This window comes from Peromyscus leucopus, chromosome 11 (genome assembly GCF_004664715.2).
Source record: "Peromyscus leucopus breed LL Stock chromosome 11, UCI_PerLeu_2.1, whole genome shotgun sequence".
Taxonomy (NCBI): domain Eukaryota; kingdom Metazoa; phylum Chordata; class Mammalia; order Rodentia; family Cricetidae; genus Peromyscus; species Peromyscus leucopus.
The window spans coordinates 22,906,838-23,195,195 of record NC_051072.1 but is presented as its reverse complement, the minus strand read 5'-3'; the positions used below and the strand labels follow the sequence as shown (position 1 = coordinate 23,195,195).

Below are 288,358 nucleotides of genomic sequence, written 5' to 3'. Positions count from 1 at the left end.
GCTCAGCACCAAAGAGCACTTGCTGCTCTAGAATCCATATAGCAGCTTACCATTACCTGTAACTCTATTTCTAGGGTATCCAATACCTTCTTCTGATCTCCACAGGCACAAGAAAAACACACAATGCACATACATCAACACCGATGAGTAGTACACATAAATACACATCATTTTTTAAAGGAAGATAAGTAACGGTGAGTATGTCGTGAAGAAATCCATAATCACTGTTGGTGGGAAGTCAAATTAAATTTTCATTGCTATGGAAATCAGTATGAATTTTCCTCAAAAGATGAAAAAGAAAACTGCCAATTGGACTCCTGGAGCTCCACCTGGAGCCTGGCCGTGGATCTCTGCATCCAGTTCCCTCAGTCACTGGATGGGGTTTCTAGCACAACAATTAGGGTGTTTGGCCGTCCTATCACCAGAGTAGGTCAGTTTGGGCTGTCTCTCGACCATTGCCAGCAGTCTATTATGGAAATATCTTTGTGGATTTCTGTGGACCTCTCTAGCACTTTGCTTCTTCCTATTCTCATGTGATCTTCATTTATCATGGTCTCTTGTTCCTTGTTCTCCCTCTCTGTTCTCGATCCAGCTGGGATCTCCTGCTCCCCTAAGCTCTCTTTCCCTCAACCCCTGCCCTTTATTACCTCCACTCATGTCCAGGTTGTTCATGTAGATCTCATCCATTTCTCTGTCATTTGGCGATCCCTGTGTCTTTCTTGGGGTCCTGTTTTCTAGGTAGCCTCCCTGGAATTGCGAATAGGAGTCTAGTCATCTTTGTTTTCCATCTAGGATCCTCCTATGAGTGAGTTTGTCTTTCTGAGTCTGGGTTACCTCACTTAGAATGATTTTTTTCTAGACCCATCCATTTGCCTGCAAACCTCATGATGTCATTGTTTTTCTCTGCTGAGTAGTATTCCATTGTGTATATATACCACATTTTATTTATTCATTCTTCAGTTGAAGGGCATCTAGGTTGTTTCCAGGTTCTGGCTATTACAAACAATGCTGATATAAACATAGCTGAGCAAGTGCCCTTGTGGTATGATTGAGCATTCTGTATGAGCAAGAATTGTTGAGACCAAGATTAAAAAAAGCACAGGGACAATTAGCCAAAAGAATGGAAACACATGAACTATGAACCAATAGCTGAGGAGCCCCCAACTGGATCAGACCCTCTGGATAAGTGAGACAGTTGATTAGCTTGATCTTTTTGAAAGGCATCCCAGGCAGAGGGACCGGGACCTGTCCTCAGTGCATGAGCTGGCTGTTTGGAACCTGGGGCTTATACAGGGACACTTGGCTCATCCTTGGAGAAGGGGACTGGACCTGCCTGGACTGAATCTACCAGGTTAAACTCAACCCCCAGGGAAGTCTTTGCCCTGGAGGAGATAGGAATGGGGGGTGGGCTGAGGGGAAGGTGGGGGTGGGGGGCGGGAGGGAGGAGAACAAGGGAATCCGTGGCTGATATGTAAAATTAAATTAAATTATAAAATTTAAAAAAATTACCAAAAAAAAAAAAAAAACCAAACTCCTGGTGAACACAGGAAAAAAAAAGAAAAAGAAAAAGAAAAAGAAAACCACCATATGATTCTGCTATAGCACTTTTTGGTATTGCCATAAAGGAATCATACTCAGCACATAGTAGATATATCTACACATTCATGATTACTTCAGGATTATTCACAATAGAAAATAAGAAACCATACTAAGTACCCATCAATACATGAGCAGATAAAGCAAATGTGATGTATGTTGTATGTTTGTATCATTTATGTATACATACATACATACAAGGTAAATTATTTTTTAACCATAGAAATACGGTCATAAAAATTTGTAGGTAGCTAGTTGGAACTAGAAACACCATGTTGGGCAAATCAAATCAGATTCAAAAAAACAAATGTCACATTTTTTCTCTTAAAGCCAGATATGTATTTAAAAAGAAAGATAACTGTCCCTTTCCTTAAAAGTATAATTTATAACTGCAATCTAAATATGTATCCTTATACCCATAGAAAAGTATGGCTCTTATCCCTCATCAAAGAGTCTTATTTTACAGCAGACGGAGGACAGCAGAAATTCACAACTAGTCAAAATGCAGAGAAGCCTAACTGATAAATCCACAACACAACTCCCAAGGCACAGGGAATACCAAAGCAGAGGGACCAGAAACACTGCAAGAGCCAGAAGCCCAAGACATTTGCTGGGTGAGAATGTCTTCTGTATATGACAGAGCATCAGCATCTCTAAAATCTCAACCATGTGGTTGCCTACATAAGACCTGTACAGTGTCCACACCAGTCGGTACTCTAGCTTTGATGGGGTGAATATCACAAGGCCCTACCTTAGAAAAAGAGCTATAGGCCATTAATGGCAGAGCTAGAAGAGGGAGAATTAGTCTTCTCCAGGGACTCAAAGTACTTTTATACACATATGAAAATGTCACAACAAAACAAGTTTGGTTGTAGAAATACCAAATACTAGTAATATAGTCATTTTGACATAAATAAAACCTTCCTCATCTAAGCAGAGATGGTAATAACAGTTACACTATAAAATGAAGATTAAACAGGTAACATGCATGCATCTCTTACAGCTGTGTCTAGCAACCACGTAAGCTCTGCACAAGTGCTTGCTATTATTTGATGTCACTTATTAGAGTCAACTGTTTATAGTTTTATGACTCTTCTCACTTTACATTTTCAGTTCATCTTAAATATTGGAATAGATCACAAAAATTTTCTCTGCCTACAGTCTTACACCTTTCTACCCATCCCCCACAACAGTTCTCAAGCCTAATATTCATTCAGATTGTTTCTTAAACCATTAATAGTTGTCTATTGCAACTATTAATTTACAAGTGTTACCTCATTTGTAAATTCAGACGTTTCCGCTGGCAGTTAAGTTATCCCCAATGTACTGTACCTTATGTTTTCAGAGATATCTTTTATGGTGTATCGTCATCTATGCTTCACCTATATGTGCATAGATGGAGAATCTGCTTAGTGTTTTGGTTTGTCCTGGGTTCATGAAAAAGAGCTTCTAAAAATCCTTGTGTATCCTTAATGATGGGCATCTATTAAATGACAATGTGGTAGTTCAGATTGAGCACCTTCATAGACTCAAAATATGGCTTATTAGTAGAGAATTCGATCATCTGTATAGAAATTCCAGGCTTTCATCATCCCAACCTCTAAGGAGAGGAGGATTATTAGAGTTGAAGTTCAGTCACATGAAAAAAATTATACATCCTGTCATCTCTGTTGTAGGGTACTTACCAGAAAGTCTCATCTTGGTCTGAACTGGCTTCATATGTGTAAACCAAAAGACAAATTCAATAAAAGGCAACTTGAAGCTAGCAGCTTTCCAGGCACTTTTTGGGATGTAACACACATCTATGTCAGCTTTCTGAACTAAAATGGCAGCATTCATGGACAACAAGATAATTTCTGGTATAGGCAGTGGGTGTCCCCTTAAGTATACATGCACAAACATGGTTACAATCTGGTTAGTGTCCCCCTTTACAAGCAGCTTGGTGGGTAGTTGACAGGAAAGAGACAGCAGGAGCCTCCCTCACCAGGGTAAGGCTGTGACCCTCCAAATAAGGAGAAAACCCTGTGTCATAACCTGCAGAGGACAGCCTAAAGTCTAAAGGTCAAAAGAAACATAGTACATCTGAAGACACATGAGACTATGGGAGAAATATTGGTCACTGTGCAGGTCATTGATGTGGTCAGCCATAGTGGTCACTATCGTGTTTACCATAGGGGTCAGTTGTAGTGTTCACTATGAAGTCAGCCATAGTAGTCACTGTGGTCATCGCCATAGTAACAACAGTGGTCAGTGTAATAGTCAATCATCGTGGTCAGTGTAGGGGTCACTGTGGTGGTCAGTTATAGTGTGCACTGTAATCATTGTAATCAGAGGCAGAGCTTTCCGTCCTGTACATGCAAGTATGCCTGGCAGTCACTTTCCAAATCACCACTCAGAGGCTTATATTAATTATAAATGCTTGGCCAATGGCTCAGCCTTATTACTAGCTAGCCCCCACATTTAAATTAACCTATATTTCTTATCTCTGCTTTGCCTCATGGTTTGTGGCTTGTTACCTCATTTTTTACACATCCTGCTTCCTCAGTAACTGGCTAGCCTCTCCCCGACTCCACCCTTCCTCTTCCCAGAATTCTCCTAGTCTGGTTCTCGTGCTCAATCTCTTCCTGCTCAGCTATCAGCCAATCAGTTTTATTATTAACAATGAGCATAATCCACAGAAAATCATTGTAGTCAGTGTGGTGGTCACTGTGGTGGGCAGTTATAGTGTTCTCTGTAACAGTCATCATGGTCAGTGCGGTTCCCATTGATGTGGTCAGTTGTAGTACTCACTGTGATGGTTAATCATTGTGGTCACTGTGGTTGTCAATTTTAATGCTCATTGTGATGGTTACTATGGTGGTCACTGTGGTGGTCAGTTGTAGTGGCTACTGTGATTGTTAATTATAGTGGTCACTGTGGTGTCAGCTGTAGCACCTACTGCTTTGGTCAGTCACAGTGGTCACTGTGTTGTTCATTTGTAATTTTCACTGGAATTGTGTTCTTTGGTATGTAGTGAGTTCCTTATCTGGGGTGAGTAGAAGTGAGTGTTGTGTCTCCCCAGAAGTTTGCACACAACAACTGCTAAGCCTATCTACTTTCTGGTGAAGGTGTAACTTGTTTCTTTCTTTCTTTCTTTCTTTCTTTCTTTCTTTCTTTCTTTCTTTCTTTCTTTCTTTCTTTCTTTCTTTCTTTCTTTCTTTCTTCCTTCCTTCCTTCCTTCCTTCCTTCCTTCCTTCCTTCCTTTCTTTCTTTCTTTCTTTCTTTCTTTTTTTTCCCTCATTTTTAGACTGAGACTAAAATCCTACTTTTGCTTTTCTTGACACTCTGGGCATCTCTCATTTTATAGAGAATGTCCCTATTGTCATATTGCTCACACAGTTCCACCACTGACCTTGTCTGCCATCTTCACTCTGGCTCAGAAAACAAAATTCCATCTTTTTCCCTCTCTCAATTCATCTTGACAGCTGCCAAAATCTTTGTCTACTCTTTTTTTTTTCTCCTTGCAAACTTCAATAAAATTGTCCTTGAGCTTTCCCTGAGTTCATTTATTAATGTTTAAATTGTTTAAAATCTATGCATCAAAGAACCTGAAAAAGTGAGGCTGGCAAAGTTGAGAACAGCTTAGTAACCTAGGACTCTGCTTTAGGCTATATTCACATCCTTCTAGTTATAATGCACTTGGCAGCTTGATGACCATCACCTACATGTACTCTTTGCACACACCCTCTGAACAATATGTACCTGGCAAACCCAGGCTCCTAATTGCATATATGTCTCTTTCTGAACAATGGAATTGCTTCTCCTCTTCTAACAAGAAAGTAGGATTTTGTTCTATTACATTCTTCTTTTGGCTGGGCAGAAGAAAGTCTTGTATGAACTAGTTTTGTATGTGTAAACAAAAAGACAAACTATATCCTCAAGAAACTTTTAAAGAGAATCCCTTATTTACCATCTTATGCTAACACATAACTGAGAGTTCTTATGATTAAAATCAGACCTATGCAATTGGGGGAAATGTCATGTGCAGTATAAAAATGATTGTATGACCTAATCTAGCAATCAAATGGAACCACACTCAGTATTCCCAATTTTACAGAGAAAAATGGGAATGAGAATTCTAATTACAACTAAGAATTATATTGAAAAGTGTTTCATTTTTATTATTGTTGTTATTATGTATAGTTCATGTGTGTGTGTGGGGGGGGGCATATGTGCCACATCATGAGCAGGGAAGTTGGATGACAACTTCTGCGGTTCAGTTCTCTCCTTCTACCTTGTCGTTTAGACAGTCTCCTTTGTTTCTGTCACATGTGTGTTCCATGCTCGCTGGCCCACCAGCTTTTGGTGATTCTCTTCTCTCCTTCATCCATCTTGCTGTAGGAATGTTAGTGTTACAGATGTGTACCACCTCATCTGGCTTTCTCACCTGGTTCTGTAATCAAACCTAGATTATCAGGCTTGCGTGGCAAGCACTTTTTCTCACCAAACCATCTTGATGGCTTTTATTTTATTATTTTAAAGGAAAAAGAAAGCAAAGAAAATAATAGAAGCTTCTTAATTTCTTATATTTTATGGTTTTCCCAGCAAGAGTCCCTGAAAACATCAGGAACATTTCCCCTTCAAACTTTAAAAATAATACATTCTCATTGTAATGCTTATTTTAATTTATATTTTTCTTGTATTAGATGCTTTTGTTTGTTTTCTTCTTTGTACTTTCTGTTTCATCACTCCTGATTTGATCGGATTCCACATCTTGTCCCCAATTCCAGCAATGTTGCTGTTTCCAGGCCAATCAGAGCATAACGTTCTCTCAAGAGAATTGCTCATCAAAGGATGAACACAGTTCAGTTGGACCAATTGTACTAAAGGAACAAATCGGTTATTATTTTTTTAATTCAATTTTTTTCCATATCCTAACCACATTTTTATTCCTCAGAACTTCCCAGGACTGGTACAGAGAAATCCGTTTCCTTTATTATGACACCTACCTCCTTTTTATTTAATATATGTCCATATTCAGAATATTTTACTCCCAGTTTTACAGAGAATAAAGCAAACGCTATTTCCCAAGTGACAGAAAGTGGCAGTCCCGGTGGCGGCAGTGTCAGGGAGGTGGGTAGAACTTTCTCAGAGGGACACAATTGTTGTCTGATAAATGTGGCCTGCGTTGTTCTCATGTGTGACCCAGTGGGTTGTGGGAATGTCTTGACTCTTTAGCCCTTTCCCTATTCACCACTTTGTCATGTGATTTCTGAGCATAGGCAGTGTGTTTCTTTACCCCTTGAGTTTAGGTTTGGTCATGTGACGTGCTTGGCTAATGAAACGGGAGTGTACCTGATGAATGGGATATCTTTGCCTTGTCCCTCTTCTGGCTCTGCTGCATAAAGCTTAACTAAATTAGTCAGCTAGCTTCAAGAGAAAGGAGAGTTGTGGACACCTTCATTTCATTGCCATTTTTATTGTTACTGTGATTAAGCATGTTTTTATATTTTAATTAGTCTTATTTCTTCTGTGAGCCTATTAATATACTTTGTTCATTTTCCTTTTGGACACTTAATATCATAAAAACCTGTGAACTTTAAGGACATTCCCCCACCCCTTTTTTACAAAAATAATTAAAGAAAAAGCGGCCATATGTTTGACAGGGATCCATGAAGTGGGGAGGTGGGGGTATACAGTGGAAGGATTGTAGAAGGGAGGTTTGTAATATTATAACTATAGTAATTACATACTAAATTTTAAAAAATAATTGCTGTTAAACATAATGACCTGTTAAGAGTGAGATTAGAGGGGTTTTATTTGTTAAATTAGAGAGGTCTATGCTCATTGAATATGGTGTAAAATCAAATAGTATGCTGGTGTAATGCTTAAAACCAAAGGATTTAAAGGAGTAAATGAACATATAGAAATAGTGACATGACTTAGGAAGCCTCATCTCCTTGTTCACTCTATTTGTTGGTATTTTCCAAGCTCCACTGGTGACCTATCTGCTACCCCTCTACTCAGTAGTTATTCTTCTTGCTTTATTTTCGTCTCTAGTTGTGTCATAGGCTTTCTAGACCAATATTAAATGTGAGGACAGTAGAATTTTTGTTCTACCTTAAATCTATTGATATATTGTAAAAGCTCGTAACTGAGAATGACACTGGCTTAAGTTCTATTTCAATTTTACTAAGTATTTAAAAACAAAGTGCTAATCATTATTAAAACCTGTGTTGGTAACTTAAATTTAAGTTTATGAAAATTTCTTATTATGCAGATGTAAGTTTTACAGTGTGTTTATCAATGTCATGTTATAGCATTTATGGAACTTTTGTAAAATTAGATTATTGATTTCTTGGGCTCTAAAAGTAATAATTCACCCCATCAGCAGATAAGCGTAACATTAAAAATACTTAGGAGTATTCTAAAATCTTTGATGAAATGCCTAATACAGCTAGCATGTTGTAGCAACAAGTTTGACATCAACAGAAGCCTTTTTCAGTCCTACAAGATCTGCTGCATTTTAGGTTGATAAATATTCATCTTGGATAGAGAGAGACTGGCACAATCATTATAGTTGAGGAGTGTTCCGGATTAACTCAAGTGTTTCAATAGAAGTGAACCTTCGGTTATTTTCCAACCTCACGGGGTTTGCCTGATGCTTGCTTCACATTTTGTTTTTGTCAGTATATTGGAGTGTCAATATGCTCCTTGGACTCACCAAGTTTTATGCATAACACTTTCTTTGCCTTTACAGCTGTTATTTCAAGCTATATACAAATGTCCACACAAAGGCACATGACATCCTAATTCAGAAGTTAAGACTGACTTCAATGCAGATCTTAAATGAACTGAATTTATCAATAAACAAAATTAAATGCAGATAGTTATCAGGAAGTGAAGCTTGGAAAATTCTTGCCCCTTCTCACTCTGTAGTTTCCCCACTTTTGTGGTCACAGTGGTTAAGAGCACAGCTGGGGAGGGAAATGTGGATGGGGAAGGCAACTGACTCCTTGCACGTGGCTGCCCAGATGTGGTATTTCTCAGGGATGTGGGGCCAGCTCTTTCTGAACAGCTTAGCTTGCCGTTTTATTTAAAACAGTGATGAATAAACAAGTTGCTTAGCACAACATTATTTGCTGATGCATTTATTCATTCTTTCCTTTGATGTTGTGTTTAGCAAGAGATTCAAACTCCAGTAATTGTAGTCTCCAATGCCATTAATACTTAAAGTCCTTAGAGGAACCACAGAACAAAGTAATTACAAATTGCCGTGGTACCAACAGGAAAGAGCATAAAGTATATATAGGCATATGTAGATCAGCCAAATCCTGATCTATAAGAACATACCCTTCTGGAAAAGATCATGTCTGAGATGTGACTCAGAGAGGTCAGGGGAAATGAAAATAGGCTGGAAACTGGACAAGGTGCATTACACAATAATCTTCTGAAGATGGACATATCCTGATTACAAAAGCACATGCACAAGGCAAACAGGCTTTGTAGATGCGATTACAGTAAAAATATTGAAATAGAGAGATTGTTCTTATCTGAGTGAGTTTAATATAATAACACCAGTTCTTATAAGGGGAAAGGAAGAGGGCAACAGTAAGAGATGACATTATGATGAGGGGAACAGAGGTTGCAATGTTCCATTTCCATTATAAAGAGATCATCTAGACTCTAGATTCTAGAGAACACTGTTTGCATGTGTGATGAGAGAAGCAAGGAATAAATTCTCTAGGGATTCCAGAACAATCCAATTCAGCAAACACTTGGATCTTTAGCTATCTATGATTTGTTTTCGACACTTGGTTCCTTGATACATAGGGGAATAAGTTTGTTTTAAGTATCTAAATATGTGGTGATTTATAGCAGTAACCATAAGAAATGAATGTACTAGAGCACCAAGAGCCTTCTATTTCCTGCTGGGAAGCCATCAAAGGGTTTTTCCTAGGGAGGAATTTGACCAGATTTTCTCTGTAGCACCATTCTCTGGTGATTGTGCTGGGAAGGTCTTATCAGAAGCAGGGCAAGGCAGGGCAGGGCAGGGCAGGGCAGGGAGAACCTCTCTGTCCACTTAGTCAGAACTTAACCATGTCTAATTATAACCATGAAACTAAAGACTAGATATCAAATGGGCCTTTATGACAACTTCCTCTCTTTGTTAGAGTTCGTCCTCACTTCCCTCAATTAGTACTTACTGAACACCTAAGAATAAAGTAGACAGCAGATGTTGCCTAGAAGTTGAATTTCAGAATTGAAGAGAATCAACAATGATCAACTAAATAAATAAGGTAATTAGTGTTATGAAAGGAAGTTTGGGGGAACTAAATAAAATCATGGCAAAGAGAAATGGGAAATGCATCTTGTTTTTGATATGGTGACCTCTTCTGTAAGAAATTACACAGAGGCTAGGACTGTAGAATAATAAGGAAGTAGCCACACAGAGACTTAAAGGATTGTTAGGGACAGAGGCAAAGTGCCTTGTACTTTGGAACTCTGACATTATTTGAAGAACTGGAGATAATTTTACATAGGCCAAAGCATGAGAGTCTGTAATCTTACCTAGAAGGGCTGATTCAATCAAATAGAATTCAATAAAAAGCCTCTGAGAAAAATTACAGGAAAATGTCAAAAGGGTTTCATGTTTACATTCATGAAACCCAGTACACACTTGCACATGAAGGTTTTTAAATAGTTTTTAAAAATTTACTTATTATTATTATTGTGTGTGTGTCTCTATGATTGTACGAGTTCATGTGCCCTATGTGCATTCAGGAACCCCAGGAGACCAGAGAGAACAGCAAATGCCCTGGACCTGGAATTACAGGCAGTGTTGAGCTGCCATATGGGTTCTGGGAACTGAACTGAGATCTTCTGCAGAAACAGCAAGCATGCTTAAATGCTGAGCCCTCTCTCCAGCCCCCTTATGAAGTTCTTAAGGCCATACTTCTTTGCAAGCACACCTAGCCTCTGTAGGGCAAATAGCAACGTGTAAATTGCATCCTTCACTGTTGACCTCCATCAACTCCGTCATTTCAACCACTCACCGAGTGAGCCATTACAATCCATCTTATTTTAAATGCATTGGGATCCCCATTAAGACTCGGCTGTGAGTACACCCTGTGCAACTGCTTCTGCTAAGTGACATGTAAGCTTACAAAAGACAGTTATAGCTGTCCTCACCTGCTTAAAGCAGTAGAACTTATTATAATTATATTTAGGGAGCTAATGAATTTTGAATATACAAAGAAAGGCAGCTCTTGATCTAAGAGAACTACCTCAAAAATTTTGAGGACTTACTAACTGTACATTACAGAAAAATTGTTGAAAAATTGGGGTGGAAGAATGATGGCAGAAATTCCAAGGGTTGCATTTTATTTTTTTTAAAGATGGAACTCTTCAATTATCTTGAAGTCATTTCATATTTCAAAGAAATAAAAATATTAAAGAGAGTAGTTTGTTGATGAAATTATGATCATATTCTAGGAAGAATGGGCCTGGCCTTGTAATGTGCTTTGGTCTGAGTGCTGGTGTCCTCCCAATTCATGTAGAAATTTTAACTCCTGCTGTGTTGGAAGTGTGTTGCCTTGCAAAAGAGGTCCGAGGTGCACAGTGAGAATCCAGGCCTATTTTGCTGAAAGCCTTCATCAGAACCCTACCATGCTGACACACTTTCCAGTTTCTAACACTGTACGCAACGAGTTTGTGTTGTTTTTAAGCTACCCAGACCATAGTGCTTTGCTAGAGTAGCTTAAATGGACCAAGAAACAACAGAATATAAGGACATGTTTAAATTCAACATTCAAGATGAGTATGTCATCTTCATGAAACTGTGTTTTCTCTGTCTTTCTGAAGTAACACATTACTGGAGCCATCTGAGATAGTGGTGACTATATAAGTTGCTATACTTGTACATCCCCCTGAATACTTTTCCTCACAACTCCATGGCTTCCTATGCTTTTTCTGATGTTGAGAAAAATCCCTGTGTGATCTCCAGGCTCAGTGACCTTGCCCACTCCAGAGTCTTGCATTAGCGTATGAAATGGGACTTTCATGTTGTCCTTGCTTGTAATCTTCTTCCATATAGCCAGTACCTGTTTTGCAACATTTTAAAAATTATTATTTTATATGTGTGTGGGTGCTTTGTTTGCTTGTATGTCTGTATCACATGCATGCCTGGTGCCCAGGGAGGCCAAATGCTTATTTACCATAAGGGTACTGGGATTTGTTCTTGGGTCCTCTGGAATGGAAGATCAAGCCAGTGTTCTTAACTGCTGAGTCATTTCTCCACTCTCTTTACCTGGTTTTGTTGTTCTTTTCTTCAGTCCTAACAGCTGGATCTCCATTGTATGTTGGGGATTCCCTTCCTCTGTAGCAATGCCTGCCTCTTACCATACATTTAAATGACAGTTATTCTCTTTATCTATTGCTATGGCTCAGGAAAGGGCCAAATTTGCTGCTGTCAGCTACAGGCTCCCACTCTGTTTTACTCTAGCAATCTGTGATGTGAAGTTGTTGGGTGTCATTGTTAAACCTCCCCAGGAGCTGATGACCCAGTGAAGGTAACTATTTTCAGTTTCTAGAGTTGTGAATCACAGAGATACAGGGAGACCCTATGGCCTGCAAGATTGGCTATTCACCCTTCCAAATGTTCTGTAAGCCATCTAAAGTTTTTAGTAAACTCAATGCTTAAAATTCATTTATTTTACTAAATGCTAAGGATCTTGACTGATATTTTGCCATAAAACATAAGTGTGATATTTTAACACTACTTTGTACTTTTTGTCTCCATGTAACCATGAGCTTGGAGTATCTAATTCCATTGTTCAGTGGCTATCTATCATAGTGTCAATGAAATGCAGTATGGCTTCATAACAATTTGCTATTCTTAACTTATTGCTATTAGTTAATTATTGAATTGATTAAGAAATATCTCTTTGGAAACCCTAACCCACCAAACGACCTAAGAATGCTTTTAGTAGCTAAGAGGCCTGTTTTGAACTGTAGGAATCTATTTATATATAGTGGTCACAGTCACAGAAGACAGTACAGCCATAAAGAGGTCCTTAGCTTTTAATGAAATGTGAACTGATAACACACACCATACATCCTTCTATGTAGCAGCTCTACAGACTACTAATAATGCATTTGAAAAGTGCACAGTCAACTCAGACAACTTTACTGTAGTGGCTGCTGGATGCTTCAAAGAACACCAAAGAAAAACTGCTGAGCGCACCAAAAAAATGTCACCTGAGTTGTATCAATTCCAGGTTCCTTACTACATATTCTTAAGATTTTTGACAGTTCCAAATCTCAGCTGTGGAAGAAAACCTAAGTATACGCATCTGAAACAGTCTTTCTTGGATTTGAAGACACAAATTCCCATGGAAACCTCAATGAAGAAAGAGGCAAAGGCTTATAGAAAATAAATTGACTAACAAGAGAGTCCCTGGATCCAAGCATAGTTGATTGATCAAATTTGACGCTTGCTTTTCATTGTTTTGTTTCATATTACTTGGAAGTACTAGTTGGCATCTCTGTTTTGCATATTATCTCTGACCAAGAATTTTGTTTTCCTTTTTTGAAATCCAAGAATGAAATGGGCAGAACCAATCAGCAATGTACATTACATACTGTTCCTGAGTATATAATTAAGCATTAGCAGCAGTTGTGGTTATGTGAATATAATACATGGACTTAATACATGACCAGACAGACACATCAAATTCAAATAACCAATGTCAACACTGAAACTGAAATTAGTGCTAAGGATCCCAATGGCATCCTTCATTTACTTCCTGTTTCCTTCAGGAGATTGGCCATACACACTGGGGATACAAAGTTGTGGCTTACAGTCATGAATTAACATTTGAATTTGGGCAACTTACCTATCTTCTTTGTGTTTTCATGACCATAGTCTCAGCTGGGGTACTCATTGAAGTGTTCACATCCCCTCCTTCCTATAGTTCAGGCATCATCCAAGGCTACAGAACTTGGGGGAACTTGTAATGGTATCTACACACAGGAGGGCTATTCCTCTGTTCACTGGTCAAATGTCGCTCTGTTGTAGATTGTCAGTAGCTCCTTCAATGGTCTATGGAGGCAGATGGATAATAGCAGCAGAAGGATCATGGTCTTGATAACTGACTCTGCAACTTCTTGGCTTAGAACTCATGGCTTCTAGAGTTTGTTTTCAAAAATAAACAAACAAAATCAAATGAGCTTGGTGGCTCTTTTCTTTCTCCCACTTCCTGTGACATGGTCATGGTAATTCACATCCATAATACATTTTTGTCCTCTACTTTCTTCCTTGTAGCCACTTTAATTAAGAAGACCACACATCCACATCTCTCTGAGACAGACTCAGTTTAGGCTTACTGTTAATCATTTCTGATTTTCCCTTTCCAAAATGGCCCAGTTTGGATAATTACTACATAATTACCCACTTAAAGATGATGCTTGGCACTCAAGAATAGGACAGGTCCATGGCAAGGGAAGGCTGAAGTTAGAATGCATGCCTCACCTACTGCTGAGAGGAAAACTTAGACAAATTATTTAAAATATTTACTCTCCACTTCAGCATCTCTGGCAAAGAGTATAACAATTATAATGGATGAACCCACATTGCAGTATTATTGTGAGGAAGAAATGGGATGAGCTGTGTAGACAGCTGTGTATATAATAAGTCCTACTGACAGAACTGCACTGTTAGTCTTATTTTCTTTTATTCTCTCTTCCTGCATTCATCACAGCCTTCTATCTTCCCATTACTCTTTATTTAATTTGAGTTTTGTTCATATTTTTAATTAGGTCATTTGAACTCTTAGGACTGAACCAACAAGGTAGAAGCAGATTCTTCCTGTTTTATGCAAATGTTTCTGAGCTAGGAGATCAAAATGATTTCTCAGAATGCTGATGATGTGTAGCAAGGTTACATTGACTTTATCTTCTGTGAGCTATGAGGGAGAGTAGGCATTCAAGACTTTCCATCCTGGTGATCATCCTGTTTGTGATGGAAGGGTCTTCGGTTTCTCATAATTCATTTGTTTTGGTAAAAACTAGACATGGTGACATAGGCTTCTTCTTGATTCAGTACTGAGGAAGAGGGGATAGGCTGTCTCTGAGAAACTGGTATGAGGATTCCTGACTGGAGAGGAAATGGTTGAGGGAGGGTGCCATTTGTGTTTCCAGGCCTTGGCAGCAAGTCTTGATACACATGAGACCCACTTCTTTCACCATCTCTGTAGTCAGGGGGCCTAGGTGAAGGGAATGTAGGGGTATTGCAGCCACTCATATTTCTATCCAGGAATCCGAGGGGGAACTCTCTTCCGAGAGTTTCTGGAGTGCTGACTGAAATCTCAGCTAGCCAGGTTGGGCTATGTACAGCTGCTCCGTGTCCCTGCTTTTCCAGCTCCTCGGGTGGAGGATCGGGTTGTGGAGGATGAACATTCTGCAGAAAGCTTTCTACTTCATCTCTGGATTGAATGCCATTCACCTCGTGAATCTGGCAGTCCAGGAAACTTTCAGGATTGAAACTTACATTCAAATTCTGTAGAGAAAGACAGGAGCATTAGTGGCTCTGGAAAGAGGTGTTTGTACACATTTAGTTCAGGAAAGTAAAAGAAAAATTCTAAGAAACTCTCTCAGGATAATTTACTGTGCAATGTTTGAAAATTGCCAGCTTGCTCTTCAGTTGGTTTGATTTTTGCCTGAGCTGTGATACTTCAGGTTTGAATTAAACAATAATTGTGTCCCCACTCCCTGTCCTGTGTGTCTCAGCTTATTGTTCCCCAGTATCCCATAAGGAGCCTCAGCTATGCCATATATAAAAGGCCAAAAGGTGAGTTTCAGTTTTCTGTTGTCTTGAATGTTCTTAGACTAAGATGTCATCAGTATGGTGTCTCTCTGCCACAAACACTTACCTTTTTCGGTTTCTTACATAGTTGTTCCAGAGTTTTCTTGTGATCAGGGAGACTGGGCCATACAATAGGCTTAATCCTAGAACCAGAGAGCATTCATAGATGAAACAATGCAAGAGAGAGAGGGGGCGCACACACACACACACACACACAAACACACACACACACAAACACACACACACATGCATCTTTCTCCTTATTGGAGGGAGATTGTAAAAGCAGGCTTCTGGTACTGGCTCTGCTACTGTTAGGTAGCAACTATGGACAAACATCTTGTTTTCTGTGGAGAGTATCGCCCACTTGATTAAAGGAGGGCATAGAACAGAACTCATTGCTATTGATCAGTGGACAAGACACTGTAATTATGGGAGTGGGGTTTGCAGGGAGGTAGTATTGGTGTTGATACAGAGCTAAAGCTTGGTGACATATTTTCTGTTCAATGTTGATATTGTCATCTTATTCATTTTATTTACTGGAAGTAACTGTTTTGCTTTAATTTTAGCGGAAGTGGGGAATATGTTCTAAGCTATTCAAAGAAAATTTTTATGGTAACATAAAGTATGTTACACTGAGGGCATCTTCCTAGGATGCTGAGTAATTCCCTAGTGCATGACTCTATCACAGTGTAGAATACAAAAATCTTGAGACAAGTTTGTGTGCAGAAAGTCATGACATTAAATATATTCCCTACTAGAATTGGTAATTCCTCCTCTGTTCTTTAGAAGGCTGTGGGGAAAATGTTTGAAAAACTCTCCACAGAGAATCTTATTTGAGGGTCAAGGGCCTAGGGAGATGATTCAGTAAGTAAACTATTTGCCATAGAAGCATGAAGACCTGAGTTCAGATACTCAGTGATGATGTGTGACCTGGTGGAGACAGGCAGTACTCAGAGTTTACTGACAAGCTAGTCTGACCTAGTCAGAGCATTCCAGGTGTAGTGAAAGATCCTGTCTCAAAAAACAAGGTGGAAAAGGATTGAGTAACACAATCATTGTTGAGTATTGGCTGCCTGTAGGCTAGCACACATGTCCATGTGCACATACATGAACACATACACAGACAGACAGAAAGATATACCCACATTTCCCTACCCTCCATGCATGTATGCATAGAGAGACACACAGAAGGGGAGGGAGAGGGAGAGGGAGAGGGAGAGGGAGAGGGAGAGGGAGAGGGAGAGGGAGAGAGAATATTTGGGGAATAATGATTGTCTTACATCTAGTCGAAATATTTCTACTTTTTCTGAAATCAACTATATAAAAATGACTGGGACCTAAGAATAGGAGGGAGTATACTAGCCACTCTAATTCTTGAAATGTCAAGTCTCTCCTGAAGATTTTCTAGAGCAGTAAGTAGGACCTGAGTCCTGCTTTTCTTTGACTACTCACAATCACCCTCTTGATTATTAAAGAAAAAAATCACCTTTTTTTCCATAGCACACAGGCTAAGACGACCAACAAAACCACAGAGAAAAAACTCAGAATGCTGACACTTGGCAAAACAGGATCCCATCCCCCTAGAATACAAGGAGAGACCACGGTTTAGCATTCAGTAAGCAAATAACGTGGGGGTAGAGAGGGTAGATATTTCGTATGGTTTGAGTTTACTCAGTAACACAGCCTCCCTCGTTGTTTCTTGGAAACAGTTCTTTGATAGACAGGAAGAGTGGCGCTGCTCTGGGTGACCATGGCAAGAGCATCAGCCCACTTGAAATGTAAAGATGACCTTTCGTGATGGCCTAGAAACTCCTGTCCAACTGCCAATACCCCCCCAAAAAAAAGTGTAAATAAGAGCTGAAGGGATGAATGTTCACCCTGAGATTCACCCTGAGCTCCAGAACGAGCGTGTGAAGCGGGTAGAGCAGCGATAAACTCCATCCTGCTCAAAGAAGTCCTGGGGGAGGTGCTATGGGCAATTTCCTGAGATACGTTCTCTGGTTCCATGGCTATTGCATTTCCCGTACCCCATAACATCTTATACTGGGAAAGGTTTGTAGTAGATAGTCATATTGGCCTGCTCACTTGCTATTAGCAAAGGTGTTACCTAGAGGGGTCACAGAGAGATCACACATGATCCCTGATAAAGATAGAAATGGTTGTGAGTAATAGTTCTTACAGATTCATTAGTAGATCCAGGAGAACCTGAGACAGTGGCATCAAAACACTCTGTATCTGTTATTAGGTACTATGGATCCAGATCCCATTGCTCTTATTCCAGACAAGTGGCAAAGGAGGCAGGTAGAATATTCTCCAAAGAAAGTGGAAGAAAGCCCCCAGTGTCCTGACTTTTGGGTAATTTACATCAATCTCCTGCCAATCTCTGCTATACTTCAGTATGTGAAGTCTTGTGGGGGGACAGGGATGCTATAGCTTTTGCTTACCTGGACTCCTGCGCTCTGGAGTTTCGAAGGTAGAACTTGGACTCCAGTCACTCCAGAAACCTTGAAAGTATCTGGTATTAGGGATGGATCGGACTTTAATTTCATACACTGCTCTAGGTTGTAGCTTTCGCTCTAGGACTGTAGTTCTTGTATTCAATAAATATACATGCTAGGGTGGAAAAACAAGTTATATTACTTGATGTAAAAGACACGTTGCTTAAGTCTCTCAACTCACTTTAATACCAATGCTCTCGGCTGGGTCGCCATGCTCTTGAAGTTCTTTCATATTTCTGAAGTGAAAGAGTTCAACTATGCAAAAGTTCAGGAGCACAATGAGGGGCAGACTCAAATGTTACTGAGAGAGGGAAAAGAGAACACTGATTGGGTGGCTTCTCAGCTGCATTATCATCACCCACTTTGGCTCACAGGCATTTCTCCCACTCCAGTATCTTTTTCTCTTTCCATGCACCAATGGGAAACAATGGGTAGGCTAGTGGACAGTAAACATTTCCTTCCCGAAAGATAACACCTTACACTGTGCAAAACAGTAAAGACAGAATGAACTTTCCAATACTATATCATTTTTAAGAAAAAAGATGCTATATCAGTTTTATAGACAAAAAATAGTATCCAATTGTTATTTATATTTGTTTGACTCTGTTAATTGAATTTATAGAGTTTATTTTTGATAGTTTTCTATGTTTTCTGTACATTTACATGTCTGTCTGTAACTTATTGATTTATTAATTTTTTGTGCCAACAGACCATCTGTTAGCAGTTCTATAGTAACTTAATATTAATTTTTTATTTGACTAACAATTGTGTTTGTGTGTGCTGACATAAACCTCCAAGAGAGGGTGGACATTTGATTTATATATTTTCAAACTGAAATCAATAAGCTGGTTGTCTTGGAATTAATTTATTCATAATCTTTCTTCCATTCTACTAATGTTGCTTTCTCATGGGGGGCATCTTCAGATGACTAGTGAGAGAAAGTAGGATGGAAGTCATCCAGGTTGTATATGAGTGTGGAGTAGGTAGAGAGAGGAAACACGTGGCTTGGACAGGAGTGCATGTCTGTAAGCAGCATTCCTCAGCACACTGCAGAGTATGTGGATGACCTGGCTCGAGCAAAGGCACATTGAGCTTAAGGAAGCATTCTTTTATTCTTGAGAAAGAGTAGCCATCTCTTGGGGGAAAAATATCTATGTGACATAGGGAGAGCTGAGGTTAAGCTGGTAGGTTAAGAGAAACCCAACTACCCAGGATACTCTGTGTCTCTCCCAGGTCATCTCCCAAATAGATGCTAAGAACAGCAAGATCTTTTCAACCTCTGTGGACTGTGGAGAAGCCGACTGAACATCCAGAAAATGAAGAGTGAATACAAATTGTTTCTTCTGTGATGGAAGCCTTAGACATTAAAATAAAAACAAGAGACAGACAAGTCTTCTACCTCTTCTTCTGCTGACCTCCTGCTGACCCCCAAAATCCCAGAAAACAAAAAAGCATGATTACTTCTTAGTTACACTATGGAGAGCAACTATTTTTCCTGATTAACCTGTGAACTACAGGCTTTGTATAGTGAGGATCGGGATTGTCTGAGCATTCATTCTTATCTAAATTTGAACCATGAAGATAAAATAGAGCAAGTTAGATGACGATGAGCCAAGAAAGATGCAGGAGTTATGGGGTCTTCAGTGAGGATGATCTCACGAGCCTGTCTGAGTAAAGAATAAGTTTTATGAACATGATTGATCTACATTACCGTCCAGTTGCTTTCACCCTTTTCTGGGCGGTAGGCCATGTCATGCATTAAATGTTTTACATACTTCTTTTTTGAGTGAGATGTATTAAATGTCACCAAAAAGTCATTTGCTTCTTTTCGATAAACTATGTCTAGGCCAAAAGGAGCTTCAGGTTTAACTAGAAAGAAACAGAAATGAAAACTGTGTATGGAGTTACAAAGGACATAAGGACATTTAAGATTTTTCTTGTACTTTTTGACATTAAGATGTAATTACATCATTTCACACTTTCCTGTCCTGCCTCCAAACCCTCCCATAGGCCTCCTTGTTCTATTTCAAGTTCATGACCTCTTTTCCATTAATTGCTGATAACTACACTTCTTAGAAGTCTGTCTGCTCTAACACCCACCCCAGCACTTTTTATGTTAGGAGCTGGTCATTCACAAAACCAAATCTCTTTTTCCTTGATTCACATCCAGACATCATTGCCAGCTTTCCTGTGGCTGGTGTGGCCTTCTGAGTGTTGTAAATACTTAGAATTGTACCAGTTCCAGTCTTGGCTCCAAATCCTCCCGTGTATAATTCCCATATTGGTCCATTTCTATATACCAAGTCCTTTGGGAAAGATAATTGGGTCACAGTGTGGAGGAAGCCCTAAATGTTGCTTAGGGTAGCAATGGTCTGTGCAAGAAACAAACGTAAGGGTGTCAGACCATATGTTCAGGAATTGTTCGTTTCGATGGGTAGTGTTAATTTTACACATGCGTACACACGCGTGGGAGCACACACACACACACACACACACACACACACACACACTTACTATCAGAATACTAGATATGTATTACTAATGAGCTCCAAAGTAAGAGAATTGCAAGGCTACATTTACATAGAAGTGCACAGTCTGCCTCCTGGCCCTGGCTAACAAATTCCAGAGTGGGCTCCAGACTTTCTCCTTGGTCAGTTTTAGTTGTCAACCTACTGCTCCCTAAGCCTCTGCCTGCTGTCTGTTTGCATCACAGAGTTGTTGTTCAGAAACAATATGCATGTAAGATAAACTCCTGGAAGGAGAAAGCTGTTGTACTAAGCACCACAGACCCAGAGAAAAGTATTGATTTTCTATTAAAACATCTGGATCAGGCTATATGTTCCCCTTTGACCTGAGACAATTTTATCAATACACTTGAAACAAAGTAGGAAGGCAGGAAGCTGGACCTCCAGCCTTAGAGGCTAGGGGATGCCTTAGTTAGGGCTTCTGTTGCTGTGAAGAGACACCATGAACACAACTCTTATAAAGGAAAACATTTCATTGAGGGGGCATCTTACAGTTCAGAGGTTCAGTCCATTATTATCATGGTGAGGAGCATGACAGCATGCAGAAACACATGGTTCTGGCTATATCTTGATCAGAAGGCACCAGGAAATGGTCTGTCTCACTGGGGGAAGCTTGAGCATAGGAGACCTCAAAGCAAACCCTTACAGTGACTCATTCCCTCCAATAAGACCACACCTGTAATAGTGCCACTCCCTTTGGAGTCCGTTCTTTTTCAAACCACCACAGGGGACCTGATGAATGGGAAGTGAGGGAGAAAGGTGTAGGTGGCCAGAGTTTCTGGTTCTAAGATTCAATCATGAGCATTTAATTTCAATTTGTGGAAATGATAATTCAATGACTGTGATGCCTCTTGAGGAGCTAGGAGAAGATAATCCTATGAGAAATATCCTATCACTTTTCATCTTATTTGCTCAGGAGTGCAAGTACTTTCTAGTGCCCTAGCAGAGACCCACAACACCCCTCTCACAGGGACCAGTCCTACCAGCAGTGTGCAAACTCTGGCTCCCCTCATTGCTGCTCACGTAGGAGGTTAGTCTTGTGGTCTGCTGTGGGAGATGCAACATAGTCCTTGATGAGCACTGGGTATTTGGGAGCTGGGACCATGGATGGGGCAGGTATTCCCAGATCCTGTGGGTGTGTTCCCCTGACTGCAGAGGCTTGTGTTTTAGATGGCCTTATGCAAGGATGACAATAGACTTTCACCTGATGTTTCAGTGCTTTCTCAGAGGACCAAGAATTGTTACTTACTCTGCTCACTCTCCAAAAGAAATACCTTTGCTGGATAAATGATGAAACTTTAAGTAGGATGCCTTTGTGCAGTGCACAAAATGAGCACTGATCCATAGAAACCTCATCTCTAAATGAATAAAACCAGCTTACTCGTGCTCATAACACAAGGATAATGTTGGTTGGAACTCTTGGCCTCATCTGCCACTCATGCTGATCTAGCTCATGTCATTGCGTGGTCAAACATGTAAAGCCATCTGTCCAATATTTCCTTTCTGTGACATCTGCTCTTTCCCTAAGACGATTGTTCAGACAGGGAACTTGTCTACTTTTATTCCTTGTCACCATAGTTAAACACAGCAGAGGTAAATTTCTCATATCTAATGAGAACTGCTTTGTTGTCTTTTCTTTTAGAGCAGTGAAAGAGATATTGAGAATAGGGGAAAAGAGTTCATAGCCTTTAAAACCAGCAAAAATTGCATTTATATGATCATTCTGAATGTTTTCCCATAAACATTCATTTGTAAATCTCCAGAGGTAGAAAAAATACAAGTAGTTAACATGTCATTTAGTGCACTCAAATTATAATGTAACTTGAATTGTAACTGCTTTTACTATTTATATTTAATAAAATATAAGTATACATTCTGAGTCAAGTTAATTCAGCTATGTTTCATTCCTCACTTAATCTCTTTGGAAATATATTATAGTTCATCATGGCTGGACTGTGGTCCTTACTTTTTTTAGTTAAATACTAGTGCAATGATATTTTAAAAATATGATTAAAATTTAAGTCAGTAGATTTTGAGTGACAAGACTACCTTTCATAGTGAGTAGGCATTGTGTAATCTATAAAAGGCTTTAAAGATAAAAGGTAGAAATTCCTTTAAGAAACAAGTCTGATTCAAGAATGCAATATATTCTTGTTTCTTGTCATGAGAATTTGGACTCAAGTCTGCAACGTCCGCACTTAACCTGAATTTCTACCCTCTTGCTTATCCTTAAGATTTTTAACTTACCACTGCTACAATCACATGAGCTAATTCTTAAAATTAATCTGTCTCTCATCTATCTATCTATCTATCTATCTATCTATCTATCTATCTATCTATCTATCTATCTATCTATCTATCTATCTATCTATCTATCTATCTATCTCTATCTATCTATCTATCTATCTATCTATCTATCTATCTATCTATCTATCTATCTATCTCTTCCACCAGTAGAACTTTGACAAATATGGAAAATGTATATTTATTTTTAAAATGCTTTGTTAATTTAGCTATGCACATTTGGAATATTATGTGAAAATGAAAATGTAGAAAAGATTATAAGGCCTTCATGAGAAATAAATTCAAAAAAGAAAAGATGTGTGGGAAGATGACCCGTGACTCTGCTTCAGTTACATTCCACATACTGATGTGTGTCTCCACCAATCTGTAGGTGTCATGTCAAACACTCTCTTTCATAGCTGAGTTTAAATATTCTCAGCATATTTCATAGTAGGAAGTCATGATTCAAGGGTCAAATTTTTCATTTACTAAAAATGAGTTAGAAAAGTTGATATTGTCTATTACAAAGTGTTTTCACGATTTGCCTATTTTTAGCATACTGAAAGTCAAGACATGTGTTGGCAGCTATTCAAACCATGGCAACCATACCTTCATACATAACTTCTTACCTATCTTTGCTACGTCCATTATTTTGCAAATCAAATTCCTTTTTTCAAGCTTCACACATATAGTGCTGCTACCAATCAGTAAGAATTTTCCTGTCTTTATAAAATATATATTTTGCAGCTTATTAAGAGTTAGGCACTCGATCTCTAAAAGAGACCCACTGTAGAAACAAAAAGTTAGAAGTCTTTATTCAGGTGGAGTTTCTGTATACATTAAAATAACATCTTATGCACATTTTAGCTATTTGAATTCAACATTATAGTCTACATATATATAACTATGTGAGATAATACTGCAGAAAAAAAGAGAATGAATTAAAATAACATAATTTCTTGCTCCATTACTGTAGCTGGAGAGCTTCTCTCCATGTCCCACCAAGCTCCCGCAGTTCCACAACCCACGTACAAAATAAACACACAGACGCTTATATTACTTATAAACTGTATGGCTGTGGCAGACTTCTTGTTGTCTACTTCTTTTATCTTAAATTAACCCATTTCTATAAATCTATACCTTGCCATGTGGCTAGTGGCTTACAGGCATCTTCACACGCTGCTTGTCATGGCAGCGGCTGACAGTGTCTCCCTCCTCAGCCTTCCACTTCCCAGAATTCTCCTCTCTCCTTGTCCCACCTATACTTCCTGCCTGGCCACTGGCAAATCAGTGTTTTATTTATATAGAGCGATATCCACAGCATGTTACTATTATTATGTGCAAATTAGTCTAAAATAGTAAAAGCATGCTTGTGGAAATAAGGAGAAAAAAAATCCATGTAGTTTTTAGCATTGATCATTGAGAATCAAATACTTTGTTTAAGTAATAAAGTAATTGGTATCTCTTGGGGATAAATTAAAAAAAATCAGGGCTATAAGAAATACTGGTATTATTCTTTCATATAGGATTAAAGGAAATGCTAAACTGGTTGAAAAGTTTATACACATAAAACTACATATATTTAATAAGTAAACTAAGGGGTTTTCATAGGGACTTTGTGTTTTGTTTTGTTGTTTGACACAGAACCATTTTTATATAGCCCTGGCTAGCCTAAAACTCATTATGTAGACCAGGCTGGCCCTGAACTCACAGAGATCTGCCTGCCCCTACCTCCATAGTGCTGAAGGCATGTACCACTATGCCCAGTGACACCAAGAAATAAAAGTAAATTTGAGTGTAGTGGCTCGTGACTCTAATGTCAATACTTGAGAGATTGAAGTAGGAGGGTTGCTGTGGATTTGAGTCCAGCCTGGTCTACATAGTAATTTCTGTGGCACTATGGGTACAAAAATTATAAGTTATCAGTATGTGAAATGTCAGAGACATCATTATATATTATGTGGATATCAAAACTATGGGTAATCTAACAATTTGTGGGAGTTAATGTAATAATTTTTTTATGTGAAAACATTTTTAAAAATACAAGTTAGTGAAACTGACCCACACACAAACCGAATATCTCAATATAAATCATATTCATATTAACACATACCCTCACAAATAAAACTGTATGTTACAGGTGCTGAATTCTGTCAAATGTGTAAGAAAGAGGTATTACCAATATCAAAGAAATCATTCCACCAAATAGAGATGATCTACATAATTCTTTGAAGCAAACTTGAACTTGGCACTCAAATCTAGCAAAACATATTATAGGAAAGAAAATGGTCCCTAAAAATGTGTACAGAGGCCTGGGGATGTGACTCTCTCAGTAGAGTGCTTGCCTAGTTTGCTTAAAGCCATACATAAATCTGGGGTAGTGGAATATACCTGTAATCCCAACTCTCAAAGCATGGAAAGAGGAATACTAGAAGTTCAAGATCATCCTCATCTACTTAATGGGATTAAGTCAGCATGGAATATATAAGACAGGTCCTTAAAAATGTGTATGCAAAGTTCTTCTGAATGATAATACTACAGTATGACAGGTGTGATGAGTACCCAGCAAAACAAAGTAGGTTCAGTATTCAATGATCAATTGGCATCATTTACCACATTAACAGAATAAAACACTAAGAAGTTACTCGTCTTTAATGAAAGCAGAAAGTTTTTTTTTTGATAGAATCACATGTGTTCATGATTAAAACTTTCTCAACCAACAAGAAATAGAATAAAGACACTTGTTCAAATCAGTAAAATGCTGTTACAGAAAGTTAATGTAAAACACAATGGTAGAAGATCAGAGCAAGGTCGACAGTTCTCCTTGTCTACTCCTACACAGAAAGACAATGGATGTTCTCCTCAATTCATAAGAGAAGGGAAGCAAATACAAGTGCATGCAGATTTGAAAAGAAGAAACCACATTTATTTGGAGAAAAAAAACCCTATCTGCTCATATGGACATTTATAAAGATTTCTAACATAATGACAGGAACTAGTTTAATTCATCAAGGCCATCAGAAAACACCCAACTGTGTTTCTATGGATAGCATCGTCAAAAAAGTTAGAAAATGAAGTTTATAACTGCTGGTCCCTTTGTGATAGTCATAGAAGGATGCAAGATTTAGAAATAAAATTTATAAAAAGGTATTCAATGCCTTCATACTGGAAATTACAAAACACATCAGAGAGATATTTGAATAAATCAAAATAAATAAAAGGAAGCTAGGTTTGTGTGCAAGCAAATTTACTACTGACAAATTAGACTTTTCCCCTAACAGGTTTATATACTATTAATCAAAATCTTAGCAACACTTTAAAAAATAGACTACCCAAAACAACACTGAAAAAAACTAGAACAATCATGAACAACTCAGAATACGTTAGTGTAGAATTATCGTCCCTAATCTTATGCAATTTTATACATGTTTTTAATTTAAATCTAATGTTTAAACAATAAAAATAAAAAATATAAGAAATTATCTTTTCAATTTTGAGAGTAACTAGGTTTGAGCACATTAAAAGAGAGAGAGAAGAGAGAGAGAGAGAGAGAGAGAGAGAGAGAGAACACTCACGCAGTCCACCAAAGAAATCACCAAATCTTCTCAGTTTCCAAGACATAACATACTCCATTTTCACACACACTTACACATACAGTGAGAGAAAGACAGAGAGACAGAAAGACAGATAGAATACACACGGAGAGAAATGCACATACACAATTTCTATCTTTCGTAGACAGAAACACAAACATACATACTCAGTCAGTGAGACACATACAGAGAAACAGACATACACACGGTCTCACACACGCATACATACAAGAACACATAGACACTCTTACACATACACATTCACATGAATCTGGTTAATAGGAAGAATTCTTTTGTGTGTGTGTGTGTGTGTGTGTGTGTGTGTGTGTGTGTGTGTGTGTGTAAGCAACTTATACTGAGGCATTCTGCCAAGATCTCTACTTCCAACTGAACCTAGCTTTCCCTCCTTTTGGAATGACTAAGCTGGGCTTAAAGAGTGAAGAGCCAAGAGAAAAAAATCTCATAAGGACAGTTCTTAAAAAGAGGGATATTAAACTTCAGGCATGTGAAAAGAGAAAAAAACAGTAATCTTTCTTTTATTCTGTATCATTTATTTTTATGTGAGAGTGTATAACTTCATGGTTTCTTTATTTTCACCATTACTCACTTGCCTACTTGTATGACATGCACTCATCAGTCAATTTCTAGGTATAGGATTTTTTCTTTCACATTGGAAGGTTGCCTTGCATATGTGTGGTAGTTAATCCCATGCCTAAGGAGCAACCAGAATTTTTACTTCAAGTTTCACCAGCAAGTAGTAGTTCTCATCAATGCAATAACATTACTATTTTTTCATACTTGATTTCTTTCACTTAGTTACATGCTTAATTCTAGGTGGTGCTTATCTTACACCTCATCTTTATAACTACTGAACACCAAGTCATTGTATGAATATGTTACAAAATTTTTATCTTTGTAAGACAGTTCCTGGCTTCTGTACAGAAAGAGGAAGGTATCTGCATGGCTTAATACATATTTAATATTTGCAGAATCTTCCTTAAAATTTTATCCCCACCAAAATGTAGTTTTTTTTGTGAACTATCTGTAAGGATAAGGAATTATTCAAACCCCTTTCTCATCCCCAGAATCTCCATGTACATACAAGTGTGGCTGAATGCAGTGTCCTTACTGAGTTTTATCAGAAAAGAGTAAAATATAAAAAGCAACAAGGTAAACCAGATTCAAGGGAACAAATGTGGAGTGACAAGCTCAGAAGCCTGTCACTGATAGACTTTTAATTGCTACACTGCTGTGATCTGCTGAATTAGAATAGAAGAGAGAGCATTAGGGGATATCAATTTCTGAGATGGCGGTACTCATGCAATGTAGAGAAAACAGAAGCCAACAGACTTTATACAAATACTTAGATTTAAAAATCTTTGTAAGAAACATATGAGTGAAATATTCAGCTACGGGTCTTGAACCTGTAGCAGCTTTCTGGTGTTTTAAGAACTTAAACCAGACCATAAATAGTATCAGGTCACTCTCATTTCCCAGACAATGAAGTTAATAAGTGATGGATAATAAGGGATTCAGTATATCTGTCTAGGAACCTGGGCCCTTTGTGGAGAACTCCACTATCAAAGAACTGGCACTGTGGAGAGGAAGCCATGCTAAAATAAACCAAGCAGACCACAATGGCTAGCTGGACCTTTCCACCCTCTTTATCCTTCCCCCACTAATTCCCATAGGACCACAGCCTATAATGAGTAATTGCATTTTTATAATAATTGTATCTGTCACTGTGAACTGTGAATCAGTCCATTAGTATACTAGTAATTCAGGTCTATGAATAACCTGATCCTACCCTGGAGATCAGTTAACTGAACACTAACTAATTTACTATCTAGCTAATTATCTAGTAAACTACTCCATTTCTTGTCCAGAGAGACTGGTGGTCAGATCTAGAACAGACGTTAAATTTACCACTTTTTGAGAGAAGGGACGTAGCATCTACCAGTGATTACCTTTGTAACAGCTTCAGCCAATCCTAATTTCTACTTTATGCATTTATATGTTCTACAAAAGGTAGTTCCATTTAAAAAAAAAAAGCAACAACATGCAAATTCAGAACTCTTTAGTTACCATCTTTTCAACCTGCAAGGTACATGAATGTCTTACTCAAAATGTATATGCTTTATGGAAATGTTAACGCTCTAGAAATTACTTTTATCTACTTGAGGCCAACATTCTGCTTCTCACTAAATATACCTTAAAACATATGTAACAGGAATATCTGTCCAACTAGAAAATACAAAGGGATGTTCTGTCAGGTCAACTAAAGGACAGTTGGTTACAGTGGGCAAGAATGTGGTTAAATATGTGAATGTAAGTGGGCAGGAAGGTCAGTCATGCCTTGCTCAGGTGAAACCACAGTGCTGTGACAACCCACTAACAACCTGGTTGGAAAACCTAAAGTCAAACCTCTGTGTGGAGGGGTCATTTTTTCCATTAAAAAATGAGAACATTGTTTAGATGAGCTATTTAGCTGATTTTGGCAAGTTGGAGGATTGATTGTGAACCTCTGTATTTTGTTTTGGTTTGAGTGTGGGGCATGTATATATATATACATTTGTGTGTGTGTGTGTGTGTGTGTGTGTGTGTGTGTGTGTGTGTGCATATGCATGTAGGTGTTTTGCATGCACACATATGTGGAGGGCAGTGGTTAACACCTGGGGTCTTTCTCTTTCATTCTCCACTCTATACTTTTTGATACAGAGTCTCTCGGTGAACCTGAAGGTCATTGGCTGGACTCACTTGACTAGTCAGTAAGGATCCACCTATCTTTACAACTCCCCAACACAGCCCTGGGGTGGGATTCCAAATACCACATTCAGCTTTTACATAGGTTCCAGGAATCCCAACTTAGGTCTTCTTGCTTTATTGACTAAGCCATATCTGTAGACCCTGGACATTTATGATTTTGTTCTCCATAGAAAGTGTGCTATGAAAGTGCAATAACAGAAACCGACTGAGGATATACTGTGACATTCAAATTCAAGATGTTGTTCATCCAATGACTTCAGGGAAAAGCTGTTTGTAGACTCAGGAAACTGCTATAAATTCAGAAAAGGCAGAAGCTAGAGCTTATCTAGGTTGTAGGTGGCTAAGGACTGCCTTAGTGATCATGGAATTTATGAAGCCTTCTTTTACTACTGCAGATCTTGACATACTTTCCTCCTCCGGAAACTTACAAAAAAAATGAGGTCATCTGATATGAATTTGGAAATAGCCACAAGTCAGAACTTCATATTAGACTATTTTTTTTCAAGTCACCAGAGATAATAACCCTTGACAACAAGCAATGACTGGTGGGTGAGAGAGAAGATAAAACTCCCTGAGTTCTTTACCAACTTTCAGACCAGAAGTTTTGCATTTTCTTTCCTCTAAGGCCATATGAAATCAAGAATCAATTTGTTCTTATGAATTATTGGAAATTCTACATTGAACAGATCATCTGGAATTAAACTATTTTAAGAGAGTGGGTATTTTAGATATATATTCATAGAATTATCATTTGATGTTCTTTCTCCAATTACTAATTAAACGTTAGAGGTTTGGTTTATTTGAGCTCCTTGTACATATCAAATTGTTTAAACACCACAACCTTCCTATGAGATTTATTCTCTAAATGTTTAGATGAAGCAATTGAGGAATATATGTTACAAAAGTTGCTGCAAATCAAAAAGTTATTAAACATTGGCATTAGAACTGAACTCCAGGCAAGCACACTACATAATGGAATTTGAAAATAGTCCACTGCCTTAAGGGAACGTTCTAGGAGATGTAGTCTTTAAATTACTGTGGATGTGGAGGGATGTAGGATCTCCAAGAGCCACAGTACCATTTGTATGTTTCCTGGGGAGCTAGCAGCTGAAGTGAGAGTTGCTTCACTTTAGTTTTTGTCAAAGGACAAACTAGTTCAAGAAGTTTTGAGACTCCAATAATTTTTAGCATTTGATACTTAGGACAGACACTCCTTCCTTTGCAGGTGCTGAAGGGAACACCGATAAAGAAAGGCAGGAGCTGGGTTTCTCAGGACCACAGAAACCATCTTCCTCACCATATTTGTAACTCCAGGTTGGTGCTGTTGACATCTGGGTCATCAAAGGCACAAGTCAGTGAGTGCTGATTGCCATCCACTTCCAACTGGCTGTAGCACCAGAAGGAGTATTCATCAGGTTCTGCATCTTCTAGGTCTCCTGGGAAGAACAAAACAGCTGTTAAGGAGGCAAATGAATGCCTCAGTTGAAAACCTGATCCTCCTTAATAAAATGTCACTTGTGTGGCAGACATGAAGGAGGACTTAAAATTTATCTAAAGAAACAAATTGCAAGGACAAAGACAGTGACAAAGTTACACACACACACACACACACACACACACACACACACACACACACACACCAATATGCAGGTGCAGAGTACAGAGTGTTCTAACTGAAAAACTTTTATCACAGTCTAGGAATAAGTTCCAGGTGCAAATTAGTTGTTCTACCATTGGACTAGTATGTTATAAAATTAGAAGGGGCGTGGAAACACCTCTTTCCTTGTTTACATCAGAATTTCTTTGCTACACTTTAAAACCATATTTAGAAGTTATTTATTAATGCTATATTCTCTACTTCAGCCACAGCCACTTGATCTAACCTATGCAGGAAAACCAATGCCTGGCAAATATAGAAGGTGCTAAATTTGATGAACAAATCCCCTGTGGGATTGTAAGATGTTGAAATTATCTTTTTTGTTTTGTTTTTTTTTTTTTTGGTTTCCACACTGAAGTGTTTACACATTTCAAATAGGAGCTCCTGTATTACATATGTATGACACGTAATCCAACCTTAGTTTTCAATGCTGGTCTATGTTCCCTTCAAATTGTTATTTTCAAATGAAAGATGATAATAACTATTTTAGCTATAAGTTCACATTTTTATGGGGTTGCTCACTGTCCCTTGAAAGGATATCACAACTAAGAGTATGAAATAATCTTGTCTTAAATGACTGACTGAGACAACTGTAGCTGTAAAATAGTAAACCCTGAGGATACCAATGTTTCCCTATGTGATTAGAGGTTTTTATTTTTTCAGTTACTGTATTCTATAGATACTAGAAAGTGGAAAATGGAATTTTGTGTCTGTGTAGCCACTTTTAGAAACTGCAATTTGTTAAAGATATTATTTGATTTCCTAAACTGAGTGGGAGAGCCCATGATTAAGTATTTGTGTGTGTAGGTGAATAGGTATATTTAATAGCAGAATAAGGTCAGAAAAAAAATCTTCCACTGGACACATTCTAATAAGGACCAGGAAAATCTAGAGTAATCAAAGGTTTATATCATAATGGTGGAATGTGGAGGGCTCCTGGCAACTTTCAGGTATTTAATCTCACCCAAAACTGAGATTTTATGCTTTTCAGGCTTTAATATGGAAACACAACATATTAAAAATGGGCCCCAGATGAGGGTCTTGGCAAGCATATGCAGTTTTAATTGCTTTCTCTTTATTTAATTAACCCCAAAGGTCTATGGGAAAGATAATACAATTGATTGTTAATAGACCAACCAGGTAAACAACTATTCCACTCAATAAATCTAACAGCTCATCTAAACAGAGATAGTGGACACTGCTCACAGTCACGGGCATTTATCTTTCTATGCATTCCAAGAATCCAGTCATTTCATAACAGGGAACACCGGTAAGTTTCTTTACACTTTTTCTGTATAATATATTTTCCCTATTAACAGGGTTAAATAACAAAGGAGCAGCTCATATTTAAGAGTTCATACTTTGAAACATGTTCACTTTTAATTTTCTGGCTTTAGAAATCTGCCACTCAGAGCTGTCCCCTTTCAGAATGGAATGGCTCTGGGTACATTGCCTACTCTTACATGGCAGCTCTCAGCTCTCATACTGTCATATACTTAGCTTTTACTTGGGCCTTTCATCAACTCTACGTAATATATGAGAATTGCTATTTGGATTTAAACATCCTTTGGGCCATCTTTATTATACAATTTCCCCATATTTGACATGAGCCAGAAAAAGTACACTTCTAGCAGATGTCAGGCACCAGCTGAAGAGAAGACTTCCACAGACTCCAGCCACCCAGTCTGGCAAAGTATGTCTCAAGTTATCTCACACAATATGCAAATAAGTGATCATACAGATTTTCCTGCAATCAGAGCATTTGTGTTTGAATGAGCAGTTCATTGGCTCTTTAACAGGTGTGTTATAGGGTACAGTTGCACTGTAACAAAAAAAAGTTCCTATAAATACAATGTAAAATCACATGCCATTTGGGAGAATATTCTACTTGATGTGAGCTGAAGATCTCTTAACTAAGAGTCGTGCACACAGTGGTTAAGTGATGTCATTTTGGAGCAGATGTGCACGTGAATTCTCACTCTTCTAACTTCATAGCTGTGCCCTTTCTGCATACTCAAACTCCCAAAGCTCATGTTCTGATACATACATGCACTTTGTAGCAGTCATTGAATACATCTACACAAAGATTTCTCTTAGATCACAGTAAGTCCTCAGTAAGGGTCTGAGAGCTCTCTTACCAGTTTTTGAGAAATTTGTATGAAAAGGTAAGATGTAAATTATCATTATGCAAATATACACAGAGTTTTTTTTCAGTTACTGTATTCTAACAACATTTGGAGTTCTTTTGAAAAAATTATGTATCAATTGAAGCTGTTGTTCTTACTGTGGTTTTGACATTACATGGAATTATGAGTTAATGTATTAAGCATTCCATAGTAAGTATCCTTAATATTTAAGTAAGTATCTAAGCATTTAATAAAAATATTCTAAGTACAGAAATTTACAATATTTGGAATACATTTTATAAGCAAGGTAGCATCATTTAGAAGATTTTTCTCAGAGAACGATTACTTGATCAACAGTGTAAACTGGGCTTTTGATGTTTTCTTCGCTTGTTTTGCTCATCCTTGTAGTTATTAGAAAACTAATTTTATCTTTTAACCAACAATAGCAGATTACTTGTGAATTCCTTCAAGCACAAAGTAATTTTGTATTTTGATATGATTATGTGATAGCCTCTATGCTTTCTAATCGGATTTTTTTTTTAATTCAAAAGGCTGAAGTGAAAATCCAGTTTTCAGCAAGAATTTTCACTCTTTTTAGAAATAGTGTGGGCAACAGGAAGAAATAGTGGCAAAGTGTTGCATCAAACAGCAATAAAGTCCTCATGCTTCCTGCCATGTGTTTGCACACATTTAACATGAGATAATGACTCTCCCTCACAAAGTGAGTCATGCTCAGTCACAGTGAAAAATGTCACTACAATTCTCTTAGTAAGAAAATGCGAGGGTTTTCCATCATTAGTGATTACTAGGTAAATGGAAACAGATATCTAAGCTTAGGAAAGCATGACTAAGGGAATTTGACTTAAAAAGAGCTAAACTAAGTAATAAGGCTGATATGTATTGATATTGTCTATAAAGAAAAAGTATGCATTTTGAGACAAGCTTTCAGTATGTAACTTAGGCTGGCCTGAAACTCATGATCTTCCTGTCTCAGCCTTTCATGCTCTGGGATTACAGGTGTATGCTACTACACTCAGTTTACAAACGCACATGTAGGACAGGCATGGTGGTGCGTGCCTTTAATCCCAGCACTCAGCAGACAGAGGCAGTGTGTGTGTGTGTGTGTGTGTGTGTGTGTGTGTGTGTGTGTGTGTGTGTGAAAACAGCTGAATTTGTAGAAACAAATTGAAGGTTCTAGTTCAATGTGGCTCCCGTGGCTTTTAGACACTGTTGAGCACAGTCTTGTAATCAGAATGCATATTTTTAAGGAACTGGGATCCAAGTATTTTATGCATAGCAAAGAGAATTATGATGACCATATGATGGATCTGCTGGATACAAAAGCAATCCTGTGTATTTCAAATAAGACATTTCTCAGCGCTCTAGTGAATTATTCATTAGCAATCTAACATGAATCTGTCAAAGCTAAAGTTATTTCAAAGAAATACATTAGCAAGTAACTCCTATATTCTAGATACTACAGATATAGTTCTGGTGAATTCATAAACTGTTGCTTCTGGCCATTAATTTATTATGGATATTTATGGTTTTAGAACTCCATAAATAGTTAAGCAAAAAAGATAGCTTGATTTTTCTAGCATGTACAATTTGAAAGAGATTCTCTAACAAGCACAATCAGAGAATTGAAATGAGGGTTCTTTTCTGAGAGCACCAGCTTCTATCCAGAGAGAGATACATTGCTTCTCAACAGTTCTTGTGAGTTACAAGCCATCTGTAGTATTGTCCTCTTACCATCTGTCCTGGTGATTAATGCACACAACTTAAACATGCACAAGCCAAGTTCTTGCTGCCCAGCTCCGGCCTGTTATAGAACTAAGTAACCTGATCATATATGCTAGAGACGATCTGAAATCCTTTAAGAAAGAAGTTAGAATTGACTCACCATTCTGTGCATTGCCACTTTCTCCAGAAACAGCTTGAAGTAAACAGAAAACCGTAGCAAAAGCTCTACCCAGTACCATCATTCTGAGAGAGAGAAGAGAGAAGAAGAGTGCTTGTGTGTGCAAATGAATGAGAGGGAGAGACTAAACCCAGTTCTGTGCCTTCTTAACCACAGACAGGGAACTATGAACACATCACATAAAAAGGCAAGTGCCAGAAACAGGAAGTCTGAGCAAAAGGATTGCTGCTGTAAGCAGAGGTAGAGGAAACAGAGAGGTAGAATGTGACATCTTTTTCTGTATCAGTATTCCTTGCAGCACCCAAACTTAACTACTTACTTTTGAGGAAGGCGCTAGAATTCAAGTGATGGTTCAAGTGATCTCAGGGCTCACTTTCAGTGGATCACAAAGCAAAAATCCAAACTCACAATGTTCACCAACTGGTTGTTTGAAGGGACTTTGTTTTAGAAAAATAATGCTAGGATATAGCTGTCCCACTTAAGGCTGAATCCCCAATGGTCACTCAGTTCTTGGCTTGCTGAGCAGTTGGGAGTCTCCATTGACCGCCGTGCTATGAGAAAGACACTTCTCTGATGAGGGGTGTGGCTGCACTATCCGATGGGTGTGAATACAATTACCTAGAAGACAAGTTGATACTACTTCTTTTTTAACAGTGTAATACTGGTATGTTTTACCCTATGGACTATGACCTCTTCAGGCATGGGTTCTTGGCCAGGTTTATAGTACCAGACATGAATCACTCCCCTCAAAGGCTCAGGGAACATTATGGAGGAGAGGAGGGAAGGTTGGAAAAGCCAGAGAGAGAGAGACTGTGAAATTATCTAGAAATTATCTATTCTAGAAATGACAGGACCTTTGCACTCATAATTTCACAGTAGCCGTCATTGCCTACACAAGACTGGCACAAGAACAAGCCAATAAACATGCCAACATGGATGGAGCATGGACTTAAGAGGTCCTATTCCTATCTGAGGAGCTACTGGCAACTTGATAAATACTTGTGGAGCAAGAGTCAGTTTTCTTTAAACGTGTATCCCATGGTAGGCTGCCCAAGGTCTAGTGGATAGTCCTACACTCATGAACACAAGAGCAGCACTAAATGGGCTCTGTGGGTTTTTAAGGAAATGGAGGACATGAGTTTGTGAAGGAGAGTAGGGCTCCTAGGGTAAGTAGGGGAGAGTGGAGGGTATTTATGGTTTTAATATATTGTATACATATATGCAATTTCTAAAACCAAATAAATTTACAAAATAAAGATCGCATACTTCACAAATTATTAAAGGTTCATTTAAAGTATTTTACACTCAGCCTTTCAGTGTACAAAAGCAACAGTGTTTCTATTGCATACTCTGCATATCTCTAGTACACACCTGTATTTAACTACTCAGTATAGGCACGCAGGAATTATCAATGCAAGTGTTGGCAAACTATGATCCAGGGACAAAATTTGATCCTTTACCTTCTTTTGTAGTTCATTGTTGGAATTCAATGTTACCCAATTGTTTGTGTATTGTCTACATCTGCTTTTTTTCCAACAATAGCAGAGGTGAGTGGGCAAAGAGGGATATTTTATGATATACAAATAGTAAAACTTGCCATCTGACTTCAGAAAACATCTGATCTCTAAACAACTGCATAATTCCTCTCTCAGAATATTTTAAACAGTTTTGTCACACTGGATATCAACTTCTCAGGAACATAGTTTCCATATAAACTTTATTGGCTCCAAGGTATGTAGAACAGAAGTCTGAGGCAGTCATAATTCAGACTGCCTAAAGTTTTATGTCAACCCACTTTGTTTTCAATATGGTCTCAAGGTGAAGTAGTAGTATTTGCTAAGAATGGCTGACATTTTGATAAGAATTGCATTATTTTCTTTAAGTTCATTATCAGGATTAGTGTTGATGAGCTAGGGGTACTTTTATAACTGAATGGACAGTATCTTTCCAATTCTTCATAAGAATCAGGAATCCTGGACCCAGACATAGAGCACAGTTGGATTTTTGTTGTTGTTGTTTTTCTTTTTTGTTTGTTTTATTTTTCTTTTTTGTGGTGACTTTTTCTGGAAAGGAGCAGAAAGACTGATTGTAAAAAAAGGAGTTTAGAACATCTGAGTGGATAGAAGTTACGGACTTCTGTTATATCTCCACCATTACATAGGCCTATAAAATGGCTATATTAACATGATATGATAACATGATAGATGAACAATTCCTCCCAGAGTTTGAATACAGTTAGTCCTTGGAAGGTTAATGACTCAACTTCTCTTGTGATGACTTATTGAGGTGACATGATACAATAAGAAGACATGGGTTATTTGTACTGTTGTCTGAAAACGTTGTCTCAGGTTTGAGGGGACCTTGGAGACAGATGTGACCTTGGAGACAGATGTGATTTGCACCTGTAGTAATGTCATTCTCTTGACCACAAGCCATAGAGAAGTTTTAGGGGAAGAGTCCAACTCACGTGGCATATTCTATCCCTGATATGTGTTAGGGCCTCTTTCTGAAATTTCAAAAATTCTCCCAACTGAAATAAGAGATGATTTGGGGAATCAGGTAATCATTTATGCTCTTGTTTCTAGTCTTGTTTTGAAAGCTTCATTAGAAAAAAACATATTCATAAAATCAGTGTGTTTTGCACATTAAGCTTAATGTGTTTTCTAGAAATCTACAATAATAAATTCTCTCAAAACTATGTAAAAATATTTAAGGAGAAATATATGTATGTATCTCCACCAACCGAGATCTCATAAGCTTCTCATGAACTGTCACTTCATGGGTGAGTAATTGGGTCATGTCTCTTTAAATTCTCTTGTTTATCATTTAAGTGGACTATCATTTTGATTGTATCTCTTTCCTTTAGTTGTGGAGATGTTAAAGAACAAAGTGAAGACATAATATTTTGGTACAGCATGTGCTAGTTTGCTCAGGGGATTTCCACTAGTGTGCTTACCCTCTTTGGGTGGGGCTGGGGATGCTGAAGGGACATCAGAGAGAAATCTAAATAAAGTGTGGGGAGCTTAAAGAAAAGTGAGAAACATCACCAATCCTTCTAAAGACTGTGGGTGAGCAATGGTAATTCTGTTTTCTTTATGTGGATCCTTTGAACCTGACAAAAGGAGAACTTCCCTTTTTTGTAATCTGTCCTCCGTGTCCTCCACATGACAGGCATTTATTGTATTGCTTTGTCAGTGTGGTTTGCAAGAAAAACGTGGACAGAAAGAAGAAAAAAGGAGGATGAGGAAAAACTCCCTGGATATCTGAGAAGTCAGGACCCAAGTACAGATGGTCCTTGGGTGTGGCAGTTTGCTCAGATCATTAAATTCCTCTCTTCAGTCATCACTCCCTTTCTTACCCCTCTTTTATACATCTTTGGTCTGACGAGTTCTTACAGTGTGGTGCATCACTAAAAATGGATGCAGTCTGAGCATCTCATAGAACTTCCAGTACTACATGTTCAAGTGTCTGGACTCTTCTCTGCTTTTGTAAGATGGTTCAGAGTATCTATGAAACAGGAAAAAATATAGGAAAGATGCTGATTTTTATATCATAAACTCTGTCTTCATATACAAACAAAAAGAAGCATTGTGGTCTTGGAGAGCAGAACTTTCAGTGAGAGTCTGGAGCCCACCATGCTGGAGTTGGAGGGAGGGTTTTATGAATTCTTCATGTGAGTACTCCTCGTTCACAGATTCAGAGTCCACCCAGAGAGACCCACATTACTTATTTCTTCTACTTAGGAGAGGTTAAAATATCTGCTGGAAAAAGATTAGGCTGAGCATCTTTTAAAAATGAATTATTGTTGTTTTTAGTCAGTATATAAAAGACTGGCTTTTGTGATGACATTTTCATAAGTATGCATCCTTTTATGTTGGTGGTACTCACCCTAGTTACTTTTTAACCCTCTTATTACCATGTTCTCGCCCTTCCATCAAGAGTTACCCTTCTTCATGTCATTCATTCATATATATATATATATATATATATATATATTATATATATATATATATATATATATGAATTCTGCAGATAAGAGAAATCATGAGACATTGTTTTTCATCTTGTTTGTTTTTTTTTGTTGTTTTTACACCCCAACCAAAGTTTTCCCTCCTTTGTTCCCCCGGTTCCTCCCTCCCCATCCACTCCTCCTCCTCTGTTTCTCTTCAGATCCAGGCAGGCTTCCCATGGATATCAGCCAGCCATGGTACATTAAATTACAGGTAGAGTAGGTATCTCCTCTTCTATTAAGGCTGGATGAGGCAGTCCGGTAGGAGGAAAAGGTTCCAAGAGTAAGCAACTGAGTCAGAGACAGTCCCTGATCCCACTGTTAGGAGTCTCACAAGAAGACCAAGCTTCACAACTGTAGTATATATGCAGAGTGCTTAGGTCAATCCCATGCAGGCTCACTGGTTGTCAGTTTAGTCTCTGTGAGCCCCTATGAGTCCAGGTAAGTTGGTCCTGTGGGTTTTCTTGTGGGTTCATGACCCCATTGACTCCTACAATCCTTCCTCCCCCTCTTCCGCGGGATTCCCTGAGCTCTGCCTAATGTTTAACTGTGGGTTTTTGCATCTGTTTATATCAGTTGCTAGGTGAAGCCTCTCTGATGACAGTTGAGTTAGGTACCAGTCTATGAGTATAGCAGAATATCATTAGGAATCATTTCATTGACTTTTGTTTTTTGTTTTTGTTTTGTTTTTCCAGTCACGTTTGGTTCTATACTAAGTCTTTGTGATATCCTATTTTTCAGGGGTTCACTCTCTCTCAGAGTATGGGTCTCCAGTTGGGTCAGTCATTAGTTGGTTACTCCCACAATTTCTGTGCCATCTTGGACACTAACTCAGCCACAAACTCTTTGACCTACAATTTTCCCTGCCTATAAGAGGTGCTATTTTTCATCTTTTTAGTCATAATGGTACTGTATTTTTCTTCCTCCTCCTCCCATTTACAAAACTTAACACACACCATTAAGATTCCATAAATGAGAGAAATTAGGCTTTTTTGTTTTCTGAGTTGACTTATTTTACTGAGTCCTATCTGCAACTTCATTCTTCTCCCTCCAAATGACAAAATTTCATGTTTCATTATGCCTGAGAAGACTCCACATATTCCTTATCCATCCATCTGCTGTCAGTGAAAAAGCACTTCTCTGAAAACTTTTACTTGGAGACTATAAAACAGTCCTTACACATTTAGTAAAATTCTCCAAGTGAGGACAATTCAAAAGTCACTTACACTGAGCTTGTGTCTTGAAGGACAACAAAGTGAAACAGAAGCCACAGTAATAGGTAGGAATATTACAATAAGAATATCCTGGGTCCAAATTTGATGTTTGAGAAATACTTAAAAAATGGTTTCAAGCACATTCTATCAGATCTGTCCTAACCACCTTTTTTTCACTATTTGCCTTCCTTAATTAGTAGATTTTGTATTTAAGGCATGAAGCAATGACATGAAAACACTCAAGTGTATCAAGTTGGTGAAGCCGGTTGCAGGGAACTTACATGCTCTAGTTCTAACCGAATAGAACTGTCTTAGCATTTTATCAGTTGTGCTGACTCAGTCCCTCCAGCTCTGAGGGGGAGTCCCAGCATTTTGAAGTTTCATTTCCAGGAATACAACATTTTTCTTTATGTGTCTCTTTTTACATTTCTCTTTCCTCATTACCTCCCATATTCAGGCCCATGTCTTGTCTTTCCTTCCTTCCTTCCTTCCTTCCTTCCTTCCTTCCTTCCTTCCTTCCTTCCTTCCTTCCTTCCTTCCTAGGCCTAATGTAAAATGGCATAGTTGCTGTGCCTTCATAAGGTTTCAGACTATCTTTGGCTATGACAGACATAAAGTCTATGAGTACTGGTGGTTTGCTCTTTGCCAAAGACCTTTGTACAAACAAGTAAGTATTTTAACTTCAGGTTAAGCTCAAATTTTGATTAAAATGCTAAAAAGAGGGCTGGCTCTTAGGAAAAGTCAGATGCTTCCAGGAAAGCTGCTCTTGGTGCCCCTATAGGGATTGAAAGCAAGCATTGAATATCCCTTCAGTCTCTCTTCAATCTTGGCGATTGGGTAGAGTAATGTTCAACAGCACAGCTTTGGCCTTTACCTGTGTGCTGCTCTCTATTGTCTCTAATGAGAAGCAGATGGGAGAAAACTGCCCACTCTTAATCTACTCCCAGTGGCTGTAAAGAAGTTGCATCTTTCCTATGCAGGCTTCCCAATACTGCCTGCTCTCTGAGCACTGCCACTCTGTGTTCTAAGGCAATCCTCATCCTGACAAACAGCATGGAGTATCTTCTTCTCTAACTAACTACTTTGTCCACTTCTGGAAAATAACAGCAAGGGGTATAAGTCACCAAATGTAACTGGGATCTCATGGAAAAGCAGGGAGCCTTAGATTTTAAATTAGTGCTCATCTTGTTCACATTCTGTTTTTTTCCATTGAAAGGATTCACCATTTCCAATTTATACATAGGTTTGAATATCAACTGTTCATTTTGCCATTTCAAAGGCAAAATCTTATTCTAAGTAAAATTTCAGAAGGAATTGTGCAGTGTCTATGTCTGAGTTTTCAGAGTGCCTTGCTGTGAAGAGACACCATGACCATGACAAATTTTATAAAAGAAAAACATCTAATTGGCTTGTTCACAGTTTCAGAGGTTTAATCCATTATCATCATGGCATGAAGCATGATGACATGCAGGAAGATGCTGGAACAATAGCTGAGAACTGCATCTTGCTCAATAGGCACACACACACACACACACACACACACACACACACACACACACACGAGATAGATAGATAGATAGATAGATAGATAGATAGATAGATAGATAGATAGATAGATAGATAGACTCTGGGCTTGGCTCTGGCTTTTGGAAGCTCAAAGCTCTAGTATTTTATCTCTTAAAATGTGATTGGATGTCAAATTGACATGGGGTGGGGTTGCTAGAGTTAATCTTGCCTGAAGGTTTAACAGAAGAGGAAAAGCTACCCTGAATGTAGGGAGCACTACCCCATGGGCTGGATTCCCAGACTGAATAAATAAATAGAGCTAAGCAGAAAAGAAATGAAAAAGAAAAAAAGAAAGGAAGAAAGTTCAAAATCCTTCCTATTACTTCCTCCAAGTAGACCAGAGTTCTTGATCCTTCTAATCCTTTCAAATAGTGCCACACTGTTCATGACTAAGCATCCAAATATGTGAACCTCTCATTCATACCACCACACAGAAGGTTCTCTGGAAAGGCTATAGGCCACCAAAAGATGTACAAGAAAGAGAAGGAAAGTTGAGCCTATGGCCTGAGAGTCAAGTTCCAACGTTAATGTTAATATTTTATAGAAACAAGTCACTCCCCCTTTTCTTGTTTTAACCACAGGCTTTACTTTTCTTCTCACCATCTCCTATTTTCAATCAAGGCCAAACATCTTGAACCTTTGATGCAAAAAAGAAACTGTCAGCTGCCTCTACTAAAGTAAAGAATCCCATTCTGGATTTTATATATTAAAAGTGTGATCCTGCATGTTAATAAAAGGTAGGATGAAAAGGGTAACAAAAGGAAGGATTCTCTCACTACAAGAAAAACACCTTGTGATGGAGGTTCCAAGACAGGGGATCATTTCCAAATGAGAATACACACAGAACTCATTGACCTACACAGTCCTTTTGAGATTGTTAAACAGATGACTTTGATCAGTACTGAGTCAGGAGTAGAGGTTGAAATTACAATTGCAGATGCCTAAGTCAGCTCTTTCAATAAATTGACTTAATCAGTTATTAAAAAGAAAAGAAAGGATTCTCAATCCCTTTACTCTTAAAATGCCAGTTCTTCCAACCTACAGACAAAGGGTTTATAGTGGGCTAGAAGACAACAGAAGTAATGAACAACAACAACAAAAAGGATGGACACAATTCCAGGGTAAAGGGCAATGGAGGATTCAAATAGAAAGTAATGGAGTTAAGAATCTAGCCACACACCGACATGTTGTTCTTCTTGGAATTTAGTCAGATCTCCCTCCCTCAATTCTGTAGTATCCAAAATATTGATATTACCAGAGACCCATGGGTCCTGGAAAAGATTTCACTTTAACAGACTCAACAGTTTCCCATTTGGCTGCGAAGTAGGGATAACAGTTCAATGGTGTTCCTTTCTCTTTATGTCAGAACCATGCACTTAAAGGGAAATAACTCTGAGCCAAGATAATGGTACTTCTTGGTAAAATAGGTTTCATATTGTAGCTCTCTATGTAGGATTTTATTTTAAAAAATGATTTCTATACTTGAAATTCAGAAAGCACTGCACTGAACTACCAGGGATGAGGCATGGATTTAGAATCATGCCAGAGTCCCAATCTTCCTCTGGCAGAGTCTTTCATTGGTACTTCCCTAGTCTGCAAAATAGGGGCTGGTTAATTCCTATGACCATTATGCTATCAAAGTGCTGTCACATGTCATTTAGTGCAAGCAAGTTCCTCTCCTGACTGCTTTAATCATGAGGCTAACAAATGCAGCAAACTATAGTATAGAACATTAAGCCATATGCCCCTGTTCCCATTCATGTTCCCATACTCCATGGCTCCCTCCCACAAAGTTTTCATTGCCCCAAGAGAACATTGTCATGCTAGAAAATAGATCCTTTAAATTTCACTTTCCACTTCTAAAGTCTCATTCTAGAGGGCAGGAAAGAGAACAGCTGTCAGGCAAAGCACACTTCCCCTTCCTACGTCATTCTAAATGAATTTACCACACACACACACACACACACACACACACACACACACACACAGAGAGAGAGAGAGAGAGACAGACAGACAGACAGACAGACAGACAGACAGACAGACAGAGACAGAGTCAGAGACAGAGACAGAGACAGAGACAGAGAAATAGACAGACAGACAAAGACAGAGACTGTTTATTAAGAACCTCTGAACTGGAAAAGGTAGGTAAATACCGTGAGACTGGAGAGCAGGGTGAATGCTGACTGACCTGCAATTTGACACTTCACTGTTGCTGAGAAAATCCCCCATAAGGTTCAGGAGTTACAAAAGGGAAGATTAGCTTCTCAGAGTTCCTCTTCAGAAGACTTTAGTTGTCTCCCTCAGTCCCCGTGAACCCACATGTCTCAGAAAGAATAACATTATTTAATCATTCCTAAAAATTGGAAGGTATGAGACCAAGATGTTGTAAGGTGGAGGAGTTATGTGAATACATTCTATATACAAGGAGATCATAAGGCCAAAGTTAAACTTGGTATACTCCAGATTAGGATTAAGATGATGAACCATCAGCAAAATTGGCAGTGTGCAAATTTTTCTGTCTACTTTTGCAGGAAGGAGATCTCTAATTTTATCCAAATTTCCAAGTGTGCATGGTCTCAAAGTTGTTAACAAATAACGTCTGCCTGGCTTGAAATGGGGAAGGAGAGGACAGACGCAAAAAATTCACAGTACTGATTGCCTTAGGGACCCACGTCTGGCCCCCATTTTTTATTCCCATTGGTTCTCCGTCCTGACAGAGCATCTGACTCATTATAGAATATGTGAAGTTTAGGATGTCCAGCTTTGTCCTTGGCCTGCAGCCCCAGCATGTGTTAGCATGGGGCTGTAGATAGTACCCTGCATACAGGGGTGATGGAGAACCAGTGTTCATTTGTTTCCGCTACTGCATCATATGCCTCTACCAGGAGGCTGAGGTAGAGAGGGTAGCTTCTGTCATCAGCTTTGATTCCTAGAGCCTCTGTCCTCTCCTTGTCTGTCCACACCAGCTACTGAAAACTCCTTTCTCTTGATTTAGTGGATCTGAACTTTCCCAAAGAACACTTACATTGAGAGTAAAAATAGACGAGATTAACAAGAAAATGAAGCAACCTACGGAGCTCAGTTTTCTCTTCCCTGTTCAGATGACCTAAGGAAGTCCCTCTGCTATTGACTATGCTGTTGCCACTCCTCTCAGATTCCTTGCCTTTGATGACCTCAAACCCAACTGGCAATCTACTCTCACCCTATCTCAAATCAACCTTCCATGTTTGATATTCCTCTCTGTTTTCATTGACTCTGGTAGTGCTCAAACCTTGTTCTCCTCACTCTGCCTCCCAACCCTCTGTAGAACTGGGCTGGCTGCTCTTCCTTAGTGTCACAAGGACCTGCCCTTCTAGACTAGCCATACAACCCCAGGCAGAAGGCTGCTGTAGTCATATCCTGACTGCCAGGGTGTCCCTCTCTGTCCCTTGTCCTATATCACATGCGTCACTGTTTTCACCAACACTGCATAGCAGGCATACAGTCCTTCTTGCCAGCACTGAGTCAAAGAACTCTCTGAGTCAGAATTTCCTATTACACCACCCTACTGACTTGGTACTTTGTATAGACAGACATAAAAATAACTCATGTCTGGGAAAGGAGGAGCTAAGGGATCCCCACTACTAATGATCATCCGTAAGCTTTCTTCCTTCTCTTTTACATTTTTTTGAAGTTGAAATATAATGACATCATTTTCCTGCTTCCCTTTCCTCTCTCCAACTTTTCCCAAGTACCCTTTCACTCTCTTTGAAACCCATACTCTGTATTTAATTACGTATACATATGTATACACATATATATGTTCATAAATGTATAACACACAACCTACTCAGTTTATAAAATGTGACACGTCTGTATATGATTTTAGAGCTGACTACTGGATATTGGCTAACCAAATGAGGGGCTCTACTATTTACCTGACTCTTAGAATTTCATAGTTTTCTGTCAATGGTTGAGACCCCATGATATTTTTTTCCCATTCCATGTTAGCAAGTCTATTAATGTCATCCTTGCTCAGGTCTTGTTTAAGCATCTATGATGATGAGACTTCATGTGCATAGCTTCTTTAAAATTTCTAGGAGATATAATCTTACAGCAAATGTCCTGTTCCTCCTTCTCTCACAATCTTTTTGCCCTCTCTTCCGCATGATTCCTGAACCTCAGGTGCAGGCATTATGTTGTAGATGTATCAGTTGGTGCTGGTCACTTGTTCTCTTCATGTTGATTTGCTGTGGTTTTCTGTAATGGTCTCTGTGGCAAAAAGAGATTTCTTTGATGAGGAGTGAGACCTATGCTTATCTGTGAATATAAGAATAAATACTTAGGCTGGGCAGTGGTGGCACATGCCTTTAATCTCAGCACTCGGGAGGCAGAGCCAGGCGGATCTCTGTGAGTTCAAGGCCAGCCTGGTCTACATAGAGAGATCCAGGACAGGAACCAAAACTACACAGAAAAACTCTGTCTCAAAAAAAAAAAAAAAGAATAAATATTTAGAATGCAGTTAGGAATTATACTGCTTTAACAGTGGTAATTGTAGATTCTCCTCCAAGATCTATGACTTCACTAATCCCAGGCAGTTGGCAAGGTTTTCAATACCAGGTATGATTTCCCTCTTTTTGAGCAGAACTTAAAGAGAGGTAGTGGTTACTGCCAAGTTGTGTGTGTGTGTGTGTGTGTGTGTGTGTGTGTGTGTGTGTGTGTGTGTGACTGATGTATCCTTAGGGATATTGTGCCATGTTGGTCATACTTGTTCACAAGCATCATGGTTGGCTACGACTATTGGTTGCTTCCTTTCTTTGGAAGCTTGCATCTGGTAACAAAGAAGCTAGTTTTCAGGAAGAAGGCTTTCAGGTCCTCTGAGTCTGTTTGAACTACATGGTGTCTGCACAATAGAGATTTGTCTTCAATGTCTGAGAAGCAGTTTTTAAGGGCAATAGAAATAAGCTATAATGCTTTGGGAGTATCTTGGATAACCCTGTCTAATAACTCAAAGGGGATGTCTCATGCCTAATGTTGTATTTTACTTAGATAGTCTGTAGTTACTTGGGGTAGTATTGTCAGCCAAGATGGAAAAATTTTATTTAAACTGTGTATAGATATACATATTTATATGTATTGGATGTAATTTTAGATAAATAAATAATAATGTTATTCTTTATGATTTTTTCAGATATTCTTTATTATTTTACTCAACCCTTCTCTTTTCTTCATCTATGTTTATCTCCTTCTTCTCTCCCTAGTTAAAGCCCCCTCCAATTTTTTCCCATTTTCCCCTTCAAATCACTTGTACCTTGCAATTTTCCTCTCTGTTGCCTTTTCCTCCCTCCCTGCCACTGTCTATTTTACTTTCCTGGTTCCTGCAATAACTTCAGGCTGCATACTCACATCTGAAGCTTTGTAGGCAGTAAGTGCAAATGAGAAAGAACATGAGACATTTGTCCTTCTGGGTTTGGAAGGCTTTCTTTTTGGCTCCATGCTGGGATGTGAACTTCGTCCATTGGCTTCCATGATCCTCCTACTTTTACCCTTCCTCAAGGTCCAGCTGGTAGTCTTTGGCTGTGTCACTGGCCATTCTTGTTTTGGGAAATACAGAGTACATTAGCAGTCTCAGAGATGTTCTCTCCACTTCTCTGGAGTCAACATGTCTGGCATAAAGCAGAAGAGAACTGCCTCCTCTTGTGTGAGCACATTCACCTCATGGACAGGCCGTTAAGTGAGACTATCCCTCCTCTTTTCCATTGTGCTGTCCCTGTCTAAATCAGCTAACCCGAAACATCCCTCTTTAGAATCCCCAATCTATTCCATTAACATCTGTGCCATCATCTTTATGCCAACAGGGTCCTGCTGCCATCTCCTTACCTCTGTAGTGAGCTTTGAAGTTGGGATGAGTTAGTATCCTGGCTTTGTTTCACTTATTTTTTTCCCTTAATCCCTTTCACTTCCATGTGCACTTTAAGATCAGTTTGTTAATTTCTGAAAACAAGGCTGCTGAGATTTGGTTGGATTTCACATCATCAGAGGATGAAATTAGAAGTCATAGCCACCCTAAATCTTTCAGTCCAACCAAAGATGATTGCTCACCCTTTTGTTTTTCTTAAACACTTCTTTCAATAATGTTTTGTAGTTTTCAGTGTTCTGGTCATACGTTCAGTTGTTCAATACATTCCTATGTAATTTTTTTCTCCCTGATGCTGCTTTAAATAAAAGTATTTTGATTTTCATTTTATGATATTAATTAATTATATATATAAAACTGGAATTGCTTTAGGTATATTTGGTTTTGTTTTCTGAAGTATTTCAGAACCTCTTCACTAGTTCTAATGCTTTTCTTATGAAGGCAGAGAATTTTATGTGTATAAGATCTCATCATTTGTAAATACAGTTATTTCTGTCTTCCCATTCTGAAGACATTTTACTTCTTTTAGTTGTCTAATTGCCCTGGTTAGATGCTAGTGGCCTATGCTGAATAGACAGTGTTGGACTAGGCATCATTATCTTCTAGAATACTAGATGTGATGGGCAGTCTTTCACCCATAAATATGATGCTAGCTTTGGATTTTTCATAGATTTTCTTTGTCAGGTTAAGGGATTATCTTTGTTTTGTTAGGTATTTTAATTGTGATCAGTATTTGGATTTTTGTAAAATGTGTTGTGTATATCTACTGAGATGATTATGTAGACTTTTTTCAACTAATATACTACCTTAATTTTATCTATTTTCAGATGGCAAACCAACTTTCCATTTCGGAAATAAATGTCATATGTTTGCATGCTTATCATACTATGTGATTCATATTTTGCTAGTAATTTGTGCATCCATTTTCATATAAGGAATTGATCTACTTTTTATGTGCTAACTTTATCTGGTTTTGCAATAGTAGTTCTAGCATCATAGACTAAGATTGATATTATCCTAACTTTCTTCTATTTTTCTGGAAGAATTTGTCAAGTATTGAAATTGATTCTTCCTTAAATATTTAATATAGCTCATCAACAAAGTAACCAAGACTTGCTCTTTTCTTTGTGGGAACATTTTTTTAAAAATAATAAACTCAACCTGTTTAATAGGGTAGGAATACTGAGATATATTGCCTCTAGAGTCAGTTGCTTCTTTTCTGTTTTTTTTAATCATTTAAATGAACAAATATATAGGTACACAGTTTGTTGGTATTCCTTATGATTAATTTATTATGTAACCAGTATATGTTTACAAGTTGCAGTAACAGTAGTGACATTTCCTCTTCCATTACTGATTTTAGTGATCTGAACATTTTCTCTCTTTTTATAATTAAAGTATGGTAGAGGGAAGTTTCTCTGTATCTTGCCTGGTCTTCCAGCTGCTCAGTTACAAGCAAACACACAGAGGCTTATATTAATTACCAACTGTATAGCCTGTGGCTCATGCTTCTTGTTAGCTAGCTCTTTCATCTTAAATTAACCCATTTCTATTAATCTGTACATTGCCATGTGGTCATGGCATTACCAGTCTGCAAGTGGGCTGGCATCTCTCTTGACTCCACCCTTCTTTGTCTCTGTCTTCAGTTTGAATGTACTGCCTAACCTTATTCTGCTTTGACATTGACCAAACAGCTTTATTTATCAACCAATGAGAGCAACACATATTCACAGCATAAGAAAGACATCCCACAGCAAAATATAGTTACATCACTTCCCCCTTTTATTTTCTCCTTCCAATCACTCTCATATACCTGCCCCTCATTCCCTCTCAAATTGATCTTCTTGTTTTTGTTATTATTGTTACACACACACACACACACACACACACACACACACCAATATGTAAATACAACCTGGTGAGTTTGTTTAGTGTGACTTGTGTCTGGACACTTCATATTTGATAACCCATCAGGGGCTCATCTCTTGGAGAAGCTAATTCTCTTTCAGACTCATTACTCTCCTGTAGTTCTTTGTCTTTTAGATTGATTAGTTCATAAAAGTGTGTGTCAATGTTTTGATCTTTTCACTGTCTGACTATATATAATATAAATATAAATATTCATAAATATGAATAAAAGTAACAAATTTTACTTATAAGAATATGGTAGAAGAGAAGAAGAGGGACCAGTGCTTTGGTAGAGTCTTGGTCTGCTATCTGATTGAGAAAAGTATTACTAACAACAAACTCATACTTTATCATCCTATTATGAATAACTAAAATCACAGCATGACTATAGAAAGAGATGAATCATAGTTCAGATGATGTGATTTAAGAGCTACACATACCTCATGGGATTCCAATGAAGTTGATCAAGATCTCATATGTCACATGGTCTCATGATCATAGATACACATATGAGGCAGAGATAATTCATCTTTGAAACTGTACTGTACATACTTCATGGTGGCTGTAAGTGTGGTGGAAGCATGTTTGACCAGAAGGACACTGAGATCTTCCCTTTGAGTGTTAGGGTGTGGACAATAGTACTATGTAGCTGAGTGAGTAATGACTAGCTCTGTCCATGTTTAGTGGCAAGTGACCAGGATTTATAACTGGCTTCATTTCTTCTATTTAAGAAAAAGATATCCTGATGTGACCCTATGGAGGAAATGTGGACATGGGTTTGGAGATCTTGAGTGACCAGAGAACAGATGAAGCCGGGGACCAAAGGCAGAAGACACTGAATTGATGTGGCAACTGGCATACTATATAGACCTGTGAGCAAATTGAGTTTGGGCTCCCATACTGTGTGTTTTCATAAATGATAGCTCTGATATCTATTCTAAAGAAACTTGCAGTAAAATCAGCACGAGAGAGAGAGAGAGAGAGAGAGAGAGAGAGAGAGAGAGAGAGAGAGAGAGAGAGAGACTGTATATGAAACATCATGATCAATCTTACACTGGCTATATGGTACAAACAAGGCTTCAGAAAGTATGCTTTGGTTTTCATGGAGTTTTAGGCTTCTGGAAAATGCCTCTAGAGACACTGATAGTGGGTGCAATTGCACACTAACTGCTTCCGTTGCAGTCAGTTTGGGTGCCTTGTTGATTTTTTAAAAATTGCCTAAATTCTATTCATAACGATGAGTATAACTGTAGCTGAGTTACACTTTGTGAACTATCCAGCTACACCACTGCAAATTTGAACTTGCTGACACCATCTTGCTTTCCCTCAGGTTTCTACAGTGTAACCCTTTTTAGTTGTTCTTTGTTTTTAACATTTTACAATTCTTTTCTCAATTTTACTATGAAAAATTAACTTTGAAGATCTTTTGTCAGAAAGTGTAGCACTCACAGGACTTCTGATATGATTTTTGCAGTATTACGGAAAAAGTGGACCTCTTTAGGTATTTGACTTCCAAAGGCATGGTGTTCTAACCGGTTGCATTGTTTATTTGCCAAGGACAAATTGTGTTACTCAACAAACATATCTATGTTAGGTGAAATTATATTGCAATTAGCCACATTAAATAGTAGGTGAACTAATAAACAGTCAATACAAAACAAAAGTTATTATTCTATTTAGAAATATTTAAATTAAAAATGAAGTTGATTAATCTACTATATGTCAATTCCATCATGACTAGGTATGATATGATTACTATGGTTAGTAAAGCAGCATGCACATTTAAATGTATTATCATTCAGTTTCACAAGTATCATTAGTTAATTATTCCACTTAAAAGAAAGAAACAAGAATTTATCACATGAGACTTCATGACCAGACTGGGAAAAAGACATCAAACTTTTTATATTGAAGGAAAACTCATTATTTTTAAGTCAAGAAATCAGAAATTAATGCATTTAATGTACTTCAAATATAAATGTTTAGGTTATAATTTCCTTAGTGAATATGTTTGTTATATTTTTTAGTTAACTGGCAATCCCTGCTCCTGTCAGGTCAGGAGTTTCTACAGAGGTCGCGTTTGTTATTGTTTATTTTGTGCAGGGATTATTTGTTTTATTGATGCCTCATCAAAATAATTTTAAACGATTGCAAGAGTCCTGTTTCATAGGTTAAATGTCTAAAACCAAGTTATGGACTGAAAGTCACACAGTTAGAACTCTAAGGTTAAAAAAAAAAACAGTGAAGAGGTGAAATATCAAAATTCTGTCCTACACAAATTTTCTTAAGTTATAATCCTTATTCATTAAAAACAAACAAACCACCAAACATAATAACTAAAGGCTAGAAGGATATCAAGAGATTTTTTTTAATGCACATTTAAAAGTAACATGAGTGGATGAAACAATTGAATCAATTAACCATAATCCAATATGTAAAAGGCTATGGCTCCTGGAGCACCTCAGATCTAATAAGAGGGCAGTTAAAAAGTGCTATCAAGAATGTGGCCATGTAAGCCATTCCTCTAAGTCTGTTTCTTTCTTTTTTGGCAGGTGGTAGATTAGCTTTTAAAAATTTTTGTTCTGTAAATGAAATTGCATAGAATGTAGTTTTTAGTGTAAATGGATAGCAATGCCACTGTAAAGAAAAGCTTTGAGTGGGTGCATTGAGCAGGACCTAGTGTGCAGCAGATGTTCTGCAAAAGCTGGCTATGAATGCTGGCTCCGCTAACAGATCTGTTTTCTTCGTGTTCATCTGAAACAACGGTTGGTTCTGCCACTAAGTCCCTTTTGGTTATATGCAAACTGGAGCTTTTTTAAAAGGAGACCCACACATCAGTGATTCAAGCTAAACCCATTAAGTTAGTAATGCCTGGAGATCAAACACACAGAGTTTATCTTCTTATATCTTCCTGAGTGGATACTGTTTTTAATCAGTATCTTCCTGATCAGTACGGCCCTAGGAGGCTGCTGGAGTTGAAAGCCAGGGAACAGGGAGCAGAGCTCTCTGGAGTGATGTGAAAACTCACCAAGCTGATGGACGACTAGATGTCTTTCTTGGTATCTGCATTTATTTCTGTGTTTTGTCAGGGATGGGATGGACAAACCTTACATATATATGTCTTTTCTTTTCATAGGAGTTTTTGTTTGTCTATTTTGGCAAAATAAAAATTTTAAATGCTTTTATTGCCAATTTCCTGTTACTTTGATGCTTTTTTTTAATTCCCCCACTTTGAGTACTTACTGGTTTTCTTTTACTGTTGCTCATAATCTTATTCTCCTTTTTGGTCATCAACATGATAATTCACTGCTGTTTTTCACATTTGCAAATGAACTGGGATATGCATTCCAAACTATTTTTTTCATCATGTTTAAAGTTACAGTTATTGCAAATTAAAATTTCAAAGTTTGGAAAATTAAATTTTAAGAAGTGAATTGAAACAACAGAAAAGCATGTTGAAATACATATTTGATGTTAGCCACAGACTCCCCATCAACTTGAAGAGTCTTAGTTCTTCGAACATTTAGTCACAAAGCATCCCTTCCAGTCTTTCTCCAATTAACATAGAAAAAAGAAACCAATGACCAATGTCATTACTCTTTCCCCTCAAATTTCTAGGTAGATATTTTCATGAGTATAGGAAATGTGTGTTGATGAAGCTGCTGAAGGAACAGTGTCAATGCAGAATAAGACTTAATTATGAATGTCAGCAGTTGTCAGCATCATCATTGCTGGAATCATGAATGGTTATCTTTCAAAGGAAAAATCTGGAAGCATTGAACGCAGAGTGAAAGAATTGTAGGCAGAAGAGAGATTGAGCAGCTCATTGTGGGGAAGCTTCCCAGTCAAAAATCAGTGCAGTCAGAGTATTGCTTCTCCATGAGAGTAAGTTCTGATAATCCTCAAGTTGTCAATCCTAAATGAGCTGTGTGAGAAAACACATATGTAGAGACTTTCTCTGTGGCTGCTGTCTTGTCCCTGTCCTTGCTGACATCCTTATCCTCATCACAGCTAAAGCCTCAGGACTCATACTCATGGCTTTTCAGATGGGTTTTACTTTCATGCAGAACATTGTCGCATCATAAACATATTTTTCCTTCTGATAAGGAAATGCCCCCGGGACATGAATTTTGATTACTGCCTTATCCCTCAGCTCTTACCTTCTTTCCTTATAGGTTCCCAAGCTTTTCTACACATGTGCATCTTGAGACTGCATAGCGGGATTTGCAAAGGCAGAAAATGCTTTTTCAGCACTGCCTGTCTTGAGAGCCCCAGCACACATTCTACAATCAAAAACAAACCCTTGTGCTTTCCATGATGGCAAATACATGTGTTGATGTTATTCCAGTGAAACAAGTAAAGCAAAGGAATGTGTTCAGGCTCAAACCATTTTTATATTTAAAACTTTCAAATCTGGAAGGAGGTTACTTCAAGTCTAGTGAGAAGAGTGGGTTTTGAGTTTAAAAACAAGATTGTGTTTATTAGCCTTGCCTCACATTCTTATTTTTATTCCAATTGAAACTAATAATGCAAAATCCCTTTTGTCTATATTTTCTCCCTGTCTCTCTTATAACTTGTTCAGCTCTGGTTGCCTACAACCATCCCCTCTTTGGCTTGCAGTGAGCCACTTTGTCAAAGGATCAGTATTTTAACCAATTCAGGTGGCCTCTAGCCATTCCTCAGTAAAGTATCAACATGCTTGCTAAGCACCAAGTCAAGGTGCACAGGTAGGAAATTCACAGAGGTGAGGTTTTCCTGTTTACACAGTTTAGACAACAGTTCTGTCTCAAAGCACAAGCTTTGTTCTTGTCGTGCACCAGAAGTGTCTTTGGCTTTAGTCACTTAGAAATGGAGGCACAATGCAAAGCTGAGTTTTCAAAATGAGTAGGATTGAGTCTTGCTTTTCAGGCACTGAAAACACAGAAAAGCCTTCAGCAAGTTTTTCGCTGAAATGGAAAGCGTTCCTTTTGTCCTTCTAATAGGTTCCTAATGCTTATTTGGGGCTTGGCCCTTTCTTCCTGCAGCCCTTGTTACTTTTGGGGCTATGAGGCAACACATAGACTTAAGTCAGCATTTTGTCTTAGAACTGTGTTGATTTCAAGTTTTGCTTACAGATACAAATTGTTCAGGAACAAATGTGGGAACAAAGAACTTTGTTTACTCTGACACTACTTCACTTGTGGTTTCTAGGTGTTAAAAACTTTTTTTTCCTAATAAGGCAACATTCAAAATACATGTAATCAGTGCTTTGGCAATTGTGTAATTAAAAAAAAAATCAATGGATTTGGATAGGGAGATGACTTTCAAAGTTTTAAATGTCTGAGTCTCCTCAAAGCTTCATCCTGCTTCATTTTAAGATGTGCAATAACTAGAGACTACTTTAGATGGAGTGGTGTTCAGCATCAAAAATATGCAGATGGGTTACATGAGATTTCTAACACTACTAGCTAGCGATCAAGTCCTACAAATAAGTTTTGAATTCAGAGAATTAAAACAGTTCATGAATCATCATTCATTAGAAGAGTTAATGAAAGAGAGGACTTTGCTGCCTTTTTTATTTATTTATTATTTATTTATTTATTTATTTATTTATTTATTTATTTATTTATTTATTTATTTATTGCTTTTCTTAGACAGAGTCTTGCTATATATCCCAGGATGGCCTCAAACTCATGGCAGTCCTCCTGCTTCAGCTTTCTGAGTACAGAGATTATAGATATGATCAATCATGCCTACTTCAAGGTTGGAATTTTAGTTCTTAAGAATAATACATAATTAGAGACACTAGTAGAGAAGTAGAAAATCATGAGAAAAGATGTCTTTGTCTGAAGAGGAGAGAATATGCTTCCTAACAGCATTTTTCTGTTATTTTATTTCTGTCTGATTGAAGAAGCAGGTCCATAATGATTTTAATTTATGTTCCACCTCAACAAGTACTTTGCAGAAGTTTTTTAGAATTGGAAATAGATCAGTCCAGCCAGAATGGTGAATAATTTGCAATTGTGCAAAACATTTCCATCAAAGTAGGTCAAGGCAGTGTTCTGCTAAGAATAACTCTTCTTGTTTAAGGAGTTCAGCTCTAGGGTGGACGATCTATGTAACATTTGACAACAGCAAGAAAGAAATTAAGAGTTGTATAGTCTGCCCTCCAGAATGCTAAACTATGTGTTTCAATGCATTAAACTACAATTGGATTGGACTGCATGGCAGCATGCCAGGCTCCCAGGTTGGTTGGAAACTGACAGTGTTAAGAGCAAAAGCAGCCTTTAGAACAAAATCCTTGTCACTATAATTTCAAAGATTTCAAAATTTCAGTAAATAAAATAACCATGAGAGAGGCTTAATTATGGGATGGCAATAAAAGAAATACTTCCTGGATTATGACATAATTTAAAAACAAAGGGTCAAACAAACCAACCAACCAGACAAGGCTGGATTAAGAGATCAACTTGTTTTACAAGTCTTTTAACTACTTAAGCATGAACAGCATTGACGTGTGAATTTGGTGCTGTTCTTACTAAAATTCGCCAAATGTTTGATGATGTTTTTTCCATACATTCCAATTTCAAGGATGTTAATTGTTGATAATTTTCAAAGAAAATATCTACAGAAAAATATTGTGAGAGAAAGCCCTTTGTCATGCTCGTCTTACAAATGTGTGCTTGAAGAATGTTATGGTTTTCTGTAATTTAGAGTATATTCTATGTGAAACCATCAAAATTATACTTACCATGCAGTTATGAGCAAGGGTCACTTGTGTTGCACAGCACTTTATTTGTGCATGGTGCCTTTTTAACTTATCATGAAATGTTCTCCCAGTACATCTTGTCCATATATCCTCTTCCAATATTATTTGGGTGCATTTTCAGGAACCAGCAAGTCTAGAACCTAGAATTTTCAAGTGACATTAATATTCTCGAGATGCTAAAGAGAAAAGAAAGAAAGAAAGCAGAGTGAGGCTGTGTCACTGTGATGACTACCAGCCAAGCTAATGTCTCCTAGGGAGGAATGGGCCTGGACACCTACTGCCTAGTTGCAGGTTAATATTTGTCTGGAAGAAAGAGTGATGATTTAGAGACTGATTATTCTTAGTGATGGCCCTCACCATTTCAACCAAGTAGACTTTTGGTCTTGTCTACTTAAAATGGGAAATATGTTTTTCATAGACGAAGTGAACACACACACACACACACACACACACACACACACACACACACACACACCAGGTCATACAATTATATTTGCCAAAGAAGGTTAAATATTTATATTCATTGGCACTGGAAACTCTTTGAAAAGTGAAGACTCTCTTTAGCAAATCATCAGTAGTATTCTATACTATAGTAACAAGAAAAATGAGACAGAACTATCTTTGTCCTAATCCATGGGCAGGGCATTCTTTTGTATAATAATCATAATCATAATAAACAACAAAAAACCCAAAAGCAAAAAACTTGAGAAAAGAAGGAAGCACATAACTAATACTTTCAAGGTCTGGATATCACTGTACTCCACAACCGCCGAAAACAGTAAACTGATTGAAATAACATAGTTATTTAGACTCAATAGTTTTGCACTGAAACCCAGTTAAAATCTGTGACCAATATAGCACAAAGAAAGCTTAAGAAACTGGCATTCACTTATATTCCTGAGATGGTTAAAGAATCTCCCTGGACTGCAAAACTGGGCCTGTGGTTTGGAAACAGTCTTTGATATGATCAGAAAATCTTCAAAACAAAATGCAAGCAGGGCCATATATTTTTTTTTTCTGGTTGATCTGCTGTATATGCATTTTAGGTATCTGCCTGATTGTGTTCAGATGTGGGTAAGTAGTGAGGAGGAAGAAATAATACTTCTTAACTTTGAGGATAAAAAAAAACCTTTCAAATTGTGCATGCATCTCACGTACTTTGGTAATCTGTTCCACATTCTGCACCACAATGTGGGACAGGTAGTGTTAGGCGTTGTGCATTTCCTCAGAGACACACAGGGAAGGAAGGATGAGAGTAAGCATTGAAGAAGTTTTTAGCAACAGATGGTAGGTTTCTGAACTACTTGATATAGAATCAGGTAGTAGGACTTGAGGAAGATGTCAAGGAGATTTAATCATTGCAATGCTACTTGCCTTTAAAAGAAACTAATTTGGAGAGTGGTGTGCCCATATCACATCATCCTTGGTTGTTATTAATGTTTCAGTCTTCACTGTCACTGAATTATTTGACAGAACAATCAGTCTGAGATCTCCATAAGTGCTGATCAGCTAAGCAAGACTCTTAAAAAAGTAACATCAATGCTATTTTGATAACTTAAGAAAGATAGAATATGCTTTGCTAGTATTGAAGCACTGTATTTTTATCATAAAAGTATACATATTTAGTTTTTAAAGTTTTGTTATTTGAGAATCTCATACATGAATATAATGTGCTCTAACCAAACCCACCTTCATGTCCTTCCCCCTTAAATGCTCACCCATTCCTCACATCACATTTCTCACCCAACACTTTATGTTCTTCTTTTTAAACCTATTGAATTCACTTAGTGTTGACAGCTTGTTTGTGGCTAGAGAGCTACAGACTGTAACATGGATAGCTTATTGGGGCCATATCTGAAGGAAACTGATTGTGTCTTCCCCAGTAGTCATCAATTGTCAATAAAGCCTCAGTGAGTGATGGATCTTAGAGAGTCCTTCCCCTGTCCATGTTGGGATTGGACTGGGTTAATCTTGTAAAGCTCTTGTGCAAAATGTTCTTGGTGTCAATAAGTGTTTTTACAGAGTCAATATATGCAAACATGGCTATGTGCACATGTGTAGTTTTACATCAATATAGCTGTAAATGTTATTGTGGAATAAATTCTTCATTTTGTGTGTGTGTGTGTGTGTGTGTGTGTGTGTGTGTGTTTCCCCTTGTACTATCAATTTGATTCTTCAATTTAGGATAATTCTTAGTGTGTATATTCCACAGTTATAGATTTATTTATTTGTGTGTGTGTGTATGTGTATAGTTGTGTGTACATGAGTGTAGGTACCCAAGGAGGACAGAAGATGACATTAGATTCCCTGGACCTGGCATTCCAGGTACTTGTGAGCTTCCTGATGTGGATGCTGGGACCTGAACTTCAGTTTTGTGCAAGGGCAGATTCTTAACTACTGAGCCATCACTCCAAACCTTTTCCTTATCTCTATATATGAAAACAGAATAATATGTAGATTCTATATACATAAACAAAGATATATAGGTAGTGGTATTTCTTTCATCCTGGGAAAGTAAGATCCAAGCCTGACTTTAGTGTGCATTCAACAATGTTCTGTGGAAATTTCTCTAAGTAAGTTAATTACCTCTACAGTATTTTTCTCTTGTTTCAAAACACTACACTTCCCTATGTTACAAATATATTACAACTAATTCAATTACTTCCTGTAAATGAACTTTTATTTCCTACTTATTTAACTGATTTCTTAGAATGCACTTTTGAGAGAGAATTTGCTGTGTAGCACAGGCTAGCCTTGAACTTGCAATCTTCTGGTCTCACTTCTTGCATGCTTGAATTGAAGGTTTGTGCCATCACACACAGCTTACCATATATACATACCAACAGAACATGGTTTAAATATACTAAACTATCAATGTTTATATTTATGTTTCAAAGTCTTTCCCTACATAGCAATACTGAATGTAATTTCTGTGTAGATTTCAAGTATTTAGTTTTAACAAATTTTATTTTGTACTTTTCAACATAGCTTGTGTTGATTCTCACTTACTTCCTCAGGGTAGCTGTGGCTTGTTCTGCTTCTCTGATCTTCCAGCATTCACCCCAATAACTGGCACCGGGTTTGATTTTATTAATATGACCATTTAAGATTCCTGCTACATCTATGAATGAGAGCAAATAAAGTGTCTGAAATAGTGTTCCAAGTGTATTTGTGAACTAGACAAGCAGACTAAGAGATTTCTCTGAGATTGGAACGTGTTTTTAATGTGATCCCCAGTGACTCAGGTGTACTTAAGTAGCTGAAATTTCTGTTTCCAACCACTTACCATCAGTTAAACTGGAAGCCTAGTCATCCACTGCCCATCTCTAGATGAACACAGCAGAGGGGTTGGTTCTTTGGTGGGAAACATGAGAGCTGGCAGGCAAGCCTAGGATAAAAACTTACTTTTAAACCATACATGTGTGTGAAATAGAATCCCCCCATGTGTGCATTATCTACTTCAAGAAGAACTCTTTACAGTTATTTTTGCCCTCAAGTTTTCCTGGGAAGCTAGTACTCTCACACACCACTAATAATGCTCTTACACCGCTGTACACCAGTTTAAGAATTGTGATGTTAAGGGAAACTTTTCTAAACCACATATTTTAAGTTTTGAGGATATGAAAATGTAGTGATGTCAATGAGGGTTTATTTGACAGGGGATACTTGGTAAAGTAGAGAGTGAGTCAGTGTCATAGGAAACTTTCAAACTTTTCCTACACTGTCCCATGATTTGAACTATGACTGCTCCCCGCACCCACCCCCAATCCACTGTCAAATTTGCAGTAATGGCTCTTCTAGAAAAGTAAAATTTACTAAGTTTACTGAGATGTAGAGATGGGAAGACAGGTTTGAGATACCTCGACTGTAAGGCCTAATGTTAAATTTGTTGAGAAGGTGAGGTTTGAAGACACCAGCAAGCTTCTCTGCCATTTTAGGTTAGCTATGGAGCCTCCTCACCACAATGCTGGTTCCTGGAATTCTACCTACATTGCCATCCCTTGCCAGAACTGAAAAGGTGACTCAGAAGTTAAGAATCAATTCCCAACATTAACTTCAGGTCTCATAATAGACTGTAATTACAGCTCCGGCGGATCTGATACCTTCTTTTGACCTCTGCAATGACCTGCATTGATGTGTGGATACTCATACACCACACACACTCACACACACACACACACACACACACACACACACAATTAAAAATAAAATAAATCTTAAAGAAGTCCCTTCTTGGCATCAGGAATGTATTGTAGATATGTTTTCTTCTTTGTTAAGGTTTCATGAAGCCTACTTGAAAATATACAGAAAGCTAAGTGGTTGCTTATGGTTAGTTAAATTCCTCAAGTCTTTTAAACCTGGTTGTTCCAAGGACCACCACCTCAAAAGTATGAATGGCCTTACTCTTAAAAGCAGATTTTCACATTTCTCTGATGTTATATCTACTCACTTTCCCAGGGGCAACAGACACCTAAACGTGTTACCTGGTATATCAGAGTAAGAGGATTTTCGTCGTGCTTTCACAGGCAAGCCTTGTTGCCATGAGAGAAGCTGCCATCCTTTATGTCTCATCAGATTTGCACCACTTTATCTGGACGCTCTCATTCTTGCTGGTAAAATCCCCTTCAATCTATCTTCCAGAAGCACCGGTTTCTAGGTACAGCTAGACCGTGTATAGGGATGGTGGTGAAGTACATAGCATTCCCCAAGATGAAGGGAAATGACTCCGTCTCTCTTCTTTTCTTTTGCAGAAGCACCAAGCACCAGATGTTAGGGAAACAGCATTTAGCATGTACTTAAGTTTTCTCCTTTTTATGATTATTTCTGAGATTACAACATAATTACATCATTTTCCTTTCCCTTTCCTCCCTTTAGCCCTCCTTGCTTTCTCTAAAATTAATACCCTCTTTTCCATAAATTGTTGTTAACATGCATATATGCATACCCCTATCTATATCCCTAAATTTGTAAGTACAACCTGTTCAGTCTGTATAGTGTCACTCATATATGTTTTTTCCAGTGCTGACCATTTGGTACTGGATAACCAATTGTTGTGCTTTTCCTGGGGAAGACTATCTGTCTCCCTCTCTGTATTTCTTAGCTGCCTGTAGTGCTTCGTGTAAGATTTCTCTCTCCTGAGACCTTGAGTACAAGAAAGTTGTGACAGAAGACAAATTCAAGCAGTAGCTGTGACTTTACCAAGGAATCTGACGGCTGATCTCTGTCTGCTTCCTTCTGTGCTTAGGGTCCATCTTATATAGTATATTTTACTCCTGTTTATGAGCTGCTGAGTTCTAGAGTAGTGCTGAGGTGGTGTTCCATCTGTGGTGGAAAAATCTAGATTCATGAGAAACGATAGCTTGTTGTCTAGACTTCTCTGAACCCTGGAACATCTGTGGGCCTGGTGAGTAACTTAATACCATCTACTCATTTCCTAAGGACATTCTAAGAACAGAAGGCTAGGGACAAAGCCAGGATTGGCTTTGTTTTGGCCACTTCCTCCTGCTGTCTTGGGAGTTGAAAACAGAACGCAGAGCCCTCTGGAGAGAGAAGCAACAGTCATCATGTCACAGGTAAATTGAGGAAGGAGAAGAACCAGCTTCAGTTTCAGGTTCAGTAATGCCCATGTGAAATTCAGCTTTATATGTGTTTGGTATGGGAGGCTGGAGGCTGGAGGCTGGAAGCTGGGTTGGGAGATGATTGAGGACAGGAAGACAGAAGGAGAGCAAGGAATAGTCTATTTACCAAAGTTCCACTAAGCATGCTAATGAAGAATTTCAGGATAGGCATTGTATTTTTTCAAGTCTTATTTTACTTTGCAAAGAAAAAAAGGATCCAACAGTATCTGAAAACGGCAATTGCTGGGTATGTGTGTGTGGGGGGGGTCACACCTTTTGACTATGGTCTCTAAGACTTTCTGGCCTCTAAGAATTTCTGCAAGACAAGGGAAATTCTTTATGATGTCGGCGGGGGGCAGGGGGGGGCTGCAGCCTGTTTGGAAAGGTTCACAAGCTACGGTTTGTAGACCAACCGTTTGATCACAATTAATGTCTAAATAGCTACTCATTGCCACCTCAATTACCTTAGTCTATCCCTCATTAGAGAGATGAGGTAGCTGCAAAAACCTGAGCTGAGTTTTCCATTTCAATTTATTCTTGTGGTTAAAATCGATGGCTAGGTAAAAGTGCATTGCTGAACGTCTTCCTTTTGCTACCAAACTTGCAGGCAATTGCATGATGCATCAAGAGATTGTGAAATTTGTTTACGTACTTATTCTCAGAGTCTGCTGTCCTACTTTGCCACTTCCAGGTTTCTTCAAGACTCAACCTCATCCCACGCAGAGGTTCAATGTCTCTCTTCTACTGTTCTCTGTCTAGCATGGGCGGCGGGTGCAGGCAATGAGGAAGCAGGCTCTAGAAAGTGTTTTTAGCTCTATCATTGATCTAGTTGTACATCCCTAGACCTCCTGGGTTCAAGTGGCTGGCAGCTGCAGACTTGGGAGGACTGGCAGTTGCAGTTCTTTATATGCTGTGTACTTATATACAATATATCAAGTCTGATATTCCTGGAGAGGTACTTTGTGCACTGCACATATGCGACCAGTTGAGAGGAGGATAGGGGCTGGAGTGTACTAGTCGACCTGCTGAGACCTGCCTCTCCCATGGTGCTGCAGTTCGCTGACCCAAGAGACAATCTTATGTAATTCAACCTCCCAGAGGATGGCTTGTAAGGAAGCACGAGGCACTGGAGGAGTTGGAAGTGGTGGGAATGTTGAGATTGTCAATACTGAGACCAGTAGTTCTCAATTTGCTTAAAATAACGTCCTTTCGCAAGTCTGACAGTGGGAAAGTGATAAGCCATAGGCCATGCAAAAGTGTCATACACAATATTTATTTCTCTTATACAAAATACAACATTTGAATTAATTGCTAATATTTAAAACTCAAGAGACTTTGCAAAATATTCTGAATTTATTTTTAGGTAACTTTTGGTAGTAGCCAATTAATGTGTGACACAGTCCTTGTCAAACCCTGTGACCTCCCTAGCTAGCCCTCAGCATGAGGTTAATTGCTGTTTATTACAGTGCTTGCCTTCATTTTCATTTAAAATAACGTAAGGGGAAAGTGAAACTTATCCTGTTCTCCTTTTTAAAAAATGGAAACATTAGAAAAGACGAGTAGAAAATAATTTTAAAAATTATTTGGGGAGGTAATTACAACATTTCTCCCCTCTCCAAACCCTCCTATATACCTCTCCTGCAAATTCATGGCCTCTTTTATCACTAATTGTTATTGTGTGCATATGTGTATACATAAATATAACCCACTGAGTCTATATACTGTTGCCTGTATGCATGTCTTCAGGGATGACCATTTGGCAGTATATCAATTGGTGTGTTCATCCCTGGGGAAGACCAACTCTCAGGCTCCCATCTTTCCCCAGTTGCCTGTGGTTCTTCATAAAGGATTGAGACCTCATGGACTTTTATCTATCCACTTTGTCAGGTTTCTTAGTGTCATCCTTGCTCAGCTTACATTTGGAAAGCCATGTTGGTGAGATGTAGCTAGAGTTTTCCTGCCTTGCCCACAGTCAGGACAAATCTTTGTCACCTGCCAGTCCCACAGCCGCTCAACCCAACCAAGTAAACACAGAGACTTATATTGCATACAAACTGTATGGCCATGGCAGGCTTCTTGTTAACTGTTCTTATATCTTAAATTAACCCATTTTTATAAATCTATACCTTGCCACGTGGCTGGTGGCTTACCGGCATCTTTACATGCTGCTTCTGCTGGCCCTGGCTCCAGTGTCTCCCCTCCTTCTTCCTGTTCCCCCAATTCTCCTCTCTCTTTGTCCCGCCTATACTTCCTGCCTGGTCACTGGCCATCAGTGTTTTATTTATATAGAGTGATATCCACAGCAGTGAGACTTTATGGATGTGGAAAATCACTTTAAGAATACCTGGGCTGCTCCATATTTTGAAGAAGGCTACCCAAGAATCTAACATTTGTATTCACAGCCTTAGCTTCAAATAGTCTCATAATCATGCAATAAGAGAGACTTGAGAATTTTTGTCTACTGCATATGCCTTTATTTGATCATTAAATCAAAATTAGATGTACAAAAGAAACTTGAATCATTATGGGCCTTCTGTTGCGGAGGCTTTTCTTATGAAGTATAGTCTCAGAACTCAGCCTTTCTGAGATTGTCTAAAGTGTTAACAGGGTAGAAGAACTGGACTTTATGCTAATATGATTCCTGGTTCTGTAGGAAAATACCTGAAGTGATTTATAAAGAAAATGAAGTTTTCTTAGATTCACAGTTCCAACTGCGTGGTTACGAGTTCAAGAGCAGAAAACTAGACCAGGGAAACAGTGGAGTCCAAATTCCTCCCTGGATAACAATTCCAAATTCTTGCTAATTTTTCATACCTTTTATTTCTTTGTTTTATCCCCAGGATAATAAAATACACATCTTACAAGTGCCTGTAGGCCAAGAATAAGTGAGTGAGTCTGCATGTCAAAAATAAAAGGAAACAAAACCACAAAAACAATTGTTATGCAATAGCTCGTTTTCCTACCTCTTTAAGAAAATGTAATATATTAAAACCATGCTCATCAGCTTGGAGAAATTCACCTGCTTAAAATGTAACAGTGGTCTAATCTTACAAGTTGGTGCTTTGGCATTTTAAAGGAAGTTTCGAAGGCAGAACGTATCAAACTCCTAAAGACAGAAATTCAGAAGGAAAATACAAGGAGTTCCTGCAGCTCTGGAAAGTTAAGCAATGCCTTCCAACATATGGAGGGAGCATGGCAACAAAGACTTTAATTTTCAGGGACTTTGCTATGAAATGGGCTCAGACAGTGAAAGTGGAGGGGAGAGGAGTAAGTTCTCCGCCTCCAGAGCGCATGGTGAAGTCTACCCTACACAAGAAGGATGTTGTGGTTTCTGCCTGGTTTGTGGGGGCACAGCAAGGTGAGGCTGTTTCAGAGATGGTGAGCGGCATAGCTGTCTCCCTGTGGTTAGTCTGAAGTGAGCAAAGATACAGCAAGTGTTTGAGCTGAAGTGCTCAAGGCACATCTTTGAGCCCCCTGGTCCCCATTGGGGCTTTGAACTGCAGCCACAAGTCTGGGCCGGCATCTCTTTCGAGATTTGTTTTGAAGCAAGCTTGAAAACAAAATTTCCTTTGTACTTATGCTAAGAATCTGAGAGCAAATCTGCTTGTAGACTTGCTTACCTCTGGCTCAACAGGATGCTCAGAGATGTCTCTATGTCTTAAGGCTCTGTCACGGAACTGCAATGAAAACTATTGGAAATGGAAGGAGCTGTGCCTGCAGGCAACAAGAGTGTTTATTAGGCTAAATCTAGTGAAATGTGAAAGGAGGGGGAATAAATCACAAACAATGTCAAGGTAGAGTCATAGTGGCTTTGTTTAGAAATGAGACAAGCAGGAGAGAAGAGAGGAGAGGAGAAGAGGAGAGGGGAGGACGAGAGGAGAAGAGAGAAGAGAGGAAGAGAGGAGAGGAGGGGATGAAGGGAGAGGAAGAGAGTATTGGAGGAGGGGAGGAGAGAGGAGGGGAGAGATGGAGAGGGGAGGGGAAGAGAGGAGAGGACAATCTGATGGCTGCTTCATAGCTGGCCTGTTTAGGATAGCATCAGGCTCAAGATCCTAAAAAGAGCTGGTTGGAATAGACTGTGGCTCTCACTAGCTTTCATGAATCCTTGCTTTCTAGTAAATATACTCTAATTTGGTTCTCTATAGATTTGGTATAAATAGAGCATAAGGTTAGGGAAAATGCCCTCTCCTAGAAAACACAGTTCAAGAAAATGGAAACAAAGTTACATATCTCCTCTGTGGGACGTTAGTTTCCATTTTCTAGAATTGTGTTGATGGGAGATATCTTTTGTACATTAAGTCATTCCATGTTTACTAAGTGTGGAAGCCAGATGCTATATTGAGTCAAGCTGCTTAGGTATTGAATATGAGAAAATAAACATGACTAAGGAAGAAATCAGATGCTGAATAATATTCCAGGAGGTTTGGAAGTTAAGCTGGAGAGTAAGGCAAAGACATTTTAAACAAAGATCTGACACTTCAAGGCAATTTCAGGAAAATGATGCTGTATGCTCTCAGAGGCTGGACTTAGGGAGAAAACTGGATCTGTGGGGAGAAGGTCCAAAGAACAACAGGGACAACTTAGGGCTGTTGCCAGGGTCTAGAAGGAAGTTCTGAGAGCCTTTAAGCCAGGGGTGACCGTTATGAGGGACATTCACAGGATTAATCAGTAAGAGCTGGGTATGAAGAAGGCAGAGTTAGACTGGAGAGACTCCTGGACGTTGCCATTAATACAGGACAAGAAGTCAGGAGAACTCTAGAGGTGCCTGGGGCCATAGTCCTCCAGGTGAGTGCTCCACCTGACACCTGCACTCACTTTACTTTCACTGGAATCTTCCCATAGAGAAGTCAGGCCTAGGCAGAGAAACAACTTCATGGCTGATATTTCAGTTCTGAAGAAAGGTTTGTTCAAATACCAGTCAAGGAGTTCAAGAGGAAGGACAGACCCAAAGTCAAGATGGAGATGGCCCACTGCGGGGAGAGTAGCCGAGGGAGTTGAGAGAATGGTTCACTAGAGATGGAATTTTAGAAAAAGAAAGGCAGTGGTGAAGTACTGGGTTTCTGTCCTCACAAGCATCCCTGACACCTGGTACCCTTCCCAATCCTAAGGCATCTATACTTCCAGCAAGAGGGAGCTTATGGTGAACTTTATCATGCTTTATTACTCACCACTCTCAGGGAGTTTGGTTCATCCTTAGGGGAAAGCTACTTCATCTGAACAGCTTTGTGAATACTTTACACCTTTATTTCTTGATAGTCACAGCATGACTTATGTATCCTCATGCTCATCTAATCTTACTGCTTCTTGATTATTGTTTACATTGTCTCTGGTTTCTCTTCTCAAAGCCACAGACTTTTGAATATCTTTACAAATACACTGTGATTATTTATGTATAAATAACATGTAAATGTAATGACATATAATTATAATAATGTCTGTATTTAAGCATATATGATACAAAATATGAAAGCATAATATAGTATATATACAAAATACATGCATGTTACATTTATATATATTAACCTATAATTATATGTAATATATACTATTTATCCATGTATATAGCATGGGAATATATAAAACTGTATGGTCATGAACTGTTTGGACAACTGTAGTTGACATCTTGCCATAGTTGATCACAGAAAAATTACCTTGTCCCTTATTCTGTCTGTCACACTGTCACTAATATTCTGAGGATATTGGTTTCCTGAAGTGTCACACAGCAGAGCATGCTGGGTTCAATTTAGTTTAAAATAAAAACCACTTTTATTTTTAAACACTTCTAAGCCATACTTCCTCTACCCTGTGCTTGTGAAGTTGGTGTTTTATACACAAGCATAGAAAACAATGTAAGTGTGCGGCTTTGGGGGGTTGAGACATTGGCTTCTAGTGTACATATATTAGTTATAGCTCTGTAACTTTGGGCAGGTTACATAATCTACCTAGTTCTCTTCTACATCATTTGCCATGATCAGTCTTATGAATATCTGTGTCACAAATTGGTGAGAACTACATCATGAAACAAAGAGCTCTTAATACATTCCTGGCTCAGAGCTAAACATCAGTAGTATCATCTGATACCGTTTATTGTTGTATGTTATTAATATCTCTATCTTGTTAGGTATATCTCACTTTTCTGGAAACTACTGGGTCTTTCCCTCTTATTAAACATGATTTACTTCAAATCTCTTCTAACATTGTGGCAATAATAATTATAATGTACATGGAACAGATACCTCTCTGAATTTCTACATTGATGAACTGGGTCATAATGGCGACTAAGACATAAATGGATAATATCTCATTATTGTCCATGTAAGTCCACAAAAGTCACAGTTCATAAAAGATAGCAACTCATGTTAACTCATGAGATCATTACATCTTTGCTAATTTTACTCTACTATTTACAAATTCATTTCTCATTATGTTATATTTGTTTTTCCATATTCACGATATCCTGTTCCCAAGAATATCATGAATGATTTTGGGAACAGTGTATCAATAATATTTTTTCAAAATGCCTGATTAGTGCCCAAATACCCCATATCTGTGAAGAGATGGGCAGTAACACAACTTCAGGTCTGGTGCTCTGTATAGCTAAGGAACACTGTGACCTTAAAGTTGGCAGGCAATTAATTATGAATTACTGAAGGCTATGGGAGTCAGAGATGAAGAAAAACTACTTGCTCCATTTACACGTAGATCAGAGTTAAAGATAAATATGTGGTTATAATAACCAAAAAATGACTTGTCTGTGGTATAAGAAGGAAAAAATAAATTAATTAGATAAAGAATAATGAGAGAAGTAAAAGTAGGGATCGTGGAATCAAAAGAAGATAATTAATAGTACGAATGTACAAAATGTATCTACAGATATATTTTCTATTCATTGATGTGACAAGAAGGCTATATACATTAATGGTTAAAATTCAGGTGCAAACCAAAGAAATAATGGAAAACCTAAGTAACAAAAAGTTGTTTCTTTGAAATAATTGATAAATATTTAGCCAGAAAAAGTAAACATAAGCAAATGTAATTGACAAGCATTAAAAAATAAAAATAGAATCCTTGCTCCAGAAACCGTCAATAGCAAACAGAGAAGAGGGGCTGGGGATGTAGCTCCATTGGTTCAGTGATTTTTCTGCAAATGTGAGGACCTGAATACCATCCCCAGAACATGTTAAAACATCTCTCTCCTCTCTCTCTCTCTCTCTCTCTCTCTCTCTCTCTCTCTCTCTCTCTCTCTCTCTCTCTCTGATGCATGGTGCATGCATATAATCCCTGCACTATAGAGTGGAAAAGGGAAGATCCCTGGGAAGATCCCTGGGGTTCACTGGGGATCCTTGGTTCAATCAGGATCTATCTTGACTGACAAGTTCTAAGCCAGTGAAAGACCCTATCTAGATGAACAAGGTAGACAGCTCCTGAGAAGTAACACTTAAAGCGATCTTCTCCACATGCATGCACACGCACCTGAATACATACAAATACAAGGGAATATTAGAAAATGTTTTTAAAAATAAACCTAAAAATTAAGACATAATTAAAATATTCCTTCAAAAACACTAAAGTAGAAAAAGATAAACTTAATGATCTCACTGCTACTAAGTAAATTCACAACTAAACTTTTTCAATGAAGACAACACTAGGTCAGGAGTCTTTACTAGCAGTTACAGCCACTATCTAAGAAAGAAAATCTAATTCTGAAAGGCTTTTACATAGAAGAGAAACTACATACCAACTTATGCCACAAGCTATAATTCATCTGACAGAGAACTAGATATTTTAGGAAAATGAAATTGCAGACCAACATCTGTTTTAAATATAGATTTTAAAAACCCTCATAAAATGTTAGTGACTCAAATCAAAGGCAAAATGTAACACATTTCTAGAATGTAAGCCTGCCTTATCACTCAAAATTTAGTACAATATAGTTCCCCATTTCCAGATACTAAAGAGGCAGCATTATGTGATAATCAAATACTTTTATAATAAAACCTATTGTCATAAGATAGGAAAAATGAGGTCACATCATACTCCAAAAGCAATCCAGAAGTACAAAGAGAAAGGATAGAGGAGGAACTGCCATAGGGATAAGAAGAGCAGGGTGAAGAGAAGAATTATCCCAATGTACTTGAGTCTTACTATGTTTTTGTATTGAGAAGAAACCAAAAGATGAAGACAAAATAAACAAATAGAACCCCCTCAAAGACAACAAAATCAGAAAATAGTAAAATACTGAGGTTTTTTGAGATTGAGATGGGAACAAGATCTATAGCATAAGAACAAATAGAATTCAAAAAGTTCATTGCTCTGAGGTCAATGGCAAAAGGGACAGTAATAATGAGAAGACATTGTTAGAGGTAACAGGAAAGGTGAGATGCTCATGGTTGGTAGTGCTCACACAGTTCCAGGAGCTCCTTCTGGGACGGAAGTGACGTAGTGGGGAGGTAAGAGCACCAGTGGCTTTAGTATGATTCAGAAACTGGGTTTGGATCTCAGCTCTGCCAGGGCTGATCCAGTATATGGAGTTTAACTTACAAGCGATTCAGTATCCTTTTCTGTCAAAGAGGGAAAAGATGATTGACCCCACATAGCATCACAAAGGTGAAATGTGGAATTGATGCATCATGGGACCTTGCACACATTCCACACCACAGAGCAGGTGCCTGGGTCCTTCCATTCTCCTTCTCTTTGCTTTTGTTTTCTGATTGTAAAAAAAAATAAAAAAATAAAACAAAAACAAAAACGAACAAAAAATGGTGGTGCTAACATTTTAGAAAGATTTTTCAAATGTGAACCCAAACATACGGGTAATGCAATGAGAACATTTCTCAAGGAATGTAAACAGGAATAGAGCAGCAGGAAGAACAGATGAGAATGAAGTCATATGGGTCACACTGTGATTGTCAAGTGCCAACAAGAAATAAAGCTGAAAAACATGGGTGGTGCTGAGGAGAGTGATGACCGTGGTATGAGTTTGAAGATGGGAAGGATTCAGCCATAGGGAGAGATGGCAAAGTATTCTGATGAGACCAAAGTTCTGTCAAAGTAAGTGACCTCACAACAACTATCACAAACAGTCGGAGATGACACCTACCTTGAACCTACAATGTGGAAAAGGGAATGACCTGCTTAGCATGACCTGTTGCAAGGTGTGACTGTATTAACGAGGAAGAGATGGCTTCTTGAAGTAAGTGGACACAGAGCCAGACGTGAAGAACTGTAAGCTTGAGCAGAACCTGTAATTTCACAGAAGTGGAAGAAGGCACATCTGGAGTTGGCTGTGAGTCGATGGCTTATTCATGTGGCCTTCCCAAACATGGACTATGAGAAGAGGAGGACCCACCAAGAGATCCTCAGAGAGAACAACAAAATGAGCAGACCAAGGAGGGCATCACAGAAGCCTAGCCACTCAGGAACATCACTACTCATTTTTATGACATTTTCTTGAGATGATTGTCATTGAATTTGATTTCTGGTTTATCATGTAAACAACTATCTATGAAGGAAATTTTTTTTTTTATTTTATTAGAAAAAAGTACAAATGGTTAAAAGTGTGACTGCTCTAGCAGCTCAGTGATGAACCTTTCTTCGTGGCTCCTAGGATAAACATTCAAGTCTTACAGTATCTAAAGCAAGAACTGTAAAATGGAAGAATAGCTCTGCTTTGATACAGAGTTTTGAAAGGATTTTCAGTATATTCCTGTAATGTAATACTTCCCATAGGGAGTCTTCATGGCTTATGAGTACATTGACTTTGGACATATTGTTTCTGGTAATTTCTATTTCCAGAACCACTTGAAAGCTCATCTTTATGTTTTTGATAGTTTTCTCTTTTTAAGGTGTATGATTAAAATGTTCTCTGATTTGAGAAAGTTTCATTTTCAACTGAGAAGGAGTCACACCTTCACCTGTAATAATAATAATGTACATGACAGACACCACGGTCAATTTGATTATGAAGCTTTATTCTACATTATAAAAAAAACATAGCCTTCATTTCTTTTCCTCTGTAAGTCTTGAGGGTGACCTTTCTCCATCGCTGCCTTGTGCATGTTCACTCCTTTGAAGAATCATTTTAATGTCCTAAAAGAGAAAGAGCAAAGAGAAGTTACAAATGAAAATAAAGAATGTATGACTGATGAACATTTTGTATGTGGCAGTGATTAAACAGTTACTTTTCATTTATTCCTTTCTTTTGTTTTCTGTGAGAAAAATGTTCCTCACTTCGTGTGAATTCTATTCTGAAACCAAGCATGTAGCTGTATCCCTGGAATGATATCTAAGGGTTTCAGAAATTCTCCTTTCTAATCCTATAGTGGAGTTGTCATGTTAAGTAACATTTAAAAAAGCAATTACTCACTTCTGTCATATAGTGTGTAAACCAAAAGATTATTTTCCTATAAATCAGTAAGACAGTATTCACAGTCTATTAAAGAAAAATTATAATGCCAAATTAATCACATCTACACAGAAATGTAAATATAGAAAATTTGAGCAGTGGATTTTTTTTCTGGAACTTTTATACTTCTTCATTTTTTTTCTATCAGTAATGTTCTAGAAATTTAATGTCTTAAAACACAGATCTTTTTCAAAATAAGTGTAAGCTTATATATGTAGAATGAATACTATATGCAAAACAAAAATATTGCATAGTTATGATAATTTTAACTTTTAATTTTTTTTTCAAAATTTAAGAAAGTGTTTTAAGAATCTAAGTTACTTTTTTCTCAGAGCTGGGTTTCACAACTTTCAGCTTGTGGTCATCTTACTCGTGAAGACATGGGCTACTTCACTGTCTAGCTTGACTTCTATATCTGTCATACTACCAGTCGCTGCCAGTCACTGCCAGGAAGCACACTGAATCATTCCCTTCAGGGACCCCTGTTCCTTCAAAACACTGATCTCCTTAAAGGTAGAGGTCACCCCTGAGTAAGCTAAGTGGAAAAGAACAGTGGCCCCTATTGATTTCTAGGTCCCACTTGGGGCCATTCTACAGGACAAGCATTAATGTTGGCCGACCTGAGTTAATTTGGGAACTAAGGCAGGAGTTCTGTGATTGACACTCCACAGCATGGGCAAAACGCCATGATGTGCTCCAGATACATGCCAACCAGCATTGGCTAAATTTGAGGTGAAACAGGGGGGTATAATCATCAGTGACAGTGACTAGAGAGAGGACTGATGGTGGCAGATGCCGGGCACTAGTGTTCTGAAAACAAAGCAAGGAAGCAGGTGTCATATGCTGTAATAAGGATAAAAGTAAGATTGGAGAGTATGTCAAATCAGATGCCCTGGAGACAGAGTGGGGTGAAAACAACTTTCCAGTTATGATTACATTTGTATGAAGTTGTGCTGAGGGATGCTCTTTCTGTATGCTATGAATATGTATTGTTACCACTGGTTAATAGAGAGGCTGCTTTGGCCTATGGCAAGATGGGTTAGAGCCAGGCAGGAAATCCAAACAAAGATACAGGGAGAAGAAAGGTGGAGTCAGGGAAGACACTGCTGGCGGCTGGGGGGAATAAGATGTAATGGAACATAGGTAAAGCCATGAGACATGTGGCGATACACAGTTTGATGGAAATGGGTTAATTTAAGATAAAAGAGCTAGTTAGCAATAAGCCTGAGCCATAGTCCAAACAGTTTGTAATTCATATAAGCCTCTGTGTGTTTATTTGGGACCAACTGGCTGCAGGACACAGGAAAACTTTCGGCTACCAAGTTGGGATTTTATTTGTCTGTAAGACACTCTCTTGTGACACTTGGATTTGAACAGTAGAACAGTTGCTCTTATTTCCCACTGGAGATGTGCTTCGATTGGGAGATTTCTACACAAAAACTCAGCTATTTGGCATTTTCTCACTATAAGAAATAGTTTGGGTTAAGTTATTGCTGGAGAAAAATAATTTATCCAGTTATATTTGTCAGTGTACTTGTCATAAGAAATTTCTTCACAGCAATGTAGTAATGATGTTCTTGCTAATTTTGTAACATTTACCCCAATCATTTTTCTTAATAATTTAAGAATATTTTTGAACAAACTTTCTTTGCACAAGGTCTAGAAGAGTAGAAGTTAAACATATGACACAAACTGCAAATCTGTAAAATCCAGCACCAAAATATAGAATTTCTAGTTGTATTCACCACTGACCCTTCCTGGGACTTCAGTTAGCTCTTCCCTTGGCTCTTGTCCATGGAAAAATTTGGTTTCTAGCCAAAGAGATGAAAGGCATCTGTTTGTCCATCTACCCATCACTTCGCATGTTTCCTTTCAATTGAAAGATTTCTTGGGTACTGATACTTCTTATCCCATATCAGTATCAGTAGTGGTATCTACCTTTATCTGCCAGGAACTGAGCTCAGCACTTTGTGCAAGTCAGCTCATTTCATCCATAAAAAAGCCCCATGAGAAAGGTATGATAGTTATCTCAGTGTCACATTTGTGGAACAAATGCCCAGCACCACATATTTCCAGGATTCTATCATTTACTCTCATGAGTGCAAATCCAGGCCACCTTAAAACAGAAGCAAAACTAAGGTGTGTTGCTCATTACATATAAACCATATATATGAAAGCTGTGGCTTGTAAACACAGACCTTGTAAACACAGAGCTGTTGAGCAACAGCCTCCATCTTCCCACTGTTTATAACAGCAAACAACTTTTTAACCTTGAAAAACCACACTCTAGGTTTTGCTCTACTTATCTTGAACGATCTTCAAATAACATCACTGTGGTTAAGGTTCATTTAAAAATGCGATCTGTTTACTTGTACATGGATATCTGGAGCAAAAACTAACAGTACATGTGTGAGAGCCCCCAAGTCTGCAATGTTTATTTCTTTCTGCTTTTTTCCTCCCTCCCTCCCTCCCTCCCTCCCTCCCTCCCTCCCTCCCTCCCTCTCTCCTTCCCTCCCTTCCTTCCTTTTCTGATCAGCAAAAATAGGAATGGAATGCCTTAGTGAAAAGAGACCTCCCTTTGATCTCAAATACCCATTTCAGGCTTTCCAGGTCATTGGCGCAACTCTTGCTGATAAAGTATTATCAGTGAGAATCACATAGATTCTCATCCTGTCTTTTGATTACCACATCAGCCACTGCAGTGATGTGAAGAAAGAAAGTAAGAGTTTAAGGATCTGACTCAGACTTACAAAGAAGCATTCTGCCACTGGGTTGACTCACTAATGGCTTGCTAGCTAATGGAGAAACGAGCTAGCTTTCCAGTGCATTAAGTGATATAGGCACTAGGAGTCTGTTGAACTGCAGGATGGTTGGGAGGAGGGGTTCCCAGAAAGAGAGTGAAGTGAATACATAAGAAGATGTTGGGACTGTCCAGAAGGAGTTTTGGTGATCAAGGTGTCAAAACTCTCCTGGCATACTGTCGGTGGTGGCTTGGAATCACTGACATCCTGCTACACTCCTGCAGAAGGAGGAGATGTGAACGTCATACTTAGGTGTCAGGACCTGCATTATCACATTGTCCTTGCTCTGCAGTCCTCTCTATCTAGGAATCACCCAGCTTCTGTCCTCCAGTTCAAAACACATCTCATAGTGTTGCTATCACTAGACACTACCCTATAGGAAATAAACGCTTTCCAAAAGGAGAGCAATATATCAGTTAGACAAATTCTGTAACCTCTGGATGTCCCTGGGGACCTTGTGGCTCCTCAGAGGCTGACTCTAAAAGCTGGTCATCCCAAGGCTCCTACTTTCAGGCAGGAACCTGAGCAGAATCTTCTCCGGCCAGTGTAAAGGGATGTCAAGCTGCTCAGACTTTGTAGGTGGTTTTCTTCCCATTAAGGGAGGAAATAATTGGGCTGTCATTTTATGCTCTTACTTTTTCTGGATAATAGAAAATGAAGTCTATTATACATGATTATAAGAGATCAGTAATTATTTTACTAAATCAGATGAGGCCTCTCTCCTCATGTGAAACAGATCATGCAGGGTGAGATGGTGTCTAAATGATCAGCTATTGAACTCACCCTATTTTTTAAAAAAGACATAGTAACATAATATGGTTATGTGATATGGAAATGTTTAGAGATGAAAAAAATATAATATACTCCTATGCTAAGAAGCCTATTGATTCCTCAATTGTTTTATCAAATTCTATTTGAAATTTGCTTTCATTCTTTTTAGTTTAATTACTCTTACTAAATCAATGGAATCACTCTATACCCTTTGCAGAGAGCCTTCCAAGAGGTTGCATCCTGCTCCTCCATTCAGCCCTGCTTCTGTATCTTGGCCCAAACCTGCCTTTTACCTGGGATGCCCCCATCACCCCAGCTCAATAGGAAAACATATTCAGACTTTTCTCCCTCTTGCTTCCCAAACCCCAATTATCTCTACTTTCTGTGTAGCTTAATCCTTCTATGCTTTTAATACACACAAGTTAGAGTTTAAATACCTACAATTCCATACTTAGTTTGTTTACATTCTGTCATTATTTTGCAATTCTTACCAGTAAAAATTATCTTGTAAACGTAAGTAAACATAAGTTCACGGGACAGCAGTCAAGTTGTTACTCATTCCCCTGCCCCCAACTGGAACTTGTGCTGCTGAATTCAATGGTAGGAGCTCAATATTGAACAAAATTCATAGCAGCCATTACATGTTTTCTGTGCATGATCCCAGCTAATCTTTACCAAAACATTTTGCACAGAAATAATCATTATCTCCACTTAATAGACAGGACAACCAGGTACCACCTTGGGGCAGGTAGTCCTGGGTTGTATAAAAAGGCAAGCTGAGTGAACCACAAGGAACAAACCAGTAAAAAGCATTCCTCTATTGCTTCTGTTCAGTTCCTGCCTCCAGGTTTCTTCCTTGAGTTCCTGCCAAGGCTTCTTCCCTCTGATGATGATGGACTATAATCTCTAAACCAAATAAACCCTTTCCTCCCTAAGCTGCTTTTGGTCAGGGTGCCTTATCAGCAATAGGAAGCAAACTAATACACTCATATTACTACACTGACAGTATATACCATGATTTGAAAATCATGGCGGTTATACCAGCACTTGAATGGAGAACATAGTCTTGGCTAGTCCCTTTTGGCAAGAGGAGTCCTAGTCTCTACACAAGTGGTTCTACAATCTGTGAATTGCAACCCTCAAAAGACCACCAGAAAACACAGATATTCACATTATAATTCATAACAGACGAAAAATTACAGTTATGAAATAGCAAGAAAAATGATTTTATGGTTGGGGGGGCGGTCACCACAACACAAGGAACTGTGTTAAAGGTTGCACTGCTCTACACATTTCTATTGTAGACATGCATCATTATTTGACTAAAATAATTAATATCCCTAGTAGTCCATATACTCGGCATTAACTATGACCTACAAACAGCCCTGTGTTATACACCCAAGGTAACACCATGTACTAAGGATGTAAATCCATAATACTGAGAATTATCTCAACTGTGCATTAGTGTGCTGCCCTTGAGCATTAGAGGCTGACTGTTCTGGGCAAGTCCAGCTTGTTCTCCTTCTTGAATAGTTTACAGTAGGAATGCACAGCATGCTGTTAGTTGGAATCACCCGAATTAGGATAATTTTGACTCATACTCACAGGAATTTTATAGTCTACATAATTTGCAATCAGGTCCTGAACATAAGGATGTTTCAAGAGAATATTAACTTCAATTGGCTCCAGGTTCTTGGCACCCAGGTCCTGAAAAGTCTTTATGAAGTTCTTTAAAGAAGAACAAAAGTGAAGTTAATTTACTTTGCAATCTTGAGGTTATTTTATAGTGGATTCATATATTAGAGTAATTCACCATAAGCTCTCTACAATACAACATATTTTTTGAAGCAATTCCATGTAAATAGTCTAACCAACCTCTGCATAAATATTCTCTATCTTTAGGTAGCTGGCAAATCTGTTAGCGTCCAGTACTTCATTTCCTCCTCCAAACACTTTGAGCAGTGTTTCCAGGGAAATCTTTTCAGTGTTTGCATTTTCCGGGATTTCTTCCTCCTTCTCATCTTTCTCCTCTTTGAGTTCCCGTTCCTCTCTAGTTACATTTTCCTCGGCTTCGGGAAATTCCTCATTGGGACTCACAGTGGAGAGGGAGGTCTGTCAAATCAAATGATGACAACATTCAGCCAGACTGAAGTGCTTGCAGCAATAGAGATGTTTTACCAACTCATTCACCACACAAGAACTGTGTAAAGGAAGGCCGGTGCTTATTACACAAATCCACTAAACAAACTGTAGAAGAAAAATGCACTGACTACATTCAAAACCAGTGTCAAAATCCTAGAGCAGTTTAGTTTATAGTATCCAGAGGTCTCAGTGTGTGATGTATGCCATTCATCTCAACCAATCCTCATGTTTACTACACTACCAGGTACATAAAATTCTTCATAAAGGTACAAAGAAACAAATTAGTTTAATTGGTTCCCAATGTCTATAGATGATAGACTTAACTGTTGAAACTGATTTCAATTGAGGTTATGGCAAGTTCACATTCCAAGTCAGGTTGGGATTATTATTGATGCTTTTCAAAATTTACTCAAGAGATCTGAATTCAGATGCTCTCATTTCATATACAGCTAAGATGATGTTGCTTCTGAAACAACATCTTATATATGGAAAGTCATAAAAGTAATTGTGTCTCTTGACTCCATAGATATAGCTTAGGAGTGACCCTGAATTTATGAACAAAAAGTTTTGAGTAAAGATGATAATTCAGTGTTATAATAAAAATAGATGATTTATAATCCCCAAAGTGGGGGGATAGTGATATAAATCATAGTTTTATGATGGGACACAATTCTGTTATAAAACTTATGGTTTGGAAGGATACCCAACCTAACAAGAATGCACTCACAGAGCAAGTTCATAAAAATCCTAGAAAATACAGTAATAGATACACTAGAATCATTTTGTTATTTGACCACTTATCAATAAAATAAAGGACACATTATATTAAAGTATCAATAATAGTTATCAGTGGGGGGGGAGTAAAGCCAGTCAGTGATTTCCTTATTATTCAAAATTTCTGCAGTAAATTTGCATGTATAGGGCCCCGCATGTGTATTTTCTAATGATAAAATAATTGATATTTACTTACTCAGCATAGAGAAATAAATTTTGGTTGGCCAGACATCTGCGAACACATGGATTCTAATTCTCCTTTACCACTAGGGATGGGGAACTGATAATTTAAGAGAGTGTAGATATCTTTAACTACTCACTTCAGTTGCTTTATTAATTGTTAGTTAAGTGCTTTCTAGGTAAATGTGACATGCCATCCCGGATAGAATGAGGGCAATAAATTAAGCCTTTGGCAGTCATGTGACCCCACAGAGATTTTTGGAAGGACCCATTACAATTGATTTAGCTTGGGCAAGTCACCCACCTTGGGAGTTTTTATCTTTTGCTAAGTAGAGAATTTAATTGAATTTTGAAAAGGGGGTAATCACAGTTGAATATTTGGTGATTAAATATATATTTCCACTTATTAAAATGTGTATTTCTTCACTTCTTTTCCACTCACAATGATTAAAAGCTACATAGTTAAATTCAGAAAGAGATGGTAGTCTCTTCACTTTGGGTCTTTGGTGATTACTTCTTCAGTTACTCATCAGTAGGTTTCTAGGTCAGCAAAACATTTGGCAGAGTGAGATGAATATAGATTGGACAGAAAATTTTACATTGAATGGATGCAGAATGAATGGATGTTTATGTGAAATGTAGTACAGGCACTGTGACAGAATGTAAAGACAGAACCTGTGGGTGAAAGAATCACTAGTTTGTTCGATGAGCAGGCAGTTTCAAAGTTAGGAAAACCTGGCCTCCTTTTCACCATGTATATAGTTAGGGACATACTTCCTTTTGAAAGATCTGATATACACATCATGGAATAAATAATTTTTGATCCAAAATGTAACAATTTATATATCCAACATTTTAGGGGAAAAAATCTTTCACTTACAATTGTCAGAGGCTTTTTACAAAATTCTTGTTGTTTTTGTCCTTTGAACTTGGAATTTACATTATGGCCCAAAGGTAAGAGAGGAAAGGATGGGAGGAACAGCCTCTGTGTTCTGAGAGGCATAAGTATAAAAGGAATATGCAAGAAAAGAGGTTCACTCTAACAGATGCTGGGAAGAGAAACCATTGATGGCAGTGAGAAGAAAAGCCAGTGCTTTTGAATATTTACTCATGGCATCAGAACAGAGAGATCCATGCCGTTTAAACAGGAGTGGGAGCACCCTGAGCACTATGTTCTGCTGCTCTGACTCTCAGAGACTGACCTCAAAGCCTTTCCATAAGTGTGTTCCTGAAATAATGCCTGTGCAACTTTCTGACCATACATTTCTGTTATTCACTCAGCTCAGGCCTAATCCTCTAACGTAGAAAATAATTTTGGTTCTGAGAACAAAAGCATCAAATGAAAGAGTGAATGAAGTGTACGTGCTTTGAACTCCAGGGTCTTAAACATGCTGCCAAGAGAGGTTTAATGAGACCTCAGCAGTGTGGGAGCTGCAAACTAACAATCTACTAAGTCTAACATCACAGTCTCATACCACAGGGGTTCTAGAATTAGCCATTTTCCCCAAATTTTACTTACTTAAGGATTAAGTTCACCTAAACTAGTACATTCTTGATAAATGCTTTGCTCGTGAACTTTAAAAAAAGTTACCTAAGAAGCCATGGCTTTCTTCAAAAGGTCTGGCCTACATTGGATAAAAGCAGCATGGCAGTAAAGATATGGAAGGAAGAATAAAATAAGGGGCAGCATTTCCCATTGTTATAATAGTATAGGCAGAAGGTAAAAGCAGAGATTTGATCAAATGCCTTGAGGGTGCATAGAGGTTGGTTGGAGGTGCTATTTCTGAGTGAGGTCTTTGCAGACTCCTGGGATAAGGTTGCCCAGGAAACCAGAACACAGTTGGAAAGGACTCAGGAATGGGAAGGTATTACTGGGGATAAAATGCTATTCAGGAGTGAGTGGGAGTGAGTGAGGTGGGCAATTCTTGTGTTCCTGAAGTGCTATTGTTCATTGCACATCTGGAACAGTCCCTAAAGGCTCAAGAAAGACATGTCCCAACCTCCACAGTTGTCTTTGGTTTCTGTTGCATAATAGTTTAGTTTCTAAACAACGTCCTTGTGCTTTGAGAGAGCTTTTGAGAGTAGCTCTCAGATGGAGCCACCTTCCTGGGTAGGAATGCTAACATGAGGTAGTGAGTGAGTCAGGGACATCAGGGATGAGGGCCACCTATTCCAGGAGACTTGGTGCCACCCACCCCAGCAGTCACATGCTGCTATAGTAATAGCTTTGGCAAGCCTCTTATTCTTTGGTCTTTGTTACTCTGGGCAGAATTATTTGGCCCTCTCCTTGCCTCCTTGCTCCTGTAGCTGAGACTCCATTTCTTAGACATTCTGAGATACCACCATCTCTCTTGTTTTCTGGCTCTATTCACACATACTGAGCATTTAATATATGCAGCTATTTTGGAGGATGTAAGACAGACTTGACTAGACCCCTGATGGGGATAATGTGGCCCCAAGAGTCAATGGATGGACAAAGCCCTACGTGAATTATTGCATCTCCTTACTTCCCTCCTTTACTCTTTGGTTTAGTCTGTGCTCAGAAGAGCAGCCAGAGGGATCCTGAGATGATCTAAGTCAGGTGACTGTGCTCTTTCAATGACTTCATCTTTCAAAGGGCAGTGCTGAGCCAGGCTTTCCCCATAGCCCTTACTGTCGAGATGTGCTAAGCCAGGAAAGTCGGGGAGACGAAGGCTAAAAAATTACCTTATGAGAACCTGTGGCAGAGAGAAAGGCTGGAAACACTCCTGTCAAAGTCAGCTGGAACTGTCTGGAGCCGCTGGCCCAGGATCATAGGTGCCTTGGAGTGTCTAAAGGTAATCTATGACTCCTAATAAACTTCATGTATGGTGCTTTGAATAAGAGTGGCCCCCATAGACTCATCTATTTGAATGCTTGATCATCAGGCAGAGGCACTACTGGAGAAGGATTAGGAGGTGTGGCCTTGTTGGAGGAAGTGTGCCACTGGGGGTGGGCTTCAAGTTTCAAAAGCCCACACCGGGCCCAGTGTCATTTCTTTTCCTGCTGCCTGCAATTCCAGATGTAGAACTCTCAGCTACATCTCCAGCACCACATCTGCCGCATGCCATCATGCTTGCCGCCTTGCTGATAAAGGACCAAACCTGTAAGCAACCCCTCAATTAAATGCTTTCTTTCATAAAAGTCGCCTTGGTCATGGTGTCTTTTCACAGCAATAGAACAGTGACCATGGCACCATATATACAGGAAAGCCCATGATACACAATGGTCCACAAAGCCCACTATGTAAAGTAAAAGACCAATCCCTTGTACAATGAACTGCTGAGCTTCAGTCTTTCTGTAATCACTATTGACTCTTTGACTGTGTGTCCCTGCTTGGTTCTTGATTGTAGAAACCCAGATACCTTGGTGAATGTCTACTGCACCCAAAGATATTCCAATATCACTGCTGGTATGATTGTTTTTTTTTTTTTAAACCTGCCCACATCTCAGAGCCTTGTTAGGCTCTCTTCTTCCACCCCTCCAGGTGTCTTCGTTGGTTTTTGTCAACTTGACACAAATGCAGATGTATCTAGAAAGAGGGAAACTCAATTAAGGAAAACCCTCCCTAAGATTGCCTGCACACAAGTCTGTAGGGCATTTTTTATGGGGTGCACAAGAAAGCAAACTGAGAAAGCTCGGAGGAGCAAGCCAGTGAGCAACATTCCTCCATCACTGTTGCTTTGGTTCCTGCCTTGAGTTCCTGTCCTGACTTCCCTCAGCGGTGGACTATGAACCAAGAGTTGTGAGCTGAAATGAATAATTTCTTCCCTAAGGTGCTCTTGGTGTTTTTTGTTTGTTTGTTTTTGCTTTTATTACAGTGAGAAATCCTAACAAAGACACTCAGCTTGTTTGTAAGACACTTCACAAAGGAGAACATATCTATCCAAAGTCTTGTATTCCCCCATCCACATACACTCCCATGTTTTTATTTGTTAGGCTTTTTGTTTAAAACTACCATCTGACATGTCTGTATTTTGCTTATTTAATCGTTGCCTATCACCATCCTTCTGGGATGCTTTTTATTCACTGGTATAACCTAGGTACTGTGGCCCTCAGGAAATACAACTGCTCACTAAATGTTTGTGAAAACAGTGATACTTCTGCATCCTATGTGGGCTCAACCTGCTGAGAAGTTCAGGGTATAATTGTGCCCCATTGAGAAAGTCCTTAGTGCTGTCAGGTGAATACTGCCTATAAACCTTGACGATGGATGCCTGAGATCTTGGAGAATGGGGAGGCTTCAGCACCCTCTGAGGTATGATTAAAAGATACCCAGAAGAGGGAATGACAAGACCAAAGGCAAGAGGCACAATTGCCTCTTGAGACTGAGGTCCTACATTAATCTACTCTTTAGCCTGCACAGGTCTGGGCCCTATGGGGTCGCAGAGTTGAGAATGGTGGTGAACACAAACCCCTATCCCTAGCCCAGAAGATATCTCCAATTGATGACTGCTCACAAATGAAAAATTAATTTTCTTCAAAGGAGTCTCTCTTTGTATAAAAAACATATTTAAGCCCAGATGCCCCATGCATAGCAGTAGGTGGCCAACATAAAACATACCTAATGGTATTTTTAGTCTCATAATACTTTGTCATGGCTTTTTTTACTCTTAAACTTTACAGGTCCTTTGCATATATATTTTGGTTTCTAGTTTTGTGTTTTTATGTAATTTCTGTGTATCTCTGCATCTATATATGTTTCTTGAACTTTTTCTTTGGTTCTTTTTCTTCAGTTTGTTTTTTGTTTTTCTCTTATTCTGGTTTGTTTGTTTTTTTATATTTTATTATTATTATTTATTTGGACTGGTTGTATCCTAATGAGAGAGAGAGAGAAAGAGAGGGCGTGGATTTGTGCAGATGAAGTAATGGGGAGGATCTCAGAGGAGTTAGGAGAGGGAAAACCATATCAGAATATATTGTATTAAAAATCTACTTTCAATTAACATATATGTATATATCTTTCTAGGTTTTTTTTTAAATATATGTTTATGTATTCTTTAGTTTGAGTTACTTTCCTGTTTGGTACATCATTACTTCATTTCTTAGGACATGGATTAGGCCATTAGATGGAATCCATTCAGGAGAGAAAACACCTTTCCAGATCTTGCCCTAAGTTTGAGCCGGCAGAGTAAGACAAGTGCCTGCTGCCCACCAACATCCCCCCCATACAGTCTTCTGAGCCCAAGTGGAAGATGACTTCAAAGAAATTGTCACATTACCATGTGAGCAAGATGGATGTCAGAGGGGACAGGTGGGACAGAGAAGGGCAGCCACCATCTGAGATCAGGGAAATCCTCTGTCCCTGGTACAGCCATTTCACTGAGACCTCAGAGCAGGCTGCAATTCAGGCTTAGTCATAAATCCAGTATTAGTTCAAAGGGAGCACAATCTATATCGAGATACAGAGAAATCGCTGTGAAAGTGCCAAATGCCATTCTCAGGACAGATGCCCATACCTAAGTTACTTATAAAAGAAAATTCTAAAGTTTTCTACTGTGGAAAAGACCAATAGTCCCTGCTTGTGTATTTACTACTGTGTAGGTGTTGAATCATTAGCTACAGCATACGTATTTGAAGATCCCCATGTTAGCTTATTGGATACTAGTCTGTTCTTACCCTGGCCTGGTTCTCATCGTCAAATTGCAGTTTCAAATGTAATAGAGCCTATTTCTTCCTGTAAGTTAATGCTGTCAAGAGACTTTGCCAGTTCTTCCTGATCATCTCTATTATTGACAAATATACGTTAACAGGAAATAAACATGGCCAGAACTGTGAGGGATCTGGACAACAGCCCCCTTGCCACTATGACCACAAAGAGCACAGAAAGAAATACCATCAGTATTCTGCCCCTGGGAGAACATATGGACATTCAAAAGCCAGAAAAAATGTAAGTGGTACCCAGGGAAGCATGTTAGTTTGTATCTGATGGGAGGTCTTTTCGATCTGAAAATGGCAAGGAATCATAGGAGAATGTATAGTGGCTTCCAAATTAGCTAGAAAGTCTCTGTGCCCTTTGAGAAAAATGTTGCAAATGTCTGTGGTTTTGAGGCTAAAATGGTGTCAAAGGTCATATTCTTGAGGGCAGTGTCCAAGGTCAGAGTTTGCTTCAGATCCATTTCACATACTCTAGAAACACTTGCATCAGGTTAATAATCTACTTCCTTTTTATTTATCATGATTGAAACTTCTTGCAAAACACAGTCTAGTCTGCTTCTTTTGGAGCAACTTCAACCCCACCAAGAATTTCGAACAAATGTTAATTTTTACTACAAACATGTTTGGAAGAATTTGAGTCCCTGACTTTAATACAATTGAGGCAGGTTTACTGGAACACATGGTACATGTAAGCATTGTGCTGAAGACCTGGCAAAACATGGTGAAAAAAAAAAGAAAGTGAGTTCCTACCATCATGAGTTTTGATTCTTCTGGTGTCCTCACTTCCATCCAGAACCCAGAGTTGTCGCGTTTGTGCCATGTAGTTACCTTTTCTGCAGTCAGCATAGGAGTTTCGATCTGCCGGAAGATGTGAGTTCCCACCGCCACACTGAGGGCCCTGTAGACACCTTCCATAGGGTCCGGGTGGCATGCGAAATACAGCAACATCTGAGTGTAGTCGAGCAGGGGGGGATCCTTCTCATTGTCAGCAAAGAGCCTAAAGAAGAACTGTCACACGCACAGTCTTTAACCAAAGATAAAATAGGTTCACCGTGGCGGTGAAGAAGTAGACGAGGCAATGAGGAACAGATAATCCAGGTAAGCCATCCCTGCGTTTTCTGAAGTGTGAGGCAGCAAGTGGGCATTACATCAGGCAACCCACTAACTGTGGCAATTGCTGCATGATGCAAAATAGCCCAGACTCACTGCTTCAGCCATTCAACAGGTGCTTACTGAGTACCTTAATGCACTAGACCTGGACTTTTTAAGTCTTTAAAAACAAGTAGTAAGGGACCAGCTTATGAGGAGTCAATTTTGCTATGGAACAGTTCTTGATGGACAAGACACTGATGCACCCCTAACTCGTTGTATCTGTGGTTACCTGCACAAAATTGGGCCTGTCAACATTTCACCGTAGAAGGGAGGGTAAAGGTCTCCTGAGTTCCTACCCCTCTCTTAAGGACTTATTGACAGTTAATCAGTTGGTGGCGACAGAGGAAGCAGCATGCTTCTTCAGTGGTATAATTATTTAAATTGCTCCTGCTCCAGTAAATATTCCCCCACACATGCTCATGCAGACGGCCCTATTTAAATCCAGTGGGTCATACATTTGAAAAAGACATAAAAATAGGTCAGATGGTGATTTGTTGAGAGGAAAAAGGATTTCAGTAGGGAGAAGAGAGGAAGAGGGAACAGGTTGATAAGGGCTAAAAAGACTATTATTCATGACAGATATATACATATATAATTATTAAAGAATAAAAGGTGACTTAAAAACAAACAAACAAAAAGCCCGTAGTACAGAACATCTAAGTAATATTGTGGGGACCTCACAGTTCAGGAGCAGCTGTAGTGTTCTGTTGCATTTTACCAACACTGAGATGTTAAAAAGTGGTGCTGAGAATCCCTGAGGGTGTGTGTGTGTGTGTGTGTGTGTGTGTGTGTGTGTGTGTGTGTGTGTGTGAGAGAGAGAGAGAGAGAGAGAGAGAGAGAGAGAGAGAGAGCAGTACTCAGATAATCTTTTCTGTCCTGTGGACACTATAAGGCTTGTGTCCATATGTTCACTCACTGACATTGTCAGCCATCTTTGCCCATGTGAATATCTTTTTCTCAGATTCCAGTCTGTCTCTTTTGCTCCATGAATTTCCTACCAGAATGTTAGAGCCACACCTTTCTATGTACCTAAAGTCATAGGTACATGTTCTAGGTTTCTAAGTTCCACTGCTGAATAAAAAGCTACAAACACTGTCCGGGATTGACATTTCTAAATACTCTTAGGTTTCACAAAAAATATTTTTCATGTGATCTGATGATCACAGCATTCTTCCCAAGTACTGAGGAATCTGTTCATATTACTGGAAGATGTGTTCATAAAGTCACGTGGAAACCATCTTCCAAGGGCTTTATATGAGATACAAGGGTGGTGACACATGCTTTAAATCCTAGCACTCAGGATGAAGAGTCAGGCAGATGTTTGTGAGTTCATGATCACCACCATTAATGTAGCAAGTTCCAGGCCAGGCAGGGCTACACAGGACAAAGGGATACCTTTGTCCTAAAGAAAGAAATGATTCATGGGATAATTTATCTCAATTCTCCTGTTCCACATTAAAAATATCAACAAACAACTTTTTTTTTTTTTTTTTTTTTTTTTTTTTTTTTTTTTTTTTTTGGTTTTTCAAGACAGGGTTTCTCTGTGTAGCTTTTCGCCTTTCCTGGATCTCGCTCTGTAGACCAGGCTGGCCTCGAACTAACAAACAACTATTAATCCTCCATGCCAACCACATATCTTGGACCCTATTGATAACTACAGGGCTCCTCCTTCAGCTTCTCTCCTGCTGGCATGTAGCAGAAATGCTTAGGGAAAATAATCATGAGGTTTCAACTCCACACAGAGTTAAACTACAGGTAACTAAGGAATGCTGAGAGTGGGAGAAATTGGCTACCCCAGGAAAAAGCACTAGGTTATCCAAAACCAAATGCTCAGCCCTGAAAATACATATACAAATAATATTGTGCAGCCTGAGCAGGTTATATTTAGGAATATATATGTACAGCAATTAATGAAAACAAGAGGCTTAAATCTGAAAGAGATCAAGGATGGGTGTATGGGAGAGTTTGGAGGGAGAAAAGGGAAGGGGAAAATGATGTAAAATGATCGCATTGAAAAATATTATCAAAAGTAAAGGGAAAATATTTTAAAAATTGAGTCCAATTGAGGGGAATTACTTACTTAAATGTTATAAAGGAGTCATATCCAATTTTGTACTGCAATTTTGAGCTTATGACTGACTAAAATCTGAACCACCAATATATTATACAGAATTTGCTGTGATGTCTAAATCTACAGTTCAGATATTCTATTATATCACTGAATGTGACTATGCATTTATATAAGTAACATTCAGTTATTTATATAGAAGTCAGAGTGACCTCAGATTTTAAGGTTTTACATCTATTGTGGCCTCATGGGGAGCAGTAGATTATACTGCTGTTATTGATGTCATACTGAGGACAGCAACCTACTTATGGACATGGGTAATATTATATGTAAATCTTGTTTGTTTAACAAAATCAAAGGACATGGATAAGGCAAATACTTGAAAAATGAGAGAATCTTGTCCTTCAATTTTATAATTGGAAGAATGCTTATGAGTTTCAGAACTGGGAAAATGACTTATTAAATAGATGGGAAGACAAAACACAACCAAAACCCGAGTGAGTCCATGCAAAGTTTCTGATAGTTATATAGGTAACAGAAGATTTTGGTCTCTGTCTCTTCCTCCTAGAATTTATCTACAAGGAACAATTCTCTGAACGAGTATTAAAGCTTGGACTTTGGAGAAACAACAAATGATCTAAGAAGTAAGTGCAGAATCAGGGAAAATTCCTCAACTCAAGGGGAAGAACGGGAAGAAAATAACCATTGCCACATACTACATAAAAAATTATCAGAGTAACATGTGTATGGTGGGTTTCTGGCTCTAAGCCCAGTATTTGGAAGGTTGAAGCTGGGCCAGGCTTGCTGCACATTCTGAGTTATAGAATAATAATCATTTCAAAAAAATCAATAATAACAATAAAAAGAATCTTACTAATTACCTCTATAAGATGTTCCTGCCTATTGAATGGCAAGGGATCAAGGGGATTATCTGGAACTTTTGCATCTTCATCTCCTGTAAACCACAGACCCGCCTACAAACAAACAAACAAAATATATTTACATATAATGAAAATTCTTAATATACTGTGCAAAGATGTAACATCGCCTCTTAAAGTCAAAGATCTAAAGAATATTGTTCTACTCTCCATCCAGTGATCACCAAAATATAGGATAGAGGAGACACAAAGCGTCTGGAGAAAATAATAGGTTTGCATTTGCATTACTTTTAATCTCATTCTTTGGCCATTTTATTTCATATTTGGTAAAGTATTGTTAGTGCTATCATTCCAACATCTATTACACAAATAAAAGTCAACATAGTAGGGATTCTAGTTATGTTTTAGTGTTTGGAGTGTGAAAATCACTGAGAAGTTACTGCCGCTTAAGCTCTTACTAGTTGCTACACTTTGCAGGGGGTCTATGTGTTTATAAGAGTAGCCCTCATTCTCCAAATCCTAGTCATATCTTCAAAGTGTCTTCCTATTCCTGCTGGAGAATGACTCCACCATCTTTTCTTTCTTTCCATTTCCACTGCTACTACCCTGCTTTACAGCCATATGACCTCTGCCATGCATCAGCCACTCAGTTCTTTGTTTTTGTTTCTAGTCTCTCTGTTACTTTTTTTATGTGACCCTATTGAATTACTCAGACCTTCAATGCTGTTACACCAGTCTTTACTCAGATCCAGTGTCTGATCTTAGTCTTTAGATCACATTATCCTTTGTGTCGAAGGTGACTTCCACACTCCTTTTCACTCATAAAAATCAATACTTCTTTCTAGACAAGGCTTAGATCACACAGAGAGGCTCCTTTAATCTCTGTCTCCTTTAAGCTCCACTTGACCTGACTATACCACGACCTTGGCACTTCCTCCATTTTGTTTGAGTTGTCATTCATGTCTGCCAATTAACACCACACAAAAAGTGTTGAGTTAAAAGATTATATATTAAGAAGCTAGAATTTTACATCTGTTAAGCTCTTCACACTCACACACACACACACACACTTTGTACCTAGGTTGTCTTCCAGAGTGATAAGCAGTCCTTAATACTATCTACTACCAAGAGTCACTACATTGTCTACACTCCATGCCTTCTTTTCTTCCTTCCAAGAACTGATAGCACTTTCTGTAATCATTAATGGTAGCCCTGGGTTTCCTGTAGAAGTGAAGCATGGGTTTCCTTTCTATGCTGGAAAGGAGACACTTTTACAACTAACAAATTAAAAAACAATACTGTATCTGATGGGAAAATATACTTGATGATGTCATTAGGAAACTACTCTGTAGAGGAAATATCAATGAACTTGAAGACACAGCAACAAAAATTATACAAAATAAAACTCCAAAGTCTCAACCATAAAATTTTAGTGATGTGAAATTTTAAGTTTGGATCTATGTAGTAATGTGCTTAAATTGCAAAGCAACATCCAGTTAACTATGTATTGTCTTACTGGATTAATAGGTTATTTCTCTTTAAAATATGAAAAAGTCCTTGGCACTCTTATACTAACACTTGACCAAAGAATTTAGACTATTTGTGTTTCCTTAGAGAAAGAAGTTGTTCTGTGTTTATTTTGGTCCTAGAACACCTGAATGATTGAGCTCGTGGTAACTATATGTTCTCACCTGTGAAAGACAAGTTGATGCCTCAACAGTATATGATTCTACATGTTGTCCATGTCTAAATTATACAGTTCCACAGTCTGAGTATTCCTCTACATAGGACCATTTGTGACAGCAACAACAGGACCAGAAGCAGAAGGCAAACAAGACTTGAAGCTCATTACCCAACCACAGGACACTGTCCAAACAACTTCCATTTTAGAAGTTTCAGAAATCAGCTCATGTCTTAATGGCTGCTGTGGTGAACTTGCAGAGGAGGGGGGCAGGCAAACAGAGAGCACAGCAGACAGCTCTTCCTTCCCAGAAAAGTTGATTTCAGTGCCACAGTTATGTTATTTTACTGGTCTAATGTGACATATTCAACAGATCACATACAATTTTCCTCTAGAAATGGTTTTGACTTTTTCCCCCATGAAACACCAAATATTTTTTGTGAGCCATCGAGTGTTTGAAATCTGAGAGAGGCATGCAGTAAAGTCAAGTGCACATTCAGTGTCCTGGGAGATCTGGAAGTGGGAAGTAAAGGGAGACAGTCAACAATTCCCCAAACACAGACAGTGATCACATAAGTACATGAGTTCTCCTAGATGCATCGTCTTGTTTCCTGCAAAAAAACTCACACTTTTGGTGAAGGATGGTTCTAGTTTTGGATCAGCATTTTGGGAAATGTTGCCAGTAGCCTTTGTTCTCTTGTTTGTAAAAGGATGATGCTCAATTTGATATCCCGTGTCAACCAACAACTAAGGTTTGCACAAACGTCCACTTTTTAAAAATCTCAAGCTATCTGTATACAGTGTAAGTTTTGTTCTGCTGCTTTCATTTTCAAATAAAATCGTAAGAACAAACTGGGCAACCTTCCTAATTTGCTGTTTGAGAGGTACATACATCAGAGCTCAATTAGCCAAGCTAGTATCTTGATCCGCCTTAAAGAAACTCATTAGGATTCAAGTGTTTCTTCATTTGGCTCAGTGTGTGAGCACAGGAACCTTTAGGCTACCTAATGAAAAGGATGCCACCTATTATTTCTAAACAAGACAAGACTGGAAGCTCTGTAAGCTTTCCGTGAAAACACATACACACACACACACACACACACACACACACACACACACACGGGAGAAAATTCTCTACAGATCAGCACCCTGCTTCAAAGTTAAGGCCTTATTATAAGTGACTCCTTCCTTTGTTGTCTCTCATGATATGGAATAGTGGACAAGTTACATTCAGTTAATAGAGTCAAAACAAGTAGTTCAGGCACCCCTGTCATTTATAGCATTCTATCACCAATCACAACATGCAAATTTTAAAAAGATGGGTTAAATGTTCATATATCTGACCTGATGACTAGATGAACTTCTATCTATCTATCTATCTATCTATCTATCTATCTATCGCCATTTATCATCCTAATGACCAATTATTTTCTTCAATCATTTGTAATCTGGCTTCTGTATTAAAACTCCCAGCAATCCTGCTCTATACCAAGCCACCAGTTACAAAGAGCAGGTGCTGTGTTCTGGGTTACCCATCACTTCCCTTAGGTGATTTCATCTGTTCCTGTTTTCAACATCATTTCTATAGCAGTGACTTAGCACTGTCTCTTGACCTGCTGTATCGGATGGGAAATTTCTGCCTGCATAGTCATGGACATTTTAAACTCAATCTGTCAAACCAAGTCCCATCATCCACTAGGTTCTTCATCCCAAAGGAAAGGAGCAAACATCCTTCAGCCTCCATGTTCTTTACCACTGCTCTTGCTATTCTTGGGGGTATAGGGTACTGGACAGTGGGATTATTTAAAGCCCTGCATGTGGTTTTAATTTACATCCATAGGCAATTAACCACTGGTTGAGAACTCAGGAGAAGAATAGTGAAGCTTTCGTGACTTTATTAAGGATCCTTAGTTCTCCAGAAAATTTTGGCTTTATTATTTTTATTTCTTCTGATGCTTTCCCTGAGGGTGGAAGCCACACTCTTGCCTAGGACCTTGACTCTGTTTGTGCTGGCTGCATCTGAGCTTCTAAGGAGCACAACAGTGATCTGAAATGTGATGTGTCATCAGTGAGATGGATCCTTGTTAGGACAAAGGGTTTCAGTATTACTGGATACCTGCTTATACTGTTCGAAAGTGATGGTGCCTGTCTGTGCTTCATCCATGTACTTAAATCTCTGCAGGGTCTCCAGGAGCTCCTCCTCAAGGGGCATTGGCCATGGCATTGCTGTGACCATCAAGAACTTCCTCCAGTCCACAAATTCTGAGTTTACTGTTAATAACGATGTTATCTCCTGCAACTGGAAGAACACAGGGAATCTCACTGGAGTGTTTGTGTGACTAACTTGAAGCTCCTTCCACTAAGGCTTTCAGAGTTTGGTTCTAAGGAAAGAGGGTTTTGCATTAGCAAGCGGAGCCAGTTCTAGCTCAGGTTTACTTTCATTTTCTGTTCTAACAACCGATTCACATCAGCTAATAACCAGAAAGGATTTTATTTCTTTTTTGCTGTCTTGACATTTACGGTGTTTGTTTACTATGACTCATTCAATTTATTCATGGGATTTCAGTTAACCTTTCGTCTTTTCACCAGTGGAAGGTTAAAGACTGGGAATGTAACATACTAACACGGTAGTGCACTGTAACTATTGTATTTCCTAGGGCGTTTATGAGATTACGGTGAGAAACAAGGACTCTCAAAATCATCTACTGTTACTTGTTAAGAGAGTTGCAAACTGATAGCAATTCAGGTGACTATCTTAGTTTCTGAAATAGTTCAGCGTTTGGTCATCAATTATATGTCTTACTTTCAAATTCATCCACTCATTTGAATTTCATGGATTTCTTGCTAGTTCTACTAGCTGGGTAAGCACTAGTTCTCTTACAACTATTGACTGATCAAGTAAGACCAGTATTAAAGACTTTTAGATCCCAAACAAAGCAGAAGCTCACATCAGGTTGGGTGAGGTGCATCCAGCTACTAGGAAAGTTGTTGGTTCCAAAGTTCAGGGTCACCAAATCAAACAGAATGTCAGTGAATGCTTTATTTCCTATGATACCTACAACACAAAGAAACATTTATTTATTGACTTTCTTAATTATTTAGCACTGCAACCATTACTTTAGAAAGAAGTTACTTTAAAAACATTAAAAAACAAAAGCAAAACTCTGATGTTCTTGTTATCTCTCCAAAGAGTCCTCTTTGGTTTAGGAAAACAAAACAAAACAAAACCAAAAAAAAAAAAAAAAAAACAAAAACAAAAAAAAAAAAAACAAACAAAAAGACATTCCTGATTGAGAAAATATTGAAATTGCATAATTCTGAAATTAAATCTTCTTTAATATTTTGTTTCAAGCGGGTTGAATTTTTAAGAGGCATGTTAAATTTTGCTGTACCCAGTAAAACACAGTGGTAAAACATTTCATATTTTGAACACATACAAACAAGATGGCAATCATAAAGAAGGTAGCATCCATCTCCCCATCTGTCCTCCAGTTAGCAAGTGCTTGCTTTTGTAAGTGCAGGGGGATTTAGATGGCTATTGAATTGAATTCAATGAGATTGCACGTTCTAAATAAACATAAAATACCACTAAATATACAACTGCCTTGCTCTTGTCCACTAATCTACGTTAGCATATCTACAAGACACAGCTCCTTAGATTCTTATTCCAAGTTGCATGCACATGCACTAGAAATAGAGAAACAAAATAAATAAACTTAAACAACAACAACAAATACATTTAGCTAACACACAGAGCAAAGGTACCTTCTAGAATTATGGGAGACCAGTTACATATATCCAGGTATTTGGCAGGTACACTGTATGGAGCTGTTCTTTTTTCAGGAATAACAAAGGCGAATTAGAATGTGTCCTTTTACTTCTGAGTTTTCATTATATCTGTAAGTCCACTTGAACCTCACTGTTTCTTCTAACCTCTAGAGAAATGCAGTTATCCCTTTAAAATGTCAGTGATTCTAACCACATGTACAATTCCAAGATCTGTAAGGTAATATGATGAATGTTGAGAGTTCACTCTCAGTCTTTTCGTATAATTAACCATTCGCAGGCAATTCTGAGATGATTTTTATATTATTTTAGTTTCACTGAAACATCTAATATTAGTCATGAGAACATTTTCCTGGGTAAAATATTTCCCTGGAAATAAAAGTTTATATGATGACACAAGTTTCAGATTATATAAATAAATTAGCCATGTCCTTTAAGATGTTAGAACCACAAATAAAATCTATTAAAACTGCAAAGAGAATCAAAGCACTTAAAATTCTGGTAATTATACAATATGTTCTAATGTCAACATTAGGAAACAAATGTTGCAAAATGGTATTTTCAGTTTACATAGGAATTGTTTATCTGGAGATCTTAGTGTCAAATGTGAAAATCACTTTAACATTTAACCTTTTATTAAGCTGTCCAAGGCATTTAGGCATATAATACTTTCATATACTGTTGATAACAGTTTCAATGACAAAATTTTTTTGGAGATAAATTTTTAAAAAATTCTATCAGTTTGGCCTGGTTAGTTACTCACTGCAATTAGAGTTTAGAACTATCCAGGAACAAGAGTCAGTTGTATGGCAAGTCTGAGATAACTAAGATCATCAGTCTGCTCACCCTTAGAGAAAATGCTCAGAAAGATAATATTGAAATAGTGCTTAGAAGTATCAGCCTTCACCACAGAATTGAAACAAAAACCATTCCAACACAGAAGCAAAGTCAGAAAGTTGTAGAAAAACAAGTCTGGATTTTTTTTCTTTGTACCTCTGTATATTTAGAAAATATCAAGTGTCTTTTGTGTCCAAGGTAAAGACTGACTGTTACTTTGCTTTAAGTTTTTTGAAAGTTATTTATTTGTTTTTGCTGTGACCAGTAACAAAGTCAACATAAGTCCCATCACTCATCACTTTCATCTTGGCTTTCTGAGTTTGATGAGCTGTCCAGATTGGGTCCCACATGGGCAACTGATGATTGTGTTCTTGTAGTCCATAAATGTATAGCTTTCCTAGGGTCAAAGCTGCTGATGTCTGGAGAGTTCAGCTGGATGATTAGGATGTCTGTCAAGCTTTCAGCCTTGATTTTCTCATCCATGCATGAGTGCGAGCGTTTCATCTGACTACATCCGCGTTCTGGTTCTGCTGAACTTGCAGGGAGGGCCAGAACTAAGTCAACAAGTGTTAGGATATTTGGATACTTATGTGAGTAAATGGAGTTTACAAAATCCCAGGTCAGTTTCCGAATGTTCTGAAATCTAGGAGGCAAGATGAAGGACAAAAAAGATTGAGAGACCTAACTTTCACCCAGCTACTGATACATGTCGCTTTATTCAGTTTGCTTTCTTATTCACCTGGCATATATTTCTAATTTTAACATGCTCCATTCTGTGCCCACTTCATCAGTTTTCACACTGGCAGCTTCTAGAACTGGTTCATAATGTGAAATCAGGATGGATATCTCTTTTTCTCCAAATTCTGCAATCCATACAGATAACAAAAATGTCACATACCCAAATTAACATCATGCAATCAAAGAATAGTGAGTTCAGTGTTATTGGTGCCTGTGGGTTACCTGGATTTATCTTTGTGGGCCATAGTTTAAAGCTTCCAATCATAGTTGCTCTCACCACATCTAGGCTGGCATCTCTGAAGCAGTCTTGCAGCCTCTTGATAAGATGTGTTAAAACCACCTTTCTCACAGTAGAAATGTTTACTTTCCCCTTGAGGCAGTTACCGTGAAAGTGTGTGGCTGAATCCACCCTGCGTTCTTTTGGCCCTGGTCTGGGAGAAGATCACCCAAATAAAGAATTAAATAGGCACATACCTGGAAAACAATTCCCCAAGTCAAACTGTCTACCTTGACAGACCCTCTGATGTTCTCAACTTGTCACCTTGATTGATATATCTGGAGCAATTCCAATGTTGACTCCAAGGTAGCAAATACATCTGCAATTGAAGAATTTCTGTTCTGACTGGCACGGGACAGAACACTAAGGACACTAATGATGTCCATCAGGAAATGAGCAAATTTGATGATATCAGCTTGGAGAACAAGATCTAGAAGTTCATTGGCTTTCTGTTGATTGGTATCATTTTTGCCTTTTTCTGCCTGTAATACAAGTTGGGAATGATATGGTGGGTACGTCTCCATCTCAAAAACCTTACTCCAAAGAATTCAGTGAAATTATTTCTTGATGTTCCGGAAAACGTATTTCAAAATTACTTACTGAATGCAGTTGCTGAACAATTGCTGGGTATCCTTTTAGAAAGTTCTGGAGGGCAGCCTGCAGTCCATAAAGCCACGGTCTGCCTCCTATTTGAGAAGGCATCACAGGTCGAAGGTGGAGGCCTCTGAAGGCAGTTATCAGAGAATTCTTCAGGAGAGGAGATTGGTGATAAAAGTGGTAAATATTGGTAAGGAGTTCCTCGAGGTTGTTGAACAGAGGGATACTCTGGAACACAGCTTTGTAAGACAGTTCTAGGTGATGTGCAAAGCAATACACACTTTGCACACATGGCTGTATTTTTCTCAAAAGCAGGGCCACTCTGTTCTCTCCCTCTATTCCAGGGGAATGATCGCTTCCAAAACCAACCAACTTCTTCGCCCAGTCTTGACTTGACAGCCTAAGTTGAAGGTTCGTCTCTAGAGTTTTCTCGATAACAGTTTTCATTGTCAAAGGGTCCTTCTGTTCTACTGACTGTACCCCAACAATCTGACATTGCACTTTTCCTGAATGTGCAAATTGAACATAGACCATTGTGACTTCTTCAGTAAAACTGTCTGCAATTCCATCAGTGATAACAGAGAAAAATTTACTTTTTTCTAGCTTTTCTCTTAGATTTTTTCTTTCTACTTCGGCAATGAAATATGTAAATGTTCTTGCTGACTTATTAGTTCTGAAGACTGGGCCTATATCAACACCCTTCATATCATCCAACTTACACATCCAAATAAAGTCTTTGAGGGGACGTCCGGTCTTTGCTAGAGCATGGCATGATCTAAATAAGTTCTCTACTCTCCCAAGAGTCACTTTGCTCATGGTCCTTACCATCAGCTCAGTGGCAGCTCTGTTCACGGGAGAACCACTTGTTGCTTCCATCAGGGATGCCTTGGCATGGGCTTCACTGAGGTGATGTGCACTGAGAAATTCAGCCTTGAAGTTGTCCGTGCCATAGAAAAAACTCACTTGACTTCCCCCCGACTTTACTCCATGCTTACGACACAGGGCGCAGAACATAAGGTTTAATAGCTCATCATATACAAGCCAGGGGTATTTTTTTAGCCAAATTTTCAAAAACTGATGATTTCTTTCTGGTAGGTAGTAGTCAAGCTTTCGTGACTTTTTCTGCTTTTTGGTGCTTGGAATCACAGCATCTGGAGAGGCTTTGCCTTTAAATAAATACTCCACATGGTTATTTAAGAACTCCTCCCACTCACATCTGCCTCTTAAATACATGTACTCTTCTCATGCAATATATGTATTTATATATATATATATATATATGTATGTATGAGAAGAAATACATATATGTGTATGTATTTATATGTACATATATAAATAAATATACACACATTTATGATAAATGCAGTTGGTATTGCTCAAATGCACATGAATATGGCTAATCATTTTGGCATGGGCAACCTACTTATGAGAGGGCTTGACTTGAAGAAAACATACTCCCCTTTCAATAGCCTCAGGCTATAGCTCCTCAGCTAGGGGTGGAGCCTTTCGAGCCTTTCCCCATCTATACAGCTGTGTTGGCTGGAGTGGTCTTGTGCAGACCATGTTTAGGCAATCAACAGCAAGAGCAATGGCAATGAACATTACTTCTGCTGAGGAGACACCAAAACTATGGTTAAGTATTTAGCACATATCTAAAATAAACATACAGAACTCATATTCTTTTCAACTGGAGTATTGTTTGCTCATAATATGATCAAAGTTAGACCATAACTAACTTTGAATCATCAAAAACCCCACATCTCATAGACAGCTCTGTACCTTCTGTCTAAATGACAACAGATATCCATGTGTGGGTTAGTTCTCCAGCAGAGTGTGTGGGGGCACTCCTCTGATAAAGACCCACCATCTGTTTCCCTGCAATTTTCATACAAGTGGGGAAGGAAATACAGTAGGTCAGTCTCTTGACAATTCCTTCAACATACATCCCCCTCTACTCTTTGCTATACACTTTCTAAAGTTTATTCTTCCAAATTTAAATACCCTCTGCATCCCTGTCACCAATTACTCCATGATGCCTTAGATTTGCTAATCTTTTTCACCATATTTTCCCCCCTTGATCACTACACACCAATTCTCCCTTACTTTGCATTTATGGGCACTTTCCTAAATTTCATATTCTGTCTCATAATTAACCTACTGCTTTATATTATACTTTTCTTGGTCTGTCTTTTCAAGTCACACCCTAACTCTACCATAGCAAATGGTTTTCTTTTAATTATGTTTAAAGAAAATTTAGCTATTACTTACTTTCCTCTTTCCCTATCAATTCTCTTGTGGTGGTTTGAATAAAAAAAGACCTTATAAACTCATATATTTGAATGCTTAGTCCGCAGTGAGTGGCACTACTTGAGAAGGATTGAGAGATGAGGCCTTGTTTAGAGGAAGTGTGTCATTGGGGGTGGGCTTTGAGGTTTCAAAAGCACAAGCTAAGCCCAGTATCACTCTCTTTCTGGTGCCTGGGTGTCCAGATGCAGAGCTCTCAGCTACTTCTCTAGCACTACGTCTGCCTGAGTTCTGCCATGGTCCCTGTCATGATGATAATGAACTAAATCTCTGAAACTCTAAACAAACCCCAATTCAATGCTTTCTTTTATAAGTGTTGCCAATGACACGGTGTCTCTTCCCAACAATGGAACAGTGACCAAGACATCACTCTTGTTGTTTCAGCATTGTCTGAAAATGGTTCTACCCTATTTAGTATATTCAGAAAAAGGATAAATTGTATCTGTGGACATACTTTTATTTCAATGTTTCTAGAGTTTATGTGTTGAGGTATGTGTGTGTGTCGGGGGGGTTGTCAAATGCCACTTGCTATTTTAAACTCTTAGCTGGGATGTAATCTTTGACTTTGAGGCTATATTGAAGAATGTATAATGATATTCACCATAAATACTAGGCTCCCTTTAGAAATAATTAAGAATGACTTATAATTTTCAAAAGTACTTCCACCTACTCAAATGCCTATAAATGCTTTTTGTTAGCCCACTAATTGTATAGTTTCCTCTCAGTCACATTTACTTTGCATGTAAAAAAAATATAGCATGGACAAAACTGTGGTAATATTTTATTTGTGCTGAAATGTGGTATTTTATTTGTATGTTAATAATAAAGTTGCCTGGAGATCAGAGGTCAAATAGCCATAAAACAGAAGTCAGGCAGTGGTAGCACATGCCCTTAATCTGATCACATGGCAGGCAGAGTCTCTGTGTGGTCAAGGACACAGCCAAGCATGGTGACATGAGCCTTTAATCTCAGTACCAACCATAGAGACCTGGAGGTCTGTATAAACAGACAGTGACAAGGAAGTCATGTGGCTGGGCTTAGAGCCAATGAGAAGGGAGAACAGGAAGGCAATAAAAACACGGGTTAGATGGGAAGAAGCTCTATCTGTGGAAGCTACTGCTGGTGGTAAGCTAAAGCTAGTTGTGGCTATTGCTCTGATGTCTTTGGCTACTATCTCTGTATTTGACTTTGTGTTTCTTATTTAATAAGACCGTTTAGAAATTCATCTGCACAAAATGAATAGCTACTGCAATTTCAAAATGAAATGATGTGATAAAAGGGCATTGTAGGGGCTGGAGAAATGACACTTACCTCAAGGACCTAAATTTATTTCTCAGTATCCACAACAGCTCACAACTACCTGTAGCCATAGTTCCAGGGCTTCTGATACCTATCTCTGACCTCCACAAGCACCAGGCATATACATGATGTATGTACACACACTGCATGCAGGCATACACACACACACACACACACACACACACACACACACACACACACACTAAAATAAAAATTTAAAAGGCATTGCAAAATTCATTTAAGGGGAAAAAGGATGGACTCTGTCTTGTTACACGGTAACAGGATTTCTAAGTTGGCTTTTGACAAAGTTGGATTTTTTGGTACCTGCTGCTGTCCACATTAATCTTGTTCAAATGTTGCCATCATGTCTATCCTTAGACACATTATATTTTTTTTATGCATTGGAGGCATAAAGACTAAGCTGACACATGTCAGTGCATGTGTTCACACAAGCAAACATATGTACACCTTGATACCCATTGACCATTGCAAGGAAACCTATAGAGTGAGTTATTACTGTTGTTATCAATGATATTTCCTATGGATTTCTGAAAATACTGGGACTAATTTTCAAAAAGTGAGACTGTGTTTATATTAAAGCCACTGACTGTCTCTGGGGAGGAGGGATGGTTTCCAGATAATTAGGACTTTTGGGGAAAGTAAAATAAACCTATTTATTGAAAGACAACTTAGTTCACACATAAGATGAAGGAACCTTGAGTAGCAGAGTCCAAAATTTATATGGCCATAGACACACTGCTTAACTGTTCTGTGACTGAGTGTTTGATCCCAAAGATTATAGATGATGATCCTACACATACCTCAGTCTGAATTACATAGGATATTAATTGGTGGGACTCACTGCAGAAGGCATACAACTGTAATGATAAAATATGAATGGATTCAAGAATGTGTGCAAAGAAAATAATGTAAGCATTTGTGTGAATAAATTAATTAGGCAAGTATCTTCCAGTAACTCATTTTTTCCACACAAGATCTATGAGGCACTGAAGGAGAAGGCCGTTCTAAGAAGGACATCCTTCACTTCCTAGTATCCCCTCACTGGCTAGACAGAAACACAAACTCAGCATTTCCAATACATCTCTACTTAGAAATGCTCACAAAGATTATCTTCCATATGTCAAATAGAGTCAAGCTCACCAGTGTGCCTCTAAGAGAGGAGGAAGCCAGGAGAAAAGAGTTGCCAGGGATGACCACTGCCACACTCCCACACTGCTGCAATGTCGGTCAGTGCAACTCTCCTGCTTGTTTAATTCAGATGAAGGTCATTTATAGAAAATATTTGACAACCTAGAACAGAGTAGCATCTCCTTGCGGTGCCATGTACTCCAACAGAGCTCACTGGTCTTCCTTCTGGCAAAGTGACAGCCACCACAGGCAATTTTAGTCACCTTGTGTCCCATCAGTGGTGATTCTTTTCTTACCTTTAGGTGCCATATCTAAGAACTGATCTCGGAGATTGTCCAGTTGTTCGATTGTCAGGGTCCCATTTTCTTCCTTTTCTATTGGTGGAGGGCGGGCTGGTGGGATAGCATCTGGGAAGACTTTTATGTCTCCATTGATGTAGAAATCTTCTTGGCCTAAATAAATCTCATTTTGAATTTTTGTAGCCGTTTCAATGTAGTAGCGAGCTACTTCAGTCAATTTCTCTATACTAAAAATAGCAAAATGAATAGTGATCTCCATTGAAATTATTATTAGATTAATAGTTAATTTAATAAAACACACACAAAAGCTAACACTTTGCATGGTAAGTTAAATGGTTTTATAGTTATTTAAAGCTTTTAATTTATTCTAGGCAAGGTACAAATTAATAAAGCTAAAAAACAAAACACATCTTTATAAAGTAGCTAATATAGTTCAGTTTTATGTAAAGTCATTACTATTTACACCTTCTTTTAGGATGATTTACATGAAACCACACAGATCATGCATATAAATAGTCAGTTAATAGTTAATGGCCTAATGGAATGCAATTTAAAGGTGTCTTAGATATTAGACATAACTAAATGTACCACCACTGTAATGAAAAGAAGATCTTATCTTCTTATGATAAAGATTGGAATTGAACATCACAAGGTAATACATGACTATTCTGGTTTTATATGAGCAAAAAAATATTTATATACTGAAACTTTAAAAAGTGTTTTAAAGTTCCTGTCCTTGAAAAGATGCCCTTGAATTCAACTACTCCTAGTGCTCATTGTGAATGTCCATACAGTATTTGCTAATTAGATTGTGGTTCAGAGTGTTCTGGTGCTTGGAGACACACAAAAAGAGTATCACATAGAACTTGAGTTTATGTAAATAAAGGGTGTCTCCCTACACAGGCTGAAACTTGGCCAGAACCAGAATATCAAATGGCTGTGCACCACCTAGTGGAAGGTTACTGTGAGTGATTTTAATACAGAAGAAATAAAATGCCAGGAAAACAGATTTGGGGTTCTAAGGGATTTGACAGTAATGCACTCTCCTCCTCTCTCTCCTCTCCTCTCTCTCTCTCTCTCTCTCTCTCTCTCTCTCTCTCTCTCTCTCTCTCTCTCTCTCTCTCTCTCCCTCCCTCCCTCTCATCAGAAGCACTTTTTAATTTCATGTTTTGTGATTTCTTGTGGTCAGATGACATAGCATATTTAGATTCGGAAGCCATAGATATACACAAAACAAATATGAGAACTGAAAGTGTATCCCACAGCATTAATATGCATTTACACTTGATGCACAGACACATGGATGCCAGCTGTGAATCCCTAAGTACTCAGATGAATTGTGGCAGGCACGGACTAGGACCAAATATCACTAACGCTAATAGTAAGCGACTTGGCTGATAATGGTAGCAAGGTTACCCTATGGGGATGAGTGTGTTTGGATAGTTTTCAATTTCCTTCTTTCTGTGGTGGAAAAACAGCACCGGACTACTGGGCTGAAGGCTTTAACAGTAAAACTTCCATGATGAGAGACACAAAAGCTGTTTACAAATAGTAATTACTGCTTCTGAGAGCATTTGCCCCTGGATGCCCATTCTCGCACAACTGCAAACTTTTCAGAAAATGTTTACAATCTACCCTTATATATATATTATATATATACACATACACACACACACACACACACACACACACACACACACAAAAAAAAAAAAAAAAAAAAAAACACAACAAACAACACAACACACACACACACTTCATAATTTAAATCTGTGGATATCTTAAACACCCTTGCTAATTTTTTCATTTCTGGCATTTAGTATATTTTTTTTGTTTTTTTTTTTTTTTTTTTTTTTTTTTTTTTTTTTTTTTTTTTTTTTTTTTTTTTGTTTTTTGGTATTTTTAGCTGTTGGAGAACTTTACTTACCTGGCCATCTCATTTAAATACCTCTGGCCAAGCCACTTTTCCATGAACTTGTAGACATCAACCACCTTTGTTACTAACTCTTCAAGGACAGCCAAAGCTTTTGTCTTTATTAGTTCCAGACGAAACTGCGTGGCTACTTCTATTTAAAAAGAGAAATTGGTAAACTAAATAAACTGAACTCAGAAAGACAAGTAGCATGCTTTCTTATTCATAGGAATATGTATTTTTAAAAGGCGTGGAAGGAGAACGGAGACTATTTAGAAAGAGGAAGTATACTAGGGACAGGGCAGTCAAGAGTGATGAGGGATGGGTATGATCAAATGGTGGTATATGCATGTATAAAAAGATCATAATGAAACCTCTTGTTTTGTAAAGTCAATATATACCAATAAATAAAAGAGAAAGTGAAATTCTTAATGCATCTTATATATACATGCATTTTTATAATGACCCAAATCTACTTATACCAATCACACTTTGGTTTATGAAATTTCATTTAATACACCAATGTAGGTAAGGTGTCATCTATCTCAGAGAAGCAAAATGAAATGTGCAGTAAAGTCTTTTGTGAATTTAAACTAAAATTATTCATGAGCTTTATACTTAGTAGTGCTCTTTAAACAATCCTCTCTTTAATAAGTTTGATATCTACAAGATCACGTAACGATTCATTCTTAAGCCATAGCTTTAACTGGGTCTTCCCTCCCTTCCTTTCCCCACTTCAATTCCAAATCCACCTCCATAGTGCTCAGAGTCACCAGAGCCATCTGCCTTCCAACAGATGTCAGTGCAATCACACATCTGCTCAGGTGTCATCACCACCCAGCATCTACAGGGAAGGGATCTTACATCTCTAGCTGTTGAGGCAGGGTCTGATGGACAATCCATGATTTGACTTCCCAGTCCCCAAGTCACTCCTTCCTGGCTTATCTCCTACATTTCATAGCTACTCACTGAGTAGTTTTTATAGCCTCATTGCTTTGTCCCATACCTCTGCTTTCTATTCCTGCCCCTGGTTTGTCTCCTGAGCACATTTCCCCATACTCTTCTGGTTCAGCTAGCATTAGTTCCTCTGGGGAGTCTTCCTTGATGCCTCCCCATCTTGTCCCATATGCCTATTTCCAACATTTATATCTCTTTTCTTTTTTTTTTTTTCTTTTTTGGTTTTTCGAGACAGGGTTTCTCTGTGTAGCTTTGCGCCTTTCCTGGGATTCACTTGGTAGCTCAGGCTGGCCTCGAACTCACAGAGATCCGCCTGGCTCTGCCTCCCGAGTGCTGGGATTAAAGGCGTGCGCCACTACCGCCCGGCTTATATCTCTTTTCTTCTCTCCATCTGGTCCCATATGCCTATTTCCAACAGTTTATATCTCTTTTCTTCTAGCTTGATTACGCTTTTTAGTTTGTTTTAAGCTCATGCATATGCACATATGTCTTGGGAACTACCACAGGACAGAGACTGCAGTGAAAAACTTGATAATTTTTGTAACATGAGGAAAATTTTTTTTTTATCTCATTGAGGATCTTGTGTCAGGTGAATTCAAAGATGAAGCATACTGGAAGCCACTGGAATCAGGTGTGAAGACAGACTGAAGAGAGAAACATGTTCTACTCTCCAGATGCCTTGCAGCTCCCTGGGTTCAGGTCATTTCTGATTTTCCCACTGGATTATGGGAGTAGGTGGTGGTTTCTGTGGAACAATCCTTTTCTACACTGTGATTATGTATTACTCTCATTGGTTAATAAAAAGCTGACAGGTCAGTAGCTGAGCAGGAAAGCCAAATTGAGAATGATGGGAAGGAGGGCATAGTCAAAAGAGATACTGGCTAGCCACCAAGCAGGCAGGATGTGTAGAAAATGAACTAACAAGTCATGAGCCATTGACAAAACATAAATAGAAATGATTTAATTTAAATGTAAGAGTTAGTTAGCAACATGCCTGAGCTATTGTCTGAGCATTTATCATTTTTTTTGTTTGTTTGTTTTTTTGAGACAGGGTTTCTCTGTGTAGCTTTCCTAGAACTCACTCTGTAGCCCAAGCTGGTTTTGAACTCACAGATATCCTCCTGCCTCTGCTTCCCAAGTGCTGGGATTAAAGGCATGGGCTACCACTGCCCAGCTTGCATTTATAATTAATACAAGCCTCTGTGGGTAATTTGGAAGCAGCTGCTGGGTATTTGGGAACAGGCCGTCAGGACTGGAAACGTTCATTTACAGATGGTAGAGTGGGTAGAGGGGTGAAGGGAGAATAACAAACAGAAACAAGAGCTAGGAAACATTCTTATTTAATGTTCCCCTACTGAAAAACCTTCTAGTTGGCTCAACACAGCCATATTATATGTTAGGATCAAAGGGGCAAACACCAAGCACTCCCAAAGAGAGCAGGTCTACTGACTTGGTCCAAAATGACAGGCTTGCCTCAGCTCAAGCTGACTCTAAGAGAGGATTGATGGTGGAAAAACAGAAGTTCCCTCTCATCATGTCTCAGGGACCTGTGAAACTGGTTTCTGCCTGCCAAGAAAAGCCACTTCCCTATTGGTACATACCTGAGGTCTATAGCAAAGCCACTGGGCCACAAGTCACCTCCCCCAACACCCTAAACTTCCAGGCTAGTCTAGTTCCCAGGATTCCGTCCCCAACCCTGAGCTCTGTGGGGTTTTCTTTATAATCCACAAGTGTTTTTCCTGCCCCCACCCTGGCCCTTGCCAGTCTGCCCCAGAGTGGTAGTCATGGATGCTTTGGATTTCCCCCAAAGGCTTCTGGCTAATCCCTCTCTCATATCTAAAATAAAAACCTTCTCCTCCATGGATTGTAGCAGGCTTTCTCGGACTGCCAGCCCCCAAATCACGACAGGGAGACATTATTGGTTATGAATGCTTAGCCTTATCTTATGTTTGTCCCACTAGCTCTTATAATTTAAATTAACCTATTTCTCTTCATCTATGTTTTGCTTCTGGGCTTTTTACCTTTCTTCATTCTGTATGTCCAACTTTGCTGCTTCCTCTATGTCTGGCTGGCTGGTGTCTCTCTCTCTTTCTCCCTGGTTCTCCCTGGAGCCTATAGTCCTCTTCCTACTTATTGTCTCTGTCCACCAGCTGCACCTAACAACCATCTACTGCTTAGCTATTGGCCATTCAACTTTTTATTAGACCCATCAGCCGCCTTAGGCAGACAAAGCAATACATCTTTACATAGTTAAACAAATGCAGCAAAACAAATGTAACAGAGCTCTGAGCTCTGATCTCTTGGCTTTCTCTTTTACATTGGTTCTGTGTTTCTTATTTAATAAGACGGTTGGTTACATCTACACACCTTTACATAGTTAAAGTAATATTCCTCAACATAAACAAATGTTACACATCTTTGCATAGTTAAAGTAATATTCCACAACAATGGATGGGTCATTTTGGTGGCTTCTCTGTGCCCTGGCTTACATTACGGTTTTGTTACCTGGGATATTGACAATTATTCCTTTCCATAGACTATCTTTGCTCAAGTCCTGATATTCTAAATTCCATTCTGAATTGCACTAAAAGACAATCAGAAGAGCCATGGGAGAATAGGCAGAGTCACTGCTAAGTATAGGGGGAAAACCCTTAAACTTAGAGGAGATGTGAAGGCTCTTGACTGGTCTTTGTTCCTAAAAACTCATTCTTAGAGCATACTAGGCCAGAACTTCTTTTCTTTTTCTTTTTTAAATATTCATTTACTTTTTGAACTTTATGTGTATGAGTGTTTTGCCTGCCTAATATGGATGTATATCACGTGTGTGCCTGGTTCCAGCAGAGGTCAGAAGAATGCATTGGATCCTCTGGAAACTGGAGTTATAGATGGCTGTGAACCACCATGTGGGTGCTAGGAATTTAATCTGAATCCCTCAGAAGAACTGTCAAGGCTCTTAACCACAGAGCAGTACAGGATTTATTTTCTTAATGAGAGAAGTGACTTACTCTTTTGCAATATAAAACCATCAATATTAGACAGCTTCTACCATAATCCCATAAAACCATACCAACTTGCAATTTATTTTTTTCCAGTCTTTGAAATTTGAATTACAATCGTTTTATCTTTCCTAAATATTTCTGACAGCCTGTTGATAAGTTAAACAATATTAATTAGGGAGCTAGGCACAGTGGTATATGTTTGTAATCTTTGCATTCAGGAGACAGACATAGTAGAACTGGTACTTCAAGAACAGAGAGCACTACATAGCAAGTTTGAAGCCAGACTTCAAAGCTAGACATTGTCTCAATAAATAAGTAAGATAAATTAGGTTAAATTAAATACAGACTCATCTAACTCATACAACAGCACAATAGCCGGTCCTTGTATGGTCAAATGAAAACAACCATGTGAATGGTGTGTTTTCAGTATGTCTGCTTGATTTCTCAAGGAAACAGCCTGAGACTACTGAGAAGCCCTGTCTGGGCTATTTGGCTACTGGTTTGCTCTCTAGTGAAAGCATGATCTTATTTGATTCCTCCTCCTACCTTCCAAATGTAGGGCAGCCAGATGCTCTTCCTTAATCTTGAGCTTCAGTTCATTCCTCTTTTCGATTTCGGCTAGCTCTTCAGGCGATATTGTGATCGGACTGACTTCTGCCACGGGTGATGATTTACCTGAAAGGTCACTGAAATGTGGTGAGTGAATTACCAACCAATGAGTTTATAGACACGGCGCTTGGATAATATGATGACACAGCAACATCTGTACAGTCCGAAACTGCTGGAGATTTTGGAACAAGCAACTTTGGGCTCTCTGGGGTGGGTAACCAAGTATTTACAACCCTTCACTGAGAATTCTGTGAACTTCCTGGTCTTCATTCCTAACAAAACATGCTGTGTCTCATCTTAAGAAAAAAAAAGGTGAGTAGCAATGCAGAAGTGATTACAGAATTTTAAAAAATGATAAATTAGTCACTGCAGAATTACCACTTCTTAAAGCATTTTTTTAAAAGCTGAAAGTAGTTCTAAGTTTTTTTCTCCAAGAAAAGACCAATAAATAACTTCAAAAAGATATGGCTGAAATATAGTAATGCTCAAGAATATGTATCCGAATCAATTATCTTTTAATTTGTGCCCATCTACAAGTGTTTCAGTGACTCCATAAACCAATTGGAAATTAAGAGTTTGTGGGTGTTTGTTGGGGATCTACCCATAGCAATGTCATGTCAGGCCCAGTTCGTGATTTCTACACAGTTCAACAATCACTCTTGAGGGTATAATTACAAGGGGCTCCAACCATGTGAAGAAAGAAGTAAGGAACTGCGGGTGGATGGGTCTGTTTGCTGTACTCAAAGATGCATGTCTAGATTACAAATGAAGGAGAGATTAACCTCTGCATTTGTTTTATCATCTGAATAATTAAAGATTGGAGTTGATCACCTACTCCATTAAACAAAAATGTTCCTTTTAAATGCTGAAACTTTTGCTTATTAGAATATGAGGTGGACTAAAGTGGCATGGTCTCTTCCCTTTGCTTAAGGGTCACCACCACCCCTCCACTTATCCTCAGTACTCCCCCCCCATGTGTCTTTGACATCCATCACAAAGTGTTTCCCCCACAGTGGATGCTTAATAAGCATACAGTGGACGATACTTTCCTCATGTGTTTTCTACTCTTCCTTTCTTGCCTCAGATTAAATAAAAAAAAATGTCCACATGGGAACACTAAGAGGAAAGGTGACATTTGAGTTGTTGCTTAAGGTCAGTGGGAGATATCTCTCAGCCTGTTTTCTCCCTGTTCTTTCTTCGTGAGTCTGAGGCAAAGTTTTAGGTAGGAGTGTTTGAATAGAGAACAATTTGCTTAGATTCAAGTGCCCCTGAGACCTGTAAACACAGAGCCTTTTAACTTCTGTAATAGATATCAGTCCCCCTCTGCCCAGTTTTTTGGGTCACAAGTGCTAATATGGTTAAAGCTGCCTTTGAGACACATCTGCTGTTTACATCTGCTATTCGCTTAAATGAATTAGGTGGTGTTCATATGCAAAGCGGTTTGCCAACTGCAGCCACAGTTTAAAACAATGACTAGCACCCCAGCTGAGAGGCGAATGCACCTGGATAAAGGCTCCTTTACTACAAAGAGGTTTGAAGTGACCTGGGTACCGGGTCCCAGTGCCATGAATACCTTTTCCTTTCTTTTCTGCCTTTTTCTTCTTGGGTGCCTCCTTCTCCTTCTTGGCTTTTTTATTTGTACCCGACTGAGGAGACTTTTCTTTGGAATCCACTGGAGGCGTTTCTTTTTCTTCTTCTATGTGCCTTTGATGGATTTCAGCAGCCACCTGTCAGGATAGCAGTATCTCAGTTAGGAGGATGTTCACCAAATATGCTAACCTCTTGGATTTACTCACTTAGATCTCATGGGAGCTTCATTCTTCTGTGAATGATGAGGCCCGTGTTATCACACTTTGAGAAGCACACAGTTCTCTATGATTGGCTGATCTAGCCCCAAATGCTAGTCCCCTGTTTAAAAGGAGCTCTCATCCAGTTAATCCCTGATGGCCATGCAGTTTGTTTGTTTGTTTGTTTTTGTTTTTTCAAGACCGGGGTTTCTCTGTGTAACAGCTCTGGCTGTCCTGGAACTTGCTTTGTAGATCAGGCTGGCCTTGCACTCACACAGATCTGCCTGCCTCTGTCTCCTGAGTGCTGGGATTTACAAGCATTCACCACCATTGCCTAGCTAGCAATGCATTTTTATGTGCACTCATTTTGAACTCTAAGCTGGTAAATGTAGGGTTTTGCACACGTTCATTTAGTTCTGTCTCTACTGATAAACCAGCCTGCCTCCATCTTAGGCTTGAAAGCCATCTTACTGTAAAAACTAACTTCATTCCTGTTTACGATTAAATCTGTTTCTCAAGGATTGGGCTATGCCCCACCTGTAACCTTGTCCACAAATGGTTCTGTGCTGCCTATTCCACGAAAGGCAACCTTGCCTCTGCTTCAAAAGCTTGTTATAGCCTCCTTGTTATGACCACCTCGCAATCATGTCTTTGTTTCAGGAGGTTGTTATGACTGACTTGCTATGTCTATGCTGTGCTTCTATAACCTAGGCTCTTTGTCTGCCAAATATTCTATCTGGAAACCCCCTACTCCTGAAACTATAAAAGCCTCCATCTTCCCCATGTCCAAAGGTGATCTCTTGAACCTCACCTTAGGGAGAGACAGCCTGTGTACACAAATAAAAAAAAAAAGCTTGCTTTAATTAGTTTGGCCATGATTTGGATCAGTGATCTTCTTCCTTGAATCTGGGGGATTAACACCACCTCTATGAATTTAGCATTGGATCATCTTCCAAGATCCTGTTATCTCATGGAGTCTAAGAAAAGCATTCTTGACTATATCCATTTCTGTTCTAGATTGCTTTCTACTGCTGTGATAAATACCATGACCAAGAGCAACCTGGAGAGGAAAAGGTTTATTTGGTTTGCACCTCCCAATGGCAATCCATCATTAATGAAAGGCAAAATAGGATCTCCATCAGGCATAGAGTCAGGAACTCCAGGGGGACACTGCTTACCACTCTGCTCCCCATGCCTTGCTCAGCCTCCTTTCTTAACCAAGCCAGGACCACCTGCCTTGGGCCATGCCACCTCATACCAATTACTAATCAAGAAAAGTTCCCACAGGCTTGTCTACAGGACAATCTGATAAAGACAATTCCCAAAATGATGCTTTCCCCCTTTCCAGATGACTCTACCTTGTGTCAGACTGACAGAAAAATAACCAGCACATTTTCTTTAAACTTTATTTCATAGTTGACCCTCTGTGGAGATTTTATTTATTTATTTTACATTTTAATCCTAACTGAATATTGTCCTATGAAGTTGTCATATTGCAAAAGCATGTTTGTTTATATCTTAGGTCTGTGCAGTATAGATAAAATTTTCATGTCCCTCTAGCCAGTTCTGGGAAAATGCATGTCCTACATCAGTGAATCATAAATCCTTCAATCTTCTACTTCCATTCCACTTCTGGACACCCTCCCAGAAGATTCATTGTTTATGAAGATATTTGCCACTGGCTGACCTCATAGTCTCTAGCTTCTTCTACACAGTGATTTTCCAAGTGTCTCTGTTATAGTTAATCCCTCTCTCACTCTCATGAATGTCTGGATTATGGCTATATTATCACTCTATGCTGGTCACAGAATGGGGAAATGACATCCTCACACTGAGGCGATACAGAGCTTTACAGGGGCCTCTTTACCTCCTCTCTCTTTTAAGATTTGCTATAAACTTTAGATCATAGAAAGCCTTGTCTCAGGACTACATAAATAAACCCAGAAGACATTATTAATAAGCACAGGACATTAAATACTATATTCTCTCTCTCTCTCTCTCTCTCTCTCTCTCACACACACATACACACACACACACATACACACACCACACCACACACACATACACACACACACACACACATACACACACACACACTTACACACTGAATTTACTGAAGTGTAGAGCTGAATGGTGGTTATCAGTGGTTGAATGTGGATAGGGTGTAGAGAAAAATGTTAAAGGGTAAAATATTTTAGTCAGATGGAAGTCTATCAGTAGCAAAACATCAAATTATAAGCATATATATATATATATATATACAATTAACTGTTTATGAATTTAAAATTTAAGAATATATTTACATATAAAAATCTATTTATCTATCCTCTGTCTGTCTCTGTCTGTCTGCCTAGCTATCCATCTTTCTAGCTAGCTAGCTATAGAAAATCTCTATCTAAGGACTGTGCTACTCAGGTCTTTTCTGTTTTTAGAAATAATAGAACTAAGAACTAAGAACTAAGTTTATCTGACATTGGAGCAGTTAATATCATTTATGGGAACTCAGAAAAAGAGCTCAAAGGACTATATAAAACACATATGCATTTTGGAGGTCAGGGAATGAGAATCAATAAGACTATACATATTTATATAAACATTTGTGAGGTTCAGATCTGATAGGATTTCTGAGATTAATAGAATGAGGAAAATGAAGAGGAGTAAAGGAGATGTATGGAAATATGGACAAGATATATTTCCCTCAAAGGTATTTGCAATCTTGTTTGCAAAAAGGCCAGTAAGTTTCTGCCTTTACAGATTCCTGACACACTTTATGCTCATGGCCCAGAATGTAGCTGTCCCCAACTATTCCATGGGTGTTAAGCCTTGTCACCCTAATGGGCTTTCATGCCCCCAGACCTGTTTGTGCTCTCCATAACTTTAGGTACATGTGCTGTACTTATGGAGGACAATGTTTCTTAACTAATTGGTCTTTATTTTAAAATTGTAAGATGCTGCAGCAGGATCTGTCAAGAGCACTAGCACTTGGGATATCCAGAAAAGCTATATAGAACAAGCCAGTTTGGTTGGCTTGTTTCCCCCACACCCCGAGACGATCTTTTGATAAACATGAATTTCATGTTATCTACTGTACTTTCATGTTCTTGGTAAAGTTGAAACCTTGCTTGTTAACACCCCCCATTAAACTGCAAGTAATTTGTTTTTTTTTTTTTTTTTTTTATTTGTTCTTACAAAATAGTGTAAGTTAGCAATTTCCTTTAAAATTGGAAGGAAACTTATCTCTTTGGCAACAAACTTGTGATGTTGATGATGATGACGATGATGATGAAAGTAATGATTATCCTTAGCATTTTTCTTGTCCACTTCTCTCAAAGACCTCCAGATCTCTTTTAAAAATTAGAAGAATTTAGAATACTTTCTTTAAAGTAGCTGCTAAAGCTGGTAAGAACTTTAAACATAATGCTTGGACATGGTGGGTGTTAAATATGACTTCTCTGAAATCATTACATACCTATCAATTAGAAAGTTTTGCTAAAAATTAACATAGCACACTAAATGAATAGCTTCGGTAAAATTGCCCCTTAGAAAAAACCTGAATTAAAGTGCAGTTCATTCCAATTGCACCAATCTCATTTGGAACTGTTTGCCTACATCCATTTTCTGAGTCACACCTGTCTTATTTGGAACTCAAAGTTCCCTTAAGTGTTTGTTTTCTAGCAAGGCACTGTTTAATCATCCAAAGGTCTGGGTGCTAAACTCACGACTATCTTTTATTTTTTGTCTGCTTTGAATTGTATAACATTAGATTTATAGAAGTCTATTGCAACACAAAATTCTTGAATCATATATAATTCATATATAATAATAATAATGATATTAAGTGATTATTTTTCCTATACTTGCTATGAGACATTCCAAAGTACAAAGGGAAAATGTATAATTTTAAGTACATTTCTAGCAAATGAACTATATTTAAAGTTTCTAAAACATTTTTATATACATTACTTCCCTGAATTTCTTTCAATCATCTGAGAATTGTTTTTTTAATTACAGAGAAGAAATTGAAGACTTAGAGAACTAACAGATTTTCCACGAAAACAAAGAAGACCATGTTTAATTGTGAGATGCAGCTAATACTCTGGCTGTATGTTCATCTCTCTGAGAATGCAGTATTTTCCTGGGTAATTTTAATGGACTATGTGTTATCTGCCCCTTCTGCTTCTGAACATCTATTAACAATATAAATAATCCATGATCATCCTAGTAAATTTGTACCTGTTTTCCACTCTCTGGGACTTGGTGCCTGCGGTTTTTTTTTTTGTGGTAATCATGACTATCGTCATCTTTTTATTGACTTTAATGTTGTGAGCAGGGCAGCAGCTGCAGCAGCATCTCAGGACTTATTGATAATTCAGGATTGTGTTGATGTGCGCATTGTACGAGATCAAGGTATATGAATAGTAGTAGAACCAAGTTAAGTATTCAGGAAAATACTAGCAGGATTAAAAGCTACAAAGCAGGAGTAGGACAGTGGCTGAGTGGATAGAGTGTTTGTTGAGCAAGGGTGAAGACCTGAGTTTGAATCTGTAGAAAGGACAGGAAGCTGGATGCAGTGTTGGCCCTCTGTAGTCTCCGTGTAGCGGGATCAGAGGTGGAAGCAGGAGAATACCCTGAAGGTCATGAGATGGTTAGCCTGGTATGCATCCGTGTAAGAGGCAGAGGCAAACAACAAAGAGACTTATGTTGCAAAGGAAGTGTGAAATGTGGGGAGACACCCAATGTTGTCCTCTGACCACTCACTACACAAGCACTATAGCAGGCACATACCCACACTGAGACATGTGAACATGCATACCAATCACACACACACACACACACACACACACACACACACACACGATGAATACTAGGAGCCAAGTCACCAGGAGGAACATTAGAAACTACCAAGATAGGAAGAACTTAGGTTCATAGAGGGCAGGGGCTTCAGGAAACAAAACGCAGAAATAAAAACCATCAAGGCAGGAACTAGATGTAAGGACAACAAACAAAAATCAGACAAATAAAACTCCAGAGGGTCTAAGCAAGCACAAGTAGAAGGTTCACATTTTAGGAGGGCAAAGAACACTAAGCATGGTACTACAATGGTACAGGAAAAAATGAACAGACCTGATCCAGTCAGTTACAAGGTTGAAGAGTTAGTGAGGGCAAGATACAGGAAGGCTGAGTCTCTGGGCCTCTAAGTCAAGGTTTGGGGTTCTGTAGTGGCACTAGGGACAGCCATATCATGCTTTGTTTGTTTGTTTGTTTGTTTGTTTCTATTTATCTATCTATCTACCTACCTATCATCACAGAAACATCACAGAAGAGGAAGCAGAAAGACTGGAAGAACTGAAGATGTGCAGTAAAAATGATGTCTTCTGGAAACAACACACTCATTGCATTCATGCACCCATTGCATTTGTGGTTAATTACACAACATTTGCCTAGGATTGGGCCAGTCAGTGCTGCATCGTTGGTGAGAGAGGGGTCCATGAGGCTTGTTGCAGGAGGGTGTCACTTTCTTCACTGTTGTAGCCACAGATAAGCAGCCCTTGCTCCACTGAATAGCTCCTTACCCACACTCAGGCAACTACCTCAGACTGCACTCTAATTGGGCCACAAACAAAAGGAAGAGATGATGCTAGAAGGAAGACTCTTTGAGAAGAAGACTGGTTCTAGTAGAGGGAGTAGGGATGAAAGAAGAGACTTGGATGATGAAAATGACTGAAGTTCATTATATAAATATATTACACTGTCAATTTAAAAATGGAAAAATATTACATTCACATCTATTTATTGTTTGCTTGTTTATGTGTGTGAACATGCATATGTATGTGCCATTGTGGAAATTAAAACATGATATATAGGGTGAATTCTTTCTTCTACTGTGGAAGTGTGAAGGATCAAATTCAGGCTCTCAGTCTTGGCAGTAAGTACCTTTACCCTCTAAGCCATCTAGTTAGTCCTTTGTTCATTTGTTTGTTTAAACAATCTAACAGTAATTCTTTTTATCTGTATCTTTAAAAAAATATAATATGAATGTTCATATATTTAGGATCTAAATCTAGTATCTTGATATGTGCTCTTTACTATTTATTCCACATATTTGATCTCCTTTTATATTAAGTATCTTAAATTATTTAATTTTCCTTATTTTTGTTTGGAAATAATACAAAATAATTCGCTTAGCAATCATTCTAACAATAGTACCTGGAGTGTCTAAATAATAAATGTGGTTAATAACTTACTACATGATTCCGGGGGGGGCACCAAGAGAGTAGTCATTGAGTACATTACATCCTGACTTATGAGGTGCAAAAACTAACAAGTGGATGATACTGTAAGTTTTTTTAAATAGAGATACTGAAAGACAAATATATGTAAATAATCTCCAAGTGTAATTTCCAAAAAGTTCATTGTAAGTAAAGATTTTCCCAAATAAGATGTACAATTCACTAGAAAAGTTTTTCATCTTAATTTTTCCATGGGCCTGGTTTCATGGTCTCAAATATACATAAGGCAAGAGTCAACCAAATTGCAGATAGAAAGGAATAGGTTCATTCTAGTAATGTGCAGTTTCAGCACAGCTCTTAATAATTTAAAGAGAAAACAAATGTAATAACAATAAAAGGAAAAATTTAAATAATGCTATATATGTAGATACACTCATACACATTTGAAACATAAATATATACTATGTGACAAGAAAGGTAAATTATATAATTCTTACATATGAACAAAAAAGTATATACACATTAAGCAATGATACATAAATACATACACACACACACACACACACACACACACACACACAGGAAAGTGATGTGTAAATGACAGCATATATTCCAAGGTCTTAAGGAGGCTTTGTATACTCATTAGTACTAACAGATGTGTGTAAGAATGTTCACAGTAGCTGTGTCCAGTGGCATCAAAACACAAACCCAAGTGTGGGTCTGTAGCAGCTCGGTTAACTAAATTGTGATACAATCATTTAACAGAACGCCACATAACAAAGAAAATGAACAGAACACAACCACACTCAAGAATATGAGACTACTCTAAAGAATAATGCCCTAAAAAATAAACACACACACACACACACACACACACACACACACACACACACACGACAAAAGGTACATTGCATTAAAACTCAAAGGCAGGCACAAATACAATATATCATTTAGCAGTTACAGACTTGGGTCAGAAAAGGTTGATTGAAAAGGCAAGGGGATGGTTTTCTTAAGAGGGCTAAGGTTTGGAAGGAGCTGGGGAGACCTAGCAGCCACATGCCTTCACACATTGTTCCACTTCTCTCTGTGTACTGGTGTCATGAGTAATGCTTTACTGAGTCTGTGAAGCTAGACAATTAATTACATTTCATGGATTTTTTTTTTAATGTGGGCAACATCCACATTTAAAGGTTCTTTAAAACAAATATGACAAGAGAGGAGTTTGAGATCACTGTGAGAGAAAAAAAAAAAAAGAGATGAGAACAAAAGAAAGATGGGGAGAAAGACCTTGTTGTTTTGTGGTAAGGTCAAAGAAAACCACAAGGGAAGTTAAGGAGGACCTCCTACTGTGAGATTATGATGCAGGCTCCTCTTCCAAGTCTTTCAAAAGACCTTTGGGAAGGTTGATACTGTTTTCTGATTAGATGGTGTACTTCAGTAAAATCAAAGAATGCTTGGCACAAAAGGAAAATAAAAGCCAAGTGGGTAGAACAGAAACCAAGCAGTAGGCTGTCTACCTTTCTAGACTTTAGTTCTCCACTGTAAAAAGATAATAATACTTACCCTATTTTGATTTAGAGAAAATAACAAGCAGACAGGTTGGAGTTGGGAAGTCGATGGGCTAATTGGGCTTTGTGTTTTCTTTCATGACTTTGTAAAGTACTTCTAAGAATTGTATTTCACTCACTGAAACTAAAATCAGTAGTATCACATAATAAAAACAAACAAATAAAAAAACACCACCAAGAGCAAAACGTTAAATTTTTTTTTTTTCTAGGAAATAAAAATCTGGCCATGCTGGACCTCGTTGTTCCATGACAAAGTTGGCCAGCACAGGGTAGCACATGTCCCAGTCAACAAGGGTGTGGTTTCCGTACTGCCGCCATGTTGCCCTTCCTCCTTAACATTCTCTTGACATGTAGGCTTCTGCATTTGCAACCTAAGCCCACACTAAAATGAATTTATGTATTGTCTGACTTCTTTCATGATTTTTAAAGACTTGTTGACTATATCTTTTAACTTCCTATTTCTTTCAGGGGAAGAAAATTTCCCAATAATCCCTTTAATGGTAATTCCTGAAAGCCATGCATTTTTATACCATGATTGTGACTACCATATAAATGTTGTACTTGTACCACGTTACCAACCATGCCACTTAAACAGAAGGGTTACTGACAAGAAATGCAACTGCAGGTACTGCTTACCATGTGGGAGATGGCCATGGAAGCCTGCTGCCAAGTGTCTATTACAATCTTCTCATCTACCTCAAAGTTAGCTTCCAAACCTTCTAGTGATGGATCAATCTTGCCCTTCAATAATGCTTTCACCTTTGGTTTGATGGTAACATTTTCAGGAGAAGTGGATATTCGAGGAACTAGAGGAATTCTTTGGAGAAAAAAAAAGCAAACCAAAGAAACATAAGGTTTTCATTGAACAGAATTCTATTTTTATGACAGTGTTAGTTTGTACCTTTTTGTTGTATTGCTTTAATTCATATTTCCAAAGTTTTCCTGGAAGAATTATTTTGAAGGGCTATGATTGGAAAATGCTATATTAATCACATTTATGTTGTCTACAAAATCTTGCTAATAATAGAAAACTCACAGCAAGCAACAACAAGACTTTTTCAGATTTAGTTCTTAATAATTAAAAGAGGCAGATCGGATAACAGTGATTATGAAGAAAGACCCCCAAAATGTCCCATATTTTTGGTCATATTTCCAGGGCACATCTTCTCATGAGGGTAAATTAATATTGGAAAAGTAAACCTAATGAAACTTATTCAAGATGGTCAATATCACTTGGCATCTTGACATGAAAATTGGACTAACACAAATCTGACTGTGGCTGTTAAACAGCCGTGATGATGTTTGTGTGGTTGCCAAGGTGAAGGTTCAGAAGTCCTCTCCTTTCTTATTCATGGATAGTGAGGGTTTTCTCTTCAACAAGCGCTGTGGCAAAACATTAAGAGTGAAGCTTGTTCTCCATCTTCTCTTAAGAGTATTCCTTCCATGCCGGGCGATGGTGGCGCACGCCTTTAATCCCAGCACTCGGGAGGCAGAGCCAGGTGGATCTCTGTGAGTCGAGGCAGCCTGACTACCAAGTGAGTCCAGAAAGGCGCAAAGCTACACAGAGAAACCTGTCTCGAAAAAAAAAAAAAAAAAAAAAAAAAAAAAAAAGAGTATTCCTTCCTTAAGTGGAGATTTTAGAACAGTTTCTGAGAATATACTATCGTTGATCCTAGCATCTCAGGGGTTAACTCAAGTACAAAGAGAGACCTAGGGTAGAGTGTTTATTGTAATTGGGGTTATCCTCTGGTGAAAAAAAAATATATAAAGGGCTTTAAGTTTGGAGAAGGAATTGAAAAAGAGTAACTTCAAAGATGACTTGGTTGAAATTGTAACAAGAGAGTCAGGATCAACAGAAGGCATAACATTTGTTTTTATAGAGGCAAGAAGCAGGGGTTTGGAACAGGGATTTAAAAAGATAATTATGAACTCCAGAAAACAACTAGCTTGCTCTTGTTTGGAAGCATAAGATGAGATTTCTTGAACTTAACACTTTGATTTTCACAGTGTGCAATGGTTAGAATGAGAATACCGCCATAGGTTCATATATTTGAATGCTTAATCCTTAGTTGCTGAACTGTTTGGGGAAGATTAGGAGTTGTGGCCTTGGTTGTTGGAGTACGTATGGTTTTGTTGGAGGAGGTGAGTCACTGGAGGTGGTCTTTGAGGTTGCAAAAACCCATGCCAGGCCCAGTGTTTCACTCTTTCTCCTTGCTTCCTACAGATCAGGGTGTCAATCTCTCAGCTACTTCTCCAGTGCCATGCCTGTCTGCTTCCCCCCAAGGATGATCATGAACTAACCCTCTAAAATTGTAATCAAGTTTCCAATTAGATGCTTTCTTTTTACAAGAGTTTCTTTGGTCATGGAATATCCTCACAGCAGAAAAACAGTATCTATGACTCGGCACTTGGAATTCTGATGATCTAACATAACTATAAAGGCAATACATTGAAAATGTACTTACACATTGAATTATATCTTAATATCCAATTAATGCTAAATCAAAGCCATTCAAGTTCCAATAAGTTCACATGAAGTGTGTGTGTGTGTGTGTGTGTGTGTGTGTGTGTGTGTGTGTGTGACCATCTCTAGACACTTCACACAGCACAACACTTTGCTTTGCAGGACAGCAGTCATGGCATATCACTTAGAAGAAGACTTTGGGTTTATGACCCACTAACTTAAACCAGGATCATCTATTTGTGTGGCCACAGGTTTGGAAGTTTAAGAGGCTTACTGTTTGTCTCACAGCTAAAGACAATGACTATCCTCCCCTGAGAGTTCATCAGTTGCCAATGGTTCAGCAGAAAGATAAGATGTTATGAGCACCTATCCTACCCATCTTTGTCTGTTTTCAGGCCCAGTACAGGCAACTGCAGCTCCTGTGGGTTTTGTTTGCATTGGCAATATATATATTTATCCATCCTGATGGTGGTATTTCTACCCTCCCTCTCTATCTCCTGTCTTGTATATCCTTTCCATTCAGTCCTTCTGCAGTATTTCCTGAGCCTTAGATGGTATGGTACAAATGTAATGTTTCAGGTTGAGTGCTCATTTATTCTAAGCATCTTAAGCAGGCATGAGTCTTTGTACTCATGGGGAGAAAAGAATGACTTTTGTGTGAGGGAGATAAGAGAGGTGGAGAGTGATACTAATCAGAACTACAAACATGTGAAATTGTCTACAAGCAAATTTAATCAATGCAAACAGAAAGGGAATATGGAAATGAGAACAAAGGTAAATATATAATAGTTCTATTTTAAAATTATAGGTAGTTGTTGATAAAAATGGGTTAGAATTCATTTATTGGGAAAAAAATGCCTATAAGTATAGGTAGTTCTGTCACTATCAGGAGATATGAAATTAGGTATGCTGCTTGAATTTCTGAGCCTTACTTCTTGGAATAATATAAACACATTATTATTATTACTGTTTTCATGAATAATTCTTTATCAACTAACACAACTACTATTTTAAATATTGTATGGCAACCAGTATTATAGGGTTGTTGGAAGAAATAAAGTAAAAAACTATGCAAAATGTTTCACTGTTTTCTTTGTTAATTACACTGTGTTATTTGGTTTAGTGCTTTTATATGTCTATATAAATAAACACTGATCAGTGACAGCAGAATAGAGCGGACAAAGAGAGAGGAGAATTGGAAAAGAAAAAAAGAAACGCAGAGCAGAAAGCAGATTGAAGACGCTGGTAACCACCACGTGCAATATAGATTAAAAAATGGTAATTAAAATAAAACAGCTAGCAAGAAGCGTAGCATACAGTTAAAGTAAATAAGTGCTGAGTGATTATTTTTACTTGGATTGTGGGGCGGGCTGGTGGACTGGAGAGAAGTTCTCCAGCAACAGTAGTTCTGTCACTATCAGGAGATATGAAATTAGGTATGCTGCTTGAATTTCTGAGCCTCACTTCTTGGAATAATATAAACACATTATTATTATGACTGTTTTCATGAATAATTCTTTATCAACTAACACAACTACTATTTTAAAATATTATATGGCCACCAGTATTATAGGGTTGTTGGAAGAAATAAAGTAAAAAGAACTATGCAAAACTGCTTAGCACTGTGTTTCTTTCTTTCTACATGTTACAGCCTGTGGTTATTTGGTTGGTGAGTAGCTTGGTGTATTGATTGACTGATTGTTTCAACAGTTTTGCCACAGCAGTGATTTGAGGATGAGATTGGTACAAAGTTGCTCTGCAAAAAATAAGAACTGCCTGTTCTTCTGTGGGTTTATTGTACTAGCCGACATTAATAGCTTCCCTGTTATGCCTGGTTTGCCATTATGTGCTAAGAACAGAATGCACTGCCACTCTAGACACTGAAACTTGGTCTCTTTTGGTGATTCTTATGGTTCCTATTGCCTCTGGTATTTATTATTGTTCTAATTTAAAAGTTTTCTTAGCAGCATGTTCAATGTTTTTCTTTTATGTGGGAGAGGAAGAGGGTGCATGCTCATCCTTTTGTGTATTCTTGTATATATATGGGCTTGACAGAAATATAACATTAGATGAAAGAATATGAGTGAAGAAATGGGCTTTGGATCATTGCATAACCTATGTGGCAATGCCATCTTAAATTATTTTTGGAACAAGAGAGGGATTAACAAAGTGAGAACATGCAATACTCACAATTAAAATATTGCATATAAGCAAGAGCAAACTATTATCTATTATCCAACAACAAAAGAGGCCACCCTTTATTAACTGTTTGAGGACTAGATTTTAAGTGTTTCAGTTTCCAGACATGATCCCATATATTTTGCAGATTCTATTTTCTGTAAATTTTCACAACAACCTTGCTTTTACAAGAATGAAAATTGAGGCTTACATCGAGATACAGTGACTTGTCAGACAGGCGAGTTATCTTAACCCACTTACATACAGTTAGTAAGTGACAGACTCAGGATTTAAACTAGACCAATCTGGTTTCAAAAGTATATTCATTATGCTATACTTTGCTTACACAGCTCCTACACCTATGTTGACTGAGCAAACATCTAGGCAAAGAGGCTTCCTTTAAATATAAAATACATAACTCATGTGCTTGGAGGTTGAAACACAGCATTCAGTGTCTGCATACCATTTTATAAATCTAACTTCTGCTTGTACTTCCATCTTCATACCAAGATTATTCTATTTTCTCGTGTTTTGTTTAAAGATCACTAGGAAATACTGTTTTAAGTTTTCCTAAATTTTAAACTTATTTTCAAATAACACATTTACTCCTAAATGATTTCAAATTCTGTTTTCAAGTGCTTTGAGACACATAAAATTAGGTAAAATTAGATCTTCGTGGTTAATGGCTGGAAACTACACCACAGGGATCACTACCTTTCCCCTTGCCCTACCCTTTCAAGACGCCATTTTCTCCATATCTTACATCTCAGAGTCTGAGATATTGCCCTTCCTCCCCTGAACTCATCTATTATATCTATAAGAAATTTACTATATTTTTATTGCAGATGATTTATTTGGCAAAAAAAATGTAATTTGTCTTCACCCTACCACTAAGTTCCTGTTTCTGTTGGCAACAATCTGATGTTAGATTGTTAATATCTTTCAGTCTGGTAAGGTCATGATCACATACTATTAGACTTTTACAATTTCTCAATTTCCTCACCTGTAAAAGGATGGTGATCCCTTCCATTTTAATTTACATAATCTCTCTTTCTTCTCTCTCTTATACACACACAGACACACATACACATACAGATATACACACAGAGACACATGCATAGACACAGACATACACAGACACACACCTACACACACCTACACACACACACACACACACACACACACACACACACACACACACACAGATCCAGTTCTTTCTTTCATTTAAGTTCCTAATCCCTCACCAGAGGTCTTTGGAGCTAAATGTATTTCTGAATACAGAAGTGACATACTACCTAATATCCATGGCAGAGTCCTGCAAAAAGCGACATAGGAAACACATGATACCTCTCTAGCCAAAGGAGTACATATTCACCGCTAACAAGATAAATAATCATATCACGTCAAGCTAATGTCACATCAAAGTTAGAAAAAAAAAAGCTCAGCTTTTTAGAACATTTTGGGGTTTCCATTAAGAGAAACATTATTTATAATTTAAAAACCACATTGCTCTATGTTCAAAGAAATTACCACATAACACAATGGTCTGCCTTACCTAAGCTGGTTTTCTGAAATGTCTTTACTATCGAGCTGAATCAATGGGACCCGAGTAAATTTCTTATTGTCTTCTAGTGGGATTTTGGATTCCATTGCTCTGTAATAATCTTGGAGGAGTCTTTTGGTATCCTGGAAACGGTTCACTTCCGCCTTTAATACAGAAAGTGGATATCAATACCCAATTTAGAGCAGACTAATCTGTATTCCGCCTTTAATACAGAAAGTGGATATCAATACCCAATTTAGAGCAGACTAATCTGTATGTATTTCTGTGACATCTATGTATACTGTAAATAGAAATTTTAAGACATGTTGGTTGAAAGTAATTTTCTAGAAATTAAGAAAGAGACTTGGTTATTTCTCTGTCCCTAAAGTTTTCATAACTATTTAAGAGAGCAAACAACGTTGTACTCTATGCGTTTACTGAGTGTGATTCCATTTAAACAGGTGGCGGTTTGACACCTCTTGATAACTGGCACTAGATTCTTCCTTCCATCACTGATGTAACTTCTTTGTCCTAGCAACAGTTCAGTTGCCTTGGGGTACCACAGAGGCTGTATGTACAGAGAACAAAATGAAACCAACAGCTAGGTTCATTTCCTCTGGTGCAATACGAACTATTTGTGGAAACAGGACAAACAAGAGCACAAAGTGAAACAATAATTCTCTCAGTACAGTTTCCTGTCTTACTTAATGTGAACAGGATAGCCATAACTCGTAACTTCTCTGGTCTTTGCTGCTCCACACCTCTGTTGGCTTGGCTAGAAGAGACCTTGGAGGAAGTAGAGGAGTTCAGAGGAATTGGTTATAAAACCATCAGCTATTATTCATGTGTGCCGTCTCCTTGTTAGTTCAGGTTTGCCCTGGTGGCACACATGAACTGGGCATATATACTGTGAGTCCCTAAACATCCCTAAAACGATACAAATGTAGACCCTGGACTTCCAACTGATTCTCTCACTATTACATCATGTGGTGTGTAGGTACTTCTTTTTGGTGAGGTACCTATTATCCCCAACTTTCCTTGGTTGGTGGGGTTGTGTGAGCAGATATGTGAAGCCATAAATGTCGCGCCTTCTATGCAGAGGTAATTCACAAAACTAGTTCATTGAAGAGCTAGATTTCTTGCTCGCTCGCTTGTTCTTTTTTAAGGAAAAAAATCTTTTTTAAAGTTTTTTTTCTAAATGTAGCCCAAGGGCATTAATAAAGGGATTCCATATCACTTTGAGGCCTGCTCTTTTCTGAAGGGAGGAGCAGTGGATCTGGGGGAAAAGGGAGGTAGCGAGAGGGAATGGGAGGCTGCAGTCGGAATGCATCATATGAGAGAAGAATAAAGAAAAACATGTTTCTAAACTTCAGAAATAGACTTGCATTACCATATTGACTATTGACAATGAAGGGATGCCTGTTTTCGCATAGTAGTATACAATAAAAAATAACAGGTGAAATAAGATTGTTTTATAGAGAAAATGATAGATGGATTGTTTCTGCTTTTTGCAATATTAAACTCTTCTAGCTAAATATCTTAAAGAAGTGGAAATTCATCCATTTACTTGGAGTCTATATTATAAAATAAGGCTAACATTTATATATTATTTTAAATTTTAGGATGTTTTACATATGAGCACAGTACTTTTAAGTGGCCATGAAAGCCATAAATTTTTTTTATCACTGAATTAAAATATTCTTACACAGAATTGCCCCACAGTTTAATGAAAATTATTGGTATGTGTAAATTTTCAGTTTTGTAAAAGTGCATGGAAAATTGTTTGATTACATTGTACACATGGGAACTCACACAATATCACATTTACAATGAATAAGATGCAAATCTAAACTTATTATGTACATATTGAATATTAACAATTAATTTTGGAAAATTGAAGATAAGTGTGTGTGGGGGCATTTACAAAAAGCTATTAGTCACTGAATCAATACTATTGGGCAAATAAAGTGATAAACCTGGAAAGTGTTTCTTCTGTAACTTAGAGCACTGAATTCTTCATTAATCACTAAGTTTGGGAGACTGTAGTTTATAGAGTCAGTATTTGAAACTGTCCTGGGATCTGTCCCTAAGACTTTTCTTATTATAGTAACTGTTTTGTATAAAATATTAACTCATCTTAAGTGGAACAACTTTATTCAAAATATAAACAAATTTGAATAGGATATCACACCATATTCAGAATTTTCCTTTAAGAAAAATTAATTAGGGTTCTTCTTACATTTAACAAGTAAATAACCCTGTGTTACGTGGCTTCTTCGCTGCTGGAGTTTCAGATTTTGCTTTTCTTTTTGTGTGGTATTCTGGATTGAACCTAGGACCTCCTGCATTCTAAACAAGTACTTTTACTTTATGGTTGGTCAATATGCCAAGCCTCCCTTTTTTATTTATTTTTGAGATGGGATCTTATTACTTTTCCCAGACTAACCATGAACTGCCTGTTTGCCTGTAGGCCCTGATCTTGTGATCCTCCTCCCTCAGCCTCTTGGGTAGGTGTGACTTACAGGTTTTTGCACCAGTGCCAGCTTAGAAAAGCATTTCTAAACTTTACTGTGTGGAGAACTTGTTGCAGAGGCTGTGCATGAATATCTTGTTGAAATGAACAAGCAAAAACTTCCCAAGGTCAAGCAAGTTTTGAAACTAACATTAATGTGCCAAAATGATTTCTTTATTTGTGGAGCATCTTAGTTTCTAAATATGTCAGCAGGCTCATCAATCTCCCAGAGAGGAGGATAGGTAGAGTCATGCAGCACTTCCCAAAGTCACTTACGTAATTGCAACATTTTCTGGAACAGCTTGGAAGGCAAGTTTCCAGAGAACCCACTTTTGGAAGCCATTATCTAGCTGTTTGTGAACTAGCACATGGAACTGAAGCTTTGCTCAAGGCTTATTACCTTCTGTCCTTGACAAACATTAATAAGGCTTCTGATTTTGAGCATATTGGACAAAATGCAGGCTGCCTCAACTGTCTAGTAGTTGATGGGTTGTCCCATCATCATGTTCTTTCTCCATGTGCTGAGATGATAGTTACTCGTGAGCATGACCACAGTTGGTTTTTATAGGGTTTATTGGGCAGTGCCAAACAAAGCTCTTTGTGTTCTATTCGTGAAGCTGAACAGTTCGGACAATGTTGTTGACATAGTAGTGTTCCAGAAGGAATACTGAGTCTGCAGTCACGCTCAGTCTAGATGCAATGATTGGGCCAATAGTTCCACCCCATTCTCTTCAGTTTCCTTATCTATGGAATGAGGATGACACTCAGGATGACAATGAGGATGACCTTCAGCATAGTGCTGTTGTGACAGTTTACAGTGCTCTACTGGAAATTTCTGAGAGAAGTGCCCAGCATGTACTCTGCTATGCTACCTTATTTTATTTTGTCTGATGTGGGCATTGGTTCAATGTCTCAGGATAAGAACCTCAAATCTACATATTAATGAACTGTTAGAGTCTTACCTGTTCCACAGGAGTCATTTATGGCTCTGACTCATGAAAGTGACTCAGGAAAGTCTGCTGTACCTTCATTATTGGATTGTAGCTGCTTCTTCCATAAGCATTTGGTAAAACCTGTTCATAATGTTTTCTCTCTACTTGTTCAAACTGGTGTTCCAAGCTTCTTCTCAGATGAGTTTAGGCTAGTTGGGCACTTTACTTAGTCCTTTGTGTAAACTATGCATTCTGGTGCTAAGTGGACACCTTAATACACTTAATAATATGCTTAACAATGTCTCCATGTTGTCCTTTGGTTGAAACTCTTTTGAATCTATCTTATCTTCAAAATCCAGCATTCTAACATGCCTTCATAGTTTTTCTTGTTCTGATATCCTGATTTCTCTAAACCTTCCACTTGGAAAAAATATAGTTCTTCTTCATTCCTAGTCCTTTATTTAACACCTGACAAATACCTTTGTTTGTATGCACTCATACCATTTGAGAAAGTCTGAATCAAACATACTGAGAATTAATAATAGAATATGTAACAGCATACTGTAATGAAAGTGATATGACCATAGATTTGCCCAAAGAATCTGTTGTGCTACATTTCTTTTTTTTTTTTTTTTTTTTTTTTTTTGTATAGAGGTAAGATGACTGCAATGGCCATGCCATAAAAACAACATGAAATGAATTGCTGAGGCATCATGACAGCTTTAGATTCCAGCATAAGGGATACTTAAACAAAAACATTTTGAAACCATAGTGGATGATCTGGTAAACTGGACAGTGAATAATGGAAAGAGAATACACAGTGTTGATGAAATGAAAGGGGACAATTTCTCATTCCAAGTGGGATAAAGCAGAATAAAATGTTGCAAAATGGAACACCAAAAGATTTACTTCATCACTGTTGATACAAAGCACAGCTTTGCCCTATAGAATGTGGGAGACAGTTTATTTTAGGCCAGATAGGAGTGGATGGTGAGGAAACATAGATTTAGCATTCATTGCAGAAGAAGTTTCAGAGGATCTAAAACAGTAAAAAACCAATACATCTATCAAATAAATTGATGGGAAGATCAGTAGGTTAGTTATATTTTAAGAGAAAAGCAAAACAACCCCCCCCCACACACACATACCTGTTGTCAAATAAAGGCAAATGAAACCATGGAAAGGGAAATAGTAAGGTGGGGGCTGCTATAATTCCTGAGGCTTTTGTGTTCTTCAGGTTTCTGTTGACTTTTCAGACCTGCCCATAGAGCTGGGATTGTCCCTTTGAAGGCTAGGATTACTAGAATGGATGGGTTATCTGTTTAAAAGAGATTTTCTGAACACCTACTATGTCTAAGTAAAAGATATAAGCAGAAATATTTTAACATCTCCTAAAGTATCTTCTGAGTTAATCAATTATAGATGATTCATTCATTCATTCGTTCTCCCTCTTAACTATTCTCCTGTCAACAAAAATTAAGCATGATTTGACCAAGATAGCCTTGACAGTCCCTAAACATGAATAATTTTAGGCAGGCTTTTCCCAAACTCAGCCCCTGACCTCCATCAGTACTTTAGGAAACTAGTCCATTGTAAAGCTTTTTGTCTGTGTTTTTGAAATATATTTTAAGACAGGCCTTTTATCAGTTTTTTAACTAAGGAGTGCCTTCCTCTAGCTCTGAAAGCTGTCTTTGAAGTACAGTTATTTCTCAAGGCAGATTGCATTTCAAGGCTCCCATATGAGGGAAGGAAAGTAACTTCTGTGGATGTCTTCAGTTGTAAACCTATCTCCTAAAATGAAGATGGGAGGAAGTTCAATTAATAAACACAACTGGGGTTGGAGAGGTGTCTCAGGATTAAGAGAGTGTACTACCCATTCAGAGGACTAGAGTTCCCAGCATCTACATTAGGTGGCTCACAGTTGCCAAAAACCCCAACTCTCAGGGGGATCCAGTTTTCTTCTTGTCTACACAGACACTGAGCAGGTGCCCAAAGCTACACGCTGATGCATATAATTAAAAGCTTAACATTACAAAGACAACTGATCTCACCCCTCATCCTGCCTCAACCCTTGATCTCTCAAAACCTATCTATAGGCACTGTTTTAAGGGATCTGTCAGCTAAAGGCTAGTCAGCACTTTCTTTCCTTGTCACAGCAATTGTACCCATGGTTTTATTGTATCCCAGAAATTATGGCAGGGCAGATTCCTTGAACTAAGGTGGCTGGCCACCTTTAAGTATTTGTGGGTCTTTTTCAAGTAAACATCCTAGTTGCAGACAGCATCCCTGCTGCAGTCTCGCAGAACAAACACAGGGAAGCAGAAATGGCAAGTATCTGCTTGAGATACATTGTCTGTGTGGTTGCTTGGCTGGGATAAAAACACTAATTTTCTTGGCAAGCCAGAATGCATACCAGGTAGAAAATGCATACCACTCAGGGTGTTATGAGCAAAGTGATGCCTGAGTAGACCCCTAACATTCCCAAAGGAGTTGTTCCATGAGGAATAAGGCTGCAAAGGGAGTCTGTGTCACTGTGTCTGACTGCTCCTACCTGCATCAGGGAAAAGAAGTGATTCATTGTTATTCCAACAGAGTCCTGCAGCCAGCTCTCATTAATGATATCAAGCCTCTCTTGCTCCGCCTCTTCCTTCCTGGCATCACAGATGTCCCACAGGCGGTCTCGTAGATCCTGAGTGGAAAGAGAAACAGCGTGACTGTGCGTGGGAGTCATGCCTTGTGCAGCTTCGGTACCAGGCACCTGAGATTTTTTTTCCCTCTGGAGATATCTCTAAAGGAACCATGCCTGACAAGTTCATGTGTTAGATTCATTTATTCAGACAGCAATCACATCTCTTGCTCTCTCAGATCATATGCCCATGGTTCTCATAAGTCCATTCCCATCACATTATCCATGGGTGGCTCTATTTGTGTGTTGGCTTTTTGTTAATAAACTTGTTTGGTTGAAAATCATTTTATTTAAATAAAAAAAAAAAACAACTGTGTATTGCTGGTGGAAAAAAATACAACATTGCACCTGAACCAAGGACCTTAGTTTGTTCACTATCAGAGATAGGGCATCGTTTACCAGAAAAATGTTTGAGATTGATGGGATGCTCAGCAACAGCTCAGCAGTATATCAGATTAAGAACAGTAAGAAAGAATATGAATAGGACAATGTATAGCAAAATATTTATACATTGTAATTGACCTATAATATGGGCATTCAGAGATATTTCATTTATTTTACAATTTATATATAAGTATGCAAAAATTATAATGTCAAAATTATAGTGGTTCTGTGTATTGGATTTTTCTTAAATGTGTTGTTGACATATTTGCATCATCTATTAAATGACTGAAAGCAACATGAGGTGGCTCATTATCTTTATTTTTATAAGAGGACACTGGGAATAGAGAAGGCATTTTCCTTGGGTAAGTAAATGGGGAAGCTAGGATGTGAATCTTTGGGCCAGTAATGCATAGCATTATGTTATGCATCAGAATAGATAGTAGATAAAAGAAGAATTGGAGATGGAAAGTGCTTAAGAGGCTGTTGTGGTTGTTAAATTGTTTCTAGGCAGATACACCTTATCATTCTGTCTTCATGTGTCCAATCATCCTTCCTCAGAGAAACAGTTTAATGGGGGAGGATAGATCCTTGGACATAGATGATGTTGCTGCTGCCAAGTATCACACTAATCTCATTGCCATATCTTTTTACCCATGGAATGTGATGGTTACTAGTGAGTACCTAGGATCGTTGATGTGCAGATAAAATTAGACAGTGGCCGCAACTAGAGCACGCTCAGTATTTAGAAACGACTGTTGCTGCATTATACAATCACTGTGTCAAGACTGTAGCAGAGAAAGGGATGCAAATGTCTTAGTGACAGCAGTTTCAGCGTTTCTTTTCTTCAAGATCATCTACATATAAACTACAAAAATGTGAAAGGATAGAGCTGGTTTTTCAACCACCATTACCTGCGTTTACAAAATGGACCTGAAGTCTGGTGTGGTGGTGCAAGCCTTTAATCCCAGCACTTGGGAGGCACAGGAAGGCAGATTTGGATTTGGGCTAGCCTGATTTATACAGTTCCAAGGCTACACAGAGAAAGCCTGTCTTAAAAAACCAATAGAAAAAAAAAAAATGGACGTACGATAGCCTCATCTCCAACCTAACTTTAACTCTTTGTGCCGTCAAGGGAAGGAAGTTTTGTTAGGCTTTACCATTTTCTCTACTGTGTGCTCCTGCTGAGGATCTACTGTTTCAAAGTCTTAGTGTTTTGAACGAGGTTTCTTAAGGTCAACTATATTGAACCTTTCAAGTAGAAATCATACTTGGTTCCCAGAATCCATGAATATATCCTAATAATAAAAGTTTTGTCAAAAGAGTATGCGTTGTCTTGTTCCTGCCAGGCCATGCTTGCCAGCAATATTTTGGCCTGGGCTCTGGGTTGATATTTTAATTTTAATGTTTATTTTCCTTATTTGCCAAGTAGTCAAGTTATGTTTTCTATTCTCATCAATTCATTTCTCAAGTTTAATTTCTGTATTCTTCTTGAAACTATATTTTATATATATTCTTTCACATATTCAGACAGTTATTCCAAGTAAATAAATGCTTTCTCTCACACACATACACTATATATATTTTTATATAGATATATCATACATACACACATGTATATGTTATCCAATGCTGACATCTTTGAGGGTCATCTTAAAATATTTGTCTAGCTTTTTGTAAACAATTAAATGAATTTATAGTTATTTATTTTAAATATTTAAAAGTAAAATGTGAAGCTATAAAAATAGTAAAAATAAAGGTTAAGTTATATTTAACCTTAGGTTGGAATATTTTTAAATTGGCCAGTAAAGATACTATAATGAAAATTTATATTTTTATTTACATAAACACTAAAAACTTTCTGCATAAAAATTCACCTCAAATAATCAAAATCAAACTGGGAATATGTTTATAATATACCATCAATGAATGGTATTTATCCATAATATATAAAGAAGACATACTAATCAAGAAAGAGAGCCAATTTCAGCAGAAAAGTTAGTAGGAATCACAATCAAGATCCGGAAGAAAGAAAATCAATGGCCATTAAACAAGAAAGAAAGGCTAACTTCAAATCAAAAAGGAAAAATACAAATTTTAAGAAAATTAATATTTTACCTGCTAAGTTGGCAAACATTTAAATATGATAGAATTAATATTGAATGCATTCACATTACCTGTTGCTTAAAGTAAAATTGAACTGTCTATTATTAATTTTTAAACTAAAAATTTTAACTTCTTATTAAATTAAAATAGGAATTTATAAGTTCTCAATATGTCTCATATTAAACATTAGCATAATCTTTCATTCAATAATTTTACTTTTTATTTATGTTCTTAAAAATTAGTCCAAGAAAATTGTTTATTATTAATTGTGTTAGAGGTATGTAGTTGGTTGAAATTTTATGGAATAATTTTATATTAAAAATTGGCACATAACAACATTTTAGTGAAATATGATTAATGATGGAGACATCTTCAACAAATTATAATGTTCACTACTCATGCACTTTAGTCATAAAAATGTTGTAGATGAAATTTTATTCATTAATAAAACTTTAATGTATTGATGAATGAAAAATGGAGAAGAGCAATATGTATAATATGCTACCATTTTTTGAAAATAATTAGGAGTGGTAAATATATTGAATATACCTAGGTAATAATAGTGGCTCTTATTGGCAGAGATTATGTATTTTTTATAATTTCTACTCATTATCTAATTAATCTATAAGACAAATATGGTGCATTTGGATTTAGAAAAGGAATAAAAGAAACAAATGATGTATTTGGACTACCAAATTTCCCCATTTTCTGCCAGCAACCATCTACTATGAGAAAGAGAAATACAGGAGAGCCACTTTAAGGCTGAATTTATGAATGGGTGGGCAAAAGATAGAAACAAAAAGCAGTTGTAGGATTTAATTAGATGCATGATTTTTTTTCCCCCCCTTGAGAGAGGTTTTCTTTGTGTAGCTCTGGCTCTCCTGGAACTTGCTTTGTACACCAGGCTAGCCTCAAACTCACAGACTTCTGCCTGCCTTTGTCTTCCAAGTGCTGGGATTAAAGGCATGTGCCACCACTTCCTGGCTTAGATGCCTGATTTTGTGGAATGTTTAAGAATAGGCAACAGATGAACACCTCTTAGGTTAAAGCCTTTGGCACCTCCCTGTCATCAAAGCCATGATGCTGCCTTGCCATTTTTGTGAGAAATCACAAATAGGTTTCCCAACTGGTCTTCCTGATCTATCACTTCCCTACAGGAGCTTTTAAACCCATAAATCAAGGCTTCCTGTCTATACTATAAAATGACCCCAGGCCTTAGGTAAAATGGTCCCACACAATCCCTCTGACCTCATCAGCTGCCCTCTTGTCTATGCTCACTTTGCTCTCTGCTTCTTGGTAGCCTCCACACACATCAAGGCTCCTCCTGATCTCTCTGCCTTTTTCCCCACTCTGCCTGATAAACCTTCCTCTGCATAAGTATGTGGTTCACTACAGTATCCCTGCCCTCAGTCCATTCAAATGTCTCTAAGCAGGATTTCCACATCCACAACAAGCAAAAGAGTTACAGAAATGCTTCAGCTTCTTACCTGTTTCCTTGATGCCATCATAGATTTACAAAACAAACATAACAATACACTCACCTTATGGTTATTGTTTTTTTATTATTCTGTCTCCTGGCTACCAGCATGAAAATATTTTGGAGTCGCAGACTTTGTTTTTACCTGTTAAACCCTAGCGCTGTGGACATAATAAATGCTTTAATATTTCCTAAACAAATGGTGAACACTGGGGTAGAGTTTGTCAATATGTTGGTTACACAAATGAATATAGAGATATCCTGTATAGAAATCTCCTCCCAGTTGATACATTTGATCTTGGAAGGACGTTGGTTAAGACTCAGGATATTCTAGGTCAGGTGTGGTGCACAGACCATTAATCCCAGCACTTGGGAGGTAGAGGCAGGTGAATCTATGTGAGTTTGAAGTCAGCCTGGTCAACACAGTGAGCTTTAGACCTTCTAAGGATATATAGTGAGATCTTGCCTCAAACAAACTAACTCACTCAAGATGTTCTAAAGGGAGGTGAAATATTCCATCTTGTAGAGAAACTCAGCTCCTTAGAGTCAGGAAATTCTAAATGAAGGCTCATTAAAATTCAGGAAGTAAACAACCCAGAAGCCTGGAGAAGTCCCTCAAACTAAGGTGTCCGAGAGCTCCCCTCCCCCAAACAATACAGGTCATTGTCATTGCTCTTAGATGCTGACCAGAACTTGATAGTAAGACCCTACTGCTGAAGACACCACCTTTATTAGTCCATAGGACCTAGAGAAACCAAGTCAGTATTGACCAGGAAGCGTCTTCCCTTCAAGCGAGCTCTCATAGTGTAGACTGCTGGAGGAAAAAATGCCATCAATAACTTTATCCAGCTGTGAACACCATGAGCTACATTCACATCACAGCTCCATCCAATAGCTTCAGGAGTATTGCAGGAGAGACTGTAGAAAGACTGTAAGAGCCAGAGGTTGGGGAGGACTGGAACAAATTAGTGTTTTCTGGACACGACAGAACTTTTGTACTCAAAAAGCTCAGAGCAGCTGTGGTTGACTGCACAAGACCTGCACAAGATCAAGCCAATTAAAAGTCTAGCATGGAGTTGGGGTTCATGAGCTCCCACCCCAGACTGAATTTCTATGGACAATTGGTGGCTTCTGGAGGAAGGAGAGTCTGTTTTCTCTAGGCGTATGTCTCCTGATAGTTTGACCATGCTCCGGTTATGGCCCATACTCAGAAGCATAGGAGACAGTGCAAATTGAATTTAATAAAAGAAGATAATTTGGGGGAGTTAGGGTGGTAGGGATCTTGATGAAGTTAAGGAGAGTTGAGAGAAATATGTTGTATGAAATCCTCAAGGAATAATATTTTTAAAAGAAGTCCCCGAAACTGTCCAAATACATCGAACTACCTATCCTCAAGCTTATAAAAGCATAAGGGACTATTGAAAGGCATGCCCAACTTGGAACAGGCAAGTCAGTCATGCTGCCTAGGAGAGGCTCTGACAATTCAAACTGCCTAAAAGAGGTAGAGAGAGATCGAGTCACCTGGAAAAGACACTCTCGAACCTGTCAAGCTGCTGGCAAGTTATGCAGTGAGCTCCAGGTTTCCAGGTTTTGTGAGCCATCACTCACGCTGGGTAAGCTTTCAATCCAAATGACCTTTGTGTCAATTATACTCCTGTAAGGAACCCCTCACCAATACTCCTGGAAGGAACCACAATAGCTTACCAAGCTGGGCTGTGGTAGCATCCTTACTTTTGTTCTGGATTCCCTATCTAGACACATTTCCTGAGGAACAGTGTCACACAAGATCACAATAATATTTGACTCTTTGTAACCAATACATAAGATAGGCTCAAGGCATCGTTCTGATGGGAATTGGGAGGGTGTCAATTTACACATGGGCCATGAAGCCTACAAAACTGAATGGAGGTTCTTGTGCACTAGAAGCCCTTCCCTAAAACATCAAGGTAATACACTTGACTTGTGAACTTACAAAAAGAAAAAAAACATATCCACCTGCCTTCCAACTTCTAATTACTGTACCTGATGGAGATATAAACATATGTATAATATGTCAACAGACTTCAAAAGATCTAGGCAATAGAGGCAAGTATGGGTTGTCCCCATTTTCTTTCTGGCTGCTATTAGGCTGTGTAACTAGATTCAGGATGGGCATGTAATAACATGAGGTGCAGCCACAAGTAGGTGGACCAACAGACATGAAGACAGTCTGCAAAGCAGATACCAAGATTGCTCCTGCAATGTTGATGCCAGCTCCTCTTCTCAGAACTGTGCCATATATGAATTCTGAACCCAAAATGCAGAGCAGCCAGTCCTTTGTGGAGTTACTAATGACTGGGTCAAAGTTCAAATCTAATTTCTAATGCTTTCATCCCCAAAGACAGAAAGGGGAATGGAGTGGGGGTACAGGTGAGGAGATGAAAGTGAGGCGACCCTGGCCCAGCGGGTCATAGCAGTCCTTACATTCACTCTTTGGTGTAGTTCAGCCTTGGTCTCCTCATCTTCCCACAGGTCTTCAGGAACAGAGTTGAAATCAGTCTGCCACTGAGATACAAAATTTTGCTTGTGATCTGGACGCCTTAGAAACTCCTTGAAACTTGTTCTGTAAGTAAGGAAGGGAATGAGATGGTTCCTTGTCCTACCTATTCATGACAAAATTCTGACTTTGGGGACTTTACTTACCTAGTTTCATATAAATAAGAAAGCATAGTGTGTTGGTTTTCTCTAAGATACCGAAGTACGGTTTTGATGTGGTTTATGTAGGATTTCTCTATCAGTTCCCAGTAAGGTACTAAAAAGGAAGGCAGTTCCTGTTAAACAGTAAAGCATAGAAGTCAGTGTTTCTGAAAATGAAAATTCTCAGACTAGCTGGGTCACAAGAACACTCGTAATCAAGAGCAAGTCCCAACTGCAACTGCCCGGAGCACACCTTCTGGAAAGTTTTAGTCTTCATCTGTCTCCAGAAGAAGATATTTCCTCTTCCAGATAATCTGCATGTCTTAGCACAGACATTATTTCTTGTAGAAATCCTTCCCTGGCTCAATCAGTTTACAAGATTATCCTCAATCCTCTGAGGCTCTGTCTTAGTATCCTGCACTCCAGTTATTATAATACTGGCAACATTAATTCTGTTTGTGCTTTGTTCTAGAATACCAGCACTGTTAAGCCAGGGGCTGCTGTGGTCTTGATCAGCACTCTAAGTTTTTCCATATAATCACATTGTATGTGGGACCTGGCAAGTCCTCAAAGACTTGAATGAATGAATGATTTCTTACATTTGCCTCAGCTGGAAAACTGTCTTGTTTGAAGAACACTTTGTGTTCCTGTCAGGGTTGGAACAAGTTGTTTCTGTTGCCTTCCACCAGGACAATCTTTACTTGCTGTGTATTATGTGGGACTCAGAAAGTTTTTCTTATGTTATCTCCAATCATGCAAACAAGCAATCAAATATAAAACCAATGCAAATGAAATAAAATTAAAAGTATACATTATATTGAATATAAACTTGATATATAATTATCCTTTTTTATGACTATACACTTATTTACCCAAACATCATTCATGAGGTACTTACAAATTATCTGGGTTAATTTTTTCTTCAATTACAAAATTCTAAATACTAGAAACTTTTTTAATAGCTCCGTGAATCTCATGGACACATTAAAGATGACATTTCCAGACAGAATCTTCTGCTGTCACACAAAGCATGTCATTGAATAAGTTCTTTTCATTGTTGAGCGGAAAATTGCTTTCCTGTTTTTTCTACATCTCAGCCTTCACTGTGGCATTTGGAGAAGAAAAGCCCATGCTCCTATTGCCTTTGCTATGACCACTTGATAAACATCACCAGACTGAGTCTTTTTGGTGAAGACAGAGCAATGCTAGACCGAGAACAGATCCAACCTGTTCTATCATTACTTAAGTGCCTTACCATGTATTCCTAAGCTGATCACAAGGGAATCATTGAGGGTTTAGTCACCCTACATATCATTGCTTTAGGAAAAAGGCATTTTCCATTGAATAAATCAGATTCCCCTAGCCTTGGGAGCTTATATTCTGGTGGGAGAGGAGAAAAGGTTACTCAGTTACAAATGATTAAGTAAAGCCGGGAGTCGGTGGTACACAACTTTAATCCTAGTACTTGGGAGGCAGAGGCAGGCAGGCAGATCTCTTTGAGTTTGAGGCCAGCCTGGTCTACCCAGTGAGATCCAGGGCATGCACCAAAACAACATGGAGAAACCCTGTCTCAAAAAAAAAAAATCAAAATAAGCAACATAAGCTCATGTGTCTTCATCATATCCCTCTTCTCTGGCCCTTCTGCTTCTCTCCACCTTGTTCGGTGATCTAAACAGCTTCAGCAAAGTTCCCTTTCTCTATTTCTTGACAAAAATATTCTATTCTTCTCTGGTGGTTCCTGTAGGAACCCCATGTGAGGACTTTATCTTGAGTCATATGACCCTCTCTGTGTAGACATCCTCTTGAGATCAAGGAGGTCTTGTGCTTTCCCCCCTCCCACACTCTTAAGCATTAAGTTCACAGTGACTCTCAACTGTCCCTTGCTGTGAATGTTCAAGCCTCACCTTTGTATATTTCCCAATGTATGGATGATATACTTGTAAACACTGTTCCATTTTCTTTCCTTGACATTCATCTGCTTCTTACAAGAGTCCATCCCAAGATTTATGCATGTGGACTTATATCCTATCTCAATATTAATGATTTTTTATTTTAACGTTTGTCCTCTATAGTGTTATTTCCTTTGAGCAATACCAAGGGATAAGATTTGAGTACTTTTGTTTTTCACTCCCCACCCAATACCCAATGATGATTATATTTTGTTCCGTCAGACTCCTTCTCTTCTGTTTCTGTCACAAACTCAGAACATTTTGAAAATGGGTGTGGAATGTATCTCTCTCTGTCTGTATACATTTGAGGTAGTTTCTTCTTGGCTGAGTGATACCCATTATATATGAGCATACATACATACATGCATACATACATACATGAATATATTATTTAAATGTTTCATATTTAAATATTTTCCAATTTTACTCATGGGACTTGTTAATCAATTAATCAGAAATCTATTAAGAATATGTCACATACTGTTGACTATGTCTGGTTTTCCCATATGCTGCATATTCTCTCCCCAAAGAACTTACAGCCGAACGTGGGATTAAACATCCCCAGAGGGGATTAATATCAACTGCAACACAACTCCTGCAGTCAATGTGTGGCTCTCAGATGCCTGGTACAGATGGACCTTGCTGAGTTTATCAGTGCAAGAGACCAGTGTGGACTAGAATAAAAAATAAAAAGATGGAACTGATTCTTATAAACATCTTCTTGTCTTGTATTAGAAAAAAAAAAGTGTGTGATTTCCCCAAGTTCACTGATTTATCTTTTGAAGCCCCAGGTCCAGGTAACAAGTGCTTTACCTCTGTCATAGGAAAATGGCCCTTTGTGTACCTCCTTGTCTAGCATACTTATTATGAGTTCTCTGGTCAGGTAGCTGTCTTAAGGTTTAGTTAGATTCATATGTTGCTTTCCTCTTCTAAAATGTCAGAGATTAAATTTCATCTGGAAGTATTATGCTTCATCTTGAAGCATTTATGCATGGATGGGGGACTGTAAATTTGCTGGGTATGTATGCAGCAGAAGTCATGCTTCTAGGAAACTGCATTTCTGCTTGTCCTCAGGGAGAAAATTGGTACTCACAGAAGCTATTTGTTCTCCCGAGCTCAATACTCAAGAGCAGTTTCAAAGTATGACCCAGAAACTCAAATCCACAGGAGAAATTGAAATGCAGTTCACTGACAAGCCTCTAGCAAATTTCTCACTCTTTCCCCCACTTCAATACTGTGGATGAAATCCAGAATCTTCTGCACTCTACCAATGAGCTGCAACTCCAGGCTTATCTCAGTTTTTGATAAATAGATACACAGTCCTGACTTCAGAAGGATTGTTAGATGTTACAAATGTGGCAAAACTTGATGTTAAAAGGATAAATTATTCTACTCTTTTCATGAGAAGGTTGCCATACCTCGGGTATAGGCTCATTCACGTAGATCCACTCTTCTGATCCTGGCTTAGGTGGTCCTGGTGCTGTTGGTGTGGGTGATGTGTCTGCAGAGCCACCAGGTGATTTCTTTGCTGGTGTTTTTCCTCCTTGTGGTTTTCCTTTAGGAGAAACTTAAACATGCATATGAAATCATTCCAGTACAAGTAGGTGAACGGGATAGGTTTCTGAATATGACAAAGTCTGTGATTGTTATGGGATTCAGGCCACCCATTGATTACTCTTGCCTTCTTCAGGCAGTTTTACCAACTGGAAGATATAATAGAAGAAATGCCGCATTTGCCATGGTCCCTGCATTAATGGATATACTACTCCTAAGGAGTTGTTTTCTTATTTAAAGGAATCCAGCAACTGGAATCTGCCTGGCTATTATAACTTCTGGCATTTTATGTTCACTCATGTCTTGCTTCTCTAATCCATGTGTGGCTCTTATAAAATTTAGGCTTTACCACAAAGTGTGTTTAATTTCCTACTGTAAAAACTGGTAATTAAATTCTTCATGCCAAATGAGAAAAAAGAATGTCTAGAACATAAGTGGGGCTTGTTTGTGTCCCTTGAGACCCAGAGCAGAGTTTAGAGAAAGATCATATGTAAGTAAGTTTTATCCAGAGAAGGTAAGGCTACAGATGAGACAGATGAGAAAAGAGGCCACTAAAGACGCCGAACCTTCTCATATTCTCTATAGGTTGAAAGGATTTCTGAAAAAAAGTATTTCTTGCTATGGTCAGGCTTTAAATTTCAGTCTAGAAGAGAGGGAAGGAGGCACCGAGGGTGGTAGGAGTGGAAGCAAAAATGTGAGAGTAAGGGAATAGAGGAGGAGGTAAGTAAGCAGGAGGAGGAGAAGGAGGAGAGGAGGAGGAGGGTGAAGGAGGAGGAGGAAAAATGGGAAGAGGGGGAATAAGTAGTCTGTGTTGTAATTTAGAATCTGAACAGAAATATACTTCTCTTTCTCTAACAAAGAGAGCAGTTACACAGTTGTCTTATATTGTGAGCACAGACACACTGTGAAAGGATATATATATATATATATAGTCACTCAGGCTCAATTCTACCTGCCTTCAGATTAACTGCTGAAAATTGTACATGCAGTTGAGAGATAACTATAACATGGGGAGCACTTTCGTTCTCCTAAATACATATTCTAATGAGTATAATTTAGTGATGCTCCTTAGCTTATTTTGTCTTTATGCTAATTAAAAGGAATAGTTTATAAGTAGAGAAAGTATTACCATTTATGACTTTGGGTAGTTCAGGTGATTTCTTCATATATAATTAAACCAATATCCGTTAATCATTCATACACCTGCAGACTAGCTAAAAATGTTCATAATTTGATATATTTTCTGTATGATTCTTCACCATTCATTCTGAACTGTGACTTTTTTTTTCGAAAGAGGGTTTCTTTGTGTAGCTTTGGAGCCTATCCTGGACCTTGCTCTGTATATCAGGCCGGCCTGGAATTCATAGAGATCTGCTTGCCTCTGCCTCCTGAGTGCTGGGATTAAAAGTGTGTGCCATCACTGCCTTGCTTGAACTGTGACCATTTTAAGGCAGAGTCCTCTAAGCAGCATCTCCAGAGGAAAAACTGTGTAATTATAAATTGAGGACTAGAATAAGCTTTCCTCCCCCCTTATTTTAAAAATATTTTGATCCTTTAGTGAAAATTAGGAGAGATGGAGTATTTTTTGGATAACTGTGCTTTGAGACCATATTAAATGTATCAAAATTTAGCAATAAAAATGGTGAGAGAAGGAGGATTTTCATTGGAAATAAATGTGTCTATACCTCAAGGAGTGAAAGAAGTTACTTTGAAATAAAATCTTTATTAGCTATTTAAAACTAATGAGGAACACCATTGATGTATTCAAGTTCTATAGTGACATCATCGAGTTCTTGCTATAGCCATTCCTAATGGGTAAAGGGTTTGGAGGAAAACTCCTGTTTGGGACATCATACACATCAATTTTAGGAAAATTTTGTTTAATAATGATAACTTGATAGGGTCAGGCAGATATCCTCTAAGCCAAGCTGATTTATAAATTAAAAATAAGTCACAGAGAAAATTTCAGTTTTAAGGCAATGTAGTAGATCAATGTTAAAAGTAAAGACCTGGTTAGATAGAGATGAATGTAAATAACAAAAATACAAATAGTGGTGATTTAGTAAAGAGCTGAGCAATGAAAAGTCAGAAGTTTAAAGCAAAATTTAAATCCAAGAATGCAAATAAGTAACTGTAGGATATAAGTAAACTGCATTGATGGATGAGAAGAGGACATTACAAAGATCTGGACATTTTCTAGTTAACTTAAGTGTTTCTCAGGTAGGGAAGAGAGTTGGAAGGTGACTTTTGTTGGGAGGAGGTAGACATAGAAAGTCTGATTTATATATTTTGAATCAAGATGTTATTATTATTGTCATCATCATTTGTTGCTTTTCAGTCCTAAAATATTCTCTGTGGGGACCCTATTTAATTAGTATTTTTCAAGTTGAAGGGAAAATATTGGTTAACAGTGATTACTTTCATATTTCTTAAGTTTAGCCATGTTTAGCAAATGCAACCTTTTGCTAAACCATACATAATATTTATGGCTGACTAGGCTGCCAAGAACAGCTGCCAAAGTTAAGATGCAGGTCAGTTACGTTGAACATTTTAGCACAGAGGTAGAATAGATTTGAAGGAACACAACCAGGGAGAGAAGGTCCCAGTGTTAGGTGAAGAGTCAGAGATTGAGCACACACCAGCACTGTGCTGAGAAGGAACATTGGCAAAGCTCATGGAGGAATGTGTTCTCTGCTTGGAGTCCTAGGATTTGTATTGTTCCTCATCATGGAGTCAGATATAAGAAACTATAAAGTAATAAGATAGATTACGTGAGATCATTTATGAAATCCACGTCTAGTATAATTGTGCTTAGAATCTCATAAGTGATCAAACCCCTGTACAGCTACAGCAAAATTGCAACACTCAAGGCTCAGGACATACCACACAAGAGGGGGCAGGATGATTTTAAGACAAGACCTGGAAGACCAGGGCATCTGCTGTGAGACTGTGTCTTATATATAGGACTGGGAAATTACACTCATGAAATCTTGGTAATATGGTAGCCTAAACTAGACCTGAACAGTGACGCCACCAGTTGACAAGCCAACGTGGAAGAGGAAGGCTCACAAGGCTCCACACCTATATGAGGAGAAAAGTAATGACTGTTGAGAGATGGAGAATCACTCTTCCCAAGGGATGAGTCTCCTAACTGGTTATCCAGCCCCAGGTGATCAATCCTAAAAACATACACACAAGAGAAACAAGAAATGAACTTAAGAGGTCTTATTTATATATTTATATGAATGTATATATGTAAAAATAAAGAAAAAGAAAAAAATTACAGAGGTGAGAATATATATTTAACAATAATACTTGAAGAGAAAATAATGAATTTGAGAAGTAGGGGGTAAACAGGAAGAGTTTGAGTGAAGACAGAAGGTATGGTGGGAATGATGCTAATACAGCAATTAGGCATGTATTTTGGAAAAAATAAGAATTTAAATTAAAAGGTAAATAAAAGTATGATGCCACTTATATTTTTATGTTTTAAAGAGAAAATGAGAGAGGATATGCAGTCGGGAGAATGAGATGTAGGGATATAAGAGGAATTAAGCATGAACATGAGGAAAATACATTGTTTAAAATTCTCAAGGAATTAGTAAAACATTTATAAAAAATTTTAAAGGACATGAAGTTGGGAGAGAGGTGTGTTAGGGGCAAGGTGAGCTGGCAAGGGGAATAGAAAGACTATGATTAAGAATGTTATGTACATGTGCGAAATTTTCAGATAATATATAAAAATCTTGTTTAAAAATAAGTATTTTAAGATCGTCATAAGATTGAGCAATTAAGATTTCAAAAGAAAAAAAAGGTCAAGACTGATCCAATACTCAGAGAATAAGAATGAGTCAATGATGGTACCAGTAAGAAATAATAAGTTTGAAGAAAGAAGAAAAGAAATAGTATCATGACTTGTAAGAGAGACATTAAATATAACTGTGATTCAACGGCCTGTGAGATTAAAAGAAAATTGTGTCCAGTATCAATAATATTAATTTCAAATATTAAAAAGTCAAATAGTATAACTTCCTATTTGAAGTAAATATTGTTTTGTTTGTTTCAAGACAGGGTTTCTCTGTATAACAGCTCTGGTTGTCCTGTGAAATAAATATTGTTATAAACACCAAAACAATAGAATTTCTACACTGTTGAAAGTAAGAGGACTTCTAAATCTGATTTAAAGTTCACCTCTAAAAATATTCTATCTATGTATTTAATGTTTGAGTATTTTGTCTGCACGTATGTAAGTGTACTACATTTCTGTGAAGGTGAGAAAAGGATCACAGAATCCCTGAAACCAGTGTTACAGATGATTGTGAGCCTCCATGTAGATGTTGAGAATGAAATCTGGGTCCTTTCTCAATTGCTCCTAAAATTCATTTTTTTAAGATATCAAAAACACCGATGACAGCTTAAGTTGGAGAGGATGTCTAGTAAGGGGAACACTCCTCCACTGCTGGTGGGACTACAAACTTGTGCAGCCACTTTGGAAAACAATATGGTGCTTTCTCAGAAAATTGGGTATCAACTACCTCAAGACCCAGCAATACTACTCTTGGGCATATACCCAATCATACCACAAGGACACTTGCTCAACTATGTTCATGGCAACATTATTCATAATAGCCAGAACCTGGAAAACACCCTAGATGTCCCTCAACCAAAGAATGGATAAGGAACATGTGGTACATATACACAATGGAGTATTATTCAGTGGTAAAAAAAAAAAAAACAAAAAACCAATGACATCATGAATTTGTAGGCAAATAGATGGAACTAGAAAAAGTCAACCTGAGTGAGATAACTCAGATCCAGAAAGACAAACATGGTATGTATTCACTCATAAGTGGATAGTAGATGCAAAGCAAAGGATAACTAGGCTACAATCCACAACCCTAGAAAAACTAGATAACAAGGAGGACCCTAAGAGGAATGTATGGATCACCCTGGGAAGAGAAATAGATGAGATCTCCTGGATAAACTGGGGGTGTGGGAGGGTAGAGTTGAGGAGATGGGGTTAGGAACATGAGGGATCTGAATGGTGGAGTTGGGTGAGGGACAAAGAAGGAAAGCAACTAAAGAGATACCTTGAGAGAGGGGGCCATTATGGGGTCAGGGAGAAACTTGGTTTCAGAGAATCTCCCAAGAATCCACAAGGATGACTCCAGTTAAGACTCCTAGCAACAGTGGAGAGGGTGCCTGAACTGGCCTTCTCCTGTAATCAGATTGGTGACTACCCTAATTGTCATCATAGAGCCTTCATCCATAGAAGCAGATGCAGAGAACCACAGCCAAGCACTGGGCCAAGCTCAGTGAGTCCAGTTGAAGAGAGGGAGGAGGGATTATATAAGCAGGATCATGATGGGGAAACCCATAGAGACAGCTTATCTGAGCTTGTGGGAGCTCATGGGCTCTCACCTCACAGCTAGGGAACCTGTACGGGAACGACCTAGGCCCTCTGCATGTGGGTGACAGTTGTGTAGCTTGGGCTGTTTGTGGGGCCCCTAGCTGTGGGACCAGGATCTGCTCCTGGCACATGAGCTGGCTTTTTGGAACCCATTCCCTATGTTGGCATGCCTCATTCAGCCTCGATGCAGTGAGTAGGAGCCTGGTACTGTCTCAACTCGATATGCCATGTTTGGTTGACTCCCATTCCTCCCTCACCCTGAGGAGTGGACTGGGTGTGTGGTTAGAAAGGAGGTGTGTGTGTGTGGCGGGGAGCAGAAGGAGAGGAGGGAGGGGAAACTGTGGTTGGTATGCAAAATAAATTTAAAATTTAATAAAAAAGATATTATTTAACCTCATAAACTAGAAAATTAAAAGCTAAAATAAGTTGGAAATTCTTTAATTAGACTAAGTTAATGAAAGCATATGTTTTCCTGTTGAATTTGCATAGTTACTTATGGCTTGTTTAGAGTCTGTATGTTTCCAATTAAAGGTGCTCTTAGTGTTTTCATACTATTATGTCTAATTTATGATTTGGTGTCAAATATGTCTATGTGTGCTTAATATCTCTTTCTCATGAGCATATAATAATACATCCTTTGAGTTTAGTTTGGTGACAATTAAAAAGCAAGAGGTACATAAATAATCAAGAACTGAGTATAAATTACAGCAGTTAGAGTTTCAATTAAAATGTATCTCAGTGTTTATTCACTAACTATCTCTAGTTACATAAGTCTACAATGTGACATAATCATGACGAAATTATCTTTGACTGTAATGTTATAAAGGGGTGTTCATTTCAACATAAATATCCATATACAGCTCATATATATGTGTGTGTATGTGTGTATCACAACAATTAAGAGATGATTTAAATATAATTGTGATACAATTACCTGTAAGATAAATAATTGTGACATTATCAGTGGTATTAATTTCAAATATTAAGAACTGCATATATACATATATATATATACATAAAATTATGACTGTTAAAGACTGTATATGTAGTACTGAGATATGTATTGAGATGAGAATAATATTTAGACTATTTTGTGATTAATCACTCACTTTTAGACTAAAAATACATTGGATAATAAAAGTACACATCCCAAGACAATAATATTGGGAATGTACCCTAAAAGAAGTCAAGTTTATATATTCATTGCACCTCAATTTTAAAATAGTTTTTAGCTATAGCAACAATACAGTCTAACTAACATGCTTTTAGAGCCTAGATGTTTTCTACAAAACTATTCATTCTGTACTTCAAAAATAATATTCATCTTATTTTAAACAAATAGGTAAAACAGATAAGTCTAAGGGAAAGTAGAGTCAAAACCAGGAAATATGAAGGCAGTCATTGTGGTTCCTGCCCTTGCACATGTTCTGAAACTCAGGTGCTACTGTGGCTCCAAACTTCTAGACAGCCAAGATAGGAAAATTGGAAACAAACAAAACCCACACTCATTATACAACCACTCACTCAGTAGAAGGCAACTTTCCATGCTCCTTGATTTCAAATGAAATTTCTCACTGAGGATCTCATATATGTGCTATTGGGTGAGAAAATGACATCCTTGCATTTCAGAAAAAGTAATAGCTGGTCATTATTGATACAATGTAAAGATTTAGCTCCACTTCTATTCTGTTGTGTTAGAAAGAAAGAGGGAGACTGTGTGCCAAAGGGCTTGTTAGTAAATACAATTTAGTTAGAGGCCCAAGAAGGAGCAGCAGTGCCTTTCTGGGAGCAAAGCTTAGCTTGTGGATAACATCTGTAATACCTACGATGATTACTCTGCCTACTAGGCAACCACTTCATTATCTCTTAAAAGTATCACTTTTCTCAGCATGACCTTGGTTAAGAACTAGGCTGCATGTAGTCTGAGGCTGGTTTCTTTGGAATGAGCTAATGATTTACGACTACCCCAAAGAAGCAGTCACTGGATGGACTGCTGTACCTTGTGGCTGTTTTCACTGAGACACTTATAAAATGCAGAAGCACATGTAACAATAGCTAACTTGATTTGTTGTACCTTTCCTTGGAATGCAGTCTCACCTTTCTTTCCTTTTACTTCATGTTGAGAGTCTTGCTTACCATGCTGGATTTCTAAACAAAATTCAACACAAAAATATCATTGGTGACTTACTTCAATAGCCCAGGCTGTTCAATCGCTAAGCAATCAATGATATTTGTGAACAGCATCAAATGGATAGTTTTTTTTTTTTCCTGTGAGTTGAAATCAATCTGAAGATAGACCCTACATTTACTCTTATTGAATGATGTTGTTCATAATTATATTTTATATTGCCATGCTATGAAGTTTAATCTTAGCTTTAATATTGATATTTAGTGATAGGCTTGTTCATAATCTGTAATGGGAGTGTGGAACTTTTCAGGCAAATTGCAAGTCCATTTGAAGCACACAATTTATTTAAATTTACTGTAACAAAATGACCTTTATTCAATAAGACTAGGTTCCCCCAGAGCAAGATGACTCAGCAGGTAAAAGTGCTTGCCTCCTGATGATGCAAGCTTGATAATGTGAGTTCAACACTGAGAAGCCACAGGAATGTGGGGAGAGACAATGGACTGACTCGAAGTTCCACACCTTGCATACCATGCATACACATGCAACATACACACATTAATAATGATATAATAATAATAATAAAATGTTAAAAATATGAAAACTAAATCCCTAATAAAAATGAAACACTTTGAGAAAGATTTCAATAGCAACATTGTTCTGATATGACATATTTTTAATCTCTTTTGGCCATGCACTGTATGGCCAAATGACTTCTGTATTTCTAGTCTCACGGGTTCGAATTTACAATGCAAAGGCTAATTTGGGCACATTTATCTTACATTCCCTAGAACCTAGTTAAAGTATATTGCAGAAAGAGGGAAATGGGAAATTGATAATCTGGAAGTCAAAACTATGTCTCCCAAATAGTAAATAAGGATTCAGTCCTTAAAAAAAAAAGTCACTACTATGTACTGCATTAGTTACCAAAATGATCAGTTATTCCCTTCTCTTGATCTTGGGATATGTACTTTCCTCAATGAGCTGATATGACAGTTTTTAAATTATTATGATGTAGAGAGCTCATCTTGTCCATTTTGGGCATGCTTAGAAGTGATAGTTAAAAATTTTGTAAATGCATGTTACTTTCATTTGAATGTTTCCTCTCTGACAGTCAAAATTCCACAGAAATACACAAGTAAATGACATACAGGACTACCCTTGAAATACGGAGAGGACTTTTTAACATACACACACCTGACAACACATCTCACAGAGATCTGCATGTTTGGATCAGGTAATCGTTTTAAAGAAACAAATTTAATAATTAGAAAATTTTATGATAAAAATATCCTCAGTAACCAAATATATAATTAATTCTGTCCATTAGCACAAGATGACAGAAACAAATAAAATAAGACACTGGCCTTATAAATTTTGGGGAAAATTATTTCTATTGGAAGTAATGTACTGTCTCATTTTTAAGGTTCGTTCCAAATATGTCTGAAATCTCACTGTGTATGAATATGTGTGTGAGACATAACTCAGGCTGCCCTTAAGCTCACTATATAGCCAACGCTAGCCTTAAACACCTCATTTTCCTTGTATCTCTAGCAAATCCTAGGGTTATAGGTTTGTATTACCAGGCTCATCCTAAAAATGAAAAATTTAAAAAAATGTTAAATAATAGCATGGATATTATTATTTTATATTGAGAACTTTAGTTCTAAATTAAATACTAACATTTGATGACAGATTTCATCATAGACCTTTCAATGGAGGGCAAATGTGAAGACTGAATCCTAAGGACAATTGTAGCAGATAAAAAATGGGTATCTGTATTCTAGAATTATACTTGGAACAAATCTGCTAGGATTGAGTGTATTGTGCCTCCTCTCCCAATTTTCATGCTAGTATTTTGAGTGTCATTTAAAAAAAATACTATTTTCTTTTCGAGACAGGGTTTCTCCGTGTAGCTTTGCGCCTTTTCCTGGAACTCACTTGGTAGTCCAGGCTGGCCTCGAACTCACAGAGATCGGCCTGTCTCTCAGAGAGATCGGCCTGCCTCTGCCTCCCAAGTGATGGAATTAAAGGCGTGTGCCACCACTGCCCGGCGGCTAAAAAATACTATTTTCTTGTTAACTTTCTCCTTGAAAAAGTAAAGCAGCCAAGTGGTGGTGGCATATGCCCTTAATCCCAGCACTCTGGAGGCAGAGCCAGGTGAATCTCTATGAGTTTGAGGCCAGCCTGGTCTACAGAGCAAGATCCAGGATAGGCACCAAAACTACACAGAGAAATCCTGTCTTGAAAAACCAAAGAGAGGCCGGGGGGGGGGGGAGAGAGAGAGAGAGAGAGAGAGAGAGAGAGAGAGAGAGAGAGAGAGAGAGAGAGAGAGAGAGAGAGAGAGAGAGAGAGAGAGAAAATTCTTAACTTGCTTGGACAAACTTTTTTTTTTCTCTGAGCTGCTAGGCAGCTCTCTTCACTCTCATGCCCTACGCACTAAGATATCCCATCAGTATTGCTTTGTGCTTGAATGTAATTAGACAAGTGGAAATGAAACGCTGTATAGATGTTTAAGGTCAGGGACCAGCCCTGCCCTTGCTGGGGAAAAAAAAAAAGAGACAGGTACAATCATCAGTGAAGCCAAAACAGATTTATTATTCCTCCAGTGTACACTATTCAAGGTTACAACTTTAAAATAGAAAATAAAGCCTCCAGGAACTTAATATTAAACTTAAATATTAAACTGTGTCAGAATCAGAAAGGCCAGAGATTGGTATCGGGAAGGCACAGTTTCACACTGATATTCTGTTTATAAGAAAGCTCAAAAGATCATGGTGGATAATTCTCCAGCATGTGAAAAAATGCCTTCTGAGTCTAAATCACATTTTAAAGGCATCGATTTTTCTTCTAGACCTTTAAGTTATATTTCCTAATTCCTAATGAATTGTGTGTGTGTATATATATATATACGTATGTATATATATATGTATACACACATATATGTGTGTGTATGTATGTATATATATACACGCATATAAGGCTTTACATTTCACTGTGTTATGCTAAAGGCATTTTTAATATTTATATATCTTGCATTTAGGTAAGCCCGGATTTGTTGAAGCAAAATGGTCTTTAATACATCATTATCTATGCCACTTGAAATGACTTCAATCGTATTAAACAGAACACATTATTTTGCATTACTTTATCTCAAAAATTTTCCTTACTATGATTAAATTGAATTTTGTAAAGAACTACAGAAATACGTCAAATCTTCATGCAGTGAAAATATTGTTAGACAGTTATGACACACCAAGAATAGGTACTGAGCTAGACAACTTCACAGTTAACCACTTATGAGGCCATGTCTCATGCAAAACTGATATTGGTGTCATACAAATGTCACTAGGACAAATTTTGAATGTGTAAATTTTGTTATGTTCATTTTCTGTCATTTAATGTTAAAGTTACAGTCCCAGAGGCTAGGGATCTAGAACAAATTTCATCTAAACTGTATGTTCTACAAGGCTGTTTTTCCATGAACTATGTATACTGAGGTGTCAGATGTGCATGTGTGTGTGTGTATGTGTGTGTGTGTGTGTGTGTGTGTGTGTGTGTGTATACATGCCATGTAAGCACGTGGAGGTTACAGAATGACTTTTGAGACCTGGTCCTTTATTTCCACTGCACAAGTCCTGGGGGATGTGACGTGGGTGCCTGTGCACATTGAACTACCTTGCTGGCCTCATCTGCATCCTTTCTGTAATCACCTTACTGAATAGTTCTAGCTATACAGAAATTCAAGTGTCTAATTAATGTTGTTTGTAGGGATATAAGAGTATCCTGTCTGTACTGATTCTCAATTCATCCAAATGTTCTCCCTTTTTACAAAAACACACTCCTGTAGCTCAGCAGACAGCTGTTTCCTCCTTCTGCCCTAAAGCACTTCTTGACACTCTACAAACTTCCTCTTCCTACCCCAGCTTATGTGCGAAGCAGCTAGCTTGAGTGCAGTGACTCCACATGCCCCGTGGAACAGGTAAGACACTGAGCATTTTAAACAAATGGTTTTTCCTTGAATGAGGATGTAGCTTAGTGGTAGAGCATGTGCCCTGCCCGTGAGAGACCTGGTAGTATTCCTACCACCATAGATATTAAAATAAAATAAAAAAAGAGCATTTTACTTCTGGACAAGGATATTTGTCTCACAGGATTGGAGTCACCAATGTCTGAATCTAGCTAAGTAGCCTGGTGCCGTAGCTCCTCATTCTTTTCTATGTGAAAATAAGAAACTGACAAACAGTGTTATAAATCAGTTTGTCAGTCACCTGATGGTGTTCTTCCCTTTCCAGGAGAAATTTTTGATATCTCACGGTGAAGATGACTCTCCTTGTCTTTCTCTGCTTCAGGAGAAAGGGGAGAAGCAGTGGTAGGAGCCTCAGCAGATGCCGCCTTTTTATCAGTTTCTTTTTCTTCTAATTTCTTTTCAACTTCAGAAGAATGATAAAAACAAACCAGCATTAGGAGTTCCAGGTACGTACTATTTAACTTGAACTAACAAATATAAAAATTATTATCAAATTATAATTAGTGCAATTACTACTGCATATTATATTTGCTATAAAATTACAGCAAACATACTGTACCTAACATTCTTTCATAATTTGGGCTCTTCATTTTTTTTTTTGCCTCATAGTTATGGTTATGGTAATGATTATAGGATGGGAGTGATGGAGTGTGTGTATTTGGGTGTATGTGTGCATGTGTGTGTTTAGAAAGTAAGAAAATGCTGGGGATCTGGTGTCAATGTCCAAGTGAAACATAAGAATGGAACGAGAAAGGATTAGTTAAAGTGATCTAGAAGCACAGCAAAGCAAGAAGTGCATAAGCAGAGAGCAGTCCTGAGAAGCAGTGAATGCTTGCCATCTCAGCTCTCATGGGGCTCACAGAAAGCCTCACAGGCAGGAGGATCACAGAGAGCTGGAAGCCAGTCTGGCTTACATAAGTGAGTTCCACATCATCTTGGGATCTCAAGAAATGAAAATACACACACCAATAAATGAAAGGTTAAAGCAATGTGATATAACATGTGGGGGTTTGGATATAAATGGGACAGCCCCTGGTAAGTCTAAAACACTTACTCCAATGAATGATCACACGCCTGAGAATATAAAGACAGCATTAACTGGATTCATTGAGTTGAAAATAATAATGATGACAAAAATGTGGGTGGGTATCTGAATGGGGGTTATGGATCTGTGAGAAGATGGGGAGGATATGAATATTATCAAGATATAATGTGTGTTATTCTCAATGACTTAATTTGTGTGCATACAAATATACATATAATTACCTTTGACCTTCTTATTTACTATTTCAGTAGAAAAAATTTCTTTTACTTTCTGGCATAAAGCCCCTTCATCCATTTCAGCATTTACTCTTGTCAAAATATTTTGTGGCTCTGTAAACCATTCTTCCAATGATGACCAATTGTCTGAGAAGCCAACAATTCTGCAAAATCAGAATATTATATGAATATGTGATACCGATTTCAATGTTTGAATAAAGAGATATTAAACATAAAATGACATTTAGCATGATTTATTTGACAGTTCATGATGAAGAAGTAGCCTGCCAATGGAATTCAAACCAAAAAAGCAACTTTATGAAATCTATAAGTTATGGATTTAATAGATTTAAATACTAAATTTAAAGAACGTGTCTGATGGCATCAAAGAATAATTTTTATAATTTTAGAAGTATGAGTGAAAAGGATTTGGAAATACTACCCACTCATTCAGTAAACATTTGACTTAAGTTCAGATCTCTGTTTAAAAACCAAAGACAACATCATGTACACTAATGGCAGAGGCAGTCCGAGGACTCTTCTAACAGGACCACAGACCCCACACTCAGGCCATAGAATTTCTTTTCTTGGACATACGAAGTGAAAAGGTCTTTGCAGGAAGAGATGGCACAGACTTAATTTATTTTACTAAAAAGCTTTCTTGAACCATGTTTTTTTTTTTTTTTTCCATTCCTAGGACACAGACAGATTCATGTAGCTCAAATTACACTTCCTGTTTCATTTCTTATTTTTAGATGTCTCAGGCTTTCATGAAATCGCCTAATTTTGCCTACATTTTCTTTTCTGAAGGAAAATTACACACAATTCAAAGAATGCCATGTAACTTCATTTTAGTATAACAGATGGGCTACTACAAACTTTTCCAGTCTGACTCACAGCTCTGGAATTCTATAATCTTCATTGGTATTTTCTAAGTGTTTGCTGAATTCCCTGTAATTAACTTGTATTTTCTGATTGGCTTCTTTCCCCAGACTACAACAACTGTGGCTCCAAATATAAAAGCTTCCATATAAATATTTCACTCAGTGCAAAAACCTGTTTTGTTTTACCTGTGAAAGACTCAATGGTAGGGAATATATCTTTTTTTGTAGCCTCTTTGAATGGAAAGAAATAGAAAGGGCACAAAGTTTAAAACTGACCTATGGTGTATCTGGTCTCTTAAGTTCCGGTCCACACTCTTATCTTGGCTTATAGAAGCTCCACAATGACCAATGCTTTCATGAGAAATTTCATGTGAGATTTCCTTGGCTATGGTACAAAAATTACTTAATTAGATAATCAGCAAAACCAATCAAAATGCTACTTACTGCCAAAAAGCATTTTTATAAGATTCCAGGTAGATAAGGCCATATTTTGGTCTAATGTTATTTTAGTATGTTTTTATTTAATTTCTTACATGGAATATATTTTGATCATATTCTTTTCCTTCCCCACATCCTTACAGATTCTCCCCCACCTCCTTACCTACTCAACTTCTTGTTCTTTCTCAAAAAAAAAAAAAAAAGGTCAAGACAAGCATGCAGTAGGGCAAAAAATACAAAACAAAACAAAAAGATACATACATGAAATGTGTGTGTGCTTGAACACTCTCTCTCTCCTCTCTCTCTCTCTCTCTCTCTGTCTATCTGTCTGTCACACACACACACACACACACACACACACACACACACACACTTACATAAATAACAACAACAAAAGATACTGGGTCCATTTTGTGTTGACCAACTACTCTTGGGTATGAGGCCTGCCCTTTGATATGGTATATATACCTACTGTCACTCCACTGGAAAAAAAACTTACTTTCCCTTTCCAAGCAGGTATCGATTGCAAATATCTTCTTAGCTAGGGATGGAATTTTATGTTTACTTCCCCTTCTCTATGCTGCAATTGTGTCTTGTGTTTACTCATCAGGGTTACTGCATGCTATCATTATCACAGTCTCTATGATTTCATATGTGCTTCAATTCTGTTGTGTCTGGATGATGTTGTTTCTTTGGAGTCATCCACCACCTCTGGTCCTTAATATCTTTGTGCCTCCTTTCCCACATAGATCCCTGAGCCTTTAGAGGAGCTGATTGATAGAGGCTTCCATTTAGGGCTGAGTGATTCAAAGCATCTAACTCTCTGTGCACTGTCCAGTTGTGTTTCTCTTTTCTAATTTCCATCTATGGAAAGTAGGAGTATACTTTATAAGGGTTGTGCAATGCCTTGATCTATGGTCATGGCAATATGGCATTAGGACTAATTCTATTGCTATGCTCTTTTAGCAGAATAATAATAGTAGGTTTTCTTCTAGGGCCCTTGACCTATTTAGTCTCAGATTCTTGGCTATTTAAGTATAGTCAGGGATGGGTACCATCTCATAGAGTATGACTTAAATTCAATGGTTAAAAAGTAGTTGGTTACTCCCATAACATTTGTGCCACTGTTGCACTGATAGATCTTGTAGACAGGTCTTTGTTTATAGGTTACAGGGTTTGGAGATTGGTATTATTGATGCTTTTTTCCTTCTTTGGCATTGTTCAAAGTACCTTTAAATACTGTGATTGATAATCAGTAAGCATGAAACTTCTAATTGGGCAATAGCTCTATTTATTATTTATCTATGATTATGTGTGTGTGTGTGCCTGTGCGCACACACACACGTGTGTGTGTATGTATGTATGTATGTGTGTGTGTGATTTCTTCAGCAATAGGGCCTTACAATCAGGTTATGGAAGGTAATCAAAAGTGTTGGCAATAGCCTACGATATTTAGGGTTTCTATACTCAAGAAGATGCAACCTATTCCTGGCTGGAGGTAAATTTTACTTGGTGGCATAGGATATCTACTCGGATCATTATCTTCCTGATTACATGATGACTCCATTTAGATTCCCTTAGTATATTTATGTATTTTTAGGAAGCTTCTACACCAAGAGGTTTTTTATGGGAGGGCAGCGAAAAAGAAGGAATATAGAGAGGGAAAATGAACAACCAAGCCCACTTGAAAATCTATACTTAAATATGTTTTGAAGGAGGTTTAAAGTCAGAGAAGAGATGACCACTGTTACAATAGTAGGGGTGACTATTGTGGGGTAACCAATTGTTTTATAAGTGGATTTGAAACCTGTTACATAGGATGGAGTTCATGCTTGCTACTGTATAACTGGCCAAAAACCCATTGATAAGGAGTTCATAGGCCTTATAGTAATACTTACTATTGTTATTTAACCAAATAACCATGCCTTCAAATCTCCTTCTAAATATTTATGTTTATACCCATAGATCTGAGATGTTCCCACACTTGGCCAGAGAAGCTCCTTTTTTTTTTTTTTTTTTCTTTTTTCAATAATCAGCAGTCAATACAGAAACTTGTAACTGGACAAATTGCAGCAATAAGTAACTGTAAGTTATCAGTCTTAAATGGGACATTGCTAACTACCCTGACACATAAATCAATGCTCAAAGAACCAAGAGTTAGCAGAAAGAATATACGATCTGGAGATGAGGATGAATGCTATGAAATGTTGTCTTTAGGATATCACATGGGTATCACACTCATGAACACACACCAACTGTGGTTACCTCTACAAGACCTTCACAAGATGAAGCCAACCAAACCATAGTATGGAAGGAGAGGAAGCTCACAGGCCCCATCCCTGGCCTTTGGCACTTGATAGCTACTGATGGAGAAAATGAGAATCATTCTTCTTTGGGGGATGTAGTCACTACTTGGTAGTCCATGTTCTACTGGATGGTTCCAAACTCATGCATATGTGGCCATCACTAATGGTATTTATGGGTTGTTAGAACAAAAGAAGAGGACACAAATTTGGGAGGGAAATATGTTTGGGGGAACCTGCAGAGAGTTGGGTGGGAGCAATGTTGGATAGATACAAACACATTTTATTGTGATATGTATGACATTCTCAAAGAATAAAATTTTTAAAATAAGTGAATGAATATATTAATTGTAGAAGAGCAGGTCATGAATTTAAAAGGGGAAGAGAAGGACACAGGAAATGGAGGTGCATAAGCAGGCATGGAAATGGTGGAGATACAGTGTACTAATGTACTTAAATTCTCAAGTAAATTTAAGAAACAAATTGATTTAACATGCTTGAAGAGAAGCCCAAACAATAACAAAAAATTTAAGGTAGTTTTAGAATAAGAATTCATATTTTCTCTTGGAAATGGGTGAGAAATGTGGCAAAACAGACTGAAGAGAAGCTGGGTTTTCAATAAGGAATACCTTAGGATAGAGTGTTTGTGAGAAATTCCGAGATGCCTGAAGTTAGGCTCAGGGACATGGGGAGGGAAGACAATAAGAGGTTCTCTTAACTAAGAACTTCAAATGAGGGGCTGGGGAGCACTTATTGTTCCTGCAAACAACCTAGGTCTAGTTGCCAGCACCCACATGGTAGCTTTCAAGCTGGCCCACAGGTCCATTTCCAGAGGACCCAATGCTTTATTCTGATCTTCGTGAGTACTTGCACATTTATGATGCACATATACTCACAAAAGCACACACACACACACACACACACACACACACACACACACTACACATACACACTAAATAATAAATAAAAACCACAAGCAAAATTAGCAAAGAAAGTCATGCTATATTCCCTCTCAGTTGAAGTTTGGCCACCAAGATGCTAATGTATTCTGATTCCAGAATCAAACAACCAAGAATCAGCACCATTCCCTCCTGTCTCAGGACTCTGCCTGTGTTGTACTGTCTTGCTCTCTTAGCTATCACTACTAAGGTTCAATGTAAACAGTTCATGATTTCCTCTCTCTTCATTTCATTATAAGATATTCTGGCTTCCTAGATCCATAGAACATTTTTCCAGCTACTTACAGACCATGCTCCTGCATAGCTCATATAATTTGTCACAGGACTGACTGTTTTTTTCATTTTAGTATGGACTATGTAACAGCCTAGTAAACCCTTTATTTCAGAGATGCCCCCTGTCCAAAAAGTTTGATTTAACAATATGAAAACATAAGGATGACAAAGGATGAATTGTTATGGATAACAAACTTGGAGAGAGAAAATCAGCACTTCGAAGTAAAAATTAGAGTAAAATAAGGTGGCCATAAAGTCAAATAAACATAACACTACTGATATCATACTATTAAACTGTGAAATATTTATGCCTCTTTCTAGAATTATGAACTCCATTTTGAATACACATAAAGAAATTGACCATAAGAAACCAAAAATAATTAAAACAAAACAATTTCAGCAACTCTCATTGAGTTTCATTTCATGCAAATACAAGATACTCATAAGCTGGTAATAAATAGAGAAATATCAAAGAAAAAAGAAAGCCTTGAATTAGACTAAAGGGAATTAGAATTATAGCAAAAACAGCATTAGAATGTGACTTAATAGCATTTTAGAAAATGAAAGACCTCATAAATATAGTAATCAGTTTCTTCCCATCTCCATTAATGATAAAACAAGATGACAAGATGGAAAGGATTTGGAATACAAAATCATGGTGATTTTTGTTGTTGTTGTTATGAAACTTACTATATTCAAAGCCAAGAAATAACACCTTGGACTAGATTAAAAGGGATGAGAATTGCTCAAAGCAAAAGAGCAGAGAAGAGGAAATTAGCAGCATTCAAGGCAATCAAGGGCCCTCGCAGGGTACAGCAATCAGCTGTTTCCCATCTACAGAATGGATGATTGAAAGAAAAATGTGGATGTTTTCTCAAGAGACGCTATCATCCCTATCTTGTGGTCAATACCTCTCACATGTGCTGAGGATTTCAGCACATGAATTAGATCTCTCTTTCTTCCTCCCCTCCCTCTCCCTCCTCCCTCTCTCCTCCCAGCTCTATCTCATATACAGACATCGTCCCCCTTTCCTTCCATTTCCAACATTCACTACCATGGTTCCAGGACTTTTAGTGGCCCTGATGACCCATCTTTGTGATCTTAAGTACAACACTTTCAGTGTAAACTCTGATCCTTCCAGGACTCCAGCAGCTCATTGAGCTCTTCAACCGTGTCCAGTTCCAGAATCCCTACACCTGCCCTTCAGACTGACCACCATGGCCATATCTTTATTTCTAGCATGGCTGAAGACTTCAACTTCTATTTCTGTCTAACAACTTTAATTTACCCTTCTTACTGTACTGGTTGGGGTTGATTATTATCTGTCCTTTCACTTATGCTGTTTTGATAAAATACTCTGACAAAAAACAACTCAGGGGAGAAGAATCTTAGTTCACAATTCCAGGTTATAGTCCATTACTGTGGGTAAGTCAAGGCAGAAAACCTAATGCACCTCCTAGTCATACCCATTGTTAAGAGCAGAAACAAGTGGATGCACACAATTTCAGGTTATAGTCTATTACTGTGGGGAAGTAAAGGCAGAAACCCAGTGATAGTCATATCCATAGTTAAGCAGAGAAAAATAACTGCACCCAATTTCAGGTTATAGTCTATTACTGTGGAGAAGTCAAGGCCCTCATTGCGACTTTCTTTCCAGGTGAGTCTACACTGTGTGGCAAGTGGAGAATTTAAACTAACTGTTTTTTATCATTTCTCTTCCCAGAGTTAAACTATTGTAGGTATCTTTAAATTAAAACAACAACAACAAGAAGTCAAAAGCAACAGCCTTATCTTCAAAACTAATTATCATTAAGAAAATCATTTGGTTAACTCTGTGCCCTTTCCTCTAAGAGAGAAGAAGAAGAAAGGGAAGGAAAAGGAGAACAGATCCTAAGAATAAATCTAAAGTATTCTGACTCTATGCTGTCCGCCTTTCAGAGGAATGCTTCTAGCAAGTTATTTTCACTCACCCTCTCCTACCCCCTTGCCTCTAATTCCAGCTTCAATCCTGTGCAATACAACTTCCCCTCCCCACTACCAATGAAACAGCTTTCATTGCTGTCACCCAAAATGCCAAAACCGATGGGTGTGTTTCCATCCTTATCTCCCTTTATTGTTCTATAGCATGTACAGGAAGAACTCAGCTTACAGGGCTTTTGATAATGTAAAATGTTGTCTCAATTGAAGAAAATTCGTAAATATGACTCTAAACAGAAGTAATTTGCATTGATTTACAGAATAGTCAAGTCAAAGACATAGATCAGGATAGAATCACTTGTTCCAAAACATCTAGGAGAAAATACGCAGATCTCTACTGAAAAGATACCCAGTCAGTCATCTTTCATTCATTTCAAAGCCTTCCTCAAACTCCCCTGACATTTACTACATACCAGACCAATCTTACACGATTAAGTCCAATTTCTTTAAGTATCTATGACAATACAATAGTCTATTGGTTGGGAAATTGAGGTTTAAGAAGGTTAAGGTCAGAGGATCATTGAGACTATGAGTTTAAAACCAGCCTAAGCATTAAAATGAGACCTTACTCCAGAAAAGAAAAAGCAGATAATAAAATAAATTTTAAAACAAAACAACAAAAACCACAATAAATTATCTCAAGTACCTTATAAATGGAAAGTTAAAGGTTAAGAATATATACTTTTATCTTGGTAAATATTTAATATGTAGAATAAAATAATATTTTTACTTTAATAATAAGAAGTCAAATAAATCATGCATTTTGGCCATAGTATTCAACTTCACCATATGAGGACTTCAAGACATTGTTTCCTGTTCTTAAGAGTTAGAACAGAACACAAGAAACGATTGTTGTCAGATCCTCATAAGTAAGACAGATGCAGTTTTGTCAACATCATTGTGATATGAACTAGCTACATATTGCTTCTCCATGTGTACAAATCTCACAGAGGAAACGGGCATGGAGAACTGTCAATTTGATGTAAAGTTTCAGCAAAATGCTTATAATTGGCCTAGAATTCTCTCTTAGTCCCAGGTTTGCCTAATTCTCAATACTGACAGTTAAAACAAGGCATGATGAACTCAATTGGGTAATTCTTTGAATGCTCAATTAAATGAATTCTTTCTTATACTTTTAAATGGAAATATTCACTTAGTCAAAGAATAATTTTTATTCAATTTTTTCATATAGTATATTTTGATCATGTTTTTTTCCTTCCCTCACATTTATCTCAGATCCTGTTCATCTTCCTACCCACCCAATTTTATGTTCTTTTGCTCTTTGAAAAAAATAAACAAAAACAGAAACAAAAGCAAAAAAACAAAACGACAACAACAAAAAAAGAAAAATGGAGTTAAGGAAACAAATTTTAAAAGCACTTTTCATTATGAAAAAGTATAAAATTTTAAAATCAAGGCATTTGGCTTACCTATGATGTCATTCATGCGATCCAGTGATGTATTATCTGAAATATCTAGTAATATGACAAAGTCGAATGCTGATGGGAGCGGAGGGGCTCTTTGGAAGGGGTAGGGCCCAAGGCCAGGGTGGGCATCTGTGCTTTCTTTTTCTCGGCCTCTTTGCATTTTTTTTTGTAGCCTGTCAATGCTTCTTCTAGAAGTTGAGCTTGGTTTAATGTCATTGGAAACCCATCAAGAACCCAGCTTTGGTTCACGGGCATATTCCTAAATTCAAACAGCATGATTCATTAGCATGTTGCCAGACACCGTTACTTTATGGAAGTTAGTAATACAATGAATGCCTTCATCTTCATTGCACATTCATCCTATTGCATGAGTTTCAGGATTTTATAGCTAAAGCATCAGGTTTTCCAATGTGTTCTGATCGATGATTTGTTTAAAATCCTTCTGTGAGTCCCTGTTGTCCTCCAAATCTATTTCAGAAGCCTTATCATCCTATTTAAAACTAAATGACCATGACTTATTTCTCCCAAACTTCTAAACTCTCACAGTTTCAAATGCTTACAAGCAGATACCTTCACTATTATGTGAATACACATGGCATTATTTACTTTATGCTCGTAGGCTGTACTTCCTCAGTACCTCAAGTTCCTCATCTATACAATGGGGTACTGTAAATTATCTCATTAGGAGTTTGTGAAGATGAACAGAAATCCATATTTAATAAATCCAAACAGATCTTAGCCCATACTAAACACTCTCATTGCCAACCTGGAGGGGTGTCCTCACCCTTCCCACTCCTATAACAGGCTGATTTTAACTCTTTACGCTCTCACTAATTTCACCATATGAATAAATTATTCTTGACATAAAAAATTAAAGTTATTCTTTCAAAATTTATATTAAGTTGTGTTATAAATTTCTGAAGTATTAAGGACCTTATCTTTTTTTACTCAGCATGTTATCTTCGATAGACAATGTACAACCTATATTAAAAAGGACTTAGGTATCAACTTTGTTCTGTTATATCTTCAAATTATACACAATTGATTTTTTTCTGTTATATTTTAAAGGTATGACTATTTATTGCTATGCTAGCCCTTGTATTAAATGTCAGAATCACATTTCCAGAAGTTTCTAAGTCTTTTGGTGCCTACATGCACTCATTCTGACAGTGTGGCAGGAGGAAGAGGGGACTAAGTTCAGAAAGATTTCATTACTTGATCAAAAGCAATAAAACTACAAATAGCCTCCTGTCTGACGATTCTCAGCACAGTTGCACACTTCCTTCTGGCACTGGCCTTCATCTCCTCTACTAGGTTATCATGAGCAGGAAAAGAGTACATTTTACTTTCATGACTTCTCCAGAGAGAGATCAAGCATTTGGCGCAGATTGGACTTACTAATTTATTTGCCTAAGACAGAGAAGAGAGTTCCTTTAAATGTTTGACCTCTTCTGAGATCTGCCATCTCTGAAGCCACAACAGAGGTAGAACTTAGAGCTACACTCATTCAATGCTAGAGCGAGACAGCAGACATCAGGGAGCCATGAGGCCTGGCTTTAGATTTTGTTACATCACTACCCAGAACATCTAATGTTTCTTTGCTCATTGGACTAGACCAGAAGATTTTAAACTTATATACAGTTCTCTGGAGGTGTCTTAGAGGAAATGCAAATGGTGTTCTGCAGTAGGAGGGTGATTGTGCTGTGGAGTGTGGATCCTCCAGATCCACTGAAACTCAAGTGAAGGGCTGCTTGCTGTTTTGCATATTCATTTGCTCCACGAACAAAGAGCACTGTGGTAAAGTGTACTTTATGTCAGTTCTGGGAAATGTGAGCATAGAATCCCTCCAGCTCTAAGGGTAGCAGCCTTGAGCTCCAGTTGCTAGATACAAGAGTGAGAAGTACCTTAAATCTTGAGAGCAGTCTTTTAAGATAACATAATGGAGGAGCTCATCCCAGAAGGATAGTAAAAATTCTATCAACTCTCCTTCCTCTGTGTCATAATGGTTCCCACATACCACAGCTAAGCAATTCCATTTCCACCACCTGATTCTTTCAACAGAACCCTTTACTCTTTTTTTTTCTCATCCTGTGTGGATTCTTTCCTTTATTATACAGACCAACTGGCCTCTTTGTAATAAACATGTATAACAAAGCGAGGTTGAGAGGAATCTTTTCTCTATAGAAAGGACGACAGAGGAATTACAAAATGCGGCCTCTGAACTCTTCCCTTTCTCCCCTATCACACACCCTCCGGGTGTTACATGGATGTGCTTTGTCTAGCCTGTGTCCCACTGCCTGTTGTCTTAGTACTGCTTAGCCTCCGCATCCCTGGACTCTATACCTGCCCTCTTCCTGAAACATAACACAAGCAAGTGCAGAAACCTGTGCCCATTCAGGTGGGATCTCCTTTCTCGAAACGTGTTCATTGGCTTATCTAATTGCCCAATTTCCTCGCATTCCCCAAAGATACTGGAAGTTGACCCACATTTACATCAGGTAGAAGCCAAGGTTGGTCAGTGAGAAGAGGCATGCAAATCTATATATTTTCCTTTTATCTTAGGACTAATTTGGGTATTAGAAACATTTGAATATTAAAAAGTTGCATCTCTGTATTATTCTTCACATATCGTTTTGTGGTAAACAATGCATGAAACAGGATAGGGAGACGGTTGCTCAGCAATTAAAGTGTTTGACATGCAAGCATGGCAAAGGGGGCTCAGATTCTCAGAACTCGTGTAAGTGCTGGCTGGGTGTGGGGGACCCAACTATAATTCTGCCCTCGGAAGTTGGAGACAAGGGATCTCCAAGTAGGCTGGCTAGAGAGACTAACCTTTTTTTTTTTTGTGCAGCTCAAGGATTGAATGAGACTCCCATCCAAAGGATAAGGAAAGAAAGAGGAGACAATTCCTGATGTCAGCCTTAGGCGTCTGTACCATTTGCGTGCACATTCTCACACACATGCACATAAACACGTAAGTCACACATGAGCACATACGTCTATACACGTAGGGAAAAAAAGAATATATGAAATAGGTATGAGAAAGGAAACGGCAATACATACTTAATAGCATTCACCAAGATGTTAACCAGCAATATGTCTGGGATGCTCCTTCCTTTTTTAAGCAACTGTTCTGACTTTGCACCAAGTTGAGCTCGCACAGTAAGCTGTGGAGAGAAATGAAGAAGGCTAGGAAAGAGCTGACTGAAAAGTCCTATTCCATTCAAGATGTCTGGAGTTAAACAATTTAGTACCCATGCTCTCTAATGAAGATACTGAGGAATTACCATGCTTTTGGAGCCAGGCAAGTACTCAAGGAAGATCTGTACCAATTTGAATCATTTCTTTGGAGTTCTTTTCATTCTGAGATCGCCTCCTCTAATTTTCAGCTGCTCTGGCATGCCAAATTTTATCTCCTAACACTTTCAATCATAACAACTCAGTTCTAACCACTCATATCAATGGGTGAATGCCCTCTGGGAAGACACACACCCATATGGCTTTCTTTCAGTGATCACATTCCAGATTTCCAGCTCCATTTTTCTTCTGCCTTGATGACTGCCCTTTCTTTTTCTATCACAAGCTCACTCTAGTGATTAACTTTTTGGTTTTGTCCAGAATTAATAAGTATGATATTGATAAGGGGTTATTTCTGTACAAGCTATATAATGTCACTGAACATGAGCTTCTTCGGAGCCTGCTCTTCACTCAGGCACTGGAATATTTTTATATCAAATGAGACTCTAGCTCTACTCCAACCCATTCAACCCATGTAGAGGACAGCAGCATACTCTATGACAAATGTGATAATAATAATTACTTCTCAAGCTCTGACAGACCGGGCTCATTTCTCTTATCTTTCTGATCTCAGCCTTTGTTAAGCATGTTGGCCACCCTGTGACAATCTACCTATTCATGTTGCTGGAGAGGCTTCCTACATCCAGTTGACTATTTCTCTTAACTCTTTCAATTTGCCTAGGTCATGCTTTCTCCAGTGGGCCTACCTTAGTTTAATACAGGAGCACTCTTTCCTTCCCCTCCCCCAAATGCTGCTGTCCTCTACTTTTCAAGTTTTACCTGAACCTGATCATATTTTACCATGCTCTTCAGTTCATCGACTAGTGTTTATGGCTGATTACTGCCCACCTCTATTAGAATGTGAACTCCATAAGAGCAGAGAACTCCCTTATTTATTTTTCTATATAGCTAAATACTACAGCACGTAGGGAAGAGCATGTTCTTTTGAACTGAACTGAATATGGATTTGGATGCTTTCACAAATCAGTAAGTATAACTAGAGAAATAAACCCAGACTCCCTGTTAATTCATATTTCAAATGAATAGATAAAAGTTATAGTGCTCTACTCATTGTTTTTTCTCTCAATAAGCCGTCATGTTGATTGCTTGGCTGCAGAACCATTTTTTTTTTTGGTTTTTCGAAACTCTGCCTCCTGAGTGCTGGGATTAAAGGCGTGCACCACCACTGATTGGCCCAACATTTTTTTATTTTGAATCAATTCTGAAATCTGCATGATAAATTTTATCATAAAACAATCATTTGTCATAAAAAAGTAATTGAAACATATGAGATTATGCCATTATTCCGCCAAAATTTAACCAATAATGTTTATGAAAATACTAGTTTCTTTAAGAAATACTATCAAGTAAATTAAGACAAAATTCATATGTATACCTTTTCTAACCTGGTAAAATGGCATAGTAATTTCTACTGCTTTAGTTAGAAAAATATTAAAAATATAAACAACATCATAGAAAGTATTAACCATTCTTCTATCAAACACAATTTAAAATCAAATAGAATGATGTTGCTAGTTCATGTCATCTAAACATATTTTAAAAGAATACAAACTAGGACACATTTTCACATGTGAAAATTAGATTAAATACTTACACTTAAGAAACTGTCACTTGGTTGGACACCTTCAGCTTCACTGTTCTTGGCACCTATTAATAGGAAAGTAGTAAGAACAAAGTCCCAGCATTTGCATTTAAAAACCATGCCAGCACTTGGCCCTCTCTGGCTGGGGAATAAGGGCATCTGACTCAGCCATGGCTGATACACTCAGCAAGGATGCAATATAAGCACTACAGTAGGGCTTGTACTTTCAGTCCACATCCCTTCAGATCCTGGCCACTATGTGGCTGGAAGCTTCCCACTTCCTTCCTGGCATGGTCTGAGCTCATAACAGATTCAAAATATACAACTTCAGTTTCTTCCATGGTAACCAAACCAGCTTTCTCAAGAAAATATCAAAATGTTAATTCACTACACGTTTACTTTCCTAGATTGTGAAGTTATAGATAAGAAACATTTTAGAAACATTTAGAAATTAGAATGGGCTTTTAGTTAAATTACATGGAAAAATGTTTTCAGAATATATTTATAGTGAAAAGTCACAATAGTAATATTAAAATAATCTCTTAAGATGCAAAATCACTGGAAAAAGGAAGAGAGTGCCATTCAAAAGAAATGGAAAAGCCACCTTAGAAAAAACTGCACAATTATTTCAAATCTGTGCATGATTCTATAGTGACAGTATATAACAATGATCATGCAAGAGGAACTGAGATTTATAATAAAATATAAACAAATTGAAATATATTAAAAGCTCCACTAACACACAAAGAAAGGTCATTTAATGCTTAAACTGTTTTCCTTCAGTGATTATACAAGTAACCTGATTCCCAAGGAAAGACCTTGTAGTTGGGGTTAGTAAACTCCGTCCTATTGCTATTGCCAAAGAATAAGAACCAGCCCAGTTTAATGAATAGGGACCACTGTTCTCATGAGTTGAAGAGAACAGAGTCTGAAGTCTTCCTCCATGCACAGAGCTCTGATGTTACTCTCTCATACACACTTTAATAGGCGAAAAGGAAAAAAAAAAATCAAGAAAATGATGAGTGAACGTGATGTCTCCTGGTTGCTTTCATAAAGGCAAAAGTGAGTAACTACTTTAAGGAAGAGGATGAAAATATTCATTGTAATTTCACCTTTCTCTTCAAATGTGGGCAATGGCTACCTTGCACTGTGTTAATAACCACACAGAGAAGTATTCAGTCATCCACTGTTCACCATTTCTTCCCCTGGAATCATGTCTTTCGTTACAAACATGCACTCTTACTCTTTATGCATTTCTCTCTGTCATGCTGCAATATAAATGGTGGATGACTTGCTGCAACACATTACTCACTAGCTATAAAGCTTTACCTTCTTGTAGGGATACTGGTGTCCCTGGAGCTGGAGGAACTGATAACGAATCTTGCGCCTATGGTATAAAAAGCAAAAACACAGTTTTAATATGGTCATGTTTTCATTCCATTTCCATTTCATTTCTCTCAGTTAGGTTTTGAGAGTAAACTGTTTTCTCTACATTAATGATATTAAACTGGGTTGAAATATCTATCTTAAATGGTGATTTCCAAAAGCAAACAAAATTTGGTGAATATTGAATTTATAGAGACACAGAGTTACCTGTGCTGTGTAATCTTTCAATGGCTTTCAATTTCTATGAAAATAAAGGAACTACTGTTTTAGAAATTAAAAAAAAAAAAGAACAGGGGAAATGTGATGTTTATAGAAAAAAAAAATCTTAAAAAAAAATCCTAAAGCTGTCAGTTACGACCATAGATAAATAAGGAAGAAAATGTGTTTTATCCTTTACTCTTGATTAAATGCAAGTTTGCCATAATGGGAAAGAAGAAAGAACCACACAATGAAACAAATTTTCATAGCTCATGGTTTACTAGTATTTGTCTTGTAAATGAAAATCATTTAGAGTAGATTCTTTGTCAATTGATTCAATAGCTAGACAACGTGAGGTAAGAGAAAAAGTAGTGGACTTCAAATCTAAGATTCAATAATGCAGGCTTCCACAAGTCTCTGACCTTGAGAAAACTAATCCATATGTAGGGTCTCTACTACTGTCTCTAGAAAAACTGAGAGCTAAATCATGTCAGTGTTTCTTAAATTCACACAATACTCTTCTGACCCCCAAGCATGTAGGATTATATTTTTATGAAATAATATAATAAATTGCAATGTTGATGTTAAATAATGAAAATGTGATTAATTTAAACCACTTGGAGTTCTGCCTTTACCCATAGCTGAACTGAAATATGTCATGGGTTGGTATACTCTAGCTGTGGACTAAATTGATCCAACTAGCTATTTTCATAAAGGTTCCTGGATATCATTCAAGCAGCCTCCTATTGTGAGCCTAGAGACCAAGCCATGTGTCCTATTCTATACTTAACCCTGTGGAGGTCCAACACCTGTCTGATCCACTACCAAGGTCCAGCTGTATAGTCTACATATTGGGAAACTCACTGCTCTCAACTTCTTGACACTGAGTGGTGGAATGCCAGTCTAAGAGTTAGTGATCTTAGTTGCAGATGTAGGCCACTCTCCTAACAACTGCCATTCCATATATGTAAATTCCAATCTTCTACAAACCCCATTCATCTGGCAACTCCTGCCTCTGGATAGCATCTTCAACTTTTGCCATAGAATTCAAATGACTTCACTACTCTGGATAGTCCACCCAGGAAAATCAATTTAATGGGGTGGAGTGTAGTGGTATTTGCTCCGCCCATGACCTCGGACTATAGGGCCCCCAAAAGGAGGTACTTCCTGCCATTGTTTATGACCTCTTAAAAGGGGCAGGGAGAAGGGGCGTGCTTATTAAGATCAATCCACATGAGTCTATTTAATGGGTAATAGGAAGTTATTAAGATATAAATTGAGGAAATACACTCAATTACAGAAGATAGTAGACAGCTGAAGTCATCCTCTGATCTGACCAGGAGCGAATCTACCTCACAGGCAGGAGCAGGGAGAAGGGCCATGCCCCTTCTCCCTCTCCTTGTAAGAGGTCAAGTCCAGCAGCAGGAAACACTGCCTTGATAGGCCCTATAGCCCAAGGTCATGGGCGGAGCAAATACCACTACAGTAGAGTTAGGAGGAGAATACCCTCTCTTGCTGCTTGGTCTGTAGAACCTAAACTATTCACCCTTTGAACTTTTCCTGGATGATCTTTGGATTTGATCCTGATCTATATCTGTAGTGTACCAGCTGAAGAAAACCAAAATCACACTTGCCTGTCTTCTAATTTCTTTCACGCCCGATAGAGGATCTCCTTTATGTTCTTTGCGAACTGGTTTTACCCCACTGGCTTGTTCATTGTCATGAAATGCCCGGATAGCTTCCAGGACAAGAGTATCAACAGAAAGTACCTGAATAGGAAAGTCTAAAGTACAAAAGACAGTTTTTTTTTTTTTTTTTTAATATATCCTTGCCTTCTGAGAATTGGTACTATTGCATCTGTATTCTGCTTTAACAGTCTAACCCTGCTCTCTCCAGAGTTGTCCCTTGGATTAAGCTATTTTTTACTTGTAATAAAATTTACATTACATGGAATAAAATCACTTTGGCCAGTTGAAAGGGTACAACTCAGTGGTACTGAGAAATCCGCTAAGCTGGGTGATCATCATAATTAATTACCTTATTCCAGTTATTTACCATCTCACTTCAAAAGGAAATGCCCACCTATTATGGTGGCATACCTCTTCCCCAATCCGTGGTCCCAGTAAACAGGAATCATTTTCTATCTGCATGGATTTGTCTATTTTGAGACACCTCACATAAGTTAAATTTATGTCACCTTCTTTCTCTGGTTTCTATTACTTAGCATAATGCTAGCAAGATTGAACATTTTGAAGCATGTACCAGTACCTCATTCTTATATATGGAAAATCAGTCATTTGATTTTACTACTATAAAATTTTGATGAGAGCTATTCTCTAAATTTAATCTCTGGTATGACTCTTATAGCCATAGACAGTTATAGCTACAGTCAATACAAATATAATCTAATAAGGAAAAGAAAAAGGAAGGAAACACCTTCTTGTAGAGCCTTTAGAACAGTAGTTTTTCCACTGAGGGTTTTCCCCAGCAAGCATCCCTTCACAGCATATGAAGGTAGTTCAGTTTCTGCGGCAGCATCTTGAGAGGGGATAGATTTTTCAATTAATCTCTGAAGCACATGTCCCAGTATGTAATTGTTGGAGGGTGGTGAACTGTTAGCCATGTCTTCTGGTAAGGCCCACTCTCCAACCATGTTCTGCAAAAATAACAGTTAAACAAAACAAAATTGTTCTCAAAAAGCAGAATTGAAGTATGCATGGCTTTAAATATTAAAATGGAGGGGCCAGAGGGAGGAGAGGGAGAGGAAACTGGTTGGGATGTATTGTATGAAAGAAGACTCTGTTTTTAATAACATTTTTAAAAAGTGAATCCAAGTTGAAACAAATAGAACCTACCCAATATTGTAATTAATTATATTGTGGAAAAATATCAATAACAACAATACTACCTTCATATTACAGAATATTAAATGAATTCTCTACAAAAATATTAGAAAACTTTAAAAACACTAGTTTTAGAAGTAGATACTTTGAGTTAACTGATAAAATTTATCTATTTTATATTATGGCAGTTAAGTTAGTTTAAAACATCTTTATTGAAACTAAAACAGAAGGTACATTAATTATATACTGAAATAAGGAATGGAAGTAATTTTAAACAAGTTACGAGAAACTAAAAGGCAGTAAATTACAGACATAAAAGGGAAATGAAATTACAAAGCAAATCCATGAGGTAATATTTATTAACAAATCCCTAGCACAAGAGTTATGGGGGCCATCTTGCTAATGGCTTAGCAGAAAGCTAAAGAACAACACGTATCTGTGTCACAATGCAATGGAAGAACAGTGGCAACAGGCTTGAAAATTATTAACTACTATGTAAAATAAACCTTAAAGTTGTTAGAGAACTCTGTCTAGCATGACATAATGGCTTAATAGACACATTTTATTTTCTTAATTGAACAGAAATTTATTGTTGGAACTCTAGAATAATGAGATGGAAAGTTCTCAAATGCATTTGTTAAGGTTATTCCTCACTTTACACACACACACAGCACACACACACATGCACACGCACACACACTCATGTACATACACACTATATCAAAGATAATTGACAAGAACTTCATTTAAAAAATTACAGCCAATCACACTGGAATATGTTTTGTAAAAACCTTGCATAGAATATTGAAATAAATCGAACACATTGTTTGTGGTATATTTATTATTTGGAATTAGTATATATAACCTATATCTCAAACTCTCTGAGCTTTTAAAATTCAAGCGTGTTGGTTCATTGGTGCAGATATGTCAAACTGGGCACCATACATGAATGTCAAAAAGTCTGAATTTCAAAAGGTAATGCTTTATAAAACTAAAGATGATCAATTTTATAAGCACTTCAGTTGTTTTACTTGTCTCAACCATTTCAACGAAGTTGTCTCAGTCCAAATCATGCTGCTAAGAAGAACATGAGGAGCCAGTTGGGAAAAGCATGGACCTCTCAGCATACTGTTCTCATGAAAACCAAATGCAAGCAACAATGTACCTTACATTTCTTTAGAAAATACAAACCAATTGATATACATTCGAATCATTTGTCTTGCCCTAATAAGACAGTTCCTATTTTTCCTAAGGAAGAGTAAGTATGTTTATCTTGACTATGAGTGTACAATTTAATTCAGGTTTCCTATTTTCTGGATATGTTTAGGAACTATGCATTTTAAAAAAATTATTGGCCAGAGTGAATCACAAATTTGGGTACTATTTTTCATCTTAGCCTCATGACTGATGCATTGTTTAATAGTACTCCACAAAGCAATGAACAAGTCACATTTGGGGATTAACAATTCTTTATGCTACATTATTAAACTTGCACCAATAACACACAAATGTTCAAAGTGACAGATTCCGTCTATACTTGGAGATGTTATCATAAATGCATATTTTCAGTTTATTTTTAATTTTTGCACATGTGTGCATGTGCTTATGTATACGTCATATTAGCATGGTGCTAATGGCGGACAGAAGAGGGTATAGGAACTCCTAGAGCTGTAGCTACAGGTGGCTGTGAGCCACCCAACATGGGTGCTGGGAACAGACTGATTTTATCACCTCTCTAACCCCTTCCCAAACATTTTTAAGTAAGAAAAAAATGTATTTTTCATTATCGTTTTATCCCACTGAGGCCATTTTGGCAATACTTCCAGAACTTTAGTATGAATAAACAAACATTTTTCTATGTTCTTGACTTTTCTTTTATCAATATTTTTAATATACTGGATCTGATAAGAAAATACTTTCCAGAGAATAAATTGTCAAGTTTGATAAGTACTGTGGGTCATGTTCTTAGTCCAATGCCAGAATTCCTCACGTAACATCATTAGAGATAAAGAAATCCTTGAAGCAACAATGTTTATTCTTGAAGCTAAGTATTCCTAAGGATTTTCTTTAAACTCAAAGAAATAAATCTATAATTATAATTAAAATTGTCTTTTTTCACTTTTATATGGATAATATTTTATTCTTAAATCTATTTTCTTTTAGGACTGGGGATATAGCTCAAAGGCAGAGCATTTGCCTTGCATGTAGAAGGTCCTAAGTTCAATTCCAAGCAACAAACACATACACAAAGAATATTTTTGTTTTAATTTAATAACTTTGGTTTGCTAGTCCATAAGTTTGCTAGTGCATAATAGTCTGCACTATCCAAATTTAAGTGCTGCATGATTGTGCATATTTTGCATTATAAAGGATTACTTGCTTCTGTTTTCATTCACTGGAACTGTTTACACTTCTAAGCAGAGAAATGATAAAGACTTTATGTAAAGTGGCCAGTCAGGAAACAGCCAAGTAGAAAACAAGAATAAAGTCTCTTATTACAAGTTGAAGTGATAGATGCCAAGGTTCTGATCATTTTTGAGCTGTGCAGAATTTCTATCTTTTCTAAAGGAAACAGTCTCACATGTAAATTTGATATCTCAGGTTCCCATAATGATTCTGCTTTTTGTGTGTTCTGTATTTTTATTAATCAATTTACCTTAAGACACAATTTAATCTTTGTTAAGGGATTGTTGTAAAGATTAAATGAAATGATACTGTGTACAAGCCAATATGACCATTGATGACAAACACCGGGGGGTGGGGTGTGTGGTGGGGAGCTGGCAGGCACTGCTGGAGGCATTTAGCAGTAACACATCTACAAAGACAACTGCCAGTCAGCCTTGCCTTAGTTAGAAAGTATGCTTCTTCACAAAAGGGTCAAGATAAAGCCCTTCTGCATCACGGAGTTAGTTACAGATTATGGCCAAACACAATGGAATAGAACATTGCCTGTGAAGAGAACAGAATGTTCTGGCTCGGAAAAGAACTGGTCTGACCTATGGAGATAAGCAGAGAGAGATTGGGAAGAGCACACAGAGCGGGATCACATGAAGGACAGCTTCTCCACAAAGACCAAGGAAAAAGGAACAACGACATAATGAGTGAAAAGGAGATCAGAAAAAGGGGCGGGGGGAGGAAATTGTGACTAAAGATGAAAACTTTAACTACAATGACCTAAAGAGCTCAGGAAGAACCAGACTGTCTAGCAGATTTTTATGTTTCCTATTTATATAGCTATGATTAAAGTAATGTTATAAGATACAATTCATACCTTCAGATATTATTACAAATATACACATTGGGCTATTAGTTTCAAGATACTAAAGATACTAATGCCTGCAGTGGGTAAACCAGGTAAGTATCACTTGATACAAACAGGGTATGAATGTGCTTTACAATATTACTTTGAATTAGGTAAGCTATCAAATATGGGAGTTGCTTAAGATGTCTTTATTATTTCTGTAATGCCTGCATATATGCAATAAGTATGTATTTTTGAGATGTATGTGCAAGACTCAAGAGCCATCTCTCCTTGACAATTCATGTCTACTCAAAAACAGAGATCATGAAACTATAACAGGAAATAGTCACTTCTCTTGGTGAAAAGATATAATTAGTTCACTAGTATAGTTTTTAGTAATTGACCTACATTAAGCTTTCTGGAACCTGATTCTGAATCTCTGAGCTCATAGCATTATATAGTATGATATGATATACTATTCTTATCATCTTCACACAATATGTGGACCTACCACTCAATTATGAATCCTAGATTCAAAGTGCTCATGTGCCTCTGTATTTTGTTGTAGAAACTTAAAGTGTTTTACCCAGAATTCTCTTTCTAATCATTTTCAGTCAGTCATATCATTTAGACTTCCTGTGGGATGATGTTTTTGAATCTTTGGACTTTTAATAGTTATTGTGAACAATTACAAACAGCTCTACTTTATGGGCTGAGGTTTGCGTACTTCAAGAATAAGACATAGACCTTCTACTTCCTATAGATTCTCTCCTTGACTATATCATGGCCACAGTTACTGGCTGCTACTGCTCTTGAGGTTGCATGCTTTCTAAACAGATCATTTACCTTCTTTTACAATAATAGCCACTGATAAAATGAAGTTGTGAATATGTGTGTGTTATTATTATTTCTTGAAACTCCTTAAAATTTAAAACTGAGAAGATTGCTCTTCATTCACCATTTTTAATGGCAATGTAGTTTATATAGAGTTGAATAAACAGAATGTAGGCCTTGGGAGATGCTCATTATGAATTCTTAAAAATCTTGATATGACAGCAATGCAACATTCCATAAAACCACAACATTGGGTTATATCAATATACTTATTAGTGGTAGTCCAATGTGGCTTCTGTGGAATGATATAGTGATTAGTGGTATTCCAATGTGGCTTCTGTGGAACAATAGTCATAGTCTAAAGGTCCAGAGGATCTGGTTTTTGTTTTCACAGATGACTAAGACTTACTAGTGCTTTCATGGCCTGGGGTGACCCAGGTAGACCAAGTCTGGAATGCTCTTGTCAATTTATTATTCAATTATAGCTGAAAAGATAAAAGACATGGAAAAATCCCTTCCCTTTAAGATAGAAAAGGGTTTTTCCAGTGGAGACAACATATGGCCTGTCTTCTACATATGCTGGTTTTCTTAGGTATTCTTAAAATGTAATGATTTAGAACTATTTAAAAACATTCTATAATTCTATAGACATATCATCTTGCTACAGTGGCAAAGACATAGGACAAAATATTCCAATAGACTTAATTCAAGAAACCTGCTATTGTAATTTCATAAAATTAGTATATTCTTCATTCAGAGCCAATTCATGGCAACTCCTCCATAGGAAAACAGTTAAACTGCCTTCACTTTGCAGTTATTTTGGATGACTCTTATAAATTAATCTGAAGGAAATGAAGAATATCTGAGTCTATGTCCCCTAAAATTCAGCCAATGCTAGGACTAATAGTCTAAGGGCTAACTAGATATCCAATAATCCTCAAATTTCAGGTGACCTTTTTTATGTTAAACATGATGACTCTTTCAGATCTTTCATATTTCATGATGGATAGCATAGTAGTAAGTTCAAGGCATTAGGAAGAATGGTAGAAATCATTCATCCATGATTTCAGAATTCTTCTAGTAAGTCAGTGAAAGGCAATTAATTAAAACACTTATAGTGAAAAATTATGACTTGGACAACAGATAAGAATTCAGAGGGATCTGGGAACAATAGTGAAGCTGTAATCCCAATATTTGGGAGGCTGAGGCAAGACAACTTCCAGTTTTTGCTCAACCTGGCATATATAATTACAATTTCCTAAAAAACCAAACAAACAAAACACAAACAAAAGAGAAAGAAAAGCACTCTCAGGAAACTCTATTTCCAAGGCAGTGATGGATTTTGAAACTTTGCCCTCACATCTTGCCAACAGGTTCTTTTCTGAACCCCACCAAGAATTCCTGGGGTTGTCCAGCTGCTTTTGGAATTGTTACACATCTTTCAAGACTGTGGCTTTCAAAATATTATGATTAGAACCCTTCTTTATTTATTTATTTATTTATTTATTTATTTATTTATTTCTATTACCAGCTTGATACAGTATAAATTCTTATCCTAATAGTGAAATGTTTCATTGAGGTTTGCCCAGTAATTGAGTAAAACCAAAACTTATTATAAGCCACAGTCATCCTAGGGTCCACCCTGCTATATAACCTCCCTGGTTCTGTGGGTTGCAGTCTGATTGTTCTTTTCTTTATATCTAGAATCCACTTATGAATGAGTACATGTTTGTTCTTCTGGGTTTGGGTTATCTCACTCAGGATGATATTTTCTAGTTCCATCCATTTGCCTGCAAATTTCATGCTGTCATTGTTTTTCTCTGCTGAGTAGTACTCCATTGTGTATAAGTACCACATTTTCCTAATCCATTCTTCAGTTGATGAGCATTTAAAGAAATGCTCAACATCCTTGGTCATCAGAGAAATGCAAATCAAAATGACTCTGAGATACCACCTTACACCTGTCAGAATGGCTATGATCAAAAACACTAATGACAGTCAATGTTGGAGAGGATGCAGAAGCAAAGGGAACACTCCTCCACTGTTGGTGGAAATGCAAACTTGTATAACCACTGTGGAAATCAGTATGGCAGTTTCTCAGAAAATTGGTAGAATCGATCTTCCTCAAGACCCAGCCATACCACTCTTGGGAATATACCCAAGGAATGCTCAGTCATCCCACAAAGATACATGCTCAACTATGTTCATAGCAGCACTATTTGTAATAGCTAGAACTTGGAAACAACCTAGATGCCTGTCAACTGAAAATAGAACCCTTCTTAAAAGGGCATTCTACATTGGTATATATAAGGCAGAGAAACAAAACTATAGTTAATGAGATATTTATACTTACTACATGTGATGTACATTATTTCCTATAGTACTGTATTGCATTTTATTGTATTTATCTTGTTTTATCTGTTTCTACATATTTTGACAATAATGATTATGACTCACATATTAATTTATTCATAAAGAATAAACATCTAAATAATATCAAATGCAATAAAAATTCAAGTGTTTTGGAAAATAGACCAATAAAGTATAGACTGACTCTGAATATTGACTGATTGAGAATCAATCAATTAGTGATATAGTTTATATATGAACTGAAATAAATGAGTTACCTCATAGACATTAAACTTTAGTAATTTGATTATATACAAAGATGGTTCAAATCTTTAAATAAGATGGAAAGATATAATGGAACACCCAAACTATGAACAAGCTCAGAAAGCATCATTCTCATAAGCAGAAGCTAGCAAGTATCTCAACAACATGCATAAATTAGTTGATGCAGGAAGAACCTCTAAAAGGAACAGACTATCAAAAATCTTCTAGAAATGATAAACAAATTCAGCAAATGTGGTAGATTACAAAATCAGCTTGAACAAATCGAAAGCTTTTCTGTACACCAACAATAAATATAGAGAGAAGGAGATCATGGATACGCTCTCATTCACTGTAGCCTTAAAGAAAATAAAATAGCTAGGAAGAAACCTAACCCAGTAAGTGAAGGACCTCTACTCATGCATCAGTAGAATTAACATTGTGAAAATAACCATTCTACCAACCTTATCTAATTACTAACAGAAATACAAAATCTATTCCAAAATTCATATGCAACCAGAAAGACCCTGGATAGTGAAAACAATCTTGGGCAAAAAGAACAAGGTTGGAAGGATTGCAATTACAGATCTTAAATATATATTATGGAGTCATAGCAATAAAAACAATGTGGTATTGACACAAAATGAGACATGTAGACCAATGGACTAAAATACAAAACTCACACATGAACACATGGGACTTTAGTCACTTAATATTTCTCAAAGATATCAAAAACATATGCTAGAAAAAGGAAATCATCTTCAACAAATGTTTTGGTAAAACTAGATGTCCATATGCAGAACAAAATTTGACTCATGTCTATCTCATTTCACAAAAACAAACTTCAAATGGATCAAAGACCTAAACCTGAAACTTGAAACACTAAAATTGCTAGAAGAAAACATAGGTAGTTCCCTACCTGATACAGGTATCAGAAAGGACTTCCTGAATAGGACTCAATTTGATAAGAATTAAGGCCAAGTGGGACTACATGAAACTTAGCAGCTTACCCATAGCTAAAGAAAAAAAAAAATCAACTGAGGGAAGAGGGAGCCCAGAGAGTGGGAGAGAATGTTTCCTAGCTATACACTGGGCAGAGGATTAATATCCAGAATATATAAAGAACTAAACTAAACTAAAATAAAATAAATGGCCCTTTCAAAAAATGGGCCTGGAACCTGAATATAGAGTGCTCAAAAGAAGAATAAAAGAGGGAGGCTTCCATCAGTTACGTTCTATGTAGGTTCTATGATGACAATTAAGGTAGTCATTAATCTATAGTGATTATCCTATATTTTATAGGTGAAGGTAAGTTCAAGCACCTTCTCCATTATTGCTAGGAGTCTTAGCAGATGCAGGTGATCCACAACCAAGCGCTGGGCTGAGCTCCTAGACTTCAGTTGAAGGGACCACAGGAGCAAGTGAGGTCAAGATCACGATGGGAAACATTACAGAGACAGTTGACCCATGCTAGTGGGAGCTCATGGACTCTGGCCTGTCAGCTGTGGAACATGCATAGGACCAAATTATGTCCTCTGAATGTGGGTGACAATTATGTGGCTAGATCTGTTTGGGGAGCCCCTAGCAGTGGAACCAGGACTTATCCCAGGTGCATGAAATAGCTTTTTGGAACACATTCCTATGATGGGATGCTTTGCTCAGTCTTGACACAGGGGAGGAGCTTGGTCTTGCCTCCACTTAGTAGGGTAGACTTTGTTGACTCCCCAAGGGAGGCCTTAGCCTCTCTCAGGAGTGGATGGTGGGAAGTGGGGAATGGAAGAAGGGGAGGGAAAGGGAACTCAGATTGGTATGTATGTATGTATGTATGTATGTATGTATAAATAAATAAATAAATAAATAAATAAATAAATAAATAAATAAATAAATAAATAAATAAATGGAGGAGGCTAAGAAATATCTCAAAAAGTGTTCATCATCCCTAGCAATTAGGGAAATGCAGCAGGACTAGCAAAGATCAAGGGAACAACTAACAACAAATGCTGGAGGGGATAGAGCAGGGCTTATTTACTGTGAGTGGGACTGCAGACTGATGCAGTCACTATGCAAGTTGGTGTAGATAGTTCTCAAGAAGCTAAAATAAGTCCAGTATTTGATCTAGCTGAACCACTCCTCAGTATAGGCCCAAAGGACTCAGCATCCCAGTCCACAGATATTTGCTCAGCCATGTCCATTGCTGCTGTATCCACAATAGCTAGGGAATAAAAATAACCTAAAAGCCATACAACTGACAAATGGATAATGAAAATGTGGTAATATACACTATGGAATACTATTCAGCTGTAAAGAAATCATGAACTTTGCAGGTATGTATGGATGTAACTAGAAGAGATCATATTATGTGATTTAGTGAGGTCACTGAGGCTTGGAAAGATAAGCGTCATATGCTTTCTCTTATTACAGGTACCTAGTTTCCAACCTTCAGATATGAGTACATAACCTGTAGTGACTACAGAAAGCAGGAAAGCAAAGTGGGACCATTGCTAGGATGGTAGGGCTAGGGAGCAGCAGAGAGGGGGTTAGCAGGGTGTAAGTGATCTGATCAGGGAAGTGGGAAAAGGGGGGCTCCTTAGGGAGGTGGAGGGAGAGAGATACAGAAAAAGATGGGAAGAGGGTAAAGCAGAAAAGCAGAATACAGGTGATCTACTAGGGGAAATGGAAAAGGGCTCTTGAGGAAGGTAAATACAGGAAAAGGAAGGAGGTGGATAAAATAACATTAAGGACATCTGAAAAATTATTAGCAATTGTGTCTCCTAGTAAGGTCAGAAGCTATACCCATGGAGTCTCACCAACATTTTTGCCCAAATGTGAGCTGAACAAGGATGACATCATGGATAGAGAAAAGCCCATGAGGCCTCAACTCTACACAAAGAACTATAGGCAACTGAGGAAATGGGAGAGGTGGCCCTTCCCAAGGAAGAGCACACCAATTGATTGTTTGGTACCAAACAGTCAGCCCCAAAAGCATACATACAACATTATATGGACTTTGAAAGTTATATTTAGGAATATATATGTATTTACATACACATTTGTGCTTGTCATAATGGTGTATGTGTGTGTGTGTGTGAGAGAGAGAGGGGAGAGAGAGAGAGAGAGAAAATTAATTTGAAATGGGTGGGGGAGAGGTATGGATACAGGAGGATTCTGAGGAGAGAAAAGGAAGGGAGAAATGTTGTAATTAAATTATAATCCCTGGTACCTGGCTGTGGATCTCTGCATCTGCCTCCATCAGTTACTGGAGAAAGGCTCTATGATGACAGTTAGGATATTAACTGATCTCTGATCACTGGTGTAAGCCAGTTCAATTCAGGCACCCTCTCTACAAGCTCCAACAGTCCAGTCAAAGAGAAGAGGTATGCTATGAGCAAGGGCATCAAGATCATGGTGGGGAAACCTGCAGAGACAACCAAACCAAACTAGTGGGAACTCATGTTGGATCAACAGCTGTGGAGCCTGCATAGGACTGGGCTAGGCCTTCTTCATAGCAAGACAGTTGTGTAGCTTGATAGGCTTAAGGGGCCCCCTGGCAGTAGGAGCAGAATCCATCCCTGGTGCATGAACAGGTTTTTTGGAGCCCACTACCTATGATGGAACACCTCATACAACCTTGAGGCAGGGAAGGGGCTTAGACTTGCCTCTACTCCATGGGAGGCCTTACCCTCTTGTCTTCTTGTAGGAGGGAATGGAGGGTGGATTGAGAGGGGGAGGCTGGAGGGGCAGGAGGAGGAGGGGGATCTTTCATTGGTATGTAAAATGAATAAAAAAATTTTTCTTAATAAAAGAATAAATAAAAAAGAAAAAAGAAATATTAAAAAAATAAATTATAATCCCAAAAGTTTTTAAAGAAAAAAGAAGTTTGTACTTTTAAGTGCATTGACGCTCCCTAAAGACATGCATGTAAACATGGTACAAAAGGAGCCAAACAAAAGGAGGTATTAAGTGGTTTAAATGCAGTTCAAAGCTGGAGACCTACAAGGAATCCCTGGGGAATAGGGGTATTACTTGTATTGTTGGTTGTTTAGTAACACTAAACGATTGTGAATGAATGGACATACAAATTATTCATCATGACTGATTTGAAAGTTTCTGTCTCCTCTAAAGTCCATGTTGGAATTTAATTACCAACACAACAATATTAAGAAGGTGGCTATTCTAGGAGGTAAGTAGATGATGGGGGTGTTCACACTATGGGGTGCAGGATTAGAGCTTCATTAAGGCAAATAAGGAGCTGACACATGAGGTCAGGGTGAGCACAGTGCTATCAATGGTATCTTGGAAGTAGATACTGAGCACTCACCAGACAACAAATCTGCCTGCAAATTGATCTTGGAATTTCCCATTCCCTGAATGATATTAATAAAATTTTGCTTTTTGTAAATACTTTTTTTAAAAAAAGAAATAGAACACGGCTCTAAGAAATCATCTCCATTAAGCTAAAGAATTGCTTTCAAATGGCAGCAAAAGGCATTTCTTTTAAAATTAATGAGAAATGATTTATAAATGTGTGATGTCTTAAACAACAACAGGTACAAGGAAAAAAGATAAAGCCACTTTTGAGTATAATAGTAAACAAGATTTCAGTTTTCATTTTATTTTCCTCAGAAAGGTGATGGATAAAAGGTTTTATTTTTTAACAAAGAAGCATCCTCAAGACAAATAGTTAATATCACTTGAGGAAACCGAAATCCAATATTACCTGTACTTGCATTAGTAGAAACTGAGATTGTAAACATTTTCCCCTGAGGGAGACCACACTCAGGAACTGCCCTGCCACAGTTGGACAGCAGAGGCAACCAAACATTATTCATCAGAAACTAAAGTGAGTACACTAAAAATGTCAGAGAAGAAGACATAAGAGGACTCGGGACTGAGTGAAATGAATGATAGACGGTGCTGGTTATCTTGCAAAAAGGTCATGAGCCATGGCCACACTACCTGGTAGCAGAGAGCTTTATTAGGAGGAAGAAGGGGCGGGGGAAGAACCAGGCCTGGAAAGAGCATGTGCGGAGGTCAGAGAGAAAGATAGTGGGATGGGGAGAGAAAGCAGAGCAGAGCAGAGAGGTTGGGGTCTGAGTCACGGCTCTTTAAGGCGTAGATTGTGTGACCACGCCACATAGATGAGATCACCAGTGCACACTGATGATGTAAGACACAAGACCCTTTGCTTAACTCCTGAACTGCGTATGTATGGTCATGCAACTGGAGTAAGGCAGAATTCTAACACTGAGGTCATTAGAAGCTGGGAAGTGGGAAAGTATAAGCACAGGTGTGGTGATATTGTGTTCCCCAAAAATTGTGTACCTTAATAAACTTATCTGGGGTCAGAAAACAGAAAAGCCACTAGTTAGGCAGTGATAGCACATGCCTTTAATCCTAGCATTCCAGAGACAGAAATCCATCTGGATCTCTGTGAGTTCAAGGCCACATTGGGAACAGCCAGGCATGGTGACTCACGCCTTTAATCCCAGGAAGCAAGCCTTTAATCCTAGGGAGTGATGGTAGAAAGCAGAAAGGTATATAAGGCGTGAGGACCAGAAACTAGAAGCATTTTGGCTGGTTAAGCATTCGGCTGGTTAAGCTTTCAGGCTTTGAAGCAGCACAGTTCAGCTGAGATTCATTCTGGATGAGGACTCAGAGACTTCCAGTCTGAGGAAACAGGACCAGCTGAGGAAATGGCAAGGTGAGATAGCTGTGGCTTGTTCTGTCTCTCTGATCTACCAGCATTGACCCCAATAACTGGCCTCGGGTTTGATTTTATTAATAAGAACTTTTAAGATTCCTGCTACACACAGGGCTGAGCCAAGGGTCCTGGAGTGGGTAAGAACCACTTGTTAACTAGGTAAGATCATCTCTGTGGAAGAAGTTGTGTGTGACCAGGTTGATTTCATACATATCTTGCCTAACTGCTTATTCAGCTCATGTGATCTGACAGCCCCACAGGGCTTCTAGAACACCATTTGGGAATGGTTTGATAGCCAGGTTTCAATGGAAAAGTGATGTCGTGGACCCTGCTTTCAAGAAGGTGGTAGAAGAAGAGGGTGATTAGCAAGACTGCTACCATAGTCTGAAATTCCACCCAAGAACTCTTATGGGATGGGCTCTGTATTGGAGGTTTCACGACAGTTGTCAATGCTATATTTACTCAGGGAAAGAGCCTGGCAGCTTTGATGTCACTTGAGTTCCAATCAGGGATGGCTGTGGTTAGGTATCTCCTGGAGAGTCTGGCCTTCAGATTCCAGAGAATCCAGGAGATGAGAGTGCCTACCCTTTACTGAGATTGGCAGGATGGGTGTATCTCCAGAGTGAAGCTTGAATCTACTGCCAGGAACCACAAACTTAGCCCAGGGGTCACAAAGGAATAGCAGAAGTTGACTCCATTTCACTTGCTACTGGAAACCCACAGTTAGGTAAATAGTGTTTTTGCTAGAAGCGAGATTATAGGTTGCCAACACCTTGGCCTTTAACTAATCCATCATTCATTCTGAACGACCTGGAAATGTAAAGAGGTCTTGATCTAAGAGTGCTATTTCTCAGTTATCCAATGATTTGTGTCCTAACAGCAGCCTCCTTCAATCTTGCATGACCTAATATCACAGAAACAGTCATATTTGACTCCTGATGAAAAGAAATATCATTATATGCACATATTTGAAGATGAGAGTGTTATTAAAGGGACATGACTTTAGAGATTGGACCATAGCACTAAACATTAAATATATCACAAAGTCCAGTCATGGAAAGTCATAAGCAACCAACCACCACCAACTTAAACAATCATAAATCAAAACAGCATACTGTTATTAAAAGTAAAAATAGTCATGATAGAAAAATAATCGCCTAGAATTTGAAGTAAGATAGATGATGTGCTAAAAAGAAAATGGCTTTCTTTCAAATTATTAAAAGCTGGAGTTCTTTATGTCATTCATGAACATCACTCTGTATCCTTTAAATAATCTCTGGATTGCTTAGAATACCCTAGGTGATGTAAGTCCTATGGAAAATAGGTTATTCAATTATATTGTCTGGGGAATAATCACATGACAAAATGGTCTTTATGTGAAAAAATTATTTGAGATACAGTGATTGGTTGACTCTGTGGATACAGAATCCAAGAATGTAGAAACTGACTGTAACACCTAAACTCAACAGGCAACTGTTAGTAAGATGCTTATGTAAAAATAGAATAATACCATGGAAGAAGACTTTTCCCAGTAAGACCCACAGGCAGGACATCCTTTGGGATTTGGGAGGATCACAAATTCACCAGGAGGAACCATGAACCTGGCTGCTATCTGTAATTGTTCTGATGGTTATGCTGGGAAGGTTGGGTGAATACCTGGCTGAGTCACTACTCATGTCTATTGGGTGTTAAAAGCTCTTTCCTGTGCTTTACCCCATGGCAACTACCTGGGACCCACCCCCAACCAGGGATGGTTATTTCATGATGCTGTTCCATCTTAGCAGATAGGAAGATTTCTAGAAACATTAGTCACAGGCTAGCACTTCTTTACAAGTAGCTATTTCAGAAATAGCGCACGATGGTAGGTTACCACAACAGTGTAGATTCTTAGAGTCCTGAGCTCAAACGTGGATAATGTCAGTTCTTTGGGGACAGAAGGTACAATTATCAATAAAGCATGTCAAGAATGCAAATACTCCTGAAGTTCTGCATTTACATCTAGTATTAGAAATCTTGAACCAATTTATCAATAACAAATATGGGCAACTAGTCTATGACCTAAACCAGGATAAACTATTCTGCATTTGCTATAGACTGTTAAGATTGATAACATATTTTATGAGCTGAAATATTTACTTTTTCTGTACGTAGGAATATTTAGATGAAGTTCTTCAAGTGAACAAGGTTCTCATAATAGTGAACAGAATCTGAAAAATCAGTTTTTCCGACAATCTGCATAGGACCTAATTTAACGCTGCAGTTACGAAGAACAAAGCACATAAACAAGGGAACGGCAAGGAAATTTTCATTTCTAGAAAAACAGTCAAGACAGTACACAAAAAGAACTGCACTGACTGACAGATATTCACAAACTCCGAACAAAAGTCGACAGCTTCCTGCCAACGAAGAAACATGCCAGAGGCCTCAGGATGTGGGTAAGACAAGCGTGTTCCTGTGGTAACCATTTCCCAAACAACAAAAATAGTTACAAACACAGAGCCTTGCTCAGCTGTGGCCTACCTGGTCTCCTGACTAGTGAGAAAAGGTACAGAGTGGACTAAACTGTTCCCACAGATAACTGAGGGACACACACTGAATTACAAATCAGCAAAAGCTGAGAAATAATTCTGCTTTCATTGGACAGCAATGATTTTCCTTAGTTTGTTTGTTGTGTTTTGTTTTTTCAAGACAGGGTTTCTCTGTGTAGCTTTGGAGCCTATCCTAGATCTCACTCCGTAAACCAGGCTGGCCTTGAACTCATACAGATCTGCCTGCCTCTGCCTCCCGAGTGCTGGGATTAAAGACGTGCGCTACCACCGACCGCAGCAATGGCTTCTTAACCTATAATGGCAAGAAATACCTTAAACATAGTTTGACATTTCTCCTGTGACATTATCTTTTGTGTTGGCATACTAAAGGTGCACATACTATTCCACAGCCACATAAAATAAAATCTATATGTAGTTCTTAAGTTTCTACTCAATCCAAAATAAATAATAATCCTATCAAGGATATAAACATATTGTCATTCAATTAAAATAAAGATTACACATCGTTTCCCATAGTCTGATATTGTTTCCTTAACTTTTTACACAGTCTTAACTTCCCTTAAGATCTACACATCCATACTATTTTGTCCATTTCCCTAGTTAATGTCATGAATTCATCTTATGCATTCATCTTCATAGTAAATGTTTATTAACTATTCACTGATTATCAGTGAATGATTAGGTCTCATCCCGTTATTATTCCTGTTTTCATATTGTATTTGCTAACCTTCTAGAAGTCAGTGATACTCTAACATAATCATTCTCATTCTTCATTCCATGGCTATACATGTACCCAGAACCTGAGTTCTACAGCCACCACTTCTACATCTTTACTACTAAGGGTGGGATGATATGAGCTGGGGAGAGCTGGGGAGAGCTGTGGAGTAAAATGAACTAGTGTTTATTACTCAAATCTAATACACAGTGCATTTAACATGTATCATCTTAAATGTGCTTTGTAAGAACAAAATAAGATAGGTACATTACGATTTCATAAATTGAGGCACCAAATGTCTTCAGTGCTTAGAGATTAGATACCTGAGGTCTACAGTTAGCAGTGGACAATGCCCGCTGTTTAATCCCAAAGATTTCCAGCAGCTTTCTAACAGGCAGGTGTGGTATTTCCATTTCCTTAAAATATTAATGATTTCTTTGAACTACTCTCTTAACTCAATACAAAATAGATCATAAATAGTTATAAACCAACTATAGTATGCCTATACCAATTTATCACAGTGACTTCATAAATATGTATAATTTAAATATGAAATAATATTGAACTGAAATATATATGTTAAATGTATAATTTGTATCTGATACTCTTGTTATTTGCATAAACTATTGTATGGATTTATGCCACTCTAAACCATAACCACCTTCTTTTCCATTTTGCCTGGAAAGCAATATATTACCGAGAAAAGTTACTTTGGAAATCACCTTTTAACAATAGTTTTTGAAACAAAGATAGAAAGCTCATAAAAGAAAAATTCTAGCATGGTATCCTTCTGACATCTGTTTGCTCAGTGTGTTACAGTTAATTATTTTTAGACTGCTCCAATATTATTATGAACATCAGATAATAATGATGAATATTTTAAGCAGGTAAAACTTAGTTATATATATGAATTAATACAGGAGAAAATGCAAATATAACATGCCTTTTTTCATTAATAGGACTTAAGTAAAATACACAAATTAGCATTAAGGAAAGTAATTTATTGTGTTTCATGTACTGAAATTATTCCATGAAGTATGTACCTTATAGTCCTCATAATCGTTTCTATCAAGCAAGTTCCTTTTCTCCAGCTCTATAAAATATTCCCCGGTGGCCTCTGCAGTCCCATGTTTAAGAGAAGTCTGTTCATAGATGGGATTTCCACTAAAAAACAGTTCTTTCCAATCATGCATTATCTTATGTGGAATGAGACTACTGGGACAAAAAGAAAAAAAAAAAGGAAAGGATTATGAATAGTTTAGGGAAATATATACCCCAATCACTGTTCTTTTTTATAGTTATATAAATGATTCTCCTTCATTTGACTTAAACATAAATGATTAATTCTAAACAATTTTAAAGGTTATCACATGTACAATGTCAGAATTACCAACATACATTAGACTTTTTTGTTATAATGATATGCACATAAATAAACTGTTATCTTAAGGGAGCCTTGGTATTCATTTATTCTAGTCATTTCTAACAGAAGTAGAATGTTATATCATTTAAATTATGTCCCACGATTGCAGTCATTTGATGCCAAAGCTGGGCATTAAAAAGCCTAAGTGTTTGGATCACCCTCATTGCTTCAGATAAGCTGTTCTTTTGCTCCACAGACAATAAGAAAGGTTTGAAGAGTCAGTGACACCAAGCAACATTGAAGTTCCAGACATTTCACAAGATAAAAGAGCAAATGCAATCCATAGTCTCCGATAGCCAGCTTTGGGAAGAAGAGTTAAAGTAGTGATGTAAACAAGAGATTCAGCTGAGAATCATACAATGGGAGACTGTAACAGCATGGCCTGACCAGATTTGTTGGTTTGAGAAAAGCCTCTTTGAACAAATGTCTGCTAAGCTGAGGCCTAAAGAATGTCTCAGAGGAAACCAGGACAGAGTGACCGGAAAACATCTCTGAGAGGAACAAAATGTGTGAAAAGACGAGGTTGGCATGACTCTGAAAATGTCTCTTTTTAAAAAATGGTTCATCTAGAATTTGAAATCACAACAAAAAAAAAGTTGCATTTGCAACATGGATGGACCTTGAAGAAATGCTAAGTGAATAAATAACCCTGGTACAAAAGGACAGATATTCTGTGCTTCCATGAATACAGCATGCCTAGAAAAGATGTATTTGAGGACATAAATTAAAATAGAGACCATCAAGAGCTGGAAGGGGCGGTAAAGGGATCTGTTATTCAATGGGTACAGATCTAAAAACTTTTCTTCTTTAAAGGGTTATGTATGTGGCCAGGGGTCTTGAAAAATCAGCTCTCATCGTACTTGGGCATTGATTCTCATTTCTTACTCCATCACTTGCCAGAATGGAAAGCTAAAATTACCAGTGTTCCTTCTTCCAGTATTTTAATATTCCTTTTTAGTGGTGATTTCAATATGACATTTGAGGAGGTGGTCTGGCTTTGTAATTGCAATCCACTAAATTACTCCACATATTTCACTCACAAAAAGAAATGAAAAAAAAAAAAAGCCAGCTATCTGGCCTTTACTGTAATGTTTCTCACACAGAAGGATGCAGTGACAGCCGCAGCTGCAAAGGCTTCTAAAGCAGAAGCGCTTTTGAAAGCAGTCTCTCTAGTCTTCACCAATATTGATAACCTTGCTCCTCGGGACTCCGACCTCACACTCCCCCAACCCGATGTGCTGAGGTTCCGGGGAGAAGAAGAAAAACATGTGCAGTGCCTTCGGGCCTGAACGTCACCCTTTCTTCTTAATTGTAATTCTTCTTTTATAAAAAGAATATTACATTAATCCTTAGAGAATTTTATACACTATATTGATCACGTCCACACCCCAGTTCTTCCATATCTGCTCCCCTTCCCCTCTAGTTCATGTCCTTTTAAAAAAATTTTAATGCTTTAAATTTAAATTGAGTTACATCACTTCCCCCATTCCTTTTCTTCCCTCCCCTCAATCCTCTCCCAGTTGCCTTCTCTCAACCCCCTCCCATACCCCCTCACTCTCAGGTTGATAGTCTCTCTTTTTTTTATTATTATATTTCTACTACCACCACTTTGCTAGGCCAGCATTCTACCTCTTATCTACCATCCCTCATCAAAGAGGCTACTGTTTATAGCAAATGGAGGCCACCACAGAAAACCATACTAAAGGCAATACCAAGATTTAAAGATTTGGGGGGCATGAGTTCAACATCTTCATCACAGCTTCTGCATCTATGCCTCAAGGGAATGTAACAGAAGAGGGGGCAGACATATTGTAATAGTCAGGGTATCTGGAAATGTGCTATGAAACAGTCTCTCCTAGAAATGGCTGCATAAACAAGACCAGAACAATAATAATATCAGTATTATGCTAACATGGGTGCAACAAATGTTTGTGGGAAACCATCCCTAGGCACAGAACTATAAGCAATTAACTCTAATTCTTTTTTTTTCTTTCCTTTTTAGTTTTTTGAGACAGGGTTTCTCTGTGTAGTTTTGGTGCCTATCCTGAATCTCGCTCTGCAGACCAGGGTGGCCTTGAACTCACAGAGATCTGCCTGGCTCTGCCTCCCAAGTGCTGGGACGAAAGGCGTGTGCCACCATTGCCCCAGCATTTTTTTCTGTTTTTATTTTATTTTTCCTAATTCTTAAGATTAACTGGGACTTCAGACCTGCTCAGTGGTTCAGAAAACATGCTGTTCTTCTAGAGTATCTGAGTTCAGTTCCCAGCATCCGTACCAGGTAACTAACAACTGTCTATCACTCTAGCTCCAAGGGATCAGATACCCTCTTCCAGGTTCTGTGGGCACTATCATACTCATATATTCCTACATAAATAAAAATGTTAAAAATTATCCATTAGAAATGTATGTGTACATTTGGACTAGCTATTCCATTTTCTTAAATGATCCAAATTCTATCAGCTTACCTCATATAAGTTAAATTTTGCTTTGTTATTACAGTCATGATTTGGCATTGATATAGTTTAGACACAGAACACTTGAAAAACCTCAGAATTACTAGTGTGACATTTCTATGGCCTTATTCTCTTCTCTCCCAACAACCCCTTCTTTGGAGACAGTCCCAGCTTCTGTAATGCTCTGACTTTAAAAGTGTTGTATAGCTAGGCTGGAGAAATAGTTCAAGCATGAAAGTTCTTGCCTTGTAAGCAAGAGGACACAAATTCAAACCCCAGAACCAAGTCAAAAAAGCCTGGTGTGATAGTACACTGTTGCACTCTTAGCATCGAGAATGCAGAATGGGCAGCCAGACTAGCCTACCTGCTGAGCTCCAAAATCAGTGAGAGACCCTTAAAAAATGTGGTGGGAGCGAGAGATTTCCCAAAGCCTGATCACTTGAGCTCAATCTCCAGCAACCATTACAGAAGGAGAGAATTAACTTTCTGTAAGTTGTCCTCTGGCCTTCTCCCAACCTGACACACCCACACTCAGTCACCTGAACACACACACACACACACACACACACACACACACACACACACACACACACACACAAGATCTAATGTGTGAGCATGGTGGTACATACTATAATCCCCACACTCAAGAGGCTGAGGCAGGGTGTTTTTGAGTTGCTGGCTAAGCCCCAGGCTATACAGCTATAAATGGAATCATATCACTCATAAGCTTCAGGGATTGGCTTTTCGCTTAGCATAATATCTGGCGATTCTATCAGGGTGTGTCATGTATAAATAATTTATTCTGATTTTGTTATTTTCTGGTAAAGTTTTTGTGCATTTCTTTCTGTTTCTTAAAATTACATACTCTTTGGTAATTTCATATATGAATACAGTGTATTCATACCCAACTCACCCCATTCTCAAACTCCTGCTGGATCTATGCCCTCATGTCATCCTCCTCCCACTCCTCCCAAGTTCATTTCTTCTTCTTCTTCTTTTCTTCTTCTTCTTCTTCTTTTTCTTCTTCTTCTTCTTCTTCTTCTTCTTCTTCTTCTTCTTCTTCTTCTTCTTCTTCTTCTTCTTCTTCTTCTTCCCCCTCCTCTTCCTCTCACCCTCTCTTTTCTTCTTCACAATGCACTGAGAGTACAGTTGGTGCTGTCTGGATACGCATGGATAAAGGGTCAGCAGCTGGAGCATGGACAACCTACAGACGGCCCACACGACTGAAGCAAAGAGTGATGCAGCCTTGGGCCGGTGACAGCTTTGGGGGGCAGGGAAGTCGGTTGTTTTTCTTCTGCAACTTTAGAGAATGTGCGTGCCAGCTATCGTTCCTCTGTTCGAATTGTGTCCTATAAATACTCAATCCAACCCTGTGTTTCACTGTCTCTTTCAAAGCAGCTTTTTAATTTTATAAAAGTCCATTTATTGACTTCTATCTTTTTGCACAGCAAAAGGTTTTCCATTGTAATGGAGGAGAGTCTGTCAGGTTTCTCTCACAAATCATGGTTTTGGTAGCATGTCTAAGGCTATTCACAGGACGACAAAACACCTCTCTCATGTGAAAAATTTTATACCCTATTTTACATTTCTACCGAGGACTCACTTTCATTGAATTTTTATATGTTATGTGAAAAGTATATAACGGGCCAATTAAAATTTTTATTTTTGTGCCTGTGAATATCAATGGCACCAGTATTATTTCCTAACAAGGCTGTCTTTCTTTCATCAAATTATTTTAGAATCTTACCCCAATCAGGTGGGTCATGTTGTGGTGTTCTGTATTTGGACTTCTCTATTCCGATCGGCTGATATGTGTGTTGGCCCTTCTACCAACAGATCATACTCTTCATTATCTCATGAATCACAGAACCGGGGAATTCATCCCTTCCAATACATTCTTCCTTTTTAGTTACTTTATTTCTCATATGAATGTAATAATAGTCTCATCTATATTTACAAAATAAAGGGGTAATAGTAACTTCATTAAATGAATTGGAATTTGATCGTTTTTCTTCTCTGGAAGGCATGTGTATAATTGTTTTGGAAATGAAGTCTAGCTATTAATTCTCCAAATGTCTGGGAGAAATCTTTAATAACATCTGGGACTGAAATTTCTTTTTGAAGACTTTTAAAGTTACAAATTTAATTTCCTTAAGGGTTATAAGCCTATACAAATTCAGCTAGTTATTGAGCCTGCCCAATTTCAAGGAGGTGCTTTGCAGCATCTGTGTTTTCTGAGAAATCAGCTCATCTCTTCTGTCAGCACAGGCAAGTGTGCTGAGTGATTCACACTCCTCTTTCTAATCCTTCTGGGGTCTCGTAGCTCTGAGGTAAAACCTGCTTTGTTCCTGATACTCATAGGGTGTGTCATCTCTCTTTCTGCTCCTTGTTATTTCCTTCCTTTTCACTTTGAGTTCATTTCTCCCTCCCTAGTTTAGATTCTTGAGGTGGCAGAGTCAATGACGCAAAACTTAACATCTTTTTTACAGAATAGTTTACGTTGCAAATTTCTGCCAGCACTGTCCTTGCTGTGTCTCAAAAGATTTCCTGTGTTGCATTTTCAATTCTTCTCATCCAATATACTTTTATATTTCCATTAAGAGTTACTATTAGATCTGAGGATTATTTATTTAGAAATGTGTTTTGAATTTTGTACTTGGAGTTTCTCCTCTCGGTTTATTATTATTATTATTATTATTATTATTATTATTTAAAGTTTCTCTTTTTTTTTTTTGATTTTCGAGACAGGGTTTCTCTGTGTAGCTTTGTGCCTTTCCTGGAACTCACTTGATAGCCCAGGCTGGCCTCGAACTCACAGAGATCCGCCTGGCTCTGCCTCCCGAGTGCTGAGATTAAAGGCATGCGCCACCACTGCCTGGCCTAGTTTCTCTTTCATTTTACAAACCAATCCCAGTTCTCCCTCCCTCCCCTTCTCTTATCTCCCTCACCTCTCTCCATCCCACCACCATCTGCTCCTCAGAGAGGGTAAGGCCTCCCTTGGGGAGTCAACAAAGTCTGGCATACTAAGCTGAGGCAGGACCAAGGCCCTTCTCCCTGTGTCAAGGCTGAGTAAGGTATCCTACCCTAGGGAATGTGTTCCAAAAAAGCCATTTCATGCACCTGGAATAAGTCCTAGTACCACTACCACAGATCTAGCCACATAATGGAGAAGCTTCTATAAGGCAAAGGACACAGTCAATAAGACAAAATGGCAGCCTACAGAATGGGAAAAGATCTTCACCAACCCCACATGTCACAGAGGGCTGATCTTCAAAATATATAAAGAACTTAAGAAACTAGACCTCAAAAGATCAAATAATCCAGTTAGAAAATGGGGTACAGATAAAAATAGAGAAATCTCAACAGAAGAATCTCAAATGGCTGAAAGACATTCAAGGAATTGTTCAACATCCTTGGTCATCAGGGAAATGTAAATCAAAATGACACTGAGATACGATCTTACACCTGTCAGAATGGCTAAGATCAAAAACACAGATGATAGCTTATGTTAGAGAGGATGTCCAGTAAGGGGAATACTCCTCCACTGTTGGTGGGAATGCAAACTTGTATAGCCATTCTGGAAATCAGTATGGCGGTTTACCAGAAAATTGGGAATCAATCTATTTCAAGACCCAGCAATACCACTCCTGGGCATATACCCAAAAGATGCTCAATCATACCACAAAGCCACTTGCTCAGCCATGTTCGTAGCAGCATTATTTGTAATAGGCAGAATCTGAAAACAACTTAGATGCCTCTCAACCAAAGAATGGATAAGGAAAATGTGGTACATTTACACAATGAAGTATTACTCATCGGTGGAAAACAATAACGTCATGAAATTTGTAGGTGAATGGATGGAACTAGAAAGAATCATTCTGAGTGAGGAAATCCAGACACAGAAAGACAAACATGGAATGTACTCACTCTTAAATGGATATTAGATGCAAAGAAAAGGACAACCAGGCTACAATCTACAACCCCAGAGAAGCTGGGTAAAATGAGAATCTCCTCTCATTTTTTTATTCTTTGATAATTTCATATGAAGAGTTCTGACCACATTCACTTCCATCCATAATACCTCCCTACCTACTCATCTTTTGTCTCTTATTTTTACCAATTAAGTCAAATTTGTGCTGTCTATATATTCACTGATGTGTGGCCTTCTGCTGAAGCATGGCTGAACTACATTGATTTCTCTTTTGATTCCACTCCTCAAAAATTATATTCCAAGTTTTAAGTGTTTTCAGTTTGTTGAGGTTTATTCTATACTATCAATTCTTAATCTGTGAGTTGTGACCTTTTTTGGAGTCACATATCAGATATCCTGCATATCAGATACTAACTTGCTTCATAACAATAGCAAATTTATAGTTAAGTATCAATGAAATAACTTTGTGGTTGTGTGTCACTACAACATGAGGAGGAACTGTATTAAAAGGTCACAGCATTAGGAAGGTTTAAAACCACTATATCTATGCCCTGGAATATTGAATTAGTCAAAGTTCTCTAGAGGAAAATAACTGATAGAATGAATATCTGTCTGCCCTATCCTACCCTTTCTATCTATCTATCTATCTATCTATCTATCTATCTATCTATCTATCTATCTATCTATCTATCTATCTATCTATCTATCTATCTATCTATCTATCTATCTATCTAACTATGTATCTATCTATCATCTGTCTATCTGTCTATCTATCTATCTATCTATCTATCTATCTATCTATCTACCTATCTATCTATCTATCATCTATCTATCTATCTATCTACCTACCTACCTACCTATCTATCATCTATCTATCTATCTATCTATCTATCTATCTATCTACCTACCTACCTACCTACCTATCTATCATCTATCTATCTATCTATCTATCTATCTATCTATCTATCTATCTACCTACCTTATTAGAGTGGATTACAGCCCTTACAGTCCAGCTAGTATAAGAATGGCTATCAATGAAAAGTCCAAGAATAGAATAGTTGTTCAGTCAACAAGGCTGGTTGTCTCATCCAGTCTTCAGTATATGCCCAAACCATAAAGTAGGCTCTACTGTCAGTGAAGGAATGAACTTGCCAGCAAGAGTGAGGGAAAGCAGACATAGAGAGTTTCCTTCTCCCATGTCCTTTATATAGACTGTCATTAGAGGGTGGGGCCCAGATTAGAGGTAGACCTTCCTGCCTCAAAAGATCTGGATTAAAAGTAGGTCTTTGCACCTCAAATGATTTAATTAAGGGGAAAAAAAAACCCTCACAGATGTACCTAGCAACAGGGGTTTTAGTTGATTCCAGATGTAGTCAAGTTGACAACCAAGAATAGTCATCACACACATACACACACACAAACACACACACACACACACACACACACACACACACACACACACACACTATATCTGTACATACAGTTTCTGTAGGGTTTTGACTGTAATCAATATTATCCTGTTACTGGATGAAGTGTGTTATGACAGTTATTAGAGCTCATTGGCTGGCAGTGCTGGTTTCTACGACAGCATTGCTGAGTTTCTGAGAAATTTCTGTAAGTTGTTGAGGTCTGTATTTATGGTTGAAGGTCTTTACATCTGTTTTTTTTTAAATCAGATTTTTCTTCCTATTTTGAAGTTGGAACATTAGAGGAAACATGACAAAGATGCTGTGACTTTTCGTTGCATAGACCCCTTTACAATATGTGATGTTCTTCTCTGTTTCTGGTGATTTTCTTTGTTCTAATGTCTATTGTGTCTGATATCAATATAAAATCCCTTGTTTTATTTTGATTAATATAAACAACATATATTACATACATATGTAACATATTATATATATATGCTGTTACATATATATATATATATATATATATATATATATATAAAACACCTAATCTGCCTATGTCATTTATTTGAAATTAATTTCTTCGAGATGTCATAAACTTTGGTTATATTTTTTGATCTCCTAATCACTGCCTTTAGATTACTATATTTAGAGATGAAATTACTATATGAAGGTGAAGTCTACTAATTTCATGGAGTTTTAATTCTTTCTTTCTGTTTATTTTCCCTGATTACTATGGATTAAATGATTATTTCTTCAAATCTGTTTTAATCTATCTGTAACATAGCCTGTACAGGTTACTTAGCATATGTGATACACATTATCTTGTGCAAATACAATTTATACATCTACTAGCATCATTTTATCACTGATAGAAAACAAAGAAACATGGCCTCCTTTGCCTCTTTAAATTCATCAGATTGTAATGAAAAGTTTCCACTGTGCACATTGAGAAGTGCATTGCACAGTGTGTGCATTGAAGTGTGTGTTGCACTGTTTGCCTTGCAGTGTGTGTTGCACAGTGTGTGCCTTGCAGTGTGTGTGTTGCACAGTGTGTGCCTTGCAGTGTGTGTGTTTCACAGTGTGTGCACTGCAGTGTGTGTTGCACAGTGTGTGCACTGCACAGTATGTGCACTGCAGTGTGTGTTGCAGTGTGTGCATTGCAGTGTATATGTTGCACAGTGTGTGCATTGCAGTGTGTGTTGCACAGAGAGTGTATTGTAGTGTGTGTTGCAGTGTGTACATTGCAGTGTGTGTGTTGCTCAGTGTGTGCATTGCACAGCATCATACTTTTGCCTCACTTGATCTGCCTTCTCAAGAGGAGACGGGAACCTCTTCTCACTCATCCTGTTGTTTATGGTGTTCTTTCTCTGCTTTACCTATTTCAAGTTTTGTTTTATAAGGGAACTTGTTTCCTGGTAAGAAAACATCTTTTAGCTACCTGCTGAAGGTTAGACATGCCGGCAGCAAATGTTCTTAGTAATCATCACCTAACAACGTCAAATTTCCCCTTCATTCATGATAGGTTTCTTTAAAACTTTTTAAAATTTTATTTTATTTGTTTGAGTGTTTTGCCTGCATGTATGTTTGTGCAGCACATGTTATGGCTGGTTCCTGCAGAGGTCAGAAAAAGACATCGAATTCCTTGGGACTGGGATAATGGATAGTGTGACCCACCCTGTGGATGCTGGAGATTAGACCTGGATTATCTGCAAAAGCAACAAATGCTCTCACATTCTGAGCCATCTTTCCAGGCCCTGGAGTATAACACTCTGGGCTGAGAGTTCTTTGCTCTGTCACTTGAAAATACATCACTTCTGGTTTCTGGGAAGAAGTGATCTGTCATTCAAAATGCTTTTCTCTATGGGCGTTTCCTTGGGGGGCTTTCATAGTGCCTTCTTTTCCAAGTTTTCATAAATTTAGTTATGATATGCCTCTGCATGAACTTAGTTGGATTTATCTTATTTGGAGTTTGCTTGACTTTTTGAACCTATACATTGATGTCTCTTGGCAAGATCAAGAAATTTTTTTATATTATTTTTGAGCACTCTAGCCCCAGAACTGAAATAATACGTGTGATACTCTGTGTCTTGAGTTATCTCCATAGCCTATGGACTGGGAGCTTGGTCGTCTAACTGGCACTATTAGCAAGGAATGGAATTTTCAGGTGGTAAGATTAAACAACCATGAGCTACAACTTCTGAAGCTGTGGCTTATAAATAAAGATTTTATCTTTATAAGATGTTTCGTCTCAGCATTTTTAGCAATGACGGAAGACAAACATGACACTGGTGACCAGTCCCTGGATGGGAGGGATCCTGTTTAATTTTCCAACCTACTGCTTCTGTTATTCGTGTTGGACAGTTTCTATTAGCCTGTTTTCTAGTCATTGCATCTTTTCTCTGTCCATTTCATTCTGCTGATGTGCCCAACTACTGAGCTCTTATTTCGGGTGCTGTACTTTTCCATTATAAAATTTCCATTTAATACTAATTTTTATTGCATCTCTGTTCTGTGACTACACTTTTCCATTTGTTTCAAGCAGCTCATAATTGCTCACTGAAACACTTTGCCATGGCTGCTTAAAATTCTTAATTAGATAATTTGAAGACCTCTGTCATCTGAGTGTTGACATCTGTACTCATTTCCTAGGGCTGTTAGAACAATCTACCACAAACTGGGTAGAGAAAAGAAGAGTAATGGGTTGTTTTGCACAGTGCTGAAAGCTTGGATTTTTAATTTGAGATGTCAGCAAGCCCAGGTAACCTCTGAAAACCATGGTGAATCCTTTGTTGCCTTTCTTATTTTTTGATGATATGCTGGACATATTTGGCTTTTCTTGGCTTGCAGCTCAATAACTCATTGAATTAATCATAACAGGGTGCCTTAGCGCCTTAGTTGTGTATCTTTTCTCTTTCTTACAATGATACCAATACCAGTTATGTTGGATTAACCAACATCTCATCATAACCAATCACATCTGGAATGTTCCCGATTCCAAACAAGGTCACACTTAAAAGTTTACGGAAAAAACAGCAGTTCAGTATGTAACAGCATTATACATTGTCTTTTTACTTCCAGTCTGAGCTTTCTGGTGTTTTTTTTGTTTGTTTTTTTTTTTTTTTTTTTTTTTTTGAGCTGAGGATCGAACCCAGGGTCTTGTGCTTGCTAGGCAAGTGCTCTACCACTGAGCTAAATCCCCAAACCTCTGGTTCTTGACATAATGGACAACATAACTTTTTTTTGTCATAGTTTAGAATACTTGGCATCTCAATTTTTGTTGCTTTTTCTGACAATATTCTGGCAAAGGAAAATGGAAATATTGTCTTGTTAATGGCAAGTGTGGGTAAAAATCCCTAAGTGCCTTCCCTGACACACAAGAAAAGAGACCATGGCTACTCTTGGGAGGAGGTAGAAATTTTGCTTTCACAGAGTCTCCGTGGTTTCTACTGTAGAGACCTTTGTACTACTAGGCTCTACTAGGCTCTCTCTGACACATGCCATTGAGACTGCATGGGTTTTCTGCCATGCTCAGGTGGAAATAGAAACCCATGCCTCCTGTCTGACCTTCCTGTCACCATCCTGATATATAGGTGGCATCCCTTTTTACATTGCAAGGGTCCATGAGGATTCCTATTCTTGTTGGCATGAGTAGAGGCGAGATTACATTTTTGCCCACAAAATCTGGAAATCCATCCAAAAACTGGATAGAAAACAGTTGTTATCTGAAAATATTCATTTTGATAGCTTATGTCTTTATTGAAAAACATATACCATTAATATGCCTGAAACAAAAAAAAAATCCAGGTTTTATATAGGACATTTGAAGCAAAAAGGAAATACTGAAAGGCCATTACTTCATGATTTGCTAGACCTGAATCATCAACCACCTGACTTTTCTCCATGTTTTCCTTTTCTATGTGTGATTTATAACTAGAGGTTTAAATGTATTTAGTGGGAGGCATAGGGATAAGTGTATTTATTCTCCTTTCCCCAAACAGAATCAAATTTGCTTTTGTGTCTTAAAATGATGGACCTATATTTGCTTAGAGATTTCCATATCTAATTATGCATTTTTCACTTTTGACTTATTTCATTTCTAACATAAAAATATTTTAGTTCTTGCAATATAATAGATTTTTAGCTATTGTACTGTTTTGTGTCACGTTTTCCCTATTTATTTCATTCATCACTTCTGCATATTTTTGTTCTTAAAGTTTTGGAACATTGAATTTATATTAATGTATAATATAATATATTAGAATCATATATGTTATATATATTATAATATCATATGTAATTATTAATAGTAAAATTAATATAACATAAAAGTATTATATTAAAACTTTACTGTTTAACTCCTTCATTTTTTAAAGTAATTTAAGTTCAGTTTATTGAGTTGTAATGTAATTGTAACTTTAAAATGATGTCATTACACGATTATGTTTAATAAGCAGCTTTAGAAAGCAGACAAGCAGATAAAACCCTCTTTACATATAGGAAAGATGGGATATTTTTCATCTTTTCTCTGCTGATTCCATGAGTCATTGGCTCCTGTTCCTTTCATTGTGAGGTCATAAGAAGATCTCAACCTGTGAGCTGCAGTTGTATGCCAGCTAATGGACTGCATGACCCTTGTGCTGTGGAATCACTCTCCCTGAGATTCAACTTCTTTTTCTGCTTCAGCTTCTAGCAAGGCATCATAAATGACAGGCCTATATGAGTCTAACTATTACATTTGCCTGAAAGTCTTCACTGAGGACTGTCTTCACTAGATTCAGTACACAAAGAACATACTTTTGTCAAGGTAACTCGAAAAAACTCTCTGAATGTCATGGCAAGTTTCCTATTGTACAGACCTAAAATAGAAATGGAAATCACACAGCAGATTATGTCTCTCTGTTTTCTTTAGAACTAGGAAGGTAAGGACAATAAGGGACCGATCTGCTGCCTAACTAGGCTTCAAGGCATTCTTTATTTGTAACTTCCTACTTTAGATTTACATTATTTAAATTTTTTTACTTCAAATTATTATACTGGCTTTTCATTTTTTAATATTTTGATGATTTCATTGTAAATATGTTGATTCCTTCCAGACAAAGGGTATGACAAAAATAATTTACATTAAGTAGATAGTCTCCAAATAATTTCATCCACCAGTAAGTTTGAAGGGTTTCATACATGATAATTATGATCTTGGCAAATAATTTAGACATAACTTATGAATAGATAAAGACATGTTTCACCCTAAACAATGCCAGAAAGGTATCATTTTCCTAGCCTCTGCCTCTTATTCTCCATTCATGAAATAATCTTTACCTATTGGTTGCATCTACTTAGCAGTCTTACCGTTCTCGTATCTCTTATGACTCTGTTACACTAACTTTGCAAAGTGATACTTACTTATTTGTCAGCAACCGATAGTCTGCCACTTTAGTGCACAAATCAAGTATCTGATCCAAAATTTCTGCACATATCCCATAATGCTTCTCAAAGCGCGCTTGAGCTCTTTCTGCAGCCATCTTTTCATGAATTTCCTTCTCCCTGAAGGTTTGTTCTGCGAAATCAATCTTGGCTTGTTTGGCAAGAGCCTAAAAGCACAAAGACAAACCTTAAGTTGCGAGTATTACGAAATTGTTCACGGGAAGATAAAGTCATAATATAAAAAATAATCTTTAAATAAAACAAAACCTCTTACATCAGGATTTAACTGGTCAAGAATCGGCTTTCGATCCTTAATATACTCAGTATCGGTGACAGCAAAAGCAGTGTTGGACTCCATGTTCAGCTCATCAACAAGACAGACTACAGTGGAAAGTGGTGTGGATGGGAAAAGACTAGTGTCACAAAAATAAATTGGATCTTAGGCTTTCCTGAAGGTGTCTCAGTTACATCATTTGCCAAGGGTCAAATGTCACAGAGAAATGTTAGTCTGGGTCAGCTGGCCCTTACACATCTGTGACCAGGACCCTTCACCAGGAACACATTCATAATGATCACTGTCCTTCACTTCTCAGTATTAACTTACTGATTGGCTAAATGTGTGGTAATTAGATTTCAGTGCCTTGAGATAACACACTCGACACATTTTAAGTGTGTTTAAGTCCTTGCTGCCTTAGTCTTTGTAAATTTGTAACATTCATTTGTAAAAACATCTATGTCTACAAAAGCAGTTAAATACTTAAACACTTTATCACTACCTTCTCCTTGGTGTGTATGATCACAATAATTTCGTTTAAATCATTCTTTATGTAAAACGCAGACTAGCAAAGCTGAAAGCAACATGAAGCATAGTTGGAGGGATTCAAATAATCAAGTGCTGCCTTTGGAAAAACTTTACCAGCTGCTTCAGAAATCAGATCATGTGCTCAGCTGCCTCACTAATAGGATCTAACTTCTGTGATTTAATTCAGCCAGTAGAAAATAGAAATAAATGTGGGTGTCGGAGGAACTGCCAACAAATTCAAGCCCCAGCTTGGGCACAGAATTCAAGTTATTTAAGAACTCCAACAAGTCATTTATTCTCATTAAGCCTCAATTTCCTCAAAGGAGGGGTATTAATAATTTTAGTATACTCAGAAAAATTAACTGAACAATTTCATCTGAACAAGTAGTTTTTATCACAATCCTGCTGATAAATGATAAGATTTATGATAATAGATAGCTGTGGAAAGTCCAACATTTGTTTAACTGTTGCTGTCTTATTTAGCCTATTTATTGTTAATTTCACTGGGATGGATGACGTCTAAGATCAGGCCAGTGTATTTGGTAGATTCAGGGATGACACTAGAGTTGTTCATTGCTTGTTTCAGAGGCCCTGTGTCCACGTAGAGTGAGTACAAGTGAGACAAGGAGCTTTATGACACGTTCCTTGATATCAAGAAGAGCTTGGATAAGAGAGGAACTTGACACTGATGAGAATTTATGGTGACAGTAACACTAAGATAGTGAAGCTGGTTCTCCATAGGAACCAAACACTGGAAGGAAACAATAGAATTTCCCTATCAGCAACAGAACAGATTCCATCCTGGGCTGCTGCTGCTGCTGCTGATTCCTCTTACTCCACCATGCTTTCCTTCCTTCCTTCTGCCTTCCCTCCCTTCCTGTCTTCCTCTCTCTCATCTTGGCTTCATCTTTGTCGTACTTCCTTTCCATTCACCTATTTGGTCTCCCTAGTTTTTTTATCCCTGCCATCCACTCTGTGCTAGACTCACCATACTTTCCTATCTCATCACATCAATGTATGTAGCATCCCTAAAAGAAGAACGAGGAAATATAAAAGAAGTCTGTGGGCATAGCAATCCTCAATAGTGTTGATCTTTGGCTACAGAGACCTACAGAAGGCTCTGTTTCTGACAAGCTGTGTGACTTTTAAACTTTTGACTCTCTTTCCTATGTGTCAAACTTAGATACAGATAGTACTCGTGTGTGTGTGTGTGTGTGTGTGTGTGTGTGTGTGTGTGTGTGGTGTGTGTGTGTGTTGCAGGAGTTATATATCCATGTAATGAGCATAGTGCAATTGTGATTTGAAGGGAATGCTCAAAATGTTGCGATTAATTATTCATAACAGTAGGTGGCACCAAAATTTAAAATCAAGAGCTACTAGTTAAGATGAAATGTGCTTTATCGTGGAGTATCACAGAAGGAAGCAGCAAGCTGGTGAGCTGAATACCATTTCCCTATCTACTGAAAGGCCCTCTCTGCTGTTCAGACACATGTAAAAATGTTTAACGACAGCAGTGCAAACTATCTGAAATGTCGAGCACAGGAGCTTCCTGCCTCTGCAATCAAGTTTGACGAATTGATAAAATAAACGTGAGTTCTCCAAAGGAAAATAGACAAAAGCCAAAGTAATACACTGACAAACAAATCTATTTTTGTTATGAGAAACCATACACATAAAGTGCAGGTGACATAGGATGTAGTAAATGAGTAACATATTAGATATTTTATTTTCAAGATTCAAAATAATATCATAATAGCAAAGAAAATACCCAGGAGACAGTTCTTGAACTCTGGGTATTGTTCTCGCTTACAATAAATTAGAGTACTCCCTGCCTTCCCACAGATTATTATAGTCTACAAGAAGGAGCAGTGCAATATAGGCTTGGGAAATACAATCCTATGAAAGGGTGACAAACTATTTAAATCTAACTTTCTTACTGAAAGAAAGCCTCCTAAAAGTTCTCTTTCTGCCTCAGAATAATTGCCTAAAATTGTCCGTACCAGTGCCCACACTAGTAACGTTTGCAAATGTTAGAGATGAGGAAGCCCCTTGGGTATCTGTGGTTAAAACGTAATGATTCAAGGACATGAAAATAGATCATCAGCATTGGCCTTCTGTCAGCAACACCGTATCTGAAGAAAGTGCAGAGACGTGTTTTAGATACTCAAGGAAAAGAAAGATGAAGCAAGTATTTCAAACTCACAAGCATGTACGGAAGCACACACTATCACCAACACGCAGGAAGGCAGAGAATACTAATACAGCTCTCTTGACTGCTTCCTGAGGAATCACTTGGAGTTGCAACTTCAAAGGCTGGGTAGAGACAAGTGGACACGGGACTGAAGGCAAAGCATGTCATGCTTAGAATCAAATCAGCTCTGGAGGATGCACTATAATAGGGAGCCGCCTCCTCCCTTGTCAGTTATAAGCTGGCAATCCAATATAATGTTTAATGGGATTTTATTTACCGCTTCTCGATCAAGAGCATCCTGGAAATCCTTAAGTCGTCTTTCTTCGTATTGTTTCTCTCTGAAGATTCTATTTTGCCACAACACTTCCTTTTCGTGCCGAACATGCATGAGCTGCACCGCGATCCTGCGCTCCTGCTGGGACTGACGCATCAGCCGGTGAATCAACTGCTCTTCCCGATAGGCCTCCTGTGAACACCAGCATGGGAGCCAATGACTTACCCAAGCCAAGTCCGGATTATCCACTGGACTCAGAAGTCGATGTGCAAATAATGTGTGAAAGGTATGACAGCTGCTTAAGTCAACTTCTGCCCTTTAGTTTAAATTCAAACCCTCCCCCTCCACGCACGCATATGCACACACACTACAATGAATTGCAATAGAGTTTACTTAATCACAGAAGTCTAATACTAGATCTTTCTAGAAACACTATGTTATTGAAACTCACAACTGCTTCCAATAAGTTGTTAGTTCCTTTAAAATCTAGCAAAAACAAATCATGTCAGTTTTCAAAGTTTTCTGAACAAGGAATGCATTTTTCCATTTATAATTATGTTTCCAACGTCTGGAAATCAGGTATATGCAATTTAATATAACGCCTCTGTAAAGATGATGAAGAGAAATACAGAACTGGTGCCTTTCCAGGGTGACAAGTCAAAATCTGAGGAAGAAAAGCTAAAACTCGATGAACAATGAAGCCTGGAGAGGGGGAAGTGACCTATCACTCATCTTAGGTAATCTCAGTGGTCAGTGTGAAGCAGAAAGTGGATGTGTTTTTGGCTGATTTCAGGAGAATGGAAAGGAAGTGAACAGAGGAAAAAGCATTAACTGGGAATTAGATTGGCTGCTGCATCTTCACTTGTACCATTATCTGGCTGTGTGCTTTGTACAAGTAGTTCAGATTTTCAGGGCACCCTTTCTTATTAGGTGGTAATGAGGGACTTAGACAAAAAAACAGTTCCCCAAGCCACCAGAATTTCTTTGTCTAAATAGAAGTATCATATGGGAAAAAAAAGGAGGTAATTGTAGTTCTCAGTGGGGACTTGAAAGAATACTGGTGTTTCTGATTTAACACCTAATGATCCAATGATTTGTAGAAAAATTCTGGGATCAATAATGACACTGTCTCAAAGGATCTCTACAGCTCTAGCAATATAGGAGGAATAGTATACAGTTTTTTTTCAAAGTAAGATACAAACAACAACCTAAGGTAAATGCTGAAACCTGAACTTTAGGCTTACATTAAACTTTAAATTGAAGTTCAACAGAAAATGAATAAGACATTTACTCTGTTTATAGAATGTCTTAGATAAAGTCATGAACAATTTCACAACAGGTGTTCGTTCTGTCTAGTTATTATATTTTAAAAATAGGTCATTGTTAATAATTTTTATCCCCTTATTATCCGTTGCTAGAAAAAGAGAAGAATGCAAAAATGGCCACATGTTCTTCCCTTCAGTTCTTCATAGCTCTGCATTGTGCCTATATACAAATATCCAACAGAAGAATCTAATGTTCTACTCCTTAAATATGACATATGGTGTGACCATTAACTTGAACTGATAACCGAGACATCAGCCAAAAACAAACAAACAAAAAGCCATGAAACAGCAACAAAAACCAAAGCAACAACCATAAAAACAACAAAAGGCCCTTGAGGTTTGACCTCTAAAACTCTTGTTACAGTCACTGAATACATGACCTGAGCTACTAGAGAAAGAAAACTTTAAGAGAAGGTACTTTTCTTCTGAGCAGGACCTCATCAGGTTTTGGGGGTCAGCCAGCACTAGCAAGCCACCAGCTGATGCCTTAACAGCCCAGCCAAGAGGAGCAGAAAAGTACAGCTGAGACCACCCGCTGGTGCCCACTAAACTGTGGTCTAGTTTGGAATAGACAAGCCACAGTCGCAAACATATTTTCTTAAAATACAAAATTGCTTCATTATTCTAAATGAATTCTATAAGATTAGGCTGTGTTTTCATAGCAAGATATTTTAGCTGTCCAAATGTACTCTGGCTAGCCAACCCTTATAAGGAACATCCTGGTGTGGAGACTCCAGTTTGGATTATTACTGAGATTAAATTGGGAAAAAGAGAGAAAGAGAGAGTATCATGGGATGGCTGCATCAAGGCTACATTGTGTTAAATTTCAGTTTGAAGATCTATAAGGACCTTCACATAAAAGTTAAGTGGGAAAGCTTTTGTTGCTGTTGTTCTATTATGGAAGTAGTTCAGGTTTCAGAAGTGGATTGTTTACTAAAATTTTAGTGAAGTGTAAAATAGTTTCTCATATAAACTTACAAACTAAGATATGTGATGGTTGCTAGCAAGGAAGTCAACAACCCTAGAACATAGTTGCATTATCCTGTATTTAGAATGAATGAATGAAAACAATAGGATTCACTTCTATCTTAACTGTATTTATATATTTGAGAGGAGATGTCAAAGAATACGTAATCTAGAATATCCTCAATTTGCTTACAGGCTTTTCCACTTCTCCTAGGAGGTGAAACTAGGCGTTAACTTGAGTAACAGTTAACCAGTTTTCCAATTGACTGTCATGGAGGAATTTGCCACTGTACTACTTACGAGTAACTAAGTACCCAAGGTCTATAGTCACTAATGAGGAAGGAGGGTACTTTGAAAATTTATAACTAAGGGTTTTGCTTTTCTTATGTGAGGATCTACCTATGACATCTGACTCAGAGAGACAGACAACATGTAATATAAAATGCTTATTTGTACAAATACAAGACCAAGTATTCTGAAGTGCTCAGCACTCTTAATGTAGAACTAACATCAACTATCTCACCTCCTGTGCTTCATGGGCGATTAACTGGTCCATCAACAACCTCCGCCGTCTTTTCTCCCTTTGCTCACGTGCAAAAGCATCTTCTTCCAGGCGTTTCTGGATCTTTTTAATGTAGTCATCATCTGAGTAAGTGTTTAACAAATCAGTAGTTGTCTGGTCTGTTGTTTCTAAAGAAGTCTTGGATGCACTAAGGGTAACAAATCATTGTTAGATTTTAACACGATGTAATTACATGCCCTTTAATTGTGATCATGGAAGACTTCTGGAGGAGGCTCCTTTCAGTTTGTTGTTAATCTATTGATACAAGCATTGGTTAAACATTGAAGCCTGTAGCTTTTTTCTAGATTATATTGGCTTTATATCAGTATTTATCTCTAACTCTCTGAGGTCTTTAACATAGTTTTTTTTTCTTTTTCTTTTTTTTTCTTCTTAAACACATCTCTTCTTTTCTCAGTTCTTATACTCTTCAGTATAATGAGAGTCTGGTTTCTTTCCTGCATCTTTCTATTGGCCTCTTGCTTCTCCTATTTTAAGTCAACAATAAGCAAACTGTAGATAATTCAAATGTCAGGAACACACATCAGTGACAATAGACTAGACATAATCAATGTTAGCTTATCGGGAATACAGTACCTGTATGGATGACCCCATTCACTATTATTTTGTTCTCACCTACAATGGTGAAGCTACTGTAAGTACTCCCAAATGGACTTATGACTTCTTAGGGTAGTGGCCCAGCTTTTTCTAGGAACTTAGAAGTCCAAAGTTGGCCTGCTTATCAAGACTCAGCACAGACCTGACTGATATGGCATCAGCACAGGTCTTCCCAAAAGAAGATGAACACCTTAAGTTCAGTGAAATAGATGGTTCCTTGGCATTAAGTTTATAGTCATTAAAAGTTATCATTAAAAACAAAAGAAGCAATGTGCATAACAATTGAATCATTAATACTCATCTGCATATGTCTTTAAAAAGCAATTAGAATGCCATAGTACAGCTGCATAAGATAAATGATAATGTTACTTGCCAAGAAGTAGTGAGTTTATATTATGAATCACCATTTTTATGTTATCACTAACACATTTAATTTAGAAAAAAACAGAATTTATTTAGAAGAAAAGGGCATGTTACTAAAGTGTTTCATGACTAAACAGTTATCAATTTTTATATATGCAGAATTACTACTGCAAAAACATGTTTAGTGTGAGATTAATACACATATATTACATAGATCCTATTAGATTCTAGATCACAATTAGTTCATTTGCTGCTCCCAGATAAAATTTGGACCTATTGGAAAAGCATTCTCTTCTTATTCTCTGTACAAACTATTGGTGTGTGCTAAATTCCACAACTACACAGAGAATCATTGTAAGATGTAGTTATAAAACATTATGATTCTGATGATTTTCTCCACAGGAGGTCCAGACATGGTTGTATTCTGTCTTGAGAAGAGCTAAGGATAAACTGTTTTAGAACTCAACACACAGGTGGTCAAAGGCAGAGCTGACCTTTGCTTATTAAGATTTAATACAATGAAAGCCCATCGTAGTGACTCAGTCCTATAATCCCCACACTTGGGAGATAAAGTCAAGTGAATCTCTGTGAGTTCCATGCCATCATAGTTAACATAGCAAGCTTCATGCCATCCAGGACTACATAGTGAGACCCCCTACCTACAAAAATAAATAAAAACATCCTTTGGACCAGTTTCAAAAGCATTTTTAAAGTTTAGTATAATTAAATGTTTATAGAAGTTATGTGGTCATTCAGCAAAATTCTAACTATTATGTGCTGTTACAAAGATTCTGTTCTAGATTAAGTATAGGCTAATTGCTTCCTAAACACTGTTTATGCTGCTCAAAATCTACCTAGTTCATGAATTATCTGTTATTTATCAATCCATTCATCCTCCCAACCCACCCACCTATCCATCCATCATCTCACAAGCTATCAAAGGCTCTAAATGCAAGGTAATTACAAGGAGCTGGAAATGTTACATTCCCCAATTCAAGAATTATGCAATTAAAAATGCATTAAAATATTACATTGTATCTCATAAATATTTGCTAATCAAAAATTAAGGTCATATTGAAAGATACAAAAATGCTGGCTATGCTGATTGGATTTGTTTAATTAATATCTATATATAACAAATTGTCACACCATATGAATTTGGAAAATTAAATTGTTAAAAAAAATTAAAAATAAAAGAAAGCTATATGGTAGTTTCATTGAAGAAATATTTATTTTATTACATATGGGCATCTTGAAGACAGTGATTATGTTTTAGCAATAGCTGATTGTTTGCCAAACATTCATATAGAATAATGGATTTTTATGTAGGAATTATCAGTATAGAAATTATGTCAAATATATATATATATATATATATATATATATATATATATATATATAATTACTTGGTATATCTATCACACCAAATGCCAAACTACAGCATCCAAAAAAGCTCAGCTTAGTAAACATTACTGATAGGATTTATTAGTTGTCTAAAACAACACCTAGTGAATAGGATACAGGTGAGGGTGGGGCAGACATAGGAGCTCTACATTGCTGGCACCAAAGCTTTCCATTTTCCACCAAAGGAAAAGGATGGGCTTTGAGGTGACATCCCTTGTCTCCGAAGGACTTTTCAGGGGCTTGAGAGAGGAAAAGGAAAGGGGAAAGTGGTACAATCCTATGATAATTAAAAAATATATCACAAATATTTTAACACTTCTTTTTGCAACAAGTTAGCATGAACTTTCTAAATGATTCCAGAACATCCCGAGCTAAAACTTTAAAATGAATTTTAACAGGAGTTTGTGATTAAAAAAAAAAAAAGGCTTTAAAAAAGCCGTTGGTCCTATAACTTTGGCTTTCTTTCTCAGTTTGCTTTAGACCGAGGCTTCCTGGTAAATTTCTTGTTGTGGCCATCAGAGAAGCTATTTGTGCAGCACACTGAAAGAGATTTCTTTCCAGGTGAGGCTGCTCCGAGCTACAGAGAACTGACTGGGGTGACTTTCCAGCTGTGTTGTGTCCTACACTGCTGCTCTGAGATGGGGGACTGATTCTATGCTATGCCCACTCCCAATGCGCTTGGAAATTTCTGACAGGATTAAATGGAACATTCTGGGAAACACACACAGAAAACAAACAAAAACAAACAAACAAACAAAACAAAAACAAGTAATTAAAAAATAGCCTAGACAAAGTAGATCCCATGCTTATAGATCAAAAGAATCAATATTATGAAAGTGGTTACATTACATTATTGAAAGCAGTGTATAGATTTTGCATGTTCACCACCAAAATTCTTCATAGAACTAGGAAAGATTATAAAGTTCATGAAGACTCTTTATACCCAAAGCAATTTGAGAAAAAAGAGAGATTTTGACGATATTTTAATACCTGATATCAAAATAAGACAGCGATATGGCAAAAAAAAAAATCCACTATAATAAAGCTCAAAAACAGACAAATATACCAATGGGCTGGAATACAATATCCAGAAATAAATGCATGAGCTACAGCCACTTGGGTTTTGACATAGGTACCAAGCTTGCATTGGAGGAAAAATTGGCCTCCTCTGCAAATATTGCAGGGTAGCCTAAGTAGCCACATGTAAAGAGTAATTCTCATTCCCTTTCACTTGCTTTATATAAAAGTCAATTAAAAACGGCTCAAGGACTGTAATGTGAGACTCAAAGGTTTGAAATTGCAGGGGATATACGTACAGATAAGAACTCATGGTAGAGGACTAAATAGCCCAGGAAAAAGTAGTAAGCACTGATAAATGGACTTGAACGAAACTCAAAAGCTCCCACATGGCAAGCGAGATAAGAAACTGTGGAGAGACGAAGGTGGATTGACAGATCTTCCTTGTCATCTACGCATCCTGGGTTCTGGTTTTAGGGGACAGCAGCCATACTAAGAAAGGGCATGGGGATCAAGGCAGGGCATCAGGAATTTGTACAGAGGGTAGTAGAAAGGAAAATAGGTATATTTTCCAAGTTACTTGATTTTCTTTCCATAGCTGACCTCCCACTATTTCTTTCCTAACTCTCCATTCTTCACTGGACTCCATAATTCACTCATTCGGAAACATTAAAATGGAACTCAAGTGTGTCATTTACTTGTGTATTTTTCCTTTAATATAGAATTCTTTAACATCGTATGAGATGTAAATATAGAGATTGGTTAGTTTCCACTTTTAAAGGCAGGAAGCCCTACACTGCTCCCACAAGAGTGGCCTCTAATGGGTTATTTTCAAGGAACTACAATAAGAAATAAAAGGATATGAGACATGGTTATATTTAGGTAAATGAAGCTATCAAGGAGGCACAATTTACAGAAGAAAACTCATAAAATTGCATAACATTTGGTGAAAAACTTCATTCAACAATACATTATTGCTATACTCTGTGATAAACACAGAGAGTGTGGCATGAAATAAATCAAACTAGAGTCCAAATACGACTTTCCTACAGCACATTTAAATTAGTGTAACAATTTTAGTAAATGTTTTAAAATGTATTTGAACTCAGAAAAATAAACACAGTACAGAAAAGTACACGGATTTTACATTTCCTGATACTCACTTTTCCAGTCTAGATCAAAATGGTTAGTGAGTAAATAATCTGAATTTTAAGTCACGTTATCTTTTCTTCTTTCATATACTCCTTTAATAAGCCTCCAAAGTGGAAGATCCTTCAGTAACTTTGCTACATAATCTATTTGTAAGTATTCGAAGTTATTCATGGCACATTTTTCTGATATAAAACATTATATCCTACCTTTCTTTGGCTTGGAGATCCTTTTTTATTAGGGCTTCAAATTTCTTAATCTCGTTGGCCACGTCCTTTAAAGAAAATTCACAATCAGTTTCCTGCCTTTAAAAGTCATTGGAAAACTTCATTTTCAACCAGTTTTAAACTGTAACACATAATACTAATTGAAAATAATTAGGAGCAACATAAGACAAGTTGCCTTCGGGAATACTTTTATAATTCTGATTCGTTTCTTTTAGATGAGACTAACCTAAAACAATACAGAAGTTGTCTAACTTGAATCACTTAATTAATGATTCTATCTCTCTTTTTAAAGTTGTGTGTACATGTGTATGTATATGTATGTGATGTGCAAATGCACACACATGCATATGTCTCTCTCTCTCTCTCTCTCTCTCTCTCTCTCTCTCTCTCTGTGTGTGTGTGTGTGTGTGTGTGTGTGTGTGTACAGACTACTGCCCCTGTGGAGGTAAGACAGTTTTAGTCCTTACTTCCAATATTATTTTGGACAGGATCTCTTGTTCTCTGCTATGAATTATCCTGTCTCTGGTCCCATCTCACAACAGGGGTACTGGGATTACCTGCTTATGCAGCAGGTAGTTTAGCTAATGATCCATCTCCCCAGAAGAGACTAATTTTAACAGTGCACCAAATTAATAATTAATGAATAATTAATGAAGTTGAAATTATCAGAGTCCATGCTTTTTAAATATAAACATTTCTTGCAAGTGTTTGTGTTAGGTGTTTTAATTATTTCCCAAGGAATCTCACTTACTCTATGAACTTTTCTTAAATATTTTTAGCTCATGTTTATGTACTACTAATAAACTTTCATCAACTCAGGGAAATTTAGTTTTTAACTATAAGAATGGATCCAGAAAAATATGTGGATAATATTCCTAAAATCCAAGTATAAGGTATTTTGTATTTTGTTAGAATTTTAAAAATAATATATAGATTAATATTAAATATAGTAGGGTTAGGGATGAGAGACCTGGGCCAATATCTTCTTCACAGCAGCCTTGTACTACAATAAAACATGTCAGCATTTAGTTTTCAGTTTCCTCATTTATAAATGGAAGAAATTGATACTAAGAAAAACATGTACGAGTCAATAAAATGTGAAGTGGTAATCCACATCTTGACTAATGTTGAATTAATAATCACCTTTGTAACCTTTCTTAGGCCAACAAAGAATATAAACAATCAGGAATTATCATCAAAACATAGTATTGCTTCTCCATGACATAACTAGATTTTATCCTTATTGGAATGTTGACACTCAGTGTGATCAAGTAAAATATCTCCAGTGCTGGCATTTTAGTTTAAAATGTGTTAACAGCAACAAGCCAATCAACATTTCTGGTACTCATAACAAACTACATTGGATGGTAAAGAGGAATGGTGTGTTCACAACTGCATCGTATCAGACTCCCTATAAACACGAGACTCCAAGTAGACATTTCTATGTTGGGAGTTTGATCTCCCTGGCCTAAAGTTACACCCTGCTACTGAATAAACAGTAGTAAAATGAATTGGATATGCACTAGCTGGTGAAATTTTGGATAAGAACAAGAAGTACCAAGGACACTTTGTAAAGAAAATAAGAATCTTTAGAAGGTTTCTGCACATTACAGAGAAAAACCTATTTTTTTTTTTTTTGTTTTTCGAGACAGGGTTTCTCTGTGTAGCTTTGCACCTTTTTCCTGGAACTCACTTGGTAGCCCAGGCTGGCCTCGAACTCACAGAGATCCGCCTGGCTCTGCCTCCCAAGTGCTGGGATTAAAGGCCACCACTGCCCGGCTGAAAAACTATTCTTTATCTAAGATGGAAACAAGACAACAGCAAGGGACCACAACTTACCTCTGCCTCTTTTTTCTTTTTCATCAGTTTTTGAGCCTCAAGTGCTTTCAAAGTACGATTGGATTCAGGCTTAGGGATCTGTATAATGGCTGCTTGGATTTTGGCCATTATCTCATTCTGTCGTCTTCTGTTTAAACGTTGCTGAGTATGGCATATGTATTAATTTATTTTTTCAGCTTGTCAAAATAATAGTCATGTAATATGTGTACAGATATACATATACATAAAATATTTGTTGAAAATTTCGGAACTTAGCAATTAAGGAATGCACAAACTATCACAATTGTATAATATTAGGAAGTCATTGTCAACATTATTTACTCTGAAAACTATGATGCTAAAACACAATATTGAAATACTAAAATTATGACTAACTGATATATGTATTGTTATTATGTATGTTGAGACATGAATAGTCAGGGGTTCGAAATACAAAGAAGATTATATTTCTTTCCCAGTGCCACCTTCATGACCAGCCCAATCATGAGAAAAATAAATTCTTTCTCTCATGAAGCCCCCAAGGACTCTATAGACCCAACAGCTGCCAACAGAAAAGACAGCTTCCCCAAACCCATCCCCCTACACATGAGTTCAGGGGCAATCTCAACTACTGGCCTGACACTAAAAAATAAAGCAGCACTGGATTATCTCTTAAGAAGACAGACAATAATTATTTTAAGGACAATATAAACAGGATGACATAATTGAGAGAAAAACATATAAAACATGAAAAAATAAAACTAAGTATCTTATTGTATGACAATATAAATGTATATATCTCTACTAAAAGCATTATATTAGAACTAAATTCACTAATTCTTACATCAAAAGATAAAGATATTTAATTTACCACTAAAATGCAGAAATTATAATTTTAAAGCTTTTATTTCACTTTCTAAAAATGTGACTGTTTTAATCATCTTATGTTTATGTCTTTGTTTTAATTAAACCAGGAAAATACAGGTTTGTCGTATTTAATTCCCATGGCCACATTTCACATTCTCTCTTGTGCAGTGTCCCACACCCTTTTTTTTTCTTTGGAGATTTCCTGCATTAGACTTGGCTTTCCAAAAGCTGAACTGGCTGGTTCAACGCCAATCAGTCCCAGCACTTGACCTCAATTTAAACACTAGACTTAGAGTGTCCAGTCTCTACCACACGAAGTAGTTACTCTGGCAAGTAACAGAAGGCTTCCTAAAATTTGCCTCTTGAATGTTTCCCTCCTTCTTCACAAGAAGCTGCCTCTACTCAGGATATATTAATTTCTTATCATCTTAATAAATTTCAAATGGAATAAGACAAATCATGATTCCATTGCCTGTAGTTTACACATTCCATAATCCAGCCATTTGAAATCTTTTAAAAGTCTTTAACGATGATTTTTTTTTCTCCTGTATCTTTAAAGACACAGATCATTAAAGATTTTTCAAAGAGGTTTGAGAAGCAGTGGTGAGTTACACAAAGTCCTTATCGAGGACAGTGAAGTTAAGATGCTCAAGATAGTTGGAAAGGGAAGCAAGCAGAGAAGTAACCTATCAAAAAGAAACAGAGCAGGATGTAGAGATCTGGGGATTGCAGAAAATGGGTCAGAGAGGGGAATGGGGAAGTGTTCCTTCTCTCTTCCACAGGGATACAATGGTAGAGGCTCTTCGGCCAGTAGTGTAGCTAGTATCAAATCATTTCCCAAAGAGGTGAGGCACAAATTTTATCCTGTGAAAGAAATAAAGTTGTTCCAAGAGGCAACTAATGATTCTCAGCCACCAGTGCAGGTGAGAATGAGGGAGTATAAAGATGGAGAAGAGAAAATATGGGAAGAGGAAGGTTACGGTAAGGCAAAGCAAAGCCATGCATCACAGCATGTAATCTATCTACACAGCTGCTTATGAAATGTGTACTTATTACAGGCAGAGGTAAATCAAGAGTAGTATACTAGGTTTTAATGAATTTCCAGAAAAAAAATGCTCTATAGAACCTTTTCGATATTAAAGTGTCTTTGCTCTTCCTCGAGTTTTTGAAATTTTTCAAACTTCTCAATATTCATTCGGGCAAGATCTTCTTTCATTTGTTTACATTTTTCTTGAAACCTGCATGTAACCCGCATCAGATTGAAATCAGTTTGGCGTGGGATCAGGTTTTTAAGTCTCTAAATGAAGAAAGCATTTCAAAGGTTTCTGTTACTAGAGAATAAAAGGTGTATTGGCATTGCAATCACACATAAGTTTTTGTGTTAAAAATAAATTTTATACATACCATTATGTTGATAGTTAAAATAAATTAAAACTATGTTATATATAACATGTATTAATCACTAAGATCTTTAATTGTATATGGTCAACAAAAACAATATTCATATCTCTTCTTATAAAATAGTGTCATATATATTTACATTTTTGCCTGCTCTTGATTTTTATCTTGTTTCCTTGATCAAAAGACCTCTTTACTTTTGACCCTCATACAACATAGTTTTTTTTCCCAGAATTTTTCCCTAGACTAACAATTGTGTCAGTTTCTGTGAAATGTATTTCATTCTTCCTTTGAGCTTCTATTCCCTAAGCTAGTGCCTTTATTTTCTTATTTCCTTTACCTCCATGTTTCTTGAGAAGATAGTCTGTCCCCTCTTCTCCTCTATCTTTAGACTATGATGTATACCACTCTACAGAAACATTTTTCCCTTTGTAGCATGCAAAGATGAAGTGGGTTGGGGCTTTCCCAATGTTATTCACTTGTAAGTGCTTGGCATGAAATGGGGACTCAATAAATATCTACACAATGGATGCCTGACTCTGGAAGTTCTTTACAGTTGGTTGTATATTGTCTTCTTTAAGATACATGAATGTCCAGTGTCATGGCAGGCAGAAGTAATCATTCTTGCTTATATAGCTGGGGAAACAGCATTAAAAGTTTCTCAGTGAATGAATTAAGTTTACCAAGCTTATTCTTGAAGAAGAATCCAGCATTGAGTTACTTAGCTTTACACCTAACCTAGTACCTAGCCTGCCCATGGATTCTCAGTTTACTTTACGACCAGCTTAATAGAGCAATTTGAAAATGGAGGTAGCTCTCTCATCTATTATGCCATTGTTACTTTGTAAATTAAAATGTAAAGTTTTCCTGTTTCCATTTAAGGCTTTGTGTGAGTGCAGCACTGACTACTAATCTAGAAGCCTAGAAACATTGACCTTCCACTTCACTCATCTCAAAAAAAAAAAAAAAAAAAAAAAAAAAAAAAAAAAGAAAGAAAGAAAAAGAAAAAGAAAAGAAAAAAGGCACTGGAGAGATTGCCAACTAAAAAGAGCTAAAATTTCATCAAAATACATTTTCTGCAAATTTAAAATGCTCCAGTATTTACCAGACATTTTCCTTGAATTTGAAGTACTCAGACTTTAAGATCATATGACTAACCAATAAGGACTAGTTAGCCAGCAGTGTAGGGTAGGCACCAAGAGGTTAGTTAACACATGTGCACTAGCAGTCACAAAGAAAGAATCCATTTGAGCTGGGTCAACAGCAGGGATGGGAAAGGAATGTTGGGACGGAGGAGAGATAAGATTGGGGTGTTTGGGTGGAAGAAAGGGTAGGAATAGTCTAGACATGTTCAAGGATACTTTCAATGAACATAAATTAAATAGGCTTTGTGCTGAGTAATACAGAGAGGCAGTGTTGAGGCTGTTTAGTCAATGCAAAGTTCATTTTCAGATGGTGATACAATATATACAAAACGGAAGTCTGTGCCGAAGAACCTCATTATGTATCAGAAAGCCTGATGTGCAGGAGACATGCTAGCAGGTTCCTGCAGTGGCCCCTAAAGAAATCTGAGCCGACATAATAGCGAGAGACAGGGAGGTGAAGGAGGACATAGAAAGTACTGGTTGGTGTATGTGCAGACTCAGCAGGTTATATTTGGATGCATATATATTATATATATAATATTTGGGTGCATATATATATGTAATAACAATAGGTGAAAAATAAGGAAGGCATGAATTTAGAAGAGAGCAAGGAGGGGTATATTGGACAGTTTGGAGGGAGGAAAGGGAAAGGAGAAATGATGAAATCATATTACAGTCTCAAACATAAAAGAGAAAACGTACTAGGAAGTAGGAAGAGACTTGGATACTAAGTATCTGTAGTGTGGAGAGGAAACAGGAAGACAGAAGGGGTAGATAAACAAATGGAAAACATTAGCATAAAGTAACACCTGGAATGGCCAATGATACAAGTAGCTTCAGTGGAATTTCCCCAAGACTACAATCTCACAGCCAATTGGCTACACCACCTTTTTCCAGATTAATAATGACATCCAATACCTATTAGGTCTCTTTATATACCCACCTCTCGAAAAGCCTCACTTCTGAGTTCCTGAAGCCTTATGTTTGTCTGGGGTTGCATGGTTTGTATTTCTAATCCAGTCAGCCCGGTTTTCTTCTTTTTTTGAAGAGCAATGTACAACTGATAGAGAAGTTTTGTTGCTGCCCCTGGCTTCTCTGTGATGATGCTTTGGGCCACATTCTGATCAAACTGCACACCCAGCAGGTGAAGTGTTGGCTCCAAGCGGGAGAAATTATTAAGTTTGGCAGTTGAACCCCTAAATGCGACAATATGTTCATAATATACATTAACATCTAATTAAAAACAAACACAAAATGTCAGAAGTACTGTTAGGACACAACACTGTGAATTATCCCACAACCCTAAAATGCTTCCTTTTTCTTAAATGATGCAGTTTTGAAAATGCATGGAACCATTTTCCCATCGGCTATGTTTACCTGGACTTTATTATTTTGTAGAATCTAAAATTCATTAATTTAATATATTTTATGTTGCAAACTGACAATAAGATTTTACATAGGAAGTAAGTACAAAAACAGACAAATGCATTTCTCTAAGTGGATAAAAAGACTACAGTTTTGAAAATTACATTTTATTCTAAAGGCAAAATTACATACAAATGCCCATTACATTGAGTTATCATTTATTGCTGCTAAAATCTTAAATTAGTCCTAAATTTTATATTGACAAGCCTAACAATGATCCTCTCAGGCACTGTCTATAATTTTTAATTAAATGATATTATCTATGGATTCCATTATGTTACCCTTCTCTATATGGTTTATAGTAATTCTTTGAGGTGCAAAAGACTCTATAATTTGACATTTTATTTATTACTAATGATTGAGTTTCAACATAGCCTCAAACTTTATGAAACTAATGAATTCATTTACTCTCTCAATTAGCATTTCATTAAATAACAATAGGTACTGAGGGTATACCTATTTATTTATTTATTTATTTATTTATTTATTTATTTTTTTTGTTTTTTGAGGCAGGGTTTCTCTGTGTAGTTTTGCACCTTTCCTGGAACTCACTTTGTAGACCAGGCTGTCCTTGAACTCACAGAGATCCGCCTGCCTCTGCCACCCGAGTGCTGAGATTAAAGGCATGTGCCACCACCGTCTGGCTACTTATTAACTTTAATTAATTACAAAGGTTTATTGACATATGGGGTAGAGAGATATCTCACAATCACTTGCTGTAATTCCAGAGGACATGGGTCTGTCTCCCAGAACATACATGTCAGCTCACAGCTATCTCTAACTCCAGTTTCAGGGGATCCAGTGCCATCTTCTGGCCTACATAGACATTAGTCATTCATTTGGTGCACACACACAAAATAATTAAATTAAAAAATTATCAAAGTATTAAAATGAATAAGATGTAGTTGTCACTTTTTAGGTGCTCATAGTTAATGAGAAATATATTTAAATCAAAAGCAATACAATTGATATGTTGCTTCAGAAGTCTGAAATGGTCTGTGGCTGTTCATGCTTAATGAATCTGACGACAGGAGGGACAGATATTCAATGCATTATAACTGCTGTGACTCTATTATCAACCCAGATACACTTATCAGTTTGAGCCTTTGACCTGTTTTCCTCTTATCTTAGCTTTCAACAGTTCAAATTTGTTCTTTAGTACAAAAAAGCATATAGAGTATACTTGAATGCAATTCAAAGTTCATACTAAAAGTTGTTACTCAGAATCCAGAGCTGCCATATATTTGAGTGATTGTGCAAAAAGTGTGCAGAGTCTCGTGTACCTTGCCTACCATACATATTCAGAAAAACGGAGACAAAGTTATCTCTCCAACTTAGGTCTGTGTTGTATGTTGGACTGCAATATTTAGAGACATTGTAATACAGAAGGAAGAATACAAAGCAATCACTAATCATTTCCATTTTTTTCAAAGCTTATCTCTACTGCCAAAAGAACTGACCCCCTCCTCTCACTTGGTTTACATAGCTTCCTGAACGTAGTGTTTACCTGTTAACATTATATAAGTTTGGCTTACTGTTTGTTTTTAAGATGGCGTTAAAGAACTAGTGCAACTACCCGGTATATAACAATAATCTTCCCTGGAAGACTTAATGAATATTCTAAATTCCAAGTAAGTCAAATTTTGAGGAATAATTTGAAGGGCCCCAGGAAATCTGTGATTGTTAAGGCATCTGCACAGCCAGCAGAGTAGAATAACCAGCTCTTGTTTTTGAATACAGCAAAACAGCTGGGACATCTTTGCTCTGGAGACAGAGCATATGATGCAAATGATGACCTCTGTGGGAATAAGGAACGTGCACTGGGAAAAGTTCCCTTGCCCTCTGCTTGCACTCTTTGCTTGCTAAGGGACTTAAGTCTCTTCTGCTGCACGCCACCAAGCAACATAACACACTTCCTCTCAACATGAGAACAGCTACCCTCCAAAAGGTATTTCCTTATTCCCTATTTGTTTTCCTTTTAACTGATCTGCTTTCGCAAAACTAACATGGCTTTAAAGCAAAGGATCCTCTCAGAGTTGGGCAAGTTATTCTTTTTTTTTTTTTTTTTTGTTTTTTCGAGACAGGGTTTCTCTGTGTAGTTTGCTCCTTTCTGGAGCTCACTTGTAGCAGGCTGGCTCGAACTCACAGAGATTCGCTGTTGCTCCGAGTGTGGATTAGGCGTGGCACCACGGCTAAGGCGTTATTCTTAAAAGTGAGTCATTTCTAAGACATGTAACTTCATGATTTTTAGCGGCATACAATTCATAATTTTCATTTCCGACCACAATAAAGATATTAGACAAACCGCATACCTCGTGATCATATACCTTGTCTTAGGATTTCTACTACTCTGAAAAAAAAAAAAAACCCACCATGACCAAAAGTAACTTGGGGATGAAAGGGTTTATTTTCATCTTATACACCCAAATAATCGTCCTTCACTGAAGGAAGTCAGGAGAGGAACCTGGAGGCAGGAAGTGGTGCAGCAGTCATGGCAGGGTGCTGCTTACTGGCTTGCTCTCCATGGCTTGTTAGTTTAGAGCTGCCACACCTCAGTATCCACACAGCATTGCTTCCAAGGACCCCCATGGATGTCAAAATCTACTAATAAAATGGCAATAGTATTTTCACATAAATTAAGTTCATACTCTCCTATAGTTTCATTCTTCTCTAGATTACAGTGGAATTTCCCTGGATATTTTCAGCCCTTGCTTGAATCCATGGATAAAGAATGTAGCTGTGGAAGATGCACTATGTACCTAAAATATTGCATGAGAAATGAGATTGGGATGGTCCTTTAAATTTCTATGGCCATTTAGGTATAGATTGTGATGCTGATTTTTTTCATTATGGAGATAATATTGTAAATTTACCAAGGGTGGGGATAATGCTTGAGTGCAACCTTAAGGATATTTCAATATATTTGAAGAGTGTTCTAGTTTACTTTGGTTGATGTAATAGTCATTATGACCAAAAACAAACTAGGGGGGAAATTTTATTTGCCTTACACTTTCTAAATCACAGGACATCATTGAGGAAGTCACAGTAGGGGAGTGAAGACAGGAACTGAGGAATGCTGCTCACTGCTTTGCTCTCTATGGAATGCTCAGCTTGCTTTCTTATCCAAGCTAGGTGCCTAAGGGTGGAACTACTCATAGTGGGCTTGGTCCTCCTGCATCATAATTAATAAAGAAAATGTCCCACTGACATGTTCACAGGCAAATCTGATAGAGGCAATTCTTCAAGTTCTTGCTTCCCAGGCAATTCCAGTGTTTGTCACGTTGACAAAACCTAACCAGCACAAGAAGCTAACATTCGTTAAGTCATTTTCCAATAATTTTGGACACCTATCTTTAGCAGTCACTCCAATAAGAACTGACACAAACAAATAATCATAACTTAATATGATAAGGACAAGTATCACCTAAGTGTCATTAGAACAGAGAGAAAACAAAGAGCAAAATCTGCTGGCAAAATTAAGAAGTTTAAAGAAGGGTGGACTTTTAGTTGGACCCTAAAAATGAATTAGAGTTTTTCATGGAAAAAGTGAAATAATAGTAATATGCAAAGATACATGCCTGGGTTAGAATGAGAATGGCCCCCATAGGCTCATATATTTGAATGTTTGGTCCCCAGACGGCAGAACTGTTTGGGATGGTATGGTGGTTTGAACAAAAATTACCCTCAAAGGTAGTGGCACTATTGGGAGGTATGGCTTTGTTGGAGTACATGTTGCCTCATTGGAGGAAGCCTGTCACTATGGAGGCAGGTTTGAGGTCTCATATATGCTCAAGCTTTGCTCACTGTGATACTCAGACCATTTCCTGTTGCCTACAAGGAAAAAGCCTCTCAGTGACTTCTCTAGTATCATCATGTCTGCCTGCACACCACCATGTCCCACCATGATGATGATGGCCTGAACCTCTGAACTTTAAGCCACCTCACTTAAATATTTTCCTTTATAAGAGTTGCTGTGGTTATGGTGTCTCTTCACAGCAATAAAAACCCTAACTAAGACAGATGGATTATGAAGTGTGGACTTATTAGAGATGGCATGTCACTAAGGCTTTGAGGATTTACCAACCCACACCATTACTATTTAGCTTAATTTCCCATCCCTCTTTCTCTTTCTTCTCTCTGTGCATCATGCTTGTGGATAGAGATGTAAGGTCTCAGCTACTGCTCCAGCACCACGCCAGCCTGCCTGCTGCCATGCTCTCTGTCATGCCATAATAATCACGGACTCTAACCCTCTGCAACTGTGAACCCCAGCAAATTTCTTTCTAAGTTACTTTGAACATGGTGTTTCTTTATAGCAATAGAAAAGTAACAAAGACAATGCATGATGAAACAAAAATTCATGATGCATGTGCAGACCAAACAAATTTCAAGTAGGGTTCTATTAGTGGGCAAGATGTTTGAAATGTGTACCCTCTTAGAATTTACCTAGAGACTTAGACATTTGTCAATTCCAAATAATAATAAGAAGAAGAACTGAAATTTCTCTTAACTTGAAGTTGGGCCTATTAGGTCATTAAGATGCAGAGAAAAATAATGGGGTATCCTTAACTTGAAGGGATTTGAATATGTGATGTTTGAATCACAAAGAAACTGGAACCAAGAAAAACGGTACAAAAACATGTAACTGTGTGATACAGATTCTAAAGTACATAAAGTGATAAACAGAAGTATTGGAAGTCTGGCTGCACGCAGGTAACTATAGAACAGCCTGTGTGCATGAGACCATCTGACCGCACAGAAGATGACAGGAGAGTATGAGCACACCTGGGAGGCTGGGCTAGAGGTAAAGGTGGTAACAAAAGGGACACAGGACTAGGAGGTCAGGCAGAGGAAGCAGCTGAGGACAACGGTGAAAAACTTGCCCAACATGCCATGAGGGAGAGGAATGCAGGCACAGCATGTTTTTGTTGTTGTTGTTTTTTGTTTTGCTTTGTTTTTTATTGACTGAAATATCCCTATGTTCTAGAAGCTTAAGAAATGAGCTGGGAAGGATCACAGAGAGAGAGAGAGAGAGAGAGAGAGAGAGAGAGAGAGAGAGAGAGAGAGAGAGAGGAGAGAGGAGAGAGAGAGAGAGAGAGAGAGATGGGAGGGGCCACAAAAATATGCTCAATGGTATGAAAATGTTTACAATCTATGGCTTCTATTGTGTCATATGATTCCTTCCTGTACAACTGCTGGAGTCTAGATTTATGAAGAAATGAGTCACCTATGAAGAGGATGTATCAGATATCTTTTGGCACAGACAGTTTTGTCATGGGAATGTATGAGTGGGAAGTGTCGGTGAAAAATGATTTGTGTTAGGTTACTGAGAATGGGAGGGGAGTGCTTGCGTGCGAGCATGAGAATCTGGCTGGGTTCCTCTGTCAGAATTCATGTGAAAATACTGATGAGGCACCTAACACTTGTAATTCCAGTGCTGGGGAGACAGAGGCAGGAGGAACCCTGGGGCTCAATAGCTAAGCATTCCTGCTTCGGACCCAGTGAGCATTTCAAAAAGCAAGGTGGACTGTTCCTGAGGAACGGAAGGAGAACTAAGATGGTCCTTGGGCCTACCATATACATGTGCATGAGTACACACATGCACACACACACACACACACACACACACACACACACACACACACCACCACCAGCAGCAGCAGCAGCAACAGCAGCAGCAGAATGAATACCTCAATAATTTACCTGCTTAAAGACCAAAAGACCTCAGACAAAAATTTTAAAAATCACCCTTTCAGAACTGTGAAAATCAGAGATCAGACAAGGATTTGCAACAATTCAAAGAAGAGTTATTTAAGAACACGCCCACAAGACACACTCACTGGGGCAATAGTGACAACAATATTATAGGGTAAGAAGTCACTTTTTTTAAAATTGGTTTTAAGGACTACTTCATGGGATATCATGCAAACTGGCACTGTTAATGAGGGCAAGAACCTGGGGTGAGTTAGGTCATGAGCCCAGGGGGAAAAGTACTACTATTCTTCTGTTAAATGAGCACAGCAACAAAATTACTCCTGATAACATTGCTGTGCCCATAGACTGATGGATCACTTAAGCCTCTTCAGAGAAGCTCTTTCTCTTGCAGAAGATGGCAATTCCTACAGAGACTTACAAATGGACAATGCAAAGAAAGTGAGAGACTTTGAAGTACTCAGCCCCCAATTAATTGTCTTTATCACACCTCTTCCTCAGTGCTCATGGATCCATGCTGAGCATGATGCAGAAGGAGTGGAAGACACAGAGGTTGTGGAGAACATCAAGGAAACCCTGTTTCCAGGACACATTGCTGCAGGTTTACATATGAACTCACATAGTCTATGACAAAAGACCTTCACAAGGTCAATCAAGTCAAAAACCCAGCATGGAGAAAAGGAAGCAGGCACAGTGTCCCACTTTAACAAGAAGCTACAGACAGCTGCTAAGAGAGTGAAAATCCATTTGCTTCAATTGGGGGACGCTGGTCCATCAACATACTCCAGGGCAGCTCACACTCTGCAGCAGTTGACTAACACAAAATAGATGCTATATTTTCCTAGTATGTGTTCTTTCTGTTACTGTTTTTAAGAGAGAAGGAATTTGAAGTTGGGTTGGTGTGGCAGCATCTGGGAGAAGATGGATGGGAAAGAATACAATCAAAATACATTGTATAAAGTTTTCTAAAATTAAAAAAAAATGAACATGGTGCTTGATCTCTATAATAGTTTTTTTTTGTCATTTCATATCATTTTATCCCCCCTTTCCTTTTAATTCCAAGGCAGTCTCCAAAGACAGCAGCAGTAGTTATAAAATCAAGCAATCAGCAGAGAAGGCAAACAGATCTGAAAGCTCCTCAACAAAGATTCTATGTTTCAAGCACTGCCACTATCTGACCTGCCTGACAGTGCTGTAGAAAAATCCTTTTGTGTGTGTGTGTGTATTTGTCATTATTTGATCTGTCATAAAGATTACTTATTGGGTAAAGTCATATCCCAAGGGTATTAGTACAGAGTAATTAGTGGCACATGTGCAAGATTCTAGCTGCCTGGAATGGTGCTATCAGCTACACTAAACAAGGGCTTTTTCTCAACATTAGAGAGACTTAAGAATGCGCTCTGCTGAGTCAGAAGTTCTTGTAGTTCCCAAGCAATGATCTACAAGGCAACATACATGTGTGCAAGAGCATGGGCTCCTGGAAAAGACTTGAGGTATTCAAAACATCTCATGTCTCTCACCTGGTTAAGGTGTTAATACGGGAAGTAATGACGACCAAGGCAGAACCCGACATTTCCAAAGCAAAACATGATTCAACACTCTCACAATCACTCAGCAAAGGCAGACTAACTGTTCAAAATGTACACTGACTGATCACTAAGTTATCAGGCAGAGGATGTAGGTACTGAATACAGTGAGGAATAGGGGCTTTACAGAATGTGTCCCCCAAAGTCATTAAGGAAACAAAAAGGTCGCTAAAATTGCATCCACAACAGACAGCAACAACAGCCAAAACTGCAGAAATCTGGTATTTTGAATGAGATGTTCCTCTACAAGTCTTGGGCATTTGAATACTTAGTCCCTAGTTGCTGGCTATTTACAGAGGAATGGGAGGTGTGACCACTGGGATCCAGGTTCGAGGTTTCAAAAGACTTATTCAATTTTGAGTTAAGTCTACCAGCTCGTTGCTTGTGGATGAAGATGTGAGTGCTGAGCGGTTACCCCAGCATCATGCTTGACCGCCTACCTGCTGCCATGCTCCCCACTGTAGTAGTGATGGACTCTTATCCTTCCAGAACTGGAAGTCTAAAATAAACTCCTCCTTTTAAAAGTTGCTTTGGGCCTGGTGCCTTTTCACAGCAATAGATAAGTAACTAAGACAGTATATTATATTATTTTCTATGCTCAGTGCTCAATAATTATCACACATGCAGATAAACAAAAAAGTATGGATCACATGTAAGAAAAAGACCCAGTAGAAGCTCTCTGACAAAGTCAACAAAAATACTTTAGAAGGGATATTAAAATATTTTCAAAAGCTAAAAGAAATTCTTTTAATTAGAAGAAAGAATGAGGAAAAACTCTCAACAATAAAGAAATAAGAATTACAAAAATAAGAACCAAGTACAATTTTAGAGTTTAGAATTACTACCAAAAGTTGGTCCAACTAGTGTGGTTAGCAGTGACCAAGACTCAGGAATGAAACACTTATCACAAGAGTTCAACCACAGGTATAAATGGCCAGAAGAAAGAATAAAAAAAAAAAAACCAAAGGTATATCAGCTGAAATTATTCAGGCATAGAACAGTAAGAAGAAAAAAAAAAACAAGAAGAAATGAGCACAATTTCAAAATGCCAAAACCACAATCCAATAAAATGGAAAAAAAATGTACCTCAAGGACATCATAACAAAGTTACAATTTAAATTATGCAATGGAAAAAATATTTGCAAATCATTTATCTGACAACAAACTTACCTTGGAATATGAAAATAACATAAAACAACAAGAATGCAATCTGATTTAAAAACAAATAGACTATCAAAATAGACATTACATCAATGAAGATGAATAAATGAATAATAAGATGTAAAGATATTTAACATCATTAGAGATCAGGGAAACGTGATTTAAAATCATAATGCACTACATGTTCAGCCTATTAGGATGGCTATGAAGAGGGGAGAGATGGGGAGGAAGTGCAAACAGTAGCAGAGGGGAAACTGTAATCAGAATATACTGTATGGAAAAAGTCAATTTTCAACAAAAACAATATGGAGAAAGGCAATCACAACTGTTGATAAGAATGTAGTGAAACTGCAACCCTTGTAGGCTGCTACTGTAGATTTAAACAGTGTGGCTGCTTTATCAAACAGCTTATATGTGCTTTTATGATGTATACATGATATATACATGATTATATACATGTATATGTATCACAGCAATGACACTCCTAGTCATATAGTCAAGAGGATAAATACTCAAAGGGAATAAGAATATAACCATGCACAATACAACATTCATTATAAATAATAACTCCAGTGAAAAAAGCTCAAATATCTATCTACAGATAAATAAGATGTGGCATGTCATACCCATGGAATTGAAAATTTCCCAGCAAGTAGGTAGTAATGAAGAAGAGGCACACAGATGAGCCTTGAGACTTGATCTTAAGTAGGAAAAGCCAAACAAAATGTGTCCTTTTTCTGACACATTTCTTTACTCCATTGGTAAGCATCATGAGTAGCTGGAAAATCCAGAGACTGGAAGCTTACACGCACCAGGGCCTCAGTATCACAAATATGTAACTATACTAAAACCAATCACACTGAGCCATAAACTTTCAAATGACAAATTACAGCCTAAAATTACATTTCAATATGACTGCTAAGACAAATTGTGTGCTTTTATTAACAGTTAAGTCTTATTGTATATTTTTAAAACACAATAATACTGAATATCATCAAAGAAACTACATTGCATTCTGTTTCTATCCTTTAATGAAGGAAGAATCAGGTCTGGAGAGATGACTTGGGAGTTAATAACACTGGCTATTCTGCCAGAGGACCTGGGTTTGATTCCTAGCACCCACATGGCAGCTCACAACTGTCTGTAACTCCAGTCTCATGGGATTTGACAACTTCTTCTGGCCTCTGTGGACACTGCATGCATATGGTGCAGACATGCAGGAAAGCACTTGTACACATAAAATGAAAATAAATAAAAATCTCAAAACAAGAAAGAACACTGCAGTAACAAAAGAAAGGAGAAATCTGGGCTACGACTACAGAGGTATGGAAGGAATAAAATTGTGACTTTCCTACAGAAGCAGTCTTGTTACAAACACATTCATTCTTCTCCTTTGTATTCTGGAGACAACAAAGGTCTAAATGCCAAAAAATATTGACTTTTTTTTTCACGAATAGAATAACTTTACTAACCTGCTCTCTGAAAATTCTGAAAAATCACTCTGAAGTTCAAACTTGTACAGAACTTCTCCAATTAGATAGCCATTTGAAAATGCCTTTGCAAATGACTTGGGACCTGAATTTTAAAACATTGAAATAAAATAGTAAATTATAGTGTGATGTATGTAATCAAACCAGCATAACTGAGCACACACACACACCATGTCCTGAATATATTTATAGAAACATCTTTTAATAACCAATGTAAAAGGTTTAACAGTAGACATTATTGTTATTCCCAAAGATAAACCAGTAGTTGATGGTAAACAAAATTTTAAAAGAAGTAGAATTTTTTTTTCTAATTAACATTAAACAAAACACAATACAATTAATAAATAACCTTAATCTAAAATAATCGTCAAGTTATTTTATGAAACTGCTCTAAATACGTAGGCAATGTCTCCAACCTACAGGGATAGTACATTCTGTCTAATTGAAATGCAATCTGATTTTTTTAATATAGATTTAATTTAACCTGTAAAGTAGAGGGAAATGTACTAGAATCATCCATAGTCTTAAAAATAATCCTTAATGGACACAATAGGAATCTTGTTTCACAGTTCAGACAGGTCAACACCGTCCAGTTGAAGTGCAACGGAATGAGGGCAGTTCTCAGGACAGAGTTCTCAAAGGAAAAAAAGATGGCTAAGAATACTTTTTAAATGTATTCAACATCCTTAATAATTAGTGGCAATGCAAATAAAACCACTTTGAGATTTCATCTTTCTGCAGTCAGAATGGTTAAGGTCAACAAAATGACTTGCAAAAAATGCTGATGAGGACACGGGGAAGGGTGAACCCTTAGCTATTGTTGGAGAGACTGCAGGCTGGCACAGCCACTGTGTAAAACAGTTGCAGAGAAGTCTCAAAAACCCAAGACTGTATCTGCCATATGACCTGACTATACCATTCCTTGGTATATTCCTGAAGGATTCCACATCCTATTCAAGTTACTTTCTCATCAATCTATTCACAATAGGCTAGGAAATGGAAACCACCTAAATGTCCTTCAAATGATGAATAGAGGATGAAAATAGGGTCCATTTAGACAATATTCTCTTCAGCGGTAGAGAAACATGAAATTATGGGATTTGCAGGTAAATGGATGAAACTGGAAACTATTACACAGAGGCAAGACAGATACAGAAAAACAAAGATCACATGTCCTTAATTATTCTTTCTTTAAAAATGTCCTTAAGTATAGATGCAAAGAGGTTGGTAGTAGGGGAATGAGCCACACTCCTCTCAAAGGCCTCACTCAGGGAACTCTATGCCAACCATAAGTATTTTCATATCTGACCCCAGCACACAATTTTATATAAAATTCCTTGATATTTGTTCTCATAGTACTTAATCTGAATGATATTCCAATTTTATGGTGATTCAACATCATAATACCTTTTCTTTATGGACATTTCCTCTAAAGTGGCAGGTCTGGTACTCATTAGTGGCCTTAAGTAAGCTTGCTCTCAAGAGGCCAGTTTGATTGTTGTTTTAAAGATATTCATCACAGAACACATTTGAAGTTTATAGATTTAGGCTCCCAATCAGTCCCATTTGCCCTTGAAAAATTTTCCATAAAGAGTGGACACTTCTGGGATGACAATTCACAATTCATACTACATACTACCTCTATGAAATAAGCTTGTCCTTCATAACCAAGGGACCCACTGTCCTTAACATGGCAATACTTGTGACGCCATCGAAGAACCTTGTGATGACTGGCATGATCTTTCATTGAATGAAAGTTCCATCTGATATGATTCTTTGATTATCTAAAGCTGATAAAATCCCAAGTTTTACTTCCTCATTAGAACAGACTGTGCTAACATTTCCTCCTATACTGCTGTTACTTTCTATGCCCTTAAAGATCTCCTGATGCACCAGAGCCGTTTCCTGGTTCAGCTGCCATCCTCTCCTCCATGGCCATTCTATCTCTATTGCTAATTGCACCTTTCTTTTCAGTTTCCTTGCTAGCCTCTTCTGTAATCCATCCCTAGTCTCTCAGTTTTCTCAGAAGCCATTTGACCTAGAGCCATTGTCAGATTGTAGCTATATCTTTTTTCCAGGTCCTAGCTCTTTGGGGTTTTGGTTCAATTTTTAAGCACACTGCTTTCTGTTCAGAAGCTATTACTCTGTCTCCTCCCTTGAATGCTGCCCCCTGCACTTATTTAAGCCCTGTGCTTATTTAAGCCAATCCAATGTCTGGAATTCAGCCCACAAATAAGTAGGATATAGATTAATAGTATTCTGTCACCCTTGATACAGCAGATAAATGGGCAGTAGCAAAGTATTTGCTACAAACATGATTTGCTTAAAAATACAATCCACTTCCTTTGAAATGACCTAGAATATTAATTATTCAATTCCAATATAGATAAAATAGAGGTGTTTATGGCATAAAGTCAAAGAAGGAGTAATCAGTTATTTATCTTGCTGTCAGAATAATTCATAATAAAAATAATATAAAATGTTGGTCAGCGGGTTCTCATGCATAAAGGACCAGATTTATGGTGTCAGCATGAAGATTACACTGAAAAAATATATTAAATGGTAAGATCAACAAAGAAGTTAGTACAAAATGGGAAAAACAGGAAAGAATACATGCAAACAATGAAGCAAAGAAAGGAAAAGGGAAGAAAAGCATGGGCATTAGGGATATGTAGATTGAAAGGGAGCAATGTCTTATCAATTCATTCCACATTGTCCTCTTAATCTACATATCCCTACAAGACATAACAAGCCAAAGAGAAAGGGAGCAATGTAGGTAAAGGGTAAATCAGGGAGAGGCATAGTAAGAAAAGTAGGGAAAGCATTTCTCCTTTTAGTTTTATTGTGCTATTTTCCTCCCACTCAGTATCACTAAGCAATATGACTAATTCCATAGTAATCACCTCCATGAATTAATTGTACTACCAGTTGTCATTTTCAATGTGAAGAAGTGACAAGTTGACTCCAGGACAATGGACAGTAAATAGTATAAAAATGTATACGGGGCACTACTCATCTTTAAGACAGTTTATTTTTTTATCTGGGATCGAGGTTGTTTAGCAGAAACTCAGCCTCACCTACAACCGTGCAAGCCATAGGTCTGGTGCTCATCACTGAAATTGACATGTGATAAAATCTTTAATGTCATCCTCTGTGATAGATCTGTTATGCTTAAGTAGCAGGTGAGATGGCCTGTGCACTTCTCTATCAATGTGGACCAGTGCTAGTTGAAGAAAACACTTAAAGCCATCACAGTCCAAACTGGTAGCGAAGGATCTGGAAGAAGGGACTTTGTTTTATTCCTGGTCTGTGTACATGCCACTTAACCTTACATAATTGAACATCCATAGTTTTTTATGTGTAAAAGAGGAAGACTGTATCCTTGGCCATAAAGAATTATTTGAGAATTATATGAGACATTGCATATATAGTGCCTGGAGTCATGACTGATTCACAATGTGCTCAGTGGTGCTTTTATTATCATGATTACACTCTTCTAAAATGATGGGTCATGTTACGGACTCCACACTGAGTAACAGATCTTCAATGATGTTGAATGAACACTTCTCCAAAGGGTATTTCAATGTCCAGAAAGCAAACATTGGACACTGCCCTGAAGCCCAGATGTGAGTTCACCATAGGGTCAGTTATAATACCATCACCATTCTGGTCAAGCATCTAGAATCAGTTGATTTGTACAGAAAAATATTGACTGTTTGCATTCAATGAGATAAGTAAACACTGAAAAAGCCCATAACACTTCTCATCAGATATTTCAACCAAATAAATAAGGAACAAATTTCAGACAATTCTGGCTTAGAGATTGTAGATAAAAGATCAAAAACCATGTCACTTTATGCTCAGTGGCATTTGCTCCCTTATGACAAGAGGAAAGATCCTATCTACGTCTCAAGTGCATGTTTTAAAATCAAGCAAATTTATTTTCCTTTGAAAGAGATAAAGGTCACTGCTGGCAGCTGGAAAATGGCCCGTTTCTAAGAGCCCTTCGCATTCCTCAGAGCTGGCCAGCACTCACGGAAAGAAAGACCTTGGCCTGCTTGTGTTGAGCATAACCAATTTCACAGCATACTAACTGCAGATAAGGCTCGTTTGTGGTCCTGGTGGATCAAACAACACACCCACTGTAATTATGTCTAAACTCAGACAAAACTAAGAGACTGTCCAGGACACGAAAGGGACTGAACATCCCTAAATCTGACCAGTATTAGTGATGGCCGATTTCTCACTGATCACTGCTCTACTCTGCTTGCTTCTCCCCATTGCTAGGTATGTCATCAAGCAACAAAACCAGAGAATTTCCTAGTTTTTGAGAGGGTCAGACTCAGCATAAAGTGCCACGTCCAGGAACCCTCCTCAACGACACTCACTGGGAGCCCAAATACTTCCTAACACCCTCACAGAGAGGCTGCACACATTCTCGCCTTGCAAGCACTCAATAAGCCTGCTTCATCCAGCTGTAGCTGTGTCCTGTGGCTTTTGCCTGGAGTGCCTTGACCAATTTCCCTTCAAATGACAAAAAATGACCTTTTTTTGACCTTTACAATTTTCTCCATGGAAGGAAGGGTTCATCAGAATCTCAAGGTTTATATTGGAAATGAAATCTTAATTTCTATGTTAGAGAATTTCAATTATGAAAATACTTGGCATCATTATTTTCATGAAACTCTGGTCTTAAAGCATTAGTTCTGGTTTACATAATTCTGGCTGTTTTTTAAACTTGCTATATTGATATTTACTATCGCTAGTGAAAGGATTCTGTGTTTTAATAAAGGAAAATGCTGCTTAGTAGCTAGAAAATACAGATGTAGTATTTTCTACCAGAAGTGATATGCTTTTTAATGACCCTGACAATGAAATAGCAGAAAATATGTGCTTTAATGACACTTTGTAAAAGAGGAAGGATCTAAAGACAGCCAGTTTAATGTCCTACCTGGACAACTGTAAACCAAGCTCTCTTCAGACATGAATTAATTTATGTATTAATACACCAAGAAAGAACTAAACGATTTCTTGTCATTTTTCAGTTTATGTTACTGTCGTAGAACAACACAAAACACTCACTTATTGAAAGTCTTTTCTCACATTTCTAAAAGTGAGAAAGTTCAGTACCAAAGTGTCAGAACCTGGCAAAGGTCTTTTGGCTGCACCCCAACGTGGTACAAGGTGCAAGTACAGGTGAGTACGTAAGGTGGACACACACAGAGACCAAGTTTATCGTCTCATCGGGATGCTACCCCAACAATGTTACTGTGAGCACCATCAGGAAGGGAATTAAATTTTAGCCTAACTTTTGGCAGGGATTGTGAACATGTGACAAGGCCTGAGATTCATTTTCCGATCTAAAATCATATTATTTTATAATACGGTAGGATCACATACATCATAAAATATGTATTCAGTAGGACTATTTATATAGCCCCATTTTAAAAAGTAAAACTTGAGATTAAAAAGAAACAAACCTATGAAAGTATCTAAATAAAGTATAACCAGTTGAGCATGGTGGTGCAAGTCTATAATCCCAGCACTCAGGGGCTGAGACAGGTGGATTGCCATGTGTTCTAGGCTATCTAAGGCAGGGATGATAGACTATGTCTCAAAAGCCATCCAAGTGAACAATAAAGTATGCCCATAAAATTGAAGGCAATTCTCAAGCACTATTAATACTCAACATAGAAAGACTAAATTGGGCCTTTGGGAAACCCAACTGTTAATAATAAACAAGCTTAGAATAATTCATAAAACCCAAAATTGAACTATTTAATTAAAAATCATGTGGACAATATTCCTTGTGCATACTGGGTGACAACGCAACCGTGTACTCTAATAACAGGAGAATTTACAGTGATTGAAATTTCAGGGGCTTTCAGCTGCAGAAGGAAACGAGGGAAGTTTTAAATATTGTGTCATCCTCAAATATTGTGGGGTGGGAAGTATGAAGCAAATACAATCTAATCCCATTTTAATCAATATATTGATAAAATGTGTCCATCAGAAACATAATGAAAACCAAACATCGGCTTGGTTTGAGGATTGTTTGATAAAAGATCATTCTAACTGACAACAAGCAATTTGATCTATAAATGTGTTTTCCTCTGAGTGTGCCAGGCAAACAAAGTTATGGATCCTAAGTTATTTTTCCAATAATACTTAGTTTGATGGCCTTCTCCCCATAAGAAATTGTCACTCCATAATATAAAATCTACAATGATTAGCATCAGAGAATTCCTCAGAACTTCCTTATATTAGTAAAACTGAGCTTGCTCACTCACAATGCTAGAAAATGCTGAAATAAAGCTTACTGAGTATCTAGCAGATGTCGACCATGGTTGTCAGTAGTTATCATCAATGATAACCTGCCATCTTCTCAAATACACATTAGTTATGCCTTCTCTGGCACAAAATAATAGTATCTAAAGATTATTATTCCCATTTCAGATTTCAAGACATAAAGGTATTTACTTCCTGAATGCAGCTTTCTCTTTAGTGTGCCTTGATAGTATCAATAATAATGTTTATGACCATGGAAGGTATTAAAACAGACATAATAAATTTACTTAGAATTTTCAATTTATCCATGGTAAGAGTCCAAGAGACATGCACTGTTTGCTATGATTCTCTTTATGATTAATCTGATCTATACAAATAATTTAAAACTGTGTATCTTCATTAGGGTTGCTATTGCTATGATGAAACACCATGACCAACAGCAAGTTGGGGAGGAAAGGGTTTATTTGACGTATGCTTCCATATCCATAGTCCATCACTGAAGGAAGTCAGGAAAGGAATTCAAGCAGGATGGGAACCACCTGGAAGCAGGAGCTGATGCAAAGGCCTCAACGGTGGTTGCTTACTAGCTTGTTTCCCATGTCATGATCAGCCTACTTTCCCTCCCTCCCTCCCTTCCTCCCTTTCCTTCCTTCCTTCCTTCCTTCCTTCCTTCCTTCCTTCCTTCCTTCCTTCCTTCCTTCCTTCCTTCCTCCCTCTCCTCTCTCCTCTCTCTCCCTCCTCTCTCCTCTCTCTCTCTCTCTCTCTCTCTCTCTTTTTTCCCTTTCCTTTCTTTTTTAAATTCATCTATTTATTTTACACTCTGGTCCCAGCCTTCCCACCAACCTCCCTCCCAGTTCCTCTTCCCCAAATTGCCCCTCCCTTCAATCCCTTCCTTTTCCAACTCCATCCAGGTCTCCTATGACTATTGGTAAAACATGGCATATGAAGTTGCAGTAAGACTAAGCAACAGAACAAGGGACGTTCAGGCTACTTATCTGCTACTGCTAGGCGTCTAAGCTGAGGTCCTCCCTACAGACTCCTGGGTAATTCTCCTGCACCAGGCTTCTGCCGACCACCCCCAAATGCCCACCAGCAGTCTCCCTCAGCACTCTCCCCCCACTTCACCTCCCCAACCTGATCACTCATGTTCCTATCCCCACCTACCCTCAGTCCACTCATGAAATCTATTTTATTTCCCCTTCCCAGGAAGATCTGGGTGTCCCCCCATGAACCTTCCTTGTTACCTAGTCTCTCTGGATCTGTCAATTGTAGCATAGTTATCCTTTATTTTACAGCTAATATCTACTTATGAGTGAGTACACACCATGTTTGTCTTTATTGGTCTGGGTTACCTCACTCAGGATGATTTTTTTTCTAGTTCATCCATTTGCTTTCAAATTTCTTAGTGTCCTTGTTTTTAACAGCTGAGTAATACTCCATTGCATAAATGTAACACGTTTTCTTTATCAGTTGCTACTTAGAGGGACATCTAGGTTCTTTGCAGTTTCTAGCTATTACAAATAAAGCTGCTATGAACATAGGTGGGCAAGTCTCCTTGTGGTCTAATTGAGCCTTTTTGGGTATATGCCCAAGAGTGGTATAGCTAGGTCTTGTGGTAGGTTGGTTGATTCTGTTTTCTGAGGAACTGCCACACTGACTTCCAAAGTCAGCCAGCTTTCTTATCACTAGCCCAGGGGTGGCCCCACCCACAATGGACTTGGCCCTCCCACATCAATCACTAAGTAAGAAAATACCCTGGGAGCCTGGATGGGACCGAACTAGGCCCTCTCAATGGGGGTGAGAGTTGCGTGGTTGATGTGTTTGTGGGTCCCCTGGCAATGGGACCAGGACTTACCCCAGGTACACAAACTGGCTTTTTAGACCCCATTCCCTATGGTGCAATGTCTTACTCAGCCTTGATGCAGGGGGGGAGGGGTTAGATCCATCCTCAACATAGAATGACAGCCTGTGTTGACTACCCAAGGGAGGCCTTACCCTCTATGTGGAGGGGATGGGGGTGGATAGGTGTAGGTGGGGGGTAGCGGGAGAAGAGGAGAAAGGGAGAACAGGGGTTGGTATGTAAAAGGAAAAAATGTAATAAAAAATTATATATTAAAAGATAAAGAAAAGAAAATACCCAACAGGCTTGCCTATAGCCAGATCTTATGGAGACATTTTCTCAGTTGAGGCTCCCTTCTCTCCCATGACTCTAGCTTGTGCAAAGTTGATGTTAAAACTAGCCAACACGGCATATGTCAATTATGGAGAATGCTCTGTTACAGCATTCTGGTGCTCATTTGTTCTTAAGAAAAATTCACAAGTGTCTTATGAAAGAGGGCAATGTTTATTCTGGAGAGGAACTGAGTGCGGTATTGGGGAGATGGCTGCGGGGGAGGTAAAGTACTTCCTGTGAAACTGTGAGAACATAAATTTACAACCCCAGCACCCATGGGAAAAGTTTGGGATTTTGGTATGTATCTGCTACCCCAGCACCTGATGTGCAGACAGCTTGTGCCCTGGAACACACTAGCCAATCAGTTTATCCAAAACAGCTCAGGTTCAGTGAGAAATTATATCTAAAAAAAAAAAAAAAAAAAAAAAAAAAAAAAAAAAATGGGATGAAAAACATAGAGGAAGAGACCTGATACACACCTCTTTTCTTTACATCTGCACACATAGGCATGCACACATACATACACACAATAATAAGTAAATAAATAAGTACCTCAGAGAGGACTTTTAGCAGATTTTTCAGTAGTATTATTTTATGCCACTCATTTTTAGTTAGAAAACCAATTCTTAGTGTGGATGGCAATTAACACAGAGACCTAAACTAGAAAATATGGAGAGTGAAGGACTTTGGAGGCTTCAGCCATAAATGAGATATCTGTATCAAATTCCTCCCCTTAAGACTCAGGGATCAATGCTGAAGAGTAGATCGAAAGATTTTAAGAGCCAGAGGTGATAGAAGACTTGGGGGTACTAGCATTTACCAGACACAACAGCACTGAGGCACGTATGAACTTGAAATTCTGACAGCACGTACAAGAACTGTATGAGGTCAAGCCAGACAAAAGCCCAGCATGAGAAAGAGAAGTGGACACAAATTTCACCCTTAACCAAGATGCTGTTTGTAACTGAGAGCTGGGACAGGGATACATAGTTTTCTTCAATGGAGTGACACTGGTTATATCAATCACAATCGAGGCCAAGCTTCATGCTCAACTACAGCTGGTCAATACTAAAAGGGCTCCATGGTGTGTGTGTGTGTGTGTGTGTGTGTGTGTGTGTGTGTGTGTGTGTGTAAGTATGCATGCACACACTTTGTTTTGTTTTTGTTATAAGCCATAACATGAAGTAGACAGGGAAAGAGTATAGGAGGAGTTGGGGAAGGGGAAGGGAAAGAATATAATCAAAAGAGTTCATATGAAAAAATAAAATAAAAATATTAAAAATTAAATTGATGGACATACTAATAAATTTCCATATCATTATTAAAAAAATAATTCTTGAATTCCAGTTTACTATTTTGGATAATACACTGTATTTTAGTTTAAGATATCCTATTAAGTTTACAAATAAGCACTATTTCCAAGGAAAATGATTCAATTAAAGATATCTTATTGAAGGCTATTAGGTTTCATTGGCTAGATTGGAGTCTTCCTCCATTAGGATTAATTAACTCTAGAGGGACTCCCAAGAACATACACTACCACCTGCCCCAGTGGATGATGAATATTCTTGATTTAGATTTTTGGAATGTCTTTTCTCTACTGTGAATAAGCAGGGTAGTTCAGAATCTAGCTTTCAAGATAATCTAGAAATCAATGACTTTGGCTGTATCTCAAACAAATAGAGGTTATTTAGCCTTATTAAGGCACTTATGTGGCATCCCCATCTTGTTTCTTTGCTCCACAAACAATGAACAGACTGAACCACTCTTAATCAAACACTAATAATCCTATCCTTGCTGCTTAACCATCTGGGAATTGACTTATGTCTTGAAACCTTATAAATTCCTAGAGAAACTCAATGGTTGAAATTCAATACTTTAAAAGAAAAAAAAAACCCTCCAAATTGGATGACACCCCTTAAAAATGAGTTTAAATGAATGTTTGAAGGTAGATGGATTGATCAATAGACACTAATAAATATTCCTGAATGTAAACACTAATATAGAATATAGTATCTAAAAGCAAAAGTCAAATATCTAGGTTAATATCTTAGCTCTACAATCTATTAACTGCGCATCCCTGACCAATTCCCAAATGTTCTCATTATCATCTTTACTTGGAGACATTACTTTTATGCTTGTTTTTAACATCAAATAAAAAGATAGTTTAAAAATGTCTTAGCATATTCTATGTTACAAATATATAAATATTCAGTGTAACTATTTTCTTATTATTTCAACTATATTTTTATTTGAGAAAAACCCTTCAAAGAGTCCATAAAATACTTTATTATAAAAGCATCCATGTTTTAACTGAATTTTTTTCTCTTATTTTTTCAAGAAGTTTGACTTCGATTTTTGAACTTCTCATTTCAATATTATACTGAATTTTTCTTTTAAACTCTAAAAGCAACACAAGCTCAATCCAAATAATAGAAATGCATGAAGGCAATATATACATGACTGCCTCCTCAGGGTAACCAGTATTGACATTCCGGATTATATCTGAACATATACTTATGTTAAAATAAATCACAATATGAAGATTTATGGACATGTTAACAATATAGTACAGCAGAATACATGTGTTTCTTTTCCCTAATGCCTGTGTATATGTTTGTATATGTATTTTATAGTTGATAAAACCATAATTATACTAGTTACAATAAGCTACAATATTTTTACTCAAATAAACACACAAAAATCTGTTACATCAAAACATGAATCCTATTCATTCAACAGTTGCACAGTACTCCATGGTATAAAAGAACATGGTTTATGTAACTATTACTCTGTTTAAGACTATTCAGATGATTTCTATTCCAGAATCAAGTAGAAATACAAATCTTTGTTCAAATATCTTATGTTGATTTTTTTTTAAGATGAGTGAAGTTGACAAGTTAGATCTTTACTCACTATGCCCATCCCAAGTGCTATTCAATGTTTTACATGTATTATGCCATTTAACCTTGATACAACCAATGAAGCGTCATTACAAATGCTGTTTTTAAGTAGAGTGAATTTTAGGCTACTGGCTAGTGACGGTGAAGAAGATATTTAGAGCCAGGCAGCCAGGTCTCCAATCCCCTTGCACAGCTGTTATCCAGAAATCGCCAAATTATTTTCTTCAATTTACACTGTTTCATTACATTATATGTTTTACAAAGTATTAAAAATCTTCCATCACACCCTAAAGAACAGCTTACCTAACCAGAAGACTTTTGTGTGTTCCCTTAGGTACACAGGAATCCTATCTCCATTACAAACACAATTGAATATATTCCCTGTACTCTGAATAGCCCTTTACATGCATAATTTGGCTATATCAGAGACTGCTTCCTTAGACATCTTACAGCAACTGGGATTCAGCAATGGCTGTATTGCTAGTGTTCAAAATGAATTTAGCATGGGGTGCCTCTGCTAACAATTTCCAGATTTATACTTGAGGAAAAAAGATGCTGGGAATTTTCCACTCATAGCTTGTGGTGTTATAATTTTTATTTAAAATGTCTCCAAGCTTTTAATCTTCACAATGAGGTCATACTTCCTTCCAAAATCAAATTTCTCAAACTTATTAGCATCTAGTGTTTGCATGTTTATGATTAATTTTATTTACTTTTTTCCAAGAATGTTTTACTCTACAAGGGTTCTAGGGACTTGAAGAAATGGAATGAATTTTATTATCAAAGTGAACTAACTTAAGCTAAAAAAAATGTGCAACTGCTCTCTCAGAATAGTGCAACGTAAGGTGTGATACTTCAGTTTTAGACAATATGGTGAGAGAGGAAGAAGAAATGATAAATGCTAAATATTGTCCTGAATTTAGCATCATATTTGAGAGAGAAACTCTCTGAGGCACAACGAGATAGAACACTGAGAAGGAATTTATTATTGCTCATAGCAGGGTAGAGGTGGCTTAGCAAATAATACATATAATATTTATGCCTCAAGAAATGCAATTTGGAATGTTATGTGTTGAAGATCCTTGGGTGACAATAGATATTTCACACCCGCACAAACACTACTGATCTAGCAGCATCTATGAATGACCCAGGGCTGAACTGGCATCACTGCCCCCATTGTTAGCAATTGGCAGGGGGGCAAGGGTTCCTCTGGGAAGACAGACTGAAATGATTTGTCCTGAAAATGTCTTGCCTTGAGGAAAATCCATAGCAGTTGAAAATGAGTTCCCTTTGGAGAGACAATAATCCCTTCCCCAAAGAGGAGAAAGAACATTACTGAAGTGCTAGGCTTGGAAATGTTGGTTTTCACCAAATCTGACCTCTTTGTAACTTTCTGGGCCATAAGAATTTAGGAGCTTCTGGTACAGCTTTATGCCTTTGATAAAATTAAGTAAGGTTAGCTTAGAAAAGGGTAGATGGTATTTTTTTCAAACAGCTTAAGTTTAGAAACTGGTTAAAGTTTCTAAAACTGGCAAACGTTAACATATTCTACATCAACTCATTTGCTGTTAAAGAGAGAGTGTGATTGGATCTAATTTACACTGGAGGAAACAGAAAAAGTGGTAACTCCCAAAAGCACTTCCTGCTCCTCCCCTCCGCGGGCTTGTCCTGCACCTCTTAAAGCAGATGTCCTGGAAGCAAAGCCAGAGTCAGACTACAGACAGGAGCAAAGTTTCCTCCCCATAGGAGCAGGCCAGTTTGTCGAAATTAAGCCTCCCTGGCTGCTTAGAAATACAGACTAGGTCAGAAACTATGAGGGCTGAGACCTTGTGATGGGTGGGGGTGGTAATGCCAGAGGCAGGATGAAATGAGAAGGTCCCAGATGGCTAGGTAGGACTGAAGAGTGCTGGCCCTCACTGTGGGGCGCTGCTAGCCACTCAGGGGACACTTTCCATCAGCTTCCCACCCCCACCCCCACCTCCGCGCTCCCCTTCTCGCTTGCCCTAGGCTGTGGTCACTCACTCACGGTCCGGGACACCTTCAAATCCCGGTTGAGCCAATGGCACAGGATCTCCGACATAGCTCACTGGGGCCTTCGACCACTAGCAGGTGCTAGGAATTTGCCAGGAATGCAATCTGCGGGACTGCGTCTTCCCGTCGCCCAGGGCAACCAGTTGCTAAGGAAGCGCAACCAGGCTGGAGGTAGGTAACGGGCTCAGTGAGGAAGAGACACCAGAGCCCCGCCAAAGATACAGAAATTGTTGTCTGCCCCCTACTGGCTTGTAAGACCTCAGCTTATGCTAGTGAACAAGACTATCAAGAGTCTGATCAGCAATAATAATATTAAATAGAAAGTTTCTTTAAAAAATTATCAGTTGAATTAAAAACTTTCATTTTTCTTCCGTAAATATCCAAGGGTAGATTATAAAGAGTTACTTGAGATCATAAGCTGATTTGAAAAATGATAATGTGTACTAAAATGCAATTAGTTTTATAAAAGCACTACTTTAAATTATTCATTGTAATATCTTTTGTAATTTTAATTTTATACTATCAATAAAGTCCAAGCTTCCCAATCAGATATGTGTGAGTCTTTCTGTTGGGCTTTGATCTCACAAGTTCTTTGCCCAAAAATAATGGCTTACCTTCTTTGAACCTTGCTGTTCCGTCCTATAGATACAGATACAATGCTTGCTTTGCAAGTTGTCAGAATTAAAAGAAAATTCATACGCTGATGCCTGGCTCCCAGTACAATCTCAGCATATGCTTCAAACTTGCCTTTTCTTCTAAGGCTATGTGAGGTTTTGTATTTTATCTGTGTGCTGAATTTGAATATATGAGTTGCTTGTATTTCAGAAGTTTTTAGGAAATTATTTCATATAGCTGTTTTAAATTTAGTCATGAGTGGTTCTCCATCTATTGCCACGTAGAGACTCTTGTAGGTTTTAAAATCTCAGTTGGTCTTTCACATGTCTCTTCAATCTTTCACTTTCTCATCACCTCCAATCACTATTTTCCTCTCCTCAGTCTTACAGTGACCTTACTCAATTGACAGACACTGATGCAATAAATCTGTTTGCCTTCATGGCCACAGTAATCACCAGACTAAGTGTTCTCTTTATTCTGTCCTGTATAACTGGTCACAATTCCTAAAGTTTTGTCATCTCTCTTCATTTAGAAATCTCCATGAACTTCACTAAATTGCCTAGACACTGTGACTCCTTCAATGAGCCAGTGAAGAATCCTTAGGGGGAACAGAATAGGACTGAGTTGAGTAGAAAATAACAGAAGGCATTGGATGTAATAAGACAAAATATTTGTATTTGCTTTATATATGTCGTGTATGTATTAAGTTTTTGTATGTATGTTTGCATGTGGAGTAAAAGATTTTTCTTACCAGGGTCCAATGGATAGTTACAAATGCATGGTCACACAGACAGCTTTGATTAAACTACTTGTGACACAAAACCATAACAGAAAGTCACGAATGTGAGACAGGAATTTGTAAGGGAAGATGATGTTCAGACAGATTGAGATCAAAGAAGGTGTAGTGAGAATATCCATAATGAATTTTGTGCTTGTGCGCATGTATGCACAAACACACTCAATTGTCAATGAATGAATTTAGTTAATAATAATTGTTTTAACTTTTTAAAGCAGTGTGCTAGAAGACAAAGACCAACTGAAAGTTCTTTATGTTCTAGTTTCAACTCAAACTTGTTTATAAGCCACAAACTTTATTGTAGTCCCAAAGTCACTAACCTCCATACTTCAACTCTTGATAAGATTTTTATTATGATTTAAATATTACTGTGCATCAAATCATCCTGTATTTCTGAATACTTCTGACCCACTAATCTTATTTAAGTTTATTATTTCCTCTACTTTACAAGCCTTAGTAGTTTCTGCTTTTGAACTAAAATTAAATGATAGGCTTTCCCAGTTACTCTATTGCTGTGGGATGTCTTTCTGTATGCTGTGAATATATGCTGTTCCCATTGGCTGGTAAATAAAGCTACATTGGCCTATGGCAGGGCAGGATAGAGCCAGGTGGAAAATCCAAGGGAGACAGTGAGAGGAGAAAGGATAATGGGACAGATGCTGAATTGCTGTGTAAGGAGAAACATGTAATGGGACACAGGTAAAGCCACAGAACACACAGCAATACATAGATAAATAGAAATGTGTTAATTTAAGATGGAAGAGCTAGCTAGCAAGAAGCCTGCCATAGGCCATACAGTTGATAATTAATGTAAGCCTCTGACTGATTATTTTATAAGTGGCTATGGGACTGTGGGGCCAGGTGGGACTGGAGAAACGTCTGCTACACTCTATAATGCAGGTTGTTCTATTCAGTGAATGTTTAATTCCACATTACAGCCCATTTAATTCCATCATGAGCAACAACATGTCATGCAAATTCCTGACTTTTAATGACTAGTTGTACCAAATCCTGTTATTTAATTGACATCAGATTTCTTTCCCAAAGTTACTCAGATAATACTCAGTGACCAGCATTTCTTCTCAGGTCCAGTTGACTCAGATGTACCAATAGAAACCAAATGGACACATTTTTTTTCTATTTTTGCAAATCTAGAACTGTTGAAATTCTGTGGTATGAATCAGTGTGCCAAGAGGCCTTTTAACACACATCACTTAATTTACAATATACAAATTATATTGTGCAATTTATTATTCCTTTGTGTTATGGGCTGGGTGCAATTCCTCTGGACTTAAAATGGTAATCACAAAAGGATGTGTGAACAAGGGAAATGACTTTTCCCATGTTTTGCTTTTGTAGTTATGACCATACTGGAAATCAGTGTGTAACTTTTTCAAATTCTAAAAATAGGTCTACCATATGACACAGCTATAATATTCCTGAGGACACACCTAAGAGGCACTATATACTATTATAGAGACAATTGCCTATTTGTGTTCACTACTACTCCATTCACAATATCTAGGAAAGGGAAGTAACTTTAATGTCCATCAAATGAAGAATAGATAATGAAATAAAATACATACAGGTACTTATTGCTCTACAAAGAAAATGAAATTATTACATGTAAGTGGAGAGAGCTTGAAAAGGTTAAACACGGTAAGGTAAACCAGGTCTAGAGAGAAAAATAAAGCATGTTCTCTTTCATATGTGTATCCTAACCTTTAATATTTATGTGTTTAACTTAAAGTACTGGAAAAGGCCAATAAACTAGAAAATTACTTCTGGGGTGGGAAAATGATTTTAGGAGAGGGGAGATAGGTGAGTATGGAGCATGAAGAGGAAAAGGGAAATCGTGGAGTGTAGTTTCGTAGGGGGAGAAGAGAGGGGTTCTAGTTTCATTTTCCTTGCTAAGACAAAGGGTAACTAAGGGACCAAGGGACCTGTAATAATCATGTATCAGTTGCTGTGACAAAACAACATGACCAAAGCAACCTACAGAGGAGACAGTTCATTTTGGCTAACCGTTCCAGAGGGATGAGAGTCCATCATGATGGAGAAGCATGACATCAGCAGCAAGCAAGGGTCAGGAGCAGGCAGGGAAGAGCTCACGTCTTCAAATGCTAGCACATAGGAGAGAGGGTGAACTGGAAGTGGCATGAGACTTGACACTCTCAAAGCCTGCCCCCAGTGAGTCCTTCCTCCATCAAGGCTCCACCTCCTAAGCCTTCCCAACACCACCACCAACTGGAAACTAATTGTTCAGTACCTGGACAGTTCTCATTTCTCATTCAAATCACCACAATGTCTAGTCATGCTTACAACTCCAGGTTATATCCCCTTGTGTTGAGAAGTCATGGCAGGAGCTTCAAACAGCCAGTCACATCACATCCCCAGTCAAGAGCAGAGAAAAATAAATACATACGTTTGCTTGCTTGCTTGGGCTCAGTCATATCTATCCATTTCTATACAGTTCAGAATGCCCTGCCTAAAGAATGGTGATCCATTGTGGGTTGGATCTTACCGCATCATTGATCTTACTGAAGGCAGTTCCCCACAGACATATCCTCAGACCAACTCAAATGTAGTCAGCCCTTCATTGAAACACTCTTCCTAGAAGATCTTAAGTTGTTTTAAGTTAACAACGAAAGTTCATAATAACAGGAAGGTTGGGGAGAGAAGAGGATGGAGGGAAGGATATCTGATACTTAAGATGTTTGAAAAGGCCATATGTAAATTTACTATTTTTATACAATATACCTGACACATATATTTAATGGACTAACCTTATATGTGGTAGGGATAATGCTCTTCGCTAATGCTGGATGTGGAATATCTCCCTTCTAATTCTTGGCCCTCAGGGGGCCTCTTCTAATCCCTCATAATAATGTAATTATTATCTATTATCATTGCTTTCATTTACTCAACATAACATGATAGTAAGACCCTATTGCTTAAGACACCATAGAGTTGAATCATTGGAGAAGGGGAAAGCAAGCTAGTACCAACCTGTAAGCTTCCTTCCTCCTGGCCAGCTCTCATAGTCAGGAAAGGCACTCTGTAGGATTCTGATAAAGAAAAGTCATCACCAGCCTTAGCCCACTGTGAACCTTGTTACCTACAATGATGGTCAGCCTTGAAATATGTGCCTCTTGTTGCAACAATGGCATGAATGTTATGTGGATAACCAACTACTTTCTGGCTGGATTTAAGGCCCATTTCACAGGACAGTACTCAGGCGTGGTACTGCAAACCTGGCCAAGGACCCATGGCTGAAGAAGTCAAGGACCACAGGGGAAGGCCTATACTATTTTGCTGAATAGACATAATACCAAACTGCCTTCTAAATATTTATCATTTACCCACAGATTCATTCTGCTTCCAACTCTTATCAGAGAAGCTTTATTTTGCAAAAATTGACTTCATACAGAGATTCATGACTGGTCAAAGTACATGAAATCAGTGATGGTAGAGTGTTAGGCCCAAAGTGCAAACAACACCAATATCACATCCCCTCCCTTCAAGACTGAGAGAGTATCATGGAAAATGGGGTAGAGATATGACACAAAGATGAAAGAAGACTGTACAGAAACACATTGTGTCTCTGCACGTGACAGGTTGTTGCATTTACAAACTCATAGCAGCTGTGGTTTCCTGTACAAGACCTACCTGCATGAGATAAACCCAGTCAAATTCCCAGCGTGGATGGGAGAGGTACCCACAAGTCTCCAGCCCTTTCTGAGGAGCTGAGACAGTTGAGGGCTACTGGTAGGGTTGCTCATGCTCTAGGGGGTGACCTTACACTACTCACAAAGGGCCACATTAATTGTCCTCGATAACATGAAAAATTAGAGGAAATATGAAGTTTAGAAGGAGATGAAATGGGAGAATCTGAGAGGAGTTAGATGAGGAAGGGGGTGAAGATGACCAAAATATATTGTACACATGTATGAAATTCTCATTAAATAAATAAATGAACCCTTTAAAAATATCCTGTGAGTCTTATATCTTAGCCTCACCCCCTAATATTCTAAACTAGGGCCAGTAAGATGATTCAGAGGGTGATGATCTGAGTTCAATCCTACATTAAGGTAGAAGAGAACTGATTCCACAAAGTTGCCCTTTCGCCTCCAAATACACTCTGTAGAATGTGCACACCAACATACACACACATGCACACACACACACAAAAATAAAAATTTTAAGAAGAAAATTACAACCTACCAGAGCTCAATCAACAAACAATAATGAGAGTCTCTTTTCATATTATTTTATACTTTCTCACATTCTTTTGGTGTCTTTTGAACCCAATAAATCTTTCTTCACTTAAGATGATCAGTGCTGCAGCACTTTTCTAAGAAAAAGTAGCTGGAAGGTCCTCAGCAAGTATGAATATTTGCTTTCAAAACAAGGATGACAAGAGTTTATGTGATTTCTCACACAACACGTATGTGTCATTCACTGAATGTCCGTAACAATGCATAATTTATTACGTACTTGATTCTGGATCATCAAGAGCTAATAACCTTCCCTGATACTTGAGAAATAGCCCCCGGAAAACTGTAAGATCTCGGTATCAGAGGACTTAGTCTTCCTTTTTTTAAAAACTGCATTTTGTTTATATTGCATGTGAGGGAAGGGCATGTTAACATGAGCCACACAGAGCGTGCGGAAGATAGAGGGCAAACTGCAGAAGTCAGTTTATTTGTTTCACTATTCCAGTTCCAGGGATGGAACTCAGGTCGCTGGACTGCTGGACCTGGCCTACCCAGCGAGCTCCCCTTCCCTCCCTGTATCCCTGACCACACTGCAGATCACAGAAAGGAAGTGATCAGTTGGTTGAGAGCTCTAATGGAACCATAAGACCATTGATTCAACCTCTGTGACATTCACTAAATGACATCTAGTGGCACCTGATTGTTTTGATGACAATATAACTGAGACCAGAGTGGATGTAGAGGGTTAAGTTTGTTCTTTGATAGCATTTGAAATGGTAAGTTAAGGGTTGTTTATTTTTGTCCCTGTATGAGTTTATACAGTAATATTTCACATGTTTCTTCTAAAATGGAAAAATAACATGATTGATTAAGGGTTCTGAATATGGCTTAAATAAATCAAATTTTGCTGAATGTAAACATTTACAACAGAAGAATACTAAACCAAGGAATGTATTTTATATACATTTTTAAACACCAGTACTGACTACATGAAGTTAGTATAGGCTTTAGGTCTGGTTAATTTTGTTTTATTTTTACCTATATGTGTTGCTTTATAATGAAGTTTTTTTTAAACTTGCTTTTTAATTTATTCTTTGAGTCTTTAACATCATGCATCTCCATCCCATTCATTTCCCCATACCTTCGTATCCACCCTCTGCCCTTGCAACCTCCCCTCCCCAAATAAAATAAAATAAAAAATTTGAGAAGAAAACAAATAAGTAAAGAAAAGAAAAATCAATCATGTCATGGAAGCTGCAGTGTGACACAGTGAGTCATACAGTCATCAATTTCATCCATATATCTTTACTTTCAAGTGTTCATTGCAAAGAGTCACTGGTCTGGTTCTAGGACTCTGGTTTCTGCTACAATATAGGAAGGAGTTGGGCCCTCGCTGCAACTCCTCTGGGTTATCCTGGTGTTGCTCTGTGTCGTGGAGGTTCTACAGCTTTGGGTCTGCAGGACTGGTCCCTTCACAAGCTCCAGAAGATTACAGATGGGGTGGATGTTGGGGTGGGTCAACTCATAATGCTGGTTCTGAGCTGAGCCCAGGTAGTTGCAGGATTGGTCAGCTCACCAGCTCTTTCTTGTCCTCACCACCAGGGTGAGCGCTCCTTCATTGCCCTGGCTGGTTCACCTCTTGCAGCTATGAGCAAGGGGTGGGGCCAATTCACCTGCTTTTGTGTCCTCAGAGTTGGTTCTCCCACACCTACACCTTTAAGGCCAGCTCTACTGTATTGCCAGGCATGTTGTAGGGGCCATTGTGCTACAGTTGATGAGGATCAGGACAAGCTCTCCTGCTCTGATGAGCTCAGGGCCAGCTCTCCTACCTGCTTCAGGCATTGATGCGGGGGGGGGGGGGGGCATCTCGGCTGGCTCACCCACACCTCTGCCAACAGGGATGGCTCTATTGTGCTGCCTAGGCAAGGTACAGGGCCTGTTCTCTCAAGTATTGCAGCTCTCTTTAAAATTATTTTTTTGGGGGGCATTAACATAACTAATACAACACACATCTATGTTCATTTGCTTCTATGTGTATTCACCAATGTATATTCTTATTTCATCATATTTTTTTTTTTGAGATTTCTGAACTCTTATAGCTGTTGTGTGTCAGAGTTTCTTCCCTTAACACAAAGCTAGTTGCTTATTTTTTGGATTAGTATAATCAAAGATTCTGAAACACTGGATAGCTTAGCAGGAAATGAGTGATCTTTTTGATACATTAGGTTTTATTCAGTTAAGTTGTCATTGGATTTTTTTGAAGTTCTTCTATTCCTAATTGAAATTTTTTGTTGTTACATTTTCAGAGAGAATATCAAAACACTTGCAGCTTCATACTCATTTCACTAGGCTACTACCTTTCTGTTGGCATGTGTGGTATCTTGTATTCCAATAAATATCACCATAATAATTTTGTAAGAAGTTTTGGAGTAGAGGTAGAGAAACCTGATATTTTAGCAGCATTTTATCCATATATAGCCACCGTTAAGTAAGGTATAACATGCTATGGTTTAGTTTTCTTGATTGTTTAATTTTTAGCTTTTATTGAGGGAGGTATAGCCATGAAAACTCTTCTCCATGGGAGTAAACAATGTCAGAAGACTGTAGTGGTTTGTGAAACCAGAGAGAAGAAATATATGTTCTGTACTGAGTGGTGCTTTCCAGACTCTTGGATTTTGTCATTTGGTAACATTCCAACTGCATATTTGAAAGTGTGTTAAAGTTGTCAATTTTATGTGGGGTTTTTTTTGAGAAATAAAATAAAAGCAAATAGTGCCATATTTTCTGGCAAGTTTTGTATGAAGCATAAAATCTGATTAAAATTTTAGAGATAGTGTCTTTATAGATTAGGTCCATGGTTGCCCAAATTCCCAGAAGCTTGATATAAAGACAGTGCTAATGAAAGATTCTCAGTCTCCATGGTGTTTGCAGCCTTCCTTTTTAGAGAGCTGAGAGAGAGAGAGAGAGAGAGAGAGAGAGAGAGAGAGAGAGAGAGAGAACAACTATGAGTGCCTGTCATGGCTTGTGTCAATTTCTTCTTTTAAGATATCAACTATGTATCCATTGCTTAAGGAAAAATAGATGTTGAAAGAAATATGAAAATATTTTTATTGTACATTACAATTTTTAATTGAATCTGAAAGGTTTTTCTACAAAATCCATATCCACAAATTTCACCTGAAAATTTCACGGAAGAGCACAATCTTTACTGTGTTCAATTTGGAAAGATAAAAATGTTCCTTTCAATTGTGTACCCAGTAGAGACTGATGACTTTTTGTATATTTAACCTGGATATTTAAATCATACTATTCTAAATTTCATCACAAAGTAAAATCCAAAGTAAGACATACATTTGTTTCTGGTTACTAGAAAATTTTATAGGTATGTTCTTAAGGATTTGATCCATGCCTGTGATTTAATTATCACTTTATCCAAAGCAGGGCTTCTTAACCTTCCTAATGCTGCGAACCTTTAATACAGTTCCTCATGTTATGCTGACCCTCAACCATAAAATTATTTTCATTGATACTTTATAACTGCAATTTTATAATTATAATTTTGCTACTGTAATGAATCATAATGTAAATACCTGTTATTCAGGATATCTGATATATGACTCCCTGTGAAAGGGTCATTTGATCCCAAAGAGGGTCATGACCCACAGGTTGAGAACCATTGATCTAAAGGCTTAAGAAGCTGGATCAAATTTTACCAAAAGGAGATGTAGACACATAAATAAACTTCAGTTTTTCTGCTTAGTCATCTTCTAGTCTTTTCCATCAAGATAATAACAGTCATACAGAAAATTAATTCATTCTAACATACCCCAGATGTGGGAAAGACAAAGTGTGATGAAATTATAATGAAAATGCATCTATATTTTTAAAAGCACTGATTTGTTTATGCCTAATTAGCTTTTGGAAAGTGGAACTCAGTGTTCAAATTCTATTAACTCAACCTACCTTCCAGCTAGGTCTCTTTATAAATTCCTACCAAGCTTATAAAATAACTCTTATTAAAGATACTTATGACATCCCCAAAGACAAAGCAAGATTTTAATAACAACTAGGAAATTAACAATTATTATGTATGCAAAAATTATCATGATGTGATTACTAATAATTACATTGTTATATTAATCCCACAGAACCTTTATTTATCAGTTAAGGTATGTAGACAAAAGGTTTCATGAGGACAATTCTGCAAACATACAAAATTCATTAGTTACTCAGGGAAATAATTTCTGGTCTTCCAATGACTCATATTTTACAACCTTTTCAAATTGTTTCAAATTGTTGAATATTCTGTTTTTAGTGAGGTGTATTAAGGTTCATTGCTGCTTTACTTGGTCATGCCCTACCAATTGATGAGAAAAATCACAAGTGGTGTTATTTTATCAATTGATTATCTTAATGCTTGTATTGTTGGTATTCTGTTCAGAAAGTCCTTTCCCAACGCAATGAATTCAGTCTTACTCCTGATTTATCTCCTATAAAATTCAGGTTATGTGGTCAGGTGTTGAGATCCTTGACACATTTGGAATTGAGTTTTGTGCAGGGGGATAGCTATGCATCTGTTTTCATTCTTCTACATGCAGTTATCCAGTTTGATGAGCACCATTTGTTGAAGGTGCTGGTTTCCCTCAAGTGTGTATTTTTGGCTTATCAAAATCAGCTGTCCATAAAAATACAGAATTCTGTCTGAGTCTTAAATTCTATTCCATTGATAATCATTTTTGTTTTTATGCCAATACCATACTGTTTTTTGTTATTATTAAAGCTCTGTAACACAACTTAAAATGGAATGCTAATAACTCCACAGTGGTTTTATTAGTCAGGATTGTTTTAGCTATGCAAGGTTGTTTATGTTTCCTAACAAAGTTGTAGATATGAAAAAAAATCTGTGAAAAGTTGTTTTGGAATTTTGATGGGAAGTGCATTCAATCTGTAGGTTGTTTTTGATAGAACAGCCATGTTCACAATATTAATCCTATTGATTCATAAGCTTGGGAGATCTTTCCATCTTCTGCAATTTTTTTCAATTCTTTAAGTTTTTGTTGTACAAGTCTTTCACTTGGGTTAGAGTTACCTCAAGCTAAAAAGCTCCTGTACATCAAATGACAACTACATGGAAGAAAGTGGCAGCCTAGAGAGTAGGAATAAATCTTTAACAATCATATATCTGACAGAGGACTGGCCTTTAGAATATATAAAGAATGAAAAGAATCTGAACATCAAGAAAATAAATAGCTCAATAAAACTGGGGTACAGAACCAAACAGGAGGTTCTTGAAGCTGAAACTCAGATGGTAGAGAAACATGTAGACAATGTTCAACATCCTTAACCATAAGGAAATGGAAACCAAAAGGACATTGATTTCATCTTACTGCAGTCATAATGACCAAGATCAATAAAGCAAATGATAGCGCATTTGTTAATGCTGAAGAGGATGAGTGGGAAAGGAAAACTCATCCATTGCTAGTGGGAGGGAAAACTGTGATGGCACCCCAAAAGCTGAAAACTCAAGATCCAGCCATACAATTCTTGGGCATATACTCAAATTACTCTTCATTCTACTGTATAGACTCTTGCTCATTTATGTTCATTGCTGTTCTATTCATAATAGCCAGAACCTGGAAACACCTTACATGTTCATCAACTAACAAGCGGACAATGAAAGTGTAGCACATTTACACAGTAGAATATTATATATCTGTTAAGAAAAAGGAAATTATGAAATTTTCAGGTAAATGGAGGGAGCGAGAAATAATCATCCTGAGTAAGGTGACTCAGACCTTCAAAAGACAAATATTGCACATTTTCTCTCATATGTAGATGTTAGTTTTTAAGCTTTATAAATGTGTGCTTTAATCTAAACAACCACAGAAGTTAGGTGGCTAGTAAAGGACCAGGATGGAGAAGGGGATCTTTCAAGGAAGAAATAATTGAATATAATATTGTAAATAGACACAGGGAAACTAGAATTAGGAACTAGACTGGGGGGAGGTTAGGGTAAAGAACGGAATATGGGGAGATGCAACCAAAACTAAAAGTCTTTTTGAAAAGCCATATGGAAACCTATTACTGTAGAAGCTTCCTAAAATGGATATGTACATAAAAGGAATTTAAATGAAGTCACCATATAATGGGGGAGGCAATTCTCCAAATGGCATCTTATGCCACTAAGCAGAACTTCCAGTGCCTGCTTGTATCTTGGTGAGTTATTGGAGAAAGGGGTCTCAGAGAACCCAGCTCCAAACATCTCAGACTATTGCTCAAACTATTGGTTACTCTCCCTCTCCACAATTTGATGATATGGTCCTATTGCTGAAGACAGCACTTATGTCATTGAATATGGAGAAGCAGAGCTGCTACCCAACTGGAAGATTCACCCCTATTGACTAGCCTTTCATGGTGCTGGAAGTTACCTTTTTCACACTATAGGAAGAGAAAAGTAACCATCAATATCATTGGCTTCAAATCCTGTTACATACATTTCTGCTTTCAAAATATACTGGAACACTAATGGCACAAATGTTATGGAAGTGCCCAACTTTTTTATTGAATTTAATGCACATTAAGATGGAACCCATACTTAACACTGTTAAAGCCAAGAACCTGAGACTAGATAGGTGATGGGCCCTAGAGGAAAAACCTTCTATTATTTTGCTAAAGGAAAATAGCAAAATAAAAAATAAATAAATAAATAAAAACACCGAATGACTATATGCATAGATCACTCAGCTTTCATCAAAGAAGCTTCTTTCAGTATGGTAATAAACACAGGGACACACAATTGGACAATGTCATAAAATGACTTTGGATCACTCAGGACTAAGTGGGATATCTCTATGCAAACTTGCTTCTCAAACTCAGCTATCTATGCCAAGTGGAGGTGAAAAAGTTATAAAAGCCAGAAGTGGTGGTAACTCCAAGGAAACAGAGTCATCCAAATACAACAGGATTGAAACACATATGAACACACAGAGACTATGATAATATGCACAAGATCTACACAGGTTCAATCAAGACAAAAATCCCAGCATGTGAAAGAGGGAGTGGACATAAATTCCTACCCCTAACCAAGATACTATGGACAATTGATACCTGTTGGGAAGTGAAAACCAATTTCCTCCAAAGAAGAGTCATTGAATCTATCAAAAACACTCCAGGGCAGGCCCTATGACCAGGAGTCTTTGGCCAACACAAAATGAACTTCATGCTGTTTTTGTGTACTTTCTGTTTTGTTTTGTTTTATTTTATTTTGGTGTTTATATATTATTGGTTGTTGACTTACTTTGATTTGAAGTTTTTGTTTTTGTTTTGAGAGAGAGAGAGAGAGAGAGAGAGAGAGAGAGAGAGAGAGAACTTGAAGTTGCTTGGCTAGTGATGGGATGATTTGAGTGAAGTTGCAGGAGAAAAAAATATGATTAAAATATATGAAAAACTGTAATTGAAAAGTTGTTTTTTTTATTTTTACAGTACTTTTCATTCCTATTACTTTACTCTAATAAAGAGATCCTATCTGTGTTTCCCAACTGCTTATTTTATTAGAAGTCATAGTTATTTAAAACATCATACCTGTTAATTTCTAGCATCATTATCATCTGAGCCTACCCATGGTGCTTAATCAGATTCTTCATACAGTTTCTCTTGTTAAGGTTTTGATGTAAATTATACATAAAGTCTACAGGATAGCTAAGTGGGTAAGAAGGTTTGCCGCCAAGCCTGATGGCCTGAATTTGAATTCTGAACCTATTACTTTGGAAGGAAAATCAGACTCCTGTAAGTTAACCTCCGACCTACACACATACACAAATAAAAGAATAAATGTAATTTTATTTTCATTATTAAAACCTTTTAAGATTTAATTTATTATTAGTGTGTGTGTGTATGTGTGTGTGTGTGTGTGTGTGTGTGTGTGTGTGTGTGTGTGTGTGTATGTCCATATAGTCCAGGAATAGATCCCCCTAGACCTTGAGTTATTGAGTTACAGGTAGTTGTGGACTGCCTGATACAGGTGCTGAGCACCGAACTCTGGATCTCTGTTATGGCACCAAGTGCTTTTAAACACTGAACCATAACTCTAGATTGCTGTAATTGGACAATTAAAAGAAAAAAACAAAAACAAGCCTGAAGATATAAAGTGGAAGCTCTGCAATACCTAGTTTTAATATAAAAGCATACAAAGCAGTTGGGATGTGGCCAGTGCTTGTTCTGGCTGCAGGTAGCCTTCACATTCCTCTGGTGTCCTTGTTTTTACATCTTCTTTACATAGCCTGTTCTCTGTAGCTCTTGCAGCTTTAGTCTATTTTATTACACTGGAGTTCTGTTGATGTGATAGTAAAATGTTAGGAAGGGAAACAGTATAATTTCGGATGAAATTCCATTATCTTGGTGAAATTGTTTCTGTGTGAGAGCTTAAAGAAGTGTTTCTTAGCTTTATTATTTTACCATTTCCTTAGGCATGTTAGAAGGTCTAGAAGGTTCAGAAAAATCTTCCTCTGCATGAGGAAAAGCTCATACCATCTCTCATTTTTTGTAGAGGAGGCCTTTGTTAAGAAGGCTGTTTTGTCAGAGCTATGAGAAGACACATAAGGAGTCTTCACAATGAAGACATTGGCTAAGCTCCTGGAGGTAAAACCAGTGAAAACGAGTACATTACTTCATCTCAACTCTCTAGCTTTCATGCATTGTTCTCTCATGTGTTAAGTTACTGAAGTTACCGTTTAAACATTCCTAGCATTTAGAGGCTCTTACAGTGTCTGTTTCAGATAAGCTGGTCTAGGCTATAATTGCTTACATCTGCCACTTTCTACATTTTGGTATTGCAGTTTGCCCTCAGTTTTATGATATGACCTGGAAATGTCATTAAAATTTTAATTGTTTCCTGTTCTGAGAATGAGAATGACTACTTCCAAGCCCTCTCAATGTTGGCGGTAGATCGGAAACACCAGAATGAACATTGGAGAGAGAGAGAGAGAGAGAGAGAGAGAGAGAGAGAGAGAGAGAGAGAGAGAGTCTGTCCATGTTGCTGACCATGTCACCTTCATGCTTAAGCCTAGGGCAGTTGTTTTCATACCAAAGTATAATAGAATGGCATCAAAGACCTAATAGGATCAGATTCATCATTGTGTATGTCTACCATTACAACTCTTGATGTCTAGAGTTATTCTCTTCGCTTCTTTCTTAGGTTATAATATTGAAATCTCACTTATCTTCTTCAGATGTCAGGCCAAATGTCAATTCTTCTGTATTTCCATACCTATATTCACTCAGCTTTGTTCTACACTATGTTTTTAGAGACATTTGTTTGCCTGTCCTGTTGACTTATTTTTGTTACTAAAGCAGACCATTATTTATGTATATTTGTTTGTGTTCCTGATAGTCTTATTATGTTATAAGACATTTAAAGGCAAGGGCTTTATGGCCCCCATAAGGATTGCCACTAGTCATATAAGAACAACTAAAGGGAAATCAGTAAATTTAATTATTTGTTAATTGAATGGTATAAGTGAAAAGAATATTTCATATTTCAAAAGACACTGAAGTTACTTTCTGCATTTATCATTTTCATAACAACTGAAGAGAAAATAGCCTAGAAATAATTTCTTATCTTCAGAAATAAGTGAAATTTCTTTAAAGAAACCCTGTTTATATTTTAAATGGAAGAGAACACACTTTGAAGAGATGTGCATTAAGTAAAAGTAGTATTACAAAACATAATGAATGAAGGAGAGATAGCTCAGGGGTAATATTTGGTGCTCAAGCATAAAAACCCAAGTTTGGGCTCCCAGGACCTATATAAAATCAGTGCTGAACTATGTATGCCTGTAACTCTAGCACCATGAATCAAAGAAAAGTGGACCCCAGGGAGGTGCTGTCAGTCAGCAGAGCTGAAAAGAGCTCATCTCAAGGGAATATGGTAAAGAATAATAGAAATGACATCCAACATCTTCCTCTGACATCTGCATGCATTCATGTAGAAGTATGCACATTCACTTACACACCACACATACATATTTAAAAATGAGACCACTATGCGCAATTATGTACAACTCTATCACCTGCTGATTGATTCAGGTTAACCAGTTTCAGGTACAGTCAACTTCGCTGGCAACAATATTGTAGTATTTACTTTTCTCATTGCTATAACTACATACCTAGCAAAACAACAACGTAGGACAGATTTCAGTACATGATTCAGGAAATAGTGTTGTTCTAGTGGGAACCAGCTCTTGTGGCGGGGGAAGATAATAATTGCTCAGATCTTAGGGCATCAGAAAGCAGAGAAAGGGGAACATACATTCTAACTTTATTTTTTTTTCTCATTATATTCAGTGTGGGATCCTAGCACAAGTGATGGTACTACCCACTTCCAGAGCCTATCTTCCTCCCTCAGTTAATTCTCCAAGGACAAGACCTCATAGAAACACAAAACTTGCACATTTTTAAATGTTCCTTAGTTCATTCACATCAACATACAAACTTAACTACCATAAATATTCATACTCAGTCTGCAAGTTTGTAGCAGATCTTCAAGTATATAGATGTTGCTATGTGCCTTCTCACAGCACTCTTTTGGGAAGATTTGCCAGATAATTATTTGAAGCTCTTCTTAGGCCTATTTGTGCTAAAGTTCCACCTGGCTGTAAACCGTACTGTGAAAAAATTGGAGGTCTGCATCAGGTCCCTCCCCTCGAAGATCAGGGGACCCCGAGGGAAGAGGGGGAGGAAAGATTGTAGCAGTCTGAGGGGATGGAGGACACCAGGAGAATATGGCTCACGGAATCAATTAAGTGGGCCTCACATGGGCTCACAGAGGCTGAAGAAGCAAGCATGGGCTTGCATGGTTCTGAACCACATACTCTTGTGTGTATATTACAGCTCGGTGTTATTGTGGGATTCCTAAGAGTAGGTGTGGGTGCATCTCTTACTCTTTAGCCTGCCCTTGCAACTCCCTCTCCTGTTGGGTTACCCTGTCCAGCCTCGATATGAGGGTTTTTGCCTTGTCTTGTCCTGTATCTTCTTTTGTCCAACATGTTTGGCTGTCATCTCTTGGAGGCCTGCTCTTTTCTGAAGAGGAAACGAAGGGGAAGTGGGTCTGGGGAGGAGGGGAGGTATGGGAAGCTGGAAGGAGTAGAGAGAGGGAAAGCTGTGGTTGGGATGGATTGTATGAGAGAATTTTTTCAATAAAATTAAAAAAAAACAACTTTCACATTTTAAAAAATCCCAAGAAATGTTTGTTGTAACTGTTATTGCATCTGGTCACAGAATAATTTCCAGTTCCTGTATTTGTGCATGTAGTGGTTCACTGTACTGAAGGTTCACAAACAGAAGTGTCTAATTTATCTTCATCATCACCAAGAACAGAAGGAAAGTCACATTACACTGTATCTTAAATTAGAAGTCCCTTCACTCAGTACAGATGAACATGTAGTTTCTAATGAATACTAAAACTATTTGCTAATGCTGACTTGAACTGGCTAGCAGTAGCCCTTATTGCAAAAACTAATTTAGTATTATTTATAGACCTTATTTGCACGCTGAACTTATGATTTGGAAGTAAAGAACACTACAAGTCAGTAAGTAAATTATGAACTTCATGCATCATCAGCAGAGTTCATAAAAGAAGCAAGCAGTTCATAAGACTATATCAGGAAGCAGAAAAAATGAATGAAAATGATGAATTTTCCTAGCTCCAAAGTATGGTAATTTTTTGTTTTAGAACTAAAATTTGATTCATTCAAGCCATCCATAAAAAATCTACAATGCATTAGAATGACTTTTCATTACCTGTCATTTGCCACTCATATGTCTCAATGACTCTTCAGAGCTAGGGTGCTTTCTATGTATGCTTAAATAAATGAAGAAAATGTCATGGGTGGTAAAAATATGACTATTACTCAAGAATATTAAATGTAGCTCTTGTGCATTTTTGAAGCATCTCACATATCATCCAAAAACAGATATAAACTGCCTTTAAAACATCTGAGTATGTATATGGTCTCTCTAGAGAAACCCCAGCTTATTTTTTTATGGATTTGTATGTTTGTCTAGTTATTCCATTAGAGCTTGTCCTAATGATGAAATTCAGTGGAGAAGTACCAAAAGGAAGGTGATTCAGAAAGAGTTTTTTGACCTCTCCCTTGATAGCACTATACTATTTTCTATCTCTATGAATGGCTTCACCATCTGGCTACTTCCCTAACCTAAAATCAGACATTCAGAAAAAAACAATTTTTCTTCATCTCTTTTACTCAGTTCCTGGCCAATCCCTGTTGCAACTCCCGCCCATTTTTTTGTTTAATTCTCCTCACATGAACTAATATCAATTTGTTTTCTTATTCTGATATGTAATTTTTACTCTAGATTGAGATAATGTTCTTATAATATAAGAATAATTTTTCTACCTTATGGTTCAAATATTTTAAATAATTTCTGGTCTCCTAGATGATGAAGTACATATTCTTCTGTACAAGATACTGCAGATATCAGTGAGGGGGGGAGAAGCAAGAATTTTGGCAATATTTTTAGGTAAAGATGAAGTCACAAACAATACAGTGGAAGAGGAAGAGAATTTTAAAGAGGACTTAGGCAGGATAGGAGGTGAGGAGAAGTAATGTGATAGTGAACACAGAGATGGGAGAAGGATTAGAAAACAAGTGGGTTCATTTCATGTGTGACATACTTAAGACCCTCATGCATTTGCACTTTGTCCAGGGGGGACAGCTGTGTTAACATGTTGCATCTGAACCTCAGCAAAGGGGCCTGGTCTGAAGGCAGTGGTAGAATCAAGTTAAAACCATTATTAGATAAAGTGGCCTATGGTGGGATTATGGGGAGAACCTCAAGGACAACTGAGGATATATAGACAAGGGATACAATGAATGTGTCTGAGGGAGGACCATGAGAAATGTGAGGTCATGAGAGACAAACAACTCTTTAAGACTGATTGCCTGATATTATCAAATATAAAAAAGGTGAGTAAGCTCCAAGATAAGGAGCAAGAGAGTGGAAGCTGGAAGAATATCATTGATGACTTATCTGTAACTATTAGACGTAATAGTAAAAAGAACAGAATCAGATCTACAGTGCAAGGCTAATAAAAAGAATGGGTTGTATAGCAAAGCTAAAAAGACTAGCGTGTCTCTCACATTTTTGCCTGTGCTTGGGACGCTTTTCCTCCTATGAGGAAACCTCTATGAGGTTTGTGCCCAGTCTTATAGGCAGGTTTGGCAGATATCCTGGAGTTCTGTTTTTTTTTTTTTTAAGGGAAACAGAGAAGAAGTTGATCTTGGGGAGAGGAGAGGTGGGTGGAGAGACTGGGAGGAGTGGAGGGAGGGTAAACTGCAGTTGGGATGTAATGTATGAGAGAAGAATAAAAATTAAATAAATACTTAAACAACAAACAAACAAACAAATGAAAATGACAAAATTTCTAGAAGAAAAAATCCAGAAGAAAACAGAGATCATGATAAATGAAAGGTCTTCTAAACTAATATCACCATTTTAAGATAATTAGTTCAACAAAATTTTAATGTATACAATGGAAAGGTTTTCAAAGTTGGTAATTCAAACAAAAAAGATACCAGATTCAAAGGCAGGGCTACTTTAATGTCCGATGGGCCACCTGCCAGCATGGGAAAGATGGAGTTTGGAAATAAAACAAAATCTGACTCAGAATTTGGCACTTGTAGGCAATATAAATATGAGTTATTACCTAGAATCCCTGATTCTCACTACTTCACCCATATTACATGGTATAATTAGAGATGTTACAGAAACAGTAGCTATTATGTTAAATCTTAAATTTAAGGTATGAAATTTGAAAGCTAATTATCAGACTAGTTTAATAATCCAGAACTAAAGGCTTATAACTGTTTAACTTTTTCAATTTATTGTTGCATCATAACATTGTGAAAGAGAAAACAAATAACTGTAATTTCCAATACCACTTTCAGTTTTGATAATTCACTAGAAATACAGAACACACTGTAAGCTCTTCTGCTGGTGGTCTGGTTTATAACAGGAAAGAAATATAAGTTAAAATCATCCAAGGCTATGTGTGTAGACTGCAGAGTCCTGGGAAGAACCAACTTCAGAGCTTCTGTCCTCTTCTCTGTGTGATACTCAAGACACATTTTCCTGGACTGTGTGGGACATGTCCCAGGTACTGCCAATGGTGAAGATCACTAGACCTCAAAGTTCAAAATTGTCCTGAGACTCTATTATAGAAGTATATTGATATATCAATTTATTGTCAACATGGATTATTCAGAGTGATATGATGTAATACCTCAATGGCATTAATAGACCTCCAGCCACAAATGATATTTTAACACTATCCTCGGTGAACTAAGGTACTGGTAAACAAGACGTTCTTACCAGACATGAAGTTATTCCAAACACAGACATACACAGACACACACAAAGACACATTCTCTCTCTCTCTCTCTCTCTCTCTCTCTCTCTCTCTCTCTCTCTCTCTCTCTCTCTCTCTCTCACACACACACACACACACACACACACACACACTTTTTGAAACAAGGTTAAATTCTTTATCAAACACTTAGTTGTATAAGATTGCTTCATATCAAAGTATGTAACCAAATTTGAAATGATTACCTTGTACCTGAGCATTTGGAGGAGGCAGAGTAAATACCCTTTAGACACTAATTTGTATATAAATGGCCTGAAAGCTGACCAGATTTGAATCTGAACTCAGGCCTAATGGGGTCCTGGTATTTTCAAATGAAATTGTCCTAAGAACCCATTGCTTACAAATAACTGTTTAGTAACTTAGAGAAATTTAGGGCATTTTAATCTATGAAGGGGCAGTAATAGCTCATTATTGTGTGGGGAGTTACAAAACTGTTACTGCTTTCAGTGTCCAAAAAAAGGGTTAATTTTGTGCTAGATGATTAATAATATACATGGTTGAATTTTTTAAGCTATGTATTTCCCACATACAGTTTAAAGAGATTAAAATCCTGATTTAAATAAATATAATCCATCTCAAGGAAGCACATAGTAACCGGAGGTATGAAAGAAGTGGATGACTTGCTACAAAAAGTGAATGATTTGCCTGTGTCACAACCTTTAGTTTCCGACTTCTCTTTCTCACTGTCTTTTCTCTCTTACTCCAGGATGCTTTCAAATTGCTTTGCTCATATCTAGTTCTTTCTATTTTTTTTTTCCATTTTCATTTTCACTTATCGGGTGAAGAAGTGAGTTTTAGTTACGGTAAAAAATAAATATGCTGGATAATGTTAATTGTTACTAAAAGTCACACAAATGTAGCTGTGAAGGGCTTTGTACATATCTTCCAGAAGTAAAGCAGAAATATACAAAATAGGTCTTTGAGGAATGGGTAGTAATAGCTGTTGTTTGATTCCTGTCGCCCTTGTGAAACTGAATATTCACAAGATGCATAAAAGAAATCATTCAAATTGATACTTTTTAATTTCATTTTATCATTTTTATGTGTTCAGGTGTTCCTACATACATGTTTATGTACCACGGGCATGCCTGGTGTTTACAGAGGTCAAAAGATGGCATCAGATCCCCTGGATATAGAGTTACAGACAGCTGTAAGCTTCCGTGTAGGTGCTGGGATTCAAACCTGGGTCTTCTGGAAAATCAGCCAGTGCTCCTAACCACTGAGTCATCTCTACATACCCACAAGTTGTTGCTTTTAATATACAGTTTTGTATTAATTAAAGATATAGCATGCTATAGCTTAGGCTTTGTGAACATAAAATTATTATATGAATTTTATTTTCCTATGTTATAATTCCTAATGATTTAAATCTTCTGCCTTTGATAATTTTTCCCCTTAATTTTTTAAAAAGAAAAAATTTTAAATTCATTTACATATCAATCACAGATCCCCCTCTTCCTTCCTCCTGCCCCTCCAGCCTCCCCTCTTCAAACCTGCTCCCCATTCCCTCCTACAAGAAGGTATGGCCTCCCATGGGGAGTTGACAGAACCTGGTACATTCAGTAGAGGCAGATCCAACCGCCTCCCCATTTCTTAAGGCTGTGAGAGGTGTCCCACCATAGGTAGTGGGCTCCAAAGAGCCAGTTCATTCACCAAGGATGGATCCTGATCCTAAATTTTAAAACACTCATACAAACACTTATTTCTGTGTTACAAATTATCCCCAAGATTAATAACTTCAGAAGCAAATACATTAATTATCTGACAGCTCCTGTGTGAGGGGCTGAGTTTGAATTAGTTGAGTTGTCTGCTTCAGGGCCTCTCATGAACCCGCAATCAAAACTCCAGCAGGTTGTGTTCTCATTTCAAAACTGGCCTGGAGAACGATCCATTTTCAAGCTTACTCATGGACTTGTTGGTTGAATTTATTTCCCCTAAGACCATCAGACTGAGGTCTCAGCGTGCAAGCATCTGAGACCATCCTCAGGTTCTTGCTATCAGGGTAAGCTCTTGAAAAAGTCAGGAAGCTGTCATCATAGAGCCTTTGTACAGTGACAGATGGAGGCAGATACAGAGATCTATGGCTAGGCAACAGGCTGAGTTCCGGGAATCCAACTGATGAGAGAGAGGAGAGATACTGCAGGCGAGGGACATCGAGATCATGATTGGAGGATGTGCAGAGATGATGGACCACACTCGGGGAAACCCATGAACTGTGTACTGGTGGCTGTGGAGTCGCCATCGGACTGGGCTAGGTCCTCTGGACAAGAAAGACGGTTGTTTAGCTCGAACTGTTTAGGGGGCACCCAGGCAGGGGGATCGGGATCTGTCCCGGGTGCATGGGCAGGCTCTGGGAATCCGGTGCCTGTGGTGTGACACTGCACAGCCTTGGTGCAGTGGGAAGGGGCTTGGACCTGCCTAAGCTCAGTGTGCTGGGCTCTACTGACTCCCCATGGGAGGCCTCGATTTGGGGGATGTGGGGATGCAGGGTGGCTTGGGAGAGAGGGCTGGGGGTGAGATGAGGGAGGAGGGGGGTCTGTGGCTAGCATGAGGAGTGAGTAGAAATTTTCTTAATAAAGAAAAATAAAATAAATTTAAAAAATTAAAAAAGAAAGAATGCTGTGGGACGTCTGTATGTCAAATTGCTTGATGGTCAATAAATAAAACACTGATTGGCCAGTGCAGCAGGAGTAGGGGAAGGAGAGAGGAGAATTGTGGGAAGCAGAAGCTGAGGTGGGAGACACTGTAGCCGCATGACAGCAGCATGTGAAGATGCTGTAAGCCACCACACATGCAAGTATAGATTTATGAAATGGATTAATTAACTAAAAGAACAGTTAGCAAGAAGCCTGACGCATACAGTTTGTATGCAATATAAGTCTCTGTGCTTACTTGGGTCTGAGCTGTGGACTGCTTGACAGATTTGTCGACTGTGGCAACAGAAAATCAACAAAAAGAAAACTCCTGCTTCTGTTCTGATCTACAAAATGCTACTGGAACAGCTAATTCATGCACTGGAGGCAAGATTACAGGTCCAAACACATGAAAATAGGCGAGACTGAAAGTGTATACACTAAGTTTCAGTGTTCATAAGAAACTATGTCACAGGCTACCTCCCATAACCAAAAGCATTCAAGATAATAGGTAAGACCTCTACTAAATATCAGATGTGATTAGCACATCTTTTCTAGAAGGTCTATGTGACCCCTAGACATCATCTGCCATTTATGTGAGATGTGTGTGCTTTCTAATCAACCAAGTATCAAATGAACAAATCTGTTATCCCGTGGAAGTGCACATGCCGGGCCAATGGTTAACCTTCAACCTGGGTTAGAGCAGCAGAGCCTACAATCAGAATTTCTTCTGAGTGCTTTCAGCAGGAAGGGTTTTCACCACCCATTAAAGTGCTTGATTGATCTGCTAGAGCACAGAATTGTATCTATCAGAAATGTGTTTCCGGCAATTCCTGTTTCATTGATTCACTGATGATTGATAGCTATTCACTGACACGATAGTTAAAGTTGAGGTTAAAAACAGAAATCTAGAAAATGTCTATAAAAGTGACACTTAAAACAAATAGGGTGTATACACCCCAGAGCAACGTGATCCAAGTTCTTTTATGACATGATGAGACACAGAGACTGTCCCTGATGACCCTGTCCTCCAGCTGTTGGCGTCCTTGGTATGATGTGGCCACTCATGATCCAGTAGTAAAGAACTGAACAACTTGTACCCAGTAAATTTTTACTTTTCCAACTTCTAATCTTCTTCCAAATTTCTTGTTTACAACATCATCCTAACTGATCATTTTCTAAATCCTATGGCCCCTAATTTATCTTTTCCACAGTAACCTTGTAAATCCTATCAATGTTATAGTTTAAAATTATACCTGAGGTTTATGAGTTTTAAAAGTATACATCAACTTATTATTAGGAATTATGTAAACCAGGAATAATATTACATGTCTTTAAGCCTACCTAGGGGGCTAAGGGAGGAAGAAGGCAGCAAGTTCAAGGTCTGTCTGGGGAAAATAGTGAGATCCTGTCTCAAAATAAAGTAGAAAGGCCTAGGAATGGAACTCGGTGACAGAGCACTTGCTTACATACATAGAGACACAGATTGATTCTCCAGTAGAATGGAAAATTTATGTTATAGACTTCATAAAAATACAGATGGTTGATAGATATTTGTATTAATAGAGACATGTATTTTATGTTTTATCTTCCTTAAAAATATGTAACTTATTTTAAATTAAAATGCAAGACTTGTCAATAGAATACTTCTTATTTTTAGGAGAAAATATTTTTAGGTTAGATTGAAATTATAAAAAATATATACAGATTTAGGGATAGGCATAGGTAGAGCCACATATGAAACAGACAGACACAAGCACAGACAGACAGACACAGACACAGACAGTCACAGACACAGACACAGACACAGACAGACAGACACAGAGAGACATAGACACAAACAGACACAGACAGACACAGACACAGACACAGACAGACATAGACACAGACAGACAGACACAGACAGACAGACACAGACACAGACAGACACAGACAATATGTATTTGCCAGTTATAACCCTATGGAAACCTTGCCTAATACAATGTGTGTGTGGGTACACCTGATAAAATATTCAGTTGTTAGTTTGGCAAACTAAGTTAACTCATTCCAACCATAAGCATGTAAAGTATTAGAGAGAAATTACCTTTTAAACATATTAAACATTAAAATATAACTACTTCTCAAAGAAAGAATAGCTGTCCCTTGTATCATGCCACATTGTAAAACTTCACAAAGACAGTTACAATGGAAGAAGACAGAAAAGGAAAGCAGCAGACATCGACCAGAATGGTTGTGGTCCAGTTGCAGCGGATTTGGATTAGACGCATGCAAATGTCCCTGGAGAATGGTCTTACAAGCTTCTGAAAGGCAGATCTAGAGCTAGGCACATGGCATAAAGCTGTAAACCTAAATTCCTTACACCTGCTAAAGAAGTCTGCATATCATCCCAGAGGCATGCTGTGAACACTCACTTCATTTTGAAGGTGTTTGAGAACTTGAAGAATAGACAAATTCGCCCACAACTATATGCAAGCTTTAGGTAATACTATTTATTATATTTGTATGAGTGGTGTTAGAGTTAAAAGAGAAACTAGCATAAAGGAAGGGTTGCTTTGGAAAAGTCATTAACAATATTACCCAATTGTGAACCATGTAAATTGTAATAATAACAGGTATGTCAATATACACACTTATGTCAAGATACACACATGGGTACAGCAGTGATATGAATGTTTTGGGTTTAAGCAATTGTTTTCTGATTGGATTTAAAGCCCATTCCACAAGAGGAAACACATTTCTGGTACTGCAAACCTGGCTGAAAATCCAGGGCTGGGGAACTCATTGGCCCCAGGGATGAACCTACTACTATTATTTTGCCGAATGCAGACAAAATCAAACCATCCCACAAACTCACATCTCACTTAGTGAGATTAGTACAGCTCTTGGACCCCAAAAGAGCAGTTTCACTGTGTAGTAGGTGGTGATTAACACAGAAATTCAAAACTGGTCATGGTGCAGAGAATAAATGGCTGTGGCACCAGCCTGCGATAGAGAGGACATCTATATCACACTCTCTTCCCAAAGCTCAGAGACCATCAAAGAAGAGTAGGTGGAAATATTCTAAGGAGCAGAGGTTGGGGGGAGGATTAGAGGAAATAGTGTCTTCTGGACATAACAGGTATGTTGTACTCATGAGCTCACAGCAGCCCTGGTTGTCTGCATAACTTCAAACCAGTCAATATTCTGGAAGGAGTTCATGAGCCCCAACCTCTAACTGAGGAGTTATGGACAGTTGATAGATTCTGGCAGAAGGAGAGTCGGTTTTCTTTAAGGCCATGGCTCCTGGTAGGTTAATCAAGCTCCAGTGAATGTTGACAAACCCAGATAGCACAAATTAGAATCAATGGGTTACTACTTATTTTAAATGGAAGATATGGAGATGGAGCAAGGAAGTTGGGGGAGGGGAGAGTTAAGGAGAGGATTGGGGTGAATGTTATCAAAATACATTCTATGAGGTTCTAAATAATTAATAAAATTATTCTTGAATAGGCTTGAGTAAAACTAGTCAAAAGTTGTAAAAAAAAAACAGCTGTATTGGCAACACAATAAAATAGAAAAATGAGGAAAGGTAAATACAGTCTCATAAGGTCAAGCACAAACAGATATCAAGCAATTGGACACAGCCATTAAAGTCGTAGGTCCACTAAATACAATGAATAATTCATTTTAAATATTGTTCTTAAGATAGAATCAAGATGTTGCTTAGGGAGATAATGGAAAAACCATTAACATAACCTATCAATCATTCTTTTATTTGCTTGTTTTTGTTTATGTTTTTTGGGACAGGGTTTCTACGTGTAAAAGAACTGGATGTCCTGGATTTCGCTCTGTAGACCAGGGTGGCTTCAAACTTACAGAGATTCACCTGCTTTTGCCTTCTGAGTGCTGGGATTAAAGGTGTGCACCATCACCGCTGGGCCTATCAATTGTTCTAAAAAATATAATATTCTAAGTTTTTCTCCACTTGATTAAATAATTTTTTAAATCAATACAAGCTTTACACTGACCATAGATTTTTTTAAATTTATTTTTTGGCAGCTAATTATTACTATGCTTTGAATAAATGTCGCTTGGTAGAGGCAAATGAAGAATCAGTATGTAATCCTTGTAAATTGTCTATCTATGCTTTGTACCTGTAAATTCATTTTTATATTAAAAGTATGAAGATACCAGTTTCATTCTTACTAAGACTGTTTTTTTAGTCTCAGAATGTTTTTCGCAATCATTCTGTGTACTTTCTTAGTCCTTTACCTCCTTTCCTGTTTTCTTCTTGATTGATCATATTTTTATTTTTGGTGTTTTCTGTTTTCTTTGTATGTAAGTCTCAGAGCCTAATTCCATGATTCTGTGTAGTATACACCACGTTCACATGTATGAGAGTATGGGCACCAATAGATCATACTGTTGGCTACAGAATAGGTTTCAGGAAGTAGAAAAGACAAGGCTGCCATAAAAGTATGTCTGACACAGAACTTAGTGTGTCAGACAGGGAAACATTTTAGAAAGGGAAAAGATAATAAAGATGAGCCTGCTCCTCTCAGGCAATGTGTTTTCCTCCTCACAAGATTATGAATTCCTGAAAAAAATAAAATATATTGTAAATTAAAACAAAATGCCGAGTGACTGTTCACTCTGAAAGACACTTGGAAGAAAAGTTTTAAGTTTAAACAAATCCATTGAAAATCACTATATAGGTCCTCTGTACTTGAGTACATACTGTTTTCTAATAATGAAGTTGTATTAGAAATCAAATAAGAAGTGATTAGGAAAACAACCGAGCATACTAAACAATATCAGTCATAGACACAGCAGCAAATCTTCAATGAAATAATAGCAACTTGGATGTTACAATGTGTTAAAATAATAACATCTACACCCATAATCAGTCACAAGTTTGTAAACCTTGTATAACATGTAAAAATCAGTAAGTGTAATCTATCACATTAAGAGGCTAAGGGAGAAAAAAATCATATCTCAATATTCATGGAAAAGCAACTGGCAAAATCTGTTGCCTATTCCTGATAGAAACTCACAGAAAACTGAAATTAAAGAGTGAGTTATACAGTTTATAAACGAGCAGTTGTTTTATAATATTGGCATATTGAAACTACATAGAAACATGACATTATCCTCTCTTGGTTTGCTTGTTTTGTTTTATTTTGCTTGAGAACACCTCTCAGTATGTAGCTCTGGCTTTCCTGGAATTCATTATGTAGACTAGGCTGGCCTCAAACTCACAGAGATCTGCTTGCTTCTGCTTCTGAAGTGCTGGGATTAAAGGCTTCATGACATCACACTTAATGGCGGAAACTCAAAGCATGCCCTCATAGAGCAAGAAGGGAGGAGGGAACAAATGTATCTGTTTTCTCACCATGGCTATTCAGCAATGTACTTATGGTCCTGGATAGCATGTAAAGATAAGACAGCAAAACTAGAGAGATGGAAGGATTGTTCGGAAGTTAAGAGCATGCAGTGCTCTAACATAAGAACCAAGTTCAGTTCCCAACACACATGACATGTTTATATCTCCTGGTGCATATTCAGTGCATCTGATGCCCTCTAATGGCCTCCATAGACACCTGCATTCACATGCACAACCCAAACAGACACATGTGGTGGTATTGTGTTCCCCAAAATGTTGTGTACTCTAATAAATTTATCTGGAGTCAGAGAACAGACAGCCACTAAATACAAAGGCTAGAAAATGGTGGCACTCACACCTTTAATCTGCATTCAGAGATAGAAATTTGGATTCTTGGTTAGCACATTGTAGCACTGACACACGCTTTAATAAACTGCCTTTAATTGGGTTTGGATTTATATTAATAAGAACTTTTTTAAGATTTGCCTGCTAGCATCTGGCGCGCCAAATTCAGCTCGTTGAGTAGCGAACATTCAATGAGAAAAAGCTGTTTGACCAGCTGAGGTCCGTGTGTGAGCTTGCTGTCCCAGCTCAGCAGCCCAAGCTTACACTCAAGTTGTCTGGTTGTGGTACGAACAAAAAAAGCTGTTGCTGTGCTGAGCAGCAAGCTACACTAGGTGGTTGGTGCCATGGAAGGAGACAGAGGCAGTAGGATCCCGAGTTTGAGCCGGCCTAGGAGGCTTGGGAGAAGCTTTGGCCTGGACTGAGCCACAAACAGTGGTGGCACCATGGAAGCAGTGGCTACTGCTCACGTTGCCAGCTCCTTCTCATCATGTTGGTGACTGCGGTGATGCTGCTACCAGGGACGAAGTGTTTACCACTGCTGTTTCAGAGAAGAATTGCCAGGACCATCGTGTTACAAGCAAACATCGGCAAAGGTCAGTTTGGAAAAGTTTGGCAAGATAAATGGTGGGGAGAAATTGTTGTGAAGATTTTCTGTTCTAGGGAAGAATGTTCATGGTTCCGAGAGACAGACATTTATCAGACTGTGATTGCTTCAAACCACAGAGGAGGCACAAAAAAAAAAAAAAAAAAGTCTGCAGGAAACCATGACCATGCCTAACAGTGACTTTGAAATCTTCAAAAAGATGACAGGATCCTACATCAATGATTCCACATGGACTATGATAAAGCCATTAAGCCGATTAACACCATGGAAAAATCGACTTTGGACTACAAACTGGTCAGGACAATTTCGAGAGGACTAGTTGAGAAGATCCAGCCTGACAGACTACTCGAACAAGGACTTGAAACAAGCCCTGAACTTTCCTATTATGCAGAGACTGGACAAACGATACAGGACTTGATGATTAACCCAAAAATTTTCTTTTCAAGATTCACTAAAGATATCTTCACCTCTAGAAAGCAAAAAGAAAAAGAGAATATAGATATGAGATAGATCATCGAATCTACTCTGAGAAAAAAGATAAAGAAATAATAGGATAAATAGGTAGATCATTGAATCTACACTGAAGAAAAGGGGAAGATATAAAAATGACAAAAGGTAGACTACTGAATGTATTATGAAAGAAAAAAGAATATGAATATGATAAGATAAAAAGGGAGATTATGGAATCTACTTTTAAAAAGGAACTACTTGTTTTAAATAAGATAAGTAATGAAAAATTTTTGGTCTGAGTTTTTCAGATGTTACTGGACTGGACATTGTTAATATATATAATGGAGGTTTTATCTGAATCTGTCAAATGTTAATGGACTAGACATCATTAATGTAATTTTTGGCTGTATATATTGTATATACTTATTGGATAGTTTTTCTTGTATTAGTTATAAGCTTTTTTAATTTTAGACAAAAAGAGAGGAAATGTGGTGGTATTGTGTTCCCCAAAATGTTGTGTACTCTAATAAATTTATCTGGGGTCAGAGAACAGACAGCCACTAAATACAAAGGCTAGAAAATGGTGGCACTCACACCTTTAATCCTAGCATTCCAGAGATAGAAATCCCTCTGGATCTCTGTGAGTTCAAGGCCACATTGGAAATAGCCAAGCATGGTGATACACACCTTTAATCCCAGAAAGCCAGCCTTTAATCCCAGGGAGTGGTGGTAGAAAGAAGAAAGATATATAAGGCGTGAGGACCAGAAACTAGAGGCATTTTGGCTGGTTAAGCTTTTGCCTGGTTAAGCATTTGGCTGGTTAAGATTTTGGCTGGTTAAGCATTCAGGCTTTTGAGCAGTAGTTCAGCTGAGACCCATTCCAGATGAGGATGAGGACTGAGAGGCCTCCAGTCTGAGGAGACAAGACCAACTGAGGATCCGGTGAGGTGAGATAGCTGTGGCTTGTTCTGTCTCTCTGATCTACCAGCATGGGCCCCAATAACTGGCCTTGGGTTTGATTTTATTAATAAGATTTTAAGATTCCTGCTACAGACACAGCCAAGCAAATAAACACATTAGAAAGAATTTAGGGCTGGTGAGATGGCTCAGCAGGTAAAGGCACTTGTTACCAAGCCTGTTGACTTGAGTTTGATTATTTCATTAGAACAATGTCTGATACATAACAAGTTGTTTGTCATTGATATCCATATTGTAGTTATTTAACCATAGAAAGATTGCTGAACATACATAATTCTGTAATGAGAGCCTGGGCACTGGTAGTTTTTTTTTTTTTTTTTTTTTTTTAAATTTAACTCTACAATAGTGGTTTTCAACCTTCCTAATGCTGTAACCCTTTAATACAGTTAATTACATTGTGATGACCCCCAACTAGAAAATTATTTTCATTGCTACTTCGTAATTATAATTTTGTTATTGTTATGAATCATAATGTAAATATCTGTGTTTTCTGTTAGTCTTAGGTGACCCCAGTGCAAAGGTCATTTGACTCCCCAAAGGGTTTGCAACCCACAAGTTGAGAACCATTGTTCTAGAAAAAGATACAGTGTTATTTCAGCTGGTTATACCCACTGCATTCTTTTTGGACCTTGATTACTTAACAAATCAAAGTTTAGATTTCGGATAAAAAGTTGTGCCCATGCCGGGCGGCGGCGGCGCACGCCTTTAATCCCAGCACTTGGGAGGCAGAGGCAGGTGGATCTCTGTGAGTTCGAGGCCAGCCTGGCCTACCAAGTGAGTTCCAGGAAAGGCGCAAAGCTACATAGAGAAACCCTGTCACGAAAAACCAAAAAAAAAAAAAAAAAAAAAAAAGTTGTGCCCAAGTCTTTTGTTATGGGATATCATTTTTCTAATGTTCTGTTTGAGGCAACTATTTGCCCAATGTAAAAATTAGGCTTGAGACTTCTGCTGTGATGTGGATCACCACCAACCATTTTAGAACCTGGAAACTATGAATGTTGATGAGTTAAAATTACTCAATGCATCAAACTATTATTGTTGTTTTGCCACTTTGAATAAAGATCAATTTATAGTAAACTGATATTTTCACTGCTGTATTTTTTCAGTATGATGACAATTTATTTGTCAATAAATCCTCAGCATTAAGAACAAAAGCCATTAATGTTTAATGTTTTCATAATTCTTTTTATTGGGGACTTTTATGGCCCCTTTTCAAAGTATTTTATAGAAGTGGTAATTTGCTACTTAGTGTCCTGTGACAAACTGGATAGTGGGATATTTGTTAAATCAATATCTTCATTTCAAGCAGATTCTGATCTGAAAGAAAGAGCACATCAACTGGTTACCAAATGGCCAGACCTGAAGACATTCGTGCAAGCAATATTATACAGACTAGGCAGGTTGTATTTGGGAATATACATGTATATATGTATATGTATCATGTATATATAATTATGAATTATGTATATTAACATATGTAATACAATTGTGAATTATGTGTATTAACATATACACAATACAATTATCAATTATGTATATTAACATATACACAATACAATTGTGAATTATGTATAGCAACATATACATAATACAATTATGAATTGTTTATATTAACATATATACACAATGCATTATATATATGCATATGCCATCATGATGAAACATAGAGGGCATGAATCTGAAAGAAAGCAAGGATGGTTAGTATATGGCTGGGTTTAGTGGGAGGAAAGGGATTGGAGAGCTTTTCTAAGTATATTATATTCTCAAAAAATGTAGAGCAAACCTTCTTCTCTCTTATAAGTAGGAAATGGAGAGAGAAAATGTATTTCATGTTTCATGATCAGATTCAAAAGATTCCAGTGTATTTTTACTTATAAAGCAAAGCAGAAACGTTTTCCTGTAACAATCTTTTTGTGTTTCTCTCTCTGTTAAGTTGGGAGGAAGATGAAATGTGGTTGAAGCTGGAGCACAAAGGGACCAGTTGTCCAGCGATTTCTCCATTTGCTCATTTTAGAACAGTGCTTCTCCAAGTCTCAGGCACCTTGTCTAAGAGTGGGTATAATGAAAAGCAGCTTCCTAAGAGAACTACAGTGTTTCTTTCCTATTTGCCTTTCCCCGTGAGTGTGTGGTGGCACACACACAGTACACACAGAGGACAACCTAGCCATTTTCTATGAAGCCAAAGCTTAAAAGACTTTGCAAAATGGCAGGGGAAATGCTAGTCTTCTTGCAAAATACTTTTCTTCAAGATAACATATTTTTATAAAAATATGTCTTTTAGGTTAATATGTAATGGGTTGTTATTTTAAATGAGTTAATGGTACATACTTAACATTGTTATTTAATTTCTTTCATACAGTATATTTTGATCATATTCTTTCCTTTTCCCAAATTCCTCCAAGGGTCTCCCCACCTTCTTATCTACCAAGCTTCATGTTCTAGCTTCTGCCACCATGGTATTCTGCCTTTTGTCAGGCCCAAAGAAAGGGATCCAGCAGACACTGGCCTGACAGTTTTGAAACTGTGAGCCAATGTTATTAATCCCCCCTTATAAATTGCTCATTTGGGATATTGTTCCACGGTGATAAAATTAACAAATCAACACAAACAAGGTATTCTATAAGGTGCTCTTGTCATTTGCTTAAAACACACTTATGGATATTAAATGCTTAGGATGGGAGTATGTATAGAGTCTGTATTTATAGTGTACATTTCATTGTTCAGGCAGTATCTGATCTTTCTGAACTGAGATGGTGGTTTGGACTGCAGAGGTTTAAAGCACAGATTTCAGAGTCAGGCAGCCCAAGTTTAGACCTCAGTTTCTCAGAAGACTTGTTCTCTTCATTTCTACACTCCTCATCAATAGGATGAAGATTATCAAAAGGGGAACTAACTACTCCATGGCCTTGCTATGAAGATAAAATTAATTCCTATTTGTTAACATCTAATTAGTGCTTAGCTCTGTGCCTGGATGCATACATAGTACATACCTTCAGAGCAGTCAACTTAGATGCCACAGAACAAAAAGGATTTCAGCTGGCAAACATTCACTTTATTGGGAGTAGATCAGAGTCAGTTGCTAAGTAGAAAAATCAATCAAACAAACAAACAAACAACAACAAAAAGCCAGAATCCTGGCTCTGAGCTGAGACCCTGTCTATAGACAAGTCTCACACCATCTTCAAAGGTCAACAAAATGGGAAGTTTCAGAACTAAGGAAAATGGACTTCAAACAACCTCTCAAAAGAAATGTTCAGTCTTTTAAACTGTGAAGGAAGCTTTTCCTGAAAAGCCAACTTATACCAGATTGAAAACATAGCCTTCTGAACCCAGCATCTGTATCTTCATCTTTGAAAAAGGACCACAAGTTCTTGGCTGCAAGATATTATAATAGAGCAAATAACTCATAACCATCTGACACAGCCAGGTCCTTCCCAGGGGCCACCTTAATAATGCACATTGAAAAAAAAAGAGTTTGAAATGGGAAAATGGGAAGAAATTAAAAATATTTTTCCTAGAGAAAATTTAATTAATATCGAAATAAAAGAAACTTTTATTTCCTTTGGCATTTATATTAATCTGTTCTAACCATGTTAAGCAAACTCAGAATGCTTTTGAAAACACCCTTGCTAAATACTTTATAATATTTAAGTTCTAATTAAATGTTCTATTTATTTACTAATCTTATTTAAAAATAGGGCCTGTTAACATGTATTAAATTTGTAACTCATAGTTTGGAATGTATGGTTATATAATTTTTAAACAATAAGTTTTTTTTACCAATTATGTATTTAGAAATAAATAATGGGTTTAGTATTTTAAAGACAGATAATTTAATTTGTTATAATTAATTATGTCACAATAGCTAAGTGTCACAGTTGCAATGGAAATGGTTTTGTTTCTATGTGGTTCTAGATAGTTTAGTTAGGGAAAGTTATTTCCTGGGTGCAAATGCATTATTGTTTGTTCCACCAAAATACAAGTCTGAGTTGTCATTTTTAGAATTTTATAATGCAACTTCAAAACGATTGGAGAAAGGTTAGCTATTTAGTATTGTGATGTTCAAATACTAAGAATCCAATAGATCTACAGATAATGACCAGGATGGAGCCTCTTCTTCTATGAGGAAAGTGAAGTAGGCTACTTTCAAAAATGTTTCAAATGAATTCTCTCCCTCAAGATGTCACATTAGTGAGCCTTGAAGTTCAATATTCAGGAGTAGCTTTTCTTCTTTCTGTTCCATTTAAGAACAATGGGAAAGACTATGTAGATTAGCTTTTGTTGAGAGATCTTGAATTGAACACTTATAGTTTAAATGTGGTGACTCTACAAAGAGCTCGTGAATCATCTTGTACATGTAAGTTTTTAGGCGACCTCTATCCTGAGCCATGAGAAATAAAGATTGCTGGAGTTACCGACATGTCCCTTGGTTCTTTTAAATGAAAATGTTTTGCAGAGAGAATAAAAATGAGCTCATACAAACTGAGTGGAAAGTTAAATTATTCTGGCTTGTTTAAGATTTCGGACGAGACTCTAGAAACTTCTCTGTCTGTCAGTCTATTTAAAACAGCCATGGACATAGGTAGGTGCAGAAAGGATAGAACCTTGGTCATAACTGCCAGAGCTGAAGCCAGAATCTGTGGGCGCCCACATAGCAAGCCTGTGGCACATGGTAACTACAAGGAGGTGGGAGGTTTGACTCAGTGCTTCTCCAAGCCTTCTTGCTTTGCAAGTTATCTTGTAACCATTTTCCTCTCTGTTCAGGTGATATTATTTCATTTATAAGAAATGAATTTGTTGGATACCCTTTGTATAGCACACACTGTTCTAGGCTCTGGATAGCACCATTGGCGTTCAGCTGAGTCCATGATACTGAAAAAAAAATAGTTAAGATAAAATAATTACCCCAGTCTTTATGAATGTTAGGGAGATATTTCTGCAAAGAACTATCCCAACACAGATATCAAGGGTGATCCTTTTTTACCTTCCTACATCAAGGCCAGAAACAAGGTCATGTCCTCCAAAATCCCATTGTTTGCCTAATGATGATAGCAAATATTTATGGACTATTTTCCCTCACTGTTTGATATGAGTAAAATGTGTGTGCAGTAACAGAAAATTTAAAAATTCCTGCCCTTGTGACACTAGCATTCAATGGAGAGTTAGGCAGATAATGAGAAACACACACACACACACACACACACACACACACACACACACACATTTGTGCTTTGGTAATTATTTAGGAGAAAAAATAATTGAAAGGTAGAAATTATTTAATATGGACTGTGTTAGCATTTTTCTATTGAGATTAAATAATTTATAAAGAGAAGAAATTTATTTCTCACATATAACGGGATTAGGACATCTAAGACCACAGTTCTGGTAGGATGAGTGTATGGTGAGAGCTCCCTTCCTTGCTCTAAGGATAGTACCTTGCAGGTAGATGAATCTTAAGGAGAAAACACAGAATCACATGGTGGAAGGCAGATAGGATTCTCACTCAGTTCTGTTTGGCTTATTTGTTAGAAAGTAAATGCTACTTTCCAAGTCAGTTTCTAAGGTTCCTTCCTTAACTCAATGAAAATAAGAAGAAAGTTTTAACATGGATTTTCACATGGATCATAGCATATGGGTGCTCGAAATCTATACCAGGTTGGATGTCAAGGACATGTGGAAATGATTAGGCAGAAGAGTCTGAGGGAAATGAACCAGATAGCTAAGAGGCCATTGTATAACTTGAGAAGGGATAACAAAGGAGGTAATAAAGCAAGAATCAGAAGGCTTCTGGAGCTCTTGCTGGACTCCTTTTGATGGAGGCATGGGATTCTTCAGAAAGAGAGCCTTGAAGAGACCAAATGGCACCTTTTAGAACCCTGTTAAGTAGCACTCATCTGAAGTGAGTCTTATTCTAAAGTTTTCCTTGTCTCTATTGAAGACAATTAACTGAAGGTAAGGCATCTGTAAATTTACTAACAACTGGCAGGTCAAATTATTGAATACAAACTTCATAGCCTTCAAAGCTGAGGCTTTTGATTTGCAAGGCTCTGGTACATACAATGTAGCTACAGATGGCACATTGGAAGGAGAATAGATGAGATGCTGTATAGTCTTGTCAGTACAGACTAAATAAAGGTCTTCCTGTCTCAGGGATGAATGGTGCAAGGAAATGGTAACTGAAAGAATTATTGTATCATGTGCTTTTATTTCTTGCCTAGACTGAGTTTCTGTGAACGAATGGAGACTGTGAAACATTTGAACCTCTTTGGGAATCTGAACCCAGGGAAAAGTTGCACCTCATTTACATTGTAAGGAATTCCTGGGAATTTTCATATGTCTCCAATAAGCACTTTTTGCCTGTTCCTTTCTTCCCAAGGTAGCACGGAAACAGAAATGATAGCATCATATGTTCAGAGAGGGCTGTGACTTGATCCCCCAATGCCACCTCAACATGATGTGTGGTTAAGAGTGCAGAAGAATAAGAAAGAATAACAATTCACTGCAGCTTCAGTGAATTGAGAAGTAGCTGAGTGGGCCACAGTTTGAGCATCTTCTCATTGGATTGAGAAAGATGCAGACAGTAATAGGACTGAGCTTGAAGAACTGAGAATGTAGGGATATACATGTACATTAATTGAGACTTAGTATACAGAGACAGCAGACAGTGGTCATGTATCAGAAGCTTCCCTAGCCAATAATGGTAGGACAGTGACCACACCTCAACTGAGACTTTGAAGTCTTCATGGGAGGAAGTGGCAATGGGGTAGAAGGAAATCCTCACTCCACTGAGTACACACCAGAGGCAGCTGAGACAAATTTTGTTTACCATCTGTTTTCTACTGAGAGGTGAAATACGATCTTGAAGATTTCACTCCTGAGCATGTGGTCTGGAGGACCAAATGTTCTGTTACTTTATTATTATGTTTCCTTGTTGCTAAGTAGTGAAACAAGCCCACTGTGTAGCTCTGTTTATTTCTTTCTATATTTTGTTCCCCTGTTTCTGGGAGAAGCCCTTTAATCCCCATTTTAGGCTTTGTAACTTTGGTCGTTCGGTAAGCATCCTTTTGTTACTCTGTGCCCTTCTAGTGAAAATCTCCTTACGCATGCATTCCTTCACATTAGGAAGAGGGACCATATGTAATTCAACCTGAATCAATGAACCCCAGCCATATTCTGAGGGCTATCATGTTGAATGAACTCAGGAAATGGCACTGTCACAGTATTCATTGCAATTGACGCTTTCTTCAGTGGGGAACGTGAGATTCTCCTTCCACATGTGTCCGCTCTTTGACAACCTGCATATCATTCCTCACATTATTTTTGTACACTTGTTTTATATTCATACATATTACTTCAATCTTAAACTAATAAATTTAGTAGATAAGGCATAATTTATGCAACTTTTATCTTTGGCTTCAGACAGTGTGTTTACGCAATTTTACTATTAAAAATGTAATGGATGAACATTTTGGAGTACAATGATTCCATCACATGTTGAGTTGTTGCTTTAGGATACATTCCCAAGGATAGGTCAAGGGGTGTGGTCATTCTCCAGGCTTTTAATGCTCAGCTAAAAATTGTTTTCTATAGATATTGTTATGATTCACATTCTTATTAGCTGCATGAGAATGGCTTTTTTTCTTTTTTTTCTTTCTTCCTTTTTTTTCTGCAGCATTCTCAGTATTAAGAATCCTTATTCATGAAATGGCAAATGAAAGAGACTAAGATAGTGATTGTGCTACAGGAAGTGAAATTCTGTACATTCTAGAAGGAGCAATTTGTCATTGTCTTTCTGAAATAACATGCACACTATGTGAGCTGGGGTTTCAGTTCAAAACCATTCATAGAAATAAATGGACAGTATGTGCAAAAATGAACACTGAAAAATGTTTTGGTATTGAAAAACAGTGAAAACTAAGAACAACTTAAATGTCTAGGAATTGCTGATAAATGACTTAAATCCTTAAATGTTAAAACATTATAAAACTACTAACAAGGTCATGAAATAATTTTAACATGGAATATTAGTGAGATGTTAAGTAAAAACACACTATGATATTCATATATTTTGAAAATTATTTTTAAACTACATGTTCATTAGTTTTCTTAATGTGCAGGAAGATATTCCAAAGCATTAACATTACCTTTGGGGATATTTCTGTTTTATTTGTGCTATTATACTATATTTTATAGTTTTTAATAATTAACAAATTTTACATATTGTAACATTAATTTTTCCTACCAGATATTACTTTATGTCTCATTATTTTTGTCTGACAAATATTTATTTATGTATTGCTTTGCTACTATTTTTAGAAATATCTATGTATATTTCAGTTTTCACCCTTATGAAAAAAATATTGAATGAACTTAAGGTCATTTAATGTTTTTACAAATTTGGCCCTTATTTTCTGGGAACAGGTTATATATGCATATTTATCCTTATTTTTCATGATGCTGAGCAGTCGTGACATATTTCTCCACATTAACCGTTTATACTTCTGTTAATTCTTGCTTTAGCATATTTATAAAGATGTCTTTTCCCTTGAAATCTCTTCCTGCCATCCTTTACCTTATCACATTCCAATTTATTAATTTAGTTTTTAGTAATCTTAGGTTTTCTTTTTTAATTAAGAAAAAATTATTCATTTTACAAACCAATCAAAGATCCCCCTCTTCCTTTCTCCAACCCCTCCAAGCCCCCCCCTCCACCTCAAGGCTGTGTGAGGTGTCCCATCATAGGTAGTGGGCTCCAAAAAGCCCACTGTTGCCACCAGGGATGGATTCTGATCCTACTGCCAAGGGGTCCCTTAAGCGGATCAAGTTACACAACTGTCTCTATTCAGAGGGCCTAGTCCCAGTCCCAGGCAGACTCTGTAGCTGTTGATCTTAATTTTATGAGTTCCCACTAGTTTGGTTTGTTTGTTTCTGTAGTAATCGAATTGGTGAATATCCTAACTGTCATCATAGAGCCTTTCTCCTGTCTGATGGAAGCAGATGCAGAGATCCACAGTCAAACACCAGGCAGAAGTCCATGGGGTCCAGTCAAAGAGAGAGAAGAGGGATTCTATGAGCAAGTGCATCAAGATCATGATAGGGAAACCTGCAGAGTAATCTTAGGTTTTCAAGGCACATGATTCACAAGTTGGTTTTGCTTCCTATTTGGTGTTTACACTGTACTTCCCTTTCTCATATGTTGACATTGTCTACAAGACAAATTTAAGGACATTAGCTGATGATCCTGCAATGCCCAATGACCATCTTTAGTTTTCTAGTACTTAGAGACAAAGTTCTTAGATCACAAAAAATATGCCAAATTATATATCAAAAAATTCTGTTTCATTCTCACAAAATGTATTATTTCAAAAGAAGAAATAATAAAATCCTTACTTTGAGTTTCATAATTATTGGTCTAGAATTTTTCCAAAAAAATCAATACAGATAATATCACCATCTTAAATATTTTATAAATTTCAATTATAATTATCATGGTAATCAACTTTGTATGTAATTATATTTTAAAAACTTATTTCATTATATTTATAGCCTTTAAATCATCTTAAAATTTGAAAAGCAACCATCAACCTTTTCATGTTTATATTATTTTATATTTAACTGATTCTGAAGACATTATCAATATACATCAATCTTAACAAGCAAGCACAGATGAGTGAAAATGGAGGAAGACATTTGACGCATCTGGGGATATTGTGGGCTGGTGACTACCACCAGCATTTATTGGTTACAGTTCAGGGATGCTCTAAATGCAGCAATGAGCTCACATTCAAAAAACAAAACATTGCATGGCCTAAAACATCCATTAAGACGAAGGTTGAGAAATTCTGTGTGAATAACGACACAAACTGTAGGAAGAAGAGGGATTCTATGAGCAAGTGCATCAGGATCATGATAGGGAAACATGCAGGGACAACCAAACCAAAGTAGTGGGAACTCATGAAAGTTGGATCAATGGCTGTGGAGCCTGCATGGGACTGGAGTAGGCCCTCTGCAAGTTGTATGGCTTGATCTGCTTGGGGGCCCCCTGGCAGTAGGATCGGAATCCATCTCTGGTGCATGAGTGGGCTTTTTGGAGCCTGCTACCTAAGATGAGACACCCCGGGCAGCCTTGAGGCAGGGGGAAAGGCTTGGACTTGCCTCTACTGGATGTGCCTCCCCATGGGAGGCCTTGCCTTCTTGTGGGTGGGAGAGGGGGGTGAGTTGTGAGGGGGAGGCTGGGGTGCTAGAGGAGGGAAGAAGGGGATCTTTGATTGGTGTGTAAAATGAAAGAAAAAAAATTTCTTAATAAAAAAAGGGGGAAGGTTTTAAATATATGTATTTCATTTAGAATATTCAAAGAGGTTAAATCTAATTATTTAAAAATTAATGTACTTCCTATTTTTCCAATTGTTGGCATTTAACCTGAAGCATTGCCATTTTCTCTGATCCTTTAGAAAATGCAAACTTCCCAGCCTCATATACGACCCACTGGAGTTGATTTTCACATGTACTTGTAGGTTGAAATAGACTGTGCTGGGTGTGGTGATGATGGAGACTGCAGCATTTCCTTCTTTATGTTGTCTTTAATAAATGGAGTGTTGTTTAAACTACCCATGCAGGTACAACAACTGTTACAATTGAAACAAGTGTTCCTTCTCTTTGTAATCAAAAGAATGAAATTCAGTACCTTTGTATGACTTTCAGAAGTATCGTATAAGTACCATGCAGCTACCGCCTTGCCTGTGGGAGCTTGCACCATTTGGATTCTTCATTGGAATGTCCTTTGAAAGTTCAGCAGCTCTATGTGAAGCTTGAACCACACAATATGCTATTACTCTGGTTGACAGCACTAACTGAGCATATCTTCAGTTGACCAGAGCTCCACCTAACATCTGGCTACAAGGCTTTCAGAGATAACAAGTGAGAACTCCCAACTGAACTTCACTTGAATTCCTGACCACAAAATTATAGGTAAATGGTTGATTTCAGATGGTTAATATTCAGATGATTCTTATAATAATAGGTGTAGTGTTTGCTCATAGATATCATGTTGTCCAACTCCTGCTGTGAGCCTCCCATAGTACTGACTACTTATTTCATATTGTTAACCATACTTGTCTAATTGTAAAGAACTTAATGATCTCAACTTGCAAAAATGCCATTTGCCTGATTGCACTTTGTTTTCAAAGCCCAGTAACACCATTGAGGTGAACGGCAGTGGATATGAATTTAGGCAATATTGTTAGGGTTGGCAGGACTGCACAAATGGAGTTAAAAACAATAGCTTCAGGTGCCTGAACCCATGAAGAGCCTAAGTACAAGCTGACCAGAAAGGATTATCTGTGTCAAACAAAGAGCGATGAAATGAGAGAGTAAGAAAATTGTTGGCTATTTCTGCAGTAGTCATTTATGAATTTGACATTGTTCCACACTTTGTTTCAGGGCAAGAGTTTTTCCTTGGATTCATAACAAGAGTCATATTTTTATGAAAGTAGCAAGACTGTTCTCAGCTACTAAACTTTTTTGGTATCTACCCAGGAATAGCTTTATTACTGTTGTGAATGTCTGTGAATAATTAGGATACAGAGAAAATTTTGATTAAAATATTAATGCAGGGGTAAGTACAATTATACCTTTAAGAAAAAAAGCTCAATTTTCAGGAAGCAAGTAATCATCTTACATATGAACAATTATCTTGATACTATCATGATCAGATGCCTGCTGTTCCCATGGATATATGTTGTGTCTTGGCCTCAAAATTTGTGTTTCACATGTGGTTTATTTTTTTATTTTGTAACTACAAGTGTTCGTTACTGTCAATTTAATTGTTTCATTGTTGATTTCTTTTTATCTTTTATACTTGTAAGATCACAAAAAGCTAAGCTACAAAGAAACTTCATTAATTAGATTTTTGTTTAACTCTGACAGAGATCATTGGTGCATTTTAAAATTGTTTGTCCTGTTTTATATATTAAATATAGAGAAAAAGATTCTTAGAAATTTCCAACTTTTATCAAAATGAAAAATAAAAGATAACCACTCACAAATAGTATTATGACATTTTAAATAGATGCTCTGAGGCTGACGTAGTCCTGAATAATGAGCAGATGTGTATACATTTTTCTTTGGATCTACCTTGGTATCAATAGCTGCAAAAAGGACCATGGCTCTGTCTAAATTCCACTGGGGAGCTATAATGGACCACCACACTTTTAGCCTGATACATAATTTAACATAAAATTTCTTGTATTTGAAAATATCCATGTCATTTTCTCAGTAGTATGGACTTATTTTTCTATTTACTCACCTACTCACTATATTAACACATCTGAAAAGCATTCCAGTATGGGTGCTTGGAACCAAACTCTCATCCTCTGCAAGAGCAGCAACTGCTTTTAACCACTAAGCCATCTCTCTGGCTCCTATACTGAAGTTACTTAAACTGTGGTTTCTAACCCCATGTAGGGTCACATAACGGAATGTGGGTTGGTCACTAAAAGTGGCAGTAGTATATGGTTTCTGAACATGCAATAACCAGAAAACTGATTCGAAATCAAATGTGGAATCAAGGCCGGATATTTCTAGTAGCACTTTCCCAGGTGCAAGTTTCATGTTGTGTCCTCACTGAACATGCAAATATACACTTTGCATTGAGAATAGTGGAAATTCTCTATACATTGCATCACCATCCACGGACACAAGTTGTTTATTGAGGAAGACAGTGGTTTTGACTATATGTGTATTCTCATCATGATTTAAGAGGATCAAGGCATACTTGTTTTGTGGTAAGCCTTACTCATTATTATCATCATCATCATTTGTATCATTTGTTGGTTTTTTTTTTTTTGTGTGTGTGTGTAGATGTGTTTTGCATGCCTATGTGCTGTGTATCACATGCATACAGTGCCTCTGGAGGCAAGAAGAGGGCATCAGATGCCCTGGAACTGGAGTTAAGGATAGTTATGAACTGCCACATGGATGTTGAGAATAAGCCACCATATTGGTGCGGGGAATCAAACCCAGGTCTTGGAAAGAACAGCCAGTGTTCTTAATCACTGAGCCATCTCTCCAGCCCCAAGTCTTACTTTTGAATCTTTTCCCACAACAACAGGTAGTTGGGGTTTACATGGAATGGAAACTGCTATAACGACAGCCCCATCCTCTTCCACCTTTATTGCTCTTAGCTCAGGACTAGTGTTGATTTTTCTCCTGAAAGACATTTCAGTTGCCTAGAAAACACTTCCTGCTACATTCCTTCCCATAAATGGCCCAGGGAATAAATAGCTTAGCTGTATCCTGAAAACACAGAACTGAAGGAAAAAATTTCTCTGTTGGGAGCTGAGCTGTGTAAAAGACAAATAGATTCTAAGATGCATAAGACAAACACACTATAGTCACTAATGACTGAAGAAAAGATTAATTCAAATATGCCTCATATTTTCTTCTTATCGAAGATTCAGATTCAGTGTAGAAAGGAGTGAAATAAAATATAAGTGATAAGTATATTCAAAATACATGTTTTATTTCCTGATAATTGTCATATAAAAACACTTTTCAATATTCTATATATGGACTCTGTATTTCCAACTGAAACCTTAATATGTGATGTAATCATCTAGAGTTAAATGCCGTTGATGGGCAAGAACATAATATGCCATGCTCTATAGTTCAATAATAATGCATTATTGAATGCAATAATAATAAATTACTTCTACTTTTCTTTAGACAAACATGTATTAACCATCTTGGATCACCCAAAGGCCCATTCTGCTTTTGGAACCAAATTGTTTATTTGATATTATATATTTTTTGTTTCTTGTGATACCTTTGCCACAGCTCCTGTATTCAAATGTTCTATTGCTATAAAGAGACACCATAATCAACTATTATGAAAGAAAGCGTTTAATTGATGGATTGCTAAAAATTTTAGAGGGTTAGTCAATGATCATCATGGTGGAAAGTAGACAGGCATGAAACTGGAGCAGTAGTAGAGAGCTTTACAACTACAGGCAACAGGGAGAGTGATAAAGAGAGACACACAGAGAGAAACAGACATACAGAAGAACAGGAGAAACAGAAAGACAGAGGCAGAGAGAAAGACTGGGTCTGTCACAGGCTTTTGAAACCACAAAATACCTTATCAATACCTCTAAGAACAAGGCCACAGCTCCTCCAATAAGGCCACGCCTCCTAATCCTTCTTAAAACAGTTCAGTATTTTCCTAAACAAGAGACCAAGGATTTAAATATATGAGCCTATGTGGGCATTCTCATTCAAACAACATCATCAGACATTTGGATTCCTCTTATAATTTCTGTGTCGATATACAGCCTACAATGCCAACAACATATCTCTAAAGGTTGTCGTAAATTCCTTGCACTCTGTATTTTTGGTAGTTTAATTTCTGCTTTCTAAAACTAGAAAGAAAAAGAATGAACACCACAAAGTTTTAATTGAACTTGTTAGAAAGTTTGCTTTACTACCAAGTTATCATGGTATCTTCTCTCACAGGATTGATAAAATTAACCAAAGACCAAAGAACCCCAGTTATCATCTGGTGGACTAAATGCCAAAGTATTACTGTGCATTTTGTCATTCAACAAACACTATGTTTTATCTTCATGGCTGTCAACTTCAATTTACCTTTCATAGATTGAGAACCCAACAACTGGGCTCTGGGATAGAGTTGGAATACATGGTGGAATAAGTCAAAGAAAATTAGAGAAAAAATACTACCCCATGTTACCACTCAAGTTCTTAACATCTTCACAAATCAAAACAGAATAATTTTATTGCCTTTGGTGATGTCATCGATGTCCAGAAAAATTTATTTCACTCAAGTGCATTAATCATAGATTGAGTTGCTTTGATTATTATGTTTTGTCCTGACCTCTGGCTTCAGGACAAGTTTTTAAGTCTCACAGCATAATTTCCTAGCATTGTGCTCAACAAAAAACCATGAAGCTTCCTTTGTCAACTTTAACTATGTGTCACTGTGCAGTAAAAGTCATGAATTGTGGCATTATTCTTTTGTAGAGTCATCTCTCTCAAAGAAGTAATGCTCTCCCATTAAAGTTTTAAAAATTACTTTAGAGACTTGGGGCATTAGAACTGCCTGAGAATTGCAAAGCTGGAAAAACACTGGTTCTCTAGAGTTATTAAAAAATATATTTATTAAAATAATTTAATGTGTCCTCATTCGATTTTCCTACACTTTATTATTTGGGATCCATAAAACCAACACCAGATACACTGGCGTTTTATGGCAAAACTATAGGGATAGTAACAGTCAGTGAAGGGATCACATCCATTCGTGATTATTTCCTTTAAATCTACTCCATTCCGGATGCACAGTGTGAAATCCAGGCAGAGTTATGTATGTGATACAGTCCCTGAAATTGAGGCAGGAATGAGTAAGGGAGCATTCCGAAATGAATGAGACCTATATATGGTATCTTAGGATGAGCTCATTAAATAAGAGCTCAAGCCATAGATATTTGTGGAAAGTGTTTACAGAGTGTATCAAAGAAGAGTGAGAGAAGAATGGGGTGGGGGAAAACAACAACAACTGTGTTTTCAGTTAGACAATGGCTGCTGCCTGGCCCCATAGGGAAACTGTATCTTTGGCCTGGTCCCATCAAGCAAATGTCAGATGTTTGGCAACCACATGTTAGTCATTGATCATTAGTTATTTCTCTTTCCCTTACCCAAAGAATGAGGAGTACTGTCTTTTAGACAAGGAAGCTACAATTTGGACAATTACAATTCTTATAGCACCTTGGGAATATGTATTGTGGTCCAGAAAATGGGATCTAGTCATAGCATCAATACTAAAATCTCTCACTGATACTGTCTCTATGCCTATGTGAATCTAAGGCTGCTATTCAAACACAAGGAAAAGGTCAAACTAATGACATAGGAATGCAGTTTGAGCTATACCACCCAATGTACTCTGCTTACTCTTTGAGGTAAACTGAAGAAGCTACTAAGATTCAAAAATTATATTCCTTTTAAAATTTTTAATAAAAATATAATTATGCAATCTTCACCTCTCTCTCTCCTCCCTCTAACCTCTCTCACACCCCCCAAAATACATGGCTTCTTTTTCTTTAATTATTATTACTACATGCACACACATACACACATACAATTATGTGTAAACAAGTAAAAACATAAAAGCTGTCGCTGGTGTTAATATACTTTTAGGACTGACCACACGGTATTG

General features: G+C 37.7%; 2 protein-coding genes across 2 annotated transcripts; both read right to left on the bottom strand.

The window, feature by feature from the left end:
* Window positions 1-12,639: 12,639 nt before the first annotated feature.
* On the bottom strand, window positions 12,640-34,981 carry Il7r (interleukin 7 receptor). Its single transcript, XM_028895082.2, has 8 exons — window positions 34,791-34,981; window positions 30,402-30,540; window positions 23,375-23,532; window positions 19,649-19,806; window positions 17,884-18,052; window positions 16,926-17,019; window positions 15,507-15,582; window positions 12,640-15,133 (listed from the first exon to the last, which is right to left on the bottom strand). Exons 1-8 carry the CDS (start codon window positions 34,870-34,872, stop codon window positions 14,624-14,626), a joined length of 1,386 nt encoding a protein of 461 aa, XP_028750915.1. The 5' UTR covers window positions 34,873-34,981; the 3' UTR covers window positions 12,640-14,623.
* Window positions 34,982-71,717: 36,736 nt separating this feature from the next.
* Window positions 71,718-241,892, bottom strand: Spef2 (sperm flagellar 2). Its single transcript, XM_028895063.2, is given in 38 exon segments — window positions 71,718-71,856; window positions 77,350-77,472; window positions 77,620-77,856; window positions 85,345-85,524; window positions 88,618-88,710; window positions 92,412-92,594; window positions 93,244-93,350; window positions 101,579-101,808; window positions 103,506-103,644; window positions 107,993-108,121; window positions 109,629-109,782; window positions 118,277-118,457; window positions 123,838-123,989; window positions 129,821-129,958; window positions 136,383-136,521; window positions 136,602-136,729; window positions 139,963-140,111; window positions 147,606-147,656; window positions 151,908-152,069; window positions 152,933-153,090; window positions 154,087-154,195; window positions 161,191-161,277; window positions 161,280-161,446; window positions 164,251-164,354; window positions 166,100-166,152; window positions 167,417-167,474; window positions 169,306-169,454; window positions 170,108-170,327; window positions 187,208-187,376; window positions 200,781-200,968; window positions 204,072-204,260; window positions 206,883-207,069; window positions 211,679-211,743; window positions 213,536-213,676; window positions 215,508-215,678; window positions 217,868-218,120; window positions 228,281-228,383; window positions 241,685-241,892. Coding segments are annotated over 38 exon segments (5,394 nt in total). The 5' UTR covers window positions 241,743-241,892; the 3' UTR covers window positions 71,718-71,766.
* Window positions 241,893-288,358: the final 46,466 nt, after the last annotated feature.

What these genes read in the sequence shown, in the direction of transcription:
- Il7r (XM_028895082.2), bottom strand. Translation starts at nt 34,872, where the DNA reads ATGATGGTACTGGGTAGAGCTTTTGCTACGGTTTTCTGTTTACTTCAA. An exon ending in AACCTGGAGTTACAAATATG is followed by an intron (nt 23,533 to 30,401) that starts GTGAGGAAGATG and finishes TTGTTTCTACAG; the next exon opens with TGGGTCTCTTTTAGAGATCG. An exon ending in TATGTAAGAAACCGAAAAAG is followed by an intron (nt 15,134 to 15,506) that starts GTAAGTGTTTGT and finishes CTTTCTCTACAG; the next exon opens with AATTTGAATGTAAGTTTCAA.